Source organism: Medicago sativa, chromosome 1 (genome assembly GCF_051527215.1).
Source record: "Medicago sativa cultivar Bolivia chromosome 1, Bolivia_mono, whole genome shotgun sequence".
Classification (NCBI taxonomy): domain Eukaryota; kingdom Viridiplantae; phylum Streptophyta; class Magnoliopsida; order Fabales; family Fabaceae; genus Medicago; species Medicago sativa.
In genome coordinates, this window is record NC_140749.1 from 85898991 (window position 1) to 86170498 (window position 271508).

Here is a 271508-nt window from a genome sequence, read left to right on the forward strand (position 1 = left end):
TTAATAGTTGGCTTAATAACTTAAAGCAAAAATAAATTTCATGTCAGCAATAGTTGTTAACAAGATACTCCCTCCGGTCACTATTATAAGCAAAACTCCACTTTTTAGATACATTGAATAATTAATGTATCTAGTCTTTATTTATAGACTAGATACATTAATTATTGACTGTATCTAAAAAGTGATGTTTTGCTTATAATAGTGACCGGAGGGAGTACACCCTTCGGTCACTATTATAAACAAAAGTCTACATTTTAGATTCATTCATTTAATGATGCACATGGTCTTTATTATAGACCACATACATCATTAAATGAATGAACCTAAAATGTAGTTTTTTGCTTATATTAGTGACCGGAGGGTGTATAGTACTACTACTTTTTCGCAAAAAAGGTACTCTAGTACACTTTATTAAATTAATTTCTACTCTCCCTTGAACATATTTTTTTGTTTAAATCATATCCTGTTTAACTATTCTTTATTAATGTTAAAATCTTATACTCCCTCCGTTTCAAAATGAGTGTCGCTTTAGCAAAAAAAATTTGTTTCAAAATGAGTGTCGCTTTCAGTTTCCAATGGAATAATAACTTTTTCTTTTCAATTGTACCCTCCAATTAATACTCTGCACACTACTTCCAAAGTATTACTTTTAAAACTAACCAATAGTTAATAAGGATAAATTGGTAAAATAACCACTCTCTTTCTCTTAATCATTCCATTTCTTAATATGTGTGTAAACACCTAAAACGACACTCATTTTAAAACGGATGGAGTATATAGCTCACCTAAAAAAAGTTATACAATATAGCTAGAAGTAATAAAAAGTAATTTTGGCATTGAATAGACAAATAAAATGTTGTTGTCAATACATAATAGGCTTGCTAAAATGGTTGAAAGAAACAAGAGTTATCGGGGTGAATTATTCTAGTACTAGGTTGTTTGAAGTGGAATTTGGTATTGGTCTACTTGGTCACATGGGATGTAGCTAACAAACAGCCCCAAATCTCAAATATCTTACGAAGACTTTATTTTATTTACTTTTTATCAATCTTTTTGTTACATCATCAATTTGTATAATTTTTGTTTAAGATACTATAATGAAATATATTAATTAAACCATTAAGTACTCTCAACAGAATAAGTGTCATAAAAACACTTGGAAGAAGTTTAAACAATTTCAACATAATGTTAAGTAAATCACATGACCGAAAGGAACATGAAAACAAACTAAAAAACTGCTCTCAAATATATAGGGTGATTAAGCCAAAAAAAACCGTTTCTTTCTTTTCAAATGACCTAAATACATGAAAGTTATCTTAGATGCAAAGTCGAACCTATATTCTTTGAGAATTCTCCTAAAATTCCAAATTGAAGTAAATAATCCGAAAGTGATACCGAATTTACCATGTCAATGCATATCTAATGCGAAATAGATGACCAAATTCTTCTAAAGAAATCATATTTCATGAATAGATGATCCACGTCATTATAATTACCACAATCTCCCACACAAAACTGCACATTAGTCTAAAGCAACCCCCACCTAAATAAATAAAGGGTTTTGCTAACTAGTGTCATTGGGACAATGGTTAAGGAATATATAAATATAAATTTTGTCTTAGAAGTATAAGATGTTACTTTTGATAATGTAATAATTACCCAACTTTTTAATGAAAATTTACTTGTTTTGAATGTTTAACCACTGCCCTTGGGGCACTGGATAGCATTCTTCATAAATTATTTGTTGAAGGAATACGATTACGAAGTAACTGCCAAGCAAAAGGCTTACTTCAAGAGAAACTGCTTTATGCTAGATAATGTTTGTATTTTCAGAAACGACGTTGTGATCCGCTGAGAGCAAGTACTCACAAGTGTCAGTGGCATTATACTTTTTAGACTGATGTAAATGCCATAACTGCGTGTCTTTCACACCAGCCTATAAAACAATAGAATTTAACAATACACTGCGTTCCCCCGCTTGTTCTTCATCCCAACCCAATAACCGCCTCCCTACCCTCACCCCAACCCAGAAAGCTCATCTCAACAACCATCGACAGCTAATTTTTCGCTAAGTCTATAAGCATGTTGAACTTAACCTTTAAAGTGCCTCCTTTCAACCAAGGATCCCACTAAAATAACGTGGAAGACATGTCACCCATTTCTCGACCTATGTTATCTTGGAGAAATCTATTGGAAAAATATGTTATTTGTGCATATGTTGGTTTTGGAGATCTTTAATTGATGTAATATTTTTGCATCAAACAAAAGTAAGTATTTATATTGTCTCCTCAGGGACTAGTGCAATATCAAGGACTGTTCGACACCAATTACCATCTTAAGTTAAAAAGATATATTGTTGTTTGTTTGTAAACTAAGTGAACTATTTTGCGAATAATAAAGTGGAGATTAATAAGGCGTGAAACTTGTTAGGATTAAAGTTCCTCGATCAAGCATCGCACATAACCTAATGACCATATACGGATTCTAGCTCTTCTTTGATACTATCACGTATCCCTCGACAACATCATTCGTGTCCAAACAATATTGTGAGATCAATTGCATCATTCAATCGTCGATGTCTCAAACTATTGAACGATCCAAGAGTCGTTCTTATCATTTAATCGACGATTTCTCAATCCATTAAAGGATAAGAAAGCATTAAGTGTGGATACAAAAGGTGATTATCAAAACATCCATTCCATGTCTAGAATCTATGTTTTGATAGATGATTATTCTAACCTAGATTCAAAAGTATTTTTCAATCACTAGTAAATCAAACATAAACATTAAAGTGCAAGAATAACATCAATATCAAATCAAATGTTAGAACCATATATTTATAGATCAAAAGATTACATGTTTAGCTAAGATCAAGTACCTCTAATCCCAACAAAGGAGATTTAGCTACTCATTGTCATGGAAGCTTTGCAAGAATGAGTTGAAAGAGAAGGATTCATTACAACTTTGTGATCTCTCAACAAATGAGGAAGAACCCACCTTTTATCACTCTCACTCTATAAGAACAAGCCCTCTCTCTCTCTCTCTCTCTCTCTCTCTCTCTCTCCCTCTCTAAAGTATTACAAGTGAAAAGTATGAGAAACTAAGATGTCTTCATGAAATGGTTAAGTGGGCTATTTATAGAAATCCTGTTCTGCATCAACTCGCTTCGCGAGTTCCTTCATTCGCCATGACGAGCTGAGATTCCTTCGCCAGTGGGTTTGTGCCACGTCAGCTTTGAGGAGTTTAGGCCGCCCTAACTCGCCTCGCGAGTACAAGCACTCGCCATGGCGAGTGAACTGCTGCTTCTGTCTCTGTTAGCTTTCTCAACACTCGCTGTTGCGAGTTAGAGGTGAGTAAAGTTGTCTTTCTGTTTTTTGCTTGCCTTTCATCACTCGACATTGCGAGTTGGTGGCGAGTAAATTGTACTTCCTGCCTCCTGTTCGCCTTTGTTACTCGCCACTGCGAGTTGGAGGCGAGTGAATTGTTCTTTCCGCTATTTTTGTACTTTTCCTTGTTTTTCTTCTTTGTTTAGTGTCTTGAGGTTAATTCCTGCATAAAAGGGTAGAGTAAGATATATAAAGAGTAATAGGGCAATTAACACTTATCTCTCGGCTTTTCCCTCAATGACTTGTAAAACAAGTAACAAAAGTGCCTAAAATATATCATGAGTTAAACACTTCCTAGCACTTATCATTAATCCTAACGATAAACTTTGTGTGGTTGTGTTTAGATATTTATCATTTAAAGGCGGTAATGTGTTTACCTTAGATAAGGTTAAAGGCTCCCTTGCTTGGAATTAAATTGTTTGCAATATTCATTTATTAAAGAATTGTTTCAATTCCAAACTGGTGACGAACTTGTTAGAAAGACCCCATGTGTAATCATGTCTCTTGTATGTGCATTACAATGATACGAATTTGTGTATCGAAGAAGTGACTGCAGATAATTCTTGGGACCTTGCGAGAATTTACTCCACCTTGTCATCAAATATAAAAAACCAGATTGGTTTATCAACCACTTATGTAATTGATTATGTCCAATACATTTGAGTTTAGGCGTAGTCCATGTCTGGAATCTAATTCTCTAGTTCTACTTATAGGTGGTTAAGTGATCCTAATGGACAATGGAGGTTTGTGTTTGGTTGGAGTTGGAGACTAAAGATCTATGTTAACCTATTGTTCGTTGTGTGGCAGCTCTTACATGACTATGTCCCTTTTTATGTTAATTATTTAGCATCGTGGCATTGTTACTTATGAGGTGTGCCAAATGTGTGATGTTGCTATCAAAGATTGGATGCATGGTCTTTTTTCTTGTACGCGTACTGTCTAGGTGTGGTGTAAGTGTTTGCATTTGGTTGTTTCCCCTCTCTCATCCGCTAACTCATTCTCTTATTGGTTAAGGATTTTACTAAGAATATTGGTAGGATTGTCCCAATTATTCTTAGGAAGCTATGATGTTCGCTTAATTTGTTTGTGTTTTTTGGCACCATGCAGTCCTTATATGTGGCTGTGTGCACGTCCTTTCTCCCATTCATCATGCGTTAATGGCTCTTGGTTGAAATGTAATCGAGCTTATGCAACCTTCTGAAAGGATTGACTTAGTCACGACCCCTTGGGGTGTTATTGCTTTGAATATGGATGGTGGTGTCTCTTGTAGCGTTGGTATTTGGGGGTTTGTAAGTCTCCTATATGATCATCATGGTGACTTTCTGCATGGCTATTACGGCAGTAGTGGTGACATATCTATTATCGACGTCGAGATTTTGATCATCTTTTGTGGGCTTCAATTATGATGGGATATCGGTTATAGGAAGGCTGCTTACTTCTTAGACACATTTCTTGTTATTGATCTTGTTAAGAGCGATATAATTGTTATAATAGTCTTGTCTCAACCATCAAACGACTTCTTTTAGATTGGGATGTCGAGTTAACTCATACATTGCACAAAGGGAGTTTACAACAAGACCCTCCCTCTTGATCTATCTTCCATTCTTCTTGTGGGTGCTTTGAGTTTGATGTTTTTTCGTCGTTAGTTACCTTCCTTTCATTTTTTTCCCTTTCCTTTTCTCTTTTGTAACCAAAAACAAAAAAACAAATTACCATCACAAAAACAGATGGATTAAATGGTGAATTAAAGTTTGAAGGGTTAAATAAATTTTTGCTCCCTATAAATATACTTATTTTTTGTTTTAGTTCCTCTAAAATCTTCCTTCAACTTTTATTTTCTTTAAAATTTTCAATCACTACTTTTGATCCATTTTTTAAGTAATTTTTTTGTATTTTTTAATGAAATTATGCAGAAATGTGTAGAATATTGTAAAAGAAACTCATTTTTTTTAACAAAACATAAATTAAATATGAAATTTTAACCTCCAAAAATATAAAAATTCATATTTAATTAATGTTTTGTTAAAAAATTCTAATTTTTTTTGGAGAGAACCTTATAATATTATAAATTTTTCTGCAAAATTTTATTCAAAAATATGAATTCTACATATAAGTTTACTTTAAAGGAGGAATTAAAAGTGAATATGAAAAACTTTTTGAGGACTAAAAATTGAAGAAATTTTTTAGAGTGACTAAAACGAAAAGTTAACATTTTTATAGGGATCAAAAACATATTCAACCTTAAATTTAAAAAGCAATCTTTTTCGACATAAAATTATCAATTATATTTGTTTTTTAATTCTTACCTAGGCATTTTTTTAGCTTAACTTTATGTTTTTCTCATATTTGTATCGTAAATAAATAAAATGAAAATCACCAAATCAAGAAAGAATAACAATAGAAGCCATGAAATCAAAATAGATAAAATGAAAATCACCAAATCAAGAGAAGACAGTTGTAATACAAGAGGAAAAGGACGTAGCATGGCAGCTTTATACAATGCAAAATGCAAACCTGTTTTTTTGCCCAACTGGGGAAAGCTGCAGCTTCGGCAGCTCTTGCTATTTCTTGCATATCCATATTCATAATCCACCTTAATTAAGCTTGTACAGTTGTTCCGGAGAGATAGTTCAGTCTTGTTCACAATTTACCGACAAAAGAATTGTACATCGTTTTTCATTTCTTTGTTCTTCTTTGTTTTTTCGGGGATAAAGTTAAATTAATTTTGTAGGAAATGATTTTGAAAATTTGGTTACAAGTTAGTTGGATGTGGTTATAGTTAAAAGTTAGTTGGTTGTAAAAAATTGATGTTTGATTAATTATCCTCTAAATTGTAAGTTTCATTAATTATCCATTGATATTAACAAAATTCTAATAACCTCTTGAAATTGCATAACGTTAATTAATTTACCACTCCGTCAAATTTCTATGTTAGTCAACATGACGTGACATTTGACTGTCCATGTGGCACTACCACGTGTCTGACGTGTCATGGCATGTCACATGTGGTAATTTTTTTTCAATTTTTTTTATTTTAAAAGAATTTGGATTTTCTTTACGGTTATGAGCAAATGCTCCATGAACTTGAAAATTTATATTTTTTTTTTTATTTTTGACTCAAAAGATATTAAAGCCAAACAATTAATAGTCAATTTTAATACTTTAAACTCTACGAGCCCCGTAAACACTAAGCCGTCGTGGAAAATTCATGCCTAATGGATGGTGAATATATTTGTGTGTGAGTGAAATAAAATGTCTATCAAACTCATGCATTATGAACTTTTCAATTTAGCGAGCTTTTCCACACACAAATATATTCATCCTCCATTAGGCCTTTGAAGGTTGTGGCGTTGTCTTGGAAAGTGCTACGGGATCGTATTCCTACGAAACAAAATTTGGCCAAGAGGAAGGTGATAGATGTGAACGTCTCTAGCTATTGAGACAAAAACCAATTTTACATCTTTAAAATCAATTTTGTTTTAAAAAAATATAACCAAATTGATTGTGATTTTGATAAAAAAAAAAACTACATTTTTTAACTTCAACAAAATCATTGACACACCGTAATTTCATAAAAATCATCGTGATTTCAAACTTGCAATGAATGCATCTTTTGATTAACCACATGTTTGTTGGAATCATGACGTTACTTTGTGATTTAAGAAAAAAAACCTGGTTTTAATAAAATATTTTGAGCTATTTCAAAGTATGAAATATCAGTTTGTTTTTGCTCTCAGTTTGGTTCGGTGGTCAGGAAGTAAGGTTGATAAAAGCATCTCTTGAAGTCATGTTTGTGAATTTGGTACCAATTATGTTGGTTGGTCACTATATTGAGTCTTTTTATTGCAACTCCTTTTAATTATGTTATGCAATGTCTGATGGTATAGGTGTTTATAGATTATGTCGTGCTTAGTTTGGTGATTTTTTTTTTTTTATCTTAATTAGGGGTGCATATGGGTCGGGTAAATCCATAAAACTCGGTCAAACCCATCCAAAAAACTCAAAAAAATGGGTTGTTTCGGGTAATTGGGTGGGTATGGTTTCTAAAAATGTAAAACCTATAAAATAAACGAATTTCGGGTAAAACCAAATTCAGACCCAAAAAAACTCACTTACCCAATAATATCAATTTTTTTTTATCTTTACTTTTATAGGGTAGAAGAAAAATACTAAAGGTTATGATCATAAACCAAATTATATTTCCAAAACATACACATTGTACCCTATATAATGAAAATTAAAACATGCTAGAGTTACAGATCAAGATGTTGCACTTGATATTTATTTTAATACTAATGCAGTTTTATGTCATGCGACTTTACTTTGTTGCAAGTATTTTATGATAAGTTTATTATTTGATATTATAATTTATTATTCTATGATGCATAAAATTATAGTAAAATAAGTTAACCAATTTTTGTACTATAGAGCATCTTATTCCATCTCCAATTTCTCTTAGTCCATTTGCTTTAGATAATGAGCAGAAGGATAGACTTATGTCCACAATCACTAAAAAAGAGGTGTATCAAGCTCTTATGAGCATGAAATCATACAAAGCTCCTAGGCCAGATGGTTTTCAACCCATTTTCTACAAGATGTTCTGGGGGGATATTGGTGATGATGTTCTGAAGTTTGTGAAGAATGCGTTTGAGACCGGATCCATTGACCAACAAGTTGCTGAATCCCTCATGATTTTGCTCCCTAAGGTTGATAACCCGACATCATTTAAGGAATTTCGGCCTATAAGTTTATGTAATGTCACTTGCAAATTGGTTTCGAAAGTTCTTGTAAACCGATTAAGGCCTATGCTTATTGATATTGCAAGCCCTTTGCAAAGTAGTTTTATTCCAGGAAGGGGTACCGTTGATAATGCCATCGTCCTTCAAGAGTTTATCTATCACATGCGAAAGTCGAAGAAGAAGCACGAAGATGTCATATATAAGCTTGATTTAGAAAAGGCGTACGATCGAGTGGATTGGCCTTTTCTGCGTGAAACCCTCCAATACTTTGGCTTTCCTTCTATTATCATTTCTCTTATAATGAGCAGCATTTCAGCTACCTCGGTATCTTTGTTGTGGAATGGAAGTAGGACTGAGCATTTTCAACCTCTTTGTGGTCTTCGTCAAGGGGATCCACTATCACCATATCTTTTTGTACTTTGTATGGAAAGACTTGGAGATATGATTGAAAAAGCGGTTCAAGAAGGGAACTGGCACCCTCTTCACATTACCCCTGAAGGGCCAAGAATATCTCACTTATTCTTTGCAGATGATGTGCTTCTATTTGCGAAAGCCAAACCTTCCCAAGCACAATTTATTTCCAACCTCTTTCATAATTTTTGTTCTCTTTCGGGTCTAAAAATTAGTTTGGTGAAAATCTCACCAATATTTCATTCACTGATCGCTTGGAGAATTATTTGGGATTCAAGATGAGATATGGCCGTACAAAGAAAGAAAATTTCCGAAAGATCCATGATAAAGTAGCCTCTAAGCTTGCTTCTTGGAAAGGAAGGCTTTTGAATAAGCCTGGAAGAGTCACCCTTGCTAAGGCTGTGCTTACTTCACTTCCAGCATATACTATGCAAATTTGTTGGTATCCCCAATATGCTTGCGAAAATCTAGATAAGACAATGCGAAATTTCATTTGGCATGGGGAAAAGGAACGAGCCATGCACATGGTTGGTTGGAACAAGATCACAAAAACTAGGAAGCTTGGAGGTCTAGGAATTCGGCCAGCTCGATTACAAAACACAGCTTTGTTGGGAAAACTTGTTTGGAGTCTCGTGCAATCAGACAAGAAGTTATGGGTGTTTATCCTTGCTAACAAATACTTGAAAGAGGGTAATATGTTTTTAGAAAAAGCAAAGACAGGTTCACCTATTTGGAATGCAATCCTCAAAACTCTTAATGTGTTGGAAGATGGTTTCACGTACAAAATTGGAGATGGAGATACAAATATGTGGTTCCATCCTTGGATCGTCGAACATCCTCTTATTAATGTGGTACAAAATATCTCTCCAGATCATTTATGCCTCAAAATTAAGGATCTATGGGATAACGGGGAAAGCATCATCGATGAGCTAAATCTTCCCTTATCTCCTGAAATTGTTGCCTCAGTACATGAACTGAAACCAACCATAATTACCTCATTTGTTGACACTTGGGTTTGGAAAGATAATTTAAATGGAGAATACACTGCAAAAAGTGCGCATCACTGGCTCTTATCTCGAAGAGATGGTATTGTTTCACCGGAGAAATGGAATTGGATTTGGAAGTTACCACTTTCAGCTAGTGTACAATTTTTTATCTGGCAGGTTTGTCATAATTCTATTCCAACTAAATATGTCCTTCACCATCGAGGGGTGAATGTTTCTGCTACATGTCCATGTTGTAACGGGGAAGATGAATCTATACTTCATTGCCTCGTCCTTTGTCCACGAGCTATTGCAGTGTGGTCTGGATGTGGATTTCCTGACATTTCGTCGTTGTGCACTAATAATCTCTCGAGCAATATGAGTGATATCATACAAATGTTATTAAGTAAGATAGGGAGTGTCGCCCCTATCATAATGTGGAACCTATGGTGCATTCGCAACAGGTTGGTGTTTGATTGTATCCAACCAATAGTCTCAACTACAGTTTCAAATGTTTATGCGCAATTGCAAGTTTCGCAACGGGCATTCGACAATACTAGTTCAACCACACTAGTTAGGCCCACTCATGAAGTATGCTGGGAGCATGGTGATAATGATACAATGGTTCTTAATGTAGATGGTAGCGCTTTAACTAAGCTAAGTACATCAGGATTTGGTGGATTGGTTAGGAATTTTGAGGGAAAAATGCAATTTGCCTTCTATGGTGGTGTTGGGTTGTCCAATATTTTGCATGCAGAAATTCATGCCCTTATGATTGGGATTAAGCTTTGCTGGGAGACTGGTTATAAGAAACTGGTTTGTTTTTTGACTCTCTTCATGTAGTGCATTTAGTGTCAAAGGAAGTGTCGAGGCTTCATCACTATGCGAACCTCTTGGAGCTCATTCAGACGTATTTGGATAAGCAGTGGGATATTTCTATTCATCATATTTTTCGAGACGGAAACTCTTGCGCGGATATACTTGCAAAAATAGGTGCTAATCAATCAGAGGCTCTTGTGATGGTACATCAACCATTATCATGCCTATCCTCAGGCTTACTAGCCGATGCTATGGGAGTGTCCTTTATTAGGACATAGTTTTTCTTTGCTTCTTTTTCTTTTGTTTTTTTTTTCTTTCTTATCTCATGTAACCAAAAAAAGAGTAATGTTTAAGAAAAATTACGAGTACTTGTTATTTAGTCATTTAATATTAAAAAAATAAAAAATAAGTTGGATAACCCATTACCAAATCCAACCCAACCCAAAAATTAGTGGGTTTGCCCAAACCTATTCAATAGTATAACAGATGGTTATTTTACCCCACTCAAATCGAAATATTTTGTATGGTTTGGGTTTTGGATTTGGCCAAACCTATCCCAAACCGACCCACGCACAACCTTTATCTTAACTTTAATTTATTAATAAACCTAGTACCCCTTGTGCTTGGTTTGATTTCGTTAATAAATTACCTTTCTCTGCCTTTTAAAAAAAAAACTATACTTTTGAGTTATAAGAAAAAAACAGTGTTATTATTAATGGCTTTTGATGCTAGTAATGTTATTTGAATGAATCATAAGTCGACATTGAGCAATACAAATGCTAGTGAGCTTCTTAATCTTAATAAAGTCATTAAGGTTAAAAGAGTTTTAGTCAAATAAAGGTCCTTCAAGGATTTTCCATCGATATTTTATGTTCTTATTTTTAAGTCAATCTACACGTTCCCTTCACATTTTTAAATGATTTTTTCAGACATATTTATAATATTTTAAGAATTTTCTTCACAAAAATATAATAAGAATCTTCTTCACAAAAATATAGTTTTTTTAGAACAAAAAATAATTAAATATGAATATCTTAAATATGTGCGCAAAAAATCATTCAAAAGTTCAAACAACATCATGAATTGACTTAAACAAGGGATAAAAATGTTGAGCGAAGACATTTGAAGGATCGTTGTTTGAAAAAGTTTTTAGAGGAACTAAAAATAAAAAATGATATATTTATACGAATAAAAAACTGATTTAACCCTAAATTTTAACATTTTGTAGATTTTTTTAAAACTATTATTCAAACTGTTTGTATGATTTATACAAATGCTAAAGAAACCTACGTTGCTACAAAAATATCTAGCAAACCGAGTTGACATGGTCCATGAAGAGGAGTATGAGGTAAATATAATTTCTAACATAGGTATGTTGATGGTCGATTTAGATTGCTCAAAGACCTTGCACGCAATTTAGAGTCCGGTAAACATACCCAATACACCAATGCCCAAGCCACACTATTGACAACCCCACTTGACAAGGGAGGCATGCTCGCAACTGTATGGAGACACTAATTCATACACTTAATCACAATATTTTTTTGCCTCCGTTTATCTGTAACGTTTGACAGTTACGACCTCCTATCTATAACAGCGACAAACGGCTAGCCAACCATGATTACCTAATGTGCACCTCCAGTGTATAAGAGGACCCTTTTGCGTTCTCTAAGGTACAATTAAATCTATCCTTATCTTGCATTCTTGCTCTTTATATAAACTCAAGTGTTGGAGTGTCTGCTGGTACAAACCTCCATTGTTCGAGCAACAAGCTCGCAACAAGCTCACCACATTAGATGTCGTTCTCCTTATCAGGTTAGATCAAGTGTGCTCCAGTAAGGTTAAATTGGGGAAATACTTGTGTGACATTAATGTCACGGTGACATTAAATCTAGGCCACACATTGGGTGACATTAGATGTGTTGTGTGGTCCAGATGCAATGACAATGGCAATGTGTGGTTCAGATGCAATGGCACGGTGACATTAATGTCACCAAAGTGCCACCCGTTAAATTGAGCACATGATAGTTTATGTTAAAGTTGATCAAATTTTATATGCTCATGATATGCGTCTCTTTAGTAATCACTCGAGTAGTGGCGACGACGAATAAAAAGTTAGTGTATAACTCAAGTTTTGGTCATGGCATGTGTCTCTTTAGTAGTCATTGAAACGACGACAACAACATGTTTTCTCTAAAGTAATTTTGTAATCCAAGAAGAAAATTAATAAAAAGCTAGAGCGCGTAAATATCTATAATACTTGTTTGAGGGTTAGATTAATACTTTTAAAGGGTCAATGTTGTCATTTTTATTTTCATATCTTTTTTTAACTTTTTTTTGTGTGTAAACTAGATATATCTCCCCATGCACAACTACGAAGATTAATCTTTCGAATTTTGTGAAACAAATGACGACAATTTCTATAGAGAAATGATATTTGATCATCCATTTAGTGACAACTTTTGCAACAACTTTCTCTCTCATACTCACATTATTTTTTACTTTATCTTTCTATTGCTAGGGTTTCCGTGCCAATACCATTTTTTCCTTTGTAAAATATGGTTGTCAAATAAGTTATCACCAAATTGGTTGTTCAAATAACACTCCTCATTTCTATAACATCATTTGTTGTACAATTGCTTTGGCTTGGTAATATTTTGTCATAAAAAGTAACAAATGCTTTTGTATATAAACTTTTTTTTACACATGATTGATAAATTAAAGTAGAATAATATAGGTAAATTAACAAACGAAAATTGATTTTTTTTTCTTCAGTTAAATTTATAATTTATTTGAAAGAGCCAAATTCTTTATTTTTGATTAAATTCTAACATACCACTCAGTAATCCAGTAAGTAGCAAGTACTCCTCCCTTATCTAACGAGCGTAGCAAGCACGCGTACGTAGGTCCGTGAGTGTACGGTAAAAATTGGACATGCTGCTATGGGAGCGCGTATTGAGACTGTGAAAATCGTTTAAAAGCATGAAACGAATCAGAAAGATAGCTACATAGGCACAGGCATAGGGATAAAAACGATTTTTACAACATGCGAGTGAAGGCGCGTGAGTGAAGTGAGAAATGACGGCGAGAACATCCAGTATAAACAGTGACACTCATCAAACGTCGTTTCACCGCCGTTTCACTATTTCTCTCTCTTCATTACACATTCTTCTGTGTTTACCTTACACTTCACGCCAAACGCCTGCTCTCTCTCTCTCTCTCTCTCCACATTGTTACAACAACCTCTGCAACAGCTACATTTTTGTTTTCTCATACTTACTCTCGTTGAGGTTTTTGTCTTCTTTGTTACAATGAAAGAAAAAGGAGGTTTGGTTCTATTGTTCACTGGCCAACAACACAAATGGAGGTTTTTCATGTTTCTCATCACGTTGCTTCTTCTTTCTCCATTAGCATTTTCACTCAGCGACGAAGGTTTGTGTTTTTGTGTGTGTTTCTTTTCTCATATATCAAGCAAACCCTCTTGTCTTTACACATAAAAATGTTGTCTTTTCTTCTTTTTCTTTCCATATTTGGTTAACTTATTAGTACTCAAAATGCTACACTTTTTGTTGGTTTTTTCACAAGATTGGAACTGTGCTTAACTTAACTGTTTTCCTTTTGGTGGTTCACTTTCAAACACTTTCATTGCAACAGTTTTGCGACTGTTTTTATTTTTTACTTTTGCATTACCAAAGTTCAATGTATTTTCTTATGCATTCGACTAGTAATGTTTTTGTCGGCGGCTGAGTATAGATCATTTTTTATTTTCTGTTGGATTTGATGAAGCATGTTTGGCCCTTTTTTTATTTTATTTTTTATTATTGTGTGCTGGAATAAATAATGAGTGATTTTCTCGTGAGTGGAAATAAATAAGCCATGTGCTTTACGATTTTATTTATTGTTGAACTTTCTCTGTTATGATGATGAATAGTCAATATTGCATTTTTTTATCTTTCCTCTTGAAGCTCTATGGTTAAGAAAGTGACCTGAATCTTTATACTTGATGCTGTAAAAAATGAAATTTTTTAAGTGTGTTTGGTTAGGTGTAAAACTTATTGTAAAATTGATTTTGAATGGTTAAAGTTGATGTGTTCGTGTTTTTTTTTTTAAACCCAAGATGCTACCAGAGGGAAGATTCTACCAACTTTAAGACGTAGAAATTGATTTTTTTTTTCAAGAAGCTAAAAGTTATAAATTTTAATTTTGATTTTCTCTCTTGTTTTTGTTACATCTACCCAAATGTTTGCCTCTTTTATGACTAGCTTTTGAGTGCCTCAACAATTTTCCAAACATGCTAAGTGGCGAATGTAGTGGTTCGAACGGTTGTTTTCTAGGAGCAGTGCAGTGTACCAATGTTGTTTTGTAGTGGCTCGAACAGTTGTTTTCTATGAGCAGCGTGGTATTAATTACTAGTACTGCTACATAATTTGCATTTAAGAAGTGTTTAATCGGAGTATTAATTATTAGTATTGCATTTAAGAAGTGTTTAATTGGAGTATTAATTATTAGTATTACTAGTATAAATTAGTAGTACATCACTTTAAAAATATTATGTAAATAATAAAGAAATCTGTATTTTATATTGACGTACTGTTGTTTTAGAATTAAGAAAAAAATAATTGTGGATAAAGTGACAACCTAAAATTAACCCACGCAACCATAAAATCCTGCGTTCGAACTATGTTGATGAATGTGTCCGACCTAATAATATCAACATCATCGGTTAAATTGACTCAACTTTAAAAAAAAAAACTTAGAAAATTTGTAATTTAGGATTTTCTTAGTTTTTTTATGTGTCCTCTTGATTTGACACCCAGTCGCTCTTCAGGTTCAGAATGATGTCATTAACAGCAATGTGTGTATAATTTATTGGAATTAGAATTTTATAGTGTAGTTTTGTTTATTGATAAAAATAGTGTAATTTAAAGGAATTTTTTTTCTTTTAATCCAATATTTTTTATCAATGTGAGGTGCTGCTTTTGACTTCCAATTTGCACAAGCATAGTGACTAATTAAACTTCCTATTTTTTTCCATGGATGTGCATGTATGGAGTCAAAAATATGCATGTAATAGTAATTTTCCTTTTTACTTGTTCTTTTATTTCTGTCAATCATTTTTTCCCTGATGGTGCAGTTTGAAACCATACACATATGTTTGGAAAAGATTAATACTTCCAGATTATGTTTATGAAGTGTCTTATTTTTGAATGTTTGGTAAATGCATTAGGACAAGCATTAATGGCAATGAAGTCTTCCTTCAACAACATAGCTGACGTTCTCCTTGACTGGAATGATGTACACAATGATGACTTTTGCTCATGGCGTGGAGTTTTCTGTGATAATGCCAGTCAGGCTCTTACTGTTGTATCTCTGTGAGTCCTTTATCCCTCGGTCTATATCCATCTCTTGTCTTACTCTCTCATTACCAACAATTTTTTGTATGTGTAATTAAGCTCTAATGTTTTTTTTCTCATTTTTATGAAGGAATTTGTCAAGCTTGAACCTTGGTGGTGAGATATCACCAGCAATTGGTGATTTAAGAAACTTGCAATCCATGTATGTCGCCTCTTACTTAACATTATATGCATCTCTCATACTTTTGATTGAAGGTGTGTTCACAGCCCGAAATAACACTGACACATGTCGTTACATTTAATTTAATAATTTCATATTCTAAAAATTTACATGTGTCGATGTGTCAGTGTCCCGCTTGTTACGTTTACACATGCACATATTTTTTTAATGTTGATTTATTTGATTTGTATGTTAACTATGTATGTATTTTCTTGGTAATGACAGAGATTTGCAAGGGAATAAACTAACTGGTCAAATCCCAGATGAAATTGGGAACTGTGGTGCACTTTTTCACCTGTATGACTCGTCTTGTTTCCTTTGTTATTTCTTTATTACTTACTGTGCTGGAGTTTTCCTTGTGATACATGTGCTAATTATTGCTTCTTTTTTAATTGAATTTGAAGGGATTTATCTGATAATCAACTTTATGGTGATATACCTTTCTCCATATCAAAGCTGAAGCAACTTGAGTTTTTGTAAGTCTTCAATTAGAATATAGAATTCAGTCTGTGGTGCATTTTTTTATTTTATTTTTTCATTTGGATTTGATTATGATTGATAATGCAGGAACTTGAAGAACAATCAGTTGACTGGTCCTATTCCTTCCACGTTATCCCAAATTCCAAACCTTAAGACTCTGTAAGTTCTCATTTTGTTATCATTTGAGTTTTGTGGAGCTAAGAATGCGTTAGTTAGAAGATACTTTCAAACTTGATGGAAATGACATATTTTTAGACGAATACAAGATTTTATACTTATTCTCTTGCTAGTAACAACTTTAACCACTCTTTTGTTATGTTTACAGTGATCTTGCTCGAAATAAGCTCATAGGAGAGATACCAAGGCTACTCTATTGGAATGAAGTATTGCAATATCTGTAGGTTACCTTTTTTTTTGTAATGTACATTATACATTATAACTTGGATATTTCTAATATTTCAGTTGTGATATGTTTTGCACAATGATGCAGTGGATTGCGAGGGAACATGTTGACTGGAATTTTGTCTCCTGATATTTGCCAGTTATCTGGTTTGTGGTACTTGTGAGTAATCAAACCCTGTCATATTGAAATTTTTCATATGTACTTGGTTTATTCTTGACTACTGTTTTGATCTTTGTTATTCTGATATGCTTTTCATGATTTTTCAGTGATGTCAGAGGCAATAATTTGACTGGTCCTATTCCAGAAAGCATTGGCAACTGTACAAGTTTTGAAATCTTGTATGTCAAGTGTTCTGTGTTCTATATTCTGTATATCAATAAAATTTTGCTCGAGATATTATTTTGTCTTAGTTCTTAATGTATTTTCTCATTGAATTTCAGTGACATATCATATAATCAGATTACTGGGGAGATTCCTTATAACATTGGATTTCTTCAAGTTGCTACTTTGTAAGTACTACGACCAATTGTCATTGTTATTCTAATTATTCAAATGTTTATGAATTTTGTGAACCATTTGCTTTTCCTAATATCTCATATTGACAGTCTCAAAGAGGGTTCCTTTCTTAGCGAATGGCGACGAGTTTGTTATATTAATTGGTGAAATAAACGGTCATTTATCATTGCAATTTCTTTTTAGGTCACTTCAAGGAAATAGATTAACTGGGAAGATACCAGAAGTGATTGGTTTGATGCAAGCTCTTGCAATTTTGTAAGTGTAATCTGATTATTTCATCATTATCTCTATCGTTATAAGTATTGTAGTTGTTCATATTTGGCTTGATATTACATTTCTTTATTATAATGTTTGAGTTTCACTTCCATAATGGCTATTTTGGATCCTTGCATTGTTGTAGGGATTTGAGTGAGAATCAGTTAGTGGGACCGATTCCTCCTATACTTGGAAATCTGTCTTTCACCGGCAAGCTGTGAGTGTCACTCTACCGTAGTTAAATCTCTATATAGTCATTGTTGCTTTCTAAGCGTTTTAGTTATGCAGGTACCTTCACGGAAACATGCTCACTGGTTCAATACCTCCCGAGCTTGGCAATATGTCTAAACTGAGCTACTTGTGAGTTGATCTCCATCTGTATCATCAGTATCTTAGTTTTGTGCACGAATTTACCAAGCTTAATTTTTCCAGGCAATTGAATGATAATCATCTGGTGGGTGAAATTCCGAATGAGTTTGGGAAGCTTGAAAATCTGTTTGAATTGTGAGTTATAAAAATATCAGTTATACCTTCAATAAGAATTATAAGGTGTGAGCGTCTGATTCTAATTTGCTTTTTATAATCTTTTCAGGAATCTTGCCAATAATCACCTTGAGGGATCTATTCCACATAACATCAGCTCCTGCACAGCCTTAAATCAGCTGTAAGATTTCAGAGCACTAGCCAACTGTTGTGGGGAATTTAGTTTTATTTTTGGCATGCATATTGTTTACTTACTCATTTGGTTTTCTTTTGCAGTAATGTGCATGGAAATCAGTTAAGCGGTTCTATTCCAACGACCTTTCGCAACCTTGAGAGTCTGACTTACTTGTACGTTTGACAAATTTAGTATTTTTTCATTATAGTTTTAGTAGAATTCTTATAATAACACGAGTATTTTTTTTTATCTACAGGAACCTTTCTGCAAATAACTTCAAAGGGAATATACCAGTCGAGTTGGGTCATATCATTAATCTTGATACACTGTAAGTTCATGAAATCATATATCTAGACTGTTAAGTTTCACTGTATGCTGAATATTAATCATAATATTCGACTCACTATTATGTGTCAGGGACCTATCTAGCAATAATTTTTCTGGACACGTCCCAGCATCTGTTGGTTATCTAGAGCATCTTTTGACCCTGTAAGATAAAAGTTGTAATAAACAATGTCATGTTATTTTCATTGTTTTTTGTTAGTTGTTACTGAATACTGAATTTGAGTGATATTGCATGATATAAATGTAGGAACTTGAGTCATAACCATCTTGAAGGTCCGTTGTCCGCTGAATTGGGGAATCTCAGAAGCATACAGATTATGTAAGTTTTGTAGATATTTTCTGATTTGGAGGATCCAAATTCAACATCCTGTTTAGTTGTTTATCCTAGTGGATGGTTTAATTGATTCATAATGATTTATTCTGTCTCCAGGGATATGTCTTTCAACAACCTGTCAGGCAGCATTCCTCCAGAAATTGGACAGCTGCAGAACCTTGCATCTCTGTACGTTTTATTGTGAAGTTTTTTTCTGCTTTTATGTTGTGTTTATACCTTGTTTGGATGACTAGTTCACCGAGTTACCATTACCTTTTAACTTTATTCCTTGTTTGGATGACTAGTTCACTGAGTTACCATTACTCTTTAACTCTATGATAGGACTTTGAACAACAATGATCTGCATGGGAAGATTCCAGAACAGCTCACCAATTGTTTCAGTCTTTCCACTTTGTGAGTATGCCTGTTATGATTTTTTGCGCTTCTCTGAAGTAGATTCCTTCCTAATGTATTTTATTTCTTCATGTTTTAGGAACTTTTCTTATAACAACTTTTCTGGAATAGTTCCGTCTTCAAAGAACTTCACGCGGTTCGCAGCTGACAGGTAGTGCAGAGAAACCTTGCATTTTCATAATCATGAATATTTTCTGTTAATGACTTTTAATGTGGGATTTTGCAGCTTCATTGGAAATCCTTTATTATGTGGAAATTGGGTAGGATCAATTTGTCGTCCTTATATTCCTAAATCAAAAGGTTTGTGAAATGAAATCCATTGGCAATGTTTATTTGTTTTTCATAGTGGAAGTATTGCTAACCATAGCGTCTTTTTTCTTTTCAGAGATATTTTCTAGAGTTGCAGTTATATGTCTCACTCTTGGTATCATCACATTATTGGCTATGGTAATTGTTGCAATCTATAGATCCATCCAATCAAAGCAGTTGATGAAAGGATCTGGCAAGACGAGGCAAGGTATGGTGATTAATCGAATGCTACTTGGATAGTACCTTCAAGCTAGCCTTTTTTCCTCACTTTGTTTTTGTTATTTTGTGACTTTTCAGTGCCTCCTAAACTTGTCATTCTTCATATGGATTTGGCAATACACACTTTGGATGATATAATGAGAAGCACTGAGAATCTCAGTGAGAAATTTATCATAGGGTATGGTGCCTCTAGTACTGTATACAAGTGTGTGTTGAAAAATTCCCGACCCGTTGCAGTCAAGCGATTGTACAATCAGCATCCTCACAATTTAAGAGAATTTGAAACGGAGCTTGAAACAATTGGCAGCATTAGACATAGAAATCTTGTCACATTGCATGGCTATGCACTTACTCCTTATGGAAATCTCCTTTTTTATGAGTACATGGCAAATGGCTCGCTCTGGGATCTTCTACATGGTAATTTTTCCCAACTGAAACAAATTTCTATATTAATTTGATGCAGGATTTTGGTGTTACTTGCAACGAAAATTTTATGTATTTCTGGAGTTTATATTTGTTTATATCTCCGCAATGCTGCTTTTGGGTGCTTAAAAATGTCTTGTTTGACACAGGTCCACTGAAGGTAAAACTTGATTGGGAAACACGGATGAGGATTGCTGTTGGAGCCGCTGAAGGACTTGCTTATCTTCACCATGACTGCAACCCCCGAATTGTTCACAGGGACATCAAGTCTTCAAATATTTTGCTTGATGAGAACTTTGAGGCTCACCTCTCTGATTTTGGCACTGCGAAAAGCATCCCAGCCACAAAAACTCATGCCTCAACTTATGTTCTTGGAACTATTGGCTACATCGATCCTGAATATGCACGGACGTCTAGGCTGAATGAAAAATCAGATGTCTATAGCTTTGGCATTGTTTTGCTAGAGCTACTTACTGGGAAGAAGGCAGTGGACAACGATTCCAACTTGCATCAATTGGTATGTGTGCAATTATACTATTATTTATCTATTTTAGATTTGATAACATTCATCAATGTATTATGTGGGGAATATACTATTAACTGATATTGATTTTTTTTATTGTCTAATTGTCTCACTGTGATTAACATGAATTTTCAGATATTGTCCAAGGCGGATAGTAACACTGTAATGGAGGCTGTGGATCCAGAGGTATCCATTACCTGTATTGATTTGGCTCATGTCAAGAAGACCTTTCAACTTGCTCTGCTTTGCACAAGAAGGAACCCTTCTGAGAGGCCTAGCATGCATGAAGTAGCCAGGGTGCTTATTTCACTACTTCCTCCACCTCCAAGTAAAGTTGTTGCAGCTGCTGCCAAGAGTTTTGACTATGCACCTTTTGTTGCCGAAAAGGGACAGCACCACAGAAAATTGGATGGACAACAACCTCAGCAGGATAACAATTTGTCTAATGCTCAATGGTTTGTTCGTTTTGGGGATGTCATATCCAAGAGCTCTCTCTGACTCAGCATCTTCCTATCGTGATTCATAACTCGATTAAGACAAAAGTTAATGAAGGGTTAAAGTAAAGACTACTCTTTTCAGTGTTTTGATATTTCCATAATTATATATAATCTTAACTAATAGAAAGGATGGCCATTTGGGTTTATAAAACAATAGAAAGAAAGCTTAAGGAATTTTCTAATGCATATTGTAGAAGCACTTGTTCCTAGATATTAGTTGGTTTGGGTATAAATATCCATTGTTTTACTTTTTGGATTGACACTTATTTTGTGACCGGTGATATGGTTGTATGGTGTAATTAAATAGCAACACCTTATGTGTTTATGTTGGAAATTTTTGGTAAGATATGGTTTTAGTATTTATAGAGTTTATGTCCTATCGTAATTAAAGTTTCTTGCTTTGAAAATTTGTTCCACAACCACAACCTATTTGACCTATGTAGCATCTTCACTACATGGTGAAGGCGTATTTGGTGTGACGAGTTGGTGTTTGATATCTTTAGTATTCATTTTAATCATTTAATTGTTTACTGTGTTTGTGTTATGATGGGTGTCCGTCTAATTGACAAACTATGATTGTCTTGGAATCAGATTTGTAGAATGTGAATGGCTTTATGTCTTTGTTATGGATTGGAAAGAAATGCATCTCCACTAGTTGGGTAGTGCTATGAACTTGAAGAAAATATATATTAGCAACACACGAGTAAATTTCAACACAATCACCATTCTGCAATCTCAACAAAGGAAATCCTTGAATCGTTAGACCAGTGGTTTTTTTTTTTTTTTTTTTTTTTTTTTTTTTTTTTTTTTTATCTTTGCTGCCTAGGGTAGGTTCAGCCTAGGTAGTACATTCTCTTCAACAGTTCTTCAATCATACTGGTGCTGGTTACAATTGGGAATCGTCCGCAATTGCGTATCATAATTCACATCCCAACCGTGTTTTGGACATGATTTACTATGTTAGAACACATCTCATCTAATCTTAATTCAACAGTTGAGATTCCATGCCATATGTGTATCATAATTCAAAGAAATATTCTTTGTTTAACTTTGTGGATCAATACTCCTATAAAAAAAATACTTTATGGATCAATACTGATATGTACTGATTTTGTGACCTATGATAGGTGTAATTAAATAGCAGACGCCTTTATGAATTCGAAGTTGTTTCACACGAAAGGCTCGTCCTATAGTACACACGTACATGGTGCTTGTTGGTGTCCGATGTTATAGTTATATTCAATCGCTTTCATTTTATAAATTATTGTGTTTTGTTTTCCATATATAATCTGTGATTTTGTATGAGAATCAGGTTATGAAAAAAACACTAGTTCAACTTTATGCTTTCATTTTGGGAAGGAATCTATACACCTCCACCTGTGGATTATAGCTATGAGACATGAGATATCTTAAAGAAAATACAATATGATAGTTTACAACACACAAGGAAATTCTAATACAATCAACATTCTGCAATCTCGAGAAAGGAAATCCTTTAATGGTTACTCTACAGCCGCATCGGTGCTTATCTTTAGACTAGTTTCAGCCTAGGGTAGTACTTTCTCTTCAACAGCCCTTCAATGATACTGCTGCTTGTTACAACTGAGAAGCATCCAAAAGCTTGCTTTCTCGTGGTTTTCTGCACGTTGAAGCAAAAGAGTAAATGTTGGTATTCAAATATACTTTTCTGCAAGAGCATGCATATTCATATAAAAATTTATCCATACTTAAAAAGTAACCAATTTAGATGCTAATTTGAATAATCTCATCGAGAAAAATTGGTTCGTAGTCTGACTTTGTATTTGGAATACTTGGTTTACTAACTCGAGTATGTGTCGTCCGATCTTAATTCAACGTTTTAGATTATATGACATAAAAAATGTTGAACATAATCCAAAGAAACGTTTATTGACATAAAAATGGAACAAGTTACCTTTGGTGGATCCCATTTGTTCATTTGAGTTGCTTTTCTTATGCAGCTTCTTCTTCTGCTCATCATAATTAACTCTCCAAGTGTTGGTTGCTTCCTTGACATATCACAGGTATAATCTTCATTCTCAAAATCATTTCCCTTTAGTTCCACCAAACTTGAACTTAACTTTTCATTGTAACCAATATCCCTTTCAAGAAAACCAGACTTTGGTGGAAACAAAGGAAATAGACATTCCAAAAAAGCAGAACCAGTTAAACTTGACCTTCCAGTTTCATAGCTGCTTATACTACTATCCATCTCCGACGAAGCTGGAGAGGATGGAGTTTGCTGTAGTGGCATGGCTGTAGAGAGTTTAGTTGATGATACAAGAGAGTTTGCAAGTAAAGAAGGAACTGAGTTAAATGATTCATTGGTATCAAAACTAAATGATTCTAGGTCCAAGCTAGTTATGGTTTCACTCTCATCAACATGTGAGAAACTAGGGAGGGGTATTCCAGGTTTTTCTTCCCAAACAAAGGGAATTGAGGCAATTTGTTTTAGTGGAGTTTTTGGTAATTGACAAAATGACGAGTCCACTGGCTTCCAATCTTTTATAGGAATGCCTGGTTTTGTTTCCCAAATGAAAGGAATTGAAGGTGGTTCCCTAATATGTTTCTTCCTTTCTTTTTCATTCATCTTTTTTTATTTCTCTTAATGTTTTTGAGTTAGTCCATTTATAGTATTTGTCTTTGTGATATAGTAGTGGTTTAGTGCCAACTTTAATGTTATTAAATCATTTTGTTTTCATAAAGATTAGGCATACCTGCTCTATATCACCACTTCCTCTACTAGGTTTTGGTATGTGGCAAGACAGGTAGACTTTGAATATTTGTTTTCAAACTTTGGAATATGTAGAAAGAGATGTTTTATAGACTTATTTATGGCAAACTTCCACTAAGTCGTGGTATTTGCAGCTGATACTGGAAGTCCAAGTGGAATGGGTTGGGCATGATATGCTTATAAATATGCCTCAAATAAATTTTTATTTTTTTTTAGTGAAAATATGCCTAAAATAATTGAAGACCTTTTTAATAAATATGCGTAAAATGATATACAAGTGAGATAAATATTACATCATATATAAGTTAGTTTTCACTATTTTTTTCCGGCGGCCAACCATCCGAAAAAAAAAAATATAGACAATCCAATCCCACTGTATAATGATAAGGATGAAACTTCACTTGATTGACACGTATAAGATATGACATGTATATGATATAATTTTATATTATAGTGACACTTTTTGTATATTTAACCATGTCTTATATAATATAAAAACATTTTTTATATAAAAAATGTTTTTTATATAAAAACATTTTTTTTTCCAACCCAAAACACAAAAGCTTTCATTTTCTTCTTACAATTTTTATCAACTTATCTCATTTTAAGCATGGATCCTCACCAAACTTTTGTGAAATTCGAGTATTTAAAAACATGGTGGAAATGCATATAGATTCCACATAGACGAAGGGCTCAACTAAAGAGCACGCTTAACCACTTCTTTTATTTAGCATGTAACACGTCCTGAGTTGAATATCATGTCCCTTACATAGCCATGACAAATGGAAACGACAATGGTACATTATGACATTATTGGTCGGTTTTTAAGGATGATGATGTACATTCCATGTTTTGGATCGATGAAGGTAAAAAAGGACCGATCTACACGTATGTTCATTCAAATTGATTTGTAATTTCATTTCATTATTATTATGTTTTACGTCCTTTTTGTTTAACTTTTATATTCTATTATATGAGTTTTTTTTTGAAGAAACTAAAATGGATTAAATTACTGAAAGCCGGAGATTTCAGCATAAGGAGTGTCAAAACCCCAGCTGAAAGAGTCAATGCTAAAACGGCCAAAACAAAAAAGCTACCCTATTATATGAGTTGTGTTTGACCTATCTGTATATTTAATAGAAAAAATGTTTGTTGCAATTCTATATTATGTTTGGTGAAAAAAAATGTTTCAAAGTTAATGTTGGTTTGCATCGGAATGTAGCTTGCTTTAAAAAAAGGGAAGAAAAAAAAAAGGAGATAGGAAAATTACTTCTGTTATAAGTTTATATGTAACCTAGGGAACATTATAAGTTGAAATACACATGAAACCTGCTAAGTATACAATCGGAAGATACCTTCGAACGGCATAGGATTGTAAGACAGTTGTAACTGATCTTTAAAGCCAAAACAAACGGAGAGCTCGCAACAAGAAGGGAGGGTGGGAAAAGAAATTTTGAAGGAAAAAACAAACACGTGAGATTCTGCTACAAGCTCAATCTACTTCCTTTTGATTTGGCCCATCATTTTACATACAAAAAAAAACCTTGTTTTTGGAAAAAACAAATTCAGCAAATAAAAAATAAAAAAACCGCTATCACTGTTTGGCATTCTCATCTTCTCCCTCTCTAGCGATTGCAGTGCGACCTCCGTCCATCTCTCACCGTCAACCACTCCGCGACCGTCGCCTTCTCTAACTCTCCATTGAACTCGAAGTTCACACTCATCTCAATCGTCTTCTTCTCTTTTCTCTGTATCAATTTCTGATTCTTCTCCATTTGTCTCCATCTCTCCCATGAACCCTAAATGAGTAAGTGTAAATTATTTTTGTTTTTGTTTGGTAATGATACTACTTCGATTTCCTATTATTTGTTGATGAATTTGATTTTTGATTTGGTATTCAATTTCAATTTTTTTATAACCCTAATCAAAACAAAAGGGGAACAAAACTGTAATGTTGATTTAAATCTATCTTGCTTATCAATTGTAATGTTGATTTATATTAGGGATTTAAATTTGTCTGCAGCTTGTGTTTTGTTACCTGCTATTTGGAATCTACGGGAGCATATTGATATTGGGTTTTTTTTTTTTTTTTTTTCTCTCTGTTTTTAGACTTTGGTTTTGGAGTTTTTTAGGGTATTAGGTGAGCATAGCAGCTGTCGTTCTTCGTTGTTCTATCTTTGGTATCTTGCTGAGTCTGTTTCTGATTCGTGTAAGGCATAGTGTGGAAGATCATTATTTTTTGGTTTGGACCTCAAATATCAACTTGCTTTTGATAAAGCATTTTGAGCTATTTCAAAGTTTGAAATATCAGTTAGTTTTTGCTCTCAGATTGGTCTCGGTGGTTAGGAAGTAAAGTGGATAAAAGCATCTCTTGATATCATGTTTGTGAATTTGGTTCAGGAAGCAATTTTGTTGGTTGGACGGTCTCTATATTGAGTACTTCTATTGCATTTCCTTTTACAATTGGCATCATGTTTGTAGATTCTGTCATGCTTAGGTTGGACGGTAGACTTGGTTTGGCTTCTTTATGTACTTGTACAATTGGCATCAGTCCAATCCTTTACCTGCTATGTCTTGTTCAGGTGGAGTGTATGAATAAATTTGTCGTTTAAAAAAATATGATTTATATATTTTAATTTATTTGATAGCGGCCATCCCAAATTTTTTGGTCTGGCTCCGCCACTGGGCACATCCCTGCCCTGTTGGAAATATCGTTTGACTTGAGTAGTGTGTGTCAACATGACAACGTGAATGCAGCACAACAACAATCTGCAAATCTAACTATGAAGTCTGCACTTGTCACATTTATTTCATCAACTGCTGATGCATCCAGTTCTGAAGCACTAATTTATGTTAATTCGATTTGCTTGGTAAACAATTAGAAATTGGCGCTGCAGTAACAGCTAGCGATGTGTACGTTCTTTTCTTTTCCCTTATATGCTTCAGTAAGTAATTAATGAACTGAAACTGTGTCTGTAACCACGTTGTTTTGGTGTCAAGGGTCTAATCACACACTCTGCCTGCCTGAGTGATGATGATTATGATGATGAGTATGTCGTCGTCGTCATCGGACAACGGATTGCACCTGTATTTGAGTTACTCATATTTCTTTTTCTTTTTTTTTCTTTTTGTATTTGATACCATGGAAAACCTTTAAATATCTAACTCTCTTGACACATGATAACATGTTTCACTGCTATCATTTTTACGAGTAGCAGGGCATCAAATAATCGTTTCAGGTTTCCTTTTATTCTTTTGCATCTATATGCAGTTTAGAAAAGGAAGCCTGGTGCAATCTGTTTTTATGCCAGAACGCTTTTATAGATTTGATATTTCTATGGCTGTGCAAATAAAGATTTCACTCTGGGTTTTGAAATTGGTTTTGCTACGAAATGGAATTATAAACTGTGTCTAATCTGATAATATATATATTTTTTTGAATTTTTTGATATATATACCTGTTCAACCAATGACTTGGTGGTATTTCTTGATTGAGCTGATGATGTGTCTTAGACAATAATTCTCTGAACATTCACGCATCTCCATTCCATCTTAATTCATAGAGTTGGTGCTCTAATTTGGGTTGGTTTAACTTTCAAAATCAATATTCAAAGGTGATCTGGGTCATATAGAAGTTCATAGCTCTAACCCTGCTGATTATATTTCACTAAATAGGTGTGTTTTTGTTCTTGTAGTTGAGGATTCTGTTTCCATGGCCTCTAAAACTGAAAGCGGGAGTCCAAGAGATACCCCACCATCACCGTAAGTATAATTGTAATCTTTTTTAATTTCAATGCCTTTTGCATATCACATTATCATGGCCACATTTTTTTTAAGGTTGTGTTTAATATTGATAGGCCCAACACAACAATAGTCTATCGTAGAAGGGGAGCAAAGGGGAAAAGTAAGCAAGGGGTTGGGTCTACTATCTCAACCCAACCCGAGGACAATAAGGGGACAAATAGAGTAGGCCTCCAAGTTTATACAAGAAAGAAGAAAGACGTATCAAGGGGAACAACAAAAGTTGTTGTGGGAGAAAACACAGTTAGAGGAGGAATAACAGAAGGGACAAATGGCAATGGGAGAGTGTAGTGTTAGAGATAGTGTATGGACTGGGCCTTGAGGCCTTGAGCCCAGCCTCTGTATGTTAGGTGTTACAGCTGTCTTATGACAGCTGAATTTCTCTATTGTTAATAGCTTCTGTTGGAAGCTTCTAGTTAGTTAGAGTCAGTAGCTTGTTCTACAGGCTTCAAGTTAGCTAGAGTTTGTTACACTATGTATCTGTAATAAATAAAAAAGTAGTATAATTGTTATCATTCAACCAATTATAATGAATTCTGAAAATCAAACTTTCTCTCATTTTCTTGTATTCTCTCTTTCTAACATGGAGAGAGATATGGAATCATTTCCATATAGTTAAAGGCGGGGGGTCAGAAAGTGGACATGTTAGAAAAATTGTTAGTGGTTGTGAGGCTTAACCTTTGTGAAGAATGTTTTCCCTTCCTCTGTGACTCCCCACTCATTAGTCATGATCAACCCTTGTATGACAAGCCACGGCTGCTCTCACTGCAAGCATTAGAGTGTCCATCATTAGCCTCTTTTCCTGTCAATTACCTTCCTGTTTCGTCCATTTGTTTCTAAGGCTTCCCTTCCTGTAGATTTCATACTCTCCCAAGATTGGGAGCTTTGATACAAATTTGATAAAACAGAGATTGGTAAGCCTAAAAAAATTAAAGGTGAGAGCTAAACAGGAAAGGTGGAATGACGGTAAAAAAAATGTAGAAACGAGTGCCAACAAGTGCTGCACAATAGATAGAGCTGATTCTTTATCGCTCCACTCCCCAATTGGCATATGTCCCTTCTGTCATTCCTCCTCTAACTGTTTTATCCGTCTCTGATTTTTTATTTTTGTTGTTCCCCTTGATACATCGTTCATCCTTCTTGTACAAAACTTTGAGACTCAGTCTTTCTAGTTTCTTATTCTCCTCGGATTGGGTTTAGACAGCAGCTCATCCCTTTGATCAGTCTGCTCTTTTGCTCCTTTTTTATGATTGACCTTTGTTATAATTGGCATATCTGGTATCAGTTTGAAAATTTAATATATGGTGCAAAAAGATAAGGAGAGGCACTTTATGCTGGAAAAGTTATGAGTGTAAGCCAACCAGGCCTGGTTGGTTTTTCAAAGGAAGTTCTCAAGCCACCCTGCATAAATTGGTTATAACCATTAGTATTTGTGTTCCATTCAGCGTGAAGTGTGTGCCCTTTTCAAGGGCTTTCCGTATACTACAGATTTTAATTTATCCTGTCTTGATCAATTTCATTTTTCATTAATAGAAGTATGATTTTGGGATTTGTTGGACCTGTTGAGCTGTACTTAAGCGCTGATGGTTGTTTTTCTCTAGGCCAAAGAATATATACAAGGATCCAGATGATGGGCGACAACGGTTTTTGCTGGAACTGGAATTTGTTCAATGCCTTGCTAATCCTACCTACATCCACTGTATGGTTTTCATTTTATCAATATGTTTTAAGAGTTTCAGCTTCTTTAAGCAATAGCTGCATATGTGGTTGTCGAGTCATGTATTTGAAAGGGCAAACAAATTGTTTAGTTAGAAAACAAGGAATAAGTTGTGAAAAAGGATGTTGGAATTATAAGTAATCGGTATCTTTGATACAGCAGATTATTCAAGAGTAGATTAGGTGTTTGGCTTTTATTTAATTTCAAGTACATGGTCTGTTTAACGGGTTGCGCTTGGATGACATTGAGTTTAGTGACATTGGTGACTTTGTCTCTATCTCTCTCATAATCAATCATTCTCTCATCAAAATAATTTATTTTAATCCTTCATCTATCATATTCTCTCATCAAAATACACTAAAGTCACCGATGTCACAAAGGCTCAATGTCACGGAAACTACTTGGGTGACATTGAGCTTTTGTGACATCGGTGACTTTAGTGGATTTTGATGAGAGAGAATGATAGATGAATGATTAAAATAAATTATTTTGATGAGAGAGAATGATTGATTATGAGAGAGTTATCACCAATGTCATCCAAGTGCAACTCCAATGTCACCCAAGTAGTTTCCTTGTTGGGTTGCACTGAGAGGGTTCCGCTTAATAGATGTATTGAGGAAGATTCCTTTCCTTGAAACACATTGTAATTTCTCTTAATCCAGGTGAAATTCCCCTTTTTTGACAAAAAAACATGGCATGCTTTGTCATTGCTGCTTGGTGCGTGAGTTAGTTAGTATTGTAGCTTTTGTTTGTGTTCTTTTTCTTATAGTTGTTACTCTTTTGAACAGATTTGGCTCAGAACCGATATTTTGAGGACGAAGCATTCATTGGGTACTTAAAGTATCTTCAATATTGGCAACGCCCTGAATATATTAAATTTATCATGTGAGCAGTATATTCTTATTGTCCCACTAAAGTCTGGAAGAGGGATTATGTTTTACAATTCTACTTAAGGGCACTGAATTATGTTAAATAGGGAAACTCTATAAGAATTTTACACAGGGATAAATGAAATTCAACATTCAATACGACAAAAGAATTTGAACCAGTTCTGTCATTTTTATTCTAGCGATGCTTTGTTCAAATGGGTGGCTTTCTGATTTAGTTGCTCATTTTTTATGAATGCTAGGTATCCTCACTGCCTCTATTTTCTTGAGCTTCTTCAGAATGCAAATTTTCGCAATGCAATGGCACATCCTACCAATAAGGTAAATAGTGATATCTTTGTATCCTTTTACAAAATCATGATTTCTCCTGGATTTCATATTATAGTACTCGTGATATACGATTCCCTATAAGTTTTTATTTAAAAATCCTCGAGAACAAATTTTGTTGTAAATTGTATGAATTGAGACAAAGATAGACAGATATGGATTCTGTGTCATTTTACTTAACTTGAACAATCTATTCATACCGAAATTGTGATGCAGTAGGTATTGATAAGAATTTATTTGATTCTCAGCTTGATGTATCTATCTTATGTAATGTCTGTCACTAATAGGTTCTTTGTTTGCTTGGTTAATTACGTACATAGATGTATCAAGCCAGATTACTTGCATTTTAAGTTTAGGAATATCTTTGCCTTGTGTTTCTTGGATTGACCAAAAATTTCTCTGTTGTAGGAATTGACACATAGACAGCAGTTCTACTTCTGGAAGAACTATAGGAACAATCGGCTAAAACACATTTTACCAAGACCACTTCCAGAACCTAGTGCTGCGCTTCCTGGTCCGGCCTCGACTCAACCCCAGCCACCTGTGCATGCACTACCACCAGTACCTGCTACAAGCGTTGCTGTGACAACATCGTCTAGTCAAGCTCCTTCTCCAATGCCATACGGTATACCCCCTGGCTCCGGTAGTGCAAAAAATGACATGAGAAATACTTCAGCTGATAGAAGGAAAAGAAAGTGAGTGCTTTATATTGGAACACTCAATACTTTCTTCCATCGCAGATGGGAGTTGAAGTAATAATAATAGGGCAAAAAATTTCGCGCAAAGAAATTATTTTTATTACTGTTATTTTCTGTGACCTATTTTAAGTTGGGTAGCACAATGCCAATTGAAAATACATATCCAGATGGTTGAAACTCGTTAGATTCGTACCAATGAATTGTAAAATTATTTCACAAATTTCAAATTATCTTTTAATGGATTTTCTTCTACTTGAAATAGTTTTTGTTTGATGTTACAAATGATGAAAGGAGCATGTCTGTATTTAAATGGTACAAGCTTTGGCTTACAATATTTGATGAAAGTGATTCTACCACCATTATTACGCACCTTTAACATGTTCTTGGAACCACTTCACTAAAGTGAACTGCTCACTTTCAAGAGGTCTTATCTGAACATCTAATTGGTGGTGTGTGGGTGCCGGGTTGGGGTTGTATAGGTGTTTGTCGTTTGGCGGTGTCTTGTCATTGGTTCCAACTAAAATGGCAAGAAAGAAACCCGTTGAGGGGCAGTTGATCGTCATGACAAGCCAAGTAGGAAATAACAAACCATCTCAGTACACCAACAAACCCTACTCGGTAGAGAGTAGAGACAAAAGGAAGAAATTAATATTCTTTTTGGTCAAATTACCACTCAGATTTGTGGAGAATAATAATTTTGACATAATTGTATTTTGGTGTCCTTGGTTTGATGAATTGGCGATTTTACTGACTGTAGTTTCAATTACTTAAAACAAATCCTCAAACATTTAATTTAATCATTTTAGATCAATGGAATTTAGTTTTGATGCTTTGTTTAATTGGATGTCAATTTATGATGTTACAACAATCTCAGATGACACGACAATCCATTGCTAAATAGAAATTCAGCCCAATCGTTAATGTTGTCCAATTACTAACGTAGTGACACATCATGTCATCTTAGGTTGTTGATTGATACATTACTACAAAATATCACTCACATCACATTAGGTCATATTCTCAGTATTGGGAGTATGCATTACCGGTTGGACTCTATCTCATTCTCGTTGATTTATGGAAACTTTGATTTAATTAAGCAGATGAATCTGTTGAGATTGTTGAGACTAGAACTACAATTTAGCCTATTATTATTATTTAAAGTTCATATTAGACATCAAGAAATGGAAGAATATTATTAGAATCAGTTGTATAGATAGTAATTACCATTGAGCTAATTAAAAGTCAGTCTTGAAAATTGTTGCTCCCAAAGAAGACAAAGGGCGACCACTGTCTATTTTATGAGTGGTGTCTTTCTAGCCATAATTATTGAACGAAGATTTCCACTGAGAATTACATTAGTTCATGTTTGGGATATGCCAAATAGCCAATTCTGTTGCAATTCATTGGTCAATTTGTTTTCAGCAAATTTCCATTGGAAGCAATTATGTTGAATTTTGTTATTTGACTTCGTGAGTTTCATAGAGTGCAACAATGCATTAAGGTCATCAGACTGACATAATACAGCACAATACATATGCAAAACTATTCATCTTGCTTACACAATAATACACATTATTGGCGAGTGAGATTTTATCATTTGCTCGAGTTCAGTTTGATTTCAATGATACATCAACACAATTACGAACTTCTGACACAGGCTCACGATTGAGAGAACCTTGTATCAGTAATGCTGTCAATTTTATCATCATAATGAGTTCAAGATTGAATTAATAGGAATTAGTGCTGAAAACAGTGTAATAGTATAAATTAGACTGAATGTAAGCACTCAAACCAAACCAAATCCTTTGCAAACCACAATCAATATATTACAAAGAGGTGGCACTATAACTGCAAGAGGCAACACTACAAGCCATACTTACAGAGAGGCAATGTGTCTCTATGCAAGAGCCATCCCAAACTTTATTAGGGGATTAGGCCATGAGATCTTGGTGAAATCAGTGTCTTGGCAGGAGAATACATAAACTTAAAGTTTCTCCCAATCAGGTTTATACATTAAAATACAACACTAGACCGGAACAGGTTCCGGAACTTTGCCATTGCTTGAAAGCACTAAACTATCATAATAGTCAACTAGCACCTTCCAGCCACCAGGGCACATAAATCCATCAGGAGGACTTTCTTTGTTCCTAGCAAGTGTGCGCATCTGCAAAATGCACGTAACCTTTGTTAATTAAGAGACAACATACATGCAACTTGTGTAGATGTGTCAGCATCAGTGTCATGTCTGGTGTTTGTGTTTGTGTCAGCGCTTCATAGTCTATTAGAACCGTATGTTCCAAAATCACAGAATAACATACCTTTGTGCCTGATATGAAGACAAAATCCTGAGGCCTTGATGGATCAAAGAATGCCATTTTACCCTGAGTCTTGTCATATGCAGCAACCTACAAATGAATGGAAATAATCATCGAAGAGACCTAAGTGAACCTCAATGTATTTATTAGTGAGAAAATAAATTCATCAATTACCCTGAAAGGAAGAATGTTTAAGCGCTCGAGTCCAGGTGCCATGCTCAATACTTTCTTTCCGTGGTCAGCATCATATAGATCTCTTTTTTCAACGGGATGGCCCATGCCTGCAGGGTCTCTACCGACAATGTAGAAGTTAGCCCCTGCATTGATCCTAGCCTTTGCATGCCACTGCACCTCAGTTGGTCCAGCATAGTGCATGGGAGACGGGAATATGGATACAACTGTTGTCTCTGGATCGAGAACACCATCCTCAAGTACCTAAAGAAAGATCAAAAGATATAAGTGAAATTTTCCATCCAAAAAAGCAACTTAAACCATATTATGGGGAAGCTCTAACTGATTTTTTTAGTAGGTAAATAAATTATGGTTCTTAGTCAACCACAGTTGGGATATGGTAAAACTATAGAAATTAGAAGCAATGTTGTCAATCACGGCTCACAAAAATTTAACGGTTTTTTTTTTTTCAAATTCTACTAAACAAAAATGCTATGACTCTGCTATTTGACACCATTTTGTACTAAATAGCATATCATAAAAAATAGTAGTTTGTTAAAATTCTGCTGTGCTATAGCATTATGTCGTTCTATAGCCGATTCGCCGCAATATAATAATACTTATTAGAAGGGAAACATGCATGTGTGGAAAAGCAAGAAATTAAGGTATTTTCTAACACAAAAAGAAAAGAAAGTGGCCTAGCTTCAACAATGAGACTCTGTAGTCACATCTTCAATTTAGTACACATACCTTCTCATGCTGTTTCATCCTCCAATCAAGTGGTACATCATCAGCTTTGGTATAGCCTCCAAGTGGATGAAGCAAAAGGACTGGATTCTTGTAACCCATATCAAGAAGCCGCTTGCGGGTATCAGTCATTAGCAAAGCATGGCCATTGTGGACAGGGTTCCGGAGCTGGAACGCAAACACAGCATCGGCATTGCGCCTTGTGAACTCATCACGGAGTTCTGAAGGGGACAGACGAAAATGATCAAGCCCATCATGATACTTGATGGGTTCTATAACCTCTAGGTCACCACCAATCAACCAATTTCCAGCATTAGTTATAGTTTCTTCAGCATAAGGCAGGCCGGGAGCAGTTGTTCCCCAAGTCCGGGCTATCCTTTCTTCTTTGGGGTGCTTATAAATTTCGATACTGAAATAGCCAGAGGAAAAATATTAGTCATAGGAAACAAATGGAACAATTAAAAAAAATTGAAAATCACACATAAATATCACTATGCATAAAAATGTGTTTAATAAAATAAAATGAACTATACATATCAATATGCAAATAATGCATATAGAGACATTCAACAAAATCAACTAGAAACTGCAATAGTCGACAAAATACAATATTCAGGGCATGATTATATATTGAGACATTCTCCTATTCGCAACAAGAATTTCAAAGTGAAATATGATATTGTATATTCAATGTATATCTCAGTGCTTAGTGACAATATGTCTTCTTGAACTTATCTTGAACAAGGAAGATGAAAACAAAATCTAATTTATTTTTGTATTTGTTTGGTCAAAGACCCTATGTATCTAGAGATTTTGTGGGTGTACTTTTTCCTATAGTCTATTTCACAATGCTTTATTAGGGATGGGAATAGGCCAGGCCGGCCTACAGGGCCTACGACAGGCCAGGCCAGGCCAGACTTTTTTCTTAAATAGAGAAGGCCTAGGCTTTTTTTTAAGCCTATTTAGCTTAAAAGGCCAGACCACAGGCCTCTCAAAAAGCCTCTTAAGCCTATTAGGCTGACCTATTTAAGTAATATGAATAATATTATTTATTATTATATTGTATTTTGTACTTTGAATTAAAATATAAATTTGTAAACTTTTTCAATAATTTTTTTTTTTGGTTACAAACTTTTTCAATAATTTAAGCTTTATTAGTATACATTAATTTTTTGCATATATAAATGTATTATTATAAACTAGGATAGAAATATTATACAATATTTTCTTCAAAAAAAAAAAAAAAAATGATACAATATATAGTCGAATTCCCTAAAACCTCGTGTTGATTATCAAAAGAGAGTTTAATCTAATTGAACTATTAGTTCGCTAGTCCATTTAAACTTAGATCACATTGCTTATTTAAAGATGTTCATAAGATATAAGCTTTTAAACAGGCTAGCAGGCCATATCAGGCTTTCAGAAGGCGAGGCTCATGCCTAAAAAGTAGGCCTATGACAGGCCGCAGGCCAGGCTTAGGCTTTAAAAAAATATGGCAGGCCAGGCTTAGGCCTTGCAAAGCCTAGCTCGGCCTAGTCTATTCCCATCCCTATGCTTTATGACGAGGTATTGTTTTAGTTCCTTACCAATCATCAGAACAACCAACATTGGTAAATAGAACATGATATGACTAAAATCAAATACGATTGAATTCATATGAATAAAAAAAAAAAAAAAAAGAGGCAAACAATGACAATAGAGGAAAACTATCTCAAAATCATCACGGCATTATATGAATTGTTGACTATCCAACCAATCATAACATTCCAACACAAAATGAAAAAGAATTAAAACAAGGACACAAAACATGTACGGAAAATGAATAAACAGCTCACAATAATTGACCAATTAAACTCTATGATTGGCTAACGAAGGCAATCAACCCTGCATATTGAAAACAATACTACAATTTACAAAAGTATATCTCTCATAAAAAAAAACAAAAATGGAAACTATATTCATAACACAAACAATCAAACCTCCCAACCACTTGCCCGGTGGTTTGGCTCAACTTGTTGAGGATTAATCAAGTTGGGAGTAACAATATTTTTATTGGGCTTTAACTAACCTAGATTACCAGATTATATTCCCCCCTAAGAACAGACAAAAAACAAAACCTCACAAAAACATGAAATTTACATAGGATACAAGAAAAAATGCTAAAAGTTATGAAATTTACATACTAATAAAAGAAAATAACAAAAACATTATAAGTATGCTATACATGAACAAGAGAAGAAAAAGGTATCTTACTCTTTGAGAATGGCAACAGGGTTACCCTTAGAATCAAAAAGAGCAACTTTTGTAGATTCACCGATCCGATGTTTCTGATCATCATCAATAGCCAAAACAATCGGAACAGACATATTCACAAAAGACCCATCATTGAGTCTAAGTGAATTGAAATGAAGCGTTTGGAGGAACTCTCTTTCTCTCATGAAACCACCAAGTGGGGTAGCCCACCCTTCACTCAGCACATGAACCCATTCAACATCAATCTTTGAAAGCTTTATCCTTGGCAATGATAAAGCTTCACCTTTTTTCAAATCTCTCTTTGATTCTTCCACCACAAGCTCTACCAATTTTCCACCATCCGGTTCAATCAAACCGGATGAAACTCTGAGTTTCTGATTGGTTCTGGCTTTTGCGCCAATTGCTACGTTGACTCTGATGGGAGGGGCAAAATGGGTATCAAACGTTTTGGAGAGAGAGTGAGAAGGGAAAGAGGTTTTGGACAAAAGGGTAGCCATGGAAGCCATTGAAGGTGTGGTGGCTGAAGAAAAATGAAATTCGTTTTGGTATATAAAACTACGAAAAGGTATTGTTGCTAGTGGATGAAGGAGGGTAAAAGGGTAATTCAAAAAACGCACAAAAATGTGAATTGAATTGAAAAAACAAAAAAACAAAAAACTTTTAAGTAGTGGTCTTAGACAGAAAGACAGAAACGTAGGTAGATCAGAGAGAAGAGTTTGTGAGATTATATATAGTGGAGTTGATTTGATAGAGACATGTTGGGGGGATGAACCTGGACACTGTTTTTTTTTTACCCTTTTAATTTGTTCGGTTACTTAACATTTCGTGATCTCAATATATCTCTCCTTTCCCTTTTTTTGGAATAACTGTTTTTATGATGATTGGTACTTTTTTCTTTTTCTAATATTATGATGTTTTTTTATATAAATCATTTGATTTTCAGAAGAAAAAAAAATGACTCTGGTAATCTGAAATTTAATCCAAAAAAATAAAATATGATCAAAAATAGTTCCACATCAAATTAAGATTTTCTTTAACAATTTTTAGTTTATTAACCACTTATATAGAAGACTGAGGAAGCACATTCTAGGGTGAAGATCCTCTCCATTTAGAAAATAAATGGAAGTATGCAATTTGGAGAGAGATAGACACATAAAATAGGTAGTGGGTCCTACCATAAAGTGGGTCCCACCATGATTAATTACTTTTGACTTTTTTATGTGTCTTTATCTTTCCAAATGGTAGAAATGGAGACGATAATAAATGGAGACGATCTTCACCCCACATTCTAACCCATAATTAACCACTTATATACAAGATTGAGGAAGCACATTCTAACCCATTTTAGTGTGTGTTTGCCATACCGATGAAAATGAAAAAAACCACGTTTTGGCTAAAGCTCCAATTTGGAGCTTCTGCTTTTTCGGATCTGGATCCTCTCCAGCTTATTTCTCTCCAGCAGTCTCTCCTGCACTTTTCTTACTCGTTGGATACATCCAGTGGTGGATAGACTAAAAGGGCAATAAATAAAATACATGTTTACAAATCAAAAAGATTAGACAAACACTGCGAAAAAACTTTGTAGCACCAGCCTACCATGGATTACAAGTTATGAAACAACATAACAACAAATGAAAGAATAGACTGCATTCTTTTCTAAATGAAGAAGGTCCCAACATGTGATCTGAAACTCCAATGGAGGCACTTGTGTTTTGTAGTTAAAAATTCCAAGAATATTTAATTGCATGATTGATTTTAGAAAATTGATTTGCTTGAAATTAGAAAAATATCACAAAAACAAGGTGTGGCACTGTGTTTTACTCAAATTCAAATTTGATAACAGTGGAGGAGATATGCAATTGTAGTCAAAGCGGTGAAGGTAAAGATAAGTCAGTATTTTATCCTCTTTTAGAATCTCAGCCATTAGATCAATCTAACAACTCAAAAACAGCGCAGGAGAGACTGCTGTAGACATTACAGCAGGAGAGGATCCGTTCGCCACTTTAAGACACTACTTTATGATTCTTTCAAAAAAAAAAAAAGACACTACTTTATGACAAAAAAAACACTTTAAGGCATCATTTAAGAAATCATTTTACCATTAAATTTGAAAATTAAATTTGATTTTGATGTTGGCTTTGTTTTTGATTTTCCTTTTATTGATTTCAAAAATAGCCCTTTGTTAGAAGATGTTTCTTGTTGATTTTTTTGGATTTTATCTATGATGCACGAGTCTATGGGTTTTTCATTGGGTGCTCCCCATTTATCGTTTGCGTATGTTGCTATTTTATGACTCTTAGCCAGGGGCGGAGCCACTCTCAAGGGAGGGGATGCACACGGACCCCATGAGTATTAAGAATTACTCTTACAAATCATATATAATTCCTTTATGAACCTTCTGAGTTTTAATTCTTGCACCACACTTCTGAACCTCGGTTTTTTCCTTCTTACGGATATGCACCAGCACCAAGTACACCTACCTTTTATCTAGTTATTATTACTAGTTTTGTTTTATCTAGTTATTATTACCTTTTTTTAAGAGGATTATAAGATTAATACTTGAAGAATTTTAAAACAAGTGAAACAACTTATAATTTTGAACTACAATTTATACATTGCAGTCCATCCATCCCTATTTATAAAATCATATGACATATGTTGTAATGAATGTTTATACATATTTATTTTAAAAAAAAAAAACTTACAGTTTTTCATTAATTAATAATGAAAGTTGAAATACAAAGAGGTATAACATTAAAAACACGGGGACTAGCTAAGAATGTTTATGTTTTTTGTGCGTAACAATTACTAAATTATCTTTTATTTATAGATATGTTTATTTTGATTTTTCATCTTCAAAAATAAATTGATATTATTATAATGGATATATCTAATAAATGAGTAATAAATGTATCTAGAAATTTGCATTAGGTCTTATTTAGGGAGAAACAAAATCTCCGAAAAAGTCATATAATTAAGGACAAAAAGAGAGTATATATATATTGTTAGTTTAGGTTTTTGTATTAAACATTAATCTAGGTTAAAAATATCTGCACTCGGTCCCTGTGATACACAATATAGAGAAGTCTAGTTCAAAATCGGTATTCCTCGTTTATTCACCTTAAGGGTGAAATTACGACCTCTATAATAATTGACGAATAATTTTTCTTTTATCTTGTGACCCAGGGTCCTGAATTTGCCAATGGTTCAAAAGTTTGAACCCCCTGATCTAGGATCCTGGCTACGCCACTGCTCTTAGCCTAACACTCCTTGTGCTGGTTAGGATTCATTGTGATTTTAATAAGTTACATTTTGCCGTCTTAAAAAAAATATTGATTTTAAGATTTTAGAAATGAAATTTAATTTTGAATTGGTTCTTTTTTTATCGACTTTAGAAATTTATCTAACATTTTTATTTTAACTGGTATTACTTCATAGTTTATGATATAGTTTAAAACTATATATTGATGGTGATGTGAATAAAAAATTAAAATATGCACCGGTAGTTTTTTTTGTTGGTAACAAAAGTTGGCAAAACCCAAAAGAAAAGAAAGAACTACACATCAAACCGGACACTCCTACAAAAGCAAGCCTATAGTATGTCATGTGAATAAAAAATTAAAATATGCACCGGTAGTTTTTTTTTTTTTTGTTGGTAACAAAAGTTGGCAAAACCCAAAAGAAAAGAAAGAACTACACATCAAACCGGACACTCCTACAAAAAGCCTATAGTATGTCATTAAATAGGAGACTAATAAGCTCATTAGGGGGAGTCTTTAACATGCGAGTATCAAATGTGCTCATTGTGAAGTCGAAACTAGTTAACCACTCAACGTTTTAGTCACCTTAATGCCTAGTATGGGTAATTTGGACCGTCAATGACATATTCATAAGGTGAGGAATACGGTGAGTCAAAATATGAGTTGCTCTATTAATGTTACATCTCCTTGAAACTATGTCACCAACACCCTAGAATCACTTTCCACTATAAGTTGCATAAAACCCTACCTCTATTACATATCCATTCCCACATACATACCCCATATCTCAACATGGAAAGCATCCCGAATTCCAATTTTTTGTGTAGCCCTTTAGACAACGACCTCCTTAACCCGAAAAAGACTTTCCAATTCCGCAAAGATCAACTTACTCTTCGTAAGTTCGACCGCAGTTTAACTTAAATCACCCCTCTAAGGGAGCTTCTAACCAATGTAAACAATGTCAAGATGTCACGACAAGCCAGTAGAATGTGATTGGTCACAACAATCGATATATAACTCCATCCTTAGGAACATGTAAGTTGGATCAACTGGCGACGAAAGTCGGCGTAAAAAATGATTTGTTTCTCCATGTCTAAAGATACTAGCAAGTTGTCATGAAAATAGTTAACCATTCATCATAATGCACTATGTGATCCTTGATTATAAGATTCTTTAAGATCAGTTCCTACGATTAATAGAAAAGAAATCAGTAATATAAAAATGAGCTACTGACATGATTCATATATGAGTAACATAAATTCATTCCCTTAAACACAAGGATGAATGTTTCCTCTTCATTTTTACAAATTGGACAAAAAGACGAAAATCCTACAGTCCATCGACTTGTGCGCTTGTTGGTAAGAATATGCTCATGAGCTCTTATACACACGAAGGTTTGAATTTTGTGAGGACCCTTTCAAGCCCATATCTTATTTCAATCCTCATCAATGGGTTGGTAGTTTCCTCATTGAAGGTCATTTGAACTTTGATACGTGAACTGATGAGTGTCGGTGCCTCCCCACCCAATAAAAGTTGGGCCATTAGTATCCATAGGCACCAAAAAAGGCTAACATGTATGTCATAATGCTAAGAGGAAAATGAGTAGTAAGAAAGTTAGATACCAATCTCATGCGTCAATCATGGTGTCCCTAATAGTGAGGGTATTGTCGATTGAAGGCTGAGTAGAAGTTAACATGAGATAAGATCTACGAGGATTCCCCTTATCCATCCAAAAGCTAATATCTTATTTGTTTGCTTGTTGGTAAGAATATGCTCATGAGCTCTTATACACAATTTTGTGATGACCCTTTCAAGCCCATATCTTATTTCAATCCTCATCAACGGGTTGGTAGTTTCCTCGTTGAAGGTCATTTGAACTTTGATACGTGAACTGATGAGTGTCGGTGCCTCCCCACCTAATAAAAGTTGGGCCATCAGTATCCATAGGCATCAAAAAAGGCTAACATGTATGTCATAATGCTACGAGGAAAATGAGTAGTAAGAAAGTTAGATACCAATCTCATGTGTCAATCATGGTGTTCCTAATAGTGAGGGTATTGTCGATTGAAGGCTGGGTAGAACTTAACATGAGAGAAGATCTACGAGGATTCCTCTTATCCATCCAAAAGCTAATATAATTCACATTTCTCAAGTGCCACGCAATGTGATTTTGAAAGTGGTACCAAATACATGTTAAATCTTTCCACAAAGGAGAGTCATAGGGTTAAAAGTTGATGTTAACCTACATATCATTATTTCTAACAAATGTATTGTAAAGGACTGGGTAAACGAGATCATAAGTCTCTTGACTATGTTCCAAAACATTTTCATTTGGAAATGTTCATTCATATGATGAGGACTTCTAATCCCAATGCCTACATTTTTTTAGGTAAGAAACAAACTTTATGTAATACCCCAGAATACCTTTAGGATTGTCGTATTGTCGACTAATCCCATAAACCAATATGAGCCATTTCAACATTAAAAAAATTATTATTAATACTTTAAATTAGTTTGGATCCTTTCTCACAAAACTTCTCTATATCTCTCCCACATTATTTTTCTATCTATCTCTCTGAATCACCTGCTCAATTTTCCCCCATCTTCTCTCTCCTTTCACTTACATATTTTTGTTGGAGAGGGATGCTTGTGGGAGATGATCCAAACCTAATTAAAACATATGCATCGGATATGCTTTAACTCTATCAATGCTATAAATTTCAAAAAGCTATTGACTATTTCAATAATTCACTATAAAAGAAATAAAGAATCTTCAATTAAAAATAAAAGAGAATAGTGACAATGCTATTTTGCATGCCTCCATCAATCCACAATGGACACAAGTGAAAGCACCTAATCCAAAAGAAACAAATTAGCCAGCAAAGTGGAAGCGGTGGCTACCTATAAACTTTACAAAATAATGATATCTAAATGCAAATGGTTTTACCTATACTTGTTTTATGTGAACTCTAGTAAAACTAAAAACTATACTTTTTTAATATTGTTGTAAAAGAACAGTACCTCAAATTCTCACACGTTGTTGGTGATGTTTGTTACACTTAGTTACCACGAATGTTCCTGAGATTCAAGATTCAAAAGTAACATTCAACGTTGGATAGTGACAGTAGCCGAAGAAAAAGTGACCTCATCCGTTAGCTAAGACGAATGGATCATTCAACACTCATGGTCATGGTGGCTGGCTGAATATATATTATAGATAGATAGATAGTATCAAGAAAATGAATTTTCCCTTTCTCTCGTCTTTATTCATTCATCAATTTAATTTGAAACATTTTTAAGTGTTCGTATGAGAAACAAACACTTCCAGTTTATTCTCTACTCGATAAAAAACCATTTTCGTTTTTGAATATTTGTATTCAATTTATTTATCTTATTCATTCATTTTGAATTCTTTTTTTTGGTAGTGTATTCATTTTGAATTCAACAACCAATTCCCCGTCCTTGGTATTACTAGTATTTTTTATATAAGTTTTACTAATACTGCATTTTTATATCTTTAATACTACGTGCATCATGTGCCTTTTATTTTTCTAAGAGGAGGACCAAACTATAAGGCCATCATGTGCCATTGTCTTTTATTAAATTTAAGACTTTAATAATTATATACATATATTGATTTATATCTCATCGTTTACCACCTTTAAAAAAAAAAATCTCATCGTTTATCACCTTTAAAAAAAAAAACTCATCGTTTATTTATCACATATAACACATGTACTTCTTTATATGGATACAAGTCCCGCTAGTGGCATTTTAAGGTAAATATAAATACAGTTGTAACTTAAAAAAAAAAAAAAACAGACACACACATATAATAGTTTGTTAACTTAGACCAACAAAAAAACACGAATGTCCAAGGTAGCAAAATTGCACCTTTTCATTTGGACAAAAGTATCATTAATCTTTATTATTTAAAACTAATAGTTTTAGGGTTACTTTAGTAATTTTCATTAAAACATAGTACTATTTGTTAATTTGCACCAATTTGCTAACTTAGACCCACTTTTATGGAAAATTAGTCACTTTAATCCGTAAATGAGAAATGAATAGTCAATTTAGTATCTGAATACAGAGAAATTGCAAAACAGTCCTGAATGTAGACTATATTGGTCAATTTCATAAATTAAGTGCCCGTTTGGTTCAGCTTTGAATATAATTGATTCTGAGAGAATTGATTCTGATAGAATTGATTCTGACATAATTGATTCTGAGAGAATTGATTTATGTTTGGATACAATTATGTAGAATTGATTAAACAAAATGATTTATGTTTGGATGCAATTATGTAGAATTGCTTTTGAATGTATAATTACTAAAATAGACATAGCTAAAGGAGAATTGATAAAGAATGAGAATTGATAAAGGGCAATAAAGTAAAATAACATGTTGTAATAATAAAATATACAAACCTATACACGTTGTTCAAGGAGAATTGATTCTAGAAAAGCTAGAAGCTAGGATTTGTAGCTTCATGGAGAATTGCTTTTGGAGGATAAAAGCAATTCTGAAAAGCTGAACCAAACACGTTGTTTTTGGCTAGAATTGCTTTTGGCACTGTAGAGAATTGATTTTGGGCTAGAATTGCTTCTCAGAAGCCAAACCTAACAGGCCCTAAAACTATAATTTAGATAGAAGTTTGTATGTTTTTTTGGCCAAAGGAGCTAATTAATTTGCGTGAGACACATATTCTTTTCACTTTTTTTTGTCAAAAAAAGAAAGATTCTTTTCACTTTTGGTTCTTCTACGTGTTTGCTTGGTACTAGTATACTTCAAATTAATTAAAAAGAAAAATTATCGGGGTAACATATTCTTTTTCACTTCGATCGTATTTGTGACAAAGATATACTGTTTCTTTTGTATTTGCTAGTGGTTGCATGGTTGAGAGAGTTCAGTTGAAGCATGGAGCTTATTCTATAATTAGGGAATGTATCATCGCCATCAAAATAGAAGCAAGGAAAAGTACGCATAATTAATAATGCTTATTGATATCTATTAAAGGACCGTCCCTAAAAAATAAAAAACTACTCCATCCGTTTCAAAATGAGTATCGCTTTAGCCAATTGCACACAAATTAAAGAATGAAATAAAGTAGTCAAATGTCATAGCAATTTTACCAAATCATCCTAATCAACTATTGGTTTGTTTTTCATTAAAGAATAAATAATACTTTGAAAGTAGTGTAAACATAATATTAATTGAAGGGTACAATTGAAAAGAAAAAATTATTATTGCATTGAAAACCGAAAGCGACATTCATTTTGAAACAATTTTTTTTAGCTAAAGCGACACTCATTTTGAAACGGAGGGAGTAAATTAAAGGACCTTAATAATGCTTATCTGACAATAATATGGGGCATGAGCCTACGAAAACAACAATGGTAAAGTGGCATGTTTTATTTTTATATAAAGGAAAAGTGGCATGTATTGGCAGGCCAAAATAATTTAATAATACCACCAGTTTATTTATTTCAAAACAATGTCAAGAGAAAGATACTCCCTTGTCTTCTTCTTCTTCTTCAAAAAAAAAATACTCCCTTGTCAAAAAAAAGAAGAGAAAGATACTCCCTCATCACACATAAGAAAAAAGGCTAAAATATGGTATTGGTCCCTGCAAAATAGGCCAGTTTTGGTTTTAGTCCCTGCAATTATTTTTTTTTATAGTTTTTGGTCCCTGCAAAAATAGGTCAGTTTTGGTTTTAGTCCCTGCAATTTTTTTTTATAGTTTTTGGTCCCTGCAAAATTTTTGTTTTTTGAAATAGTCCCTGACCCCAGTTATGTGATGATTTGTCACTTTTATAAATTAAAAAATAATTATTGTTATATAAATTATAAAAAAATAATATTCTTTTTATTAAGTAAGCACATATGCACAAAAGTGACAAATCATCACATAATTGGGGTCAGGGACTGTTTCCAAAAACAAAAATTTTTGCAGGGACCAAAAACTATAAAATTTTTTTTTTGCAGGGACTAAAACCAAAACTGGCCTATTTTTGCAGGGACCAAAAACTATAAAAAAAATTTGCAGGGACTAAAACCAAAACTGGCCTATTTTTGCAGGGACCAAAAACTATAAAAAAATTGCAGGGACTAAAACCAAAACTGACCTATTTTGCAGGGACCAATACCATATTTTAGCCAAGAAAAAAAATGCACACCCTTTAAGAAAATGTGATTACTTAATTCAGAAAAAAGAAAGTAATATTAATAACAACATAACAATATTTTTCAAATTATCATTGTAAAAACTTGTTTCATAAGAATAAAACGTTTATAGAAAATAGATGAATCATTCTAACAACTGTCGTAAAAGCATTGTTTAAAGAATTCTTAATAATTTTTTTGTTAATGTTTAAAAATACAAGTTAAATTATTGTCAAAGTAATACTTATTTCATTTTTTTTACAGTCAAGTTACTTTTTTTTCTTTTAAACAATGTTCTTACAACACTTAAATAATTTAGAAATAATAACACCAAATATATTTTTTGTTGTTGTTTAGATTCGATATCGGGGAAATGACTATAGTGGAGTAGGGAATCTGTCATTACAACTTAGTAAAGCATAAACAAATCTCCTATAGACAACATTGGCTTTGTCAAAATTAACTTGTGTGCCTAGAGATTATAATAACCTATTACCCCCTCGTAGTGTGTGATACAAGGTTCATAAGTCATAACTTACCCACTGGATTTTATGCAATAACAAGTGGATTTTTTTTCCTAAAAAAGTGGATTTTTTAATTTGATAGGACCCTATAAAAAAGTTTGGCACATGTATTCAATTAATTACTTGTTCCATATTATAAGAAGTTTAGAAAAAGTTTACTAGTATTGAGAAAAGTTGTTACGGTAATACATTTTTCAAAAGATTGTTTCATCCTTACAATTGAATATGATAATTTTTATATAAAGAAATCACTATCCATGTTAAATTTGGAAAATAGTCTTGTAATAAAGGACAGATAAAAGTTTTAAAATGGTCTTATAAGTAGGAAAAGAGCACATCATATAATTATGTCACTTTGCTATGTTACTTCGGAAAAATATCAATGCATAAAACTTTTTTTTTTTTTTTTTGAGAGAGAGAGAATACTTTTTATTTACCGTGAGATTGAATACTGATTAAACTCTTAAAAAATACCAAGAAAAATAAATTTATGTTTCATAGTTTTTTTTTAGCAGTTTTCTGCATTTAAACAACAACTAATCCTTCTATAAAACTATGATCAAAAGCGTCAAAGTTTGGGGAAAAGATATCGAAGCAAACCAATAAAACTAATTCAGGCTATATTACCTACCTTTGATTTTAATACTATATGCTGCAAGAATATACTACTAAAGAAGATGTAGAATTAGCCTACTTTTATATTATCAAAGAGAAAGAAAACAAGAAAAAAAATTTCTTTTTCTTGGCATGTTAAATGCACACATGAGGAGAAGGAACAAGAAAAAAATTTCTTTTTCTTGGCATGTTAAACCATGTTTTCTTTATGAGAAGAGATTTTATTAGACATTTATCATCTATCTTTTTTTTTGAAGAAAACATTTATCATCTATCTGTGTTTGCTAATATATTTTTAATTGGGTTAATTATGTTTCTAGTCCCTATAAAATAGCGACCTTATAAGTTTAGTCCCTACTTAATTTTAATAGCATTTTTAGTCCCTATAAAAAAGATTTACTTATAATTTTAGTCCCTGCTAAAACAAAGTTTGATTAATTATCCTTAAACTCTTAAATTTTTGAACGATTTTTTTGAGACAAGATTAGAACACTATGAAAGGTTCGTTTACTAAAATTTAGAATTTTCTGACATGAAATGAATTAAATATGAATTTTTTAAAACGACAAAAGTTAAAGATAAAAAGTAATAAAATCTGGATGTAGAAATCAAATTTTGCAATAATTTTTTGCGGACGAACTTTTAGTAATGTTCTAAACATGTCTGCAAAAAATTGTTCAAAAATTTAAGAGTTTAAGCATAAATTAAACAAATTTGAATTGAGTAGGGACTAATACTCAGTGCAGAAAAACAAAATTAGGGACTAAAAATGCTATTAAAATTAAGTAGGGACTAAACTTACAAGGTCGCTATTTTATAGGGACTAGAAACATAATTAACCCTTTTTAATTCGACCCACGGATTTCATTTTCTTTTTGGTTTATTTCTGAATTCTGACAATCCAAGATTTACTTTATTAAATCCTGGTTGGACAATTGTATTTTTTATTTTTGCTAATTTCTATATGAGAAATGTTATTTTGACAACCACTTTTTGACAACTTTTGGACAACTTTCTCTCTCATTCACACATGATGTTGTTATCCTCTCTCTTCCTTTTTCTCTCTCCATTGTTTTTGACCAATAAGAAGTGAGAAAAACAAGGTTGTCAACAAAGTTGTCATTAAATGGATGTCAAAATATCATTACTCATTCTATATTTCATATGCACTGCACTAGAAGGCCTATGATTACTAATTTATGGCACTATATAATGCCGAATTCTGCTCTTCATCCAGCACAAAACACTCGCACCCTACAACCTTGCCAAAAATACTCTCGCGTGAGTTAATTAACGCCGCGTTAATTAACTCACGCTAGTTCAATTTCTTTGTCTCGTTTTCTGCTTTCGTTTTCTAGCATCATGTGTTTGTTAACTATGAAGATTAAGTCATTTGGCCATCAATTAACTCACGTATTTCTTCTTTCATTTGAGCATTAAATTCATACAAAGATAGAGCCAAAATAAATTGATAAAAATTATAGAAACAAGCCATCAATTCATACACGTAAAGCCCATTAATTCTACAACACCTAACAAAAGCAGGGGTATTGAGCAATAGCAGATATGATTTTCAATTACTGATATGAATATTTGCAGATATGAACTAGCGTGAGTTAACTCACGTGGGGTGTAACACTTGTGTGAGTTAACTCACGCAGTGCTTTATACATGCGTTATTTAAGTAGTGCAGCGTTAGTTAACTAACGCATAAATTTACATTTGCGTCAGTTAACTAACGTAGGGGTATTTTGGGAAAGGCTGCAGGGCGCGAGCGAAAAGTGCTGGGTGAAGAGCAGCAATCTATAATGCCAAGCTTGAGTTTTGTTTGAGTCTCACCAAGTATGTACATACTACATAAGTTAAGTTCATGAGAGTGTTGTAGTCTTCTATAGACAAATACTGCAAATGTATTTTTTTTCTTAATTTAAAATACCAAAAACACATGCTGCACATTCTGATTTGATATTTTCCAAAAAAAAAAAAAAAAAACTGATATGATTATTTCTATGTTTGGTGATATAGTTGCCGACAATAAATCTATGTCTGAGTTGTTGTAAAATTTAGATGTGGAATTATCACAAATAAGAAATTAAAGAGAAATTATCATAACAAATAAATATGACTAATAATAAAGTAAAATAAAGCTCAAGAAACTTATCGAATTTGGTTGCCGGCACGACTCCATTAAAACCTTCACAAATCAAAAACAACACACTGTTATGTAACCTGAGACGTGATATAATCACCGTAAAAAAAATATGAAACCGAAATTGTATTTTAGTGAGCACCTAAAGACTGATGTGTTTAGGTTGTTTCAAATAAACCAATATAAGAAGAGACTAAGAATTCCACGATAAATAATATAAACTTATATGGCTAAGTAATAGAAATATATCACCTGAACTTTTCCATGGTTCAAATTAGCAGCGGTGATATTTTGCTTCAAGTGAACCACGATATGAAACTGACAACAAACTTAAATTTCCTAGGCACATTTAATTTGATGTGCTTTGAATAAAACTTTTCAGCTAGGCTGATCCGGTACCGGTTAACACAAGCTACAAGCTTCTCTTTGACATGCTTAATTCCAACCAATTTATTATATATTTCTCCATTCATAGATGTCGCACAACAGTGGGTGGTGCATATCTTAGCATCGGCAGCAAATAAACAATATGGAGAAAATCCTTAAGATTCTTTTTTTTTAGAGAACCTTAATATATAAATAAAGAAATCGATAAAATATAAACAAAAGAGATTTTAAGGAAACTTATTTCGAAATTGATAAAAACGTACAAATCATAATTTTGGATAGACTTGGTTTTATTTAACTTTTGAAATATAATAATTAAAAATTTACAACATGAATTCACACTGAATTTGACAAAATCACTAATTATCTGTGATTTTGTGAAAATTACACTTTGAAGTTTTAACAAAATTGAAGGAACCCAGAAGAATGCCTTCTATTTAGGATTAGAATCTAAAAGGATTCAACTAGGTCACTTTTTTTCTGATTTATTTATTAACTTCATCTAAGATTCAAAAAGTTGAGTTCAAATTGTATTATCATCAGGTGTAATGTGTTGAGCGCTCAAATGGTTGCACAGGCATAACAAAGTTATGTACATTTGTTTGTCCTATGTTAATTAGAAACTCCATGAATGGGGATGATAACTGAGGTATAGCTCAACATAATTTCCATTTCTTTCCACTTTTCATATGTTTACCTTCTATTTCAATTGCATCTAAGTGATTATCCTTTCTAAAAGTTGCACTTGTCTTCAATTTCCATAAGGAAAAATTTCCCCAATTGAATTCTCTTGATAATAAGAGAATAATAAAAATCTCAAAGGAGAAATTACATAAGAATTATACAAAAAGTTTCATAGATTGACTGCTAACCGCAAATTCTATAAACATTAACCGTGTCACTATAGAAATCTATTAAACAAGGGCAGTACCCTTAACATATTCTGTAAAAGCCAAAGCAATCAAACCCAACATAGCAATTCTACCATTCCACAACTCAGCATCTGAGGACATGACACCTTTTGACTTAGACTCCACACTAACACCTTGGAAAAATGGAATCAAAGAAGCAAGTGTCAACAACACACTTGTCCCCAAGAACCATGGAATTCCACCACCAGATATTTGATCAAACAAACCCTGTCCATTTGCTATCTCCACCCCCATAGCAGCTACAAAACCAATCATAGCCAACCTTCCATTGATTCTCTCAGGTGCTGGCCCACCAAATGCCATCAAATCCGAAAACTTTGTGCTCATCTGCCATATTTTCATCATTATTACTTAGCAAAATTAATTAATCTTCTTTCACATAATTAAGAAAAAACAAAGATAATTTTATTTACTACTATGCTCACCTTTGGTGAACGTGTATAGGTTGGTTGTGGTTGTGGTGGTGGAGTTGGTGCTGATGGTGGTGTAATTGGGTCTACAGGCACCTTTGGTTGCTCTTTCTGCCCTTCCTGATAAATGTAATGAAAAACTATAATTTATTAAATAATAGCAATGACTATTTTATATCATTAACATGATTCTTAAAGCATATACCATTAACTTGTTGCATTATGCATGTACAAAAAATACAATATGTATAAATATGCAACCTTAAAGTTAAATCTGTTTTCGAAAACATTACCTCAGCCATGGACCGAACTTTGAGGCAAGCATTTCTTCTCAAGCTTGGCATATACACAGAAGGTATGTTGTTAACTCTAGGCCTGCTAGAAATGCTGGTCATGGAGCTTGACATGATAGATTGATAAGATGAAACAGCCATTGATTATAAGTTCTTAATGTTACAACGACAAAGTGTTTTTTGAGGATAGGATGGCTTTGTAAAACACTTGGAACTCTTTCACTTCACTACACCTTAGATGGTTAAGGTTGGTAGGTATAGCATTGAAGATGGTTGTTTATATAGACTAAAATGGAATGCATTGTGAGGGATATTATGGTTCCACGTAGTGTGTAACAAGATCCTAAAGGTTATTGAAAGGAAAGTATTGTAGTGGATATTTAAGTTCCACGTAATGTGTAAATGGGTCCTAAAGGTAATTGGTTCACGTGGGTTCATTTGTCCACACATGGTTAAAGCAATAGACGTGTCTCTGGTTAGGACCAGAAGTTAGGACTCTGCAGATGCTCCTTTTGAACTACAACCTCTCAATTCTCAAATAAACAAGTTCGTAAATCATCATCTATATGAAGATTTGCCTTAAGCTAGACGGAAAAAAGAAAAAGTTTTAATCCTACCACAATAAATTTTGGACTTGTACTAGCAGTTGGAGAAACAACAAGTGGTTTAATGCACATCTAAGAATATCTGATCTGCAGGAGATATACCAGAACTAAAGATTAAGATATATCTTCGAATTGGTCAAGATTGTAGAAGACTATAATGACAAATGAAATACAATTACATTAGCAAAATTGCATGTTACATGTTACGCACACACTAATACGAGGTTTACACACAAAGGCTACAAAGTGCCGCACCATTGTTGTATATATGATTCATGTTCTCTCCAAATAATAATTTGATGCAGCAATAAGCTATATCCTTTAGTATAGCATAACTACATTATCTGATGGTGCACATTTAAATTTATTTTGTATCAGGTTAAAGGTTTTGGGGTGAAGCTTTTATCTATGGTACACACAGTGTTTGTCTTCTTTATTTTGAAGGGAGTTTGTCTTCTTTATTCTCACTTGTTACAAGAATAATACCAAATCGACCATTCAAGCAATCCCTCTGTAAAGCACAAGTTGCAAGAATCTTTTCACCAGCTATAAAAACCTTCTTGCATCATCATCATTTTCAATGGACAAAATCCTTTTTGATATTGTGCTGATTAGGACTTGGGAGCTTTGATTTCAGTTTCAATTTTGAAATTTGCTTTTGGAATTTCATGCTTATTGAGCCTCCAACTCATTTTCTTGCTTACTGTTATATACCAAAGGAAAGATGGTTCAAAAGAACCCGTTTTCAATTTTTGGGTGAAATCATTCTTGGTCATGTTTTACTTACCTCCCGGCCAAACTCCGGATTACTAAGGTTCGCATTCCCTTACAAATTGGAAGGTTAAACCAAAAAGAGCAAAGAAAAAAATGGTTTAGGCCAATAAGAATTCTATTATAAAAACTGAATCTAATCGGAAAAAAATACTATTAGAATTATATCACAACAATATTCCACAAATACTTTTTGAGATGAAGGGTCCGTTTGGTTCGAGAGTTTTGGAGGGGAGGAGAGATTTTTAATTTGACGTTTGGTTCAATTTTTAGAAGGGGAGGGGAGGGGAGATGAGCAAATTTTATTGCACTGTCAAAATTATCCTTATATTAATTTAAAATCTCAATATTATCCTCGTAACAACATTTATTATTATTATTATGTTATATTATCCTTGAAACAACTTTTACTATTATTAGGTTATCTTGTAACAGTCCACGTGAGCTTAGCTCAGCTGGTTGGGACAATGCATAAAATATGCAAGGTCCAGGGTTCAAACCCCGGCCACTACCAAAAAAAGGTAAAATAATTTTTAAATCCCTCCCCTCCCCTTGTGAACCAAACACACTTTTAATTAAAATATCTCCCCTCCCCTCCCCTCTGTTAAAATTCCTCCCCTCCCCTCCCCTCCGTTAAAATTCCTCCCCTCCCCTCCCCTCCTAATTCTCGAACCAAACGGACCCGAACAGAAAGTAATCTCCAACTCTACTACGTATATAGTTGAGAATTGATTTTGTCTGACCATAGAAGCTAGTAGTTAAAGCTTCAGGTTAACGGGCATACAAGTCCAAAATCAATTCATCTTTGTGAAAAGCCAAACATCATTCTTTACCATCAAATCACATTACAAGATCCTAAACGCACGTATGAGGGATCTGAACATGGAACCAAACATAGCATTAGTATTGCAAACACAATGTATGGATCTGTAAGTAATTCTCCAAGAGGAAAGTTAGCTCAAGGAAGTGATAAAGCTTTCTGTCAACCTTCCCATATGTTGTTTGAGAGTAGCTTGGCTCTCCATAAACAAAAAGGAAAAGCATTCCTGATCACTGTCAGTTCTATGCTTCTCTACATTCTTCTCAGGAAGCATTTTTAGGGTAAACAATTTCCTATAAGAGTACTCACTCTGACTTCACTAAGGTGACTCCATTGTGTTTGGGGCACTGAAGTATTTGCTCTTAAGTTTGTCATCGGCCTTGAACTGCATTAAACTGTTCAGCTACACCATTAGGCATCAACAAAGTCGTTCTTCCACGATTGTGATCATTTCTCCCTCACCTGATTGATAAACTATAACTACACTCAATTCCAGCAAGGTGCTTCAGTGCATGTTGAGGCAAACAGATTTCTTTCTTGTGCTTGTATAAACGTAGTTGTGTTGACCATTTTGGGCTTTTCAATTTTGATTGTACGCTTTTTTTAAGGTGCTTATCTGAGGCAGCTCCATATGTGTAACATGGAACTAGAGAACTTTCAGCTAAGTCTAACTTCCCTTCTTTCTTTCTGATCCAAACCTTTAGCTCACCGTAGAACTGAGCCTGTCAATTTGGTGCCGACCAGGCCTAAATCAAGTCATAGACCCAAAAAAAAAAAATCAATATCTTCAAATAGTTTCTTGAATAAGAATAAGCTTGACAGATAGAAGCCGTGAACACATAATGTGTCTTAATTTTGAGGAGTCATCAAAATTAATTAGCAGGATAAAAAATTTATACACTGAAGGTCACAGTTAATGGCATCCCACAAACATAGATAGTTAAAAACACACACAACTTATGAAAGGAAATACAATAGCACTGGTTCATGTATTATTCGGATGGAACTCAGTGTTGTTGACCTCTAGAGAAAAAAGAAAAATGGTCAAAACTTTGCTCTGATTGGAAATATGTTCAGAGATAGACTTAGAAATAGATTCACCTGCACAAGCAGCAATTGGGATCTGTTGGTCGTTGGCTATTGCATCCAAATTTGAGCTCTGATCCATGCCAACTAACAGTTTGGTTTCATGATCACTCCTACTGATCGGGAAAGAAACATATACTGAAGTTTGTAGAAGTAGAAATAGAAATCTCTAGAGAGAAATAATTTTAAGACTAGGAAGGAGGGCAAACAATGAAAAAAAAAAGTGCCCTTTTATTGAAGAAAAATAGCAAAGATCCCTTTTCCACTGCTTGCTTATATGAAGAAGATATCAGTCTCGGGGTAAGAGACTGTTCAAGAACAGATAAGAAATCTATAATGAAAGCAGAAAGGAAAATGTACAGAAATTGCTATAACTTTGAGAGGCTTGCTTTCTACTTCCCAAACCACACCCAAAATTCAATTACCTTTCCCCTTTGGCCCTCTCCCCACCTCTTTTATCCCATTCCCACTACCCTAAACAATTTTCTACCACATGGGTAGATTGTCAAAATTGCATATTTACCATTACCTATCCGCAGTCGTACAAATTTCAAGCAAGTTTTTAATCCCATGTACACCTAGGATTGCAATCTGATGGATCAAAGTATAATCACTGGGGAAATTCATAAAATCAGTGGAGAACGGTGATTTCGGCCTAGTAATGGTGGACTAAAGTAGAATCACCGAGGGCATAAAATCAGTGGGATCGATATTGCAACCTAGTTATTATTCTGGGCCCCACAATCAATTTTGCACTCAAAGCTCACTTGTTTCACAGCTCATCAAAATAACAAATCTAGAGTTTAAAATGGCCAGACTGTCGGTGTAAAATAGTTATACACTAGCATCCAATGAGGCCACCATTTTTCCATGACACACTGTCAGTTTAAAAATAACCATACAAAGATGGGGTGATGTGGCAAAGTAGTGGATTGTCATTGGTTGTCAGTGTAACTGTTCTACTATTCCAGACCTCTCATCCATGAAGAAAAGCCTCAGACAGACTTGACAAGCAACAAAACTTGTCCATGATATACCAAGCAGGAAAGCAAAGTTTTAAATTGTAGTCGCAGTCCCAGATGCAATTACGTCATGTTCGTTGAAACTGCAGACAAATGTGGCAGATCTAGCCGCAACTGCAGTTGCAAAGACTCGAAACACCTTGGCACCATGACCGCAAAATTACAGTTGCACACTAGTATTATCAATGGCAGCTTGTGAATTATGGCAGTCATCCATAAACTCACCATATAAATATAAATGGCGGATATGATAGGCATTGCAGCCTACGACGACTGGCATATGAATCTGCCACGGAAGTAATTTGACAACACGGTTGCATATAACCTTGCTTGAAAGGACAATAAAAATAAATGGCAATAGCGGCTTGTATCAGGTATAGGATCTCACAAAAATCACTATGCTACATTTCCATAATCAACAAGGGTGTATATACACTTTTACTGGACACAGATGCTATCAAGCTGTTAGTTCACAAATATTACAATAACCAAAGACCTCTATCTTTAAATATACGTACGCCACCAAATAGAGTTTTACCAGCAAAAAAGGAATCAAATTTAACAGCTCTAAAATATAGTCACTATGAATTCTACATGTCAGTCACAAAATCCCCACCAGAACATCGGAAAGCCCGTAACTTCAGCCTCAGAACCTACAAAAGAGTGAGTTCTTGTCGATTCTCCATAGACTGTCTAAGAATATACTCATCCCTCCTTTTCTTATCATCTCTTTCATCTTCTCTACCAACCAAAAATATAGCGTGCAAAGCATCCCTCTTCTTATTTCTATCATCCAAAGACTCTCCAATAAACTTCTTCCCAGATTTGAACTTGAAATGCACAGTAGGTCTTGCAGTAGCAGCGGGAATAACCGTCTTTTCTCCGTCAATCTCATCATCATCATCACATAAAACACCACCACCCCCTAGCTTCTCAATTGCAGGTGCAAATGCCTCCAACACTGAAACTCTATCTCCATCAACAATCGGTAGCTTCACCGGCAAAACAACTGGAGCAACATCTTCATCAGGATCACTTCTTGTAGTTGTTGTTTCAGTGGATTCGTTTCGATTACGGTTACCATTACAAAGCAACAACCGCTTCTGCAAATTCAACAACGATCTCTCAGCCTTCCTCCGCTGTCTAGCTTGTTCAACCTTATCCTCACGCGGATCAGAAACTCTTTCATCCCAAACCGGCGTATGAATGTAAGTATGAGGATCAGGTAAAGCCGGCAACCACGCCGGAATATGCTTCCCCGGTGGAGTTTCACCCATTTGTATAAAACTCGGAATAATTTTCCGTTCACGAATCACCGGAAAATTAGGAATCGGTTGAGCAAACGGAGTTTCGGGCATAGATTCAGCGTAATTCATAATTTCCTTCATACCGTTTGAAAACCCTAAAGGAGCTTGTAAATCTTCCCAAGCTCGTAACAAATCGAATACGGTGCATTGTGATCTTCCGGCGAGGTTGGAGTAGAATTTCGCAGTTTTGCTGAAATCGATTAAGTAACGGATTACGATATCCGAGAAGGATTCGAGAGCTGAGTCTTTGACGGCGTGGAAACCGGTGGTTTCACATAACTGCGCCACCGCGATTTTTGCCGTTGATCGGGCGAATTCGTCGGTGGCGGAAGGTCTTCCTCTGGTGATTGTGTTGGTTGAAGATGGAATTAGGGTTTCCGAATTGGTTTTGGATTTTTCGCTCGGTGCCATTGAAGAGAAGAAAGAAGAAAATGAATCGAATGAAAGGTTTGAGAGCGAGAGTATTTGAGACGTTGTTGTGGCAGGGACTATAAAATAAAATTGAGAGATCCTTTTTGGAATATTATTTACTTACTAAAAAGTAAAAATAAGTTTTCAATTTTTGTTAGTTTAGCTCGATTGATGGAAATATTGTATATTATATGCATGGATGGGGATTCAAACTTTAAACATCTCATGAACTACTTGACGCAAGAAAAATAGTTTTTCAATAAATTATAAATAATATCTTTCAAAAAAAATTATAAATAGTATATTAGTGTCAAGATGTGTTTGTCCACTTTTTTTAGTGCGCTAACGCACATAAAACTATAAATAATGTTTTTTATTAAATATTGATTTTGATTATAATTATGTGTATAGATGTTTGTGATTTTTTTTAAAGAGTTTGTGATTTTTAAATAATAATAATAAATTATGTTTTTCTATTATCAATATTGTAACATATATAATAGAAATTCTTATTTTTTTCATTAACATCAACAATATTTTGTCAAAAAAAAAACATCAACAATATAACAATTTAAAAAACAAATTTATTTAAAGGTATAGCTAAACTAATAAAAAAATTGAATTAAAAAAATCATATGTTCATTTTATATATTATTATTTAGGGTAGACAGTGAATAATTGGATATGAATCTTTTTGCCTAGTATCTAGCTAGAAATAACTACAAGATAGAGAATAGTGTGTTGATTTTGGTAATTGGTATATGTAATGTAAAAACAAATTTTGTATGTGAAAAACAAAATTGAGTCTTGATGATTAGATTTTTTTTTGAAGGACTTGATAATTAGATATGTCATGTTCCTAAAAAAAAAAAATTAGATATGCCATTGCATTTTTTTTACTCATAGTCAATAATATAAATAGTTGAAACCATCCCAACGGCTCATACACAGTCAAATCTGCCTACAAGATGTGTTCAAGTATTTTAGACCAAAGGACAAACTATCATGTCTCTAGTGATTGGAAGTTGATATGATCATTGTGTGTTTCGCCTAAAATTAAACATTTTTGTTGGAGATTGCTTCGTATTTGCTTACCCACAAGGTCTAATTTGCAAAATCGTGGAGTCCATTGCCAGTCAGTTTGTGTGGTTTGCAATAATGACCTAGAAGATGAAATGCACATGTTTATGCACTCCAAGTTTACTATTGATTGTTGGAAAGAGGCAAATTTTTGGGGCAAGATAGAGTCGTACGTGATGTCAAGTGGTAGTTTTTCATCTATTATGTTTTCCATTCTTAGAGCGCTTGAAGTGGACAATCGTGCTAGATTTGTCGCTATTTTATGGAGTATTTGGCGCACGCGTAATGCTTGTTTATGGGAGCAAAAATCTGTCAATGCACATGCATCTTGTGTCCTAGCCATGGATACGGTTCGTGATTACATGTGGTGCCACCGTCTCAATGATGATGCACAGTCTGATACTCCAGTTTGGTCTAAACCACAAACAGATTGGATCAAGTGTAACGTTGATTGTGCCCTTTTCGAAGCTGAAGGAAAATTTGGTGTTGGCATTTGTTTTCGAGATAGCCTTGGACATCTTATCCAAGCTAACTCTATGGTTTTTCCTTCTTTTACAACCGCAACTGAGTGAGAAGCTACCGCTCTACAACAAGCCTTCCAAATTGCTCTTGAACTTGGCCTGGATCGGGTAGTATTCGAAAGTGATTGTCAACTAGTTGTGAATGCAGTCCTTAATAATAGATCTTATATGAATGAACTAGGAAGTTTACTCTCTAATTGCAGGACTTTGCTTTTATCTAATGCTAGTTATGCTCTAGCTTTATATTAGGAGACAAGCTAATATAGTCGCTCATAACCTTGCTCGAGCGTCTATATTACATGCTAGTCCCACTATTTTCTATCATCCTCCCGATTGTATTCACTCTAATATTTTGGATGAAATGAAATGAGTTACATTTCCCTAAAAAAAAAAAAAAAAAAGTTGGAACCACACCCAATTAAAAAACTGCCAAAAAATAATATAATTTAAAAATGGATGAAAATTACGTTTTTTGACTCAAAAAAAATCGTTTTAAAAAAATATAGTGTCACGACTCACATGGTTATATTTCAAATAGTGTTGTATTATTTTATGTTTTGAAACCGGATTTCCAAAAACATCCTTTGAAGAACAAACTGGTAAACTGATTTCTAATGAAACTGATTTTAAAGTTTATAGTCTTCAAATCCTTGTCCATTTTTCTTGTTTCTTTTGCGGCATCACACACACACACACACACATTATTTACACCAAATATACAAGGTATTGGTTTATACAAAGCCATAAACTTAAACAATAATTCGGGTGTGTATATTAACCCAATTGGTTTTCAGGTCTTCTATTTGCAATGTTACAAGAGTTTAAATAGAACACACACTCATGACTGTAACAACCTTTCCATGCATCAATATCCTTTATCTCTACTCGTCGTCACGAAGATGAATATGAACAACTCTTCTAGGTGATGCCTATCAAAAAAATGTAGAAACCTGTTATAAACTTTCTTCGCTAATGAAAGCAAATAACCCAAACATCTGCTTTCAATTTTGAAGTAGTGCATTTAGATACTTCTCGTCGAAAATGTTTCTAAGTAGCCTTATCCAAAACAATGTCGAGTATCTTCGTAAAAACCTACAAGATTACTGATCAACATGTAAACTTTGTCCCCAAAGAATATTCTTGTCTTATAACTTTAAGCAGTGACCTAATTAAATACAAAAATATACAATGCAAGATGCTCTTACTGTTTCCAAAAGTGGCATATCCCATTCATTAGACAAGATATTACACAGAAAGGAGAGAAGCTCCTATGACAACTGTCCTAGATGATTCTGACACTAATTATCATTTTTGTATGTCAACGTCTCCTTTAAAACCTCTGACTATCATAGCCTGCAGTATTTGAAGTTCAATTATCAGAAGATAAACTATGAACTGTTCATGATGATTATGAATGCTAACGGTAAATTATCTCCAAAATGTCGGTTAGTGATGATGACCGATGAGAGGTATGTGAAAGCAATATTTTCTCGAACTCAGCATCGACGAAGTCAACATACAGTTCAAGCTGTGCAATTAACATTAACGAATTTCTAACTGTTTTTTATTTTCATAACAGACAACCGTTCTAAAATGAGTTGAAAATTTATATAAAGTTGAAATAAAACAGAAAGGGAAAAAGACATTGTACATCTAGGATGAACCTGGGAAATTTGCACGGCATGGCTGAAAGTATTTTTGAAGATGTGACAGTAGCAGTTTAAGAAAACTGTGAAGTCATATGAAGGAAGAAAAAAAACATTACAACAAAGAAAAATCTAAAGTAAAATAAATAATTAAGTCTATTAGAAATTCATTCTTAACTAAATTAAGAACATATTTCAGGTTCCAGAACTGGGTTCTAATCAAACTACCTACCATATAACATGGTAAAGCCTACTAAAATTTAGTTAATTTGGAATTAATTAGCTAATTTGGAATTCTGGGTCCTTTAGAAAGAGGTAGATATATCTCTCATTAATATTCAAATAAACAATACTGCAACATCCAAAATCCTAGAGATAGAGTGTCTAGAGAAACAGAAAAAAGATAAGAACTTCACATTGACTGAAAATATGTTCAGAGAGACGTAGATTCTCCTGCACAAAGCAGCAATTGAGATTTGACATCTCTTGGTCATTGGCTATTGCATCCAAATTGGAGCTCTGATCCATGCCAACTAACAGTACTCTACAGAGAAATTTTTTAAGAAGGGAACGAAGGAGGTCCCTTTTCCACTGCATGCTTATATGAAGAAGATATCAGTCTCGTCGCAAGAGACTGTGCAAGAACAGATAAGAAATCCATAATAAAACAGAAAGGAAAATGTACAGACATTGCAAGCGCTTGAGGGGTTTGTTTTCTCCTTCCCAAACCTCACCCACAATTCGTTTACCTTCCCGTCTGGCTCTCTCCCCACTTCTCCTCTTATCCCATTCTCACTTCCCAAATCTATTTCCAGCCACATGGGTAGAGTGCCAAAATTGCATGTTTACCATTACCTATAAGCGACTACAAATTTTACGCAAGTTTTTCATCTGGATCCCACAATCAATTTTGCACTCGAAACTCACTTGTTTCACAGCACATCCAAATAATCTGGAGTTTAATGGCCATAGACTGTCACTGTATAACAGTTTTGTGCTGATATCAAATGGGAGGCCACCATTTTTCCATGTCACACTATCAGTTTCAAAATAACCATATAAAAGTGGGGTGATGTGTCAAACTAGTGGATTGTCATTGGATGTTAGTGTAAAATTGTTTTACTTGGACATAGCATAACATAAAAATATTTTCGGGCATTCATTTTCTACAAACAATTTTAATCAGTCATTTTGACCTCCCTTTCAAACCGTCTTAACTTCGGAATCTTCTCTATTTCAATTACTCTACTATTCCAGCCCTCTCTTACATGAAGAGAAGCCTCAGACAGACTTGATAAGGAACAGAGTTTGCCCATGGTATACCAAGCATAAAAGCAGTCTTAAATTGTAGTCACAGTCGTGGATGCAATTACGTCATAATCTTTGAAACTACATACAATTGCGGCTGATGCAGCCGCAATCACAGTTGCAAAAACTCGAAAAACCTTGGCGCTGTGACAGCAAAATTACATTTTCAGATCAGCGTTATCAATGGCGGGTGGTAAATTATGGCTGCCATCCAGAAACTCGCCATATAATTATGGCGTTGAGGTTTATATCAGAAACATGGCAGATATAATAGGTGTTGCGTCCTGTGACGACTGGCATATAATCTACCGCAACAACGATTTGATAACACTGGTGTACACCACAATTTAAGCCTCGCAAGAAAAGGAAATAAATATAAATCGCAATAGCAGATGTATCAGGTATAAAATCTCCCAAAAATCACTAGGTTACATTTCCATAATCAACAAGGATGTATATACACTTTTATAGGACACAGATGCTATCAAGCAGTTAGTTCTCAACTATTACAATAATCAAAGACCTCTATGTTTAAAAATATGTAAGCCACTAAATAGAGTTACACCAGCAAAAAAAGGAAACAAATTTAACAGCTCCAAAACAGAGTATAGTAATGGTGAATTGTACATCTAAGTCGCAAGCTCCTTACCAAAACATAGGCAAGCCCGTAACTTAAGCCTCAGAACCTACAAAAGAGTGAGTTCTTGTGGATTCTCCAGAGTGTCTAAGAATATACTCAGCCCTCCATTTCTCATCATCTTTTTCATCTTCTCTACCAACCAAAAATATTGTGTGCAAAGCATCCCTCTTCTTATTTCTATCATCCAAAGACTCCCCGATGAACTTCTTCCCAGATTTGAACTTGAAATGCACAGTAGGTCTTCTTGCAGTAGCAGTGGGAATAACCGTGTTTTCTCTGCAATCCCATCATCATCATCATCACATAAAACACTACCACCCCCTAGCTTCTTAATTGCAGGTGCAAATGCTTGAAAAACCGAAACTTGGTCTCCATCAACAATAGGTAGCTTCACCGGCAAAACAACCGGAGCAACATCTTCACCAGGATCACTTCTTGTTGATGTTGTTTCAGTGGATTTGGTTCGATTAGGGTTACCATTACAAAGAAACAAACGCTTCTGCAAATTCAACAACGACCTATCAGCCTTTCTACGTTGTCTAGCTTGTTTAAACTTATCCTTACGCGGATCAGAACAATCGTTGCTAACTGAACAATCGTTGCTACTGATGCTAATCAAGTAAACAGCTCTGGCCAACAGATTTGTTGTTTCTTCATCTCCTAGTTTCTGGCTCAGTACTTTTTTAACATTCTTGAAATAAGTGAATTGAGTCTTCATATATATCACCTGAAAATATCAAAATATCATACCATCAAGCTCTCTTACACAAATAAGTCAGTTGGGTCTTTGTCATATCATCTGAGAAAGTATCGCCACCCAAAGCCTCCCAAATAACTAGGTAAAAGAAATTCCATTCCTTGGCATATAAGATAATGATTATAATATGGACTCAGATTTATCGTTTTCATTTACATTTGCTAAAACGTTGTAAGAACTACCACAGATTATCAGATTTCACTAATGAAAATTTCATATGATGAGAAGCTATCTGTCATAACTACTACTTCCCACAGAGCTTGCTTAATAACTAATGAGGCAGCATACACACCTAGCTAGAAAGTGATGCTCATCAAGAAAATACTACATCACGTGTTAAAACACACAATGTAGAGTGAAAACAAGACCATGCAATGCACTTGATACTTAATTAAGAGGTAGAACAAGGGCTTAGTAGTGGCAAAAAAATAAAACAGAACATGCTTTTCATAGAAAACAAAATGCCTAAGGGAGCAAACATACAACATATTCCACAAACAACATGGGTATAATAATATTAAGTAATATTTCAATCTTCATACACACTAGGGAATCCTTCTTCCTAACCCCTCCCTATATATATTTCCTCCCGAAAATGAGCCTCAATGTAAGTTGATCAGTTTATTAGCCTGTATACATGTCGGCCTTAAAAATATTGAAAATATAGGTAAGTTAACATATGCTGGATAGAGTACAAATACAAACTGAATAATTGGGTTAGAAGTGTCAAACCCTCAGATTCTGATACACATACAACTAACAAATGCGACAAGAAAAACACCACTAAAGAAAGAGTGGGGACTAAGGAACTGGGAGGAAATTGAATATAAAAATACCTCTAAAAGTCTAAAAAATGTTTCAAGTGAAAGAAGGTTTCCACTAAAGAAAGGTCTCATAGAAATTAAATGACAGCAAGTTTTAACACAATATAAATAACCCTTGGATGGAATTATGTAAGCATAAAGCTAATAAACATGTATCCGATCTTAAGGAAACAACATCCAAATTTTATCTCACAGAATGACCCATGTCTAAAGTAAATAAGCTTATAGAACGCGTTCTCAAGCAGTGGTCCCAATGCAGCATAAAACATTTAAGTTCTCTTGGTATCCAAAACTAAAATTGTAGTTTTCTCAGCTAAGAAACAGGTATAAGCATTGTATCCAACACACGGAAATAAATTTATATTAGGAGGTATGACTATAATCAATAAATTTAAACACGATACTGTTTGAGAAGAAAAATGTATGGGGGGATTAATAAGGAGACCAATCATTACTGAAAATACAATGGAAAAAGAGAGAACAAGGACCAAACAAACATGTCTGTCTTTGAGCAACCATTTGCAGATAGAATGAGGTAACACTTATTATTAAAAGATCCATGACAAGTTATCCCTCTGACAACTTCCTCTTCAAACAAAATATAACTTCACTTTTAGAAACCAGGAGCACTTTCCAAATCAAAAGATGGCTTACAAGTTCAGTTATATTTTGAGAGGAAAGCTACAACAAGTGAAGCCAATCTGAATAAACCCTATATAATTTTAACAGTACTGAAAAAGAATAATCGATCCAATCAAATCAACCACCACTAATTCAAATAGAAGTTGACACAATTTGCACAAGCCATGGGCCTGATCCCTATTTTCACAAAGATAATATTGAATAAATATTTGTTGGAATAAAAATACAGTTTCACAAGTCATTCCCGCAATAGGGTTCAAATTTGGGACGAAAGCACTAATAAACAATGAAATCCGTACCATGCATAGAAAGCCGTTGTGAAATTTTTGTGGCAATCGGCATATATTTAAACAAACATACAAGTGAGTGGGCATAAATCTTATTCCAATCTTGCAACACCAAACCACTACATTATATTGAAATGCAGAATGAAAGAACAAAAAAAAAAATTTAACCAACGAATAAATCAAACCTAACACACCACTTTCTCATGTTGAGAATTTCATCGAAGAATATATAACAATCCATGGTTACCAATGAACATAAAATACATAACATAAATGGAAATTAACACATAAGTTACGGTTAGGGAATTGAAGACTCTAGTGGATGGGTTCTTCATAAACCATAAGGTAAATAGCACAAATGGAAATTAACTAAAAAGTTGTGATGTAATTAGCATGGGTTCTTCATAGGGGAATAACATAACATCTATATTGCTATACATAGATTCTACTATTAACTATTAAGAACAAGGTGATATCAAACTCTCTTGGTAGACTTCCGGTAACATCCAACCATGGCGTCTTTGAATTCTAAGAGTCTTTAAAGTGCCATCTCTAGGATTGTAAACAACCAACTTTGACCGAAACTCTAGCAGCACCTGATCATCCTCATAAATATAAAGTGCCCTGGTATAAATACAAGAACCAACATCTCCTATATAAGGAACACGAAACAATTTAGTCCAAGAATCTTTGTTTCCATACTCCTTCATAAGCCAAATTTCTGAATAAGCACCGATATGAGAATAAAGTATGGACAAGCAATCTCTCAGCACCCATAAGGAGGATTTAGTAAACGCAACCAACTCTCCATAATCTGGCAGCAATAGCTCTCCATAAGACTCTTTCTCCAAATCAAGAGAAACAATACTTGAATCATTAGATCACAACCAATTAAGAGTTCCACTAACGAATATTCCTGATAGATGATAAAGTTCGCCAGGAAAATCCAGAATCCTTCTCCAAAAATTGGTACCCACAGTATGCACATAAGTTTTGACTTCGGAAACCCCAATATATTCAAAGCATGTGCAAGAAAAGGCAACCACCTTGTGGTATTCCCTGGAATTTCCAAAGAAGGCAATCTTGTAAATTTCTTGATGGAAGGGTTCCACAAAATAACGGAATTTGTAATGAGTTGGATACAGAGGATGCCGTGGCAAGAGCCACAGACTCGATCGAGTTTACCGATTTGATTGGTCAGAGGATACTCTAGCTGCCACGTGGCGGCGGCAGTAGGGAACACTTTTCTTCCAGAGAATACGGAGGAGAGAGTACAAGCATTGAAGATGAACTCGCGTTTGATTAAACTTCTGAAAAAGATATGACGAGTGTTTGAAAAGCGAAGGTGGTTCTTGGCGAACTTCGAATCTGAGATCAGAAATTTCCAGGACTTGCAGACGGATTGGAATTGCATTAGGGATTTGACTGGAAGCCTATAAAGAATTTCTACGATGAGATCGAATGGAAGAATGGGAAGTGGAGGATTTTCGGTGGAGGAGGGGAGGTTATTCTCGGCGCCATGTGCGAGGGTGGCGGCGGTTGCCAAATGCAGACGGCGGAGAGATGAATGAATAATTGGGAGGCTTAAATATGGAAATGGTCTCTGCAAATATCTGGCGTTTTGGTTTTAGTCCCTGTAAAAATATTTTTTTGGTTTTAGTCCCTGCAAATATGAAATATTTGGTTTTGGTCCTTGGGATTTTGTTTTAATCCTTGTAAAATCATTTCATATTGAAATCAGTCCCTATAATATTCATTTTAGTCCTCATTTTGAGGGACTAAAATCAAATATTCTACCTATTACAAGGATCAAATCCAATATGAATCAATTTTACAAGGACTAAAACAAAATACCAAGAACCAAAACCAAATTTTTTATATTTGCAGGGACTAAAACCAAAAAAAAATATTTTTACAGGGACTAAAACCAAAATGTCAGATATTTGCAAGGACTATTTTCATATTTAAGCCTAATTGGGAAGATGAAGCTGCGGTTCATAATTTAATTTAAAAGAAGTATCATTGGGCTCTAATTAAAATAACAACCCAGCTGTGGATTTGATAATTTGAAAATTACTCTTTAGGTATGTATATGGTTTCCTCGTAGACACCTCACACTATAGGAAATACTCTAAATGACAATTAACTACCGTTAATCGTTAACACTGTGTTTGGTTGAAAGAAATAAGGAAGAGAGAAAGAAAGAAGAGAGAAATAGAGAAGAGATAGTAGTTTTCTCTTGTTTGGAATGGAGACAAAGAGAGAAGAGAGATTAAAAAACAGTGGGTCCCACCACCTTTTATCTTCTCCCCAAAATAGAGAAGAAATGGGAGAGAGAAGTTTTTAGTTTTTGTTGTTCCAATTTTGCCCTTTCCTTCAATTGATACTTGCACTCACGTGGATGAATTGCAACACCAACTGTACTTGTGATTGTGAACATGAAAAGGAATTTAATTGAGGCAACATTGATGATATTCTAAACGTTTAAAGCTTCAATTAATTAAGGAATTTTTTTAAAGCCTCAAAGGAATTTTTTTAAAGCTTCGAAAATTATTCTCATCCACCAGCAAGAGATCGCAACAAAGAAACAACTCTTAGCTTCAATTAAAAGGAATTTAATTGATTTCTAAAAATTAAATTCATTAATTTATTTGTAACAAAAAAATCATTAATTTGATTAAAAAAACATTAATTTATTTGATCAAAAATTTCATTAATTACTTAAATTAAATTAATTAATTGAATGTAACCAAAAAAAAAAATAATTAATTGAATTATGAAACAAATTAAATTTGAAGAGAGATTTTTGTAGGGGTGTTTTAGACCTTTCAATAATAGTAAGCACTTCTCTCTTCTCCATTTCTCCTCCTTTTCTCTTCTACCAAATAATACATCAAATCTGCTCTATTTCTCACTTATTTATCTCTTCACAACTTCTCTCTCACCTATTTCTCTCTTCACAACTTCTCTTCTAAACCAAACACACCCTAAATGATAGTTAATTATCGTTTGAACTCAGTCACATTAGAAACGATAATTAATTAATTAATTTTTTTTGGAGAAACAATAATTAACTATTGTTTAACTCATGTTCTTAAATTGTTTACAAACTTCGTTAGATTTGACAAGACTCGTGTCTATTCTCAAGTGATAAGTATCTTGTTTCTCTCTTTCGATCTCAACCACAAGTAAAAAAAGCATAATTCTTGTGTGCCATATTTCAACAAATGAGTGAACGAGAAAGAGAAATCACTCTTACACGTTTGCTAAAGATTCGTCTGCCAACTTCCGCATTCTTGTTTGTTCAATACTTGTAAATTAATCAGAAGAGCTATGAAAAAGCATTACATGTTGTTGAAGTAACGTGGTTAGCATATATCAGGTGGAAGGATACTTATCACTTAAGAATAGATCAATTTGAGGCACAATTTTGAACAACAATTAATTGTTGTTTAGAAGCGAACGATAATTACTTGTCGTTAGTGGTATCTTCGGTAGTTCAAGGTGTATGTTAGCAAATACTAGATGTCTAAAGAGCTATTTTCTGATCCTTTAGACACAAAGAAGCAAAATCAAGGAACGACATGATCAAATGCAATCAGGAGAAGTTATCGTATACTGGTCCAATTGGTAAGGGTGTTCAAAATTGAACAAACCCAATAGAAAAATTGTTTTTTTAAGGAGTTTAATAGGGAATTGTTATGTACTTTTTTAATGGTAACATATCTTACAAGAGGTGTACTCGTGAGCTTAGCTCAGTTGGTAGGGACAATATAATAATAAGAGTATATGCAAAGTCTGGGGTTCGAATCCCGTCCACCACAAAAAAAATCTTACAGGAGGACTCTCTTAAAGAAAAATTCCCTGTGTCGTTATTTTAACTTCTTAATTGAACCACTGGCCTAAATTCTCGTGGAACTGATATGTACTTTTTTGAGGAGTTTAATAGAGATTTGTTATGTAGTTTTTTAATGGTAACATATCTCACAGGAGGACTTTCTTGAAGAAAATATTCCCTGTGTCGTTATTTTAACATGGTCACATGATTTTGGACACAATATTTGGCCACTCACACAAATGAAAAAGGTAAAATAAGAAGAAAAAAAGTAAATAATATGCATTTTTTTAAATAATTAAATGTACAATCTTTTTTGTCTCCAAATCTTGTATCCAGTCAACTATTTTTCTCTTTACATGGTGGACCAATTTTTGGCGGTTCAAAACATGAAAAAGAAAGATAGAAGAAGAAACTCCGCTCCTGAGTGAAGAATACTCTTTAGGCACATAATGATTGCTCACATGCATATAGAATGACAATTAACTTTCGTTCGACACTTTTTAAAATGGTTAAGGCCTTTCTAAACCGATTTAAAAGTGTGTCAAACGGTAGTTAATCACCGTTGGGCAGCCTAAAGAGCAATTTCCCTCCTTGGTTTACAAGATAATTGTTATATGAACATGACTTATCATTTTCATTTAAATTTGCTTATATGTTGTAGGAAATGTCACAGATGATCAGTTTTAATTTATGAAAATTTTGCAGGGAGAGAAAATCTTACAATTACAGATCTTAGACCATCTATCATGTCATATAAACTAACTCGGCTTAGTTTGCTCTCATACATTAGCTAGCAATTGGGAGGTCTAATGCGTAATGGGTTTCCCCTGTCTCTGAAGTACAAGAATATGTTATGGAAAGCAAGTGAGAAAATGAATAACAATCATTGCTGGAATCAGTTGAACATCACAATTAACAGAGCAGTTTAAATTTCATTTTGTTTAAAGATGAAGCAAGGTAAGGAGCTGAAATCAAATTAGAAGTATGAACTCTAAGCAATATTTACAATATGGACTCAGAATCATCATTTTCATTTAAATTTGCTAAAATGTTGTAACTACAACTTATCAGATTTCACCATTGAAATTTTCAAAAAGAAAATAAAACTAACAAGTTGGCATGCAAAGGACAATACAAAAAGAAAACAAATAAAGAATCATGCATCTTCATTTTTATTCATATTTTCTCTATTTCTTACACAAAATATACGAGAGTCACCTTTGACATGCATTGGTGGCGTGGTATCATCAGCACCTACAACCTTTTCTTATCTCTAATAAAAGTATAAAGTGGAAACTAAAACAGTTACGAATACATGTGTTTTGTATCATGCAAAAAAAGTGTTTCTTATCATCTGTTTGTAGTTTTCTCGTCTTTTTTTTCTGCTTTAGTTTTTCCTTTTGATTAAAAAAAAAGTATTGTGTTCTTTTATTTTTTTTAATGAAAATGATGTAACATTATGTGTTTGACATACTATTGTTAATCTTTTTCTGTTTCCCTTTCCTTTCTCTCAATGAACACATCTTCATGATTTGCTTTAAAACCAAACTGGCAACTTCAAAGCAATTTTTTTTTCTTCACAAAATATGGAAGAAGAAAAAAGCACGTCCTGTTGAAGCATAGTTTTAAAAACCAGACAGGTCATCGAACCGGTAAGGGTAGTGGGTCACTGAGTCATTGATCGAACTGCATGAAAAAATCGGATTGAATCGGATGACTCGCTCATATAACTCAGTCTCTATAAAGTTTTATCTTTATATTTAAATAGGATGATTCGGGTTATACAAAATAAATATAACACTAGTAAATGATAAAAAATATCATTAGGTAAATTAAGATGATTTCACAAATATGTTCTTCAAATTTAAGTTCATCTACTATGACAATATTATCTAATCAAACACACACTAGTATATTTATTATGAGTATAATAAATTAGAAACACATTGGAAAAAAACTAGAAACACTTATGTGAGTATAATAAATTAGAAACGCTTTAAATTAGAAACACGTAAAATTAAAAAGAAAGAAAGAATACCAGTTTTTATTTTATTTTTAGGAAATACAAAATACAACAAGTTAAAATGTTTATTCAAAAAAAAAAAAAAAGTTAAAATGTAAATTGAAGTGTACATAGTATTAGCATTTGGTATTGTTAAATATATATAATCAATAACGACCAAGAAATTATCACAATTTAACGCATTGGTGTAGTGGTGTTGGTGTTATGTATGCTTGTGGCTTCCGGTAACCCGGTTTAAAGTGGGTTATTCCGGTTCCCGCCGGTTCGCACCGATCCGATAACATAACCGATCCAATATGTCAACCGGACCGATTATCCCTCCGGTTCACGGTTGGACCGGTTCAACCGATCGGTCTGGTTTTCAAAACTATGTGCTGAAGTGTGTGTATAATGACACGTATATATTATTCAACTTTTAGTGTATGGTAATAGTAATAAACAATAATAATTATCATATCTAAGAGTGTTGAATGAAATACTACTAATAAATCTCTTCTAGTTTGACAAGAAGTCGTGAATATGAATTTAGTCTTTGAGAATGAAGCGGCATAAATCTCTTTAGAGAGAGTTTTGCCACATATTGATGTTATACCTAATTCAAGAAATTAATCTTTTTGCCACAGCTAGTTCATATTATGCAACAATGCAATATGGACTGGCTATTTCTTTTTATACCATACTTTCTTCTTGTGTTCTCTATTCAGATTATAAAATTAAAAAAAAAAAGTACTGAGAGTGTTTTAACGTGTTTTAAAGGGTATTTACGTCGTTATGATTATAAATTCAAAACCCATATGACGTGCAAGAAGAGAGTAGGGTGAAAAAAGAAATAGCCATATAGATTTCATGTCCCCACATAGGAGATTCATTAGCCCAATAGTCTTTTTGGCTTCCGTGGGATCCAAATAAAACAAGAAAATTGCTCTTCTTTCTTTCAAAATTGCTCATTCTCTGAAAAATGTTTAACGTGAGTTAACTCACGTTCGACTTTTTTAAACGTGAGTTAATTTCAGCGTAAATTAACTCACGTAGGCATTTTTAAGATCGGTGAATGAGAAAAACAAAAAGGAGAAGAGCGATTTTCATAAGACAATTTTCTGTTTGGGTTGTGATAATACATAAGTTACAAATTGTAGCATCTGCCCAAACGCCCGTTTACAACACATTTAACGCCAATACAAACGGATTCTATATTTATTATCAATGAAATTTGGAATGATTTTTTATTACTACTCCCTCCGGTCACTATTATAAGCAAATTTCTACTTTTTAGATTCATTCAATAAATGATGTATGTAGTCTACAATATAGACCACATACATTATTTATTGAATGAATCTAAAAAGTCAAAATTTGCTTATAATAGTGACCGGAGGGAGTACATCTTATTCTTAAGTCTTAACTGGTTCACACAACAGTATAATTGGCTGAATAAATATTTAAATAATAAGTAATATTTGCTCTAAAGACAAACAAGATGAAAAGTAAGCTAAAGTGAAAGTACATGGCCTTGTTTTAGGGGTTGTCTGACTACTCTGCTTTTGAATGAATGATGAAAGTTGTTGGTGCCTTCTGATACCGACATAAGCTGTATTGGGCTCTCAAAGTTGCAAAGGAATTCAGATGCAGGATGGCATCTGCTTCTACAGTGAAAGTTAAACATATTCTTGGCAATGGTGTGTGACTATTCAGAGTATTCTGGTGGAGCAGCACAACTTTCTTAAAATATTAAAAATCGATAAATTGTAACCAAAGGTCGAGTCTAACGAGAGAGAAAAGACACTATCCAAAGTTTGAATTTCAAGCGAAAAAATATGCCACATTTAACATACGACCGTGTCTTAAATAAGATTACTATCGAGTGAAGGAGTTTATGAAAAATTTAAAAAAATTTGAAAAAGTGTTTTCTTATCAACAAAGTGCTAATTAGTAAATTAAACAACTTGACTAAGTGGTTAATGAATTCTATTATAAGACAAATTATTTATGAGAATTTGAGTTTGATTATTGAATGAAATAATTCTTGTTAATCGAAGGGTTAACACTTTTGACTCTTCCTGTAACAAAAGTGTTGATTACTCCAACTTATAAAACATATGCAATGAGAGACAACTTTTTTTACTCCATCTTTAGGTACATTTGTTAATATGGTCATCCATTATACTTGATGCAAAGAAGAGAAATTTGAAATATTGGAAAAGACGGCATTCTAGCATTGTCACATTGGATTCCCCGGAGAGGAACAACAAGTCTGCACTGCAGTTAATGTAAAATGTCTTGCTGCGATTTTCTCCATTCCTCTTCAATAGTCACATGACTTTGTACAAACTAAAAGAAAAATAATTCAATCTAATAAGATGAATAACAAAGTTCATGCTGTTTGACCAAAAAAAACAAAGTTCATGCTGTATGTTTGGTATATGAAACGGATTTTCATGGTGCGCACGGGTAACATTTGGGTTGGTCAATGTCACCAAATGCTGTGTCACTTCAAGTGCTACCCATGCGTCACTAGCTTTGCAAAATCACACCGTCTTTCCGACAAATCATTAATTAAGTAGAAGACTTCCCAAATTGCGAGAGTCTCAAAATTTAAAAGGTGATTTCAAAAAGGATGTGGCTTGCCATAAGCTCAATTAAAATTAATAAGGAAAACAATTTGATTAATTTAAAATTAACAAATAATGTGAGACTTCCCAAAGACCAAATCTCACTTTTGACATATCATACATAAACACAACACTAAGTCTATCTTTGGTATTACGATGGGTATTTGAGAATCATGACGGTCCATTGTAATTTTACAAAAGCTATATTTTGTTGTCAACGTAATTCTACCTACTCACCATTATACCAAACAAACATACACCAAATGTATTTGATTTAACTTATATCCACAAAAATGTGCATTCATGTCCCTTCCACCGTGAAAAACAAGAAGTTACTAGTTGAAGTTTTAGAAAAACGCAAGTCTATGGTTCCTCTCACCGCTATTTCAAACAGATACTAACACATTTTGTTGTAATAGGTTTAACTACAGAATTCTACGTATACATATCACACAGAAGCACAACACTAACACATTTATGAGTAATGATATAGACCAAATGACATAAAAGGATTGATGGAGCGAGTACAATTTTATATCAAATGGCGTAAAACATGTTTGCAAAGGAGCTCAAATGTTTGTGTAATTACTATAACCAGCTATGGGTGCAGGGCACATAAGATTATGCAGAGACTATAATATCTCCACTCATTTTCAAGGCGTGCATTGGCAAACAATAGCCTAATGACTTATGATATTAAATTAAGGTAAAAGCTAACATATGTCCTAAGAGTATATTATTTAAGGTACATGTTAGAGAACTCAATATAGGATGATCTTCATTCAATTTTTTAAAGTTAAAAATATTGTTTTTTCTAATAAAAAATTTCACTTTTGATTTTCTTTAAGAACAAATAAAATTTCTTATAATGTGTTGTTCCTTAAACAATGCTCTCATGACATAACCCTTAAATTAATGATCCAACATGACATAATTACTACGCATAGTGAGTATAGTATAATATTGATGGCATGGCAACCTTGTTTCATCATTATATATTAGGGAAAGATTTCAAAAACATTCTATCCACATTTTATATTCCTCTTGACAATAATTATTCCCTCACGTGTATATCACTTCCCCGTTTCACACCTCTCTAATCCATATACTATTATTCATTAACATTCCCACCGACCTCTCTTGTTGGCACCCCTGTTAATTCATAAAGAAAGTAGGTTCCAATTGCTAAATATTTTATGCAAATTGTTATTTAACCTTCAGAGTTCAGAGGCAAGAAAATATGTTTTAGCTCATCGGTGATTGATCAACATAGTTAATTAATAAAGGTTTTCTCTTTTTAATTTTTCTTTAAAAAAAAAGAAGCAAGAAAATATCTAGATATAAATCTTAAAAGTGGACTAGTTTCTTTCAAAAAATATCAGGTCAATTTGTCGCATCTGTCCAAACAATGCATAGACCAATAATGTAAATGAATTATGGCAGATACACTTGGATTCGAACACATTCTTTTATTTTTGAGCCATAAATCAAATTTGCTTTATAGTTTCTTTTTCTCCAAGTACAAGAGCACATTCTTTCCATTTTATACCTTTCTTGCATTGACATAATTGAATAATAAAGTTGCAACAAGGCATTTCAAATAAAAGATTTTTTATCCAAAAACATTTAGATATGATAAGCACGAATATCTTTTAACTAAAAAGCTCGAATTCTATAAACTGCATCATTAACATTTTTTGAATAACAAAATCAATCTTCTTAAATACAACATCCATAGAGGAAAGAGACATCACATTGCTATGTATGAGGAGTACACGCCGAGGGAAATGTTTAAAGGATCATATAGGTTACCCTAGCTAAGATCATTGTTTGTATGAACGTTTTAAAGTTTCTCGGCTCTTCTACAAGTACTAAAGAGTAAAGACACACAACTCCATATATCCTTTTGCACAGTTGATGTCTTGATGAGAAGAAGGCAAAAACAAAAGAACCCAACATCCTCGAAGTGGGTGGTATAGGGTGCAATGTAGCAGTACAAAATGTGCGATATATTGGGATGTGTTTGTCACTTTGTTGTGTTTTGTGGAAGAGAAGGTCCCACCACACGCACTTGCTCTTTCTTTGGTTGCTTGGGAAGTCTCACTCCACCACTACCAAGCATCATCAATCTCAAACATGCCCTTTCTTTGTCCACAACCACGACCATAGTGAAACAAATCCACATTATTTAATTTGTTTATAGTACTACCAAGTTCACAATGACAATGCAAAAACAAATCCCCAAGCCCCAAAAAGGAACCGGTCTTGCCCATCATCCAAAGTCTTCTTCATCTTTGTCCTTAATCTAATACTACATCTTTCATGTGATGAAATGAAGATAGATATATAAATTGCATGTACTATTACTATATACTAGTATTATTAGAAAAAGAAAATATAAATTGCATGACCATAACCATATGTCGTCTACATGCGGGAACAAAACAAGCCCATGCTTTGTATGTAAAACAAATCTCAGTGACTCTAAGTGCATTAAATGTGCCATGGATCCTTGTGAGTAAGCATGCAACCAAATTACCAAAGCCATCTAAAAAACAACACTAGTCACGTTGGATTACTATTATTTTACTATACTATACTATATGTGCTAGTGTGAAAATGGTCCTCACCTCAGAAACTTTAATTTTCTGATCAAATTCTCCCAGTTGGTATCTGTTCGCTTCGATTTCTCAAAGTTCAGGAAGGAGTGTATGGAATTGTGTAGTGTGGTCCTGGCGTCACGCACTGTTAGTGCTGCTGGGTTCAATGCCCTCAGTTATATAACAATATGTATATGCCTTGGTGTCAAACATGTATACAATTTCTAGATCTGTTTAAAAAATAATGGAAATGCATTCTCCTTATCTATTTTACATCCACTCGAAATCATGAAAATGTAGATTAGAAACCTACCTCATTTGATTTGGATAAAAAAACCATTTTCTAACAAGTGTAATTAAGACACTTGTTAAGGAAGCAAATATAGTAATGAGCACTGCTAAATGGTGCGAAGATTTTTTTCGCACTTAGCACACGAAATAATAATGGAAAAATATAATATTTCCATTATGGAATTGGCAGTAAAGACTCATTTTTCCATAACCTGTTAGATTGCCACTACCTGTACCTTTCTGCAACCTGTTTGTTTTTGTTGCCGCCATCGGCACCGCCGTTGATAGTCGTAATTGCTTTCATCGAATGGCCTTATGGATAGGCTGTTGCAACAATCATCCGCCTATTAATTGCGCTATCCGTCGTCACCGTGGTTACTATCACTACAACCACCGCATGTTGTCAATTACTGGAGAGGAAAAATATTGCATGGTGAACAGTGAAGCGGGGGCAACAACATCACAATATAGCACCACGATTTACGGGTGACGTATTTCAAGGATTAGTGTGTGTTAGTCATTTTGGCTGAAATAATGAATGAGAAAAAGAGATATCTGACGGTCATTAATGCTACACCTCCTTCGCGTGGATTGTGCGAAAATTATTTTCGCACCATAAAGTATTATCCTATAGTAATTATGTCTTAGAACTTGTGTAATCAACACGTTAAAATGATACTTAAAATTACACAATTGAAAAACTAAGGGGTTAAAATTTCAATTAAACCTAAAAAAATATTGAAAATATAGTGTTCTTACTAGTTATGATACATCATCATGGACCGTCACCCCACCCAGCAAACCCCTTTCGTAATGATTTGAAACACATGAACAGTGTAGATCCTTTGGGCCCACTAGTCAACAGAAAAATGTGGTAGACTGCCGTGTACCGAATCAGAATCACAAACAAAGTACTCCTACATCTCAGTACTCTTGTAACGTAACAGCAGTATGTTTAGTGGGAGAGCAATGATATTTTGACATCCATTTGATGACAACTTTGTTGACAACTTTGTTTTTCTCACTTCTTATTGGTAAAAAACAATGGAGAGAGAAAAAGGAAGAGAGAGGATAACAACATCATGTGAGTATGAGAGAGAAAGTTGTCCAAAAGTTGTCAAAAAGTGGTTGTCAAAATATCATTTCTCTTAGTGGGCCCATGTATTACCAAAGTATAACCATTGAATGAACCGTTACATACAACTCAAGCATTTTGTGGAGTTAGTTAATTAAAACCGATTTATTCGGAAGAATTTAAGTTTAATTTTTAGGGGTAATAATTTTTAGCCAGATTTTGTATGTATCATGGTCAAACTTTAAATTTATAGAAATCATTTTCTCTAACAATCAAACAGTTAACACACGATAAATATTAGCTTAAATCCTTACTTGTGTAAAAATTCAGCTCATTTCTTAAAAACTCAATCTCATTTTTTTTAGGTCTTGTTAACAATTATTTTAAAGGAACAAAATAAGAAATTAAATATGTGAAGTTCGACCTTTCTCCTCCATTTATGTATATGAGTTTTAATGCTATCATTTCATATATTTAAACAAAGTAAAGAAAACACTAAAAGATATATACCTTCATATCGTTAGTTAATAGAACAAAAATATAAAAGGTTTTGCTAACCAAGTACATTTGTGACACGGGTTAAGGAATACATAAATAAGTTTTGTCTTGAAAACATAAGTTATTTCTTTTGATCAAATATTAATTACATTGTTTTTTATTTTAAAACTTTTTTGTTTTAGTTGTTTAATTAATGTCCATAAGATAAGATACAGTTTAACATTGTCCAAATATAAATATGGTGTCGAGAAGGTATGAATTCAACAAATACTTTTGATTTCGCTAACAAGAAAGAAAAGGAGGTTTCCAAGAAAATAAAACACCAAACACAAGACTGCAAGGAAAGAAAAAAAAAAAAAAAACACTGCAATTCAAATTATTCTCGTTTCCTTTACTTGATTGCTTGAAAAATTAGTAACTCTTTTGGACTCATTGCTTGGTGTACTATCTCCAATTCTCCATGCGTAGAAGCAAATATGTTTTCTTTATTTTTTAGTTTTGCGTATATCATAAATAGGTACATGACATCCCCGAGGTGGCTGCGCGAGAAGAAAATGAACTGAAGAGATAGAGAGAGAGAGAGAGAGAGAGAGATACAAGTAAGTTTAAAAGCAGAGAAAGGCTTTTACACGTGATAAAGAAAGTAGCTACCTAAAGTGCTTTGCATGCGTGTATAACTTCATCATCATCACCATCTTCTTCATTTTCTCTTCCCTTTCATATAATATTCTTATTACTCGTTCACTCACTCTCTTCCATTTTCTCTACACCCTTACCCTTCTTCTAATACAAACACTTTCCGACCCATTGTTTTTCAACCAAGCCATAGTAGGTGAGTTCAACTTTTTTCTTTCTTTTTCTGTGTTTGTTCTTTCTCTTAGGACATTGTCCTTGGTTTTTGTTTTGTTTTGTTTTGTTTTATTAAGGTTGTTTTTTTTACACTTAGTTTCATCATTCATGACAGTTATGTGTTTCATAGGGGACAAGACAAGCCTATAATACATTAACAAGGAACTGGTCTTGTCTTCTTTGATTTTCCATTTTCTGTGTTTCTCAAATCTAATCACATTCTGTTGTTTATTAATTTATTATTCTCTTCCTTGTTCTTAGTAATTGGCTTGTTCACTGAACAATCAAAATGTTCTTTTTTTGACTTTTTCTGTTTGTGATATTTCGTGTTCCACAGCTTAATGTTTTGAGCTGCAAATTTGCATTGGGATTCATTTACTTTAAGTTGATGTGAAAATTCATTGTTTGTTGATTATTTCACTAAAATAAACTATGTTTGGATTTTCTTTCCTGAAATAAGGGTAAAAAGTTAAATTTCAGTTTAGCAAAAAAATGGCAATGCTTGTGTCTTTAAACAATGTCTGTTTTCAGTTTCATCCATACCATTTTCCACCCTTAACTTTATACATTAAATTATTGCTTGTTCTCATGCTACATGAATATTTTGTGTCACCTTAATTTCTTGTTTTTTTTTTTATTGTTCTGTATTTTATAGTTGACTGAAACAATTGGTACTGTTTGGCAGATATAATAATCAAAAGCTAGAAGCAAAAGTTTTAAGGCCAAGATGCCAGTGAGGCAATTGAAAGAAAGCTCAGAGCAACACATTGTGATCAAAACCAATTTGCAGAATCCTAAGAATACACCAAAGGCTTCTTCACAAAATGGAAAAGCTCCACCACCAACTTCACTACAAAACAATAACCAAACTTCACCACCTCAACCAAGGAACAAAGGAAGAAGAAGGGGAAGAGGTGGTAGAAAATCTGATCAAGGAGAAATTTTGATGAGACCCAGTTCAAGACCATGTACTGCAATAACAAGTGCTATAAATGGAAATGTTGAAAATGGTTACAACTTTGGTGACATTGATGTTGGTTTTCCTACTTCAAGCAAGTCTATGAACTTTACTCGTAGACCTGGATTTGGACAAGTTGGGACAAAATGTATTGTGAAGGCTAACCACTTCTTTGCAGAGTTACCAGACAAGGACTTAAACCAATATGATGTAAGACCTTTTCCTTTGTATTTATCACAAAACTGAAAAAAGCAATTAAATGGTATTTAAGTTCATCCTGTGATTTTCCTCTTATAGGGAGAGTGGTTCTGATTTTTGCAGTCCTTTTTTTGTTGTGCTATTTATGAGACTTTAATTTGGTCTGAGGCTTATGTTCCTATTGTTGCTTTTTGGTTTAATTTAATTAATGTTAGCATGTGTTGGTTAATATTGAAGGTTACTATTACCCCTGAGGTGTCTTCAAGAACAGTAAACAGGTCCATTATAGCTGAACTTGTAAGGTTGTATAAAGAGTCTGATTTAGGGATGAGGCTCCCAGCTTATGATGGCAGAAAAAGTCTGTATACCGCAGGACAGCTACCCTTTTCCTGGAAAGATTTTACAATTAAGCTTGTAGATGAAGAGGATGCAGTTAATTGCCCCAAGTAAGGATTTATTGCCTATAACCCCTTTAATAATTTCTGCTCACACTGGGAGACTGTGGATTTGAATTTGCAATCTTAAATTCACACATTCATGCAGTTGTACATTGATGGTCGTTGGTTCAAAATCGGACAGTACAAAATATAAACAAATTTAGAATTTTTTTTAAACTCTAAAATACCGAGCTTGAAATTTGGACCATCCGGTCTTGATTCAACGACTACAATGTGCTAATTGCATGAGATTTGTGACCATGGCAATTCAGATCCATGCATTGATTGATAACTTAAAAAGCTAGTACCTTTTCAATAAATGTTTTCTATTTTTTATTTCTTTTGATATGCGAGTCACAACATAGCATTTGCCAAAACAAAATAGTTTTTTGATATGTTTGAATAAGTTCAATTTCAGCTGACACATTTAGTCATTTTTCCCAGAAGGGTAAAAGAGTACAGGGTGGTGATCAAGTTTGTGGCCAGGGCAAACCTGCATCATTTAGGCCAGTTTCTAGCTGGTAAGCGTGCTGATGCGCCGCAAGAGGCACTTCAAATTCTTGATATTGTACTACGAGAGCTATCAACTAAGAGGTATATATAGTACTAGTCATTCATGTGGCTATGAAATTTTGAACTAATATATATAGAGTGAAAGTATAGCTTAATTAAGTTATTGCTTATCTTACAAAGACTTCAATTTCTATAGGTATTGCCCCATTGGGAGGTCTTTCTTTTCACCTGATATAAGAAGACCACAACGGCTTGGAGAGGGATTGGAGTCATGGTGTGGATTTTACCAGAGCATAAGGCCTACTCAGATGGGCCTTTCCCTCAATATAGGTATATTACTAGCATTGATTTTATTATATGATATAGCTAGTCAAACCAAACAATTTAAGTACTCTCTTTGGACTTAAATATAGGCAAAAGGTACACGTATTTAGCAAAAAGCTATATCTATTTGTATTTAGTCCACCAAATATATGATCTTTTTTGCTAATATTTAAGTCCATAGCGAGTAAACTCATCCATTTTTCGTCATTTTGTTTGTTAATACATTTGACAGATATGGCGTCTGCTGCGTTCATCGAGCCTCTTCCAGTTGTGGAATTTGTTGGCCAGCTATTAGGAAAAGATGTGCTGTCAAGACCATTGTCGGATGCTGATCGCATTAAGGTAGCTAATGATGTCACTTGTGAAGTTCATCTATTATGTTGTCAATATTGGTCTTTTTAACGTTTTGACATGTAACAGATTAAGAAAGGCCTTAGAGGAGTTAAAGTTGAAGTAACACACAGAGGAAGTGTAAGAAGAAAATACCGTGTTTCAGGGTTGACTTCTCAACCAACAAGGGAGCTTGTGTAAGTTGCTTTTCTCAAAAATCAAACTAGTTATAACGATTTTGAATTTGACCAATTTTTAATAATTATTTATTACTTTAGGTTTCCTGTCGATGAGAATTCAACAATGAAGTCAGTAGTCGAATACTTTCAAGAGATGTATGGTTTCACTATTCAATACACACACCTTCCTTGCCTTCAAGTAGGCAACCAAAAGAAGGCTAACTACTTACCTATGGAGGTTTGGAAAGCACCTTGCAATTGAAGTAACTATTCAACTTTATCGGTGTTTTTGTTTATTCTGGTGTTCTATTGCTTCTCCAGGCGTGCAAAATTGTCGAAGGGCAACGTTATACAAAAAGATTGAATGAGAAGCAAATTACTTCTCTATTGAAAGTTACTTGTCAGAGACCTCGCGATCGGGAAAATGACATTTTACAGGTATTCAATACAGAACTGAACCTTCACAATAAAAAAGGTTGAACCTTCATATTAATGATTTCTTTGGTTGTGTGCAGACTGTTCAACATAATGCTTATGACCAAGATCCTTATGCAAAGGAATTTGGAATTAATATCAGTGAGAAGCTAGCTTCTGTTGAAGCACGGATTCTTCCCGCCCCTTGGGTAATGTGCTTCTCCTTCTAAAGATTTTGCTTATGTTGTACTGAAAATATAATTTATCTTTTTTACTACTATCCATTGATTTGGATCACTTTCTACTGCAGCTTAAATATCACGAAAGTGGGAAAGAAAAGAACTGTTTACCCCAAGTTGGCCAGTGGAACATGATGAATAAGGTATTTTGTTGTTGCACTGATCTATTCTTCAGTTTCTAACAATATGCCAAGCACAGAAAAAGAAAGGAATGTTGTTTATTATTGCGTAGTTTATAATCATGACATTGTTGAATTTAACTGTAGCAATGAAACATTAAAGTCTATTATTGGTTGTCCTTGTGATTTTATGTCATAGCTGGTATAACTGATGTTTATGTCTCGTAATTCTTGAATGAAACAGAAAATGATTAATGGAATGACTGTTAACCGGTGGGCATGCATAAATTTCTCAAGGAGCGTGCAAGATAGTGTTGCTCGCACTTTTTGTAATGACCTTGCTCAAATGTGTCAAGTATCTGGCATGGTAGTTTTCTATCTACTTTATTGTACATTTTTTTCTGTGTTATAAGTGCAGGAAAAGAAAATCTGAATCTAATAACACGTTTTTTCCCGCAGGAATTTAATCTAGAGCCTGTTATTCCTATCTACAATGCCAAGCCTGAGCAGGTGGAGAAAGCTTTGAAGCATGTTTACCATGTGTCAACAAACAAAACTAAAGGAAAGGAGTTAGAGCTTTTGTTAGCAATATTACCAGACAGTAATGGTTCTCTCTATGGTAAGCCACATGAATTGATGGTAATAACTCTAAAAAATTCTCATACGGTATCAATCTTTGATTTAAAAATGCAGAATTTTCATTTCATCATCTTTTATTTTCAGGTGATCTCAAGCGTATTTGTGAAACTGACCTTGGTATAATCTCACAATGTTGCCTTACAAAGCATGTCTTCAAAATCACTAAACAGTATTTGGCTAACGTGTCTCTGAAGATCAATGTTAAGGTTTGTTTGCCCTTAATCATGTCAAAATGCATACATTCCTGTAGAAAAATTGTTTAAGTTCTACTAATAATTCTTCGTTATTGCGTAAATGAACTCAATTTTTTTGAACAAATCCAAAGAAAATGTTGGCCAAATCAAAGCTAGAGATACTTTTTGGATTGACTTAAAATCCCAACCTATGAGGCAGAAATTGTGACACATTCATGCTATTTTATCTGTAGACAATGTAGCATCTTTTTTTTTTTTATGTCAAAGCTTCTCTCAATTCTCATAATTATATCCAATAATTAGAAAGTGTTAATTTACCCTCTTCTTGGTGCAGATGGGAGGGAGAAACACTGTTCTTCTTGATGCTGCAAGCTACAGAATACCATTAGTTAGCGACATACCAACCATAATTTTTGGAGCAGATGTTACGCACCCTGAAAATGGAGAAGACTCTAGCCCCTCAATAGCAGCTGTATTTATCTAATCTATCATCTTCATTTTTATTAGCATTGTAATGTTTATTGAGGATTTTTTGCAACTGATACTTGCTTTCCAATCTATATAGGTTGTAGCCTCCCAAGATTGGCCTGAAGTGACAAAATATGCTGGTTTAGTGTGTGCTCAAGCTCATAGACAGGAACTTATACAAGATTTATACAAAACTTGGCATGATCCTGTTCGCGGCACAGTTAGTGGTGGCATGATAAGGTAATAGTAATATGAATTTCACTCTGCTGATTCTGAATGTTGTTGTTGGTTGGTTCTCTAATGTGGCTATGTACCTTTTTCTTGTGCAGAGATTTACTGATTTCTTTTAGGAAGGCCACGGGACAAAAGCCGCTACGAATTATATTTTACAGGTCCTTATGTTTAATTTATGATTCACTATCTATAGTACATGTCGATGAAAGTGGTTAGCTTATTGGTGTATTAACAAAGAAATTTAAACAGGGATGGTGTAAGTGAAGGACAATTTTACCAAATATTGCTTTATGAGTTGGATGCAATCCGGAAGGTCAATGTCGTCAACTGCTTTCTTTTATCATACATTTAAAATTGTTTTCATAACAATAATATGTTTTGATACAATCCATATCTTTGCAGGCATGCGCTTCCTTAGAACCAAATTATCAGCCTCCAGTAACTTTCATAGTTGTACAAAAACGACATCATACTCGGTTATTCCCAAACAACCATAGGGACAGGAGCAGCACTGATAAAAGTGGGAATATATTGCCTGGTAAATTGAACATTACTAAATTGCATACATACATAAATTATTTCAGAATCTGTTTGTTTTTTAAAGTTATTGTCAAATAAGATTGAAATATTTTCTTAATATAAATCTGTCTTTCAGGGACTGTTGTCGATACTAAAATTTGCCATCCGACAGAATTTGACTTTTATCTCTGCAGTCATGCTGGCATCCAGGTAAATACTATTCTGATTTTATGTTTAGTGCACAAACGTTTCTCAAGATAACTGAGTTATTTATGTTTAGTGCACAAACTCGGTTATCTTGGATAATGTTTACCATACAAATATAAACCTGTTATTTTCCTTAACTATGGATTCTGTTTTCATATGCAGGGTACTAGTCGGCCAGCGCACTATCATGTTCTATGGGATGAAAACAATTTCACAGCAGATGGAATTCAATCTTTAACAAACAATCTTTGTTATACATATGCTAGGTGCACTCGATCCGTATCCATTGGTAAGCCTGTTTTACATTAAAGAGGAATTGTTTCAGTTTTGCTCACAGTTATAAAGCACCCAAGTCTCAACATGTTCAGGAAGTCCATAAGTGTCTTCAAAATACTTTTTGTGCAGTTCCTCCGGCATATTATGCACATTTAGCGGCCTTTCGAGCCCGTTTCTATATGGAACCAGAGATGCCAGAGAATGGATCAACAGGTGATGGTAATTCTAGTCATAGCTCCAAGGGAACAACAAGAGCAGCTGGAGAATGCGGTGTTAAGCCATTACCAGCCTTGAAAGATAATGTGAAGAGAGTGATGTTTTACTGTTAGATTGCTTTAGATGTATGTTGTTAAGTTGGCATTGTAAAGAGTATTCTGTGTCAATGTTCATTGTAGAAATTTTTGCTCATAGTTCTTTACAGATGTTGATGGGAAGTTTTTCCAAGTAGTCTAACAAAAACATTAAGCCAACAATCATGTTTATCCTGCATTATAGCTGAAGGAAAATTAGTCAAGTCAATGTAACATTTCATTGCCATTTCTCTATGTACATAAACAACCAAAAATATTACTAGAAACATAAATCTCAATTCTTGTTGGTCCATCATGTGTTTGGCGTTCTGTGTAAGAAACTCAGCACTTTCATGCTATAATACTCACATGTCTTTTGCACCAACAAACGGGCCATGATTCCAATCCTAACACGTAAATTGTGAAATGAAATACATTAGAGTGATAGCAAACAATAAACTGCATATATCAAATTAGCATCGTATGTTAGTAATTAGTTCAAAACTTTAGGCAATGAGAGTTGAAGATGCACGAGAGGGATAAAGTCTTGGCATCAGTATATCCCACATCGACTAGAATACTAAGTGTGTGTTTGTTTCAAGTTATATTTGTTGTTAATTTCTGGTAATAAAATGATAGAAATACATGTTTTTTTTTTTTGACAAAAACAAAACGATATTCATTCATTCAAATCGATAGAATACATCAGAATCAAGATCGCTAAAAACGTAAAGGATGAATCTGCGAACAAACTCACAGCACCCAAGTTAATAGCATACAACGGCAAAATGCCTACAAATAATATGATAAAATCTAAATCACCAGAATACTCTTGCTTCTGGATCTGCAACGTTGATGTCCAAATCATTGATTGAATCTGTGATTGACTGAAGCTGATCTTTCAATATGAACCAACGAACATCGCAACAAGATGCCAAACCAAACAACGCCGCACAAGACGACGAACAACACAAGGTCGCACTCAGACGACGAAATCACAAAAAAAAAACACAAAATAAAACGCTTGATATTTGTGAAAATCACTTATTTAGATCGAAATAAATGGAAAAAAAGGGTTCACGAATACTACATAAAAGGGAGGAATATACTACTTATGGAGGCTCCTGCACAAGCTTCATGGGTAGTGAAAAAGGTTTTTGATGCATCAAAGACCTTTTCATATGTCAATGGTAATGTATTTCAGCAACACCACTTCTCTCTTAAGCGAATGTATAATGATTTAAGAGGTGATTTTGCTAAGGTTGGTTGGAGGAAAATGACATGTAATAATCCTGCTCCTCCAAAATGTTTGTTTGTTACTTAGCTGGCTATACATGGTAGGTTACCAACTTGTGATAGGTTGAGTAAATTTGAAATACAATGTGCCCAATTGTGCACTCTGAGCCAAAAAGAGAATGAAACTCATTCTCATCTTTTCTTCACTTGTGAGTTTTCTAAAACTGTTTGGAAAGGAGCAACACAATGGAGTAACATGAACATTAATACTAGTCATTGGAAGGATGTGATGCTTTATATTCAAAATCAATGCAACATGAACAAAGCTACACATCAATTGAGTAGAATGACTTTGAGTGTAACTCAGTATATGATTTGGAAAGAAAGGAATGCCAGAATATTTCAGGGAATTCATCATTCAGCTCAGGAGATCCTTCGCCAAATCAAAGAGGTTGTCTACATTAGAGGCTTGAAAACTAATCAGATGAAGAGCCTAGTGTTAAGATTGTGAGTTTGTGGCCTTTTCTTGGGCTTGTACGAGCTTAGCTCTTGTTTCTTTTGTTGTTTTGGTTCATGTTGCCATGTAGTTTGTAATAACTGTCTTTGGTTAATGAAAGTTATCTCTATTTACCAAAAAAAAAATAAATGGAAAAAAAAGATGCAGAGGGGTGATTTTAGGTCAAAAAATGACCTAAAACCACCCCTCCTCGATGAGGGAAAGAGAAGGAAAACTTAGAGAGAAGTTGGAGTTTCTCTCACTACGGTGTGTACATATGTTTTTTTATGTTTATGCTTATTACAAAATTACTAAATTTTAAATTTTATTCCTGGGTATAAAATGTTCCTGGGAATAAATTTATATGTAGTTACCTATTATAATCCCTATTTGTATGGTTCCTATGAATATTATAAAGTTAATCAAACATATTTTTTTCTAAATACCTTAGAATAAAATTCTCATCTTTATATTCCATGGAATGTTAATAAATTTGGTAAACTTAAAACAAACACACCCAAAGAAAATGAACGTTTATAAACTTCTGACAATGATGTCAGCTTGCAGGTTTCATTTGATTGGGCCTGAGGATGCAATTTCTAGCCTGCCCACTCCAAATTGAGAGTTGACCAACAGGGCCTGAGCGAAAGCCCAGTCATCGTTGGTCTTAGACTGAAAGGCACAGCATGAGGCTGGCTTAACAGAGCAGCGACTACCTTCAGTTCTTGACAGTGGAGGGATCACAGACCGCTGCACATCTAACCCAATATGCTAGTGAGCCTAGCTGCTTGAACCACCACTTTTTACTTTTTGTTTCAAGATAGTGTCCAACAATTATTCTGACTTATAATAAAAATGGTTTTTCGACATTTTACTCCACCAGCTACACTTAATAAATGCTAAAAATTTACCATTATAATCAATATAATATATATTTTTTTATGGGTCTTGCTAACGAGTGCCCTAAGGGCACTCTTTAAGGTTTCCTAATTAAGAAATTATTCTTTGAAAAAGTTTGACACTTCAATTTCCAATGCACTGAATGCACAATTTTTCATAAAAATTTACTATATAAAGTCCTTAAAGAGTGCCCTTAGGGCACTCGTTAGCATTTCCCTTTTTTTATTAGAGTTTAGCTGATTATTGATACAATTGATAACAAAGAAAAAAAAGGAGTCTTACAATTACAATGTTTCTTGTATTGAGTGGTGGAGCCATGGAGGAGGAGGGGTAACAAACAATGATTCAAAAAACTGCAACATTACAATACCGGTAGTAGAAGGCACAACTTCTCCAATTTCATATATATCTTTCTCTCTTTACTTTACCTTTACCGTTACTTACTCTCACATTCTTGAAAATCAAGGTTCGTTTTCTGACGAGTACTAACTGGAGGAGATTCTTCATCAAAATTAAGGCACGGTGAGTTTCTTCCCTATTAGTAATTATTTAACCTAAAATTATATACAATGTAGTTAAATTATGTCTTTATGATTTATGAATAAGTCCTTTGTTCTTGTAGAGAAGATAAGATAAATTGTCTCCATTTGTCCCTTTTTATGTAGTTAAATGATTTAGTTTGTCACTATGAAATATGAACTGGAAATGGGAATTAAAAAATTTAGAATACCATTACGGAATGCTGTTAGAAACTGTGTTGGAGATCAATTTTCTGCATTTGGAATTCAAATTATGGCACCAAATACCCAACATAGAATACTTTATTTTCTTTATCTATGTGTCAATCATAAAATGCTGTAGTTTCAACTTTTAAAGCAGAAAAAGAAGTGTTGTTTGCGTTGGAATTTGAAAATGTCGATGTCAAGCGGGTCAAGTTGGGTTGGGAGGAAGCCTGTGAAACGCACAGGAGGAATGTCTAATGCTCTGTCAATTGCAACTGATCTTGGTTACTCCGTGTCCACACCTTCATCCACGGTACCGACCTTTGTTTTATCCTCCAACTCGCATCAATTGTTTCAGAATTGAGGTTTGTTAAGGTCGTTTCTTTTCTTCTAGGAAGGACGCCAGAATTCTTCCCCAGCAACCGGGGAAAAGGGTGAGGATTTGATCAAGGTCTTGAGAGAACTAACCACCGTCCAAAGAAAAATAGCAGATATGCAAGTCGAACTCCAAGGTCGAAAGGTTGGTCTTACCCATTCTGGTTTTTTGTTGATTTGGACTTCCCCGTCGAAGTGTTTTTAATGGCTGAATAACCATTGCTTTTTTTAATGATATTTAGATTTACCTATCTGTCTTCATTTTTTAATCATCTTAAGACTTGTGAAATTTTAGGATGATAAAACTGTTGCACATTTGACACATGTGAGTGAAATGGAGAAGAAGATTGAGACGTTGTCAAGGATTACTACTATTCTCAAAGATGTTATCCAGAATAAGGTATAACCAATATCTTCATTATTTTACTCATTTATCTATTGTAGTCTACAGCATATTGTTGTTAATTAATACCTCAGTCTGATTTAATTGTTTTATCAGTCTTTCATTTGAAAGGAATTATGCTCTCAGTGACTGAATTCCATAAAATGCTTTAGGAGGGATATAATTGGTTGTATTCAAACCATACAAAGAGAACTTCTTCCTGAAGTTTCATATTACATTTTCTTCTCTTCCTGTTTGCTTTCCTTGTTAAGTAGTTCCTATCTTGGCATTGGTGTTCAAGTGATTCAGTTATTCCTATCTTGGCAGGATCGTATAATAGCTCGTCTGCAGCAGCCGTATTCCCTAGATTGTATTCCTGTTGAAGCAGAATATCAGGTTGGTGAACATAATTTGTCATTGAATTAAACTTTTTATGCTATAAAATGCAAACAAAGTTGTTAATGTGATGAACAGTTGTTCTCCACCCAATGGTGCACATGCAGTGTTGTATGTGTGTGGTATTTTGGATGTGTCAGTGACATTCCTCATCAATGCACACATTGCTGTATGTATTACATTTATTTAGTTCCATATTTTGCTAAATGTAGTCTATGATGTGATAATTTTATTAGTTTGCTTGAATGATGCATGTTAAGTACAAAACACAGCATTCAAGAGAATAATTGATGAAGTGACTTCAACTGGGATGTTGGAAATAAGATATAAGATTCTGGTTTGCATTAAAAGTTATACATTAAAGGATTTGATCTATTTGCTTCACCATCCATTGCGCATCGAATATTAGGAATATAGTTAACCACTTTCTTGGTCAGGCAAGTGTGAATTGGCATCTCTCATACGAATAATACATATGTAGTTTGTGAACAGACAAATATTTTGTGTGCTATGAGTTCATTCAATTATTCTCTAAGCTTGAGTGGCTGAACTGAAGTTTACTTTGTCCAAAATGTTTTTTATAACTAAAAATAAAATATAAGGATTGCATTTAAATTTATATCATCACTCTAACAATTCGGAAACATTAGTATTTTTTTACCCTATGCTTTTACCTAGTTTACCCAATTGTAAGCATAAATTGGTTCATATACTCACACCCAACTTCAGTTAAAAATTGGTGCAACTGTTAAACTATTATTGACTGTAAATTTTCAAACAATGCAAGACAAAAATTTAAATGCTTATGTCATATGATTTTCTAATTGTTGCAGAAACAATTTTCTGAACTACTGATGAATGCAGCTAACGACTATGGTGCCTTGACAGCATCAGTAGCAGATTTCCAATGGAGTCAGAATTTTAAGGAACCTCCTTCAGTTTGGGGGGTATGCTTCTACAATAATTTTTTTGTTGTTTTGATATTGATGATAGGACTTTCTGTTTCCATCGAATTTGCATTCCTTGACCCTAGTTTTCACCAACTATCTTGTGTTGCCCACCTTCAATGTTATTACAGTTTATTGGAAGCATCAAGGTTTTGAAACAGTGACAATGTTTTTATTCACTTAATTTTTCTACACCTGGAAAATTAAGAATAATTGCTAGTCTATTCATTCTGAGACACTCAAATTGCTCTAAGTCATCAGTTAACTTGTAAATACGATAAATGGTTCTCTTTTTTAAATAGTTACCGTGAAACTTCAATATGTGAAAAATCATAATTCTTGATTGGTGTATAAGAAACTAATCTTGGTGTTTGTTACATGTTCTGAAGGTTATGCATTAAATGAAATTCGTTTTTTTTTTTCTTTCCAGGAAATGCTTCGACCTATTCCGGTAGCTTTGGCATCGTGCACTCGGTACTTTGAAGCCATGTCTGCCACAAGAGAGTCACTTGCAGCACTTCAAAAACTGAGAGTCAGCAATTTTGACTCCCCTTTACCTATGACACCTACAAGAGATTCTTCTCAAATAGTACCTGGTGTTTCTGATTGTCTAACTTCACTTCCATCAGCATAATTGTACAAGCTAGAGGATCTTGTGTTGCCCTCACTCAGTTCAACAAGAGTGTCACTTAGTTATGCAACATCTCTGTATCTTTCTGTGGTGTATACTTCAATCGCTTGTACATATGAATTACACATCATTTTCAAAATTAAAGATGTTTGACTCATAAGGACCTATGACAACTTATGAAAGAAATACTCCACACTTTGCCTTTGCCATTGTTGCATTGCTAAAACTGGATGTAATTGACTTATGTGCGAAATAATATGATTTGTTTTCGTTTCTGGGAACTAATTTAACTAATTATCTCACTAAATAGTCTAATCTAATAATTAGTATACCTTAGATATAATCATAAAATACCAACTTGTCAAATTTGAAATCTTTATCGCATGTTTGGACGAGTGTTAAACTTGACAAAATCGCGGGCCTGGAGTTTTGTCGAAGCTTAAAGTGTTGTTTTTGTTTTGTCAAAATTGTGTAGATCACATTGATTCGGTCAATTTCACCGTTATTTCAAGCACACACTTAAACACTATAATGTGTGCATGAGACAAGTCGAATTGGGCAGTGAAATCTTAAGTTGTAGCAAAGTTGTTACAATCGAAAGTTAACTCGTAAAAATGTACAATTAGGCGGATCTATGTGTCAATTTTGAGTTGACTGAGTTGTAAATTTGAAATTTAGTAAACTTGAAAATGAAATCAAATTTTACTAAATTGCAGAAAAGTTTACTAAGTTTACCTTATAAAAGTTTACTTGGTTATAAATGATAGTGTGAGGTCTTTACTTGCAACTTTTCATAGAATGTTAGGCGAGTATAATTTTATCACACTGTAATGCTGGGTTCGAACATAATAATAAAATTTCTAATTATTGGAAAAGGAAAAAAAGAAGAAGAAAAAAAGGAGGATGCAATATGCCACAATGTTGTGATATATCAATTTTTTATAGAGAAAAATAAATTTATTTCAAACCTGGTGGTAGAAATAAAGAAATTAACGTTAGTACGAATGGCTATAGTAAGTAGTAGTCAATTGGTCAATGCATGATCAAAATAAAGTAATAAACGGTGCATGGAATGTAAATGGATACACGATTATCTTTTAGCAAGTGCAATGTTTTGTCTTTCATTGGAATGTAAATTAGATGGCATCGTAAAAAAAAAATATGTAAATTGGATCAATATAAATAATGTCGAAAAAAAAATACGATATATACACTCATTGGATCAATATAAATAATGATGATGTTTCCTAAAAAAATAAAATGATGATGATGCAAATCGTACAACTGCCTAAAGACTAGCTTGTAAGCATAGTTTTAAAACCCGGCTCGGACAGGCCGGTCGGACCGGTTCAACCGGGAACCGGTGGGGTGTCCGGTTCGGTCTGCATAATGGATCGGTTATGCAGTTAAACCGGTGCGAACCGGCCAAAACCGGTGAAAACCGGTGACCCAGCGGGTTTGAGCAAACCGGCCGAGTCAACGTCTGCCTTTGACCGCGCTTCCATTTATTTTTTAAAAAATTTTGAAATTGCGCTTCCATTTATTTTTTAAAAAATTTTGAAATTTGGCATGGGTGGGACTTGAACACAGGACCCATCAATTAGGCAAAGTTGTTTAACCAATACGCCACTTATAGCTTATAGACTTGTGATAAATTTTACTTTTTATTTTTTATATTTTCAAACACTCATGTTTACAAGAAACTTTGAATTCCACTAGTTTTTTTTTTTTTTTTTTTAAGAATCAACTACCTTTTTTTTAACGCTATTATTTTTTTTAAAGCTGGTACACATTTTGAAAGAATTGAAGCTGGTACAGTACTCTTCATGTATGTTTTCAATTTATTTTGATTAGAAAAAACATTATTTATTTTATGTTTTGATATAAAAAAAACATTCCACCATGACAACAAAAACCACTATGTCATTGCTCACAACTACCAGATTATAACTCAACTTTTTTTGAGTTATCACTATGTTTTGAATTTGAACAATTAGCCTATAAAATTATTATTGTTGGATATTTATTTTTATTTTACATGTATCATTATTTTTGTTTTTAAAGTGACCGAGTCACCGATTCAATCCGATTTAATCCGGTTAAATAACTATATAAATTTAACCTCAAGACCGAGTTATCTAACCGAGTCATCCGAGTTGATCCGATTTAGTCATGCGGTTCAACCAATTACCCAATGGTTCAACCATTGACCCAATGACTCAGTACCCCTACCGAGTCAATGTTCGAGCCGAGTTTTAAAACTATGCTTGTAAGTAATGCTAGAATAAGGATAGTCGAAGTAACTATTCATAAATACCATCTTAATTGAATCTATCATCCCTTCCACTTGGAAACCTTTGAAATAAGATATAGGCATTCCTCTTTATCTTTTCTCTCTCTATTTCAATCTAAATAAGTAGTTTTTACATAGATTTAGATTTTTTTTTCTTCGTGATTTCATCGTTTTGTACGGTGTTGTTTGAATGTCAACATTGCAGATCCGGAGACTTGAGTCTTTTAGTCACTTTGGTTTTATCATATTATTTGTAAGCATTTTGTCATTGTATGTTATTAACTTCGATGATGCGAGTTTGTTCGTAAATTTATCTTTTACGTTTTTAGCGATGTTAAATGATGTATTTTATCAATTTGATTGAATGAATATCATTTTGTTTTTGTCAAAAGAGAAAGAGAGTCACAACAACGTTTTCAAAACAAAACTCCTTTTAATCATTTTCCCCTTCCTAACAAGAGAACTAAAAGTTTGGAGAAAAGTTGATAAATTTCCGGCAACACAGGTTTCACGACAAACCACGTGAATACCAAATAACACACATGCAAAACTGCATTTAGTAAACAAACGTTCTTCTGCCTCTGAAATATTTTCACACCAAACACAGCACAAGGCACAGTTCCTTTCGAAAACCCTTATCATACCTAAATTACTCTTTTTCTGTAACCGAGTTAATAGTATTGTCAGAAAAATATCACTTTAAGGGAGCATAACTTTCCCACAACGTTGCCTCAAAGGATCTCCATTTTACGCTGCTACTAGCGTTAACCCAAAAAGATATCTTGAGTGCCCACATCATAATTCCATCCATCTTTAGACGTATATAGTGGAATCGACGATGTCAAATCTAAAAAAAAACTTTAAAAAGTTTGTTTGAGAAGCAAATCATCACTCCATTAACCGAACCAAAACCTAACCAAAACCTTTATTGTGTTATTATTATAATGCAAGAAATATGTGGAGTAAGAAAATTTTAACCAACTTGTTATGTAGATAAATATCAATAGTAAATTTTTAATGGCAACAATGAAAAATTATTACTAAGTAGATAAATGAATTTTTCAACTAGTGGAGTCAGTTGCCCATTTTGCCCCTTGTGCATACACATGGATCCGCCATGGTGAATCATGAAAAATCAGTGGGACCATACCAAATTCAAAAAGATGGAAGGGAATGAAAAGAACGCGGGAACGTAACCGTTTTCTCATTTCCCGCTATATAAACACACACGCATTCCTTCACTTTTTCAAATCTCATTCACAATTCAAAATCTCTCTCTAACTTCTCTCTCTAAATTTATCTCTGCATTCAAACTTTCCCTCCACCTTCACGATGCTTGCAAGCTTGAAGTAAATCACAGAAACCAGATCCATTTCTTCTCCATTTCATAGTTTCAATTTTACTTCCATTTCATAGTTTCAATTCCGCTTCCATTTTGATCGGTTAATAATTTATCTATTCCGTCTTTGTTTTCAGATCCGAAGAATCAAGCGGCCAGATGCAGCTGGTTGAACGCGAAGACATGGAAGATGAAGAAGACCTCTTCGAAGCTATCGACAAGCGTAATTTCTCGAAACTCAGTTTTTCGTTTTCTAGATTTTCATTTTCCTTTTTGATTCATTTTTCGTTTTCAATTCACTTTTCTACATAACAAATCGATTAGAATTGTATATAATAATCATCCTCTGTTATATTCCTTTTCATTCGCTCCGATTTTTCGAAAATTTTGGCGAATTTACTTATACAGTTTCGTTAAACAATTAAATCAAGTTGTGAAAGCAGAATTCTATACTAATTTGATTATCGCTTAAACGTTTTGTCTCTGATTCAAAGAATTTGCGTCTTTGCAGTGATTTCGCAAGGAATTAATGCGGGAGATGTGAAGAAGCTTCAGGACGCAGGGATCTTTACCTGCAATGGCTTGATGATGCACACGAAGAAGGTTTAACTCTAAACACTACTCTAATTCGAAGATCTAAGAATGTTGAGTTACGCTGAAGTTTAATCACTTAAATAATGTTATTATTTTTTTCCGCAGAATTTGACTGGAATCAAAGGTTTATCTGAGGCGAAGGTTGATAAGATCTGTGAAGCTGCTGAGAAGCTTGTGGTTAGTGATTATAATATCTGAAATCTAAGTTAATTTAGAATCTATTTTAATTTTTATAATTTTATCTTATTTTGATTTCTCACTTCTGATGCAGAATTCTGGTTACATTACTGGAAGTGATGCACTGCTCAAAGTACGTTGTTTATTTTGCTTCTAGTTTTTTGAATTATGGATTCGATTTTGTACTCTGTTAATAAAGCTTAATAGATCTTAATTACTTTTATTTAATTTAATAATTTTATTTGTACTCTGTCACTGCAGAGAAAGTCTGTGGTTCGAATTACAACTGGAAGCCAAGCGCTTGATGAATTGCTAGGAGGTTGATTTTCAACGAGATTTTTTTTTTTTTTTTTATAGTTTTGCGTTTTCTACTTATACGATTAGTTGATTTTGAATCCTATATGTTTGTAATTATTTTCTCTTTGAATTTCTTTTTAATGTTTGATAAAGGTGGAATTGAGACACTGTCGATTACTGAAGCATTTGGAGAATTCCGGTATGAATACAGCATGTAACTAGTTTCAAATAGATTTTATTCATTTTCAGTTTCGGAAGAAGTTTATGCTAACAATAGCATTTTATGTATTCAGATCTGGGAAAACACAACTTGCTCATACTCTCTGTGTTTCCACTCAGGTTTAGTTCTATCATCTATTATTTGTCATAACGTATTTGGTATTAGTTAATATTAATGGCTTTTATCATCTAAATCACGTGTTTATATCTACTATTGTATGCATCTATAGCTTCTCAAACACCAAATTTTTTTATGCTTACAGTACTAATCTTATTTTCACGCACATTGAAATATTTGTTGTATACTACAGCTGCCAACTAGTATGCATGGAGGCAATGGAAAAGTTGCTTACATTGACACTGAAGGAACTTTGTATGCTTTTTACTCTTCGCTTTTAAACACTATGATGAACTTCTAATTGATAACTTACGATTGTTTTTTCAATTGATATTCACTTTCCAAAGTTCTTATGTTTATTTGCAATGTAGTCGACCTGACCGAATTGTCGCCATAGCTGAGAGGTTTGGCATGGATCCAGGGGCTGTACTGGACAATGTAAGTTTCCTTTGTTTCATGTATGTATCATAATCTGATTGTGAATATTTTGGTGCTGACTGTTTGCCAATTTCTGTTTGTGAATGCACAAGATTATCTATGCTCGTGCCTACACTTATGAGCATCAGTATAACCTACTCCTTGGTTTGGCTGCTAAAATGGCTGAAGAACCATTCAGACTTTTGGTGAGATGTTACTCATAGAATAGTAGAGTTGTCTTCCGTTGCAATATCATGAGATGTGGAAAGTTGACTGAGTATATTTTTTGCAGATTGTGGATTCTGTGATTGCTTTGTTTCGGGTTGACTTCACTGGAAGAGGAGAGCTTGCTGAGCGCCAGGTCTGTGAATCTGTCATGAACATGCCCTAACAGGTTTTTAATCCCTTTATGTCAGCTTTTACTGAAATGAAAAAGTTTCTTTGCAGCAAAAATTGGCACAGATGCTTTCCCGATTGATCAAGATAGCTGAGGAATTCAACGTTGCGGTTTATATGACAAATCAGGGTAAATTCACTCCCAAGTCCAAGCTGATTATTGCTTTTGTTCATAGCTTTCATTTTTAGCTGTGGCTTTTATAGTAAGACCAGATGCGTATTGCTTATCTGATGAAACTGAGTTTTGGTTGCAGTCATAGCTGATCCAGGAGGTGGTATGTTTATTACTGATCCAAAGAAACCAGCAGGGGGGCATGTGCTAGCTCATGCAGCCACAATAAGGCTGATGTTCAGGAAGGGGAAAGGTGAACAGCGGGTTTGCAAAGTGTTTGACGCCCCAAACCTGCCAGAGGCTGAAGCAATATCCTTTATCAGACTTTCCCCCCTTAAAATAATCTATTCACTGAACTATAAATAATGACTTTGGCAAACTGAAACTGTAGTTTCTATCATTATAATCTGCCTGCGGTTGTTAAATCAACTTGAAATTACGAAACCACTTATAGTGCATTTGAAGAAACAGTTACCACTATTGTCTGCATGTTTTATCTTGACAGAGTTACGTGTTCCAGATAACTCCAGGGGGCATTGCTGATGCAAAGGACTGAAGGCAGCTGCTTCTGACTTTTAAGGCTCTTCCACAACAGACACTGAATATTATTAGAAACCTCAATCATCTTGATATAGCTTATAGTTTGTATTAAAAGTGTTGATCCTTGAACACTTGGTATATTCCACTTAGTATATTCCAGAGGTACCATGTGAGTACCATTTATATATGTTTCCTTTGTAGCAAGCAGCTGATATTTGGCAATTATAATGTAACTGATCAGTTCAAAATCTTAATGCCATTGACTTTCTGGGATGAGCAGATTTTTCTTATATAATATCAATTACATTAACAATTTTAAGTAGGGGGCATAGTAAAACCTAAATGAAATGAAATCTGACGAAGGCAGTAAATTATCTTCACTTTAAGATGAATCAGTGCGCAAGTCAACATTATTACATGATATGTGCCAATAGAGTATGGTCTCAATATTTGCTTGCAAGCAACATGTAAATTCATCATATCATATCTCGGTTCAGCAAACTAATATGATAAGTGAAGTCTCGGTAGAGCCTCAAGTTATCATATGATGGTAACAGATGCCTCATTGTCACACAATAAGAACTGATAATCAAAACTTGAAAATTCAATCTAGCTATAAATATAACAGTCTTAGTTCAAATAAATGGAGTTGCAATCGGATATTATTAGACCAGTTAGCAGCACTCCCAACCCTTGGCATGACAGTTGATTCCTTCTTAGCCTCTGCATCCACCTTGAAAGTTGCACCACATACTTGTCCAGAACTGTCAACCCTTGGTACAGGCTTCAGTTCATTAAGTGGATGCTCAAAACTGCTCAAACCTCCAGATGTTGTAAAGAAACATCCTGAAATGAAATGCGGTAAGATTCGTTACCTCTTGCATGAAACCATTGTATGTACCATATAGACAGTCAAATTACAAAACATGAAGAGCTTGAATGATATTCTAATTGCAAAGCAATATAAAGGTGGTTGAGAAACAAAACAAAATATCGTTTGTTATCTATCTTAAAGGAAAGCGGTACTGAAGTTTCTAATTACACGTTTTTTTCAACAGGAATTTAATCTGGAGCCTGTTATTCCTATCTACAATGCCAAGCCTGAGCAGGTGGAGAAAGCTTTGAAGCATGTCTACCATGTGTCAACAAACAAAACTAAAGGAAAGGAGTTGGAGCTTTTGTTAGCAATATTACCAGACAGTAATGGTTCTCTCTATAGTAAGCCAAATGAGTTGTTGATAATAACCCTACAAGATTCTCATATGGTATCAATCATTGAGTTAAAAATGCAGAATTTTCATTTAATCGTCTTTTGTTTTCAGGTGATCTCAAGCGTATTTGAGAAACCGACCTTAGTATTATCTCACAATGCTGCCTTACAAAGCATGTCTTCAAAATCACTAAACAGTATTTGGCTAACGTGTCTCTGAAGATCAATGTTAAGGTTTGTTTTCCCTTAATCATGTCAAAATGCATACATTCCTGTATAAAAATTGTTTTAAGTTCTACTAAGAATTCTTCGTAGTAAATGAACTTAGTTTTTTTGAACAACAGTATTTGGCTAACGTGAATGAACTCAGTTTTTTTGAACAAATTCATAGAAAATGTTGGCCAAATCAAAGCTAGAGATACTTTTGGATTAACTTAAATTCCCAACCTATGAGGCAGAGATTGTGACACGTGTTCTTTTATCTTTAGACAATGCAGCTTCCTTTTTTTTTTTAATGTCAAAATTTCTCTCAATTCTCATAACTACATCCAAGAATTAAAAAGTGTTAATTTACCCTCTTGGTGCAGATGGGAGGGAGAAACACTGTTCTTTTTGACGCTGCAAGCTACAGAATACCATTAGTTAGCGACATACCGACCATAATTTTTGGAGCAGATGTTACACACCCTGAAAATGGAGAAGACTCTAGCCCCTCAATAGCAGCTGTATTTATCTAATCTATCATCTTGATTTTTATCAGCATTGTAATGTTTATTGAGGATTTTTTGCAACTGATACTTGCTTTCCAATCTATATAGGTTGTAGCCTCCCAAGATTGGCCTGAAGTGACAAAATATGCTGGTTTAGTGTGTGCTCAAGCTCATAGACAGGAACTTATACAAGATTTATACAAAACTTGGCATGATCCTGTTCGCGGCACAGTTAGTGGTGGCATGATAAGGTAATAGTAATATGAATTTCACTCTGCTAATTCTGAATGTTGTTTTTGGTTGGTTATCTAATGTGGCTATGTACCTTTTTCTTGTGCAGAGATTTACTGATTTCTTTTAGAAAGGCCACGGGACAGAAGCCGCTACGAATTATATTTTACAGGTCCTTGTGTTTAATTTATGATTCAATATCTATAATACATGTTGATGAAAGTGTTAGTTTATTGGTATACTAACAAAGAAACTTAAACAGGGATGGTGTAAGTGAGGGACAATTTTACCAAGTATTGGCTTTATGAGTTGGATGCAATCCGGAAGGTCGATGTTGTCAATTGCTTTCTCTTATCATACATTTAAAATGGTATTCATAACAAAAATATATTCTGATATAACCCATATCTTTGCAGGCATGCGCTTCCTTAGAACCAAATTATCAGCCTCCAGTAACTTTCATTGTTGTACAAAAACGACATCATACTCGGTTATTCCCAAACAACCATAGGGACAGGAGCAGTACTGATAAGAGTGGATTTATATTGCCTGGTAAGTTGAACATTACTAAATTGCATACATACATAAATTATTTCAGAATGTGTTTGTTCTTAAAGTTATTGTCGAATAAGATTGAAATATTTTCTTAATTTTTATCTGTCTTTCAGGTACTGTTGTCAATACTAAAATTTGCCATCCGACAGAATTTGACTTTTATCTCTGCAGTCATGCTGGCATCCAGGTAGATATATTTTGATTTGATGTTTAATGCACAACGTTTCTCAAGATAACCGAGTTATTTAATTTTAAGATGGGAAGATTAAAAACGAACACAAAGTGAAACTCAATTATCTTGGTTAATGTTTACCATACAAAAATAAATCTGTTGTTTTCCTTAACTATGGATTCTGTTTCATACGCAGAGTACTAGTCGGCCAGCTCATTATCATGTTCTATGGGATGAAAACAATTTCACAGCAGATGGAATTCAATCTTTAACAAACAATCTTTGTTATACATATGCTAGGTGCACTCGATCCGTATCCATTGGTAAGCCTGTTTTACATTAAAGAGGAGTTGTTTCAGTTTTGCTCAGTTATAATGCTCCATTTCTTTATATTTGTCTTGTTCTAAGTCTCAACATGTTTAGAAAGTCCATAACTTAAGTGGCTTCAAAACCGAAAGATAATATTGAAAGATAATATTTCTTTTTGTGCAGTTCCTCCAGCATATTATGTGCATTTAGCGGCCTTTCGAGCCCGTTTCTATAGGGAACCAGAGATGCAAGAGAATGGATCAACAGGTGATGGTAATTCTAGTCATAGCTCCAAGGGAACAAAACAAGTGCATCTGGAGAATGTGGTGTTAAGCCATTAAGTAGCTAGGCTCACTAGGCAGATTGGGCTAGAAGTGCAGCAATCTGTGATCCCTCCACTGTCAAGAGCCGAAGGTAGTCGCTGCTCTCTTAAGCCAGCCTCACGCAGTGCCTTTCAGTCTAAGACCAACGAGAATTGGGCTTTCGCTCAGGCCCCGTTGGTCAACTCTCAACTTGGAGTGGGCAGGCCAGTGATCCCTCCACTGTCAAGAGCCGAAGGTAGTCGCTGCTCTCTTAAGCCAGCCTCACGCAGTGCCTTTCAGTCTAAGACCAACGAGGAGTGGGCAGGCCAGTGATCCCTCCACTGTCAAGAGCCGAAGGTAGTCGCTGCTCTCTTAAGCCAGCCTCACGCAGTGCCTTTCAGTCTAAGACCAACCTCGAGCCCGTTTCTATAGGGAACCAGAGATGCAAGAGAATGGATCAACAGGTGATGGTAATTCTAGTCATAGCTCCAACGGAACAAAACAAGTGCATCTGGAGAATGTGGTGTTAAGCCATTAAGTAGCTAGGCTCACTAGGCAGATTGGGCTAGAAGTGCAGCAATCTGTGATCCCTCCACTGTCAAGAGCCGAAGGTAGTCGCTGCTCTCTTAAGCCAGCCTCACGCAGTGCCTTTCAGTCTAAGACCAACGAGAATTGGGCTTTCGCTCAGGCCCCGTTGGTCAACTCTCAACTTGGAGTGGGCAGGCCAGTGATCCCTCCACTGTCAAGAGCCGAAGGTAGTCGCTGCTCTCTTAAGCCAGCCTCACGCAGTGCCTTTCAGTCTAAGACCAACGAGAATTGGGCTTTCGCTCAGGCCCCGTTGGTCAACTCTCAACTTGGAGTGGGCAGGCCAGAAATTGCATCCTCAGACTCTATGCGCATTTAGCGGCCTTTCGAGCCCGTTTCAGTCTAAGACCAACGAGAATTGGGCTTTCGCTCAGGCCCCGTTGGTCAGGCCCCGTTGGTCAACTCTCAACTTGGAGTGGGCAGGCCAGATCGCTCAGGCCCCGTTGGTCAACTCTCAACTTGGAGTGGGCAGGCCAGAAATTGCATCCTCAGACTCAACCCAGTGAAACTGGAACGAACCATGTTCCACCACTCTAATGCCCCCACTTGGGTTACAAGCTGATGTTATCCAACTCGGCAAGCTGACGTCATTGTCAGAAGTTTATAAACGTTCACTTTCTTTGTACTCTAGTCGATGTGGGATATACTAATGCTAAGACTTTAACCCTCTCATGCATGCCCAACTCTCATTGCCTAAAGTTTTGAACTAGCATACGATGCTAATTTGATATATGCAGTTCATTGTTTGCTAACATTCCAACGTTCATTTTAGTAGTATTTCATTTCATAATTTACATATTGGTATTTGGAATCTTGACCCGTTTATTGGTGCAAAAGACACGTGAGTATTATAGCATGAAAGTGCAGTGAGTTTCTTACACAGAATGCCAAACACATGTTGGACCAACAAGAGTTGAGATTTAAGTTTCTAGTAATATTTTTGGTTGTTTATTTACATAGAGAAATGGCAATGAAATGTTACATTGACTTGACTCATTTTCCTTCAGCTATAATGCAGGATAAACATGATTGTTGGCTTAATCTTTTTGTTAGACTAATCAGAAAAACTTCCCATCAACATCTGTAAAGAACTTTGAGCAAAATTTTCTACAATTAAGATTGACACAGAATACTCTTTACAATGCCAACTTTAACAACATACATCTAAAGCAATCTAACAGTAAAACATGACTCTCTTCACATTATCTTTTTGTTTCTTGTGGCCGATATGGACATGTGATAAAAAAAAAAAAAAAATCTTGAAGGGATGCGATCAATGTTAAGAACGCAAGATAGTGTCCAACAATTATTCCGACTTTATAATAATGGTTTTTTGACATTTTACTCCACTAGCTACACTTAATAACCTCTAAAAAAAAAAAAAAACTACACTTAATAAATGCTAAAAATTTACCATTATAATATATATTTTTTAATTGGAGTTTAGCTGATTATTGATACAATTGATAACAAAAAGAAAAGGAGTCTAACAATTTTTCTTGTATTGAGTGGTGGAGTAACAAACAATGATTCAAAAAACTGCAACATTACAATACCGGTAGTAGAAGGCACAACTTCTTCAATCTTGTATATATCTTTGTCTCGCTTTCTAGTTTGTTGTATTTTAATTTTTAAGTGGCTGATGTATCATAACCTAATTGTGAGTATTTTGGTGCTGACTGTTTACCAATTTCTGTTTGTGAATGCACAAGATTATCTATGCCCGTGCCTACACTTATGAGCATCAGTATAACCTTCTCCTTGGTTTGGCTGCTAAAATGGCTGAAGAACCATTTAGACTTCTGGTGAGACGTTACTCATAGAGTGGTAGAGTTGCCTTCCGTTGCAATATCATGAGATGTGGAGAGTTGACTGAATATATTTTTTGCAGATTGTGGATTCTGTGATTGCTGTTTCGGGTTGACTTCACTGGAAGAGGAGAGCTTGCTGAGCGCCAGGTCTGTGAATCTGTCAAGAACATGCACTAACAGATTTTTAATCCCTTTTATGTCAGCTTTTACTGAAATAAAAAAGTTCCTTTGCAGCAAAAATTGGCACAGATGCTTTCTCGATTGATCAAGATAGCTGAAGAATTCAACGTTGCGGTTTATATGACAAATCAGGGTAGACTCACTCCCAAGTCCAACCTGATTATTGTTTTTGTTCATAGCTTTGGTTTTAAGCTGTGGCTTTTATTAAGACCAGATGCGTCTTGCTTTTCGTCATAGCTGATCCAGGAGGTGGTATGTTCATTACTGATCCAAAGAAGCCAGCAGGGGGGCATGTGCTAGCTCATGCAGCCACCATAAGGCTGATGTTCAGGAAGGGGAAAGGTGAACAGCGTGTTTGCAAAGTGTTTGACGCCCCAAACCTGCCAGAGGCTGAAGCAATATCCTTTATCACTTTACCCCCTTAAATAATTTATTCATTGAACTATAAATAATATTGACTTTGGTAAACTGAAACTGTGGGTTTCTAACATTATAATCTGCCTGCGGTTTTTAAATCAACTTGAAATTACGAAACCACTTATAGTGCATTTGAAGAAACAGTTACCACTATTGTCTGCATGTTTTATCTTGACAGAGTTACGTGTTCCAGATAACTCCAGGGGGCATTGCTGATGCAAAAGACTAAAGGCAGCTGCTTCTTACTTTTAAGGCTCTTCCACAACAGACAGACAGAATATTATTAGTAACCTTAACCATCCAGAGGTACAATTTGAGTACCATTTATATATGTTTCCTTTGTAGCAAGCAGCTAATATTTGGCAATTATAATGTAACTCAACGGTTCAAAATCTTAATGCCATTGACTTTCTGGGGTGAGCAGATTTTTCTTATTTAATATCAATTACATTAACAATTTTAAGTAGGGAGCATAGAATAACCTAAATGAAATGAAATCAGACAAAGGCAGTAAATTATCTTCACTTTAAGATGAATCAGTGCGCAAGTCAATATTATTACATGATATGTGCCAATAGAGTATGGTCTCAGTAATTGCTTGCAAGCAACTTGTAAATTCATCAAATCATATCTCGGTTCAGTAAACTAATATGATAAGTTTAGTCTCGGTAGAGCCACAAGTTACCATGCGATGGTAACAGATGCGTTAATATCATATGATAAGAACAGATAATCAAAACTTGAAAATTCAATCCAGCTATAACAAATATAAAAGTCTTAGTTCAAATAAATGGAGTTGCAATCAGATATTATTAGACCAGTTAGCAGCACTGCCAACCCTTGGCATGCCAGTTGATTCCTTCTTAGCCTCTGCATCCACTTTGAAAGTTGAACCACATACTTGTCCAGAACTGTCAACCCTTGGGACAGGCTTCAATTCATTAAGTGGATGCTCAAAACTGCTCAAACCTCCAGATGTTGTAAAGAAACATCCTGAAATGAAATCCGGTAAGATTCGTTACCTCTTGCATGAAACCGTTGTATTTACTATATAGACGGTCAAATTACAATACATCAAGAGCTTGAATGATATTCTAATTGCAAAGTAATACAAAGGTGGTTGAGAAACAAAACAAAATATCGTTTTTATCTATCTTAAAGGAAAGTGGTATTGAAGTTTCAAGATCTTTTAACTTGTCTTCCTCTTTCTTCCTCTTAATTCACTTTTAATGTACTTATGCTCATAACTTTTGAACGGGACATCTAAAAGGGAATGTTAAACAAAGGACACGAGGAGCTTGAATGAAATTCAAATTGCAAAGTAAACAATAATATAAAGGTTGTTTAGAAACAAAAGAAATTATCATTTGTTATTTATCTTAAAGGGAAGTAGTGTCAAAGTTTCCAAATCATTGAACTTGTCATTCCATTCTTCCTCTTAATTCACTTTTAATGTACACTCATAATTTTTGAACAGAACGTCTAAAAGGGGATGTTCAACAAAGGAACTTGTATAGTCAACAACTCTTGGTTATTACAATCTAAGTATTACCTTTTGGGAATGGTGCATAAGATTTCCCACAGCTCTTAGTTACAATATCTGTCTCATCTGAAAGAACAAGATTTCCATCAGCATCAGTTCCCCAGAAGAAGGGAACACTCCCATCAGCATCCTGTTACATAAAAGACCCCCATATGGATGCCAGGTTAGAGAAGCAAACAATTAGCAAATATGACAGCAAAAAAGATGGACATAGGATAACTCACCGCAGAAATAAATGCATTTTTAGAGCCACTGTCAAACAGAATAAATGCAAATTTTCCCTGAAAATCTCTCACGACCTGAGAAGCAGGATAGGGACCACGGTCTCTTAGAGTTCTGTACGCCTCTATGACAATGATCACTTCATTTGCAGTTTTGTTCAATCCATATTGTTGCTTAAGATTAGCAACATTCTCAAGGTGGCCTTGAAACAAGCAGAAAATGTCATCCACAACCGCAAACAGCCTAGCAACATAAGAAAAAAAACATAAATAATAGTTTCTCATGAAAAAGGATCTAAATGTCTTTCACTAGATCGATTGGTAAGGATCTAACTTGATTCAAGATTTTCAAATATCATGATTTTGGCAAATAAAGTATTTTACAATAACAGATCAAAAAGAGAAATTTCAGCTTAACATTAGAGAAGAAAGATTAGGCAAATATTGTGCTAAGGTCTAACCAAAAACATAATTGGTAACCCCATGATATTTTTTTTCTTTATCTCATTAAAACTACAATAATATCATATTATCTGACCATAAGGATACATATTAAAGTTGTGGAATCAGTTTCTTGTCTATGATAGACCCACAATGGGCAAAAACTTTCCCTGCACTCTACTTTAGTAAGAGCTTTATAGCACCAAGTTAACTTTTGTTTACAATAACATGATGAAACAGAAAAAGGTCAATGCCATAATAGAAAGATTAAAAATGATACTGAAAAAAATCTTGGATTATCTGCTACTACAAGGGGAGGAAGGATCAAAAGAGGGGTGAGAATATACCAACAAAAAAGTATAGTTTTAGATCTGTGAAAGAACAAAAGTATTATTTATAAATTATAACACACCCAAAGAACCTAAGGAATTTTATGTATATATAGTATCATGGATTACTTTTTACACAAAAACTAAACCACTTATGTCCCTGTCATCAAATTCTCAATCCAAACAACTACGTGCCAATGATTTTCCAAATATTAAATAACTTAATAACACATTACTTACAAAAAAATACTCCTAATATGTTATTGTTTGATTTGAGAACGACAAGACAAGAACTTGTCCTTAACAAGATGTCAATCAAACAGTATAAACTAATACTATAGAAGGATCAACTATACACCCTTAACCCACAAGACAAACAAAGTGATTAAAACTTAAACCTAATATAAAAACCTAGATCAAGGTTTAACTAAAGTTTATCATCATAAAAATGGGATTTTTTATTATTTAATAATCCAAAATAATGAAAAATATGAAAGAAAAAAAGGGATAGTGAACCTTGGGAGGAGAAAGTTCTGATGATTAAGAGAATAGGCCAAGACACCAGAAGAACCAAGGTTAACGGTGACAGAGCCAGGGAACTCAGATGAGAAGTGTTGAGCGAGAAACCCGTCTTTCAAAGCTGAAACAGAGTTTGACTGAGGGCTTTGGAGACCCTCTGGGCTCTTTGCAACAGATTTGTCGAAAACAGCTAGCATTTTGTGAGGATCGTTGAAAGAGAGAAAGGTAGTGTGATGAAGAAGAAGAAGGAGATGATTGTTTTGGGCAGAGAATGCGGTTTATGTTGAGATCGGTAATATAAGGTTCTGGAGTTTATGGAAATGGAATAGAATCTCAATTACCCATTATACCCCGTATTTTTTGGGATTTTTTCCCCAAATTTTATGCTTCATATTATATGTTTCCTTTTATATGGTCATGTTCTTGTAAAAAGATTCTTATTTTTTTTGTTGAAAAACATATTATACGAGTATAAATTATGAGCTTAGTTCAGTTGGTAGAGACAATGCATATTATATACAAAGTCGATTCTAACCCCGACCACCAAAAAAAAGAAATGTATAAATTATGAACGGACGATTTTTTTTGTCTCCCATTACCTTTATTTAACTCTAGTAGATTTTGTTCCCGTTTTAATTTTTAGGTCATTTTCAATGAGGTGGCTTATTCATTCTTTTTTTTTTAAAAAAAAAAAGGGGCCTGCTGGGGCATGAACCCAAGTCAGGGAAGCTAAAAATAACAAAGGAAGCCGCTAGACCATGGCAGCGTTCCTAAGTGGCTTATTCATTCATGATATGACAAAGTTTATTAAGCATATAAAATATCCATGTTAACAAAATGAGTTAAATATGTTTTTAGTCCCTATAAATATGTCAACTTTTCGTTTTAGTCCCTCTGAAATTTTCCTTCGACTTTTATTTACTATAAAATTTTCAATCACTACTTTTGTTCCCTATTTTTAATTTAATTTTTGTATTTTTTAATGAAATTGTGCAGAAATGTGTAAAATATTCTAAAAAAAATTCCTAAAAAAAACTAGAATTTTTTAACAAAACACAAATTAAATATGAATTTTTAACCTTAAAAAATATAAAAATTCCTATTAAATTCATGTTTTGTTAAAAAATTCTGAATTTTTTTTGGAGTGATTCTTATAATATTTTGAATTTTCCTGAAAAATTTTATTAAATAATATGAATTCTACATATGAGTTTACTTTAAAAGAGGGACCAAAAGTGAAGATTGAAAATTTTATAGGGACTAAAAGTTGAAGGAAAATTTTAGAGGGACTAAAACGAAAAATTGACATATTTATAAGGACCAAAAACATATTTAACCCTAACAAAATTATGAGATGACCTATTTATTTATAATGTTGCAACGTTTATTTAGCACATCAAATATTCATGTTAGCAAAAATATGACTAAAAAATGTTGACACATCATAAATGAATAGACCATGTCATAAAAAAAAATCGTCTAAAAAAAAGACGAGGGCCAAAAATCCAATAAAAATTAAATAGGGAGGTTTGGAGGGTTATGTATAGTGCATAAAACGTGAAAAAATTAAACGGACACAGGAAAAATTAAATGACATAATTCAACATTCTAAAACAACATAATAAGATAAGATTAAATGACATAATTCAACCTTGTAAAACAACATAATAAGATAAGTGATGATGAAAGGGGAGGTGTTCCAAGAAAGGAAACAATCATTTTTTTTTGTTGGTGGTGGCCAGGGGTTGAATCCCCGACCTTGCATATACTCCCTCCGTTTCAAAATACACGTCCAATTTTTGCAATGTGCACTATTCACTTGACTTACTTTGACCATACTTTTTAACTAATGTATAAATACAAATATTAGCATGTAAGATGTTGTTTGATTTGTCTAGACAAATATTTTTAAAATATTAAATTTTTATAATTTTTTACTTTAGATAATTAAAGATATTAACGGTCAAAATTGTGCATTGGCATATGTGAAGTGGTTGACTTGGACATGTATTTTGAAACGGAGGGAGTATTATGCATTGTCCCGTCAACTGAGCTAAGCTCACGAGGACAAAAAAAAAAAATCATTACCCCAACCTCCTTCATCATTAGGTGTTTAATAATTTTGTGTAATAAACTTGAATGTTAATGTAATTGTACTATAAAAAGATAAGATTTATTAATAAAATGAGAATTTGATTCATTTTATCATTTTAAATTATGTCTTCTTGATATTATACACCATTGTTGTTTTGTAAATTTAGACAATACAAAATTTTAGATTTTATTATCTAAATTGTGTTCAAATTTTAGAATTCAAACAAAATATATTTTGAAACAACAAAAATAATGTGCGTGAGAAACACATTAGATAAAAGAAGTAGCAGTCAAGGAGACCCACGTCTCAAAAATCATCAGGAGACCCTCGTTGCTTATCCAATTTCTCATATGGGGCAAAGCGAAGAAGGTATGTATGGTGGTGTTTGCTTACATGCTTACCAACTTTATCCAATAAATTCGCCCACATACAACCACGAAGAATGGGGATGGCAATGAGTACTCTATGGGTAGGGTACTACAATGCCCTTCCCCATACCCGCGTTGGTAAAAAATACATGTACCCAAGCTCATACCCTTGTGGGCAATAACTTTAGTGCCCTTCCCCATACCCTATGGGCACCTTAGAGCCCATAGCCGCACCCATTACCCGCACTTTAAGCATGAAAAGACTAAAAATATAGAAATTAAAATAAAATTATGGTTCAAAATTTTTCATATCAACTCATAAAATAGCAGGAATCGTAGTATTTAACAAAATAAAAAACATCTAAAACATCCTTCAAAAATTGCATACCAGCAGGAGGGATCAATTATTGTATTAAGTGGTTTTTAGGTTTAGGCTTAGACTTAAAATAGTTAAATTAATTAATTAATTATACACCAAAATTATAGAAATTATGTATCACATTATATAAATATGTATATGTGGGTTGCGCGGCTGGGTAGTATAGTACCCTTACCCGTACCCATACCCATTTAAATTTGCGGGTAATACCCGTACCCAAGCCCGGACCCATGAAAGCGGGGTTTTACCCTACCCATTGCGGGTACCCATCGGGCATGGGTCTAATTGCCATCCCTAACAAAGAACATGAATATTATAAAGGATGTCTGATTCTATGTTTTCAAATGATTTTGATTTCAATAACAATTTCTCTCTCCTCTCTTTTATTCAAACTAATATTTATTTTGGGTGTATTTTTATATAGCATAATGCTAGATACAGCGAAACTTGATTTCGTGAGTGCTTCCCGAATGAGCTGGCAGTTTGTTAGCCCTTTGATGTTATATAATTGATTGACTAATACTGCATCAAAATAATATAACAACCGCGACCCCGTTTTTTGTGGCCATTAACAATTTTTATTGGCTAGACACTATTTCGGGAATACTTCGTGGCAAATTCTCTCTAGATATATAGCACTCCTCTTTTATATAATGTGTCTACACAATGTCAATTTTTTTTATGTTCAAATATCACTATCCACTTAAATATCCCATCCCAAGTACGGGATATAGCACACCCATACTTGCTAGAAAGGATTCTCACCTATAAAGCTTAAATGATTTTAAAAAAAAAATTAGTATACATTAATTTCTTCTTTGTGTGTTTTTTAGCATTACCGATTGAAAGTGTTCAAATTCTGTAAGTAGACCTCAAATGGTAAAAAAACTTCAAAATAGTATTTGATATATTGAGGTGAGAGTTTAAATATATTTAATGTGTGTGAATTTGTTGCTATCACTGAATTCTTTAAAACAAAACCTAAAGAACGTCCAATACCAAAAGATAATCCCAACTCATGTGAGTTTAGTTTAGATTTTGGTGGGGAAATAAATCTTAACCAATCAAATAAAATTGGTTTGAGTTGATATTATTTTTACAATATTTTCTCATGAAACTCCATCAAACCAAATTGATGAAGAATGAATTGATTTGGTTCGGTTCAATTCAATTGACATTTTTTAAATGAAAAATAATATATGATGATTGAAAAACATAAGATATTTTTAAGATCACACACTTATATGATGCGAAAGAAAATAAATAACCATAAAATATAATTGTTTGATTCAAAATTAGGTGGTCAATTTTGAATGACTTAAAATCCATATGTAAATTCATATGAATTTAACTAGATTAATTTAGACTCAAACATAGTAGAAAATGGAACCAATATACTTGGTTTAGATTTAATATTTAGGTTATTATGCCCCTAATTCCGAGTAAGGATCATCTTCATTTATTAAAATAAATTGAGTATGCAATTTGAAGATAGTTAAGAAAAAAAAAGATGGTAAATCCTACCATTCAGTTAATTCCTCTTTCCATTTATCCTCTCAATTCCTATAGTTTTTTAAATGTTTTTTTTTTAGGGAATATTTTCAAAACTATAGTAATTTAGTAAATGGAGATAATATTATGTGAAAAAATATTAAAAGTGTGAGACCTATTATTTTATATTTTTTTAAAAAAAAATCGTTTTCTTTTTAAATGGAAGAAATAGAGAGAATCGTGAGATCCTAACTCCCTAATCCCAACTTCAACTTACCTATTGCGCCGACATATAGCTAGTTAATCTTATTTACTAAAGCTTAACCCGTAAAGCTAACCCTAAACCTAATTTTTTCCCCCCATTTTTTCATCGACTTTTCTAAGCCATTGGATCTTGCGCATTTAGGCGCCATTCAATTTTAGCCATTGATCATATTATATTTATCTCTTCTATTTTCCGAAACAACTATTTCGTATTTATCTATTCTATTTTCCGAAACAACTATTTCATATTTATCTCTAATTATAATTTTGGTCATATCCGAAATTTGTTATCAATTCACTTAAATCCGAAATTTGTTTTCCTATAGTTTTGGCCATCCGAATCCTTATTTATTAATTAACCTAACAAATTTCCCTTTCAAAAAAAAAATAAAAATTAACCTAACAAATTTCATTCGTATCCTCCTTTTTTTTTTGAAACAAATATTTTCTACACTTTTACGATTGCAATTTAACATAACAAATTCCATCTAAAAAAATGCATCGCACAAATTTTATTCTTATCCTCGCCTTTTTTTTTATGAAGCAAATATTTTGGTTATATATACGAAGCCCTAAACCTGTTTATATACGAAGCCCTAAACCTGTTTCTCTCAATAAAAATCTTAATTACTAAAGCTTAACCCTTCAAGCTATTGTTGCCCTAATATTTTCCACCATTTTTCCCTCCACTTTTCTGAGCCATTGGATCTTGCACATTTAGGCGCCATTCAATTTTAGCCATTGATCATATTATATTTATCTCTTCTATTTTCCGAAACAACTATTTCGTATTTATCTCTTCTATTTTCCGAAATAACTATTTCATATTTATCTCTAATTATAATTTTGGTCATTTCCGAAATTTGTTATCAATTCACTTAAATCCAAAATTTGTTTTCCTATAGTTTTGGCCATCCGAATTAACCTAACAAATCTTATATAATAAAGCTTAACCCCTAAAGCTATTTCTAACCCTAATATTTTCCCCCCATTTCTCCCTCCACTTTTCTGAGCCATTGGATCTTGCACATTTAGGCGCCATTCAATTTTAGTCATTGATCATCTTACTTAGTTAATGCTAGCCGAATTTTGTTATCAAGTTTGCTATAATTTTGGCCATCTGAATCCTTATTTTTATTTTTATTTTTGAATTCCTATCCCCCTTTTTTTTATTCCTATCCTCCTTTTTTTACGAATCCTTATTTTTTTTTTTAATTCCTATCCTCCTTTTTTTTATTCCTATCCTCCTTTTGGCCAACCGAATCCTTATTATTTTTTTTTTAATTCCTATCCTCCTTTTTTTTTTATTCCTATCCTTCTTTTTTTTAAGCACATATTTTCTACACTTTTAAGTTTGCAATTATTTAACATAACAAATTCCATCTAAAAAAATTCATCGCACCAATTTTATTCCTATCCTCCTGCCTTTTTTTTTATGAAGCAAATATTTTCTACCCTAATCTATTTATCTATAAAAGTTAACCCGAAAGCTTATTTTAGCTCTAATTTTAACCTAAACCCTATTGCTCAAATTTACTGTTTTAACCCTAAAGCTTAATTCCGATTTGTTTAACCCTATTAACCCTATTTTTTTGCAAGCCAAAAATCGTATTGTTCCTAATCGTTTCCTACTATACAGATAAACATAAAAAAAATCACTCCTATTAACAAATTGTTCCTATCCACTCCTATCAACAAAATATTATTAACAATAAACACAACAAATCTGTTGCATATCCACTCTTATCTGTCGCTACAGTCCTTCTTAACAAATTCCACTCCCATTTATCTGTTGCATATCCACTCCTATTTTTTTGACAATACAGATCGCTCCAACCTTTGTTAACAAAATTAACAAAATTTTCTTGCATTAATTTCGGTCATTCCTGCCAACTACCCACTGATCCATTAAACATTTAATGTGGCCTTCCATATCTCTCCATGCAGCAAGTGAATTTGTATTCCACGAGAAGTCTCTCCAACTCCCCAATTCATTGTGTACACATGTCACCATGATTCAAATTCATTTTGTCTATGAGTCCGGTTTAAATAGTGGCGTGCACATACCTTTGTGGTACAGTTAATCTTAATGGATTTCCATACAATTTCTGTTCTAATCAATCTAATCATGAATATTTTGTCGTTGAGGTAATTTTCTCTCATCATTTTTATTCATGTGCAATTCCTTTTCTTTCGAGGATAGTTGGTTTATCTTGAATTGTTGACCTTTTTCTTAATGTGTATCTGAATGGCTAAAATGGATTATTGATTCATTCGAGGTACAAATTGTTTTCTTAATTTGCTTTGGAATAGTGAGTTTTAGGACTGTTCTTCATCGACAACATGGTTTGGGCTACAATTACATTGATGTTGTCCCTCCTCACTATTGCAGTTTCAAGTGTGTATTGTCTTTAATATTCATCCAAATTCCCTCCTCTACAAATTATGTAAGTTGAATCATCTTTCATTTTCATTTTTTATTTTGTTTTATGGGTTTGATTAGAAACAGTTTAATAATCTTTTTGGGGATTTTTACCAAAAATATTCTTCGACAATGATTGATAAGGAGGATAATACTTCAGAGCCTTTTGATGCAGAGACAAAAGGTTGGGTATGTTGTGTTATTTGAAGCCATCCGAATAGAGTGATCACTCATGACTCTGACATTGAGAAGGGCATGTATAACTCCATTTTGCATATTAGTTTTAGTCCTTTTTATTTTTGAAATAATATTAGCTTTAGTCCTTGATATCTAAGTTCTTTGTATATTCCACAACATTTTTTCCCCAATATAATGGAATTGGGGAGCCAAAAAACTATATGTAATAGCACTAATCCTCATTTGAAATATATGAATCTTTTTTTTTTTTTTTGCAAAAAAAGCTTAATTGTGTTTTATTGGATGAATATGAATCTTTTGTTGTTTTTTTTATGCATAAACTTTTGATCATAAAGATAAAATAGGGTGTTGATTAAGTGTTAGGGAATATGAGATGTGTACATGTATCATTGTGTTGTTGCTTCTTACAAGTTAAAGTTGTTTCTTTTTAACTGGTATTAATTTTTTTCTTTCACATTGACAGATTCATATTGTAGCATTTCAGAAAGAAAATGTAACCAAAAAGCTTTTCAGAAAGAGAAAAGAAATAGGATACTCATAGCATGATTCTCAATGGAAGAAAGATAGTAGCAATGACCAAAAAATAGAAAGTTTAAGTCACTCCACATTATTATTGTTGAGATTCTGAAATGGAAAATTCTATTGTTTAATGGTAGAAAATGGGAAATTCTTTGTATATATCTCTAAACTTAATACATATATTTAAACTTATATATAAATAATTATTCTTCTGGATTATATAATTGACTTTAAGCCTCAATGTGGAATCTCTAACAATCGGTTTAGTCATCATCCAAAAAAGTACATGGGTGCCATACCACCTATTGTAAACTGAAAAAAGGACATCACCAATTTTACTTCAAATTTTAGTTAATATCAGTAAAATATGTGGTTTTTTATAGTTAACGGGTCTTAATTATTAGTTATAGTTCTACTTATTTTGATTTTCGAGATCATGCTAATATGTGTGTTAATTTACCTTTTAAAAAAAATATTTTCCTAACTTTTGTTATCAAAAGGCAAACAAATAAGCTTAATAAATTACTCCATCCGGTTACATTTATAAGCAAAAAATCACTTTTTAGATTCATTTAATACTTAATGTATTTGGTCAATACATAGACCAAATTCATTATTTATTCAATGAACCTAAAAAGTGCATTTTTGCTTATAAATGTGACCGGAGGGAGTATGTTTTTGGATCTGCTAAAAGTAAATAGATGTTTTGGTAAGATTCAAATGTTATGAAGATTTTTATTTTTATTGCAACATTTATCTCTGTTAATTTCTTTTGTAATTTTTAATAGTGTCAACCTGTTTTGTAATTTTAAATTTTTGACATTTCACCATCAAATAATGGCCATAACCGATGAAATCGATTTTCAATTCATTTTATTTTTTAATTTTTTTATGACTTCTATTAAACTATATATGTTTACATTGTTGCGACTTATTCGTTTAACTTCTTCTTGGAAAGACCCGTGCGGTAGCACGGGTCAAGAGTCTAGTTAGTTATTAAATGTAGATGCATCAAAATTGATGCCAATTGCCTTACATTAGAGGCCTTTGTTTACGATAGTATAGAATTCTAGATGTTCACCCCAATAAAATATTAATTTATTTGGAAAGGGCGGTTCCTACTTCTCAATACTATTAAACGTTTTTCCTTCAAAAAATAAAATACTATTAAACGTTTTTTTATGGTGCCAATATTAAACATTTTTTTACATTGTTCATATCAACTGAGTTAAGCTCACGAGGACACTAATATTAAACGTTTAACAAAACTTCAAAGATTTTATCATTGGTAAAAAATATTAGTTAAATATGTTTTTGATACTTATAAATATGTCAACTTTTTCTTTCAGTCTCACTAAATTTTTTTTCGACTTTTGATCCTCAAAAAGTTTTCTATCTTCACTTTTGATCATTTCTTTTAAGTAAACTCATATATAGAATTCAGATTTTTGAATAAATTTTTACAGAAAAGTTTATAATATTATTTATTACTTTTAACAAAATATAAATTAAATAAAAAATATTTATATTTTGTGCGGTTAAAAATTCATATAGAAAATCCGGTAAAACATCCGTGAGAATGGTATAATTGAAGAAATTATTTATAATTTAGTTAATGATTAAAAACCATATATAATTCATTTGATCATTAACCAAATTATGAATAACCTCTTCAACGAAACCAATCTCGACACAATTATTATCAGAGTTAAAAATATTGTTGAAATTACTAATAAAGGTCTCCTCAATCTAGTTTTTTTTTTTTTAGTTGAAATTAACTAAATATAAAATTTGGATATCACATGGAATATACTCTCGTGATAATTTTTTAAATATATATAATATTTAATTAAATTCCAATATTTAAATGTTTAAGGTTAACAAATAAAAATGTATTGTTTAATGTTTTTTATAAAAAAGTTAAATTAACCGACTTAAATTGACACTGGAGAGAATCAAACCTAAGACCTCAAATATATTGTTTATTGTTACTAAAAGGAAAAAATGAAGTGCTACTATAATAATAAAAGAGTCGTGACACTCCTGTCAAAAATAAAATAAAATAAAAGAGTCTAGACATTTTTTAAGGAAAAAAGAGTCGTGACATCTTCCTTAAAAAAAAAAAAAAGTCGTGACATCTTAACATTTAAAAAAATGTTCTAATTGAAAGATGTACCTTTTGAAGGATCAATGCACCGCCATGTTATGCAATTTTAGAATCCCCGATTTAGTTAAAATTAAATAGTGGAAGAGGTGGATTAGGATTACACGTTGTAACAGCATATGGAAGTGAAGTGGAGTAGCTTGGCTTTGGTCATCCAGCCAATGTCTACACAACGGTGAAGATTATTTAGTATTTAATGAAAGTGTAATGTAAATCAATAGATCTCGAATCAATGGCTGAAATCAATTAATATAAGTAAACAGGGTATTTTTTTTTAGAGAGTGAATAGTTCAATTTTTTATTTTTTTTTACAAGAAACATATATTCATTCATCCGAGTGTGGCATCAAATCGAAGGCCACAACTGCATCAATACAAGAAGGTGTTTCTTCAATCCAAACATCATCGGAAGAAATAGAAATTGCATATTTTGCTAAATAGTGAGCAGCTTGATTAGCTTCTCTTCTAACATGCGAAAAACTAATGTTATTAAAATTGTGCTTGAGAGCCTCGATTACGTTTGCTGAATCAGATTCTGCTTCTAACTTTAGGAACAACAAATCTTTCGCAAAATTCAACCCCATAAGCATTGCCATACTTTCAGCTATGTCAGAGTCAAGAAGTGTCGGACGATACCAACAGGCTGCGGCCAAAACTACACCATCAGAATCTCTCACCACCGCGGACAAACCCCAGCTGCCAACGTCATTCGGACCAGCCGCATCAACATTTAATTTGTATGAGTCGGTTTGGGTGCCTCCACCTCACATGTGACCGAGGGATAGGAATTGGAATAGTATTTGCTTGGAAAATCAATTCTGCCGCATTGTTGTAATGTGTAACTTCTTGAATTGCTTTCTTGCAAATATCTAAAGCCATAGGCATCTTGATCCCTTCAAAGCACCTTTTATTCCTCACACGCCAAATTTCATAGCACAAAGAACAAACCATTTGAATAGTTCAATTGGTGTGAGGTTGAGTTAAAAGATATCGAGATTTTGGGTTCAAATTTGAACAAATAAGTAAATATTGTTTTACCAATTGACTATTATCATTTAAAAAAATATATTTGTCGTTTAAATTTTTTTTTTTTATTGCAATGGATCCAAACTCCATGCGTGCAAGTTAGAATTTTGACTAGATTAAGAAAATTTCTTTTCCTAGTCACCGCATCTCTCGTGCCATTCGATTTTACCATTTTACCCTCATTTAGATTATATAATTTGAAAAGATATTGAGATATTTTGGATTATAGTACAATCCAAATGTGGTTCCTTCGGTTGGTCCCTTCGAACTATACTAACCAAATATAGAAAATAAGGTTCTCGCTTCGTTGTTTTAGAGCTTCATTTGGGTGTGAACCGAAAACACTCATATGAGTTGCTCGACAAATGACGATATTCAACATTGTCTACTCTCCTTGTGTCTTCATGGTTAAGACGACTATTAATTTAGTCCAACTTATCCTTCAAGTTAGACAATGTAACATCAACAAGGATCCTAAACAGGTTGGGTTTCCACATGTTGTAATTCATTGCATCTAACTTGGGGTTCATACCTACTGAATAAGTGTTCATGGTTATGCGATGTAGTTTGCAAATGAACTAAACACGTCAATTCATAAAATGGTATGTGCGTTGAAGACCACATAAGTTGTCGGTGCAATGTGGACTACAGAAAAATCATGTATTTGACTAGTTGTGATTACATAATCTGAAATATGGTAAACCCTCAAATGCATAAGTTTTTATCCATTTTAGGTACATCTCATATTATATAATATGAACATGTCCAGACTATGGACGATGGAGTAACACTTGGTGACATTGGCCAACCACAATGTCACAAGTGGCTTTCTTCTTTATCTTTTATAAGGTTTTTTTGTTTTCTTGTACACTTGTGACATTGTGGTTGAACAATGTCACGCAAGTATTATCCTGGACGCTGGCGTTACCAATAAGGTTTGGGCGGTTGGTGGTATGGTTAGCAAATATTTGGTCAATTATCTGTTTTACACGTTCTATTTGAAGGGATTTATGAGGGGTTGTTCAAAATTTTAATCCTCTTAGCGGAACAAATCTCATTGAAATGGATCTTGATTAAATTATTAATCACAAATCGACACATACTTAAACACTTTAAAGATTCATGTGTTTACCTCTTGAAGCTTGTTTCTGATCACGAGCAAAGAAATGTAGCAATGCCTCTATGTAGTCCACACGAACATAATTTCTCCGATGACCACAAAGGTTCTATTCATAGAACCACTTGTGTGGTCAACAATTTAAACACTTATGTACATCATACCTTATGGTGCACCATAGTTCACTTAAACACACTGTACCTTACGGTGGACCGTGTTTCTCCATTTTCTTAAATTAAATAATAAGTCATACTTAATTATTTCATTACTAATAACTCCTACTTATTATTTTATAAATAAGTCTAATTATTTTATAAATAAGTCTTACTTATTTATTTATTTTATTTTTTATTTTTTTTTTATTTTTTTTGCCTAAGTGAGGTGCCACGTGTTATTTTTTTTATTTATTTTTGCCTTGGGGGGCCAAAACTGCTATAGTTGCAAAACTTAAGGGGCGGTTTTGTAGTTTTTTTCTTAGGGGTCAAAATCGCAACTTCGTGAAAGTTAGGGGGCCAAAACTGCAATTAAGCCTACATTTTATATGGCAGAATACAATATGCAGCACTCATCCCTTAAAGTCGAAGAGAATCTCAGACAACAATTCAAAGTCATTGCTAAATTTGTACACAGGTTGAGGAGATGTACACAAAGGAAGGTATCATCTTCATGAAAACCGAATACACCATGTAAAAGCAATGTTATACAAAATTTATTATACTAAAAAATGACTGAATAGAAATAAAATGCAATTCAGATTCAATATTTTTTTTTTGTTTTTTGTTTTTGTTTTTATTTTGACAAACAACATAGCTCATCCTTTAAAAATTCATTGTTTATACGTTGAATGTATTGTACCTTATAACGAATTTCATATTTGATAGAACAAGGCTTCCCTAAAAAAAAAAAAAAAATTGATAGAACATGGCTGAATACAACTTCTCACTGATTTTACAAACAACTTTCCGTTGGAAAAAAAGTAAAAACTCATAAGCTTCCCCCCAATTATGCATCATTGGCTATCCAACTATTATTTTAAAAATAATATTTGTTTATATTATAATGACAAATATAAAACCAAACATGTGACTTATGAACGATTATGAGAGACATGTCCCCGTAAACGTAACTCAGTTGGCAGGACATGCATTGTTATATTCAGTGGCCGGGGTTTGAACTTCGGATACCCACTTATTCACCTTAAAAAAGATGAATTCTAAACACTATGATACCTGACAAAAAAAATATTATGAGAGACCTAATGTTCCCATATGTGAAAAAACAAAACATCTCAACGTAACCCAAATACTAAGGAAAATAAATATTAACAAATTTTATGTTTTTAAAGAAAAATAAATAAATCATTTGAATGTCATTTTCTTAATAACTTATATTATTCTACCAATTTGTAGAAAAATTGCGTAACAACGCAGCACTAGAGATGTGTATAACAATTGTATATTGAGAGATCATACTACTTAAACTAATAGTACCAAAAACAGAAAAAGAATAATGTTACAAACATTCAAGTTACCATACAAAATTTAGTATAAAAAAGTTACTATGAATTTTTTTATCATGTATGGCGGACGATGAAAAAATAAAGAGTTGTGTTATTTAAACAACGAATTGAATGACAACTTGAGATAACCATAAATTTACAACAAAAAAAATGAGGTATTGACACAAAAATCAAAGCAATAAAGAGAGAAATTAAAAACATAATGTGAATATGAAAAAAAAAAGTTGTCACAAAAATTATCAAAAATTGGTTGTACAAATATCATTTCTCAAAAATAAATAATCTTGTATTATAGTAAATTTTATATCTAATTGGTATTATATCGTTTTTTTTTTACGCAATAACACTAGTTAACAAATCTCCAAATTGAAATAATTCGTTAAAAATGACATTTAAATGCATAATTTATTATTTGTTTTACTTCTAATTTAAGTGTGTGTACAAACACATGAAAATTACACAAGAATGTAAGGTAAGCAGACAACAAGCTACACCGCTAAACCTTTTTGGATGACAAAAACAATTTTTCATATGGACCCATGAGACTGGGACATTGCATTATTATGCATGACCCTTTAAACTACGTAGGAGACATTGCATTACTTTGTATGCCCCTTTGAACTCTACGTGGAAAGTCAACCGTCTCTGATGCTAGTAAGCCAAAAATGTGGAACACAAATGGTATAAAAGCATAAATAATTCAAAATTAAACAAACATTATTTTTAAAACTTTAGCTATTGCTAGGGAATTAATTTGACTTGATTTAATATGAATCATAAAATTTAAACGATGTATCATGTATGACTTAACCCATACAACAGTAAAAAAAATAAATAAGATTTCACGAAGTGAAAGAATGAAGACTTGAGATTAACACACGGAGTGGGGGGATACGGGGCTGTTGATTCATAATTCATCATATGCACAAATGAATTACCATCTTCCAAAAGGAGAACAACAGAGCATATTTAACAACAAATTCTCAAATAACCATCTTCTGTTCCAATAAGAAACAATCGAGAGAAAGGAAGTATACTGATACTTGATAATGCTGACAAGCTTCTCATTCCATTATCAGAAGAAACATAGAGTTTCTGGGGGATTATGTGATGCTGCCCATCCTGTGTCATGAAACCATATAATCATGACCAAAATTTTGAAAAATAAATATCATCATCAAACAACTGACATCAAGCACAAAGGAATTCAGGCCCACAAGGTACCCATGCAACTGAATATGGAAACTGAAAGCTTTTTACGGCTTCTAGCAAACTATAAATTTTTCAGTATTCCCTTGGTGCATAATCTTCCACAAAAATTTGATTAATTCCACTGCTATCTCAAAATTTTAAAACAAGGCACATGAAATGATACGTGTCATGATTTCAGCGGAGAGAGTATATTAAGGGAGGACTGAATTTTTTTTCCTTAGCAAGCACATGCACTGCACTCCCTTAAATCTATTAAGAGATGATTGGCAGGAAGGGTGAGTTATCTATAAACGATTTCAATATACCCATCATTTATTACTGGAGAGTGGAATCTATTTGAACAGCATTGGCAGGAAGGGTGAGTTATCTATAAACGATTTCAGTATATCCATCATTTATTACTGGAGAGTGGAATCTATTTGAACAACCAAAGGAAAAAAGAAATTCACATTCTACGTGGGTGTGAGCCTAACAAATGAGAAGCATACCGTTTCAATGGCAGATTTAGACAAGGAAAGAAGCCCAATCCTATTCCGGGAAATTGAAATAACATCTTGGCCCCAAATGGAGAAACTGGATATTCCATCCGAATGACCTCTGAAAATAATGGGCTGTGATGGTGAATTCCTGCATGAGTAATAAAGAGATGAGCTACAGGATATATTTACCCAGAAATCCGAAAGAAAACTTGTCATAGTCAATTAGTTTCTTCTGTAGGAATATATATCTTCAAATAAATGTGCGTCGTGCATCAAGCAGACTGCAGAGGACTCAAATGTATGATAACATACAAGAGTGTAGGTCAAACAAGTTTTTTTTTTTTTTTGGTATCATTTTGATTACTAGGATAAAGAATTCCCTAGAGTGCAATTATATGCATCTACATCTTGTAAAAACATTCTTACTGTGGAGTTTATAAACCACGTAGGTTTCTATGACATAAAGGGTGATAAGATAGGAACAGTTATAATGACAGATGCACTTACATTCTCAAGTCCCAGACTCGTAAAGTTCTGTCCAGAGAGCTGGAAATAAGCAGATGTTCCTCAGGTGATGCCAACTGTAAACAAAGACATTGATGAAGCTGTGAGTAAAATCAAATTGTGTAGTCCCTAATATTTTGAAATTTGAACCACATACCTTTGTTACATATCCATCATGAGCACGCCAAGAAGCAACGACATTTCCACTCTTTGCATCAAACAATTTACAGTGACCAGAACTTTGTGCAGTTGCAATTAAAGATAGTGAGGTGGAAATTCCACCTGCCTGCGCCTTGCTAGAACCAGAGGAACATACAGCAGAAATAAGTGAATGAAAACTAGATTCATTAGATTCCCCCCTCCAGATATGAAGCTTTTGACCTCGAGCAACATCAATGAACCTGTGCAATACAAATAAACCATTAAGTTGAAAAGCATCAACATATTTTCTAATGTGTATCTGATTGAAATAGCAACTAAATAAAACATAATTAATTCACCTGAGAGAACCATTTCCAGTGCCAACTACAAGAGTTTCAGCAGAGTCTAACAGATGCATACAAGTATAAAGGCTTGAATCAAAAGCACTAGACAGCATCCCATTTGACAGAGTATTCAAATTAAGGACATTTGCCTGGTCACTGGTAATTTTTGGCACAGATGCTGAATGGTTTGTGGGATGGCCAGATTCCGTTTCGGACTCAGCAAATACTGATATTTGCTTCCCTGTTTGACTATCCCAAATATGAATTGTTCCGTCACAAGATGCCACTCTTCCACTAGATGATAAAATACAAATATCGTTTACAACCTAAAATTTGAGATGAATAATAAGTGTTACATTCCTAGGATAAGTTACCGTAGAAAAATACAAATTGAAAAGCCACTTGAGCGGAAAAAACTATAAGCATAGCTCAGCTCAAGGTCAAGGAGTAATTGTTATGACTGGCTATACTAATAGTTGAATTTTATTGCACTAGTACTTAACACATCAAATTATACCACAATCCCTTTTGTTTAAAATCTTCATTCATCAGGCTTCACTTTGTAGTTAGCACATTTGATACCATAGCTGAAAAAACCTATAAGCACAGCTCAACTCAAGGACAAGGGTAACTGTCATGATTGGCTACATTAATAGTTTTATTTTACTGCACTAGCTTCTGATACATTCAATTATACAACTGCCCCTTATGTTTAAAATCACCATCCATCACACTTCACTTTGTAGTTAGAATATCGATATCATTGTTGAAACCCATGGGAAATATGTAAATACTACAGGGTTGTACACCAAACAATAGTTTCGTATGGTTGCAGAGTGTTATTATCAGAAAAAGTGAAGAAACTAACCTCCTCATGGCCATAATAGCCGGACAGACAGTTAGTTCGGCTCAATTCCCACTTCATAACAGTTCCTTTATATCCTTGGCCAATTCCCGCAGTATAAACGGTAGATTCATCCTGATGAACAGCCAGAGACCTCACTGCTCCATGATGTGCGCGTATGGAGTAGATTACAGATGCTCTGATTTTCCATGGAAGATCATCTTTTTGGATTCCCACCCGGCCAAGAAATGCAGGCCCATCCCAGATGGTGGCTGGACTAGGGAACCAAAACCATGGTTCGTGGTTCACTTGGTTTGACATTCCTTCTTGCATTACTACTGGGCTTTGGTGAGCTTTAAATGGTCTTCTCTGAATCAAATTTTTGGCACCTCTACTTCCCTGGGATTGTGGAATTGACCATCCAACCCCATTAAGCAACAACTTTGCTGGATTGTATTCAGATGTGAATCCCTGGGCAATTGCAGGTCTTCTAGCAATGTTACTTTCTGAGCTATTTCTTGATGATTCTCCTGCATATTCCCACTGAATCACAATAGTTTAGAAAGAACAAAAAGAAAAGATGTAAATGAGGTTATGCGACAAAAAATTATCACATGAAAAACTAATAAAATCTTATATGGGACGAAAGAAGAAACAAATGTAAACATATATGATACCTTCCAGTTATGACGGCGTAGAAGTTGTTGTTCAAGAAGCAACCATGTAGCACAACATTGACGAAGTTTCTCTATCCCAAGAAGAGATGCAAACAAGGTATAGAGAAGCAACCTGCATATAAAAAGGGGTTCAGTACAATTAACTTTTAGAATTTGATATTAACCACTAATATGCCTCACGAAAAAAATCTCATTTATCTTTATTGTTATGCGATTTCCTTCTCATCTACTTTCATTACATATCATTTTCTCCTCTCCTTTACCTAGAGTTATTTTACTTTTGCATTAAATAGCCAAGGAGAGCGGTTTCTCCCAGCATAAAACCTACTCTGGAATTCAGTTTGGACACTCACACTAGATCCATGCGACTCTCAATTTGGAAGTCCCCTCCAATTTTTAATTTGGTAACCTTCGAGTTTCTGCCGACAGCAGTCGAACCTTTAGAAATTTCCTGGGAGAAAGCAAGCTCATCAAACAGTTCTTTAAGTTTTGGAAGAATATGCAATGCAGTCAAATCTGCTCCAATCCGCTGACAAATTCCAAAGAGAGTATTAGCAGCAACCTGAAAACAGAAGGCAACTAAGAATTATTTAACAATTTAAGCAACTAGTCAGTGGACAAGATGGCTTATTGAAAATAAATGGTTCGGACATAACCACAGTACGAAGATACAAGCCAAGTATACTGATTGAAATGTAAATTAAGAGAGTTGCACAGCGCTAAAAAAAAATTGAAAGAAGTTTTGTACTGTGCTAATTTGTATTAGGTGCGATGCTTAGTTTCGAAAGGCATGAGCCAAGGCACATATCTCAATCATTGACACCCAAATAAGTCTTAATTTTGATCATTCTAATTAAAACAAGGCACAATGTATTCATGTAAAACTGTAAATCCTTAGTGACTTGTGATTGAAAAGCAAAATGTCCTTCGTAAAGGGTAAATCTAAGATGCCTTTTAGAGCGATTGAATCCAAGGAAAGGGGTGACAGATCCAAAACAAACCAATGAAGAATTTGAAGAACCTGAAGCACAGTAATTTCCATATGTTTCTGCATAAGAACCCCAACGTGTATGCAACTTATGTCCTGTGTATTCACAAAGCATTCAATAAATAATTAATATACAATATTTACTGGTATTTAAAGCCTTTTGTGGCCAAAAAAGAATAAAAAAACATACTTCAAGCAGCTCCTTTACAATGACTTCTTCTGTCAAGAAAGCTACAAGGCCATCTAAAGTCATCATACAATCAATAAGTGCTAAAGAACTCCAACTCTGGACAGGATCAGGCTTATTCACGAATGACACATCAATGAATGACCGGACAACATTTTTCAGTAATGGTAGCATCTGTTTAACAATAAAGGATTCCCCAAAAATACCCCCTGGTAAGTCAAAAAAAAAAGGGGGGGTTAGAACTGAAGATCTCAGTAACGAAAATATGGAAAAATACAAAATTCAATTAATTAAAAATACCAATTCTGACCAGCACATCAATGCCATCTACACATAGTCCTTTCCCAAAGCAGTGAACAAGGGGCAAAATAGTCTGATTCAATAATTATAAGGTTAATAAAACACTAATGGTATCACCTAAGTGGGAGTACATTCATGTGGACAAAGCAAAACACATCACTGAAGGTTGTTGCAAAACTAAAATTACCTGATTTATGGTAATTGGTACACCAATCTCCTCACTGGAACCAATTAGTAGCACCGAAGCAGATGCAGCTGAATTTTTATCCGGAGAAATATACAAGTTTGATAAGACCAATGGGTGAATAGTTTCCAGGTATGCCTGTTTACCAACTCGGTTCCATATTTCGCGTACAAATGAATCTTGTAAAAGGGAAACCTTCAAATGTAAATAACCTGTGTTCTGCAAAAAGATGTTTAATTATAAAGTCTGAAGAACTTTTTTCAAAAAAATTAAAATAGAAGATAGAAAAGACATCTGCTGACTAAATAAAATTCACAAAATGAAGTTAGCAACTAGCCTGTAAAATTTTTTGTATGGTTGGCAATATTAATATTTTCACTGTTTGTGCTGTTAAGCATTTCATCAATTCCTTTACTAGTATGTATGCCCATTCAGCTTCAGTATCACTCGCAACATTCACTATAAGTGGTAAGCAGTAAGCAGCACACATTTCAGTTGCAAATGTACCCATTTGCCTGAGAGCTCCCTGCTTTGCAAGATTTGCAGCAAAATGAAGACGAGATTCATCTTTAGCAACAAGCTGAAGTGGAGCAAGAAACAAGTAGGAGGACTTGATTGTTTTCGGAAAATAAGGTGAATCCAGAAGAATTTTGGCCGATGGCCTCCTATATAGAAAAAAAATTATATTTCAATAACTTGATAGAAAGAACAAGCCCACAAAAAGCATACCTAATAGGTCAAACACATGCATTCAGTTGCAGAATGCAGATGTACGTGCGTGCACTGATACCTCATCCAATCCTTTTGGATGCATGCTTCGACAAGTATTCTAACATGAGGAGGTAGTTCCTGCAGAAATCCTGGTAATGTTCCATCCTCCAAGTATATTTCCAATGAGATTGAATCAAATAGTGGTCTGCAAAGATGAAGTTCTGCCAAGAGACAACCGACAGAAAATATGTCCCTTGCAATATCTTCAGAGGCAAGTCTTGAAGAACACAATTTCTGCCTCCAGAGAAGCAAGTCTGGATATCCTGAAAAGCCTTCATCTTCCTCTTTCATATGTTGAAGAAAAGATATATGGTTCATTTTATTTGGCAACCGATAATTTTTGTCAATGAAAGATACATCACTTATATTTTTAGTGAATGTCCCTGCGGTTGGATCTCCCAGAGATGAGATGTTCTTCCTTTTCATTTGACTTAATGGGTAATGGTAACAAGCATTCAAATGCCTAGCATGTTCCGAAAATGCAGATGCTTGTTCCAATTCTTGTAGATACGCAGTTTCAGATAGAAGAGATGTCTCTCGCTGCATTTCATTTGTTTGGGTCAAAACTTTGGCATATTTGTTTGACCCATTACGTGTTATTCTGGCAGTGGCGTGGCGAATAGGGTGTGGCCGCATAAAGAGCTGACGACGTCCTGTTGATCTTGGCATTGTGGATTCCGATTGAGTAAGCATAACGTTCTTAGCAACAATTGCGGCCTGGCCAGACATTTTGTAGCCAAAGATTATATCTATCCAGTGATGTAGTTGAAATGACACCCTATTACTTTCCAATGCATCACGATGCAATTTAATGAAATCCTCAGGGCTCTCTGCCCAAGAAGGTATAGCCAAATCAGCCATACCATCATGTACGGACATAAAAATTTGGGGGTCACAATAAAACTCTGGAATGCATTCATCAGGCGTCCATTGATAGAGCCTCTGCATTGAGGAAGGATATTCATTAGGTTCATACACTGAACGAACTGCCATTCGAAGAACACTAAGAGGCAACCTTCTTGCTTTATAGCTGCAGACAGCCAATTCAGACAGACATTCATCTGATACATGATGAGGGATTTCAGACGTTGAATAGGTGAAATCCAACTGTTCATCACCTTTTGCCAAGCGCCATTTGCTCTTGCTTAAGTCTCGCCACCCTACATCACAATTATCATCTGGTTTTGAGCTAAAATCAACAACCCAAGGCATTACTGGATGAAATGTATGGTCCCCCCACCTTCTTCCTGCTAATCTGTTTAAGATGAGCAAATACTCAAAATTACTTAGTTCTCCTTTCCACCACTGATGAAAGCTAGAATGCCAATCAATTAATGGAGAAAGCTTTAGATCAGCATAAAGATCATTCGAATGGCAACCATCATTACTACAACCTATTTTTGCAGGTTTTGATTTTACACTTCCACTCTCTTGCAAAGCTAAATTAGATTCCAGTACAGGTTCATTCCATAATCTAATCCATGACCATAACGAGTCAGTCAACATGATATTGGACGGACATATATTACCATGGGAAACCCCTAAACCATGCAAGTACAATAAGGCAGACAGTAGCTGATATATAAGAAATCTTCTATTCCAATCAGACTTTAATGCATTGGGGTTAAAATGAAGAATACTTTCTAAGTTGTATTGAGTCTTCGGAAGCACCAGGTTAGTGTAATCAGATGTTTTCAAAATTGCAAGTACAGGAGCTATGTTTGGATGCCTCAAAGAGCCGGGAAAATTATTTTCTTCAAATGACGGAAACCCAATTAAACTAAGGAAATTCGTACTGTCTCGTCCAGATGCTTTCCCTTCAACGAAGAGATCAAGTGATTTTAACACATGATCTTCAGTTAACCCGGACAGGAAATCATTAGCAACCTGTTGAAGTATAGAATATGAAGACTTTCCGACGCAAGCAATAGGTGCAATTGCAGAAATTGTCCTCGAGCAAGAAAACCTTCCAGAATGATTACAAGTTGTATTCCTAAACGAAGGTTTTCCAGTTTCAGACTCATCAGATAAGGTAAATCCATTTCCACCATCACTGACATCAAGATCATCACTCTTGGTGTTTTCATTACTATCCAAAATATATTCATTTCTGTAAACAGAACAAAAGTTTATTACTTACAACAAGTAATAACCAACAATCAATTAATTAAACCCAAACATTGGCCCTGTTTGGATAAACAACTTATTTGCAGCTTATAGCACAAGCGCTTATGTATAAGCTATTTCTATATCTACAGCAAAAAATAAAATAGTTAAATTGTTTTCGCATAAGCTATAAAGCTGTTTTCATAAGTTATTTCTATAGAAAAAAAAATGAGGAACATTAAACTTAACTTACACATAATTGGTAAAACAATTGTTGTGATGGCTAGACATGTACTGCAATATGAATTGACCATTTGAAGCTTCCCCATCTGCTGAACTAGTAATCTATAATCCAAAAAACCAAAATTTAACAAAATTTAAAATTGATTAAGATAAAAAAAAAAAAATTGATTCGAAAATGAAAAAAAAAAAAAAAGAGGAAGAGAGAGATAGAGATAGAGACATGGAGAATAGCAGAGGATCCGAAAGGAAAAGAAGAATCGGAGATTGCATAATTGAAGACAATTTGATCGGAGAAGTCTGAGTTGATTCTGAGTTGAAGGCACTCGAAGCATTCGCTCTTTTCCTTCATGGAATCACTTGACTGAGTTAACTCGCTGATTTTCTCATGCTCTGCTTCTTTCTTCTTCTCCGAGAACACACTACAGAATTTGGTTGCAATTACTAAATTAGCCTTTCGGTATTTACTTGTTTTTATATTTATTTTTAAAAGGTTTTTTAACTAGTGTGTCGTAGACTACTATTTTTTTTATCTCTAAAAATATAGAATTAGATATTTAAAAATTCTTTTATGATATTAGTTATGATATAAATTACTACTTTAATCATATAATACTTCGAATAATATATAGTATTCGGATTTATCAGACTAAGGAAATCAAGAGAGAAGGAAGTAAGATGATATATTTAGATTTTTTAAAATGGTGCATTTTTACATGAACCAAAGTATGATATTTATACTACTAAATTTACCACTATTACATGTATGTATGAAATTATTTGTTTTACTATTCTAAGTTGACATTTAGATATGTAATTGATCCTTACTATTATAAGTTGACATTATGAATAAATATTTCAAGATAAATAATAAGACGTATAATTTTAGGATAGTTTAGGTTTTTATAATTTCTTCTAACACTATTTTTTTCTTCTACTTTTCAAACAAAGTTGTTTCGACTCCTTTCTATCTCCGGTCAATATTACTTTAGTATTATCTTATAGTCTGAGGTTCGAACACTGGCTACTGCATAGAACAATGCATTGTAGCTATGTTAATATTTTGCCCTTAAAAAATATTAGTATTTTAATTGTTAAATTAATATTTTTCTGCTTGTGAGAACTTGAACCCTGAACTTTCATTAACTCCTCAATTATTTTAATGTGTTAGTTCAAACCAGTTGAGCTACCAAACCCTTATAAAAGGGGGAATCTACTTGTATTTGTTGATTGATATGAATATGAATAATATGAATATGATACTTATGAGTTTAGCTAAATTAATATAGATATTACATCGTATATGTAAGTGTCTTTTTTTCATGCGTGATTCCATCCCATAGTTTCTTGCTTCCACTATTTGTTGTTATTTTCCATTGCAACGACGTGATTTTATTGAAATATTTGGGTGGTTGTTTCCTGCATATATTCTTCAAATTTTTTTTATAGAGTTTTAATTATCACGATTTGGTAAAAATTTGATTGACATGTTAAGTTATAGTGCTCTATGAACTTTTGTTTGGGTTGTTGATTGGTTGAAGGAGATAACATTACATAATTACACAATAATAATAATGCTTTTTAAATAAATGTTTTTCCTTCCGTCCACTTTTTAGACAATGGATGAAAATATTATTCAGCTAGTCATATAATATCCAAACAATGGGATAAAATCTTTGTCCATTCCGCTCCATTTCAATATGTTCCGTATAATGCAATTTTACATAAGTTGCTTGGTTCAGTTTTTTTTTTTTTTTTTGAGAGAAGAAAAAATGGTTCAGTTTTTTGAAGTATCCATTTTAGATCCCTCTAAAAGCGAAACTATATGAAAGGGCGATGAATTTATTTAAAATCTGGATTTATCTATATTATTTTATGGAAAATACTAACAAGTATTACTTTATTAAAAATACTAACAAATGTCATGCGTTTTTTTTTTGGTACAAGTCGTGAGCTTTCTTTAAAGAGCTTAAATAATAAATTTTTATAAAAATTTGTATATTCAATGCATTTAAAATTAAAATCTTAAAAGACTGTCACGAAGACACTCGCCGGTAAGACCCTTATTTCGTTTACTGTGATGTCAAATGTAAGAATGGTGAAAAAAAAAAGTAAAATTACATTTTCTCTCGACTATGTATAATATTTCCTCATGAAACCCAAAAAAATAAAATAAAAAATATTTTCTCTCCGACCAAACACAACACATATCTAAAACTTATGCTCTCTTCTCCATTAAATTTCTCACCTCCTCTTTCCTCCCCTCCCCTCCCTTTCACCTCCCGGGAAATTAAAAAATAGAAGTACAAGGTGCCATTTTGCATATACAAAAAGCTACAAAGGCAATTGGATCATGGTGAAATGGAAATATTTTCCATTCGATCATATACATAAACACGACTTGTCTGGTGTATACAAGGAAAAGGTACTTGCTTATGCAGTTGGTTTAGGCATGGCATTAATAATAATGATTGCATCTAGTGTTTGGAAGTAATGAAAGTATGCAAAATAAAAAATAAAAAAGAATTGATGAAGAAAGTATGCAAAATTTTAGAATAAGCCTTATTATTAATCGGATATAGATTCTGGGTACCCAAAAAAATCGATTCTACATTTTCCTTGCTTTTTATGCCTAATAAGGTGCATGGGAAGTGAAAACCAACTTAAGCATGTTTGGGCCATCGCCAAGCCAAACACAACACATACATATCTAAAACATCTCCCCTCTTTTCCATTAAAATTTCCCTCCCCTTTCCCCTTTCCTGCCCTCAACCCTCCAGTGAAATCAAACATGAAAGTACAAGGTACCATTTTGCTTAAGTAATACTGCTCCCACACGATTTAATTTTCAGTCAAAATGCACTGAAATTCAGACCAAAGGAATATAAAAATGCTTGTTGTATCAAAGCATAACTGATGTCGGTGTCGAAAAGAGAACAACATAATGTTCACCAAGAATAATAATTATAATGTTTCACAGAGAAACAAGTCTATAAACCCCTAACCCTTTAATTTAACTTAACTAAAAGGAGGAAAGCATAAGGTTAATGATGGAGGGGACTCAAACACGGTTGTATGCCACTGACTTGCTGAAAAGGCGCCTGATGTATATGACTTGCAGTGCACTAACAGCAGCCAACAGAAGGTACTCTCCAACAGTGTAGAAGATAACACGCTTATGTGTACTCTCGTTCGCTACAAACAACACAGCGTTGAGTAAGTACGAATAAAAGAAGGGTACAGATAGGACCGAAATGGGGAAAAAGAAATGTGTCCATATATCATATATGTTCACAAGAATGATAACAAGAATACCACAATTGAATTTTCAAAGTAGAACAATGAAAGTTGATGGAAAAGAAAACTACTTACTGTGGCGATGCCTTGCATCTCGAGCTCTCAAGTACTTTTGTTCAGCTGTAACAGATTCCAATGCCTCTCTAAGCTCGGCAATTTTAACATTAATTGGGTCCAAATGCTCTGCAAACCATCAAGGTTTAAACGGAAGGCCAGATAACCAAAACATAAGAACATAAAATAGACCTCAGATCATTCATCAGAAATGTCAAGAAATAAGTCAGGTAAATAGTAAATTTAACACTTCAATAAATGAATACGGTAATATATAGTGTAATAAATTAAAAGAGCCTGCTTTCATGTAGAACATACCATCTTTGGCAAGGTCATGCTCAGAGGGAATATGACCAACATGGATATAGAAAGAAACAGTCTCAGGTGTTGAGTATGGGTTATGAAAACAAAATTTATACATTCCGTGTACTGGGGCCTTAAATTGAAATTTGTCTCCAGATGTCCCCTTGATATCTTGGACAACATTACCTCCAGGAGATGTTACCTGCAGACAACTGCAAAAATTAGGATATCTCTAAAGCTAAAGTTACAAAACAATATGAAAATTTGGGCACGTCATTCTGAACCGAGTCTGATTAGTAAGCAATAATAGACTCATCAAAATAATAACAAATGATGGCTTCAACTGTTGTTCCTATAATATAATACTAGCTAGCACACATCATTTTTCACACAAAACCTCCTTCAAGCATAGGGGTAACCAATGAGACTCCCATAGCCAATAACAATATAGTCAAGCCTCAAGGTATCTATGTCTCAAGCCGCAGTTTGCTATATACAAAAGCATAAAAGCTTGAGAATAAATCCATTTAGGTGCACAAAATAAAGACTATCCATTTCAATATCAGCACCAGTCAGATGGGCATAAAATACTAAAAATACATGATGTCCTTGGTGTTTATCTTTTACCTCCCTATTCCTACCTACAACTATCTTCAGTCATCACTTTCTACGATTCAATTTTCATGTTCTGATTTATATAACTCACAAACACGCTGATCCAACATGGATTGATCAATTGATTTAATCCTATTATGCACTAACAAAGATCAGTTAACGTCCGAACAAAACAAGTGCTGATGTTCATTTTGGCTAAAGTTTCAGCACTAGACGAGTTTACAATAATGTTACAGAAGGTACTGCCAAGGATTCACCAATAACCATTCGTCAAATCATACAAAGTGGAATTGATATAATAGAACTTAATCACATTTAAGTTGAATTGATATAATGTAGCTTAAGGAAAATACAATCAAGCCATGTAAGAAGTGTTAAATAGGCAACTCTTTTTGGTCTTTAGTTTACCTATAGGCATAAACAAAAACTTCCTTGGACACCTAAACTTCAATTCTATATTCAATTACAGTATCATTATATATGATTCAAAGCTACATGGATAATAATCGATCTTCATCATATGACACGTCAAAATCCCTCTTAAACACCCTAAAAAAAACCATTTTTTCCCTCACCAAAGCAAAATACAAACACCCCAATAATTTCATAAATCATAATTCAACAAATTATGAACTGGGCAAGGCAATCATAAGATAAAAAAAGTCAATAAAAAAATATCAAAATTGCACAGAAAAAGGGAATTGTGGAATTGAGATTCGACTTACCGTGAAATCAATGCCAGGGTGATCGGAACTCCAGAAAATATCATGGTCAACGACAACAAAATTCCCCGAAACGGTATCCCCTTCGTAAAGCACATACTCATAGAGACATTCAACGTCTTGCACAGTTACAGATAACGATTCAATTCGATCAACGAAGATAAACACCAAACACATCAAAACCATCCACATCTTCGCGTTTCTCTTTTCCATCACTTATCCCCCTTTCTTAATTTTAGGGTTTTTTATTTGGGATTTTTTCTGGAATTGAAAAATAGAATGAGAAAATTGAGAAGTGTTGTGTGGATCTTAAAGATTGGATTTTTGAGAAGGTTTTGATCCTTTTCTCTTGTTTTTCGTTACTGCAAAAGGAAATGCAATAAAACGGCGTCGTCGTGGTCTTGAAAGGGTAACTTTGCTATGACTATGATGTCGTTTATAAGAGCTTACGTGTAAAACGAAGAGAGACTACAACGTGCATCAGCCAATCAGAGAACAGGATACGTATATTGCCGTAAAAAATATTGGATTGGACACATACCTCATATTTATTTTTGAAATTAGACGCAAAATAATAATGAAATAAAGAAAATAAATAATTGACTACAATAAATGTCATCATAAATAAATATATTCCTTAAGCTAAATTACACAGATATCCCTTAAATTTGAGGTTCGAACATACTAGTTTTTAAGTTATTTTGGTCACGCACGCATACGTCTTTAAGTTTGTAAACGTTTTCAATTTAGTCATTTTGTTAATCAAACATTACAAAAACGATGATGTGACAAAATGACTAAATCGAAAATGTTTACAAACTTAAATGACTTATGAGCGACCAAAATAACTTAAAACCAATCTATTACAAACCTCAAACTTAAAGTATTTGTGTGACCAAAATAATTTAATTTGTTACAAACTTCAAACTTAAAGACCTAATGTGGTAGTATTTAATTAAGATAAATTTGAAATTCTTAGCACTCATTTTGCTTTAAAACGGTTTTGTTTTTATAATTAATTTAATCTTTTAATTGTTTCAAAAAAAATTACGAACATGATTTTTTTGAAAATAAATAAAAATTGTCAAAAAAATCTGAAATTTAATATTTTTAAAATAAATCATTTGATAAATAGAAATTGTGATATACAAAAAATATGACACTATAGCTTGTTTTTTATGGATATGACATGACACTGTAGCTATATTGGTTGAGAAAACCTGAGTTATCATCCAACGAATTACTATAGAATTAGTTCAAGTGTTCAACATAAAGAAAATGATGCAAGACAATCTTTTAGTATATCCAACGTCTATGTATAGACAGTATGACACTAAACAATTCTTGTGCTTATTTTCTTCAATCTCTTGTTGATAGCTTGGTCGAAGGAATGATATATTTTACATGATCATCAATTCATAATCTTAAAATGTTGTGACTTCCCTCACATCACATTCAATTTGTGAAATGGAAAGGAATGCAATTAAAATGAAGGAGTCTGTTCTGCACTCTTGATACTCACAGGCACAACAATAAGTTAGCATAGCATATATTAATTCAAAAGCTAACTAGGCAATGAGATTTGAGCATGCTGAAAGAGAAAAAAAGTTTTAGGTAACATTTAGAAGTCCCACATCGTGTAATTCATGAAAGAAATAAGTCTTTATAAGCTTCTGACAAGGCTGCCAGCTTGCCGAGTTGGGTAACTTCAACTTGTAACCCAAGTGGGGGCATCAAGGTGGTGGAACATGGCTTAGGATTTTCCAGGTTGGGTTGGTGGCTGCACCTTGCTGGCCTGCCCGCTCCAAGTTGAGAGTTGGCCAATGGGACCTAGGCGAAGGCTTGAGTCTCCTTGGTCCTAGACTGGAGGGCACTGTGTGAGGCTGGTTTCACAGAGCAGCAAACACCTCCGGCTCTTGACAGTGGAGGGACAACAGGCTGCTGTACTTCTAGCTCAATATGCCTGGTGAACCTAGCCACCTGAACCACCACTTTTTTGTTTGCCTGGTGAACCTAGCCACCTGAACCACCACTTTTTTGTTTCTCTAGCTCTCAATATGCCTGGTGAACCTAGCCACCTGAACCACCACTTTTTTGTTTGCCTGGTGAACCTAGCCACCTGAACCACCACTTTTTTGTTTCTCTAGCTCTCAATATGCCTGGTGAACCTAGCCACCTGAACCACCACTTTTTTGTTTGCCTGGTGAACCTAGCCACCTGAACCACCACTTTTTTGTTTCTCTAGCTCTCAATATGCCTGGTGAACCTAGCCACCTGAACCACCACTTTTTTGTTTCTAGTGTCACCTCTTATGTTTTTCTGCGTACTTCTAGCTCAATATGCCTGGTGAGCCTAGAACCACCACTTTTTTGTTTCTAGTGTCACCTCTTATGTTTTTCTGCATCCTTATTAAATGAATTGAAGACAGATTTAATTTAAAAGGTTTTGGTGTGGTTGTTTTTGCCAACCTCTGCAGTTGATCACTTGATTGAAGGAATGAAATATCTCTATTTTCATGATCACCAATTAAAGGATTAAAGGAATTGTTCATTAAACTTTAGTTGTTAATCTACCATATTTATATATCACAAGAATTAAAAAGATTACCATTATCTAATCTTTCAAGTAGAACAATGTAAGTTGATGGAAAAGAAAACTACTTACTGTGATGATGCCTTGCACTATGTGAGCTAGGCAATTTTAATGTTTTTTATTTTCTGAAACGGCCAAACATAGCCGTCAATAATTATTAGAATGGTAGCAGGCAGGGATCAAACCAAGAGTCTTTAGTCCCTCACCCAATATCGCCAGAACCACCTCATGTCTCCCTCTCCCTCGACAATTTTAACATTGATTGGGTCCAAATGCTCTTCACACAGTCAAAACTTATAGAGAAGCGCATTTAACTAAAACATTGGACATGAAAAGAGCATTCATATCATATCATTCTTCACAAATGTCAAGAAGTAACTCAGGTAAATAGTAAACTTAAAACTTTAACAGATAAATGCAGCAGGTAGATGATTATGTAATAATCAACTTATTAGTACCTTCAACTGTTCATATGCTTGTTTTTCTCATTTTCCTTAGACCAAACAATCAACTGAGGAAAATTCTCATCAAGAAGTTGTTTTGCACAGAAAAAAAAAAAATCAATAATTTTATTTTTATTTTTAATAATGAAATCATGGCTGGTAAAGAATACTAATTATGTGATATGTACGATATCCAAATTGCAATAATTTGATTAAGGAAACATTATAATCATGTGTTAAACAACTAATGTACTAATGAATCACCCTTTCGATGTGGCAATGATCATGTACTTAGCTCTCATGGATATATCATTTACATAATGAAAACCTTAAACTCAAAGAACGCTCACAAAGGGTAATAAGTGGGGCACGAAGAACCAGGAACCTCCAAATCAAAGGTCTATCTTTTTCCAGTGGACCATACACACACCCTTTGAGTTAAAAGATAGACTTTATTATTGGAAGCAAAAGTTTTTGGTATGTTGGTACGGAGACAGTGGACATTTCAACAACCTTAAGCTTTGGCATAGTTTTTTTTAATTCTAACACATGCGCTTTTGTGTTTCAACTTTGCATCATAGACAAAGAAAGGCAATAATTGTGTTGAAGAATGGATAAGACTGAGATGCAAGTCCCAAGAGTTAAACTGGGTAGCCATGGTTTAGAGGTAAACTTTCATCACCCCAAATTGCCACTTTCATTCTCCTTATTAGCAACCACTTCATCATTAAGATTTGTTTTTCACAATTGAATGATTAGTCCAACATTAAGATGAAGAAAACATAAAAGTACTAGGTGATTAGAAACACAAAAGGCTTACATGAATGGAAATTTACCTTCAACTGATAACTTTAACATTAAGAGGAAAGTGACATTAAACCATTTGTTTTAGTCCCTTCAACTGTCATCATATGCTTGATTGAAGAAAACAAGGATCTCTATTTTATTTTCACCATCATCGACTCGATCAGCTATTTAGCAAAATAGTTATTTGTTATGATTCTAATGCTTACATCACATGTAAATTGTGAAGTTGCAATTTAAAATGAATGCTCAAATTTCTTCTGTTTCTGAATCTGTAATCAATATGCTTACATCACTCCTAATGCTTCCTTTGAAGTTTTTACTTATTTAACATCATGTATTACTCCTATTATCTTTCATGATATATGCCATAGATCCATTTTAGTCACACATAAAAACAACCGTGCATTTTATTTTCTCAGTCCAGTTAAAAATTTAGAATTCCATCATAAGTAATCTCTATAGTCTCATTGCTTTCACACCACAATGAGTTAGAGATGAGACTATCAGCCATATAGAACTATATAATATCAGAAGTTACATAAATTAATATTTCAATCACTTTTTTCACTTTTATCTTTAAGCTGACTCAATCTTTTGTTTAATGTTTGTGGATTCTGATAGGGTAAGCATCTCCTGTTTTTTTATTTTGTGAAATGCAGGTGTCTAGGTTGGGATTTGGATGTGGAGGATTATCTGGAATTTTTAATGCTCCCCTCTCCCATGAAGATGGATGTTCAATTATTAAGGAAGTATTCAATAGAGGGGTTACCTTTTTTGATACATCAGATCTCTACGGAGACAATCATGATAATGAAATCATGGTTGGTAAGGTAACAGAATATCCAAAGCTAATAAATCATTTTGATTGTAAGTCTAAGGGCTGAACATACATAAGAATTTTCATGTTGTTATAATTTGATTAATTACGTGTTCACAAAACACAACTGATTCACAGATAAATAATTCCTTAGATGTGACAAATGGGATGTACTTGTATGTCTTATTGATGTCCTTATAACACGGTATAAATATAGCTTTGTTTACACTGTCATCTTTTGTGTAAAAGAAAACTTAAGGATGAGTCTTTTCTTCTGTCATAGGCATTAAAAGAACTTCCCCGCGAAAAAGTTCAATTGGCTACAAAGTTTGGCGTTACTTTATCTGATGGGGTTTTTAGAGTAAAAGGTACCCCTGAATATGTGAGGGAGTGCTGTGAAGCGAGTCTCAAGCGGCTTGATGTCAATTATATTGACTTATACTATCAACACCGAGTTGACACTTCAGTTCCAATTGAAGACACCGTAAGCTTTCAATGATTTTCCTCTCTTCTTAGTTATGCATACCATTCCAACACTTGAAAATAGATGAATGTGTGCTTTCACTTTGACTTCGACTTGTTTATGAAGATGGAGGAGCTTAAAAAACTGGTAAGTGAAGGAAAGATAAGACATATTGGGCTGTCGGACGCTAGTGGCGACACTATAAAGAGAGCACACGCAGTTCATCCTATTACTGCTTTGCAAATGGAGTATTCCTTATGGTCCCGTGACATTGAAGAAGAAATAATTCCACTCTGCAGGTAGACAAATTGAAATATTTTCTGTTCATAGTGCACTTAACCACAATTATACTCCAGTTAGTTTGATATATTTGGCAACTCTTTGAGTTTATCTTTTAACAAAGACTATTTGTAAAATGTACGAAAAAATATTGATATTGTCTAACTAAGATTCAGGAAACATTGCATTCTTGCAGAGAACTAGGGATTGGAATAGTAGCATATAGCCCCCTTGGCTGCGGCTTTTTTGCAGGAAAGTCGGTGGTAGAAGCTTTGCCTAGTCAGAGCGTACTGGTATGCGGCTAGTTACAAGTAATCAAGACAGTGTTATGTTTGAGTTAATTTGGAGATTTTCCTTATAATGATGGTAAAAAATAACTTTCATGAGATAAGGTTCAGGCAAGTTGTGGAATTACATCTCTGCCGAGGGAAAATGCTATAAATATAACCTGAGTAGTATTATCCCTGCAGTATTTTTCTACTGACATTTCTTCTTGTTCCTGTAACAGAATATGCATCCCAGGTTCACTGGAGTAAATCTGGAAAAGAACAAGATAATCTATGAACGAATCAATGTATTGGCTTCAAAGCATGCATGCACTCCTTCTCAATTAGCATTAGCATGGCTTCTGCATCAGGGAAATGACATAATCCCTATCCCCGGTACTGTCTTAATAATATATAGAAATAATACTTGTGTGTTTATGTGATGATTTTTTTAGCTTTTTTATTAAATGCTTCACATATTCTAGCATTTATTTTCTTCATTTTACTTAAACTATCCTAAAGATTACCACTTGATAAAGAAAGAAAAAACATGATGACATTAAAATCCTTATCTGTTATTGGCATAATGTGCCTTATATCCTTGGTACTGATAGTTACTGTCAAAAAAATCATTGATACTGATTGTACGTAAAATCTTGACCATAAAGTATGTAGATATTGTAAGCATGAGAATAAAATGATTTTATTGACCAAGTGCTTATATTTGTTTGATACCATAGGGACTACTAAAGTGAAGAACTTTGAAAACAACATTGGATCTCTGATTGTAAAGCTTACAGAAGAAGATTTGAAAGAAATTTCTGATGCAGTTCCTGTTGCGGAAATCGCTGGGAATCTAGAAAATCACAGTTTGTCGCAATATAGTTGGAAGTTTGCAACTACGCCGCCAAAGTAATTGCATAGTGAGAACAGTGCAACCCTGCAATAAGTGTTTTGTTAGATTTCTCGTAAAAAATGTTTACAAGAGAAAGGGCACAGTTAAGGGTGGTTAGGGGCTGCATATGACAGTTTCTGTGTTAATTTATTATTGAATATAAATAGTAATTGTGGAAGTTATTAAGATTAGGCAGTTAGGGTGTGTAATAAATAGGACAATTGCATGTTGTGGCAATTATTATGTGTGATCTGTGTCCTAATGTTATTATGTGTGATCTGTGTTTTAATCTCTGTATTAATTCAGTTTGTACCAATAAATACCAGATATTATCCTAAATTTACTCTGTATTGAATTGCTACCTATCAACTGGTATCGGAGCAATCAAGGTCTCGGTTGTTTTGATGGTTTTGATAAGAGGGTACATGAAAGCACGGATAGAAATACTTGAACATGGATTTGAAGGGATGTTCTTCATGAGAGAAAAGATGATGAAAAATTTGGAGCAAGACAAAATTGAATGTGCAGACTGTTTGCTTTAGTCAGGACAACTCGTAGAACGAAGGGATACACTCCGACAACAAAGACGTCTATGTCAACCATGGGAATCCACATCAGTGAGAAGACACCTATGTTTCACAGATATACTATATCGTTTATAAACTTCGACATGCCTTAACAATGTTAGTTGAAACTTGTGGATAAATGGTCCTTCAGATATACCTGTAACCATTCATAATTAAAAGACTTTGTTCTCCAAATTTCATCAACAGATACTATGTAAAATTTATAGCTTTTACTAACGGTAATGTTGAAGGACTTTGCCTATATAGATCACTTTGGAGGTTAGGCCAGGAGTATGATGCTAATAGCTAGTTGTAGTGCTAGTGTGTACTTCTCTGGCTTGCTGCATTAAATGTTTCACGTGAACCTGACTATCTATCATACACTACTATTTCTGGTTTCCCAGTGAAGGTGCTGCTACAAATTTTTTAGGTTCATCATCATCAACAAATAAATATGGTGATATAATTGTGTCATAATCTAAACATATCATCTTTGGCAAGGCCATGCTCAGAGGGAATATAACCATGACTATCTCATCTCATTTATATATAAATATCACATTGCAGCTAATATCGGTTTTAAAAAGCTCGGGCGTTGATCGAACAGATTGCAATGGAATTGTTTAAACATTAAGAAGATGACACTAAACTACTTATTAGTACCTTTAACTGTCATAATATGCTTGTTTTTCTCATTTTTCCTCGACAAAGCAATCAACTGAAAAATCCTCATCAACTCAAGTTGTTGTTTTGCACAGAAAATTCTCATGATCACATGTAAATTGTGAAATATACAATTTAAACGAGATGCAAATTATCATAATTTTTATGATAAGCTGTATGAGATGAAAACTATTAGTAATTCACTAATTTGATTAAATAATCATTTTTTTCAAACATCTTTCATAAATGAATAAATAAACCCTTTTAGACGTGGCAATTAGCATGTGGATCAATAGTCGTTAATTATATTCCTTGAGTGTATATGTCACAGTCATTATAGTCTTTGAATCCCTATTGTCTATATTGTTAGTAACTTCATGGATTAAATTGATTAACAAAAAATAAATTTGAGGATCAAAATAATTAAAAAAAAAAAATTCGAGAAACAAAATGTCTTACTAAAGAGACATTAGTTCATCCAGAGACTATATTGATGGCCTATCATACATTCAATGATCAAAATGGTAGTTTACTCTTGGGATGTATTTTTTTGTTTTGGTATCACACCAATGGATATATCATTATAACATCATGGTAGGCTTGGAGTAATTTTTTTTTTTTTTTTTTTACCTTAACATGTTTCGGTTTAAATTTAAATTGAGATACATTTTATTTTGCTGATATTAATATTAATTAATATTAAAGGCAGATTTACTTGATTAAAGACAGATATTAAGCAAAAGTTTTTGGGGAGTTGGTACTGGTAGTAGTGCTGACTGAGTGGACACTTCAACTTTTGGCTTAGTTTTATTTCTTTTAATAGTATGTGATTATGTGTTCCAACTTTGGATCTTGAGCAAGGCAATAATAGCGTTGAAGAATGGAGATACAAGTCCCAAGAGTCAAACTGGGTACCCAAGGTTTAGAGGTAAATTTTCATCCTCCTTATTGTCAACCCCTTAACATTTGTTTTTCACAATTGAATGATTAGTTCAACATTAAACTACTAGGTAATTACTAACCTGTTCATAGTGGAAATTTGTTCTTTCAAGATGAAACTTATGGATAATGGATCCTTCAGATATACATTCATAATATATAGTGCTTTATTCTCCAAATTTTGTCTCCATTCCTAATGATGGCTATGATGTTTTTACTTATTTACCATCATGTATCTCCTGTTTTTTCATTTTGTGGAATGCAGGTGTCTAGGTTGGGATTTGGATGTGGAGGATTATCTGGAATTTATAATGCTCCCCTCTCACATGAAGATGGATGTTCAATTATTAAGGAAGTATTCAATAGAGGGGTTACCTTTTTCGATACATCAGATCTCTACGGACACAAACATGATAATGAAATCATGGTTGGTAAGGTAACATATTAAATCTTTTAGATTGTAAGTCCGAGTGTTGAAAATACATAAGCATTTTGTATGGTTTGCAAATTGTAATAATTTTATTAAATATTCATGCATTCAAAATTGATTCAAAAATAAATACTAGTTATTTAGATGTGACAAATGGCTTGTAACTTGATGAATCTTTTCTTCTGTCATAGGCATTAAAAGAACTTCCCCGCGAAAAAGTCCAATTGGCTACGAAGTTTGGCGTTACTTTATCTGATGGGATGGTTTTAGGGGTAAAAGGTACCCCTGAATATGTGAGGGAGTGCTGTGAAGCTAGTCTCAAGCGGCTTGATGTCAAGTATATTGATTTATACTATCAACACAGAGTTGACACTTCAATTCCAATTGAAGACACTGTAAGCTTTGAATATTTTTCCTCTACTAGTACTACACTTAGTTATGCATGCAAATCATTTCCAACACTTGAAAATTCTCGGTGATTAAGTGCTTTAACATTGACCTCTTTATGGAAGATGGAGGAGCTCAAACAACTTGTAAATGAAGGAAAGATAAAATATATTGGGTTGTCAGAGGCTAATGCTGACACTATAAAGAGAGCACATGCAGTTCATCCTATTACTGCTTTGGAAATGGAGTATTCCTTATGGTCCCGTGACATTGAAGAAGAAATAATTCCACTCTGCAGGTATATTAATTGAAATGTTTTCTGCTCAAGTATATCATAAATTGTTTTTATTGTGACTAAGAAGCTTTGTGTACTTGCAGAGAGCTTGGCATTGGAATTGTGGCATACAGCCCCCTTGGTCGCGGCTTTTTTGCAGGAAATTCAGTGGTAGAGGCTTTGTCTAGTCAGAGCTTGCTGGTACGCAGCTAGTTACAATAATGCAGTTTTATGTTTGCATAAATTTGAAGAATATCTTATTATAATGGTCAAAATAACATTGATGAGTAAAAATGTCATAAATATCACTGAATTACTTCCATTCCTGAAGTGAGGAAAAATAACATTGATGAGGAAAAATGTCATAAATATCACTGAATAACATTGATGAGCTTGCTGATACGCAGCTAGTTTTATGTTTGCATAAATTTGTAGAATTTCTTATTATAATGGTCAAAATAACATTGATGAGGAAAAATGTCTTAAATATCACTGAATTAGTTCCATTCCTGCAGGGATTTTCTTTTGAATATTTTTCTTCTTTCCGTAACATAACAGGCTATGCATCCAAGGTTTACAGGAGAAAATTTGGAAAAGAACAAGCTTTTCTATGAACGAATCAATGACTTGGCTTCAAAGCATGCATGTACTCCTTCTCAATTAGCATTAGCATGGCTTCTGCATCAGGGAAATGACATAATCCCTATCCCTGGTACTGCCTTTATTTATATTTCAGAAGAATATGATGATTTTTTGGCTTTCTTTATTAATTGCTTGACATATTCAGGCAATCTATTTCCGGATTTTACTTGGTTATCTTAAAATTTACTAATCAATAAAGGAAAAAAAAAGTATGATGATATTAAAACCCTTTTATTAGTACCTACTTTCACATATCCATCACTAACTTTGCTTGGCACATTGTGCATTTATTCATTGATAGTACCTAAAATCTTGACCATATACCGTGTAGATACTGCAAGCATGAGAATAAATTGATTCTACTGACAAGTGCTTTATGATATATTTGTTTGATACCATATAGGGACTACTAAACTGAAGAACTTTGAAAACAACATTGGATCTCTGAATGTGAAGCTTACACAAGAAGATTTGAAGGAAATTTCTGAAGCAGTTCCCGTTGAGGAAATTGCTGGGGAGCGAGAATATGATAGTATATCACAATATCTTTGGAAATTTGCAACTACGCCGCCAAAGTAATTGCATAGAGAAAACTGTGCAACTGTAATGAATCGAGTGTTGTGTTTGTATTTCACTATGATGCTTACCTCAATGAAATAACTTCTCTACAAGATAATGACAATAATGTTTGTAACACCCACAACGTGGCCCAGTAACAGTGCCGGGTAGCCCATAGTGGAAGTCGGCCAAAGGCCGGGTAGCCCAGGGAAGTCGGGCTGTTACAGGATGACCCCACGTTGATATGAGGAACCGAATCACATCGGAATGAGAGGGATCCAGAGGCCGTGTAGGTATGGGACTACATGGTTGAAGGAAGGCTTATAAGAATTGTTAGGTACTACCCATATCAACAAGATGCATCTTCTTTTCGGGAGCTCAATCCATAGGAACTCCACAGTTAAGCGTGCTTGGCTTGGAGTAGTACTAGGATGGGTGACCTACCGGGAAGTTTCCCGGTAAGCATGTGAGTGAGGACAAAGCATGCTGAAAAGACTCGTGTTGGTTTGTGGGGTTAGTCGGCAATCCTGTAAGCAGTCTGGGATGTTACAATGTTTCTTTTGTTAATGCATTTATATACATAACTATATTGTTATTTCAAGCCTATCTTCTTGGACTTTCATCTGGTAAATGGCAAAGCAGTTATGAATTACGATGCCTCCCTAGTAGGTCTTTTATTTGGAAAGTTGCAGTTGAAGATGATACTGTCATCATCATTTTACTGGCAAAATAATCAGTTATTTGCATTTATTTCTCAACTTAGGCATAATAAAAAATTTAGCCAAGTAAATTAATTGAAAAGCTTAGGCATTGAGAATTAAGCATGCTGAAATGGGAATATGATGGATATTGGACTCATACTTATTGAGCACCCTCAAAATTTGCATTCAGAGTGTAAAATCTGCCACTCACATTTCTCATTTTCGAACATAGAAATCTGTCATTCACTTCACTATGACTTTTTTGACTGTAAAATTTGAAGGTTACTTTTTAAGTTCAAACCTTTCTTTAGACATGTTATGAATCATGGAATCCCAGGGATAAAGATCATAGTGATCAGCTAGAAAGAGAGCATAGAAGTATTCATGTGGGAGATACCTATAATGACTCATAATAGAGTAAACTAGGATTGATAAAAGATGGTTGAAATGATACATGAGTGTTCCTATATATAGAGTTTAGTTGTGTAACTAACTCTAACTAACTTTTAATCAAGCTAACTAACTAACTAACCATAGTTCACATATAACCTAACTATGGTTTATTCACTATACTCTAATAGTCCCCCTCAAACTCAAAATGGGGAAAATCACCAATTTGAGTTTGAAATACAATGAAAATTACAATTTATTCATACTGAAGAAACTAAGTAAAATTGGGGGTAAAACTAACAAATGACTTAAAAGATATGAAAGTATAGGAAGCCCATATTGAAGCCTAACAACCTGATGAAGCCAATGCCCACATGATGGGAATCATGTTCTGATGGGAATCTGAGTTTAGAAACACAACGCGCTTTCTTCTTCTTTCTGAGTTTAGAAACACAAAGCGCTTTCTTCTTCATTCTTCCTAAAGCTTGCAATCAGCTTTTGCAAAACGTGAAGCAAATGAACTTCTCCATAACGCTCTTCTGCAATGAAAAACGCCAGAACCAATGATGCCAAATGCGCTTCCGAATGAAAAACCACTGATGCCAAACGCGCTTTTCCAAAAAAACAGCTTATTGAATTCTCCTTCGCATTCATTCCAAAATTGCTCAATTGAATCAAGCTTCTGTGAACACGGTTGAATTTAGCGTTGTTTGTGCTTTCTCTGTGCAATCTGTTGAAACATAGACTTGAAATTTTGAAACGATTCATTTTCCCTCTTGAAAGTTTTTGCAATGGCGAATCAGTGTGTGAATCAAACAGAAGAAAACGTTTCTTTCCTCTATCCCAAGGTATCCACCATAGACGAAAACAAATTTGTCAGAGAACTTTGAAAACGGAGAAAAACGAACACGAACCAACGCTTCCACTAGGATCGAAATCGACGATTGATTCGTCATGTAACTGAAATGACCGAATCTTGTTGTTGACAGTAGAAGCAATTGTTTCAGTCTGTTTTTCGACGAACAACCACAAGGCAGAAGGCCTCACGGCGGTGACGCCGTAAACAAAGCTCCTCAATCTCACTGGAGCAGTGTGTATGAGGAAATCTTCCGACGCTTCAGAGAAACCGTAACAGAGTTGCGAATCTTCAATTGTGGTTCAAGAACCTTCACATAACCGTCTTCTTTGGAAGCAACAAACACAGAATCGTCACAAACGACGATGTTCTTGCAAGAATCAACGAAAACGCATGCAATCTCACCAATCTTGACGGAGAATCCATCGATTTTTGGTTCGATTGAAGGAGTAGAAACCGGAACAATTGGAGACTCGAAACTACCGAAAACAATGCCATCGAAAGAAGCTGAATTTTCCAGAACGTGTGCTGAAGTTGTGAGGACTTCATCGTCACCGGAATCTTCATCTTCATCGGATGCTGAATCGCAAGCGGAAGCATCATCATCTTTATCCCTAGGGTATCGCTCTCATACCATGTTATGAATCATGGAATCCCAGGGATAAAGATCATAGTGATCAGCTAGAAAGAGAGCATAGGTGTATTCATGTGGGAGATACCCATAGTGACTCATAGAGTAAACTAGAATTGATAAAAGATGGTTGAAATGATACATGAGTGTTCCTATATATAGAGTTTAATTGTGTAACTAACTCTAACTAACTCTTAACCAAGCTAACTAACTAACTAACCATAGTTTACATATAACCTAACTATGGTTTATTCACTGTACTCTAATAAGACATAAAAAAATTGCATCGTTTGCAACATGATAATGGATTTTTTAAACAAGGGTATTTGCATCGTTTGTTCTCAAACAGGGGTATTTCCATTTTTTTGTTGTTGTAAGATTGTATTAAAAAAAACATTCCACTTAGATCAGATTGGTTTGTGGTGTTGGTTTAAAACAGTGTAATGTGTTAAACTTAAAGTCTCAAATTTGATTTCTCCTTATGACAATTTCGTTGAGTTAGTCCATAAATATCGTGGTAGCCACACAAATACCAAGGACATGTTTTTTTTTTTTTTTTGAAGGAAGGACATGCTGTCACTTGTCAGATTGGTAATGGATATTGGGTTTAAATCAACGTTGCCAAACTCAGTCCCATGGTTCTGGACAGCTACGCTTCTTTCTTCCCTTTTGTGTTAAAAAATTAGATAAAAAAAATAAAGTTAAGTTATATTGTGGTGTTAAATGGGACCTGAACCCATCTTAGAGTTTCTCGGGAGTGATATGAATAGTTAGAAAATATAGTTGAGTGGTTTTATATAATTAGGAAGTATGAAGTAATATAAAGTTTTTTTTTTTTTTTTGAATGGCAAAATATATATATAAAAATAAAAGAAGAGCAACTGTACAAATACACCAAAAGGTCGTCCAAGGACACCTAACACACACCACTAGGGTAAAACCTCTAACCCCACAAGCGGGGAGGGAGGAGAACCCCAAAAGCACCACCTAATCAAAACAAAACAGCAAGGAAAACGAAGAGACACCGAAAAGGCACCCCCGAAAAGAACCACCACAGCCACCACACCCTGCAAGGAAAAACACAAGGAGGAAAACCCAGGAAGCCAGGACGGGAAGGTAGAGGCAATGCACCCACACCTAACCCCCCCACAACCCCAGGACCACAAACACCGCAACCACCCTACCGCTGCCAACAAAGGATGGGATGCACCTCCCACTCATAGAAGGAGCAGGGACTGGCAGGGTACTTAGCCAGGAACCACTTCCAAGCTAAGAGTTTCGCTCTGTCCACCACGGACCCCTCCAAGCTAATATAAAGTATTGTGTAGGACTCATTTATACCCCATCCATATGGGTTACATGGATGTAGGTGCTCTGAAGAGCTTTTATCTGACTTTAAATGATCCCTGCAAGTCAACATTCTGATTAAACCCCTTAGATTAATCGATCTTTGAGCCGGATACCGAGTTATTTATATATATATATATATATATATATATATCCATTTTGCCGTTATAGAATTTTTTTGTCCAAACCATAAAAATATCATTAGCAATATTATTACGATTATTACAATTATTATTTTTTGAAGAAGTTGTTGTTATTATTATTACTAGCGGTTGACGAACACTTTGTACTCATCTATTTGTTCTTCTTATTGCTTTAACGCGTGTAAATTAGAAATAGTTTTGTTCTTTTTATTGCTTAACACGTGTAAATTAGAAATATTTTTTTTTATTAAATTTAGATTTTGATTAAAATTATATGTATAGATTTTTTTGACAAGAAAATTATATGTATAGATGTTTGTAACTTATTGTAACAAATCATGCTTCTCTTTTTCAGTTACGCAACAATATTGCAAATATAATATAAATTTTTTTCCTCTTCAATGACACGAATAAGATAATATTATTATTACGGAAAAATTGTTTAAGAGTATTATTGGATATCCAACACAAAATCTCTTATTTTCTTTATATAGACTAGCGAAAAGACAGACACTCACATGCTCATCTTTCCGCTCTTTTTATTGTGCTAATGTTTGAAAATTATGAACAATGTTTTTTTTTTTTATGAAATTTTGATTTTGATTAAAACGAAAAATAGAAATGTTTGTTGCTTTCAAGTTATAACAAAGCAAACTACTCATGATTATCTATTACAATGCCACCAACAATATAACAAAAAAATATAATCTAAATTCTTTTTTTTTAATGACACCAACAACAATCTTTATTATAGAAAAGTTGTTTAAGGGTATAATTGTGATAATGAAAAAGTAAGTATAAATATACTCATCTAGATTGCTACACTTTTTAAATGATAAAGAAAAAAAAACCATAAATATATATATTTATATCGTGTTTGTTACATTTTTTTTAATATTTAAATTTATTCTTATCTATTTATTACATATGTTTTTTTATTGAAAATTGATGGCATTTTTGGAAAGAGATAAAGTTAGTCCGAAAGAGTTTTTTTTTGAAAGGGTTATTTTATTTATATATAGTATAGATTAAAAATAATATTGTTCCTATTGAAGTGGAGTATTATAATGAGATTTATCTATTTTTTAAATTCATAATTTAAATAGTTATAAAAGGATAAAATAGTAAATAAAATACTTTAAATGAAGGGTAAAATTAGAAAATGAAAAATCAAGCCCAAACTCATTTTTTTTATATAGTATATTATTATTATTATTATCATTATTATGTTTTAAAGGATTTATGGTTTAGATTACTATGAATGAAAAATTATATTATACTCGAATAATTGAACTTTTAGAATTTTTTTATAATAATAGTATTTGCAAGATTAACTTCTAAATAAATAAAAAAACATAAAATAAAATCTAAATGAATTACACAATTTTTCCAATGAAAAAATAAGATGCAACCGCAAAAATAAAATTTAATATATTTTAGAATAACTCCATACTTGGAATATAACCATTTTTACCGTTGGTATGTACAATACATAGCATATGCAAGGTCGGAGGTTCAAACCCTAGCCATCACAAAAAAAAAATAACCATCCTTACAAAAAAAAATTATATATTAAAAGAGAAATGATATTTTGACAACCACTTTTTAACAACTTTTGGACAACTTTCTCTCTCATACTCACATGATGTTGTTATCCTCTCTCTTCCTTTTTCTCTCTCCATTGTTTTTCACCAATAAGAAGTGAGAAAAACAAGGTTGTCAACAAAGTTGTCATCAAATGGATGTCAAAATATCATTACTCATATTAAAATTATCTTAGAAAGATTAAAAATAAAAATATTATTTTAAAAATTTAGTCAAATAAGTGTCAAAAAATTATTATTTTAAAAAGTTTAGTCAACTTTTTTTCTAGATAAAATTAGAGTCAAAGCAGGGAAAACATTATTTTAAAAATGCAATAACTTTATAAATAATCTCCTGCACTATCTAACCAACACCATAATCACTATAGATAACAATTTTTAGGATCATCATCATCACCATTATCTAAAAATGTCTTCCATTTTTCCATCCATTCTTCTGAATCCACTCCCTAATTTCAACGTGATTGTGACCAAAGAACAATTCAACTTATTTTACAATGTTGACCGACAACTCTTCACTCGTTTGGTGGTGGGGCTTGGCCGTGAGGCTTTTCAATCAATAAATGTAATGGCTTTCTTGATGTGGATTGAGTGGATAAGTAAAGATGGTAATTTAGTAGCAAATATTCTTCCACATTGGTCGGACATAATGCTAAACAACCTTGCTGATGAGGTTGTTGTCATCCTCAATTTCATAGAGAGTTCTCATTACCCTAACGTTTATGCACACGAATCGAATTTGCCATTGATTCAACATATCTTGCGTAGAAATGTGACACTCCAGTTTTTTCATGAAAAACGTCTCGAAGTGATCAATGGCATCACCAAGTTCATCAATGATGTGTGTGTCAGAGCTTTTACGGATATCATTGAACAACTGAATTATCACAGGGCTATGAAGGAGCAAGAGTTATATCTTGCAAATATTCATGGAGCTGGTGTTATTCCTACTCACTTGCATCCAAAAGAGGTATATTTTGCTCCTAATTTTATTCCAATTATTTTACAACAAGTTGGTATGCCCCAAGTTAATGAATTAGGAAGTTCTTTTAATAATGCTCATGAAAATTATGATGTTTCATTTCTAATTAAACTTGATATAAGTAAAATTTTGGGCAATTTAAATTTGAATGATATTTTTGGTGTTGATACTCGTATTGTTGTGCTCATGTTGGTAATGATGGTGGAAAGAGGAGGGAGACCAGACAACTAATTGATGATAGAACCATCTTCATGACATTTTCCAAAGATTGTCCGGTTTATGAGAATGAACTTAGAGAATTCTTTACGAGGTACCATTTTAGATTTATTTATGTCCATATTCTTGTATATATCAAATTTCTTATATAAAATGTTTTATTCTTCATTTTTCTAATTCTTGTTTTAAGTGCTAATTTTATTGATTATTTATGGTTGAACGAATATTAGTTCAACATATATTTATTAACTTTATATATACATTGTTCTAAAAAAAAACTTTATATATACATTAATTGATAGTATAATTTATTTAATTGTTTTTTATAAGAATAATTTATATACATACATACATATATATATATATATATATATATATATATATATATATATATATATGTGTATTTTATTATATAATATAAAATATTTAAATCTAATGTAAAACTCTTTCTGTTGTACACTTTTCATAATAGACGCACACATAAAAAATATATAATGAAAATAAATTATGTGTTTTGTTTGATGGGTCTCCCTAATATAGACTTGATCCAGCAATGAATTGTTTACTACTGCAAGCATTTGTTTTATAGAACACTAGGGAAAGACGGGCATTAATGTGTTCGTCTATATGTTTTTCAACTGCACTTAATTGTATACGGAAAAAGATATCAATATTAACATAAACTAAGATCACATATATTTTTTATAAGGGAAATGCTAACCGGTGCCCCCGGGGCACTGGTTAAGGATATTAAAAAGGAAATTATATAGTAGTTAATGCATTGAAATTGTGTAATTAATTTATAATAAAGTCAAAAACAGTTTCCTTTTATGGTAATAATTCCCTTTTATGGTATGCTTAACCAGTGCCCCGGGGCACCGGTTAGCAGGACCCTTTTTATAAATAATATTAAAATAAACTCTTTTAGTAGTGTTAAATATGATTCCTATTGTAGCAGAGTAGTTCCTATTTTATTAGGATTTAACTATTTTTTTAAAATTAATAATTTAAATAATATTATAAAAAAGATAAAATAATTAATAAAGTTTTTTTTTTTGTTTGGTGGTGGTCGGGATTCGAACCCAGACCTTGGATATTTATATATTGTCCATTCCAACCGAGTTAAGCTCACGAGGACAAAATAAACCCAAAATCATGCATTCCCATTATATGTAAAGTATAGAATATACTAATGGATCTAAATTATTGCATTTTTTTTAAGGAAAATTATTGCATCCTTTATCAACAAAATCCATATTGCATATAAAAGTAACGAGTACACTATTAGAAGGACCTTCATTTGATAAGTTAGTTTTTTTTTTTTTTTTTGAGGAAAGTTAGTTATTATTACGTATTAAATATAATTTTTTTTTCAAGAGAAACCAAAAATATTTTAGTGTTATCTAAATTTAAAATGAATCAACCAAGTTGCTTGGGCTCCAGGGGCAAGGAGCTCCTTCCAAGGATATACCCGGGGAATATAGGGTTCGATTCCCAGAGGGAACAACGTTTGGCCAGTGTGCATGCCTCTACGCATGAGCCGGATTAGTCGCCTACCTTTGGTGGGTCGGAAACCGGTGCGAAAGCAAAAAAAAAAATTAAAAAGAATCGCTTGAACTAAATTTTTATTTTAAATTTGCATATTTAAAACATGACACAAGTAAAATATCATACAACCAATTTTTGTGGAAGAATTACATTATTTGCTTGATAATAAAATTATGTAACGATTTTCTTCAAAAATAATTATGTAACGATTGGTTTTTCTTCGTTGATTTTTTCTTTTGACGTGTACAAAGGAATATAAATTATACATTATGCTTAATGCTTATAGACTATTGACATTGTAACTATGACTTTTTTGAAATTTATCACAATAACAATACACATTGATATTTTACTTGTTTAATTAATAATCATTATCACATCTTACAAAAGTTGACTCTGTGATTCATGTTTGTATTTTTGTATTATTGCGTGAATTTTTTCCTAATTTTTCTTTACTTGTTTTTTCTGTCGAAATAGGAAATTTGGAAATATCATTGACAACCTAATCATGCAAGAAGCGAATTCACCAGAGCAGTCAATGTATGCTCGTCTTGTAGTTCGTCATGAGGCTGTATATAGTTGATCATTTTCTTGACTATAATCCAAGAATGAAATTCTCCATTAATGGAAAAAGTGTTTGGGTTAGAAAATATATTCGCAAGCTACCACTTGCGCAACCACTTCAACCTGCTGCGCCATCTCGGAACTTTCCATGAAGTTGTTTTCTTATAATTTGGTTTTGTTGCTTTAATGATTGAGATGTGATAGTATGGTTTTGCCACCAATCTTGATCAATATTTAATAAAGTTTATGCTTTCGAACACCTATTTGTTTCAAGGTTGATGAACTTTCATGTCATCAAAATTGATTAATGTTTGTATGTTGTTGGATTTCAATAACTATTACTGTTAGTTTGTTACCTTTATTTTTTTGATTATTGGCGATTTATTTATTATACTGTTGATTAGTATATATCTTCAAAGTTCACTTTGAGAATATAGGTGTAAAATTTTGGATTCAATGACATCTAGGTGGAGATTTTGGATTTATGTTTACGCCTTTTCTGGTAATCTCTCGGTTCCAAATGAATGGGAACTTTATTGAGGGAATTATTATTTATAAGGTGAATTCTCAAGAGTGGTTTTAAAGTGAATTCTCAAGAGTGGTTTTAAAGACCTTTTCTTTTTTCTAGTATTAATGGACAGGTCGAACAATCTCTTATTACTAATAAGTTATTAGAGGTAACTTATTTTTATCCATTTAAGAGCTTATTTTCATAAGCAATTTTAAAGTGAATTCTCAAGAGTGGTTTTAAAGACCTTTTCTTTTTTCTAGTATTAATGGACAGGTCGAACAATCTCTTATTACTAATAAGTTATTAGAGGTAACTTATTTTTATCCATTTAAGAGCTTATTTTCATAAGCAAAGGAGTACAAAGACTAAACCAACCTATAATACAAAAATAGATCGATTATTTGCATTCATAACAAAGGATCCACATTTTAGCTCTAACACATTTAGTTCACACTACTCCTTTCAATTGTTGAACCACTCCAAGAAGTGTTCTTAATTTGCTCTACCAATATTGTGGTATCTGGCATTGCTGTTCTAAAAACATATTTTGAAGCTCCAAATGCTTCAGTTAGTGACTAGTCATATAGCAAACACTATCTTCCTCCCTTTCTTTGAAGTCACCTTTGTACTCTTTTTCCCAAAGTCCGAGTAATAGCTCCTTGAAAGTGTTGTTGTCGATCCACTTATTACACAACACGATCTTCTCACCTCTTCCTAGAACTGGAAGGGGAATTGGTATCCACTGTCAAAGATATTTCGAGGCTATATGACCATATATGTATGTTATTAAAGCATACCATTGATTAAGTTAACTAAACAACACTAGGATACATATATATTTGCATACATACAATTATTCATTTACAAATAACGCATCATAACGACATTTAACTAAGTGTTAAATATGTATTTAGTCCCTATAAAAATTCAGATTTTTGTTAAATCCATACAAAAAAAAAAATCGCAATTTTTAGTTTATGTAAAATTTTCCGTTAGCATTTTTGTCCCTGTAAAATTTTCCGTCAGCATTTTTTATACCTAGAAATTCTAAAGGAAAATGTTACTGTAACTAAAAAGTGTGATTTTATTTTGTATGAAGTAAAAACAAAATTTAAAATATTTATAGAGACGAAAAACATATTTAGCCCTTTAATCAATTACGAAAAAACATTACTCCTAAAAATATATGGTATGGTATAGTTAGAAAGTGTCCTTACCTCAACTAGCTTTTTTTAAAGAAGTACTTTTAACTCCTCTTAGACGTCTCAAACTTTAAATCAACTAGGTTAGAGACCCGGCGTTGCCCGGGTTAGACATATTAAATAAGGTCGTTTGCACAGACACATATATAAGCATATTTGATTTAGAATGATTTAAATTTAGGTTAAATTGCTGCTAACCTAATGTAGCATTTTAGAGTGAAATTATTAGGTTAAGTTGCTCAGACCTAATAAAATTAATAAATAAGGATAAGTGTACAAAATATTGTAAAAAAAAAAAAAAGGCAACATGATAGGAATGAAATTGGTGCGATCATTTTTTTAGTATTAAATAAGTGTACAAAATATTGTCAAAAAAAAAGGAATGAAATTGGTGCGATGTATTTTTTTAGTATTAAATATGAGTACAAAATATTGTCAAAAAAAAGGCATGAAATTGTGCGATGCATTTTTTAAGTATCAAATAAGTGTACAAAATGCATTTTTTTAGTATTAAATAAGTGTACCAAATATTATCAAAAAAAAAAGAATGAAATTGGTGCGATGAATTTTTTAGTATTAAATAAGTGTACAAAATATTGTCAAAAAAAGGCATGAAATTGTGCGATGCATTTTTTTAGTATCAAATAAGTGTACAAAATATTGACAAAAAAAGAAGGCAAGAGGATAGACATGAAATTGTGCGATGCATTTTTTTAGTGTCAAATAAGTGTACAAAATATTGACAAAAAAAAGCAAGAGGATATGAATGAAATTGGTGCGATGCATTTTTTTAGATGAAATTTGTTAGGTTAAATTACTGCTAACCTAATACAGCAAATTGGAGGGAAAAAATTAGGTTAAGTTGCTGCAGACGTAACAAAATTAATAAATAAGGATAATTAACTAAGTTAAAACAAAGTCCCTTAAATCCCAACACCAACCTTAATCTAATTTCGGCATACACCAAGTCAGCCTAACTAATATCATAACTAACAATGCGGAGCATCAACCAAAGCGATGAACCATCGGAGAGAGAAGCAACAATCAATCAAAGAGATAGAACCAATCAAGAGAACATCCAAATCAAACCAAGTCAATCCAAACCAAATAGAAGAACCAATAGGGAACAACAACCAAAACATAAGAAACCAATACAGAGAGAAACACCCAATTAGATAAACCAACAAAGAGAGAAACAATCAAATAGAAGAAACCAAAAATTGGAAAAGAGATACAATCAAAAAGAAGAACTAAATAGAGAGATGACCAATCAAACAAAAGAACCCAATGAGGGAGGACACCAATCAAACAGAAGAATCAAAAGGGAGAGAAGAAACCAATCAGCAGAATCAAAGGGGAGAATGAATCAATCAGAAGAACAAAGACAGGGAAACAATCAATCAGAAAAACCAGGGGGAACAGTCAGTTAGAAGAATCAAAAGGGAGATAGGTAGTCAATCAAAGATGAAAAAACCAAACAGATGAATCAAACCAAATCAAATCTAACAGTAAAAATAGAACCAATGAAGAGAAGAACAACCAAAGAGGAAGTAACAACCAAAGATAAAAACACAATCAAATAGAAGAACCAACATACCAAATTAAATTAAGCAAAGCGCGCGTGCGCGCACACACTCCCTCCGGTTCTTATTATAAGAATTTTTTTCTTTTAAATTTCATCCTATTTATAAGAAAATATCACAACTTTTAAGGTGTAATTATTACTTAAAAGACTTTTCCGCCCTTCATCTATAGTTCTCTTTTTAATGTTGGTGAGTATATATAATGTTTCACAGTTTTTTATGAGGGTATATTTGTAAAAATATTCAAAAAATTATATTAATTAATGATTGTATTAGTTATGATATTTTTGGTTTTGTTTCCTATAAAAAGACAGGATTAAGTATATATAGAGCTGTCAATTGGGCCGATCCGATCCAGCCTGCATTGTCCCGATGGACCAACTCATAAAAATTAAAATAGGCCAGAGAGGGTGGGTCCACTTGATTCATGGGCTACCATAATTGAGCCCAACCCAATTAGTAGTGGGCTACATGGCCTGATGTGCCATCCGGACCCGCATATCAAAATGTATTATTTATTTTTTATAAAAAAAAGTATACAATGAATAATACACTTACATATCACTTTTTTCTTAATACAAACTTATCACATACATTATTATCCATCAAATTAATCAATTTATTCGTAAATTTAGTGAAATATATAAAACATTTATTAAATCAACATTCATAAGGGATAAATAACACAAAAACATCAATGTAAAAGTAGAGAGTGTTTATCATAGTCTTACATAATAAAATAAAATAAAATAATTTAATCTTATTTTTGTGATGTAAACTGATACTCTATCGGTTTCAAAATGAGTTTCGTTTTAGCCAATTGCACACAGATTAAGGAATGGAGTAAAGTAGTCAAATGTCATTGCAATTTTACCACATTATCCTAATCAACTATTGGTTTGTTTTTCATTAAAGAAAAATAATCCTTTGGAAGTAGTGTAACATAGTATTAATTGAAGGGTACAATTGAAAAGAAAAAGTTATTATTGCATTGGAAAGTGAAAGTGTCATTCATTTTGAAACAATTTTTTTTTGGCTAAAACGACACTCATTTTGAAACAGAGGGAGTACATATTTTGCTGGTTTTTTTGGCACTTCTTGTGCTAAAATTTCTAGATTTTCAGTAATATATTCCATTTTAGTGTCTTGAAAAAAAAATCAGTCTTATATAATAAGACTATTTTATAAATTGTATATTTTTTTTAGTATTCTTAAAGGACTGACCCGCGACCACGAGCCCAATGACCCAGTTTAGGTCGATCCATATAAAATACAGATCTGGTGGGCTGACCCAAAAAAATAAGATCGTTTTTTTCCTGTACGTTTTTTACAGCTCAGTCCGCATAAAAATAGAGGGCCAATGGAGTGGCCCGGTGAACTTAACCCATTTTGACAGCTCCAGGTGTATATATTTCACACATGAGAAAATAAAAGGACTCATTGTTGCCGTTGTCTAAAAAAAAAAAAAACTAAAACCCTAGACGCGAATAGAGAGGGACAGATCTTGGTACGGTTGCGTGGGCGGCGGTGAGTTTCTTGCAGCTCCATTTCTCGATGCTTCTGTCTCTTCTTTAGTTATTATCATTAACTCTTTCATTATTGTTAGGTTATTCATCTCTCGTTATCGTATGATACTAATCGATTTGCTTATTATTGTATAATTATTATTTCTATGCAGTGATTGAAGCTTAATTATTAATAATGGATTTATATATAAGAGGCAAGATGTTAAACAATTGCAATTGCATTTACTGTTACTATGATCCAAAAGCTAACTCACATGATCATGCCAACAAAAAGAATAAGAACCAAAACTCAAATTGCAAAGTCATCTCAAATTTGTTGCTTCCTGAAGACTTGATGCTTTTTATATTTACTTTGGTTCCTCTTAGTTGCCTGCTTAACTCTGCAAGGTTTGTTTGCAAATCTTGGGCTACTGTTATTCACAGCTCCCGTTTTTTTGAAGCTTATGAACAACGTCGTCCACGTTCTAAACTTGGTCTGTATGTTGAAAATCTCGTGAAACAAGGACGTTCTTATTTCTTGGAATTTAATGATGATGTGAACGGCCAATTTGAAAGGTTTGATTTCGGAATACCTGAAAATCTGGGGTATATAATTAGTACTTGTGATGGCTTATTGTTTCTTTCGAGTAATTGTGGACAATTTTTCGTCGTAAACCCCATCCTCAAGTGCTGCCTTAAAATCCCCCCTACTCCTATTTCTCAACAACTTTTAGTAGTTGGCTCTCGATGTACTATAGCACATGTTCCCTGCACTGCAAAATTCAAGTTGTTCCTTTTGGATGTCCTTGAGATTTCGGGTAATTTTTGGTATGTTTTCTATGTGTTAAGAATTGGAATAGATAATTCATGGAAAGAGATAGCTAGAAAAGAAGCTCCTCGTGATTGGTTTTTTCCATGGCAACCACTTTATAGTGGAGGCAATGATCTTTACTGGATAACAATTGATGGTATAATTGTGATGTATGTTGATAGAGAAATTATTGTAGGAGAATATCCACTCCCCAACGTGCCAATGCCTGGTGATCGAGTTCCAATATTTTTATCGATGGGAAATCATCTTTCTTGCATTGCATATAAAGATGAAATTTATGAAGCATATCAAATCTACATTTTGGATTTTGATTCGGGGAAATGGTCTCTTTATCATGAAATGGGACATTTTGATTATGTGGCTGCTTGTGGTCATGAGCTTAATAATTTGTCTTCGGTGGTATTTCGTTTTTGGGTCAACGATCAAATCATCTTCCGAGTAACTAGTCCTCGATTGAATATGTTGCTAGACAAGGTCACACATTTTGGTTACAATGTCAAGACCAAACAACTCACATGTATTGAGGGCATTGATGCAGAGGGTGGTTATGAGGTATGGCTTCACACTAACAGTCCTGTTTCATTCTCAAGTACTCAACATGACTAGGTTTCCTAGTATAATATGTGTATTAGTATTATTTTATATTTGTAACAAATGCTTATGTTTCTATTATAGTTTTGAAACACTTGTTGCTTATGTGTATTAGTATTATTTTATATTTGAACTTTGAAGTTGATACTCTACCTTGGATACATGACAACTGTTTACTCATTGAATCTATCTGTATGTGAAAATAAAAAACACTTTGGATGAGACTAATACCAAGCAATACTGTTCTGAAATATTTATATTCGAGTGATGTTCTTCAACTCTGCCAAGTGATCGATGGTAGTGTCAGCGTGTCTCGTCTCGTGGTGTTTCTTGAAATATTTAAAAAACACTTTGGATGAGACTAATACCAAGCAATACTGTTCTGAAATATTTATATTCGAGTGATGTTCTTCAACTCTGCCAAGTGATCGATGGTAGTGTCAGCGTGTCTCGTCTCGTGGTGTTTCTTGAAAATGACTCAACCTACTAGGACAAGGAGGGTCATTACTGACTATGGTGGATACTCTAGGTTAGCAAAAACATTTCGATCACAGCTCGTTTTTTGGCATTTGAAGTGATGGCTTAGATATGCGATTATGATTTCTGATCATTTATTTTCTCTAAGTTTTCTTTTTTCTTTATACACTATACCTTTGTGGTATGTAATCTATTGTGGGTTGAAAAATCCAAAATTTTCACTTCTGACCTTAAATTCTTATGAACTACTATTAAACCGTATATTTCGAGTTGTTGATTGTTGTTGCTGCTGCGCTTGTGCTAGATTACATGTTACTTTGTATTTATGGGAAGTATTACCATAGAATTCTGAAGTTTGAATGCTTAACTGAGTATAGCAAATAAAGAGCTTAAACATGCTTGGTAGGATTAAGTTTGAATTCTAAGCTATGTACCGGTAATTGTCATCTCGAAAAGTGGATTAGATAGGGTTAAGATTGAAAATTATATTGATGATGCAAATGTATGGGAGTCACGCGTAATAAGTGGGACTTACTTCTAAAGTAGGTGGAAATAATTCGCCCTTCGAGGTATACGAGACTTATTTAAAGGATTGACATTTTTCAACAAATGTATTTTCATATGTATCGACCTGAAATATAACCCTAAATAAAATGATATTGAATAATTATTGGCCTAGTACAATTTTTTATGGATAAAAAAGACTATTTTTGATGTTTTAGACAATTTGTACGTGGAACAAAAAGTTGTGATGTAGTTTAGGGAGGCAAGAATTTCAGTTTTCATCAAGTTCCTTGCATCCACTATATGTCATGTCCCTGATACTGTTTTACAAATCAAATGTTGTGTAACTGAAGTTGTCATGTCCTTTATTTTTTACCGGATCAAACGTACCTAAGTATCTACTACTTGTGTCTCACTATGGTGGTTGATATGAACTTTAATTAATAGGAGAAAGTGTGTTAGAAATTAGAGAGTGGATAGCTAATCTCTAGTTAATTGAAAAGTTGACGTCTTTCGTAATTTAGAGTACAACTAATAACTCAATGGTCTCGACAAAAACACAACCCATATGATCTCAGAAATGAAAATACTAATTTAGTTATTAACAATATCAAGTAGGATCAAATTAATCCTTATATTATATGTTCGTCTAAAGAAACCAATCCTTATATGAACTAAAATGTTCAAAAAAAAAAAAAAAAATCTAAAACGAACTCATTGAACTCATGTTTTACATTTAAGAATTAAATTTGTATTTTTTTTTTCTCAATTCTCTAAATTTATTGCAGTCTGCTAATTTAAATTTTTTTGTACTTTCGTATGTATCAAGAATATCAATTATTTACCCTAGAGTTTCCCGCTTATATACGGAACCTCATTTTGTATTGTTTACCGCATTTTCATAGCTGACCTCGCGTTTCTTATGCTGGTTAAACTTTAATAATATTTGCCGTTTCAAAAAAAAAAAAACCATGAGTTTAGATGAGAAGCCACAAGTTTTTTCTAGCTTAACTAGGGTCATGAATTAAAATTTAGAGTTGGGCTTGCGGCGTTGTTAAAACATGTTGGGAGAGTTTACTGATCATTTGGGTTCCACATAACTCGGGAAATTATGTTTCGCAATTGTGTGCAGATGATGCCACTTTACATGAAAAAAGAATAGTCATTATTTTTGTAGGGATATGAAAAATAAAAGACAAAGATAAACAAAGAAAATCAACTTTTCTTTCTTTCTTTCTTTCTTTCTTTTCAATAAGCTATAAATTTCTTTCTGTCTAATGGAAGTTTGCTTCTTGATCATTTTGTTGACTTGGTAAGGGAATCAAAGAGCTATCGTCTCCTTTACCTTCTCCTGCAACCTCTAAATTTATACTAATTTTTTCATAACATCGTTTTACCATAGGGTCTTTCTCTACTATTAGATTCTTAATTGGTAACACCATTGTCGTCAAAATTCCGACAATTAATTCCTAAAATCGAGGATTTTGTAACTTTCTTCATCTTGAACGACACAAATCCATAGTAGAATCCTAAAATACTCAAAATCCATCGATTTTGATTACGATTTTACGATTTCTTATAAACTAAGTCATTTATGACTAGAGCTGTCAAAAACGGGCTTCGGGCTTTATCGGGCCGGGCCAAAAAGCCCGGTTGAAAAACGGGCTTGAAATATACTACTCGAGCCCGGTCCTACGCGGGTCGCAGGCTAACGGGCCGGCCCGTATTAAAAATTATATTTTTTTATATAAAAAAAGTACTATAAAATACTCCTATAAATTTTTTTATAAATAATATTTTTAATATGCTTAAATAATGTCTAGCACAAAAATAAATTGTAAACATTTTCGTACACTAGTCGTAAACTAAAACGGCGAGGAAAACAATTTTAAATAAATTAGATATGTTATGGTTATAGATATTTATATATTCGATCTTTAAAATTATAAATAACGAAACGAGTAAATATAATTTTATATTACATTTATGTGTTAATTCATTGAATTTTCACTTTTATTTTTTACTTTGATAATCAACTAATTATTTTTTACTTTGATAATCAACTAAGTAAAGAATTATTTGAAAAATATATATATATAATTTATAGGATTTTTTTTGTTATACGGGCTACCCGCGGTCCGTTTGGGCTAGCCCTAACGGGTACCAGCTTTTTAGGGCCGGGCTAAAAAACCCTATTAAAATTCGGTCTCAATATTTAAGGCCCAAGCCCTATAATTAATCGGGCTAAACGGGCCGGCCCGTACGACTCGGCCCGTTTTGACAGCTCTATTTATGACTATATACCATTTATAATATATATTTAGTATTATTATTTTTTGTTGTAAAATCCATCGATTTTGTTTGCATTTTACAATTTCTTATATCGATTCTACAAAAGTAGTTGAGTAAAATCCTTCGATTTTGGTTGCAATTTTACGATTGTCGATTTTGCTCATCTCTTTTGACCTGAAGCAAAATTTTGATTTTAACAACCTTGGGTAACACATCTCCGATATTCTTTCATGCTTGTTGTGTAGATTTTCTAGGGACAAAATATTTTTATTTTTTTGTCATATTTTATTTCCTCGGTGTCTTTGTATTCTTTTGTTCATGACAACTATCCCTATCCCTTGAGTGAACAATAACATGGCAAAATGAAAATAACGATGGAAGTCTTTCGTACTCCATATCCACACTAAAAGCATAGCCATCTCGTTCAACCGGAAGGAGTTTAGGCGAAAATTTTTCTAATTGATCCAAATCCACCAATATTCTGCCATAATAGCCAAAATATTTGCTACTAGTTGCTTCATCTATGACAAGTGGGATTCCAATCCCTCTTGCGATTGCATAAAGAATTTGTGCCATCCAATATTCAATAGGAAGACCATAAATTCTAGGAAAATGTTAACCAGTGTCCCCGGTGCACTGGTTAAGGAAGCCAAATGTGGTAATGTTGCATTGAAACTTGTGCATTCAAGATCTTAAAAGTATAAAAAGTGACATCTTTAATTTAAAACTTTCTCTCTTAACTTTCGGGCACTGGTTAACATGACCCTAAATTCTAACAAAAAATTGGACATGAATGCTATTAACTGAATTCGGATTGAAGTCCGGTGTCCAAGAAAATAAGCGAATGATACCTGGAGAAAAACTTCATGATCCTACCTCCAAACCTCTCCTAAGGTCTTCAATTGATGAAAATGAGAAAACGAAACCGTTGTTGGAGAACGTTCAAAAAGCGTTTAACTTTGCATGCATAACATCTGTTGTTGGAGACAAGGTTGTCAAAACCCTAAGTCCCACATCCGTTAGTATATGACATCAGAATTGAAGTCTTAGGTCCAACCAACTTTTAGAAGTAAAGGCATTCCATCATAATTGCAAGAAACGTTCAGTAAATTCTACATGTTGTCCTGGTTAATATGATTTGAAAAGAAAGCATCTTAGAGGGAAAACAATGATGTAAAAAAATCAAAAGCGTTTTTATTTGTTGGTTAATTAATAATCAGTAAGAGCCACCAATTAGTTTAAATTATCTATACTAGCAATACAAATACAATATTCTAGACTATACCACACCACACTACCACAATGATAATAAACAGTAAAAACAATAATTGAGATTCTACCAAATCCCAAGTGGACAACTCCTCTTAACCTCAAATTCTTATTGTATAGCACCTTCTGGTCCTAACTAGAGACACGTCTATTGCTTTAACCATGTGTGGACAAATGAACCCACGTGAACCAATCACTTTTAGGACCCATTTACACATTACGTGGAACTTAAATATCCACCACAATACTTTCCTTTCAATAACCTTATAGGATCTTCTTACACACTACGTGGAACCAAAATATTCCTCACAGCGTTTTCAATTTTAATCTATATAAACAACCTTCTTCAATGTTATACCTACCAAACTAAAGCTGATCCTCAGAAAATATACTAGTCTATTTAGTTCTAAAGTTTTGCATTGTAACATTAAGGAATCATTATCAATGGCTGTATCATCTTATCAATCTATCATGTCAAGCTCAATGAGCACCATTTCTGGCAAGTCTAGAGTCAACCAATTCAGCAACATCCCTTCTGTGTACATGCCTAGCTTCAGAAGGAATGCTATCTTGAAAGTTCGATCCATGGCTGAGGTAATTAAGGTTTTAGATAAACTAAATTTAAGGTTATATACATATATAGTATTTGTTCATGCATAGTTGATTAAGTCACCGATTACACAATCATCATCACCAACATAATATGTTTATGATTCAGGATGAGCAAAAAGAGCAATCAAAGGTGCCTGTAGACCCAATTACACCATCATCATCACCAACACCACAACCAGCCTATACTCGCGCACCAAAGGTAAGCATAACTGTTCTTTCAAAGTTGTTTAGAAGAGATTATTTATGTATAGTATTGATTTTGGTAAAATTTTAAGAGACCCTTTCATTGAATAATGATGATAATAATATGACAGATGAGCACCAAGTTTTCGGACTTGATGGCATTTGGTGGGCCAGCACCTGAGAGAATCAATGGAAGGTTGGCTATGATTGGTTTTGTAGCAGCAATGGGGGTGGAGATAGCAAATGGACAGGGTTTGTTTGATCAAATATAGGGTGGTGGCATCCCTTGGTTCTTGGGGACAAGTGTGTTGTTGACACTTGCTTCTTTGATTCCATTTTTCCAAGGTGTTAGTGTTGAGTCCAAGTCAAAAGGTGTCATGTCCTCAGATGCTGAGCTGTGGAATGGAAGAATTGCTATGTTGGGTTTGATTGCTTTGGCCTTTACAGAGTATGTCAAGGGCACCTCCCTTGTGTAGATTTCTATAGGGAATGAATTAAAGTCGGTAGATTTTTGTTAGAAACCAATATATAGAACTGCTGTGTATATTGTCATATAGTTTCTTCTTTATACTAATTGAAAAGAAATCTTCTAATATCTTCCGCTTGAAATATTACTTGCCTAAGATTATTCGCTTGCTGTTAAGGGTTTTTCTTCAAAATAATTGTGTTCAAAACTATTAGGGAGATTTTATTGTATATTTGGGCATCACAAGAAGTTATGTGGCCGGGAGAATACTAGATCTAACAAAAAATATTATTAGTATGTATTCAACAACGGTATATGAGTCATTGTTTCTGTTTTTTTAAATGTAGAACGTTAGTAATATTTACTACTCATTCGGGTTTGAATCCATGACTCCAACTCCTTATTCTTTAACTAAAATTTGTTGAGTTGCCCAACCTCTATTCTTTTGCTATGATCACTTCTGAGATTCGCAGGAGAAATCTCATAAATACCCATATTTTTCTAAGTTTCCTATTTATTTATAGTGATCCACTTCTCTGTCCTGAGAATGACTTACATACTACTATCATTGTTCTACTAAAGAGGTAATAGTTCTTCATCATATGCATTCTTATTAGAGTCTTTTTAATTAATATTTAATTTAATTTAAATCTTTAATTTAATTTAAATCGTTTATGGACAAATTGAAATAATTTTGGTTTCTAGGGACAAATAAAAATAATTTATCAGGTCTTTTCAATAAGTTTTGCGAGCCAATGCAACTCAGAGTAGGCAATTTTGCCTTAACTCGTATAGCAACGCGGTAAGTTCACATTAATGTGAGCCAGTTGTATTAAAATCTTTTCTTTATCCATCACTTGGTAAGAGAAGCTACAAATTATTATTTAATTTAATTTCAATCTTTAATTTAATTTAAATCTTTTATGGACAAATTGAAATAATTTTGGTTTCTAGGGACAAATAAAAATAATTTATCGAGTCTTTTCAATAAGTTTTGCGAGCCAATGCAACTCAAAGTAGGCAATTTTGCCTTAACTCGTATAGCAACGCGGTCAGTTCACAATGTGAGCCAGTTGTATTAAAATCTTTTCTTTATCCATCACTTGGTAAGAGACATTACAAATTAATATTTAATTTAATTTAAATCTTTTATGGACAAATTGAAATAATTTTGGTTTCTAGGGACAAATAAAAATAATTTATTGAGTCTTTTCAATAAATTTTGCGAGCCAATGCAGTCAAAGTAGGCAATTTTGCCTTAACTCGTATAGCAACGCGGTCAGTTCACAATGTGAGCCAGTTGTATTAAAATCTTTTGTAATGTCTCTTACCGTTGAGATTATAAACCTATAGCACCCGCTAGAATCTCAACGGTAACATATTTTGATACAACCGGTGACTAAAAACATCAAAATATGTTACCGTTGAGATTCTGGCGGGTGCTATAGGTTTATAATCAAAATTTTGATTGATTGTGGAAAAAGCATACATAAGTTAATCTGTCAAATTTTCAATAAAAATTATCTTGAACTACAAGTTAGTTTGGAACTTATTTATCCATTGTTTGTCAAATTTGGTCAATAGACTTGTCAGATTATGATGTATTAAACTATTAATCAGTACGTCGGTCATAATTTTATTTTTGGATCACGTAAAATCCACTTTAGGTTAGTTTAGGTGACCGGATTCCTGGGTTGACTCCATAAAAACAACAAAATGTTGAAGTAGGCAATGTAACATGTCATCGCAAGTAATACATGGGGCATGGATTCTATCTAAGGCACCTATTAATTAAAATAAGGCACGCCGACATTTCAACACAAAAACAGTGAAAATCTGCTACCAACAATGAAAAGCTTGTTGTCAAAAAACAAAAACAAAAAAACAATGAAAAGCTATTCCTAAAATTTCAATAAGTGGTGTCACAAAATATCATACTCCATTTATCCATTAGATTGGTAAAAAGAAATTCTTAGAATCTCAATAAATGTATTGTCACAAAATACCTTATTCCATCCATCCACTAGATTGGAAAAAAGCAAAATATCTAAAATCTCAACAAATGAACTTATCACAAAATACCATATTCTATCTATCCATTAGATTGGAAAGAAAAAAAAAACGGACCTTTAATTGGACAGGTAACTGGTCATAGATGACAATGTATATCCTTACATAATAGAGTTCCATAGCAAATAATACCTGCAGAAATACCAAGGACATACCGTACAAATTAAATGAATTACTCAACAAAGTCTGAATAAAAATGAAGTTCATAAATGTATATGAATAAAAAAATTAATAACTGAGAAACATATATAAGAACATATAACACCAACTAACACCATGAAATTTTGAACAACCCATACAAGAATGGAATTTTATACATTCTTAGATTGCTTGAGAAGCAAGAAATCATAAGTTACACTAATAATAGTAAGAGATTCACACTTGCCTTGTGGCCGAACGTAAGATTTACACTAACTAGTTTGCATTACTTAAACAAGATCTTCATGTTATGGTTCTGATTATAATGGTTCTTATCTAAAAGGGGACGTTATCTCGTTAACCAATCCGCTTTTAACCTCACTGTGCCGCCACAGCTGCGAGCTATTGACTACATATACACACACTATAATACAAAATGATAGAAAAATGGGACAGGAAAATACCATCATAATCATGCATCTGGTGGGTTTGGTAGGTTGGGAGGTTTAGTGTTGAAATAAGTCGGGAGGCGAGTTTGAAGAGCAGACAAGGTGTTAGTGACATAACCCGACAACTCTTGATATCCACTCAGATTACTTTCAAGATCAGCAATCAATACCTCAGTTTTGGAAATATGGGCATCTAAGAACACCTTCATTTTCTCTAATTCATCACTAACAGAGAGTAGTAGGGTAGAATCATTGCTTACGGCCTTCCTGACATCCTTGAGCCACTTTCCCTTAAACCCACAAACCTTGAGGCTGTTAACTAGTTTCACAACCTTTTCCCTTTTAGGGGGAACCAACATATCAACACATTTTGTCTCTTTCAACATTAGAATGAATTCGGCCAATATAGAATAGGCCATGGAGAAGACCTCGGAGTGATAATTCTCGTCGGGCACGGTTCTTTCCTGGATCATCCCAGATCCAAACATACGAACAACCCTAGCAACTTCCGCAGTCAGATCTGCTTTAAGAACCACCTTAGCGTTGTCACATTCAGCTTTATTAGCTTTTTCTATTGCTGATGCAGCAACTTCTATAGCTTTATCCACCGTAACCCTAGCCTCAAAGGCCAAATTTTCTGCAACATTCGCATCCTTTGCAGCCAGTTTCGCTTCTTCCCCCCTCACGGTTCCCCATTTTTCTGTCTTTATCCGCTTTCTACTATCATTGCCTTCCTCGTATTCTTTTTGGTACTTCTCAGCGGTTTTTTTTCGCTCTTCAGCTAAACGCGTTGCTTTGTCGGCGTTCTCTACGGCCTTCAGTGCTACCTTCGCCGCCTCAACGGCGGCATCGTGAGCGGTAGCGGTAGCCATTAGTGATGTTCTCTGAGTTTGCGTGAGATGAGCTGAATACGCCTCCGTCATCTGAACTTGTGTGAATTCAGATGCATACGCCGCCATTGTTTGAAGTTGTTGAATTTGTTGTTCTTGTGTGAGAGTGGGTGAAGACGACAACGAAGCCGCCATCGTCTCAGACATTCCTTCTTCTTTTATTTCAAAGTTCTGAGACATTCTTTAGGGTTTTGGCATTTGGTTAACCCTTTCCCCCGGTGTGTATATATATGCAATTCAATTATTTAATTAATTAATTCATGAATGAAAAATAAGCTTTACTACTTTGCAAAATATATATATAACACTAGTGAACTTTCCTTCAAAATAAAATAAAAATAACACTAGAGAGAACTTTCTTCTTTATAATTATTTGTTTATTTTTGATTAAAACTAGTGTTATTTTTCAATTATTATTTTTAATTATTGAATGAAAAGTTTTTTTTTTTTGAAATTTATGAGATTAAAGAATATATATACAAGCTTTGTTTTATACTAATATCCAATCCCAACTTTTTGATTTGCTACATAACATTTGACAATTTTTAAATAAAATATGGTTGCCCAACTCTTTGTTGTGTGGAGGAATAGTAACGGGTTGTCAATGTAAACCATTTTTTTATTGACGGTGCATATCTTTTAATCTTGAAAATGATACGAAGAAAGCTGAAAATTTGATATATATATATATATATATATATATATATATATATATATATATATATATATATATATATATATATATATAGAGGATGTATAATATGAGAATGATTAACTTATATGAGAATGGTGAGAATGATCATCAACCATTAGATCAAAAATATATGGTTAAAATTAAAAGTTTTATTTCTAACAACACATGTGCCTTGCCTTTCCACAGTGTATCCTTTGTTGAGAACTGTTCGGCTTCTCATCTTTGCCGATCCAAAAACCACACAGCAGAGCTTTAATCCATTCCCACCCTTCACCATCAAAATTGTGCTTTTATTTTTTCTTTTTTTATATGAAAAATTGATCTATTGATAGCAATTAATCCATATAATCGATCTATCTATTGATAATATCGTTCATGATGTAAACAAAAAACCAATTTCAATCTTTCCTCTTAAATTAATATTTCATCGTGAATCAAACAAACAATTAAAAGTGATCTCATCTTTCAAATCTATTTCAATTTGTACTCCTATGATGTTGAATTGATTTTGTAATTTGGGTTTTTTATAGAATTTTTTTGTTCACGGAGGTTCCACAATGAAAATTTGACATGTATTAAGAAAAACTGATGGGAATCAATTTGTGAAGGTTCACGTTATTCTTCTTGATGGAGGAAAGAACTTGTTGCTGTGGGAGAATTTGTTGTTGTGGGAGATAAACACGATGAGAATAGGAATGATGGAGACAAGGTTTTAATTAGGTACGAGTGAGTTTTAATGCGGTGCTTTAATATCAGCCGTGTATTTTTGATCTAATGACTAATGATCATTCTCATCATTCTCATATAAGATGATCATTCTCATAAGATATGTCCTCATATATATATATATATATATATATATATATATATATATATATATATATATATATATATATATATATATAATATAATTTTCAGCTTTCTTCGTATCATTTTCAAGACAAGTGTGAATCTCTTACTAACTATTATTAGTGTAACTTATGATTTCTTGCTTCTCAAGCAATCGTAAGAATGAATAAAATTCCATTCTTGCATGTGTTGTTCAAAATTTCTCTTAAGTACGTGTTATATGTTCTTATATATGTTTCTCAGTTATGAGTTGAGGATAGCATGTGGAAAGACATATGTACCATGTAAAATTAGTTTTTTTAATCGAGACTGTTTATTTTTATCTAATGGTTGAGATTCATTCTTATCATTCTCACATAAGATGCTCATTCTCATGTGATATGCCCCCTATATATATATATATATGGTGTATCAAATGAGAGGAGTGGCTATTGTGAGAGGGTGAGAGGAGTGAATACAGTCTGTTGGATCAAAATGAAAGGTGCAGATTAAAAGTTTCACTTTAAGCTTCACGTGCTACCTTTTTCCTTTTCCTATGCGCCTTCCTTTCCTCCCCACCCCTTCTGCTTCCTCTCTCTCTCTCTCTCTCTCTCTCTCTCTCTCTCTCTCTCTCTCTCTCTCTCTCTCTCTCTCTCTCTCTCTCTCTCTCTCTCTCTCTCTCAAACATGATTTTGACATTTATTACAAAGCTTAAGCTTAATCTATTCTTCTACTTTTCCAGGTTGTTTGAATGAAGGATAAAAAAATTCATTTTATAAAACAAGAAGAAAAAAATTAGAGAAAAGTGCCAGATGTAGAAATGGGTTTGTTTGCTCTTCTCTCATTGCCATGTCTCTCGATTCATATCCTTGATGTAGAAATGGGTTTCTTGGTATCGTATACAAATTGCATAGTTTAAATTTCTTTTTGAACAGTAGGATAATTGGATCTTTTGTTAATTCATTCCCATTGTTGTATGTGTAAGCTCTGATATACAAGTTTATCAGATTCGAAGGAAGTAGATGAAGCAGTTACCAATAGAAGGCAGATAAAGTAAAACGAAATCGGTTTGAACAAAAAAACTGCAAATTATTAAAAGAAGTTCAGTCGGTTTGAACAAAAATTATTAAAAAAAACTGCAAATTGTAAGTTTCTATTTGATCTCTGTTCTGCTTTTCCTGATGTTTTTATTGAAATTAATTAATTAAATTAGGTGGCCATGGATGCACACTTGAACATGAGGAACTAAATTAATCTTTGCTTTAAATTAAATTTGGAGATTGGAAGAAATTAAAGATCTGAATCGATATTGATATTGGATCTGAATCATTCAAATAGTCTAATAAAATCATGAATTAGATCTGAATCAACTTTGTAATTGGAAAAGAAGAGAGATCGAACAAAAGAAGAAGACAAACAAGAGGAATCACATGTGTCCAGCCTTTTTTATTGAAATTCGATCTTGACCGTCTATTTTGATCCAACGGATGATATTATATCCTCTCACCCTCTCATTTAAAATGTCCTCTCACTTGATATGCCCTATATAAATATATATATATATATATATATATATATATATATATATATATATATATATATATATATATATATATATATATATATATATATATATATATATATGGCATATCAAGTGAGAAGAGTTTTTAAATGAGAGGGTGAGAGGATATAATATCATCCGTTGGATCAAAATTAATGGTCAAGATCAAATTCTAATAAAAAAGGCTCAACACAGCTGATCTTTTCTTTTCAGAGTTTCTTCTTCCTTGGTTCGGTGGTCATCACTCACCAGAACCTTCTCTTCCAATTACAAAATCCAAATCTGCCATCCACCTCAAATCTAAATCAACATAACTTTCACTAGCAACAAATTAAACTCAGCCACGATCTCCATCTCTGTTTTTACAAATGGAACATTGAAACACATGGAATCTTAGGAAATTGAAACAGCAAATTACGGGATGTATCAAGTGAGAGGGGATGTTATTGTGAGAGGGTGAGAGCATTAAATATGAGCCACAAGATTAAAATAAACGGTTGAGATATTACTTTTCTTAAGCTGCACCTTCGTACCTTGTGTTTTTCATTGTTGTTGTTCATCTTCTAAAACTTGCGAAACCGAAAAGTCCATGTACAAATCACAAGCCACATTGGTTGAAGGGGAAATCAATTTTATGATACATTCAAATCAAATCTTCAATTTGTAGATTCTAATATTTATTCATTTTTGTCAGATTCGACTAAGTAAGATTGACCCTTTTCAATTTTCCCAAATAACCTTTTTAAATCAAACGTGATTCTGATTATTTGAAAGTAAAAAGGTTTCCTTTCATTTTCTATATGAATTTTGGGAATGGGTTTTGTTTTAAAATTGGTTATTTTCTTACGTAATTTGCTATTTCAATTTCCTAAGATTCCATGTGTTTCAATGTTCAATTTGTAAAAATAGAGATGGAGATCGTGGCTGAGTTTAATTTGTTGCTAGTGAAAGTTATGTTGATTTAGATTTGAGGTGGATGGCAGATTTGGATTTTGTAATTGGAAGAGAAGGTTTTGGTGAGTGATGACCGAACCAAGGAAGAAGAAACTCTGAAAAGAAAAGATCAGCTGTGTTAAGCCTTTTGTATTAGAATTTGATCTTGACCATTAATATTGATCTAAGGGATGATATTATATCCTCTCACCCTCTCATTTAAAAACTCATCTCACTTGATATGCCCTCTATATATGATTAACGCTTCAAAAGACAAAATAATATAAACATCAAATGATAATGCACAGTGAAACTAGAATCCTAAACAAAATATACAAACTTATACTTCATTTGCAAAACCATTTTTTTTACAAGTAAAAAGGCATGCCATTGTAGCTAGAGCGAAAACGATGTCATTAAATCAAAAGTGTTTTAATTTCTTGGTTAATTAAGAATCAGTAAGAACCGCTAAGAATCATTTATTAGATTCTACATAACAGTAGAATATTCTAGACTATACCAAAGTAAATAAGAAAGAAGTAAAACAATAATTGAGGTTCTACACATTCCAAGTGAGCCAGTTACCTTTAGGACCTATGTACACATTACGTGGAACTTAAACATCCACCAAAATACTTTCCTTTCAATAACCTTTAGAACATGTTACAAACTACGTGGAACCAAAATGCCCCTCACAATGCTTTCCATTTTCTGCTATATAAACAATCTTCTTCAATGCTTTACCTTCCAAACCAAAGAAAGATTGCAGTGAGACTAACAAAGCTAGTCCTCAGAATATATACTATTCTATTTAGTTCTTAAGTTTTGCATTTTAACATTAAGGAATTATTATCAATGGCTGTTTCATCTTATCAATCTATCATGTCGTCAAGCTCATTGAGCACCATTTCTAGCAGAGCTAGAGCTAGCAAATTCAGCAACATCCCTTCTGTGTACATGCCTAGCTTCAGAAGGAATGCTAGCTTGAAAGTTCAATCCATGGCTGAGGTAAATAAGGTTTATAAGATAAACAAAATTTAAGGTTATATACATAGTATTTGTTCATGTATAGTTGATTAAGTCACCGATTACACCTTCATCATCACCAACATAATATGTTTATGATTTATTGGTGATTGCGTGTTACATTATTCAGGAAGAGCAGAAAGAGCAACCAAAGGTGCCTGTAGACCCAATTACACCATCATCATCACCAACACCAACACCACAACCAGCCTACACTCGCTCACCAAAGGTATGCATAGTAACAAAATTTTACTATTTGTTTTTTCTTAATTATGTGAAAGAAGATTAATTTTGCTAAGTACTAAATTAGGTGAAAATTTATGAAACCTTTTAATAAATAATAATAATGATGAAAATATGGCAGATGAGCACAAAGTTTTCGGATTTGATGGCTTTTGGTGGGCCAGCACCTGAGAGAATTAATGGAAGGTTGGCTATGATTGGTTTTGTAGCTGCAATGGGGGTGGAAATAGCAAATGGACAGGGTTTGTTTGATCAAATATCTGGTGGTGGAGTCCCATGGTTCTTGGCGACAAGTGTGTTGTTGACACTTGCTTCTTTGATTCCATTTTTCCAAGGTGTTAGTGTGGAGTCTAAGTCAAAAGGTGTCATGTCCTCAGATGCTGAGTTATGGAATGGAAGAATAGCTATGTTGGGTTTGATTGCTTTGGCTTTTACAGAGTATGTTAAGGGTACTTCCCTTGTGTAATAGAGTTCTATAGGGAATGAATTAAGGTGGCATTTACCATGGGAAAGGTGAATCCTTTCCCACCATGGGAAAGTTTTTTTGGACCATTGGATTAAGTAAGGAACATAATATTATAATAGTCTCTCAACACTATATTTTCTCACACCATCTTCCACCACCATCCTACTCTTCTTCTATCTTTCTTCAACCATGTGCAACTAACTCAATCTTGCCGGAATCTCGTCGGAGACTAGTTTTCTAATTCATCATTATATCATTTCATTATAACTTTTAATTAATTTCCCTCTTTCTCTCTCAAATCTCAAACCCACAAAACCAATTAACAAGATTACATAATACCGATCTCAAACCCACAAAACCAATTTCCTGTCTCCACTTCCAGTAATGATATCTCTCTATTTTTGCCAAGTTTGGGGACTAATAATAAGAAATTTTAATTTAGTCATGATTCTGTTGTTAAATATGTCTTACTGGACAGCCTTTGATTTTTGTTTTGTTTCCCTGTCGATTGTTCCTCTTTAGTTTAGTTTGAGATTGTAAGTTGTAATTGTTGTTTTTGGCCTTGGAATTTTCTAATTGGGTTGTAGCAAGATCAAATAAACAACTTTAGATCTCAAAAAAAATGAAACAAAATGTTACGGTCAACTTTAGAGCTCCCTTGAGAAGTTTATTGAACATGGTTGTGAGGTTTGGGAGGGCGGCGTTGGAGCTTGTGATGAAGTTGATGTTGCTGGTGGGTGAGTGGGGATATGGAGGAAAGACAAGGTTGGTGTAATAGTGTAAAAATAATATAGTGTGGAGAGAATATGATAAGAATATAGTCTTCATTGGATCTGATGGTTCAAAAAAAATTTCCCATGGTGGGAAAGGATTCACCTTTCCTATGGTAAATGCCACCATGAATTAAAGTCTGTAGATTTTTTTGTTAGAAACCAATATATGGAACTGCTGTGTATATTGTCATATACTTGAAAAGAAGTCTTCTAATAATATATTCCACTTCAAATTTCTACTTTTGACTATGATTATTCTCTTATTGTTAAAGGTTTTTCTACAAAATAATTGTGTTCAAAACTATTAGGGAGATTTTATTGTCTATTTGGGCATCACGAGAATATTATTACTAAAGTTATGCACAGAGAATACCAGATCTAACCCAAAAATATTTCTATTATGGTATTCAACAAAGATATTTGAGTCACTTTTTTTAGATTTTTAAATGGAAAATGTTAGTAATTAGTTTATAATTTAATATTCACTGTTCATTCGGGTTTAAATCCATGACTCCAACTCATTATTCTTACTATAATTAGCTGAGCTGCTCAACCGTTGTTCTTTTGCAATGAACACTTCTGAGATTCGTAGGAGAAATCTCAGAAATACTCATATTTTCCTAAGTTTCTTATTGATTTATAATGATCCACCTCCCTTTCATGGAAACTTAGTTACATACTATGATCATTGTTCTAGTATAGGGATACGGATTCCATGCAATTAATGTGTCACGCAGTAATTGCTACCGACCGTTCAATAAAAAAATGTATGGTTTAGATCAAACTGTGTGAAAACTGGCGAAACAAATATGAACAATTGAATCATTTTTCTACAACTGAGATCTACTATTGTTGAAGCAGTTACAGGAGGAGATCCAGGTCCTCTAGTATAGGGGTAATAGTTCTTCATCTGATGCATTCTTTTTAGAGTATTTTTAATCATTGTTTAATTTAATTTAAAACTTTTATGGAAAAATTGAAATAATTTTTGTTTCCAGGGACAAATAAAAATAATTTCTAGAGTCTTTGACTCTTTTCAATAAGTTTTGCGAGCCAATTCAACTCAAAGTAGGCAATTTTGCCTTAACTCGCATAGCAACGCGGTCAGCTCACAATGTGAGTTAGTTGTATTCAAATCCTTTCTTTATTCTATGTAATTTCACAACAATGACGAATCAATTCATAATTGTGATCAATAATGTGAGAATCTCATTATTTGCATTGAGACAGAATGTGCTTGAATACAAGGGTTTTTGTGAACCCTATTTAAAGATTTTTTTAAAAAAATTTGTGGTCTCAAAGTTTTGATTAAATAAGGAATCCGAAAAGGTCAACTAGGAGGAGAAAGATTGAAGAATCAACTCTTGGGAGTAAGATTAGAGGATTCAATTCTTTCTTTCTTGTATAATGTATATTCATCTATTGTCATGAGAATCCTCAAAACATGCGTACCTAAATCTATTTTGACATTTTTCTGGTTGTCTCATGTTGTTTTCTCGATCTTAGGTTCAAATAGTAGTCATATTGCAAACATTCTTAAATTTAGGTACGCATGTTTAGAAATACCAAGAGTTAAAGTTGAAGATCCAAACCATCACTTGGGTAAATCTTAGAAACCCACATTTTGGTTATGAAACCTCAGTTTCCTTTGAAATAAAATCATATATGCAAGCACTCTTATTTGAGCAACTCTTAGGTGCTAAAGTTGAAGATCCAAACCATCACTTGAGTAAATCTTATGAAATCCATGGGACAATTTTTTTTTAGCAACGAGATGCAAAATCTTGTATGCTTGGCACGAGGTTCAAACTGCTATTGATGAAGTGTTCTTGGCACGAGTTTGATGGCTTAGTTTAAATATAAACTTTTTGTCATTGGTTAAGAGCACAAACTCGTATGCTTTTTGCATGTGTCAATTAGAAGTATTATAAACAACAAATTTGATTATGAAGCTAAAGAATTAATTGTGAACATGTTCATGTATGAATATTCCATGTCACTCTTTCATATTGATTTATGTCATAAGTACATTTACATTGATGTGGCGCTCTTTGAGGTTTAATCATATTATATGTTGTTGATGATGGTTATGGTGGTCCCAAATTCAATACTAAGGTGGACCGAATTGTAAAAAGAAAATATAAAGATAATAGCATATGCACGTTTAGAGAATTCTTATAAAATCATAAGCAAATGTAAAAAGAAAATATAAAGATAATAGCATATGCACGTTTAGAGAATTCTTATAAAATCATAAGCAAATACTGCATAAGTGGGAAATTGTTAAAATATTTTATTGAATAATTTATTTAATTTTTATATTCAAATATTATGTGAGCATATATCATTATTTAATCATATTATATATTTATCAATTTTGGGCCTTAATATATTAGTGGTCAAATTTATTAATTAGACTGATTAAATTTCTAATGATAATACCTGACCAAAAAAAAATCTAATCATAATTAATTAATTAATCTCTATTATCCTCAATATACCAAACACAATCATATTATACATTCTCTTAATATGATACTCCCTCCAGTTTTATTTATAAGAAAAAATTGACTTTTTAGATTCATTGAGTAATTGATGTATCTTGTCTAGATTAAAGACCAAATATATCATTTATGTAATAAATCAAAAAAGTCAAATGTTTCTTATAAATAGGACAGAAGGGAGTAATATTTAAATCATTAGGATGTAGAGTACCAATTCAGGAAGAATCAGTAAATTCTACATATTGTCCCAACTAATGTCTTGTATCAACAAGTGTCCCAACCAATGATTTTGAAAGAAAGCATCTAGTTAGAGCAAAAAAAAAGTCTTAAATTTAAAGAAAGAGTTTTAGTTTCTTAGGTAACTTAGGATCATTAAGAACCACCGATTATCTTATCTACATAGCAACAGAATTTCTAGACTATGCGAAAATAGTAAGCATTAAAAACAACAATTGAGGTTTTACACATTCCAAGTGGACAGCCACTCTTATAACCTCAAATTCTCAGCCTAGCACTAGATCCACATCTCATGCTTTTACCATCTATGGACAAATGAACCCACGTGAACCAATTAACTTTAGGACCCATTTACACATTACGTGGAACTTAAATATCCACCACAATACTTTCCTTTCAATAACCTTTAGGATCTTGTTACACACTACGTGGAACCATAATATCCCTCACAATGCATTCCATTTTATTCTATATAAGCAACCAATTTCAATGCTACACATATCAACCTTAATCATCTAAGGTGTAGTAAAAGAGTTCATTAAGATTCACTAAGTTATCCTATCTTCAAAAATACTTAGCCTCATCTTGAGTTTTGCATTGTAACATTAAGAAACTATATCAATGGCTGTATCATCTTATCAATCTATCATGTCAAGCTCCATGACCAGCATTTCTAGCATGCCTAGAGTTAACCAATTTAACAACATCCCTTCTGTGTATATGCCTAGCTTCAGAAGGAATGCTAGCTTGAAAGTTCGATCTATGGCTGAGGTAATTAAGGTTTATATATCAAACAAATATTATGGTCATGTATATAGTGTTTGTTCATGCATATTTAATTTCTATACATGGAAAAACCACCATATCAAACACGTTTATGATTTATATTTATGAAATATGTACAACAATTGTCGTTGATTTTGTAAATTCCGGAGAATCCATAACAATGTCTCTTTACATTATTCAGGAAGGGCAGAAAGAGCAACCAAAGGTGACACCGCAGCCTGCCTCTACTACTCGTTCACCAAAGGTGAGCATAGTAATAAAAAAATTACAACTTTCTTTTTTCTAAATTCTGTCCAAGAAGATTATAGTCATGCAAAGTATTGATTTCGGTCAAAATTTATGAGACATTTTTTATGAATGAATAATCATGATATCATTATATAATGGCAGATAAGCACAAAGTTTACGGATTTGATGGCTTTTGGTGGGCCAGCACCTGAAAGGATCAACGGAAGGTTGGCCATGATTGGTTTTGTATCTGCAATGGGGGTGGAATTAGCAAAAGGGCAGGGTTTGTTCGATCAAATATCTGGTGGTGGAATCCCATGGTTCTTGTATACAAGTGTGTTGTTGACAGTTGCTTCTTTGGTTCCGTTATTTGAAGGTGTTAGTGTTGAGTCTAAGTCAAAAGGTGTCATGTCCTCAAATGCAGAGCTTTGGAATGGAAGACTTGCTATGTTGGGTTTGATTGCTTTGGCTGTTACAGAATATGTTAAGGGTACTGCCCTTGTTTAATAGAGTTTTATAGGAACACGATTAATTAAAGTCTATAGGGTTTGTGGTTAGATGCCAATATATGAAACTGTTGTATATTCTTATGTACTTTCTTCATTGGGTTTTTTTTTAATAATTATGTTATTTTCAAGAAGAAAGTGTAATAGTTCTCTTTATACTTAAAAAAGGTCTTCTAATTTCTATTCTTGAAATTCTTCTACATTTGCACTATGATTATTTTCTTTTATTTTCTTAAATGTCGAGTCTACATTTCCACCACTTCCACTTTTTCATTGACCCACATTATTTCAACCATAGTTTTGAAAACCGGACCGGCCGGTCGGATCGATCGAATCGTGAACCTTTGGGGTGGCCGGTTTGAATTGCTTATTAGATCGGTTATGCAGTCAAACCGGCGTGAACCGGTATGACTCGGTCAAAACCGCTGAAAATCGGTGAACCGGCAGTTTTTCCGAACTGGACCGGTTCGATATTTAAGATTTTTAATCAAGTAAATTTATTAAAAAATGGCAGCGGTGGGATTCGAACACACGGCCGGTCGGATCAGTCGAATCGTGAACCGGTGGGGTGGCCGGTTTGAATTGCTTATTAGATCGGTTATGCAGTCAAACCGGCGTGGGGTGGCCAGTTTGAATTGCTTATTAGATCGGTTATGCAGTCAAACCGGCGTGAACCGGTATGACTCGGTCAAAACCGCTGAAAACCGGTGAACCGGCAGTTTTTCCGAACTGAACTGGTTCGATATTTAAGTAGATCGGTTATACAGTCAAACCGACGTGAATCGGTATGACTCGGTCAAAACCGCTGAAAACCGGTGAACCGGCAGGTTTTCCGAACTGAACCGGTTCAATATTTAAGATTTTAATCAAGTAAATTTATTAAAAAATGGCAGCGGTGGGATTCGAACAGAACACACGCACAGTCAATTCAAAGAATTCAACCTTACCAACACGCCAAAAGTTCCCTTTGTGAATATAATTCATCTAAAATCTATATGTACAATGCATTTAATTTTAAATTAAAATCAAGGCCAACTTAAAATGTGAACCGTTGAAATGCTGGGTAAAAGAAATAGACCAGATATTTTCATTTTCATTAAATACATATAGTCATACGTTTTTTTTTTTTGAAAGAATAGTCATGCATAAACATATATAATCATATTTTGATTTTTATTGGCATTTTCTTGATTAAGAGCATTTAATACTTACTAATAAACAAGCATATAATGCAAAATATGTTTCTAAATATTTTTACTTTTTTTTTCTTTATGTTTTCTTTAAGAAAATTATAAGTGTCAAAATTTTTAGAGACCGAGTCATCCGGTTTAATATAATTTAATACCAATATAATTTTTTATATAGATCGAGTTATATGTCCGAGTCATTCGGGTCAATCCGGTTTAGTTATACGGTTCGACCGTTGACCCAGTGGTTCGACCAATGAACCAGTGACCCAGTAACTTTACCGAGTCGATCACCGGTCCGGTTTTTAAAACTATGATTTCAACCCACCTCCCATGAATTCCGGTTGCCTTGAATTTTTATTGGTTTATTTCAATTTCGTGATGCCCTTATGATGTTTTCCTTCGCTGAATATAGCATAGCTGTTAAACGTGTTGCAATGTTAAAACTTTGGTGACAGTTTACCACCATTTGAGTTATACAATACTATTAATTCGACAACTGCGCGTGTAAAATATCTGATTTACTAATAACCACCGTTGATATGTGGTTATTGTTCTATCGCAGCAAGCATGTAATGTGTCCCCAAATTTTTTTTTGACAGAATTTTTTTTATTTGAATAGGTTAGTATATTTAATAAATAGTTACCTTAATAATATATATTTAGCTACCACAAATGAGTTTATTTGTCAAAATTTTGTATAAATAACCACCATTGATATGTGGTTATTGTTCTATCGCAGCAAGCATGTAATGTGTCCAGGGGCGGGTCCAGGTACCTTTGAGGGTGTGCACCTGCACACCCTGGATTTTTGCTATTTGCACCAATATTCTCACTTTTATTGCTGCTTGCACACCCTGAGAATTTTGTTTTGCACCTCACTCATTACTGAACTTGACTGATGCGTATGACCAAGACTTTTATTTCTGTTAATTGTTATTATTTCTCCAATAAAAGGGCTTTTAATGTTGTTAAATGCAATTGTTTTATTGACTTCTATTTTCCCATAAAAGGCAAAAAGGAAAAACGTGAGAATCAAACACATCTAATGCTTACTCCCACACACCAAAATCAAATGCTTTTGATTTTACTTGCAAATAAAATATTTTATATAAACTCATCCCCTATACCAAATCAAATGTAATATTACTTGCAAAGAAATAACTTATTGTAAACTGCTAAAAAAAAACTTTTTACGATCTAATTTATGGTCTTATTTTTATTCATTTTCTTTTGCGTATAAAGACTATGATTATGACTCATTCTTTTTTTTTTTTTTGGTACAATGATTATGACTCATTCTATATAATGTAAATGATACTATTTTGAATTTGTAGTGATAAATACTTTTTTTTTGAAATGTCCTTGTGATAAATACTTTGAATTTACATTTTTTTAAAAATTATAAAATTTAATGTGATTAGTTTGTAAAAAGACTATAAATTTTAATTTTTTATTGGCTAAAAGTTACAAAAAAACAAATTTAGTAGTTTAAATTATATATTAAAGAGTTTAATTTCTATGCGCTAACTGTGAAGTTATTTTAGATATGTATCCAAAGAAAAATCATGTTATATTATTGGTGCATACTAATTAAATCCGAAGTAAAAACGTAAATTATATATATATATATATATATATATATATATATATATATATATATATATATAATAATTTATACTTTTAATAATAATTTATGAAGTTAAAAATTCCGCACCCTCTGACTCAGGGTCCTGGATACGCCACTGAATGTGTCCCCAATTTTTTTTTATTTTATTTGAATAGGTTAGTATATTTAATAAATAGTTACCTTAATAATATATATTTAGCTACCACAAATGAGTTTATTTGTCAATAATATATTCACCTGTTTCACATACTTTAATATATATTTACCTGGTCCACAAATAGTTACTTTAATATATTTAGCTACCACAAATGAGTTTATTTGATATCTTAAACAATTACAAAAAACTTTTTTTTTGTCAAGTAGCCTAGTGGCTAGAGAAATTCACCTTAAAGATGAATAAGTGGGGTGTCCGGGGTTCGAACCCCAGCCCCTGCACATATTGTGCATTATCCCTTACCAAATGAGCTAATATCATGGGGACACAAAAAACTTTACTAACACTAAAAATTATTAAGACAACACTCAATATATTTTATCTTATTTCTTTATATTTGGCCCCTTCTGTAAAGATTGCTAGTTTCGCCGCTCGTGTCAAGTATATGGGAAAATTCTTGATAAGCCTTATGGTTGAAATATAGTAAGATCTTTCACATGAAAGAAAAAAAAATCATTATTATCACTTGAATGTGTGGACTTCAGTGACGGAGCCCTTCATGGGCTGGGGTGGGCCACAACTCACTCTGAAAAATTTAAAAATTAACGTTATAGGTCTACTTTGCGAGATTTTATACAATTTTATACCGGTTTTAGGTTTCAGTTGATCCAAATTCCCGCAAAGTGGTGTAGTGGCCCACGCGAAAAATTTTAATAATTCAATTATAAGTCTATTTTGCGAGTCTTTAAACAATTTTTCAACGGTTATAGTTTTCCGCGGATTCAAAAGTAGCATACGTGATTTTTGTGAGGCTTATACTTGGCATATTGTCACGCAACTGAAAATTCTCTCAGTTAACGGTTGTTATAATTTATAGTTTTATTATTCAATTAATTCTAACATGATCAACTCTTACAAGTAAGACATACGATCTTAACTGAAAGAAATATTCGGTAAATTCTACATATTGTCCCAACTATATACTAGTATGAAGCATAATCATAGACTCGCCCCTTAGAAAGAGTGCTCTTGTTCAAGTGATAACACATATCACATGAGATATTTACATTTTACACAGCTTTCCATTTGCTGCCACGTTCCATCACTTTTTTTGTGGTGATCGTTTTTGTTTTTTTGGTGGTGTACGTTTCATCATCTTCTCATGATGTTATTGTTGATTTCTCTTTTATTTTTTGCTAAAATATTATTGTTGCTTTCTAGCTTCAAAAAGTGTGAAGATTAAATTTGGCTCTTTTAAATATTGGAGTAGTATTTTTTTTTTTATAGGATAAAAATAAGGCATCTTAACCATAAGTAAAAAAAAAAAAAAATTGAATTACAGAGTTTTTTATAAGAGTTTCTAGACTGTATACATAATAAGGCATCTATTCGATAAGCGTTTTTTTATTTAACCATTGAATTAGTTAAATGTATTTTTTATCATGAGTTATTAAATACAATAAATCATTTTAGAGTTACTTTTGGAGTTGAAGGATCCCTATTTATATCGTTCTATGTTTGGTTTACCAAACTTCTTTATCCCTAACAATAAGAAAGTTAAAACACAATAAAAATGGATTAATGTAAGTTTATAGTAGTACGATTTTAATAAAGAAAATGACTCTACAATACACGAGTTTTTTTTAGGGAACTACAATACACGAGTTATTTTTGCCCCCCTCCACAAATTTTTATGGTTCCGTCCTGATTCCAAGTGAAGAAGGACAACCTCAAATTCTCAGTGTAGCACTTTTGGTCCTGACTAAAGGCTATAGCCACGTCTCTTGCTTTTACCATCTATGGACAAATGAACCCACGTGAACAAATAACCTTTAGGAATTAGGACCCATATTATACACATTACGTGGAACTTAAATATCCACCACATCACTTGCCTTTCGTAACCTTTACAACCTTGTTACACACTACGTGGAAGTTTGGAATCCAAGTATCACTTACAATGCTTTCCATTTCATTCTATATAAACAACCATTATCAATGCTATAAATACCATCCTTAACCATCTAAGGTGCAGTAAAAGAGTTCATTAATATTCACTAAGCTATCCTATCTTCAAAAATACTTGGTCTCTTTAGATCTTGAGTTTTGCATTGTAACATTAAGAAACTATCAATGGCTGTTTCATCTTGTCAATCTATCATGTCAAGCTCCATGACCAGCATTTCAAGCAGGCCTAGAGTTAACCAATTTAACAACATCCCTTCTATGTATATGCCTAGCTTCAGAAGGAATGCTAGTTTGAAAGTTCGATCTATGGCTGAGGTAATTAAGGTTTATCAAACAAATATTAAGGTCATGTACATAGTGTTTGTTTTGTTCATGCATAATTAATTTGTATACATGAAAAAGCAATCATATGAAACATGTTTATGATTTATATTTATGAAATATGTACATGAATTGTAGTTGATTTTGTAAATTCCGGAGAATCCATAACGTCTTGAATGTCACTTTAGTTGATAACAATGTTTCTTTACATTATTCAGGAAGGGCAGAAAGAGCAACCAAAGGTGACTCCTCAGCCTGCTTCTACTCGTTCACCAAAGGTAAGCATCATAATAAAAAAATTACAACTTTGTTTTTTCCAAAATTGTGTCCAAGAAGAGTATAGTCATGTAAAGTATTGATTTTGGTCAAAATTTATGAGACCTTTTTGATGAATAATGATGATTATATAATCGCAGATAAGCACAAAATTTTCGCATTTGATGGCATTTGGTGGGGCAGCGCCTGAAAGAATCAATGGAAGGTTAGCCATGATTGGTTTTGTATCTGCAATGGGGGTGGAATTAGCAAAAGGGCAGGGTTTGTTCGATCAAATATCTGGTGGTGGAATCCCATGGTTCTTGTATACAAGTGTGTTGTTGACAGTTGCTTCTTTGGTTCCATTATTTGAAGGTGTTAGTGTTGAATCTAAGTCAAAAGGTATCATGTCCTCAAATGCAGAGCTTTGGAATGGAAGACTTGCTATGTTGGGTTTGATTGCTTTGGCTGTCACAGAATATGTTAAGGGTACTGCCCTTGTGTAAGTAGAGTTTTATAGGGACGCGATTAAAGTCTATAGGGTTTGTGGTTAAAAGCCAAAGTTGGAACCTTATGTATATTTTATGTAATTTCTTAAATAATATTTTATCATTGATACGCAAATTTCTTAATATTAACTTGTTTCTTTTTAAAGCTTGTAATTTTGACAGAGAAACCAAAACCTGTTTTCTAGGTGACGTTAACCATATAAATCAAATGATGCTTTTATAATCCGTAAAAATTGTGATTGTAACATGGACAAACGCTGCTTCAAGATTGTTGATAACCTCAATTGTAATCACTAATCTTGCGAGAAACTTTGTTCACATGTAGTAAACATGAGGACCCTTATAACTTAAATTGCCTTGGCGAAATCAGAATTGACATGCTTTACTGGCCCCCAAGAATATCAAAGATCGAATGCATTTCCAGAAATCTGTTTCTTGATGTATTCATCTTGGTAGCTCTTTGTCAGGCTTTCCTGCTACAGATTTTGACTACTTACATTAATATAAGGGTGTTTTCGAGAATAATAAATCAGATCAAATGCATTTTGAGATGTATATGAAATAGTACATTAACTATGAAAGCTTACTTGCATATACTTGACAAATATGAAGCCATTGTTTATTACAATTGTAGCTTGAGATGCTAGAATTAAGTTTAATAAGGAAACTAACTAAAGGAACTTCTGCCATTATTACTATTAGCAACAAAAAAAAAAGGAACAAAAAAAAGGAACTTCTGCCCTCAGAATGAGATAAAACTACAACTGAAAAAATATTACATATCCCTTTCTCTTCTAACACTTTTGATGAATTGAATGATGATAAATATGTAACTTAGATATAACACTACGGTGTATAAAATTTTAAAATTTATTTCGTATAAATTGTAACAAAAATGTTGACACAAAAGTAGTCACATAATAGAGAACGTGAAATTCTTCGATCAACAGCATTAGTGAGGACTGAGGTGCAACCGAGCACATCTACAAAATCTGTATGATTGATATTTGCATGAACACTAGCGTCAGCGCTTATTCAATACATGGATATCTCATCTTCATCTACGGAATGAACCTTTACACTCACATATTATATGAACAAAAAAGAATAAGAGAACAATACACATCTTAGCATCTTTTTCTTTTTTTCAGAAATCTTATCAACTAGTCCATATGTACAAATAACTAATATATTTGGCAGCCACATTTGTACTAATACAAGCAGCTATGGATCAAGCTGATACTCAGGCTTGTCAAAATCGCCATTTTGAAATGTGCTCCCTTCCACCCCATTTTCAAGTTTCTGCAATTCATTCATAACAAATCAATGACCAAAACAAGGGAAGAAATCAGTATACAAAATTGAGATCACATCATGCAATGCATATAGTTGTGTGGTTTGATTTTGTCAAACATACTAGACTTAGGCTTCTTAGATTATAAATGTGTCTTTAATTATGCATTACAGTACACAAATGAGATGTGAAAATGATAGTTATAGCCAGCATTTATCCATCATAAAAGCAATAATATAATAAAATAAAAAATTATCACCCAAGAAAGAAAAAAAATGCAGTTACACAATTTGATTAAAAGTTGCATTGCTTGTCTGTCCATACACATACACAAACAGAAAAGGAGAGAATCAGATACGTACTTCTGAGTGTAGATCAACTGGAAACAAAGTTATGGCTTCTCCATTGAATGTGAATCCACTGGAGGTGACACAAATTTTGCATTAGTGACATGCAGAGTGAAAAAAATATAGCGGAAAAGGAAAAAAAAAAAAAAAAAAAAAAAACATTGGTAGAAGAGAACATATAGAAGTTGAAATAAATAATAGTAGAATTAATTCCCCTAGACCTAGTGTATCTCAAGCCTCAATACTCTTGATTGAGCTGTTAAGTGTAAAATATTGACTGGCAGCCTCAAGACTATGTGAATAAGAAGCTCAAAGAAGCATACCAGTGGGATAATACAAGCTGCCAGACATATGGGATAAAAAACTCCTCAGGGTGTCTCTCTTGTTCATACATGAAGCGCAGTTGAGTAAACATCTGCCAAAAAAAAAAATAGTCACATAGAAGCAGGACAAGTAATCCTCTTAAATTCTATGATATATTCCGTAATGGAAGCGCACCACAAATCACAATATTATTTCCTTATTACCTTCATTCCATCACCCCTCCAAGAACGACAATTGACAATTATCACTTGGAGCACTTCATTGACTGACCAGTCACCATCAACTCTTTGAGCATCCATACGAGTATTGAAAAAATCTAATACCTGCAAATATTCAATAGATACATTTTTCAATGACACAAAAAAAATGATGTAAAAAAGATAGCACGAAACATGCTCTATTAGAATTTGCAAGGTTTAAAAGGGTGAGCATATATTGTAACTTCAACTTAAATATATATTAAACATACGGTATAAATGTTTTCAAGTAGTTCATGGAAGCGTGGATGACTCTTGTATGGCTGAAAGACTTCCTGCCTGTGCATTACTGCATACACTACCTGCTCCAATCACATAAAGCAATACCGTAACGTAAATTTTAACTGTTTTGGACTAGACAAAAATAGGTGAAATAAATCTTCAATTAATCAAGTAGAAAATCAAATCAAACCTCGGGATTCCGAGGCAGTGCATAAGTCAGGATTGCATTTATTATTTCTAGTACAAGCCTCAAGAAGTCGGTGTAAATCTGCATTTCAGTTGACTGCACCAAAAGAAGACTCAATTTAGAAAAAGGAGTGGTCTAAAGTTTGTGATCAATGGTGTCACAAAAGCACCAAGATGGTATATATATTATATACCACATCATCTACAAAGCTGTTTCCTTCAATTGAGTTGTCTTTTGCAATATGAAGCTTATTATCTCTGCGATCAGCTAATTTGTTATACCTGATGAGAAGCAAGAATATTGACAAAGTTTTAAACCAGAGATAACAAGCTCTAAAAGGTATAAATTTGAATGGTACATTACAAAGGTAAAGAAAGAAGGGAAACATACTTGCGTGAGAGCATATCGAAAAGGCTGACTAGTCTCTGAGATGCATATGCACTCAAACGATGGACATGAGGTGCCATGTTAGCCAAAGTTGCCAGACATGTTGTGTGGAGATAGACATCCTATCATTTTTTTACATAACAGAATGGTTAGTGGAAGAAATCTATACAAAAATAAAAGCATTTTAATAGTTCAATCCACATAAACTACTTGTGTAAACGAGGATCAGAAACATTTCTAACATTGAAACATGCCAACTCTACAAGTATCCATTGGCATATGAATGATATGATATGATATATATAATCACTGTTTTCAGTAGATATAGGATAACAGATCTGAAGTCTCAATGCCTTCCTTACACCCAGCTCCCAGACTTTCCCAAATGTAAATTTTCTGTCAGTCTTTCCTTAAAAAGATACCAATTTTCTTCATCAAAGCTACTTCTAGTACACAATACCCTAATCCTATTAGATCAGACCAGCAAAATATAGCATTAGACCAAGTAGGTAAACTAATGCAAACTTAAAGCTTACATAGTTGATTGAAAATTACATTATCAAGATAGAGTCCTTGAAACTTGAATTTAAGATGTTGAAAATATGTTCACGGAAAAACATAAATCCTTACATTTCTAAAATAGCACTAGAATTTCAAGGCAGGATCCTATTTCATTGGACCAAGTTTATTACAGTAAACCATGTTACGCGAACAGAACAATGTATCGGAAGAGATTTCAATATTGGGCCTTTTGGGTAAACACCATCAAGTGAACTCAAACAGGACAAAGTATTTCCCATAAAACATAAAGGTCAATAGCATCAATCGGTTTATATATTCCACCAATAAATACTGATAATAGTAGCACGTCTCTCAGTAATAACTAATAAGCATATTAATTGGCCATTGGATTAGATTTTGCATTATATATATATATATATATATATATATATATATATATATATATATAAAATCAAGTAGAAAAGGGAAATGTAGAAATTAGATACAAGATAGTAAATTAATAATGTAACATAGTTTTAAGAATCATACCCGTAGTTTAGACAAATTATACTGTACAGTTCTGATAAGAATTATGACCATGAGAGAACCAAGAGAAGTCTGATGGAGAAGACGTTCTTTGTACCATGGAACACCCGTCAATATCTGTCCATTTATATACCAAATTAACCTTTAACACAATCGTTGCAGTTTCAGGCATATTCTAATAGTGAAAGACGACTCTTACCAGCTTATGAATGCTAGCATTGAAAGAAGAATCTTGACTAAGTATAAGACATATAATCAGCAACATGTATATTTGATTAGCTGTCCTACTTTGAGCATTGTATAGAGCTTCCAGAATCGGCATTAACTGTTAATGTCATAAGATAAATCTCTTTCAAAAAAATGTCATAAGATAAACAAGAAACGGAGTCAAACTCAATCTTTAGTCATTCTAGATGTTATCGGTCGAATCCATATGATTTACAATGACTTAAAGCAAGTGCTTGCATATATCACATGATAATAAAGTGAATACATGTTTCCCAAAGTAATAAGCCTCAACGAAGTTGATCTTCAAATTCTAATTTTGACTTCTAAATATATAAATTAGGGGAAATTTCCCTCACTTTCTCTAATATATATGTCAAAATGACACATACCTCCTCTTTTTTGTAAGATTCGCGGACCTCCCTCAATTACACTAACCTCCAATGTATCTTGTAAAAATAGAGGATGTGTGTATCGTTTGACATATCTAAGGGAAAATGAGTGTTGATTTCTACGACAAATAAGTGAATAAGGGTGGCAAGTGTTTGTTTAAAAAATATAAGGGGTATGTATGCCATTTAAAGATATCTCAAGGGAGATCGATGATATTTCACCAATAAAATATAATAAATTCATTCCATTTTCTTTCATAAGAGAAATTCAAGTTTGCTGTCTCGTACCAATGTGTCTATATCAGTCCGCACCAAGACATACTCCAAAAAGGCAGAATTTCCTTGCAACAACGAGTAAAGCAGTAGGACAGCTGCCTCATCAGCTAAGCACCTGTAGAGGAATAAAAGTTGCCAGGTGTTTTAAAAACAACAAATGTTAAAAATCATAGATAATGAATTGCAATTAGTATGAGTGTCGGACAATAATGACACAAAATGAATACATATAACTTTGTACACAAAATATCCAAAGTGGAAAGGAATTTGTGAGTTCTAGCTGTATCAATGAGAAGGGAAAATGAAGGACACTTATCACAAAACTAGAAGGTATATACCATGAGATACTAGAGCCTCAAACCAAGAAAGTATTAAACCGAGACACGAAGCTGCAAATAATCGTTCACTGCTCACGTAAACAAGAAGAAATCCATAATGTCTGACTGTAAAACATACATGAAACGGAAGGAAAAAAGCGGAACAAATTGTGATTTCTTGCTTTATTTTACTTTCCCCTCCTTCTCTTTGATATAAGTATTGATTGGAGAACAGAAAAAAGTAAGAAATCAATTTTCTAAATATCGTAATAAGATTGATCTACAACTGGCCTATATTCTGCTCATCTCACAAGTTTTCAAGTTATCTTCATGAGTATAACATACAATTACAAACATGTTAATTCTATTTTGCGGACTTTGATTCTAGGGTTAAATATGTTTTTGGTCCCTATAAATATGTCAACTTTTCGTTTTAGTCCCTCTAAAAAATTTCTTCAACTTTTAGTCCCTCAAAAAAATTTCATCTTCACTTTTGGTCCCTCTTTTAAAGTAAAATCATACGTAGAATTCATATTTTTAAATAGAATTTTGCAGAAAAATTCATAATATTATAAGAATCTCTCCCAAAAAAAAATTAGAATTTTTTAACAAAACATGAATTTGATATAAATTTTTATATTTTTGACGGTTAAAAATTCATATTTAATTTATGTTTTGTTAAAAAATTCTAAATTTTTTTGGGAATTTTTTTTACAATATTCTACACATTTCTGCACAATTTCATTAAAAAATACAAAAATTAACTTAAAAATAAGGACCAAAAGTAGTGATTGAAAATTTTATAGGGACTAGAAATTTGAAGGAAAATTTTAGAGGGACTAAAACGAAAAGTTGGTATATTTATAGGGACCAAAAACATATTTAACCCTTGATTCTATTAATAAAAGCATATGTGAGCATTCTACGGATGTAGTATATTAATTGTCAAACACATATACATGCGGAAAGATACTCACATGCCAAGTGTATCAAACAAAGAAGCAAAAGGCAACTTTATGTGTCGGCCACTGTGTGCATTGCCCTCGATGTCTACACGATCCACTGCATTTTAAGACTGATCAAAATTTGCTAGCCTTCTCAATCAATTAAAATGGTATATATAGATATGTAAAATATATTACATTCACAATCAATTGCTTGCTCTAAGGCCTTGCAGTATGAGTTGTCGGAAAATTGGGCATTTTCTTTGATTAATGAATCTGAAGCTGAAGATTTGTTATTCTCAATGGCAGAGTAGTCCTCACTCACAGCACATTTATGATAATGAATGAGAATAAGAAGCACGTGAAGACTGCTATCCGCTATTGGATTTCTTGACCCTTCACCGCTAGAACTGACCAAATAACTGAATGGCAATAAAACGATATTTGCTGCAAGGCAATAAATCAAAAAATAAAACACCTATCAAATAAGTTCCAACTTTCCAAACAAAAATCTTGCAGCAATTGAAATAGCAACAACAACAACAACAATAATAAAAAGGCATACTTGACTTCAAAAAATTCATAATATTAAATAGAAAAGCATATCCAGTCACCAGTTCATACCAGCTGCAGAACCAACTCTCTGTAGCACACTACTCTGACTTCCGTCATAAAAGATGGGATAAGTTGCCCGATTGAATGGAACCCTAGGACGGGTAATGAAATTTAGAAGCAATTTGCGAACAACTAAACCAACCAGAGCACTGTCCTGCAAAACCAATAATGCACTAACCTGTTATTTACTATCTGCAAATACAGAATAACTCAATGACCAACGGTTGATGTTAAAGACTCAGCTTCTAACCTGAGCCATTGCTGCATCAAGAAATGGATTCACATCATTTGGTCCAGGAGATGGACCACATAGAAGCTGAGTTGACATTGTAATAATCAAGAAATTAAGCAGCTCTAGATGTAGAAGAAATGTGTTTGGACTACAATAATAATAGAAAAAGGAAAAATTGTCAGGAGAGAAAGTTCACACAATAACTCAATGATAATTAACCGGTAAAGTTGCATATGAGTCATAATATACCTCACTTCTACTGATGCTATAAAGTTCAGTACATTCCTCATAACAAGATTTTCAATGGTTTGATCTGTATGAAATTTAAAAAAAAAAAATTGTATTAAGAAATCTGAAAAACACTGGAAATACACACATATAAACCAAAAGATACTTCAAAAGAGAAAAGAAGGAAAGAAAAAAAACGAATCGCATGAAACATAAAGAATTTCCAATTCAAACAAGAGAAAGAAATTATGCATATATCACATCACATCAAATGCAATAAGGTGCAGCATGTTACCCAAGTAGATGCCAAAATTCGGCTCAAGCCGTTTACATGAATATTATGCTAATACACCGCCCAAAATCATAAATGCAACTGATAGGAAATTGGGTATTAGGGAGCACTCAAGTCCCACATCAAGTAGTATGCGATGCTCGGTAGAGTATTTATTTAAGTGGTTTGGTTCTTTCCCCTTTATAACTAGGTTTTAAGGAAGGGTTCCCCAAGTCCTTGGATACTTATCAGCAATAAAGTTCAATGACAATGATATGTATGTATGGTTTTGCAGATCTTAATCCTAAAGAGAAAACAACAGTTCAATGACAATGATATGTATGTATGGTTTTGCAGATCTTAATTCTAAAGAGAAAACAACGATAATTATAGCGTGTTTGGTTTTGCATGGGAAATCTCCCAAATTCATGGTTCTAACTTCTAATCTAAAGATCCTGAAAGTTAAATCTAACACGCGCTTACCTCCCAAAACATCCTTCAGTACAGCTTCATCACCCTCAAAAGATAGATACAACTGCATACCACTTTCAATCAAGTGCTTCAAAAACACAGAACCGATGTACACTGCATTAGCAGCCTTTTCATAAACCAAGGGCGGCACACCAGAAGTAGACATGGACTCCTGCAAGTAGCATGCTAGATGGAACAAAAGCTTTGCAAGATGCCTGGTTTGACAATTGTTTTTCGCTGCAAAACAATTCAAAAAAATCCAAAATTCACATAAGAATTCGACACAAGAAGCAAATTTACTCACTTTAAAATCATCATAATAAGCACATTATAGCCCATACAAATCAAATAGATTAAAACTAAAAATCATCCAAAATCACTTCTCTAAAAATCATAGATTAAAGCATAAATAGCATTCGAAACTCCTTGATGTTATAATCACATTTCAACAATCTACCATAAAAATTAAATTAATCAATTCTATCAGAATCCAAATATCTTGAAACAACACAAATAGCATACTAAACTCCTAGCCTCTGCAGCAACGACATTTGAGATGGAAACGTGTCCGGTGTCTGATACGACACCGACACACGTGATTACGTTCAATTGATTCATCTTTTCAATGTTTTACCGGTCTGTGTGTCAGTGTCATATCCGGTGTCTGTGTTGTGTCAGTGCTTCATAGCTCCTTGCTATTAGCATCATTTTGAGTTAAAACAAAATCATATCACAACATTCTAATCATTGAATTCAATAAAACTAAGCTATAAACTAATGCTATTATCAAAAAATGGATCAATTGAAGCTTCCTCATGAAGACGACTAACCCAAAAGCTCGCAAGCTTGTTGAACACGTTCAGCAGGCCATTGAACATTGAGAGGAAGCTCAAGCAATTTCTGCCAAAACTCCGATGAGAAAGGGAACGACTCATCACCGACAAAAGTCCCGATCAGATACTCCGCCGTTTCCGGCGAGAATTCACCACGCTTACGCGGCGTTGACGCCACCGAACCCATTCAGAAAGAAAAAAAACGGTTATTTTCAACGATAGTGTTGTTCAAATCTCGTTGCGTCTGATTTGGTGGGAGATTCAAATTTCAAAGCTGCATTGTGTGAAAATTCGCGGAGAGATGAAAAGGATTTGATCTAAACGCGATTATGGAGATTTGTTTTGAAAATCTCGTTGGTTCGTGAAGAGAATGAAAAGAACAGAGAGAGTGTAACGAAGAAGAGAAGAAAAAGAAGAACGAGAAGGAGCTTCTTCGAAACGAAGGTTTTGCAGAGAAAAATGAATTAATTATAAGGACTTGTTTGGATCAGCGGTTATTATCAGTTAATAATAATAAGATTTTCGACGTCACCGCGTGGTGGATCCAAACAAGACATAACTCGAATTTCCTCAAAATCTAAAATTTCTATTTATAAATTTTTATTATATTAATGTGTATGATAAGTATAGATATCGTGATTAAGACAATAATGAAAACGTCACATATAAGTATTAAATGCTTTTTCATTTTGTTTATTTAATTGGTATGGGCATGGCCTAGCTTTCGGACTTATATTTGATTTTGATGTATGAAAATTGTGATAGATCCATCACTTTGCAAATGTATAATTAACTAAACTTTATGTGCATTTAGCCTAACGCTAAAATAAATTCTAACATGATTTTCAACATAAATCCAAATAGTATGCCAAACAAGCATACATTTTTGTTCTTTTGTGACCATGTGCAATGGGCTATTGAATGGCAACCTCAATATGTTGAAACCATTGGAGGGAGAGTGTTGAAGATGAGGTGGAGGAGAGAGTAGATGAATGAATTAAACATGTTGAATGCTGCCACGCCGAGCCATCCGTCGCGTTCTGGTTTGTGAAATTGGGCGCGTGTAATGCACGCGCCGACAGGGCGCGTTTGGTATTGACGGACGCGGAGAGAGAAAGCTTTTTGGATAAAGCTGTGACACGTGGCTTGCTACGATTGGCTGTTTGGATCTTTATCTTCTTAATTCTTTGGACTCAATTATTTCGTTGCAAATAATTTTTTTATTTTTTTACCAAAATTCGTGATTTTTTTTCTCTACAAATAGAGACTTTGATCATTTGATTTGGATACAGAAACAAAAACCAAGTTTTTCACTCTCTTAATCTTATTATTTGTGTGTCGCGTGCTTAGTTTGTTGTATTGCATTTTAAGTTAAAAAAATAAAAATAAATTATTTTACTAAATTTTGGTTTTCCAAAAAAACTAAAAAAAATAAATTGTTAATTGTATTATTTAAATTTAATTATAATCGATAATTATAATTTTATGTAATTATAAAAACAAAAATTAAATAAGAATAAGAATAAGAAATAAAAAGTGGTGGGGTAGGGTGTTGAATGAAAACCATTGGAAAGGTAAAAATTGAATGGGGGTTGAATTAAGAGAGAGAAAATGATGTGGAGTGTTGGGAATTGAAAAAGTGGGTGTTGAAGGGTGTTGAAAGAAAAAAACATTGTACATGGTCTTAGGGCGTATATGAAAAAAAAAATAATAGCACATTCTTTATTTCTGATTTTCTACATAATCTTGTGTCATATGTTAGTTAGAAGTATACAAAAACATTTGTATGGAATGGTAAAAAAATATTTTCTAATTTAATTGGAGGTTTTTGGTTGAACTCAAGATTGAAAATTAACAAGTGTTAAATTTTTTGTTAGAGAATTTTGTTATCTATTGTGATCTGAATTAACTTGTACTAGACTCTAGCCCGTACGATGTACGGGTTTTGTAGAGTTTCTTATATAAGCATCAAAGTGACTATGTTACTAATTTTAGAGTTACATTCAAAGTAATAGAAACAATGAAACTAAGTGATGTTTGAGAGTGATCGACATGCAAAATCTCAAAAAAGAAAATTATAACATTAGTTTGCATCAACAAAAATGAACATGAAATAAAAGTCATAAATTAAATTATGTGAAATTAATCAAACATGAAAATAAACACAATAAAAATGAGTGTTAGTGGCTTAAAAAAAAGGCCTTTAAGATTACATATCCATTTTAGAAGCAACTATATTTCAATAAAAATGTTAGTGGTCTAGTGGTAAAAGCTCTAAGGTGTTGTTATGGGTAGTTGGTTCAATTCATTGCAAAACAATTTTTAAAAAAAATATATTTAGACCCGCCAAAAAGGACGGGATTAGGGTTAATTAAGTTGATTGGAGAATATCTAACATTTATATATATATATATATATATATATATATATATATATATATATATATATTAAAATATTCATTCCTTTATAAAAATGAAAAAGATTCGTTAGAATTTTTCAAGCATGTGATAGTTTTTTTTTTTTTAAGGCATGTGATAGTTTTTTGTTTCTTTTGTTTTCAGGGAGGTATGTGATAGTTTTATTTTCACGGGATATACCACGTAATAATTTAATTTATTTTTAATTTAAAAAAATATTGATTTACATTATGTCAACGTGTGGAAAGACGGGCATTCACATAGCCGTCTTTTCATTTTTTTTATTACGCTAACACATATAGATTATGAACGATATTTTATATAAAAAAGTTTATATAGATTAAAATTATAAGCATAAATATTTATGAATTTCAAATGTAACAAACAAAATTGTTTAAGGTATAGTTTGAATAACAAAAGTCAGCCTAAAATCCTCTATTGTTTATAAATATAGTACAAATATATCATTAATAATTGTAACAAAAAAAATATCATTAATAAGTGTAAAACAACTTGTCAAAAAAAAAGTCTACAGAAACAATAGATATATACAAACGATGACACAACATGATAAGAATAAAAAGCTTATCAGCGAGGAGAAATATTAGGGATTGCTGCATTTTAGAAGGAATTTGTTTGTTTAAATTGGTGCGCTGCATTTTAGATGGAATTTGTTAGGTTAAATTGCTGCTAATCTAATGCATAATTTTAGAGGGAAATTATTAGGTTAAGTTGCTGTAGACCTAATAAAATTAATAAATAAGGATAAATAAGGATAAAAAAGGCATGAAATTGGTGCGATGCATTTTTTTAGATGGAATTTGTTATGTTAAATAATTGCAAACCTAAAAATGTAGAAAATATTTGATTAAAAAAAAGGAGGATAGGAATGAAATTTGTTAGGTTAAAAAATAAGGATTCGGTTGGCTAAAATTATAGCAAACTTGATAAAAAAATTCGGCTGGCATTAAGTAAGATGATCAATGGCTAAAATTGAATGGCGCCTAAATGTGCAAGATCCAATGGCTCAGAAAAGTGGAGGGAAAAATGGGGGGAAAATATTAGGGCAACAATAGCTTGAGGGGTTAAGCTTTAGTAAGTTAGGGTAGAAAATATTTGCTTCATAAAAAAAAAGGCAAGAGGATAGGAATAAAATTGGTGCGATGCATTTTTTTAGATGGAATTTGTTATGTTAAATAATTGCAAACCTAAAAGTGTAGAAAATATTTGATTAAAAAAAAGGAGGATAGGAATGAAATTTGTTAGGTTAAAAATAAGGATTCGGCTGGCCAAAATTATAACAAACTTGATAACAAAATTCGGCTGGCATTAAGTAAGATGATCAATAGCTAAAATTGAATGGTGCCTAAATGTGCAAGATCCAATGACTCAGAAAAGTGGAGGGAAAAATGTGGGGAAAATATTAGGGCAACAATAGCTTGAGGGGTTAAGCTTTAGTAAGTTAGGGTAGAAAATATTTGCTTCATAAAAAAAAAGCAAGAGGATAGGAATAAAATTGGTGCGATGCATTTTTTTAGATGGAATTTGTTATGTTAAATAATTGCAAACCTAAAAGTGTAGAAAATATTTGATTAAAAAAAAGGAGGATAGGAATGAAATTTGTTAGGTTAAAAAAATAAGGATTCGGCTGGCCAAAATTATAGCAAACTTGATAACAAAATTCGGCTGACATTAAGTAAGATGATCAATGGCTAAAATTGAATGGCGCCTAAATGTGAAAGATCCAATGACTCAGAAAAATGGAGGGAAAAATGTGGGGAAAATATTAGGGCAACAATAGCTTGAGGGGTTAAGCTTTAGGAAGTTAGGGTAGAAAATATTTGCTTCATAAAAAAAAAAAAAGCAAGAGGATAGGAATAAAATTGGTGCGATGCATTTTTTTAGATAGAATTTGTTATGTTAAATAATTGCAAACCTAAAAGTGTAGAAAATATTTAATTCAAAAAAAAAGGAGGATATGAATGAAATTTGTTAGGTTAAAAAATAAGGATTCGGCTGGCCAAAATTATAGCAAACTTGATAACAAAATTCGGCTGGCATTAAGTAAGATGATCAATGGCTAAAATTGAATGGCGCCTAAATGTGCAAGATCCAATGGCTCAGAAAAGTGGAGGGAAAAATGGGGGGAAATATTAGGGCAACAATTGCTTGAAGGGTTAAGCTTTAGTAATTAAGATTATTAATCAATTGATGCAATCCAAACAAGACAATTCAAATTCCCTCAATAAATTTTCATTTTGTGGAAGTTAATTGGTATGGCCTAGCTTTCGGACTTTTTGATATGAAAATGTGATAGATCTATCACATCGCAATTGGACAATTAACTAAAGAATTGCACATGAGGTTGTTATAGTTATGGGAAAATATAACTCATGCAGACAATTTTAATGATGCAAATGCAGTGTGCACTTAGCCTAACGCTTGACTAACATAATTCATTAATTGTCAGTCTAGAATTTCTTTTTTCTTTCTTTCTTTTTTTTAAGGAAAATGAAAATTCTTTTTCTTTTTTTCATGTTAGTTTAGGTATAGACATTGCATAATATATGCAGAGGTTTCATGTTAGTTTAGGTATGGACAATGCATAATATATGCAGGGGTTGAAGTTCGAACCCTGTATACCTGACTTCTCCACATTTAAAATGTGCGAGCTCTAGTCACTAAACTACTTGATAAAAAAAGAAGAACCTAACTTTTTTTTTGGGATAATATAGCACATAATTTAAGTTGAAGTCCCTCTCAAAAACTTAAGTTTAAGTCGTAAGCTTGTTGATGACAGAAAAATAAAAGTCTCTGACTCAATTCGTGCGTAGGGGTTGTTCTCAAATGCAGATCATTCTCCACCTCAGGGACAATTAGCCACGTACAATTTATATAATGTTCTTTGACAACTTCAATCCTACCGACATAAAAGAAAATAAACACTTAATTTGTTTTCATTAAGTGTTTTTTTTTTGTCAAGTAGCCTAGTGGCTGGATTCACACACATCACATAATGTGTGAGAAGTGGGGAATCCGGGGTTCGAACCCCGGCCCCTGCACAAATTATCCCTGATAGCTATCAACTGAGCTACCCTTACGGGACGTTTTCATTAAGTGTTTTATTTGAAATTTTTATCATTATTTTTTTTTAACAAATCAAAATGAGATATATCACGAAACCAACGATGTTACCACCCGTACAAGGTGTGCAAAAGGAGGAACATCGAAATTTTTTTTATCATTATTGCAATATTAATATACTCTTTTTTGATCAAGACAATATTAATATACTCTAATTTATTACTCACTTTGATCCTTTTTATAAAAACAAATAATTTTTTAATTCATTGAATAACTCACATATTTGGTCTATAAGATAAATCAATTATTCAATAAATCTAAAAATTGATTATTTTTTTACAAAAATTTAAAAAATGAATTGTTTCTTATAAAAAAATATCTAATGGAGTAATTATTTAATAATATCCCTATTTAAATAAGTAGTTTATATTGTTTTTTTGGTTCAATTGATAAGAACATTGTTTCATGTAGGGAGTGAAGTTCGAACCACAAATTTCTCACTTATATATCTTATGTTGTGAATATCTAGTCAATTGATTATTTGACAAAAAATATAATATAGTATATAGCTTAACTAACTTTATATACATATAAAGTTAGTTAAACTATATAATCACTTGTGGTTTTGCTGGTTGGTGTGTCTGATATGTGAATTTGGAAGTTTCATTCTTTCCACATGTACGCGGGCAAAAGTGATTAATAAATCACTTGACTAGTTCGGATGTGGCAATCGATGACCGTTGTAGTCATATTTTATGGCTTAAGCAAATTCAGCTTATGGTCAATATTTTTATTTGGCGTTTGTTCAAGAATAAAGTAGTGACTAAGATGAATATGATTAGGAGAAATATTTTGGATTATAATGAATCTTTTTATTCGGTCACTTGCGGATTGGTTGAAGATCAAGAACATTTGTTATTTTCTTGTGCTTTTTATGGTCAACTTTGGCATTTAATATCGAGATGGTTAGGCATTTCAACGCCTCTTCAAGATTTCTTATTTGAACATTTTCTTCAGTTTGGAGGTCTTGGGAGTATTTTCCAACAAGTCTCGTTTGACTTTTTATATTATTTGAATTTCAGCTCTTTTTACTATTTGGAAAGACCGGAATATGAGGCATTTTCACAATAAATTGGAACAATTGTTATCTTTATTGAAAAAGATTAAACTCACGGCATTTTGGTGGTTTAAATCTTATTATGTTGTTTTTGATTTTGAGTATTCAGTTTGGAGGTTAAATTATTTATTATATTTTCAAGTTGTAACGTAATTTTATTTTTCTTAGCTACTATGTGGTAGCATGTAGATCGTCTTTTTGTAATTTTTGAATACTTTAAATTCCTTTGATACACTTAATGCTAGAGGAGTTTGTGTTGGTTTTTTGATATAGTTTGTTTAGCTTCTTAAAAAGAACTTTATATACATATATATGAGCCAACTATTTACTACTTGTAACATATTAGCTTACTATAAAATTAGCCCAACTAGTACTCCTAATAATATTTTAATGAGTTAAAAAAATTGGCAAATTGTGTGCTACAATAAGACACAAAGGAGTAACGACAATAATATTGTAATCATCCCTATTATCCTTATTTTTTGTTCAAGAAAGAGACACTCTTCAAAATAAATTCACCACATAAGGAAAAATAAATTCACCTCATGGATAGTGAAGGAAAATAATCACTACATGACCACACACTCTATCATTCCTACATCAGCTCACAAAAATGTTAAAATTGTTAAGTTGAATACCATGATCAGGATTCGAACTCCGATTTCTCTACCTGTATTGTTAGTTTTTAATGACTTTATCATTTTGTTTATCTACAAAAAAAAAAAAAAAAAAATTGACCACACAGCTTACACCTGTCACATCGTGGATTCCGGTCAAAAGGAGATTTTATTGGGTGACGGAAAATTCGTGATGCATTCTCGAGATAAGGTATCGCAATAAATAACATTGTTGATTATATAATGTTCAATGAGAAGTCAATGCCTTCAATGTTTAGGGCTTGTTTGATTTACTTTTCAAAAACAGTTTTTAAGTTTTTAAAAATTGGAAAATAAAAAACCTGTCTGGTAATACAGTTTTAGAAAAGTGTTTTTAGAAATTGTTTTCCATCTATCAGTTTTTAAAACTAAAAAAAACTAAAACAGCTAAAGGTTGTTTTGCTTTTCAATTTTGCTTTTCTCTTGCCAAAAACAGAAAACACGGAGAAAATGCACAGGTTTCATTAATGGCAAACCTGTAATTAATGGTAAAATCTTTTGTTTCTCTCTCAACACTTCTTGCTCTATTTCTATTGGTAGTGTGTGCACTACTCGTTCTACTCTTGCCAAACAAGTTTTTTCCTTCAGACTTCTCTAAAACAGTTTTCAAAATTGAGATTACCAAACAAATTTTTTTGTTGATTTCTTTTTCAAAACAGTTTCCTAAAACTGATTTATAAAATAGAATTTAAAAACTAAAAACCAAAACTCTTTCAAACAGGCCCTTAATTTTTGAACTGTTCGTAAAAAATTGAATTGTTTCCACTGTTGTCTCGCCCAAGAGTAGACTACATTTTATTTTTGCCCCAGATGTGATTATCATTGTTGGTTGGTCTGCTTTAATTTATGCTACTATCATTATTAAGAGCAAAGTATTGTATCAAAAAGCTAAGCCATGATACTATTGTAACTCACGATAAAAATGTCTCATTCTGATCAATGTTTTGTGAGCATTGTTTGATCTTTCAAACTCGAGGAAGCGTGAATGATCTTTACGAGTTGATGAAACAAAAAATTGAATGAAAGCAACTGTCACCATCCTAGAACCGTGATATGTGAAAGGGGAGACAAAAGAGCAATAATGTTGATGAAAAAGTGACTAATACGTGGAGGAGGGGATGAAAAAATTTAGAGGAGCCGAAAGAGAATGTCTTATTTTTTCTTTTTTTAAATTAAGGAAACTATAAAATATTTTCATAATTAAATTAGATATGATTGTCATCGTGAGCATAACTCAGTTGGTATGGAAAATGCATAAAATATGCAAGGTCCGGGTTCGAATCACGGCCACCACCAAAAAGATATGATTGAAATTTATATGACCATTCAACCAATTTTAGATTATCTCATTCTCATTCTCTTGAAAATCGGAGAATTAAGATTAAGAAAGTTTATAATGAATCATAGAATTGGAAGAATAGCTTTGATATTTATGACGTTGATGAGTATCTTTGTTCAAATTGTACAACTCGTTTTCAATTTAATACCCGCGTAAAAATAATAGATAGAACTTTGGATTTAGAAAAGCATAGGGTTGTCAAGATAAACCATCTTTAGTCGCACCGCCCAATTTTTCCGGCCACGTACCACCATATTCTGGTAACCAATGGTTGTGCCACCCTCGCCATTTTTCTCCCCTTGTCGAGCTCTAACTCCAACACCCAACGGATCATCTGTCACATATTCACCGGAACTCTGCCACCTTCTATCCTTTACTTTGTCGTTCGTGGACCGCCTTTGGTCACAAAACCACCACCAATCAACTCATCTCCTTCTTCCAAGCAAACTCCTCAATTTATTTCAAGATTCGATCAAGTTGATTTTTTAGACCACCGGCTTTAAAGACAATTTTCAGTGACCACGATACTGGATCAAGAAGATGAACACCAATTCCTTGCTCACCTTCATGAGACCTGTCTATTGGATAACTTATTTTTATGTTATATGTATCAACATCAGTCACCATTGTTCTGTCGCATGTAAAAAGCTTCGACCATCTTTGTTCTTTCTTTTTGTTTTCAAATGAGTAAATAGGCAATTGCCCCCCCCCCCCCCCCCCCCCCCCTCCCCCCGCGGAAATTGTAAGTGTCGTCAACTACCCCCTGACATTAACAAAACTTCAATTACCCCCTGAAATTGCACAACGTTAATCAATTTACCCCCGAACTTGAAAATTTATATATTTTTTTCTTATCCTTGACTCAAAAGATATTAAAGGCAAACAATTGAGTCAAAGATATGAAATTGAAGATATGCAAAGATATGCCTTGGTATTGTGTGGTATTAACAACATAAGACTGACGTGTTAACGATCACAATTTACAATAGGTTAGTTTCTTTCATGTTACTTCCGACATTAACAATTGCAAATCATACATGGGCGCTGAAATGGACAGGAATGTAATATATGTATGTTTATTACTCAAGCCTCGCAGCTTCTACATTGTTGTTTCATGCTTTAGTTCTCATATTCTGCATTGTGCATCTATGTATGAAAGTCTAGTTCCTTGCAACAGAAAGTAGTATTTATCATGAAATTGAAAAGTAACATGTCAATTGAATACAAAAAGAGATGGTCGTTTAAACATAACAACGAAACTGTATTGAATTTCCTTACAAGGAAACTCTAACATGAAGTAGAATTGTGAGAAAAAACATTTTAATAAAACGGAATCAATCTTTAAGCCACAATTTTTTACTTCAAAAAATGAAGTAATGTTTTAAGGTATAGCAGGCATATCTTCATGCCATGAATCAAATGGCTTACCAATTGAATAAACCAATTACAATCAACGACGTTTCTACCATTAAAAACAAATGATGGTTTTCTCATATTATCGTAAATCTTCTAATAATCAAGTTTCTTATACTCATCCCACACATTTAAAACACAAACACCATCTGAATCACCAAGTAGCCATTTACACACATTAATATTTTTGAGTCAAGGATAAGAAAAAAAACATATATAAATTTTCAAGTTTGGGGGGCATTTTGCACATAAGTGCAAAACTTCAGGGGGTATTTGCAAAACGTCATGTTGATTAATAGAAGAATTTGACGGAAGGGGGTAAATTGATTAACGTTATGCAATTTTGGGTGCGTTTGTTTCAGCTTTGAAAAAAATAGATTTTATGTTAAAAGAATCTAGAGATTATTTTTTAGAGATTTTTAAAAAAATCTGAAGTTATTTTTGTTTGCCTACTACCCATAAAAATCAATTTTTTAGAAAAATTGAGTTTTAACTTGTACATGTGTTACCTCCTTGTTGTTGAAAAAAATAGATTTTGAAAAAAGCTAATCCTAATTGCTTTTCATTTTAGCATCAAAATAGATTTTTTTGATAAAATAATTTTTCTAAAAATCCTAAACAAACACTTGAAAATGAAAAAGTGATTTTTTTAATGGAAAAAATGGATTTTTTTTTGGAAAAATTCCAAAACAAACGCACCCTTTATGGGGGTAATTGAAGTTTTGTTAATGTCAAGGGGTAATTGACGAAACTTACAATTTCGGAAGATAATTCAATATTTACTCGTTTTCCAATGAACTTTCTCCATGGAAGGAAGCGGGAAATGATTTGGTTTATAGCGTGTGTCATAAAATATGGCAGAATTTATTCATCTAATGGTGTAAAAAAAAATGCATGGTGAAAGACCTAGTACACTTGTGCACCATAGACGTTGGCTCTGTCTCCGGTACGCGACCTCTATAGGTCATCTACCGTGAGAGACCCTTTTTTGCTTTTTTGTTTTTATTGCAAATTGAAATGGAACCATTGGATAAACATAAAATGTAATCAATGGCTGTGATCTCTTTGAATTATAACCTACTAACATTTTATTAAATAAACACTAATATTAATTTTAAAAATCTGGAATTACATTTTATAAAGGATGTTTTCGGTATTATTGGAACAATTGTTCTCCTTCACCATAAACATCATCATCCTCTTCTTCATCTTATCCATTTTCTTCAAACTCAAAAACACCCAAATCCAGAAAGAAAGAAAAAAAACACAAATCTGAAAAAACACAAACCCCAAATCCGAATTTTGTTTTCACTTTTTTTAGGGGAAGTGAAACCGTAGAGAAACCGATGGGAGATTTGGTAGTAAGGAAACATATGAATAATTAGTTGAAGATGTTGAGTTAGATTTGAAAAGATGAATATGAAGAGAGATCTGAAAGGTGTTTGACGAGGGAGGATTTCAAGGGTGAAGTGAACCTCCTTTGAATATGGTAGATATGGATCTGTAAAAATAAGGACATGAATTAATTGATGCAGTGATGGTGACTATTTAAATCTGGAATTGTAAGAAGAGGAAATAATGAAGAAGAAATTGATAATGATGATGATGATTAAGGATTTTCTGGTATCAACACATATGAAAGCAAGAAAGTGAAAGCATATCGTGTTCTTGATCCAAACAGTGCAGGATGAGTAATTTTGCAAGTAACACTGTAACAGTGTTAATCCAAAAGTCTGGATTGGAAAACAATATTTTATTTAAGAGAAAATACCAAAATTGACCCTGCAATTGAATAAATTACTTAAATAAAATTTACCTCTAACACGGTAACCAATGTACAACTATCTACTAAAAAAAAACAGTCTTTTATATGGTCTCCTACCATAGGAGACCCATTCATGTCATGTACACTAGACGGCGCCATAGACGTTACCTCTTTTTAAAGCACCAAACCTAACGTTTTCAGTATGATGTTTCATGATGCTATACACTACTTACTTCAAATTAAACTTGAACAGGCAAAAACCTTCCTTTATATCTTAAGAGACTAACATTAGAGATGCTATATCTTTCTCAAATCTGTCCTGACATCTCTACCTGTCTACGCTCTTTCTTTCTTCAAGGCTCCGTCAGGTATAATTTCTTCCATTAACTCTATTTTTTCTAAAATTTTTTGGGGAGGGAGTGAGGAAAACAGAAAAATTTCCTGGATCGCCTGGAACTCTATTACTTTATGTCAGGAGTATGGAGGATTGGGGGTGAGACGGATGAAGGAATTCAATACAACTTTATTAGGTAAATGGTGTTGGCGGATGTTAGTGGATAGAGGAGGTTTGTGGTATAGGGTACTAGTTGCGAGATATGGTGAGGAGGCAGGTAGGTTGGAGGTTGGGGGTCGGAGTGTTTCTTCTTGGTGGAGGGAGATAGCGAAGATTAGGGACGGGATTGTTGAGGGAGAAGAGGGTTGGTTTGCAGAGAGGGTGTCGAGAAAAGTAGGGGACGGTTCGCACACTTTTTTTTGGTATGATAGGTGGGTTGGTGAAGTTTCCTTACGTAAGCGCTTTCCTCGCCTATTTGACTTGTCTATTAACAAGTTCGCAACGGTGGAGGAAATGTTTACTTTAGGATGGTCGGATGGAGGGGAGGCTTGGAAGTGGAAACGTAGATTGTGGGCGTGGGAGGAGGACTTGGTAGCGGAGTGTAGGGTCTTGCTTGATGGTATTGTTTTGTTCTCTGATATTTCTGACAGGTGGCAGTGGGACCCTGATATCTTAAAGGGTTATACTGTTAATGGAGCGTACCATATTCTAACTAGTCAGGCCGCTCATCCTCATGATGCATTGGGAGATATTGTTTGGCATAAGCAAGTACCGTTGAAGGTGTCGGTTATGGCATGGAGATTATTGCAAGATAGGTATCATACCCCAAATTTTGACCAAAAGAATCATGCATTCATACACTGACACATGTCTTTTAAACCCGACTAATCTTTGACTTTTCAGCGAAAATTTCGGCAGAGAGGTATTTTAAAATACCTCATATTTGGTTCTGAGTCGGGCCCTCTTCTCTCAATTTTTATTTATTATTACTTTTAGTTTATTATTTATTTATTTATTTATTATTATTATTATTATTATTATTCTTATTATTATTATTATTATTATTATTATTTGTTTTTTTTGTTTGTCCATAGAAGTCCAAATTTTTGTCGGAAAATATCCAAAGGCAGCTCAAGACAGGCTGCCCTGTCCCCTTAACCCAAGCAGAGCATTTTTTATGTCTCAATCCACTCTATAAATAAGCCTGCATCACAGCCAAGAAGGAGGGGGAATTCGGCCTGCATAATACAAAGAACAAAAATATAGAGAGAACCAATTACATACACAAGCTTTCACGCACACACACATAAACATTTCTGAACCAGCAAGAATAACAGAAACATATTGCAAGCTATAACCCTCAAACCTCCACAGTATCATAAACCATCCAAACCGAAACCCAATCGGCCAAAATCAACAAAAAATGCAACATAGCCCCAAACTCATTCAAACACCCACAAACATAAACACACATGCCAAATCACAGCGACCCAAAATCCTCATAACTGAACCGATTCCATCTAAAAAAAAAACAAAAAGGTAGTATTTTTCTTCCCTCTTAGATCTAGGTCGAACCACTTGGTTTTAAGAATTTTTAAGTAAAAAAACGGACAAAGGAGATAAATAGGGATAGAAAGAACAAAAAAAAAATATATAAAGAGGTGTTTGGAGCGGCGGCGCCGCCGTCTTCGACGACTAACCGCCGCGTCGGAGCTGTCTCCGACCACCCATAAGCCTCGCCGGAGAAAGAGAGAGATGGGAGCCTCTCTCTCTAGAAATAGCAAGAGAGAGAAAGAGAATGAATGAAATGAAAAAAACTGGCCCCTTCACTCTTTTATATTGCTCACTGAACCGGTCCGGTCTAAACCAAACCGGTCAGACCCAAAGGGCCCATCTGCGCGCCCTACCAGCCTTAAGCCCATTCTTTATTTTCTTGCTTTCTGCACCCCTCACAATACTGCCTACACCCCCCAGCATCTAATTTTTATTTCTTTTTTATGCATTTTAATTCTCTCTCGCATATTTTATTTCCTCATGCATTTTTATTTTTTGCATTACATTTTATTGTCCACTATTATTATATGCATAATTTAAATTTTGTCAATTAAATTAATCCAGAGTGCTCTGGTCCTAATTAACTGTTAATATTATATTTTTGTTTAATTTAGTTATTCTCCAGAACAATCTGGTCCTTGTTTAATTAAATTAATCCAGAGTGCTCTGGTCCTAAAATTAACTGTTAATATTATATTTCTGCTTATATAATCATTCTCCAGAGTATTCTGATCCGTATTAAAATAACCTCATATTTCAGCTTAATATTATTTTTCTCATTCTGCTCATATAATTTCCATGTCATTATCCAAAATAACAAAAAACATGCAAATAATCAAAATCACAAAAAAATATTTTTATTAACAAACCTTGATCCTAAATCAAGCGATCGTCTTTTCATTTTATTTTCTTAAGCAAATCATCAATCAATTTAATTCTACTTTAAGTCTATTTTCTTTCAAATATCAAAAATACAAACAAATTACAATTTGCCACTTGGCTTTTCATTTTAAAACCTTTTTCAAAAAAACTATTAAAAAAAAAACACAAAACCAATCAAACGTCAATTTTTACCCCGAACTACGAGGTTTTGATCCCTCACGGGTACGTAGGCAAGGGACACGCGTCCTTCCAAATCAATAAAACGTAGATAATTTAGGTCTCTATTTTCTTTCATCATTTCAAATTCCATTTTTTAAGTAAGCAAGTTTATAGCACAAAAGTTAAATAAAATCAAGAGGTTCTCGTAGAGTACTACGAATATTTAGGGTGCTTAACACCTTCCCTAAATATAACCAACCCCCGAACCCTTAATCCCTAAAAATGTGGTATTTGAACCTTTTTCCACTTTCTTTTGAAAAGAATTAAATGTTCAGTCGTGAAAACAATTTAGTGAGTCAAAGGCTAATGAAATGGCCTGATCTCCGAAAAATGACGCGACAGAAATGGCGACTTCACTGGGGATGAAAGATAAGAGGGTTAAGCCTAACTTGGCATTATTTAAAATTTGTGCGATGAACTTGCTAAAAAAATTTATATGGGCATTACGTGTATATTTGTTCTCCTTTCTTCTTTATCATTTCTCAAACGTGAGTGGTGAGATAAGTCCTACACCCGGACTTGAGTGAAATATAAGATAGGACGGGGTAAAATCATAGTGACATACCAAGAGCATTCTTGGACCATGTTTACAAGTGATAACCCTACTCGGTGGAGGCCTCACGGAAGGTAGTAGTTTTGTTAACATGAGCATTCGTGTTGACGTTATTACTTTCAATGTGAGTGTCCGTCGAAGCCGTGGACCTTAGCAAACCTTAACCCATCTTGGCCTTTTTAGGACGTAGTGCGGTGGCTAAACCAAGAGCATTCTTGTCTTTAGTTGATACGTGATACTACACTCAAACTAGACTACCTTATGGATGTTATTGGACTAGGAGCATTCCTATACACCAATATATTCACAAGGGGGTTGCAATTTGGGAACTTGGTAGAACCCGTGATACATGTACAAATGAAACCATAGTCCTTACCAAATGGCGTTGTTACCCTCAGCTCCAACTTTGTGGAACTTTAACCCCACCATGTTGTCCTTGCATAAATCATGCATACATGCATTCATCAACAAATCTTTTGTTCATTCATAAAAAAAAAAACATCGAAGGATTTAGATAAGTTTTTTGTAAACTTCAAAGATATTCCACCTTGAAAAGAGGAACACCAAGAAATGCAAACAAAAAAAAATCTTAACTAAAGCTTTTGCTTTTTTTAAGAACTTCCTTGGTTTCTTACCTTTTGAAAGTAGAACCGATTGCAATATCTTTACAAATTTCCAAACGAAATCATGTTTATCTGCGATGTTTACAATTCACCTTGGCAAATCCTTCGATAACAAAAATTGTACATCTCTTGCATAAGCATTTCATACATCATGGGCATTTTATAATTTCAAAGTCTCACACAATTTTCTTTTTTTATAAAAAGGTCAACTCATTTCAAACAAAGTGGCCCGGCATACTCATCAAAGACCTACTCGCATTCATCGCACTCGAGCTTACATCAGAAGAAGGATGTCATCCACAGAACAAGAAAATGTTGAGCTTAAAGGGGAAGTTGATCGTCTAAAGCTTGAGTTGGAGAAGTTGTCAATCATGATGGACGTTATAATGGCCGAAAGGGAACAAGCAGTAGCCTCCGAGCCAATTCCCAATGGTGTCGTTTCCGCTACGGCTGAGGGTATTTCACAGCCAATCGCTACTGCTGTGGCATCTACTGGAATTTCGCAATCTCTTGAGGTGGGCTGCTCATCAGGTAACATGTACAATGAGGGTTTCCATCCTCCGGGTCCTGAAAGATTTACTTTTAACCCCCTGTATGACATGCCAAAAGGTTATCCATGGGGTATGCCACGTATGCCTAACGAAGGTCTTCGTCCCGGGGCTAATGAAATCTCATTTCCTTACGGTCAACAGTTTCCCCAGGCTACTGTAACACAAGCAGGACCTGCTGTCCATGCAACTCAGCAAGAGGAAGGACAAATTTATCATTTGGGTAGTGTACTGGGTAATGATCGAATGGGTAACATGGAAGAGAAATTGGAAGCAGTACAGAAAGAGTTGAGAAACGTTCGTGGTAAAGAAGTGTTCCATCAGAATGTGCATTACCTCTGTCTGGTCCCAGATGTGGTGATACCGTATAAGTTCAAGACACCGACTTTCGAGAAGTACACGGGAGAAACGTGCCCTCAAATGCACTTAACCATGTACGTAAGGAAGATGACAGCTCATAAGAAAGATGAGCCTCTGCTTATCTACTGTTTCCCGGACAGTTTGGCTGGCCCTGCACATACGTGGTACATGAATCTGAAGAGTGTTGCTTCTTTTGAGGAACTAGCAAATGCTTTCATCCAGCAGTACAAGTACAATTCATTTCTGGCACCTAATAGGAAAGAGCTGCAATCTATGACCCAGGGGCATAAAGAATCCTTCAAAGAATATGCTCAACGCTTTATCCAAAAGTCTGCTCAAATCCGCCCATCTCTAGATGAAAAGGAAATATCCGATTTATTCTATGAAACTCTGAGCCCTTTCTACTCGGAGAAAATGCTTGCATGTGCTTCGCAAAAGTTTACTGACATGGTAGACATGGGGGTGCGCATTGAAGATTGGGTCCGGAAGGGACATATGGCTAAAGAAAGTGGCTCATCAAGTGGTTTGTCGGGTGACTCATCAGGTGGTTCATCCAGTGGTAATAAGAAATTTGGAAATGGATATCCGAAGAAGAACACTCAGGAAGTGGGCATGGTGGCTTACAGCGGATATCAGCCTGTGCATTCAAACTATTCCTATGTTGCCAACATCGCACCCCAAAGACCGCCAAGACCTCAGGGACCTCCACAATATTATCCACCACTGTACCAACAAAATTATCAACCACATAACCCTCAACAATTCCACCAACAACCATATCAATATCCACCGCCTCAACATCAACATCATCCTCAAGCTCAACAACAGCCTCGCCCTCCTAGAAACCAGTTCCCTCCTATACCTGTGTTGTATAAGGATTTGTTACCCTTGCTACTCGCAAGAAATTTGGTGCAACTCAAGGCACCCCCTCGCATACAAAATCCTTTACCTCACTGGTACCGTGCCGACCGCACCTGTGAATTCCATCAAGGGGCACCGGGGCACGACGTTGAACATTGCATTTGTCTTAAGGAGGAGGTTCAAAAGTTAATCCAGAACAAGGATTTATCCATCACAGACTTAGGTCCAAATGTTCAAGTCAATCCGCTACCAAATCATAATATCTAGTGTTTGTGACACACGGAATGGCCAGCCGCAGTCAGATCGTCATCGATAGTGCCTTCCACTACTCAATTGTTCAAGAAATATGTTTGCTTGTTTGTTTTATGTTTTTTAAGAAAAAAATCCTTTCGTCCCGCCCGAGACTTAAGTGAACTTGTGTAGGGCTTGTTGCTTCATGTATTTTTCATCATTAATAAAAAGGTGCTTTGATTCCTACTTTGCTTTTATTTTATGCTTTTTCTGGAAAAATGGTAATACAAAAAAACTAAAAAAATTATTTTCCTTTAAGTCACTTCCGCATATCTCATAATCATATATATCAATAATCAAATCATGCATTAATAAACCCGTTGAACACTTTAATCATGTACTCTCTTTCGACTTTGAGTTCCTTATATCCAAGGCTGAAGAGAAGGATGATGAAGAAGTTTCCAATAAGATATACTGCCTACTGGGGCATCTTAGCTGTCGAAGCTGCAAATATCAAAAAAAGATTGTCCATAAGAGGACTTTCATGTACAAAGACTGGCACGAGATGCTACAATTTGCCTTGCATAGGTTTTGTACTTCAGTACACACTTCAACAGGGGCAATCCCCCTCCATCCCTCAGTATACGACATAAAGGCAGTGTTTCTCGTGGAGGTCAAAGTCCCGTCAATGGAAGTTCCAATGAAAGATTTAAAAGTGTTACCGCCGTATGTCACAGACGGTTATATCAAAAGGATAGAGCAAGTATGCGACAAAGAAGGTTTGTCCCCGTGAATGTCAAGAAAGTGGTTTTGTGCTCAAAAATGAATTACCCGATTCCAGGGGCAAATTGATGCCAATTCACAATGGATGGTGGCAAACTTGTGAACGCCGGTGCAGTCAAGAAATACTTTGTCAAAAATATGAGCTCGATAAGTCGCAAACCTGAAAAGGCGGCTTAGGCAAAAAAGAGCGTCTCGATGGACTGAAAACCTGAAAGGGCGGTCTATGCAAAAGTTAGAGACATATAAAAAAAATGTTTATCCTGATAGGTTGAAACCCGCAAGGGCGATCTATGCAAAAGTTAAGGATCATGACAAAGTAACTGCATCGGGTTAGACATGGTTCATCTGGGGCATCTCAACTGTCAAAAGGATCTCCAATATGAAGCATCTGCAAATCAATGACTCGGAACAGTGGAATTCAAAGTTGTCAGGAAGTATAGCGGTTATTGTGTTCAATGTACCTTTCCCATATAATTACCATTTTCCAAACTTTTTAAAATCCGTGGAGCTTCGCCTTTGGCAGGCTACCATTCCATTACATCTAATTTGAGCCTATGCCCATTTATTTAAAGTTCTCATTTATTCTGTTTGCAAAATCTTCTTCTATTTTGATGTTACTATGTAAAGCAAAATTTTAAAACTTTTTTTAAAAAAAAAAAAATGTCTTTTGAAATAGCATAAACAAGTACATTTTCTTTGAACTTATGAGTAGGTGAAACATACATCAGCATCCGTCTCAAGGACAGTTAAACTCTGCAAGGTAAGCATGACCAAAAAGCTGTGAGGTGACCTCTGTCAAAAAATATATATATAAAAAAAAGAGCTCGCTAAGTCGAAATCCTGAAAAGGCGACTTAGGCAAAAATGAGCGTCCCGGTGGATTGAAAACCCGAAAGGGCGATCCAGGCAAAAATTAGGGATTCCGAAAAGAAAAAAACAAAGACAGAGGCATCATTTTATGCTGGTTTACGAAATGGCGACTTCTGCCAGTGATTTGTTTGAAGGGTTGTACCCCGTCAATGCTTGATTCATCCCCAAGTGATGTTATTCTCCAATGAAGAGTGTTGAATGCTTGTAACATAACGTCGGGCTGCTTTCTTTGGACCTGCCCAATCTTGTCTCAACAGTCTTAGCATTATATTGTCATATGAGTCTCATACGCATACAATCATTCATGCATACATGGCACGCATAAAATATCATTCATGCATACATGGCACGCATAAAATATCATTCATGCATACATGGCACGCATAAAATATCATTCATACTTAGTTCCATTATTTGTCTATGTCTTACTCTAATACATAAAAATATCATCTCAATGTGTCTGATTCAATTCAAAGTGGCAGGACCCATTAAATCATCCCAATGTGTCATTACTCATGCGGGTAACTAACAACATTTTCTTTCTGTACGTAGTCGTTACTCATGCGGGTAACCGACAACATTTTTATTCTGTAAGTGGTCATTACTTATGCGGGTAACTGACAACATTTTCTTTCTGTACGTAGTCGTTACTCATGCGGGTAACCGACATCATTTTCTTTCTGTAAGTGATCGTTACACATGCGGGTAACCGACATCATTTTCTTTCTGTAAGTGATCGTTACTCATGCGGGTAACCGACATCATTTTCTTTCTATAGTGGTCGTTACACATGCGGGTAACCGACAACATTTTCTTTCTGTAAGTGGTCGTTACTCATGCGGGTAACTGACGACAATTTGTTTCTGTAAGTGGTCGTTACACATGCGGGTAACTGACAATATTTTCTTTCTGTATGTAGTCGTTACTCATGCGGGTAACCGATAGCATTTGTTTCTGTACGTAGTCATTACTCATGCGGGTAACTGACAACATTTCTGTTTCTAAACGTAGTCGTTACACATGCGGGTAACCGACGACATTTTCCTTCTGTAAGTGGTCGTTACTCATGCGGGTAACTGATGATATTTTCTTTCTGTATATGGTCGTTGCTCATGCGGGTAGCTGACAATCTGTTCGTCTTCACCACATTAATGATGTTAGACAGTCCTCTCTCCCCAGTGATAAATATTAGTTTGTCCCTCAGTCGGCACATGCTTGCCGCTCGTTGCATTCATAATTGCATTTACATGCATTCATATCATTATATTCGTAAGCATTGCATTCTCAGCATTTCAACGGGTCAAAATTGGTGTACTTAGTATTTAAGTCTCTTCGACCCGTTGATTTTTTTTTTTATCTTTTTAAACCCCGTGACGAAGAAACTTAAATAGGGGCATCTGTCATACCCCAAATTTTGACCAAAAGAATCATGCATTCATACACTGACACATGTCTTTTAAACCCGACTAATCTTTGACTTTTCAGCGAAAATTTCGGCAGAGAGGTATTTTAAAATACCTCATATTTGGTTCCGAGTCGGGCCCTCTTCTCTCAATTTTTATTTATTATTACTTTTAGTTTATTATTTATTTATTTATTTATTTATTTATTATTATTATTATTATTATTCTTATTATTATTATTATTATTATTATTATTATTATTATTATTATTATTATTATTATTATTATTATTATTTGTTTTTTTTGTTTGTCCATAGAAGTCCAAATTTTTGTCGGAAAATATCCAAAGGCAGCTCAAGACAGGCTGCCCTGTCCCCTTAACCCAAGCAGAGCATTTTTTATGTCTCAATCCACTCTATAAATAAGCCTGCATCACAGCCAAGAAGGAGGGGGAATTCGGCCTGCATAATACAAAGAACAAAAATATAGAGAGAACCAATTACATACACAAGCTTTCACGCACACACACATAAACATTTCTGAACCAGCAAGAACAACAGAAACATATTGCAAGCTATAACCCTCAAACCTCCACAGTATCATAAACCATCCAAACCGAAACCCAATCGGCCAAAATCAACAAAAAACGCAACATAGCCCCAAACTCATTCAAACACCCACAAACATAAACACACATGCCAAATCACAGCGACCCAAAATCCTCATAACTGAACCGATTCCATCTAAAAAAAAAACAAAAAGGTAGTATTTTTCTTCCCTCTTAGATCTAGGTCGAACCACTTGGTTTTAAGAATTTTTAAGTAAAAAAACGGACAAAGGAGATAAATAGGGATAGAAAGAACAAAAAAAAAATATATAAAGAGGTGTTTGGAGCGGCGGCGCCGCCGTCTTCGACGACTAACCGCCGCGTCGGAGCTGTCTCCGACCACCCATAAGCCTCGCCGGAGAAAGAGAGAGATGGGAGCCTCTCTCTCTAGAAATAGCAAGAGAGAGAAAGAGAATGAATGAAATGAAAAAAACCGGCCCCTTCACTCTTTTATATTGCTCACTGAACCGGTCCGGTCTAAACCAAACCGGTCAGACCCAAAGGGCCCATCTGCGCGCCCTACCAGCCTTAAGCCCATTCTTTATTTTCTTGCTTTCTGCACCCCTCACAATACTGCCTACACCCCCCAGCATCTAATTTTTATTTCTTTTTTATGCATTTTAATTCTCTCTCGCATATTTTATTTCCTCATGCATTTTTATTTTTTGCATTACATTTTATTGTCCACTATTATTATATGCATAATTTAAATTTTGTCAATTAAATTAATCCAGAGTGCTCTGGTCCTAATTAACTGTTAATATTATATTTTTGTTTAATTTAGTTATTCTCCAGAACAATCTGGTCCTTGTTTAATTAAATTAATCCAGAGTGCTCTGGTCCTAAAATTAACTGTTAATATTATATTTCTGCTTATATAATCATTCTCCAGAGTATTCTGATCCGTATTAAAATAACCTCATATTTCAGCTTAATATTATTTTTCTCATTCTGCTCATATAATTTCCATGTCATTATCCAAAATAACAAAAAACATGCAAATAATCAAAATCACAAAAAAATATTTTTATTAACAAACCTTGATCCTAAATCAAGCGATCGTCTTTTCATTTTATTTTCTTAAGCAAATCATCAATCAATTTAATTCTACTTTAAGTCTATTTTCTTTCAAATATCAAAAATACAAACAAATTACAATTTGCCACTTGGCTTTTCATTTTAAAACCTTTTTCAAAAAAACTATTAAAAAAAAAACACAAAACCAATCAAACGTCAATTTTTACCCCGAATTACGAGGTTTTGATCCCTCACGGGTACGTAGGCAAGGGACACGCGTCCTTCCAAATCAATAAAACGTAGATAATTTAGGTCTCTATTTTCTTTCATCATTTCAAATTCCATTTTTTAAGTAAGCAAGTTTATAGCACAAAAGTTAAATAAAATCAAGAGGTTCTCGTAGAGTACTACGAATATTTAGGGTGCTTAACACCTTCCCTAAATATAACCAACCCCCGAACCCTTAATCCCTAAAAATGTGGTATTTGAACCTTTTTCCACTTTCTTTTGAAAAGAATTAAATGTTCAGTCGTGAAAACAATTTAGTGAGTCAAAGGCTAATGAAATGGCCTGATCTCCGAAAAATGACGCGACAATAGGCTACCAACTAAAAACAACCTTTTGAAGCGCAACATCATTCATCAAGACGCGGTTGGATGTGTCGCAGGCTGTGGGCACGACGAAACAGCATCTCATTTGTTCATTCACTGTGGTTTATTTAGTTCTTTATGGCAGTATATTAGGTCATGGATAGGTGTAACAGGTGCTGATCCTCAATCAATCAGCGACCATTTTCACCAGTTTATTCATTGCACAAGTATCTCAAGGCCCCGAAAATCATTTCTACATCTCATTTGGCTGTTGGGAGTTTGGTTAATTTGGGTTGAGCGAAATAATAGGCTCTTTAATAACATTCAAACTCCAATAGATCAAATTTTAGACAAAGTTAAATTTCATTCCTATTGGTGGCTAAAAGCTAAAAACACCATGTTTGTAAACGGCTCCGAGAGATGGTGGTCAGACCCCTTGGTTTGTCTGGGTCTTGACTGATTTATTTTTTGTAACTATGTTTTGACTCTTGGTTTGGTGGAGTGGTCCCGTTAGTACACCTTGTGCTAGGGATATTACACTCCAGTGTTAATATATTTCATTTTTTCTTCTTAAAAAAAAAGAGATGCTATATCTTTTCTTTTTGACATTAAGGGAGCCTAAAAGAAATATTTTTCATTGATTATACTTTTAAATAAAAAAAAATCTAACGGAGCTAAAAAGAATGGACAACACGGCGTTAAGCCCTCTTTGTAATAAAAAAAATGGACAACAAATAAATTATAACAAGCAATCAAATTCTATTAAAACAAGGCAGCAACAAGTCAGTCAATCGTATTGTTGTGGCATAACCAAGGTTGTTAAACGCGCGATCTAACTCCCAAGATCGTACGATCTTGGGAGTTAACAAGCCACCACCGATCTAGAGCGAGTAGAAGATCGGAGATCACGACGGATCGGGCGGCACGCCGAGGAAAAGCGGAAACTCGGCGAATCGTCGCTTTTTATTTTTGATTCAAAGAAGAGGTTTGACTCGGTTCATATGACGTTGACCCGGTTCGATTTGGTTGCAACCCGGTTTTTGTTTATTGCGATTTCAACTCGACTCAGACATATTCGACCTATTTTGCTCTGAAAGGTCATAATCTATCATTAATTAATTTCGTTTTTTAGGGACTTGTTGGTTTTTAATTGAATCATTAGGTTAGGAAATTGGGATTTTTTCTCATCTTCTCTGAAATTGTAATTCATTCAATAAATCAATTCCCTCTCATCTTTCATTTCTTCTATAAAAACAAGTCCATTGTGCAATTCCTTCTCAATCTCACTGTGCAATTCCAAAAAAAAGTACATCAATTCCCTCACATCTTTCACGTTTTTTAAACGATGTTTATTGTGATGTTTCAGATGATGTTATAAATTTTTTTGTAGTTACTTTTATAATTTTGTCTATTATGTGGGATCTTACGATCCTCGTTACGATCCCTCGTTAGGATCCCGATTTTGACAGCCATGGGCATAACAAGTAGTGTAAATTTTATGATATGGTAGAGGGTAATCATGTAATTCAAGCATCTTTTAATATAATGTAATTTACTCAAAATGAAAATGTAATTAAAGACTTCACATTTTTTTTAGATATACGAAATGATAAATAATCATTGATATTCACACACATATGCAGTGACATGGGTTTGAAACTCCGATCACGGCGTCTGAGCTAACAATGTTTGACATTTCAGTGATGTCTTTTCGGTACTTTAATTTAATTGGACTGAGTAAGCCTTAACTTAACACATGTTAGAGATTTTCTTCATGAAATTAACTTTTCATTGCCCTAGTAGAAAATTCAATGTCACAAGTCATAATAAAGTTGCAAAATGATACTAGTCAAATGGTTGATCTCCCAGGTAATCGATCTTGTCTCGTGCCAGCTACACTGTTCGTGTCATACATGACTTGTGCAATCTTCTTATCGCATCAGAGATCAGACTATTGCATTGCAGCAGTGATATGGAATCCAACTCAATTTTTGCGACACAATAATCACACAATTTTGAGAAAATAATAAGGTTTTTAATGAATCACGTTTTGTAATTCTCCAATTGCGTATAACTATATGAACAACTAAACACAATTTCAAGAGTTTTATATGTTCTTCAAAACCTAGTGATTGAATTAAAGTGATATCAATGAGTTCACCAAAGAGACTATTGTTTTTTTTTTTTTTTTATAACAAGAGGGCCTTAGCCTGGAAAAAAGAGAGAATTACCGCTTAACAAAACGCGGAGTCGAAATACCGATAGAGTCAGCTAAAAATAACAAATTAATTTGAGCAGGACAATGCTCATATAACATCAAAGAATAACCTCCATCACATGTCATATTCGCCAACGCATCAGCACATTTGTTTACTTCACGATACGAATGCCGAATCTTGATCTCCCACTCCAACTTCAATAATCTTCTAATATTTTGCAATAAGCTCCAACCATCCACACCTCCTCCTTCCCCTAAAGCGAATGTCGAAGCTACTACCGAAGAATCAATATCGAGCTCCACTTTATGAAAACCACGCAATCTAGCCAACTTCAAACCTTCAAACACCCCCCAAAGCTCTGCAACATATGCACTACAAGCTCCCAACCCCTTCGAAAAACCACAAATCCACTTTCCGTTCTCGCCTCGAAAAACTCCACCACAACCCGCTACCATTCCTTGCTTAGAAGCGCCATCCGTATTTAGCCGAATCCAACCCATGTTTGGAGGCATCCACCTAATCTCCTTAATCATGGTCATGTGCCTAGTATTAACTACAACCATACTAGTAACAACACTGTAATGGTGAATTTTCCTTTTAATCTCTGTGCACGGGTTCATAGGCATAACAAAAGTATCATCATGTACAAGCTTATTCCTCCAAAACCATAAAGAATGGCATGCTGTTGCCCAAAAGCTCATCCAATATCAATTCTCCTTTTAACCTATTGTTGAAGAATGAGAGTTCAATTTGTGTTAGAATTATTTTTAGGACCTCTAGCCCTCTTTTCAACAAATAAATAATCCCCAAAAAAGAAATGATATTTGTACAATCACTTTCTAACAACTTTTGTGACAATTTTCTCTCTCATACTCACATCATGTTTTTACTTTCTCTCTCTATTGTTTTGATCTTTGTGTCAATACCTCTTTTTCTCTCTGTAAAATTATGGTTAGCACAAAAGTTTCTCATAAATAAAATTAAATATTTTGTTGTAATATGGAATTTTTTGCTTGGAGATTTATGTAGAAGAATCATGAAGTTGATCGTTGAAATAAGTTGTCCTTTTTGAATACAGATTAATTATTACTCTTAGAATATTTGACTTTTTTCCTTAACTAATTTTTATATGATTATTAACAGAGAAAGAGAAGAGGGGATGTTAGGGCAAAGAACGTACAAAAAGACAAAAATTGTGTGTGGTACTGGTATAAAATAACAAATTATGAGTACAATGTAAAAGCCACCTTCTGTTCTGGCAACATGCATGTAGTTCTAGCTATAATTAAGATGTGTTTGAAATCTAAACTAGATTCCAAGCTTGAAATCATATGTTGAGACAAATACACCCTCCGGTCACTAATATAAGCAAAAATCCACTTTTTAGATACATTTAATTAATGATGTATGTGGTCTTTATTATATGTCACATACATCATTAAATGAATGTATCTAAAAAGTGGATTTTTGCTTATATTAGTGACCGGAGGGTGTAAATCACAAAACACATGAAAAATTAGGACGAAAGAGACGCTTCCTCAAACAACAAGAAATCAAATGCAAATACATTTGACCAAAACATAATGCAAATAAGAGCTTCATTACTATTCATAAAAAAATGTTTTTTCATTTTAAATTACCCTAACTGTTATTAGAGCAAAAATGTTATACTTAATTACACGGTCTCAAGACATGTCCCTCGCCCATATGATAGATACATTGGATCCTCGATATACGGTAGTGTAAGGTAATGGTTCCGCGTTAGAATGCCAATTATCGCGTTCCAATGCTTTGTTAGCCGTGATTTGGTGAAATTGAATTTCCTAACTTCTCTCTAACTGTACGTTTGTGTCAAACCCAACGCCACACCAAACACATACTAAGTATTTGTTAGGAATTTGGATCCTCAAGTGCTTGTGCTTCAGAAGTTCATTTGGAGAGACTACATATTATTTTATGATACAAATTAGTAGTGTTTGGACGCGATTTTTTTAATAATAAAAATGAGATTGATATAAAATAGTATTTAATATTTTGAAGATAAACCTATTTATGTGTTTGATCAAACACTATTTACTTGATCTATTTATGGATTGAATATTTTAATCACAAAATTAGTTTCTCTCGGTCTGTCGTAAATAAAGGTATTTGAGAGGATCCAAACTCAATTATTAGTAGGTAACCATAAAAGTCGGTACAAACTACTCTAAGTTTCTAATAACTTGATATAATGATATAGAGATATTAATTGATGATATAAAATTATTGGTGAAATTCATTTGAAACTTTATTTAGAGGTGTTGTGTTGGTGCGTTTGAGTGTTTATTACGTAAAACTCACTTAGGTCAGCAAAAATGGGCATCTCGTATTTGGATGCTCTTATATGGCTAGCAAAAGCTTCCACCCAAACTCAAAAATGCAATAATGTGTTGACTATGAAGCAGTAACACCGACAAGAAACACTTGACACCATTAATAATTTAAAAAGGTTGTATATTTAAATGCATATTGGTGTAAGCGGACATCAAACACACCTTCAATCTGAAATGTTAGGGTTATACAGTAAGCTGATCAAAATGTATAGCATTAAGAAACACAAGAGATTAAAGTCAGCATCCATGCATGCATATTCTTAAGTATGTATGTAACCAAAGAAAGTACAGTCACCATGCTAAATCATTAATCAATGAAGCAAACTAGAAGAAGTCAGAAATGCAGCCAAGTTTTGATCAAAGCTTCCTATTTAGGAGGACTAGAGGCAAGATAACCAAGTTGCTCAGCCAATACATCAACATCTTCAATATCTATTTCAGCTTCAATACCCTCCTTAAACAAATCTTGCCAAAACACGTCAATATCTCTTACTTCAAGTTGATTAATTTGATTGGAGTTTTCCACAACATCTTGATGTTGTTCAAGTTTGACAAAATTTAAGCAATCTTTATCAACATGTCCTAATTCAACATCTGCATCAACATTACTAGGCCCTTCATCAATAGTTCTCCTTCTCTTCTTAGAAAAAATTTCCTCTAACTCTTTTCTCCATTCCTTCTGCTGAACTAACTGTTGCAAGAAATTAGGCTTTTGTATTGCCCTTGCCATGAAATTCATCATCTGTTTTTGTTTCTGTTCACTTCTTTTAAGCCTTCTTTCCATTGCTTCAAGATGAGTTCTAGTATTCTGCTGTTGTTGTCTAAGTTTCACCAACTCAACCATTAGAACTTGTCTGTCGCGCCTCAACCGGTCCACTTCGATTCCGTCTAATCCAAACCTTCCCAGCTCAACACATGACGGGTCTAGTGCTTGCATTACTTGAGATTGATTTGTTTTTCTTCTTCTAATGTTCTTCAAAAGGATTTTTTGTCCTCTTAGAAACATCTCATTAGCAAATTCCCACCTATCTGCATCAACCTTTTTAAACCCCTACAATTTAATTTCAAATTTCTCCTTCATTTTCAAATCAAAATGCAATCCATAATTCCATTCAATGAAAACAAACACTAATTAACATTGGCATAGACATAGAGGTATGACATGACACTCACACATAAACATCATTAATAATTTTAAATAAAATAGAATTAATTGAATAGAACCAAATGTATCAATGTCGTGTTTGAAACGTGTCACATACTAGACATGTTCTCGATCATTAGAGACGAACAAAAATGTTTCCTCGTGATGTCATATTATCTACAACTTGTTATATAGATGTCTGTCTATGTTAATTTTGAGAGTATAATTTAAACATTAAAATGATTCGAAGAATTTATTGAAATTCTCTAAAATCCCCGTCCAATACATTTTGACTTTTCTCTATATTAGGGAAATTTTGTATTACCAAGAAAAATAACTCACACAATCAAGCTAGATGATTGTCCTTCATTCATTTCTTTCCAAAGTCATTCATTCCTAACTCCCAAAAATAGCCTAAGACTTTTATATTTCAACTGCAATTGAGGTTGCAAAATGCAATTTAATTTATTACTACATTATTCCATATAATGAAACAAAAATGTTCTCTAGTGATGTCATATATTGTCTCTTATGATGAGAAGGGACGTTGCCTTATCTCATCAGATTAAACAAAGGAAAAAAAAAACATATATATCATCAGTACTTGAGTAGAGAGTTGAAATTAAATACTACTACTCACATAGGTATTAAGTTGCCGGACAAAACTGGAGAAATTGTTGTGCTTGAAGAATCTAGGGAGAAGAATAATAGAAAAGGCTTGAGGATCCCAAACAACAAAGCTATTGTTCCCAGTACTCCATGAAACTATATGATTTGTGGAAGGATCATCAACTATATCATATGTTTTTGTGAGGAATGGTGGAGGACCATTTTCATGAAGTCCTTCCCTTGGTTGAGGTTCACCAACCACAGAAAAGGAAGAACTTCCTCCAACAAACTCCTCCTTCATCCCACCATGATGAAGATTCATATTCATAAAAAGGATCTGTTTTGGAAAGTAGGGTTTGAATAATGAGAACTTAATTGATCATGATAACTAAACATAATAGGAAACTTAGATCATATGATGAGGGGGGACACACAGAGAGAGATAGAGAGAGATTTATGATCTTTGGAAGTGTTTTGATTGGAGTGATGTGAGTGAAGGAACATGAAGTAGGTGCATGTCTTGAGTTTTGTTCAATTCATTTATAAAATAGTTGTTATGTTATATGTCTTTGTTCTTGTGTTTTCACCCTTTTTTTCTTTAGATGGGGAAATATATTATTATATGTGTCATGAGACTAATGGGGAAGGTAAAGTACAAGACAAATCTAAGATGTCGACTAGATATTTTTCTCCCTCCTCTCTCTTATTTCTCTTTTGGGAAAGCCGTTGCATTGCATTGCACTTCCATTGTTCCATTACTTCATTTTATTTTATTTTATTTCTCTCAAACCGTCGATAAAACCTTTTGTTCATCAAGTATATACTATATAATTATTAGTTGGGTTAAATATGTTTTTGTCCCTGGAAATATGTCAACTTCTCGTTTGTCTCTCTAAAAAAAAATTCAACTTTTAGTTCTCAAAAGTTTTTTATCTTCACTGTTGGTCATTTCTTTAAAGTAAATTCATATATAATTCATATTTTTGAATAAAATTTTGCAGAAAAATTTATAATATTATAATAATCTCTAAAAAAAATTAGAATTTTTTAACAAATTATGAATTAAATATGAATTTTTACATTTTTATGGTTAAAAATTCATATTTAAATTATGTTTTGTTAAAAAATTCTAATTTTTTTCCCTCAAAAAAAAAATTCTAATTTTTTTCGGAAAATTGTTTTAAAATATTCTACATATTTCTGCACAATTTCATTAAAAAAATAAAGAAATTACCTTAAAAATAGGGACCAAAAGTGGTGATTGAAAATTTTATAGAGACTAAAAGTTGAAGGAAAAATTTAAAGGGACTAAAACGAAAAAATTAGTATATTTATAGGGACCAAAAACATATTTAATCATTATTATTTTTAGGAGATAAAGTTTCGATGAGCTGAGTTTCGAAAATTCATCAAAGTCGAGACAAATTTTAAGACTTAAAAACATTGACAATTTGTACGTCAAAATAGTCATTAAATTAGGCCCTGTTTGGATTGACTTATTTTGAGCTTATGTGGGCTTATCTACTCTCATAAGCCTTTTTAAAGGTGTTTGGGTAAATAAATAAAAATAGCTTATCGTAGTTTCATAAGCTGCTTATGCCATATTTTAATAAGCCTAAATTTTCAGCTTACCCTCCGGCTTAACAAGGAGCTTATGAATTTATGTAACCTCCTTCGATTCTCTCTGGAACCACTTTTTCAAAACATATATTTTAATTATAATGTTATTATCTTTGGCGGTGCATGAGTAACAAAATTGCTATATACTTATCTTACTAAAGTAACACACGTAACTTTTGGTCAAAAAAAAAAAAAAGTAACACACGTAACTAAGTTTTTTTTTAAGGAAGATTTTTATTATTTTTTTGTTACGTAACAAAATGAAACTGAATAAAAAAAAAAACAAACTTAACTTATCTTTTTTGGTAACAAACTGTATTTTAATATCTATATATTTTTTTAAGGAGGAATATTGATTATATATATATATATATATATATATATATATATATATATATATATATATATATAAATTAATATATTATATTAATTATATTATTCCCTCAAAAAAAAATATTATAATATTGTTTTTTACAACTTCATTAATTTTACCAATTTTTTTTTTATAATTGTGGTTCGATTCTTTGATTTTTTTGTTAAATTAAAAATATTTAAAATCTCAATAATCGCTTATGTAATGTCACATCCAAACACTTCAATTTATGTAAGTACTTTTTAGTGTACATATCCAACGTAAATAGCTTATTGAGTATAAGAGCTTATGATGTAAGCTCTAGTGCCATAAGCTCTAATGCTATAAGCATCAATATAAGTTGTTTATCCAAACGGGGCCTTAGTAGTGGAAGTTGAACTCACAACCTTACCGACGAGTCAATTTCTTACCAACTAATCACCTTTCATTGACATATCCTTTTGAGTTTTTGTATTCACACCCCATATATTTTTGGTTACACCCAAATTTTCTTAAAATCTTGATTTCATTCATTGTCACTCTAAAATTTCACTCTTTTTCACCCACAAACGATCAAACAATCCTGATGTTCAATCAAAATCTCTATGGAAGATTAAAGAGTGAAATCAAAACATCTTTCATCCATACTCGATTGAATAGAAGTGTGTGAATTTCTTCTTCTTTTTCAATAATGCTAGTTTCAAATTTCTTCTTCTTGTTCAACTGCACGGTACGACGGTTTCAATTTTACATTGTTGAGATTAACTTAAATTCAGTTTAAGTAGGTTCATGTAAACTTAGTTTACATAACCTACTTAAACCGAGTTTACATGACCTACTTAAACTGAGTTTAAGTATGTACACATAAACTCAATTTACATGACCTACTTAAACTAAGTTTACATATAGATTCTTAAACTGAGATAACATAGAATTATTGAACAAGGTTGAACTTTTAGATGTACACTTAAACTCAATTTACATAACCTACTTAAACTGAGTTTACATGACCTACTTAAACTGAACAAGGGTTTTGGGGTGTAACAAAGAAAGAAGGAAGAGGTTTTTTGAAAATTTAATTTTATGGAAGGGTAATTTTGTCATGTCGGGGTGTAGCCAGGATTAAACAGGGTGTAATTATAAAAACTCTATCCTTTTTTAATCAATTGGTTTATTCTCTATTTTGTACTTTACATATTTATTTATAATTCATTTTTGGTCTTTTTTAATGAAAAAGTGATAGCTCTATCTGTTGTCAAGGACCGAGTAATGAAAAGCTACAGATGAGGACTTGTGCTTGAGAAAATCTAATTCAGATAGTCCTTAATAAAACATACATTTTATTTCGCCTAAAAGATAAAAACATACATTTTATTTAAACATCAAAATACAAATATATTTAACAAAAGAGTTATATGATTTTTTAAATTTGGCAAGGACGCGGGGCGGATTTCAATGATCCCAAACTCGACTCCTCACAAAAAAACCTGCATCCGTACTTATTTACGGTGGCATTTACTATGGGAAAGGTGAATCCTTTCCCACCATGGGAAAGGTGATCTTTTGACCATTGATATATTAATTAAAAAATTCAATGGTTGAGATGGGTTACCTGCAACCTATAGGTAACTTTTTTGTTTTAAAAATTGCCCAAAAATTATGACCCCACTAACTCTCCTTCCCCAAATTTGAACCATTTGATTAATCCAAGGGTTGAATTATTGAAAGACAAAAAAGTTTTTAAAAAAAAAAAAACTTAAAAGCAAATATCTCAAAAAAATTAAATCTAAACATTTTCCTTGAATATGAAACAGTCAGGCCCAGCCAACACGACCTTGAAGTGCAGGAGACGGTGACCGGAATTAACGGCGGCAACCTCAACACTTTTAATTTTTATGTCCACGTTCTTTTCAAAACTCGGCATTTTACATACTCCTGCTTTTATTCTTATGAAATAGCACGACAAATTTTCAAGTTCCATCCAAATCTAGAAATTCAACAAGTTTTAACAATTTTAACTCATACCATAATAAAGTAAATAATTAATAGAAAAATAAAATGTTCTTCAATTATTCACTCTCTATGTTCTGTCAATTGTAACTGGATATACTTTTGCAAAATTGTGAGTTCACCATAACCAATGCATATAAGAAAGTGCAAGGGGTGAGGAAGAGCCCATCGGTCGCACCGTTCACCCGTCTTCCCCGTCACTGTTGAACGGTGTGAAGACAGTGTCTCCGTTGTGGGTGACCACTAGCCGACACCGTCGTCTCCGACCGGAGTACCATCACATGCAACTTTGTCCTCTGTCAAATCGGAACTGTGAGCACCACCGTGTCACAATTCGGAACTGCAGGATGCTTCCTGCAGGATGCTTCCCACCCATCAGTTGCGGCGCTACCACTGTGTTCTCCATCGCCGACGAAGGGGAACACGTTAGTTAAGGGTTGTCTATGTTGTGGCATCAGGTTGAAGAGTCTTGTTAATGTTGTCCCATTTTTTCGTCTTTCCAGATTTAAGGATTTAGTTTTCTCTCTTTTAAATTTACCACCGTTGGATTGATCAAATGACTAAGATTTGGAGAATGAGAGATAAGGAGACAAATATTAAAGGAGAGGATCCTTATCCTTATGTTTGTCCAAACAAATAAAACAAAAACAACTTGTTTGACTGCCAAGTGTGGGTGAAAAGTCACCTTTCCCATGGTGGGAAAGGATTCAATCTTCCCATGGTAAATGTCACCCTTATTTACATGATCAGGCTTAGTATTTGGATCTTAATCCCCTCGCTTCACTGTGGGAATAAGGTTTCTCTACATCTCTTCATATATATATATAACATAATAAACATATATAAATTAATTGTAATTAATATAATATAATAATTATACAACAATAATAAGATTATATTATTATTATTTTTAGAGGAGATTATCCTTTATAGTATAACGAAGTGTGAAATGAATAAGTATTATACTTAAAGTATATGTATACTATTAAAAAATAACTTGCATCTACATTCGGTTAAAGAGAGGTTTTCCCGTCATAATCGATCCCGTCATAATCGGGGTGAGTTCAGGCGGATGCATACTATGGTGTCATGCCTATTGAAGAGGATTGAAAACAATGCATATTTATCTTTATCCGATCTCACTTATTTTCTCTTGTCTTCTATATATATATATATATATATATATATATATATATATATATATATAGTCCAACATTTTAGAGGAAATGTTAAATTTGACTTCAAAATTTTTATGGTAATGGGAATGTACATGCTTGATTCTACGATGGATGAGAAATATTTTGGTTGCACAAGGCGTGGAATATCAAATAGGCATCGGTTGGCTTTGGATCAATGTTTGCTGTGAAATCATATCGATTTCTAAGAAAACCAACGTATAAAAAAAATTGCGTTATATAATTGTTCAACGTGGTTTTTCAACATTAAAAATGCTTAAGAGCGAATAAAGGTGGCCCCTAGTCAAACCTTTGGCACAAAGGAGAGATCGAAACGTGTATACACATATGGTTCTCATTTCGAATTAAATAATATATTTTTGAGAGATTAGAGGTCTTGTCAAAATAAAATGAGATTAGAGAGATGAAACTAGAGATATTAAAAAATAATTATATACTCCAATTAAAAGAGACAAGAACATGATCGAATATGCCCGACACCATCAAAATTCAAAAAAGCAAAATCGCAGATAAGTGTAGTGTCCCGTGTCTGCTTTTTGTTTTTTCTCTGGGGCACTTAATTTCGTTTGTTTAATTCAAACTTTAGAATCAAATCACACTTCATTTCGCATACTATTAGGGCAAATTAAAGGTTGAGTAGGTGTAGTGTTTATCACCGCGCAATTAAGAGTTGAAACCAATGATCACCCTAACTTCCTCACTGAACCAGGAGTTTCATACCCAATACTAATTGAATATTGTGCTACACGCTTGAATTAAATAACTACTCACATCTTTCTTGTTAGGACTTAGCTCAAGCTCAACCCAAGATACTAGTCTATTGGATGATTTTAGTCAAATAGATAATAAACTATCATTTAAGGTGGGATACCAGCCACATCATTTTCACCCAACCCTCTCATATCTTTCCCTTAAAGCACATCAAAATAAAAAATCAAACAAAAATGAATATATTCAAATTGCTTAATGGTGTTCCTATGGTTCCAATGTTGTAAGTAAGAATCATTATATTTTGACAGAAATTTCTAGAATTGTTTTTTAGTATTTGAAGCTAAGGGTTCCTACTTTCTACAGCTGCAGTTGTAGATGATCCATGCCTATTTCCTACTTTATTCAGCGGCATTCAGCAGACTGCATTAAGGGCTTTCCTCAAGGCCCAGTTTAGTATTGGCCTACTGAATCAAAGAACATATATTGAGTAGGACTCGATAACCATTACAAGGGACAACTAATTGACGAAAAAACTCGAATGCAACCAAGCACATTAGAAAACATTGACAGTCTATTGATGTATATGTTTATTCTGTCTGCAATTCTGATAACAATATTGCAAATACAATTATTTTACAACACGGGCAACAAACACAACGGCATGGATATATATAACATCGAGGGTTCAAAGGGTAACTTGCATACCACAACATAAAAGAACGGGTTACTTTCTTTGTTCTAGAGATCATTATTTATTTCTCAAACTTAGTTTAATTATCAAAGCCTTGGTCCTTTTTCTCCCATGCTACAATCAGGCAGAATCAATCTTAAGCAGTGGCGTCAACAGCATGGTTAGCAACATCCTTCTCCACAAAAGTCTTGATATATTGCCCTCTGCACATTGAAATCGCATTATGAGGTTCGACATAAATTATCTGGTTGTCCCATATGCTACTGCTAATTACTAAACTAGTTAAATCATACCTTGCAGGAAGATGATCATGTGGGCGATTGTATGGAGTCCAAATTGGCTCACCAACAAAAAATCGCAATGCCTGCATAATTAGAATCATGCAAGAAACACGTATGAAGTAAACTAATCTCAGCAAATGTTAAGATAAAAAAAAAAAAAAAATTGAAGATAGATATCAACAGCTAAAAGATAACAAAAATAGGCTTGCAGTATGTCACGTCAAAGTTTAACCTTCATCTTAACATATATTCAAGAATGCAACTAACCAAAATCTTTGCAATCACATCCTTGTGTTTAATAAAAAATACGTGAAGGTCAGACGCACAACAGGACTTCCAAAAAGGGCACGGGACAATGTTTTTAAAGTATTCAAAGAACCAAAGTTCAAAAGCTAAAGTTATCAGAAATTGGGACAGATTGACAGAAAAATTATAAGCTAAGGGACATAGTGATTTTCTATTAGCAACAGAGGAAAGTTGTATAGCTACAATTTGCAAATATGCAATCAATACCTTAATATAATTGCTCTCATCCAATGTAAAACGGTGATAAATTCCAGCAGGTAAAATGATCATTCCTCCTTTCTTCACCCATACACGAATCCAAGCCTCATTGCGATCCCTCACATCAAAGTAACCTAAAGAAAAACAGGAAATATTTGGTAACTTAACAGGGTAGGCATGGTAACGAGAAAATCAGATCAAATGAGAAATCTGTTCATACCACTTCCAGCGACACAATAACGGATCTCCTCATCAGTATGCAGATGCTCTTCAAAGAAGTTCTTGATCTTCTCTTCATAATTTGGTAACTTTTCTGGGCAGACCTCACAAACATCCTGCAGAAAATGTGCCTCAGATAAAAATGATAGGAAGCATGACATAGCCGGAATGTTAAAATGCAGACATTTGACGTCAAAACGAAAAGGATAAAAGTTAGACTTCCCATAAATAGTTTTGAATGTTACATATAATTAAGCAGCAGTGATTTTACATATATTTTTATATTTCTTCGCATATGCATGTTTATTTGGAGTAGTGGGAAAGGTAGTTCTATCTAAACAATGACAATAAAACATTAGCATCACTAACCATGTAAGAGTAACCACGTTCTTCACGAATCTTTTTCAGCTCTGGATCTGTTTCAGGGTTATCGGCATCTAACTTCCAGCTAAGGACTCCAAGATCTGCAATATTAACACGAGTCAAAGTTCAGACGTGACTCGTGAGCACAAACCCTACAATTAGCATATGAATATAACTAACACATGCAACAAGAAGCTTACCAGCAAGTTGATCCAATGAGACAAACTCCTTAGGTTCTTTGTGATGGGGAAGTCTTTGATCTTCATTGCTATCATCCATATACCATGCTTGAAGAACTTCCTCTCGGGGATCCTATGAAAAACGACGTATGAAAATATGATTCCTCTTATTTCTACAACCTCTCAACAACACAAAATGTAACAGCAACAGTAGCAGTAGGCATCTTATTAGGCAAGCAATTTGAGCACATGATATAAACAAGATTGGGCATAACCCTTCTAAAACATTTAAAACTTAACGATTAAGATTTCGATAAAGCACTTGTACATGGATAACAGACTACGAAGTTGGAACGCCAAAGTAATATTGCGTAGGAGGTTCAGGGATCGAACCCTAATACAAATCAATCCCCCTACTCCTAACAAATTAATCACAAAAAATTTGCCTATATAAAACCCTATTATGTATGTAGATTCCTATCAAACCCAACTCACTAATTACAGTCTCAATTATAAGCAATATTTTACTTGTTAGGTTCATTTAATAACAAATGTATTTGGTCTATATTTCAGACCATATACATTAGTTATTCAATGAATTAAAAAGTAATTTTTTGCTTATGATTTTCTTTGAGAAACTTAAAATTATCAACATGGAGAAACGATAGCAGTTGAATTGAAATAGCTTATGGTACAAACATTCATTAACAAAAACATAATTATTTTTCAGGGAAAAGAAGAAGGGTATAATTTTGTGAATTAAAGCTAAGAAAATGGTATAATCGGAAAAAAAATGAACGAGAGGTAAAGAGGAATAATACCTTGTTGGGGGAAACCATGATGATGTTTAAGCTTCGGTTTGAAACTTGAGGTTTATCTCGATCGAACTTCACCAGAAATGCTTAATGGTTACGCGATTTATAAACCAAAATATTTTCCTTAATTTTCCAAACACGCCCTCTTTATTTACCAAAACGCCCTTCTCTCTTGCAAAGTTTTAGTTAAGCTTTTCTTTGTTTTTTCTTATTTTTTATATTCTCTTTTTATTATCAAAAAATATATATTTATTTCCTTGTTCTTTCCTTTGGACTCCTATTTATGTCTTTGTTGAAAAAATATTTATTTCCTTGTTTTTTTCTTGACTCATATTTATGTCTTTGTTGAAAAAAATAGCTAAGGGTACAAGGTTTTTTTTTGGGTCAATTTTTTTCTTGAAAAAACAAACAAATTAGAGAATAACAGAGAGATACACCCTTCAGTCACTATAATAATCTAACATTTTAGATTTTTGCTATAATAACAGAGATATACATCGTTAATTAAATGAATCTAAAATGTTGATTTTTGCTTATAATAATGACCGGATAATGTATATTTTTAACATAGATACTAATTTTTTTAAAATGAATCTTCTGCTTCTGACCTCTTAAAAAAAAATTGTTTTCTTAAGACGTCAGAAGCATAAGATATATTAACAAAGTTTCATTTAAAGCCGAAAGCATCTGTATAAAAGGAATTAAAAGGTAAATACCTATTTTTCTTGTTAACCACTTAAGGAATTGGATCCTACGTTGTATAAAAGGAATTAACGCAGTAATGGTTTGGGTCGTCCGATCAAAAATTACCGATTGTGATTAAAACTGTGTGAAACTGTTTATGCAAATCTGAATTGTTAGATCGTATTTATATGGCCAAGATTGTGTACTGCATGGAGCAGTTACAGTAGAAAATCCGGGTCCACAGAGATCATTTTTTACCAAAGCTTAGAGATATTGTTTAGGATCATTAAATTTAATATTATGTGTGGTCTTATCATTGTTGATAAATCGGGGAAATATCACGATAGTCTTATTATTCGCTATGTATCAACAAAATTAAATCATGTGTTATTCATGTTTTCCCAATACATTGAAGGTTACAATCACAAATATTATCGTTTTTTTTTTTTGTTAAAACAAATATTATCTTTTTTCCTGTAAAGTTGTCTAATGCTTGAGTTCACACATGTTAAATATGGAAACATAAAGAATCTATAGTTCGAATATTGACTCGTACATATTATTGTCTGTCATTTAATACATAAAAAAAAAAATGTTTTTTTAAGGGGAAAAAAACAGAGAAAATTGTTATTTGATGGAAAACGCGATCGTGTGTTATTCGTGTTTCTAGTGAATCCAAATTTTGTGCCAAATTGCATTTCCCTTAAAAGATAAATATTATGGTATGACTTTCTTTCTTTTGTAAGGCATAGACTAAACCTCTGAGTTTCACACAAAATTATTACGTGGGAAAAGGAAAAGGATGGTAGACAATTGAAGATCGACTTAGCTGCTTCAAATGAAGGAAGAGTCGTGCCGCAGAAGGATTACCCGCGACTAAAAATCAGCCTCAAATCTTCAAACATGCATGATGCATGCTCTCACAGAATAATTACAATACTTTCTTTATGTGCGTGTGGGGTAACCATAATTCATTAAAAAAAAAAATTATACATCTCATGTCAATATTTTTTATAGGATCCTCTATTATTTTTTCATATGTAAATCTTTGAGTGTATTTTGATGCTTTTATAAATTTCAAATGTAATTTTACAACTCATTATCTAACTAATAATTATTCTCATTTAAACAATTGAGATCAAGTAGTTAACGAGTTCCAACAAGACGAATTGTTCAGAAAAAATTGAGTTGTCAGTCATAACTTCCTTCTGGCAAAACTCCGGACTATCGAAGCTTGTTCACCTGAGAACGAAGGGTTAACAAAAATAAAAAAAATAAAAATAATAACTATTCTCACCTAAAAAAAAAACGACTAATAACTATTCCTCTTGTCAAAAAAGACTAATAACTACCATATTCATATTTCATACAACCAAAAATAATATTATAAGCGGATCATAATTATATTTTTTTTATTGGAAAATAGGATCATTATTGAACCATAATAATTAAAAAATAAGACTTGTTTTTTATAGAGGAGAAAATAAGAGTCTTAAAACGTCCCTGTTTTTTTGTTATATGATCGATAATCTTGGGATAATGGGATTTGACTTTCATAGAAATACAGTGCTTGTGTTTGTACAAGACAATTCATACCCGTCCTTGGATTCCCAGGAATATATTTAGAACACCGGAAACAAACCCTAGTTCTTTACACACCATTTGTCTGTGCTTGTCTTCTATTCTTAATTGAAAAAATCATAATCAATCTTTACAATAACAAACTACTACAAGTATATAAAAAGAAAGAGGATTTAAACCACACTCTTGCATCAAATGCAAAGTTCACAGAATGATAACTTAATTTTAAAGCACTAAATTCATCTGCATGCAATGTAAACACAGTACACGGCAATCAAACAATCTTCCATGAAAGGGGAAAAAGAAAAACTGAGTCGATCTTATATACACAAATTAAAATGAGATATTTAAATATGGCAGACTTCTGATACAAATTTATCATATTATTCATCAAACATTTAAATAAGACAAACTTTTGCTATAAATTTATCATATGTATAAATGAATTTCACCTTGGATTGTGACACCATTTAGGGATGTATACAAATTTGGATCTGAATGGATTGCCACTAAGGCTATACTACATGTTCCAAGGCTCTAGTTTCTAATGCTATTAATATTTCCTGCAAAGATGAAGAGTATGGTTATTTTACATGAAACAGAAGAGTTTAAAATGGTCAACAAAAAATATATCATTTGAACCGGACAACAAGCAAACTATATAGGCATACATTTCAACCATTTCCTGCTGACATAAAACAAGGAACTCAAAAAATAAGCTTGTACACTTTCTTTCAATTATAAACTATTTACTTTGATGCAATATTAGTCTGTTCAGCTCTTGAAGAAAAGTTATATTTGCTCTAGTAATATCTTTTACGTGTTTGGTGTGCCTTTCCTGGTATATTGGATACATCCATTTTGTGAGTATAGACACACATTGCTAGAACCGGTATATACACAAAATCACGGTAATGAAATTTACCATTTCTTATGAGAAATAGAGAGGGTCTCTACCTTATTGGTGAGTGTGACTTGCCGGTATATTATTAGATTAAGATGAAAATACAAACCTATTGTTTATATTTTATTTTGTTTCTCTCTTTCTTCTAAATGGAAGTGAAGAATTAGGATCCATGTGATCCTCCAAGCCAATCTATGTGAACATAATTAGTAAAAACTGGTATATCATAATATGTAACTTGCCTTCGGCTTTGCAGTGCTTGAGAATAAGCAGCTTGATGTGATTGCCTGCCCTTGATCTAAAAGCCATCCTACTTCAGTTAGAGTTTCACCATCCTTGTTTCGTTCAAACGAACACCATAGTTGCTTAGGAAGTAATACATTGTTTTCTCCATCTCTAACAGACTTCTGCATTTCGTCACCTAAAAGCTCTCGAAAGATCACCTGGAGTTAAATAGAAAGCCATATAATGAAACCAATAATACAGAAAAATACATATATGAAAAACAAAGGGTAACAAGAGAGGTCCTTACACTTCCGGTGTCTGTAGGGCTAAAAGTAGTGACAGCTTTAGATCCCTGCCAGATACCAGAAATATCTGAAGCAATCAAGGGTGCTGTAGAAGCGAAAGCAGAATCACGGATAGCACAACCTCCAAGTTGATCACCATTTCTGAACGGTCCATACCACTGCTCACGAAATACTCTAATACCTTGCAGCTCCATCTCTGTATTATTTAATACACGTATACGCTGAATAAACCTAACCCGAGATTCAAAATCTTGTGGATTGATCAAGCAGTATTCCAACTCTATTATGTCATTCTTCTTCTGCCATACAGCAACATAAGAGCCACTGGATTGGTAAGCAAAGGCGGTAACTCCACTGCTTTCGCCGCCCACTTTTCTCTCATCCGAACTGTATACCGTAGCAGCATCGGCCTCACATCCAACAGTGGGAAGTAACTGAACGGACCTGTACTCAAGAACATGATCCTCTGGATCAGCAAGAGTGGGGCATTGAGTCTGCCAATCAAATACTTTGACCTCCCATTCTCGGTATGCTTCAGGCACCACCGACTCTGGCAGTTCAATTACCCTACCTTGATTACTGAAGTCTGCTCCAAATCCATCCCATTCACCTGATATTCTTCTGGCAAATTGCGACCAAGCTTCAATACTTTTGTCATGTACCTTCAGAGCAGTTCTAAGTCCATCATAATATGGAATAGCCAAATAGGTATTCTAACTACCTAGTATTGCATGAATTCCAAACAAGACTAGGGAAAGGGTAAATTTGTGTCATCATAGATTATATCCGTTAACCAAGGTGGAAAAAATCAACAGCAGCAACAAGTTACAGAATCACAATCCACAATTAAGTTTGATAAAAATAAATAGTAAACTAAACACCAAGGTCCTTCAAAAATATAGGCTACCTTACATCAGTCCTCCACTTAACTTGGTCCTTAAAATCAAACATTGCATACCACTAGTTTCATCCTTTAAGGACCAATTTGGGCAAAAATGTGACATTGAAGGACCAATTTAACGTTGCATATAGTTTTGGCAGACCAATTTCATGTATATAGATATTTACTCAAAATTCAAAAACAGATGACCTCAAGGCAAGACAAGATGATATGGTAGGAAGGATAAGAAACAAGTTGAAAAAATCACCCTTGTTCTTACTTACTTGATGAGAATTGACTTCACCCATTACACCTATCAGACCATCAATTTCGCCTATTTCTTTCACTGCTTCCTTTGCATCTTGATTGGCTGCACACATCAAAGTTCTCCTGTTTTTAGATTCAAACACTCCAATTTACTATTCATAGCTTCATCAATAAGAATATGTTACAAGACAACACACTACATTGTATGAGTGAAAATGGTGAGGTGGAAAATGACAAATTAATTGGGAATAATAAAGTTTAGATACATTGACATTTTTCCCTCAATACAACCATAAAATGGAAATTAAATTAAATCAAACCACGAATAACAATGAAAGAAACAATATTTAGAAAATCAACAGCATATTTGGATTGACTTATCTGAGGTTATCCACTAACATGAGCACTTGTGATTGCGAAAGTTTATGGAAACGGCTTATGACATGTCCCGAAACTGTTTTAACCTTATTTTCATAAACTCTCCATGAAAGCTTGAATAAAAACAGTTGAACTTTATTTTATCGTTTCTTATAGAAATAGCTTATACATAAGCACTTATATGTTAAGTTATGTTATAAGTGCATAACTGTAAATTGGTTATCCAAATAGGGCCTAAATACATGGAATATTATTACCTCCTCCTCCAATTGAAAGAAAATGGTCTGAAACCCAGTAATAGGAAAGCCCCAAATTTCCCTTTTTGCTGCAGTGAACTCTGAATAAGAGAAAGATGTCATTTTTAAGCATAATTAGTAAAACCAAACATCAAGCTGAAAAGGGAAAATTGAAAATTCCATTCCATAAAGAAGGGTATCAATTATAAACTAAACTCAAAAAGAATAGAAGAAAAAGAAAGGGTTTGAAAGGAAGTACATGTGGTAGATGTGAAGAGGATGGAAGAGTGGAGAAAGAACGTGGTTGAAGAATGCATGGAGAAGGGGAAGTGGTGACGTTTGCAGAGAGGAATGAGGCCATTATTAACAGACCAACTATGTAAGTACTTTAACAGAATTATTATTATTATCAAAGGATCTTTGTCTGAGCCTATCCTATGTAACCACTCTTCAACCAGACATATCACAGAATAACTTCATTTCATTTGTGAGGTACAAATAATTAAGGGTATTGACAACCGATGTCCTAAGGGTACTCAAATTAAAAAGGGATAATAGTCACTTTCGTCCCTGAAATTGTAATGAGTAGTTAAAATAGTCCTTCAATGTATCAAAACTTCAAAGTAGTCCTTGATTGTGCATTTTGTTAGTCAAAATAGTCATTAATGTTAAAATATTTCATTAATATTGTCAGATTAGTCCTCCAATATATTTACTTATTGTCATATTAATCCTTAAGTACATGCTTATTGTCATTTTAGTCCCTATATTAAAAGAGTTATTGTGAACATTGAGAGGTTATTTTAGTGTCAAGGACTATTTTGACTAACAAAATGCACAATCAAGGAGTATTTTGAAATTTTGATACAGTGAAGGACTAAACTGACTAATCATTACATATTCAGGGACTAAAGTGACTATTACCCCAATTAAAAAACTATTCATTGAAAAAGTTTAATGTTTCAATTTTCGATTCATTGAATACATAAATTTTTATAAAAACTTACCAGTCTTTAAAGAATGCCTCAAGGACACTCGTTAGCATTTCCCTAATTTTAAACGGGGTATTAGTCATTTTGGTTCTTAAAGTGTAATGAGTAGTCATAATAGTCCTTCAATGTATTGAAATTTTAAAATAATTTTTTATTGTGCGCTTTGTTAGTTAAAATAGTCTCTGACATTAAAATACTTCGTTAATTTTGTTATATTAGTTCTTCAATATAGTACTTATTTATTGTCATATCATTCTTTATAAGTATTTATTTATTATCATTTCAACCCATATATGAAAAGAGTTATTGTGAGTATTGAATAACTATTTTGAGTAACAAAGTGCATAATAAAATACTATTTTCAAATTTTGATACATTGAAGAACTATTGTAACTCTTTACATATTCATGAACCAAAATAACTATTATCTGAATATTAAATATTTGGGTAAAATATTGAGCTCTAAAGAAATTTAAATCACGTTTTCCTAATTAAAGTACACATTTTCCACCCCTTTATACAAAACTTTTTTTTTTTAAGGAAAAATATTTCAGCTTTATACAAAACTTGTTATAGAAATTATACCTTCCTTGGCTGAGAGAGGTATAATTTAACAATAAATAATTAAAAGTTAATTACCATTGATATTTTTAGTGACAACGAAAGAAAAATTGATTTCTTAAATAGTGACTTGGAGTTTTTTTCATAAAAAATGGTGACATAAAGTTAATTGTTATAATAAAAATATTTATTTATATTAAAATGTGTTAAAAAAAATTAATTAGACTTGGAGGTTTTAATTATCACGAAAGCAGAGTATAATTAAGCATTTCAAAAGAATGTAATGTAACTACAATGTTCTAAAATACAAACTATTTTCGATGTTTCAATTAAATGGTGATAAACGTTGGCAACTTGGCATAATAAAACACGTCTAGCCCAATAAAAATTGTTAAGGAGAGAGTGTGAGACGAGTTACAAGTAAAAAATTGGCTTGATAGCAGTTTTCACCCTCTAACTTTCACGAAGTTACGATTTTGGCCCCCTAAGAAAAAAAAATACAAAACCGCCCCTTAAGTTTTAAAACTGTAGCAGTTTTGGCCCCCCAAAGCAAAAAAAAAAACGTGACACCTCACTTAGGGTGCCACGTCAGCGTACACTGAGTCAAAATTGGTCTTGGGGGCCAAAACTGCCACATGTGCAAAACTTAGGGGGCAATTTTGTAGTTTTTTTTCTTAGGGGCCAAAATCGCAACTTTGGGAAAGTTAGGGGGCTAAAACTGCTATTAAGCCTAAAAAATTCTTGTGTCTTCACAAACAAAGGGATGGAATCAATGGATGACTCGCGTGTGAAGCCGTGTTCGGCCCCTCCTTCCATCAGGTTACTTTTAACTCCCTTTTTTCCGTAAGGATTAGACTCAAGTCATGGCTTGAGGGTCAAGATGGGTTCACAAGACATACCGCATCTTGTACACCTCTAACTCGTGTTAATCTCTAAGAAAATAAAATGCAATTCTCAATCCCTCACAAAAATAAGGTAGGACACATTAGTCCTTGTATCCAAATTTATGACTGTATGGACTCTCAAGTGTTTATGTGGAGTCCCCGTAAGCATAGTTCAGTTGATAGAGATATTGTATTATACATGACGAAGTCGTTGTTAAAACCACGGGTTCCCCTTTTATTCATCTTGGAGTTGAAATTCTTATTACTAAACTACTTGACCAAAAAATATGTGATTGTGTGGAATGTTAAACAAACAATGTGACGTTAATGTCAATGCAAAATCGATAACTTTTACACTTGCTCAGTTTAATCATATCCTTCTTATTTTTTTGGCAGATACTAAATGTGAGTATAGATTTTATATGTGTTAAATTGAAAGCATACGTTATTCTTAAACTATAAGAATGATTGTTCACCCAAAAAATACGGTCAAGGACGCATACATGGAACATAAAAAGGTTCCTGTATTTCCTTAGGCAACCAAACCAAATTTAGCTAACCTAAATCTCTTAAGTATTATGATAATAACAAACATGAGTATATATGTCATTATCTCATCAACAGACAAACAAGATTGAACAACTGTAGTCTGTAGACAGAACACAACAAATCATAAGTTAACAAACACTAATGCTCTTACAATTATTTGAGACAGATTCTTCCCATACTTTATCTGTTTTAGGTTCATAGATATATAGGTCTTCTCCTCTTAGGGTAAAATCTATACAACAACATTCCAATAGTTCCATTACAGACCATAAAGTTATAATGTCTAAACCAAAATATAGTTGCATAGATTTTAAGGGTCCTAATGAGCTGCAAGTGGCACACCAGTTTTCTCAGTCAAGCCCTTAATGTATTCCTTTCTAGCAGGGTTATCTTCCTGTGGTCGATTATATGCTGTCCACACCGGCTCACCCATAAACAACCTCATTAACTGCACAAAACCACATACATATGCATCGAACAAAACAATTAATTCTAATCATCCAACATATCACCTTGAATCTTGATCAATTTCAAGTTTTAAACATGCTTAAAGTTAAAACAGCATTACTTTCTACATTCCACATCCCAAAAATGAAGCCTTGATCAAGAATATTGATAGGTGTGATTACCTTCACATAGTTATTTGTGTCGAGAGTGAACCGATGGTAGATTCCTGCAGGTAAAATGATAAGATCACCAGCCTTGATCCAAATGCGAATCCAGCGATCCTTTTTGTCTCGAACATCGAAGTAGCCACTTCCCTCCAAACAGTAACGAATCTCTTCATCCTGATGAATGTGCTCAGTGTAGAAGTTCTTCAACTTCTCTTCATAATTTTCAACTTTTTCCGGGCATAAATCAAGTAAGTCCTACAACATATTCAAATAGTACAGAAAAATATTCAAGATACGAAGATGTTATCAACACCCAGAACATTTGAAAGATGAAATTTCCCTTCAATTAGTCCAATCAAAATGTTCAACAGGTCAAAAATTAATCTTGAAATCTCTCTAACAACTCTAGTGCAAGTGTTCCTAAATTGACTTATTTGAGCTCATCGACCGGCATAAGTATTTGCGAGACTGTTCAATATAGCTTATGAAAACAACCTTTGGCATGTCCGTAGGTTATTTTCAACTAATTTCCATAAACTCTCAAAGATAACTTATGAAAATAACTTACAACTAATTATATATAAATAATTGACTTAATTTTATCTTTTGTTATAAAAATAGTTTATAGACAAACACTTAATAAGTTGTTTACCTAACAGTGGCGTTGCTGCTAAGTTCTGTGCAGCATGTCCTAAGAAATTTACATCAACAAAAATTTGAAGGCCGTTTACAATATATTAGATAATAGTAAGTCATATGTTCCTGTTTTAATCTTATAACATGTTTTTTTTTTTACATGTTAAACCCACAAGAAAAAATCCACTTCCAATCTTACCATGTAATTGTATCACTAGAAAACTGAATATGAATAATTGCCTTTAATAAAAAAATAAAAAGACAACAATATTATTACCATGTAATTGTATCCTCTGGCTTCTCTAATGTTCTTCAATTCTTGATCATTCTCATAGTCATTAGGGTTCAGCTCCCAGTATAAGACTCCCAATTCTGCAAAAATTAAAATTTTCCCTCAAACTTGTGTCACAATAAATTAAAACTATATATTACATAAAGAGATATGATTAATAACCTGCTAATTGGTCCAAGGAAACAAATTCATTGGGGTAGCCATGGTGAGGAAGTCTTGGATCTTCATTGCTATTGTCCATGAACCATGCCTATCACAATTTTTAATTATTAACATCACAAATCTTATATTAAGATTAATTCATAAGGAAGAAGAATAAGAACTCACCTCAATCGCCATGAGTAACAATTTTTTAGTAGTTTCAATGACTCTTCTCTAGCTTACTGGAATCACACACAAAATTCTGCTGAGTATATTATATATTTGTTACGAGACATTATGAAAATGTAATTAAAAATTTGCATTATATATTATTGTGGTGCAATGTTTTTTTGACGAAACTGTTTTTTTGTGGTCTAATTTTTTTTTTTGTTTACGCATTGTGGATTTGTGGTGTAATGTTACCCGTGAAAAATATCAACAATGTCGTTTTTTGAGATTGCGTCAAATAAAAAATGTCGTTTTATGAATATTTTTTTTCTCTCTTCTTGCTGGTGCTTCAACAAATGACTTTCTAGTCTCTTCTCTCTTTTTTTTTTTCTGAAGGATTCTAGTCTCTTCTCTTGTTAACTCGATTTAATTTTATGGCACAGAAAAATTTGACAAAATGTAATCAAACAATTTTTATTTATCATATTTCAACGATAAATGATAAAATTGCACGATTGCTTTCCTGTTTAGTAGGGCCGGGTCAATTTGAACCTGGTTTCGTAAAACAATTAATTTGATTCATAAATCAAATTATTTGAAATTGAGCGAAGCTATAAATACAATTCGATTGTTTGATATTGTTTGATTCATGAGTTTGTTCAATTATATTTATATGTATTTTTTTTAGAGGCAAAATATTATACAAAAAGATAAAAAAATGATAGTGGCTTTCAGATTTCTTTAAAAAAAAAAAAGTTTAATAGTGGCTTTTAAAAGAAATTGATTAATAATATAAGTTCGTAGAAAATATCAAACGTAGCAATTGATTGTTTTTTTTTTTTCCGAAGGGGTATAGCAATTGATTGATAGTAGCTTTAAGAAGATTTTATAACTTAAAATGTTAACGACAATTATATATTTATGTCTGTTTTGTGGTAACTTTGATCTTGAATTTAAAAATGTATATTGCAGGTTATTATCAATTTTGATTGTATTATACATAGTCCAATTCTCTATTAACATGAAGTAAACATAGTGCAGTTAGTTTTGCAAAATTCGTGTGTTTGTTTCAAGTTTACCAAATTCATTCCTAGGAATAATATTCCTTGGAACGAGAATTTTATTCCAAGGTATTTAGAAAAAAGATGTTTGTTTAACACTATAATATTCCTGGGAACCATAAAAATAGGAATTATAATAGGAAATTACTCATGAATTTATTTCCATCTCCATGGGAACTTTATTCCCACCCTTTTCTTTGGGAAAATTTTTCTATTCCCAGGAACGTTTTATACCCGGGAATAACATTTAGTAAACTTGTAACAAACATAGGCATATGTATTCTTATCGTTTTATCTATTCTCTATCTATAAAACTTAATGTCTACCAAAAATATAATTTTACCCTTTCTTAATTTTTTGACACGTCATCAAAATTATATCCTTTTGTGTCTTTTGCTTCAACTTTCCCCTATTTTTCCTCTCTAAAAAACAAATTAAAACAAACTCACTCGATAAAACACACTAACTAAATCTTTTTTAAAGAAAAAACAAACTTGATCTTAATCCCAATCAAAACAAATTTTCCTATAATTCAACTTTTAAATATCTAAAGAGTTAAAAAAAATTACAATCTTCTATTTTCTATTCTCTAATCATGATACTTAATGTATACCAAAAATAGAATCTTACCCCTTCTTAATCTTATGACACGTCATCAAAATTATATCCTTTTGTTTATTTTGTTTCAACTTCCCCCTATTTGTTCTCTTTTAAAAACAAATTAAAACAAATTCATTCAATAAAACACAGTAACTTAATCAACAAACAAACTTAATCTTAATCTCAATCTAAACAAATTTTCTTATAATTCAACTTTTATAATTCTGTGTCAAAAAAAAACTTTTATAATTCAACTTTTAAATATCTAAAGAGTTAAAAAAACTAATTATGAAAGTTAATGATCAGTAAAAACACAATTTTCCCTCAAAAAAAAAAGTAAAAACACAATTTTGTCACATCTTAATATTTTGACACCTCAACTTATATTTATCTTTTTGAGTCTTTTGTAACAAAAGAACCTATTTAGCTAAGAGAGAACATAAATTTCAAAAGATTGATATGATTTTGCAACAAAAAGTTTCTTTTATATTGATGTATCTTTTTTTGGTGGTGGCCGGGGTTTGAACCCCAGACCTTACATATATTATGCATTGTCCCTACGAGATAAGTTCACGAGGACTTATATTGATGTATCCAAACAAACTACAGTATATTATTTTTTTTTAAATGATTTTATATTACCATAAACAAACACAAAATAGATTATGATATTTTTATTAAAATTTAAAAAAATCACTAAATTATTGAATGTCAATATTATTTTTATTTTAATTCATAACAAATAAGCCCTACGGGATTTGCTATAAATCTAAAAAAAAAAAACTTTAAACAAGAATATAATTTTGTAACACAAAATCCATTTTATATAGTTGTATCCAAATAATTTTTTTTCAAAGAGGTAATTGTTATTATGATAAATAAACAAACACAAAACTGATTCCAATTTTTCAAAAATAATCTCTAAATGATTGAATATCAAAATATATATAACTTTTTATTCAATATCAAAATATATTTTTATTTTATTAAACGCGAAACATATATTCAATTTACATTTATTAAAAATAAGTTTTGTGATTGTACCAATTTTTTTATGATGTTCATGTGCTTTTATCTAACACTGAGTCTATTCGATGCACACAACTAACTTCTTATAATTTTATAGTTTTTAGGATGCAATAGAACTACCTTCCTATGAGTTTTTCTTTTGTAGGTAATCCAATGAAAAAAATGACAATTGTTTGCAAATTTAGACTAAAAAAAATATTCATAAATACATTTCACTTATCAATAAAATAACAAAATATGGTTGAGACAGTTAACTTTGATACTAACAAAACATTGAAAAAATATCTTCATTACGAAAATAAAATAAAATTCAATAATTTCTGATTGATAATCACAAAATAATAAAACATCATTCTTAAAAAAAAAAAATAACATAACTTCAAGAAGTTACAAAATATTTATTACAAGGCATATATCTATTTTTCAAAAAATTTGTCATTTTCAAGATTGCTTCTTTTCTAAAAATACTCAGTCAAAAGAAAAATTATATTAAATAAAAAGAAATAGATAAAGAGTCTGAGGACATTAGACCTGACTCAGGTACAACTCAAAATGGGGATACAACATAATAAACCAGACCAAGTGGATAAACTCAAATCTATCCTAACAAAAATTCACTAATCACGGGCGCAACCTAGCAAACCCATATACGGGCGCGAAACCAGGTTACAAAAAAATATGAAAAGTGATCCTCTGCGAAAAACAATTAATGGATCGACCGTCAACGCAGTAAATAATACAGTTTTACAATTTATAAACAGGACTCATAACGACATCTTTATCAATATGAAATCTTTACTATTTTAAATATTTTTACATATAATTACACTAACCTCCCTTAAGATCTTCTTAAATAACACAAAAGCTCGCTCTATTTTTTAACTAAATACTTAATCTCCTTTTTTTTTATCAAATTGACAAGCACTTCTCTTATAATATAACATGGTTTAAACTCTGTTAATTCCATTTATTTTGAGCAATTAACTTCTTCATACAAGTATGAAACTCATTTAATTTTCGACCATTTTTCTTTCCGTTTTTCATATAGGTATTTTTTCCCAACTTATTGTTTCTGGGTCAAGGTGGTTTAATTTTTAAACTCTAATGTAATTAAACGAATATATCGAAGATTATTTCCTTTTCATTGATCAACCACAATGTCCACCCACCAAAACATTTCTCATTTCTATATTCTTTTTTGATCTCTTATGTAATTGTTGACGTTAGATTCTATTTGGTGGTAAAAACAAATGTTGTTATTGTTTCTCCATTGCGAGAAAAACACTTCATTTAACTTATTTGTGAAAAGAGAAAGCTGATACAAACAAACCAAAATGACTGATTAAATTGTATATTTACAAAGTGATTGAAATGGATAAAATGAAGGGAGATTGATGTGTTTCAAAAATTAGAAGGGGTGTCCGTGTTATTTAAGAAAATCTCAAGGGAAATCAAAATAATTTTCCCTTTTATCATTAACGTCGGCTTTATCATTGGTTTTTTCTTATCTTCTCAATTCATATAACATTGCAATGTGCTTTGATGCACACCCCTCGCTTTGTATTAGCCTGTGCGGAGCACGGGCCCGTGCTTAGCACGGGTTAGTTGGTAGTGATATAATAAAAAACATGAGATCTTTACTATATTTTTTTGGTTACAGATCTTTACTATATTTAATATTTTGACATATTTTTATTCTACTACGCTATAATATTTAATAAAAATTATTTCAATGTTTTTATCATTAACGTCAACTTTATCGTTAATTTGTTTCTTATTTCTCAATGCATATAACATTGCAAATGTGCTTCGACGCATAACTTGCACTTCAACGCTTAGCCCGTGCGTAGCACGGGTCCGTGCTTAGCACGGATTGTTGCTAGTTCCCAGGAATCTACAAAGATACTGAAATGGTTTAAAAAGATACGTCCATAAAGTTGATATCACATAGCTAACACATAAAAACCATAAACACAGAAAGGATTGATGTTACTGACTATCATCACAACAAATTATAAAAGTTGGATATTCCTTTTCCCGGATACTTAATTTCATGCCTAACATCCGAGAAGAAATAGCAAAAAAAATATAGTGATATTCATCATTGGTTATTTCCAACACACAAAAATCGTTGTTAGAAAAACAATCGTATTATTACAATTTTCAATTTTTCACCAACACACAAAAATCGTTGTTAGAAAAACAATCGTATTATTACAATTTTCAATTTTTCTTTTTAGTAATTTGTTAATTTCTGTTACGTTAATCTTGAAACTTTAGGTATCTACCAAATAAAAAATCTTGAAACTTTAGGTTACCACCTCTGAGCTTTTAGAATTACTCTGATTAAAAATCTTGAAACTTTAGGTTACCACCTCTGAGCTTTTAGAATTACTCTGATTAAAAATCTTGAAACTTTAGGTTACCACCTCTGAGCTTTTAGAATTACTCTGATTATTTTACCAAGAACTGTCAAACTCAACCCCGAACCTTTCTCCATCTCCTTAAAACTATGGGCTCCACTACTGGTGGCGTTTATGGTGGGAGCATCAACTAATTTTCCCATGATGGGAAAATGTCCATTTCTACGGTTGATATACCAGTTAAATATTGGATGGCTTAGATTTTATGATTGTACCTTTTGTACTATTTCCAGCACCGAATTCATCAATTTTCATCTTCCATTTGCAATTTGCTTATGAATGCGGCTCAATTTTATCGTAGAATTTGACATTTGCCGAATATTTTTTATTAAATATTTTTTTTTGTAGTCTTTATAAAGCTTAGTTTCTATACAATAATATGTCTTTAATTTTTATAAAAATTAGATATTTTTATTTCATCCTTCAAAAAAAAAAGATATTTTTTATTTCTATAATAAAAAAGTAACAGACTCGTTTTTATAAAATGTCAAAGCTAAAAATTTATGAAAATTCTATAAGGAATATAATCAAAATATTTATATTTTATTCAGCCTAGTGAGTCATAAGTTTTTTTTTATCACTTCGCATGATACATTTTAATTACTAAAAGTGTAAACTAAACTATATTAAATTTTTAAAAAATTAATAGTTCACATTTTTATCTACTATTTTATTTTTATCTACTATTTTTGTTGTTTTTTACCATCACAGTTCCAGATATATTAATTTTCAAGTCTACATCTAAGACCTAAAGTTATAAAGTGTTGAAATTTGAGGTCCAACTCATTATTACAAAATCGGTTGTAATGTGAGGATTGTCCTCACTTATAAACACATCATCAAGTTATATTTTGTCCAATGTGAGACTCTTTAACACACTGTCTCACGTCTAGAACTAGACATCTGGAGCATGAATACAAACAGTGGATGGTTCGATAGTGGAAACCTGATAGTCGGTGGTCCAGTATGTATTGGAGGAGGCTCTATAAGTTGAATGAAAGAGAAAAGAGAGACATGTGATAAAAATTGTGTTTCTGAATAGCACTACAGAAGGTTTATTACATAAATTTTTAAAACAATAATACGATTTTTATCTATGTTCATATCACTACCAACCGAGACGTAAATATGTGTTTATGAAGTGGGGGAGCCAAAAATATTTTTATGAGGGAGGCCATGTTATTTATTTGTTTATATAATTATTTTTTGTGCAAGGACTTCGACGCTTTATTTAGTTTTTTCATTTTATTTTGGTCTCTTAAATTATAAAGATTATATAAATTCTACTCTCTTTAAAGTTTAACACTTTAGTCATTTAATTATAAATGACAGAAATGATGAAAGGAGTTTAGGTGATTATTAAAGTGATGGAAAAGATGTAGTAGTTATTTTATTTTGTTGTTGTATTATCAGGTTTTTTTATGATACGTATATTGGTAGCGTTTATGCTGTGAATTCGAATTTACAAATGAATATAGAAGTTGGTGCCGCTGTACAAGTAGGCAAGTATCCCTCCTGTTCCGTTTCAGTAAAGTAATAGTAGCTCTCATGAATCTAAACCATTCAATATAAAAATGATTTATCAATGGTGGGATTGGTCTTTTCCCATCATGGGAAAATTAAATGGCTTTCCCATCATAAACGGCACCTCCACTACTTACCTACACCTGAGCCCCCCTTTTCACAAATATATGCCTTCTTTTTCTTTCAGACTAGCTCAACAAAGCTTTACACATTTGTTCCACCAAAAAAGCACCAACATCATTTAATGGTAGTACTGAAGTCATTTAGAACCAAAATTCAGTAAGTAAAATTTCTCTCTCTTAAAAGTAGTAATAATAATTACTCAGTCACACCGAAATGAATTGTAACATCCAGAATAAAAATTTGATTTCAATGTCAAGAGTTCAAGTTTCAAAACCTGCACTCTGAAGATGACTTTACCTAACTACCCATAACCTGAAGATTAATTCCACACGTACAGGTACACCGTGAGAATTCTAACTTCATGCAGCGTACTACATAGATGAAGAAGAAAAAAAGGTAGCACCAAAGTAATAAAAACAAGAGTCCAGTTTAGGCTACAAAAGCTATTAACAATTTACAAGAGGCAGCAACACATTGAATTTACATTACATATCACATATTCCTGGGGAAATGGCTGCTCTTGACGCTACATTTTACTAACTTAGTAAACCTCAAATTACGGAAACAAGAAATTCCCGAATGATAGAATGAAACTAGAGGACTGTTATTACAAAATTGATCAGGTCAGCGGGAAACTAGACTATCCTAAACATAATAAATTTCCCAGCAGTTAAAGCTACTAAAAATTGACCACTCTAGTCTGGGCCCAATGTTTCTTTTATAGGTTCCCAGAAGCTATGGTCTCATCTCTTCAGTCATACACCAATGGCTCTCTTCAATCATCTACGAGTTCCAAATCTGCACAATCTATCTAGTCTCAGGTTTTAGCATTCTTGAACATCTGTCAAGAGAACAAGATTACATAAACACATGACAAAAACTATTGAACAGTGTACTGGTAATAATCTAGCAATAAGGCTGGTGTATCACCAATTATTGGTTTACACTTTAGTGATCACCATCACAAATATCATCTGCTGTTAACTGGTAACTAGTTAAAACAGCAAGAATCTGCTACTTAGGTTATATAGGTCAACTAACCAAGATCCTCCTTTGCTGCTTGTCACAAATGGAGAACTTCACAACTATGGTTTTGGGTGTATAATGTGATCAATTATGAAAATGAGTACCTTCATATTGACTAGCAGAAAGACAGCACTAACGTGCCTGTCTGTATTTCTACTGTGTTTAGTATGTCTAATTTATTGCATTTATTGTCTAATATTCATCTACGGTTGGAATGGAACTACTATCGAAACCAAGGAATTGTGCACAAATTGTCAACGGCTTCCTTCATTTGTTTGTTAATTTTACTTTCTCTGGTCACTATTATAAGCAAAAAAAAACATTTTTTAGATTCATTGAATAACTTATGTATCTGGTCAATAATAAAGACAAGATGCATCAATTATTCAATTAACCTAAAATTCAATTAACCTAAAAAGTTGTTTTTTGCTTATAACAGTAACCGGAGATGGTATATGCTAAAAAGGGTAAAAAAATTGGAAGAAAATAAAGTCATATCAAAATCTTGTATTGTCTTTTATATATAGGTATAGATACACTATAAGTATCCCTAAACGATAAATATCAATACAGCAAGCAGGACACCTGATTTATTTATTATTTACGAAGATTCTCTATTTAATATACTTTGAGAGATTCATTGTCTCTTTCTTGTTAGCAAAAAATGAACGTTATTATTTAGTTTAGTTACATTAACAGTTGAAGAAAAGATTGCAACAGACCTTTATCATTCAAATCAATGGGAAGGGTAACTTTTGGCTGGTTTTCAGCTGAGCCACTGGAAACTAGAGGCAGTCTAGGCTGTGGTGGAGAGTCAGTGCTACTACGACTTGAATTCCCATTTGAGGCATGGAGCTTCACTGGAAGGTTCAAATACATCTCAAAGTTAGATGAAGTTATGCCAGTCAGTTTCTTGCCCTTCGATCTTCCCCTAAAAAGGCAGAGTAATAAAATAAATCAGCGGGCATTCCTTAAAACTAAAAAAGTGGTAACACGAGGGATGTAATTGATGTCAATAAACAGATGACATAGTACTGCAGATACCTGTCCTTTCGCTTTTCAAGATATCGCTGCAGCGACACTTTTCTGCTTGCCTGACCCTCTACATCTTTTATAAAACAAATAAATATTACCGATACTTAGGTTCTCATAATTTGAGGTATGGAAGCTTGATACACAGGGCTTTCAGTTTAAAAAGAAATTATTCTCTGTAGCTCTTAGAAATTCTTGTAGCTTAAGTTCAATATCATACCACCATGTCAGTGCAGGTTAAGCATCATTACAAGTTACATATCAAATATTTTATATTCTACCAATTTAATACATACATCAAAAGGCTTCCTCTTATACACTACTGCTATAGTACATTATAGTAAAACCCACAAGATTTCTTCATATTTCATTGCTTTAAGAATTACGTACAAGTTCTTTTAGCCAGGTAATATACGGGTGCACATGCTGCCCAAATACATAAATCACTATCAATCTCGGGTGAAAAAACACAACACGGGTACGAGTACTGGAATTCACAAAAACGCATATTTTGTACATGCATGGAATCTTGAGGGGAAAAACTACCGTAACTGCTGAATAGTAGCACCGGTACTGACACATGATCAATTTATAATTACATTGACATATATTGCAACAGAGGTGAAAATCTAGAAATACTCCTGTACTCTAATAGTAGCAATTTTACTGGAAGACATGCATGATGGTTAAAAAAAGCATGAAGCTCGTGAATTCCAAAGTGGGGCTGACATCCAAAACTAAGGTAGAAAAATAGCAGTAACTTTATAACACAAGGAAAATAGTAACAAATAACAGCAAAAGCTTTTTCCACTAGATAGGATAGAAAACAGGGATCAAATGGTGTATTGTGTTCTTTCAATAACAACTCTCTAAAGTCAAGTACGTGAATTTTGCATTTCTTTATTTTAAAGATCACAATAGCATGACTTAGGATGCCAAGAAAAAAACAAAGGCCCGCTTAATTGGAATCATCTGTAAATCTGCAAGTAGTCTATCAACAAATTATCTACTTGGAATTATCTGTAAATCTGCCAAAAGAGAACACAAGATAAAATTCTAGAGCAGACTGCAAAAGTTTAAACACTTAATTGTCCCTACCAGCATCACGAGCTGTGCTTCCTTTCTCCCTGTAATGCAGAGGGTATTCCACCATTTTATCTGTAAAACCAAATTTGGAACACCAATTATGAAGTTAAACATCTTCTCTTCCTGACTAGATGCCATGATTTTAAACGAGTAAAAATGTCGAGTTTGTTCATCTAGGAGATGCATGCACTCAATAACTTTAATTCAAAAATATCACTTCCTAACTTGTAAATGTTGCCATGATTTTAAACAAGTAAAAGATGTTGAGCTTGTTCATCTTCTAGAAAGAACTCAACAGCTTTAATTCAAAAAATCAGTATTCGCAGTGAATTTAATCATAACAATCAAAACAATGTATATCCAATGATTTTTGCATTAATTCAAAAATCTCAGTTCCTAACTTACAAATGTTACCATGATTTTAAACAAGTCATTGATGTTGAGCTTGTTCATCTTATAGGCACAAGAACTAAATAGCTTTAATTCAAAAAATGGGTATTCGGAGTGAATTTGGTCAGAACAATGTCTTCACATCCCAGTGATTTAAAAACCGGCTCAGACCGGTTGAACCAGGAACCGAAAGGATAATCGGTTCAAGTCAAATATTAGATCGGCCATGCTATCAAGCTATCAAACTGGCGTGACCTGGACGAACCAGTATAACCCGGCGACTCGGCAGTTTTCCTAAAACCAGCCGAGCCACGCTTGACCAATTATAAAAATGGTCAACAATTTTATGTGTTTTATGAAAAAATGAAATTTGATAGTGCAGGGATCTTACTCCCGTGTGGTTATTGAAAATAGGTGTTCTAGGTCACCAACAAACCATGTGTTGGATTGTGATAATTGTTCACTTCTTATTTATTATATTTAAAAAAATCAAATGCAAAAGCTCACTTTAATTCACATTTTAACTTATAATTTATCTTTAAAAAAATTATAATTTAACTTAACAATAAACTGTGAAAGTATGTGTTTCTGATTTATTATATTCAAAACTAAATTACATATATATTTAATACATTTGTTTGTAAATATTGATGTGACTATGTCATAGTTAATGGATTTAGATTTGAAGAATGAACTTTTGAAAAAAAATAGAATAGTAACCTTCTGCAAGTGCTTATCATATACATTAACGAATTCTTTTAAGTTCCAGAAAAGTATGCATGAAAAAAGTAATTTGTTTGATATTAGAGTGCTACACTTCAAAGAAAAATTAAGCATGTTTTCTACCCAATTGCTAACTACCTGTTTGAGCAACTTGAAGGATTGCTGTGTCAGTAGGGAAGAGGACTTCCTTATCAATAGGTAAGTTGCAAGGAGAAGCCCAAACTGCTGCATTTTTATTTGAAGGATTATCCTGAGGAAAGGAGGACGGACATGCAGCAGCAAGCTGCATGATTGATCGTGCCTGCGAATACAAGTATGGTTAATTATTGGAAGGTGAAATTTAATTGATGTATGGCAAGATATTCATGCAAGAGGACACATCTTTACCTACCTTATCCGGCGAGACTCCATCATAGACATTCACCTTACCACAGTAGAAAATTGTCATTTGCCCAAATGACCCACTAGGTGTGCACCCTCTGTGCTCACATCAAATTTACAACCAATGTTAAGAACTTGAATGGATAATTAACAAAACTAACATTGGTCTACCTTCAGTCATATTTTACACAAATTTATTGAATTTAAATTATTTGGCATTTTGAGTAACTAAATCACTCTTCATACGAAAGCAGATAATAAACTGAAAGTTCTGCACACTTAACCACTACCCCAGACTCCTTCCAACAAAGAATGGCATAAGTGCAGTTTTTAGTTTAATGGAATCAACACTTTTTTCAGGTAGAGATGACTATGATTACTACCGATTGGAACTGAAAGAAATTCCACATTAACAAAACTGGCAATTTACTACCATATTCAATTATTCATTGTTGAAGTTATGAGCTATTGACATTAAACCAACACAGCGCTTGATATATTTTTTCATCTAACTTGTTCTTAGTCCTTTAATATACAAAATGATCATGCTTAACCTAAAATAATGATTTGGGGTTTTCCTTCTCTCAGTTGATATCTAGCACCCACTTCAAACATGATATCTAAAGTAATAATTAAATGGAAAACTTGAAAATTAAGCAGCATGAGCTTGTCAGTACTTTGATGGCACTAAAACCCGGCATGAAGAGAAAACCGTAAACAACAATTAAATATGAGAAAGTAAAAACAGTGCAAACCCAAAATATAGATGATATTAAAGTTACAGATATCTAGATATTTGATAATGACAGGAAGAAAGAAGCCACAAAATACATACATCCCAGTAACAAAGAAAAGCTCAAACTGACCCTAAATATTTTCCATACACTCTACAAACAGATTCACCTTCCCTATCAACACACATTCATCAGATGCCAAAAATCATCTCCCACTTCACATAAAGCTATAAAACAATTTGCCAATTTCCCAACCTAATTCTAAATAAATAAGTAAATAAAAAATCAAAACTTTAATGTTTCAAATAACCAAATTATACTATCATCAACTCATCTAATAAGCACCCTTCACACTCACTAAACTTTAACCATTAAAATTTTACTTTTTTTTTCCCAGAAAACATCAAATGCAAGAACATCAACCCTAGATTCTGAAGCACCAACACTTCAGATGTGAGGCGTGTATGTCTGACACGCATCAGTGTATGTGTCATATCAAACAATGTGACACCAAAATGTGTAATTACATTCGACCATTTCATTTTTTTTATTAGTTTTCGTTTCGGTGTCTAACAAACAAACAAAAAAAAAAAGTTGTCATCACAAAAAAAATAAACGACATTAAAAAAGCCATGAGAGAAAAATGGAGAACAGACCCGGGAGGGTTAACAACGTTGGCATCGTTGGTTTCCGTGGGTCTTTCAGAAACAGGTGAAGTAGATTTCTGAAGGTCCAAAGCAGTATCTTCGGGATCCAAAGCCTTCGGCGGAGGTTGAGGAGGGTGGTGGTGGAGTTGGCGGTGAATGGCAGAGGAGACACCAACGCCGACGGTAGCCGGGATATCATCGTCGGTAGGTTCTAGAAGCGCTTTGAGAGAAATCACCTGCTGGATCGCCTGTGATTTGTTCCAGGAAGGCCTGCGCATCCCTGTACGAACACGTGTCGTCTTCTTCACTCATTTTTTTAATTAATTATTTTATTAAATAAAAAAATCTACAACCCAATTAATTTAATTACATTAAATTAATATTAAATATAGAAAGTATGAAGCATTGGAGTACAAAAATTAAATGGAAGTTGTTCTCAGGAGCCGGAAACCATGGAGCATGAGAGGATAAAATGGAAAAAATAATATTAATTTATTTTTTGATGTTGAAAGAGAAAGAAGAAGAAGAAAGAGAAAGAGAAGGTTAGTTGTTACCTTTATCTTTGAGGAATCTGCGACAGTCTTCGCGAGTGAGTTGAGAAATGTCATCTTCAGTGAGTTGGTTAAGAGGTCTGTCGAGGATGGATCGGAAGGAAACGGTGCTTCCGCCGTTCATCGTTTCCGATTCCGGCTACAGAGGGTAAGTGGGACCATGTACAGGTATAGAATTTATGAGATGATGAGAGAGAGAGAGAGAGAGAGAGAGAGAGGGTTTAGTGTAGTGAGGGAGTGATGGGTCAAGAAGTGTGAAGGGTGTGTGAATGAATGTGTACTACTACTGTTGCAGTAGGGTCTTTGGGGGGAAAGAAATGTGACCGGAGGGGCTTTTTTTAGGACTTGTGATGAACCCTAAGCTGCCACGTATGCTTTTCTCTTCATTATTAGTACTAGTTAATTAATCTCTTCTTTTTTTACAGCGTTGGAGTTTGCATCACTTTCTAATTTCATTTCAAGACAAGATTGTTAGTTTGTGACTTCTTGGGTTAATGAAACAAGGGGAATGCTTAAAATAAATTATTTTTGGTGAGAAAAAAATATTGGTTAAGAAAGAGATAGAAACAAAGTCACGTAAACTCAACACCCATGTGTAATCTTGGACTATTGGAAGTGCTACAAACATGTATGTATCTATATGGGTCAATTTGAAAAGGTAAGGATTTGTGATGAGAAAGATCTAAAAGTGTTGTGTATGATTCACCAACGAGACTAGGAGAGAGATCGATTTCTTGTACTTCAAACCATTTCACAAAAACACGTCATTTATTTATTCATTGGTATTATCTTTTTTAATTTTAGTTTGAATGTAGAACAACAGTTGATGACAAAACTCTCTAAAAAAATTTAACACTATTTCATTTCTAACACTCAATTCGAAGTCAAAACATTTGATTACGGGGAAGTGATCCTTTATTATAAGATGTTTTTAAAGGAAAAAACTGCATAAAATTAAAGGAATGTTTATAGACAGTAAAATGATTTTCCGTTTGTTTTGTGAGTTTAACTCATTTGGTAATGATATCGTATAATATATGCAAGGATCAAAGTTCGAACTCCAAACACCTCATTAATCACTAACTCACCTATTTACCTTAAAAAAATGAATTTATAACCATTTCGCTACTTGACAAAAAAAATTATTTCCGCTTTCTACCAATAAATAAATGATGTATTTTTATAAAATCATTTGAAGTACAAGAAACCCATCCCTCCTCCAGTCTCCTTGGTGTATCAAACACTACACTTTTAAATCTTTCTCACCGCAGGGTGTTACTTCCCTCTCTTCCGTTTAAAATCTACCGCCTTCTCTCCCTCCTCCTTCCTTCTCCCTCCTCCTTCCTTGAATCAAAGATGCCCAAAACACCTACGATTAATGAACCATGATCCACCACCACATCTCTTCTTGCTCTACATAGTTGAATGCTCATTTGTTGTTTGAGCTCGAAGGTATTTTATGTTTTGGACTGATGCACCATCCATCCTCACTCAATTTTTTTTAAAGTAAAAAACATACAATGCTTCCACTATAAAGTACAAAACATTGTGTCTATAAATTTTACGCAATACGACTCCAAAAGACATCAACTGACAATTTATATTTGTTAGCCATTAATTCATGCCAACACGTGACGAGTTAAAATATAGATTGCTCTTTGAACACCTAGTATTTGCTCCTAGACCATTCAAAACACATTGAATGGTAGTTAATTACCGTCCAAGCACTTTTTAAATCGAAACGGATTTAAAAAGTGATTTTAGCTGATTTAAGAAGTGCTGAACAATAATAAACTACTGTTTTGCAGGTGCTGGGAGCAAATGCTAGGTGCCTAAAAAGCAATCCAAAATATTTTCATTCTTGACCAAGTTGGGCCAAATAATGTAAAAGAGCAATGATTTTATGCTAATCAAACTCTACCATTTACTTTGTCAATTCAAAAGCTATACCCTTTACGACGTGCGGGGCTAAATGGATTGTTCATGGATGATTCACATATGAATATTAACTTTTAATGCAATTTGTCCGTAAAGGTAGCTTAATTGTTGGATATTAAGACATTACAGGTAAGAGTTGGAGTTGGAACCATCTATCTTATTTTTTCCATGTTTAAAGTGTGTGAATTTAACCACTATGCTATATAATAAATGAGTAGTGTTAACTTGTGCCCTTATGGTACATGTTAAGAAACCAAAAAGAAGAAGTATTCTCTAAAATTTTGTGTATTTAATTGACTAAAAAGTTAAAGTACTCCCTCTGTCCCAAATTATAAGCAAAAAAACCCATTTTCTTTCTTCCAAATTATAAGCAAAAAAGACCAATTTTTATCATATTTAATTATGTTGTTTCAAAAAAGTAAATGCAAAGTGCATTCAATTTGTTCTCTCTTTCATTTTCTCAATAACTAATAACAATGAAAATTATTTTTACATCTTCCTATAAAACTTATTTCAAGGATAACACAAGAAACTACTCCCTCCGGTCACATTTATAAGCAAAAAAGCACTTTTTAGATTCATTCAATTCTTAATGTATTTGGTCAATATATAGGTCAAATACATTATGTATTCAATGAACTTAAAAAGTGCATTTTTGCTTATAAATGTGACCGGAGTGAGTATGTTGCAAACTACTCCCATAATAAGTGTGATTTTTTTTTTTGCTTATAATATGGGACGGATGGAGCACATTGCACACATTCCAATAAATTATTTTTATACTTGAATAATTAACTTGTGCCTTAAGGGCACAAGTTAACATTTCCCATAATAAAATTAAAAAAATTACATAACATTTATGAAAAAATTAGGGTTAAATATGTTTTTTGTTCTTATAAATATACCAACATTTCGTTTTAGTCCCTCTAAAATTGTCTTTCAACTTTTAGTCTCTATAAAATTTTCAATCACTACTTTTGGTCCCTGTTTTTAAGTAATTTTTTTGTATTTTTTAATGAAATTGTGCAGAAATGTATAGAATATTGTAAATATCACTCCAAAAAAAATAAATTTTTTTAACGAAACATAAGTTAAATATGAATTTTTTACTGCTAAAAATATAAAAATTGATATTTAATTCATGTTTTGGTAAAAAAATTCTAATTTGTTTTGGGAGCGAACCTTATAATATTATAATTTTTTTTACAAAATTTTATTCAAAAATATTAATTCTACATTAGTTTACTTTAAAGTAGGGATTAAAAGTGAAGATGAAATTTTTTTGGTGGACTTAAAGTTGAAGAAAAACTTTAGAAGGACTAAAACAAAAAAAATTGACAAAATTATAGGGACCAAAAATATATTTAACCCTAAAAAATAACACTGATCACTCAAATATAATGTGATGTCTTTACCAACTGAACATGATCACGATGACGAATATATATGTATTACTACATATCAAAAAATTATATTTTTAAATAAATTAAATTATTGGGTTAATTAGCGGACTGATTCATCCCATCACAAGCCAAAATTATATCAAATCAACAATTTTCTTGGCTGAGTCAAATTAGAACAATATGATTACTTTGTTAATTTTTGTTACCACATACGACATTGTATGGAAAATCTAAAAATCATAGTGTCATTTCATTCATGGTACACAAACTCTTCAATTTTCAAAAATACATTTGTTATGAGTGTTCTCCCTCCCATTTATGAGTGTTCTCCCATTTGCATCATCTTTTCAAAGCAGTTGCTTCTCCTGATCCCCGTACTCAACCGCCTGTGCGTGTCGTTACTTGGATTCAACCTAACTTTGGCTTAGTGGCTCTTAACATAGATGACAACATGTTTTTTTTTAATATAATTTGGGCGGTTTTGACGGTCTTATCCGTGATGATACAATGTCTTTTCTGCATGGATTTCTCACCAACATTAGCAGACCTTTCATTCAACATGCTGATATCATGGTTTGAATTTGTGTCGGGACTCAGACTATAAGCAAGTGTTGTGTCTCTCAAACTCAAGTATTGTGGTTGACCTTGTTCATGAAGGTTTAGATGTGTATCACCAATATTAAAATTTGATATGGGCTATCAAACAATTTTTGCCTATAGATTTGGTAGTTAACTCGCAACACACTTTATGTGAGGGTAACGTCTAGAGCTGTAAAAAATGGGTTGACCCATTAACACATATTTTGGGCAGGACCGGGCCTACAAACTAGCCTAAAAATGCACTCAGCCTTTTTTGGCCCAACTCATTTGAGCCATACAAAGTGGGAGCTGGGCTGGGCTGGCCCATCGGGCTTTGGGCCGGCCCATTATCAATATTTCATTTGATTTTTGTTAAACTTAATAAATATGAATGAATTTAGCCTTAAAGTTTTAAAATTTTAATTTTTATAAATTATTAATTTGATTGAATTGAAAGAATAATCTAGAGTTTAATTATTATTCAATGTTAATGTAAAAATTATTTACATTTTTACGTCCGTCCATTAATATTTTAGCAAAAAAATTAGTGGTGAATAACTAACTAATACATAAAAAAGAGTAAATAGATTTTTTAAAAAAATAAAATAAAACATAAACGGGTCGGGTCGGGTCGGGTCATGCCACACACGGACCGGGCAGACTATATAATTTGCAACCCAATTATAAATGGGTTGGGTCGGGCTGGACCATTTATACAGTCGGGCCTCTTGGGCCGGGCCAGCCCATTTGACACCTCTATGTTGCAACTAACTTTCTAACTAAGAAATGTGCTCTAAGCGACAATGACTTTGTTGTCTTCTATGAAGCCCCGCTTGACATGTCATCTATTTTCTTAACGGACGTCGTTGGCGTTGAGTTCATTTGACTCTAATTGGGTCCTCTTCTTCTTTTTTCTGTCCTTTTTTTTCCCTTTTGTTACAAAAAAACTCTTCAACTTGCTGCTTCAATAAATCTAAATACACTGTAAGCTTCACCTTTAAAATTGATTTTGAATTTAAAAATATATACGGACATTCATCACTTTAGATTCAACTATTTCACTCAAAGCCATCTTCGTAACAGAACCAATCAGATATATACAGACATTCATCACTTTAGATTCAACTATTTCACTCAAAGCCATCTTCGTAACAGAACCAATCAGTCACACTAAACCCATCTCACAACCCCCCCCACCCCCCCACACACACACCACCACACACACACACACGCTACTGAAGCAAGTGCTGGTGTGTGAAGGCATAAACTAGTAACGTTGTGACTCCCTTTCTTTCTATGTGTATCTATAACTACACAGAACCTAAAATCAGGAACCATTTGTACATGCCTGGATTTACAGGCAGACCGTCAGGAACCGTATAAATGTTGACTGTTCATACCATCCTAAAAGTGTCTATCGTTCACACCATCCTCAAAATAGATGTACGATTTTGTGGAAGATACGACGGTCAACAAATATATCTCATTGTTTATTTATTTATTTATGATTTTTTACTATATTTAAATTTATAATCTTAATTTTCACAAAGTCACTTCAAATTATATAATATGAACGTAGGCCATTTAGAAAATTTGGAGAGCATGAGACATGAGTAGGGTGGAAAAAAAGAAGAAATACTCCATAATTTTTCCTTCAACGCTCACTAGAGTTAAATTGTATCAACAAAATGGTGGAAATTGAGTCAAAATGAAGGGAAATATTGATTATAGTTAAAATGATATCAATATGCATGATTCAAAATTTAAATCGTAGGAACATGATGTGAAATCAATATGAAAAGAAACAATTATTTTGTTATAATATGATTGTAAATTTGTAATAAAACGAAGAAAAAAAAAATGTAATTGCAACTTGGCGTTGAGTATATAAAATTAGGAAAATGTTAACTTGTGCCCTTGAGACACAAGTTTAGAAGCTAATTATAGAAATTAATTTTTGGAAATTGTGCATTTAATGCTTTGAAAGTTTAAAAATTTATTTTTTTAATACAAAACTTATGTTTTATTTCTTTTTTTAGATCCTTAACTTGTGCCCTTAGGGCACAAGTTAACATGACCCATAAAATTATAGTAAATAGCTGCATTTCCACATGATCCTGGCTAATGTGTTCAAAATTGATCTTTTATTGATGTATGTTGTCAAAACAAAGCAATAAGAGGATATATCATTATTAACAACGAGTAAAAGTTTTGAACTTCTGTCTGACCTAGCTCATATTATAATGTTGATATTATTAAGTTGTATATATTTTGTTGTTACTCAAACTCCGACTTGATCATTTAAAATCAACCATTCAAAACAATAAAAACACTCGGGGGCGTTTTGTTGAAGCAAGTTTCAGATTTACAGGACAAAGAATATGGTTTGAGACTGGTTTCTTGTTCTTCTATTGTTTTGAATGATCAAAATTAAAAGTTGCAAAAAAGAGAAAAACTTAGGAGGCTAAAATGTGGTTGTTTTAATAGAGGTCAAAATCGCAACTAATGCAGAGTTAAGGGGCAAAAAATACGTTTAAACCTACCTAAAACAAGTTAACATTTCTTTTTTTTTTTGGCAACTTTATACATTTTAGTAAAATAGTTACACCGCACATTCTCAGTATTAAAATATACTCCATCCATTTTAAAATGAGTGTCGCTTTAGCTAATTGCACACAGATTAAGGAATAGAATGAAATAATCATTAGACATAACACTTTTACTAAACTGCCGTTACTTTATAAGGAAAAGACAAACTTAAAGTTGCATTGAAAATTGTGTGAGAGAAAAGTTGGAGTATTTGTTGAAGGTAAAGTTGGAAGAAAAAAATTAAAGTTGTATTGAAAATGTAAAGTGATATTCATTTTGAAATAATTTTTTTTGTTAAAGTGGTATTCATTTTGAAACGGAGGGAGTACTAATTTCTTCACTTTATGAGGAACAAAGAGATGAGGTATGCACTATGCAGTAAATTTAAATGCTACTACAAGCCTACTAGCTACTACCTCGTTCGTTTGCCCTGTAGAAGCAAAACAAAAGCCATAAATTGAGGCATCTAACAATTACTGGTACTGAATCACACAATGTGACTTGTCCATACATGCTTTAAATTCAATTCTGGATACTGCCACGGTGGTAGGTTTAGGATAGGCCTGCTGCACCTGTACAAAGATCATATACCTTTGGGTACATTGATTACAACTTGTTTCCCTGCTTTTTACTCTGGCAAATGAATTACTCACGCTGCTTAATAGGAGAAAACATGATTGAAACAAACATGACTTACTAGGAATCATATTATGAATCAAGCAAGATTAAAACAAATGTGATAACCATATGTTTGGTTTGGCGTCACAATATGTAAAATCACGGTAAAAATTTACGTTAACGTCGAAGCACTACTTTATAGCTTTTGCTTTTCATGTCAAAAAACTATGTAATCGTGCGGTGACGGTGATGAAAAGCCAAACCAAACATAAGAAAGGGCGCTGTTTCTGGTAGGAGACTTGAATAGGTCTCCTGCGGTAGGAGACATTAAAAAGACTGATTTTTTTTTTATAACAAAAAATGACATGTGTTACCGTTAGATTGACGAAGAGCACTGATCTTACCATATTCCCTCCACACTAGATTTTTTTTTTTTTCATTTGGTAGATCTAAGAGAGAGATACGTGTACTGTAGCAACTGGGTTGTTGCTGCTCTTCTCATGTAATTTAATATATGAATCAAACATGATTGAAACAAACATAATCAAACAACTGTTTCTTCATGTATGAATCTCAATAATTTTCTATGTGGTATACATGATTCACTAGGATGATTTAGTACTCATGAATTTCAAATAATAGAATGGCGTGTGTTGAAAAAGACATGTGAGAGAATGTGGTTTTAACCTTTAGAATTGTAAAAATACAAATCAAATATATAAATACTCCCTCTAGTCACTAATCACTGTTATAAGTAAACAAAATTTTTATAGATTCATCGAATAACTAATGTATTTAACTTATAATATAAATCAAATACATCGGTTATTAAACAACTTAAAAAAAAATTGTTTATAATAGTGACCGAAAAGAGCATTGTGATGGAAGTTAAACAATCAATTTTTTAAAAATTATAAAATGTTATTTGTAATATAAATTTTTTATTTACAAATTTCATCTTTTGACAAATTATCTATCGATTTCTTAACAAGTGCTCAAAAAACATAGTATTTTAACACCAGTCATTTTTATTTTTCAACGTCACTTTCATCTAAGTATAATTAATGCTAAAATGACTGGGGTGTTTGTTCTCTGTAGTGTGGGCGTATCCAATTGAATTTATGAGGCCGTTTGTGCACAGTACTGATTTACACATGTTTTTTTCCGGATGATTATACTATATACGCAGTCATTTCCTACTTTTTCATGAGTAATTTATTTATCTTTTTTGACTGAATATTTGTGCTGTAGCAGCTACTTGCGAGGCTTGTTATTGGATTATTTTCTTATATAAACCACTAAAAATTTAGATAAGCGAGTCTGAAAATGAGTAAGCAACACTGGTGGGGTTAGACCAAATGATCAATTCTTCAAGAAGATATAAATTTAATATTTGGAAAACAACTTTTAATCAGACTTTACCGATCTTTCGACCTAGATTTGGATTACTATAGTCTCTTTTCTCTCATAATCGGAGGTTCATAGTCACACAGATAAAAAGAAGGGAAAAATAGTCTAAAGAAAAAATTTCATCTTGGAAATGATGCATTCAATGCATTGAAACTTTATAAAGTAACTTTTTCTTCTTAAAATTTATGAATTATTTCTATTTTTGTATTATTTACAAATGTTCTAAGAGCATCTACAGTAGGGATCCTTACTAAATAAGTATCACTCCCTGCTAAAGACTCTCATTGGAGGAAGAAAAAATGAGTTCATATTAAGCAACGAACAACTATATAAGACCCTCTCTCTCTTAGACAACTAACGGATCCCACGTTTAAAAGAAGTAATAAAATATGTACTACTTGGTCCCACTTGCAAAAGAAGTAATAAATTATTTCTCACATTCTCTAGCTTAAAGCAATTCCTCTTAAAGTTAGTCTCTTCACTTGCGCATGCTTATCAACCGTATTCATACTAAGGATAATTTGTTTCAGAGGGGGGTTATTCATAATAACGATAAAAGATACTCCCTCCGGTCCTATTTATAAGAGAAATTTGAGTCAACAAAAGTGGATGTATCTAGTTCAGCTTTTTAACCAGATACGTTAACTTTAGTTGACCAAAATTTCTCTTATAAATAGGATCGGAGGGAGTATTTTTGTTTAATGATGTAAAGTTAGTATGACCTATTTAAATACTCCCTCCGTTTCAAAATGAGTGTCGTTTTAGGTGTTTACACACATATTAAGAAATGCAATGATTAAAAGAAAGAGAAGGGTTATTTTACCAAATTATCCTTATTAACTATTGGTTAGTTTTAAAAGTAATACTTTGGAAGTAGTGTGCAGAGTATTAATTGGAGGGTACAATTGAAAAAAAAAGTTATTATTGCATTGGAAAGTGAAAGCGACATTCATTTTGAAACAAATTTTTTTGACTAAAGCGACACTCATTTTAAAACGGATGGAGTATTTTTCATTCGAGTCCTTATTAATGTATTGGTATTTGAGTCATTAAGTACTTTTGTTAAAAAATTATAAATATTTAATGAGTCTATATAAGTGGATTACCATCGTAGTAGATGCTTTAAGAACATTTGTTGAACAAATAAAATAAGGCTAATGTTAACTTGTGCCCTCAAGGCACAAGTTAAGAAGTAAAAATAGAAATGTTTTGTTGTAATTAATGTATTTGAATTTAATTTTTTGACTTTTAACTAATTGAATGCACAAAATTTAAGAAACAATTTTTACTTTTTGGTTGTTTAACATGTGCACTAAGGGCACAAGTTAGCATGACCCATAAAATAATGGTAGATAGTGTATTGATTGCATTCGGCGGAATTGTTTGTCCCGTACGAGACAGCGCCCTGTCTATACTCACAATCCCATACACGTACATATTTACACAGGTGCTGTTGCTATCGACCAGAACATCTCATTAACTCTTAGTTCTGGATCTTTTTTGCTCACTTGCGTACGTTTACTTTGGTCATTCATTTGTATATAATCATCATCACTTATTTTCCTAAATTACTACGGTCGTACTTCCTCGATCCTAAGTTAACGATCATTTTTTCAAAAGAATGTCTTAAAAACAACATTACTTCCAACGTACTAGTTTTGATTGTTTTTTGGCTTCATAGTTGTACCATTTAACTTATGTTATATGCATTCTTCTTCGTAAGTTATTATGTTTGCTTTGCATGTATGATAATGAAAATACATCAATTTAATATGTTATAATAATCCCTCTCAAAAATGCAATTCACTTTCTTTTATTTACCATACTTTTAATTTGAATGAAATTATCAAATGGGATATTTATTTTAGAACAAAGGAAGTATATATACAAAAAATCAAATTGGATAATTTTAAGTGTTTTTAAGTTGTCTGCATCATTAATGATTTCGTTATAAGTGTTATTTTTTCCGTTCTAAATTATATGACGTTTTGAACATTTCACACGTATTAACAAATGTAATTAATTTTTTGTGGGAAAGAGATATTATGAGTTGTTTTACAAAATTGTCTTTAATAAATTATATGAGAAAGATAGATGAAAGAATTGAAAGAAGAGAGAGTAATAAATAGTTAATCTATACTATATATAAAGAAAACAACATCTTTCAACTTTTTAAGTCTTACTTTTTCTCTTTGCTAAAATGCCCTCAATTTTCAATACAAATAACACATGTAATAAACACATATAAATATTAAAATAAAAGTGTAATAAACACAAATGTCCAATTTTTTCCTTTATCATTTAAAAAGTGTAACAAACTAGATGAGTGTATCTATACTCACTTTTCATTATCCAATTATACTCTTAAACAACAATTTTTTCTATAATTAAGATTGTTGTTGGTGTCATTAAAAAAATAAGAATTAGATTATATTTTTTTGTTATATTGTTGGTTCCATTGAAATAGATGTTAGTTTGATTTGTTATAATTTGAAAGAAAAAATATTTATATTTTTACTTTTAATGAAAAGTAAAATTTTTACTTTTAATGAAAAGTAAAAATTTTACTTTTAATGAAAAGTAAAATTTCATAAAAAACACCGCTCATAATTTTGAAACGTTAACGCAATAAAAAGAGCGGAAAGACGGGCACGTGGGTGGCCGTCTTTTCGCTAGTGATATAATAAGAAAAATAACATTAATTCTTCAATGGTATTATAAAACGACATATAATTTGAGACAAATTTTTTTCAAAGCGACATATAATTTAGGACGGAGGGAGTATTTGTTTCTTTTGATAAAATTGAAAGATATCCCTTTAATTGAATTTCAATTTCAATTTTGGTTTGGTTTGGAGTAGTACTGAAGTTAGGGGTGAACATGGGTTGGGTTGGGCCTACTTTGGCCTAACCCTTTAGCCAACGAAAATTGCTTTTCTGACATACAAAACTTCATAATGACATATGTAAATGACGTTTTTACCCTCAACGGTAGTTAACTACCGCTGAATTTATCCGGCGGTAGTTAACTATGAAGGTGAGAAAAACACAAGAAGGGGGGTTGAATTGTGTTTTTAAAAAAATTCTTCGTTTCTCCTAAACAACTGAATACACTGATCAGAAGCTAAGTGAGACAGCTTCTGAAGTGATGATCAGAATCTAAATGCAGCGGATAAAACAGAGAGAGAGAAGAAGAACAACACAAAGCAATTATATTGGTTCCTTCCACAATCCGGAAGTAGTCCAGTCCCCCTTGCACTTCCAAGGAGATTTCACTATGAGTAATATCTGATTACAAATGCTCAAGCACACAAGCAAGAGACTTCCAATGCTCAAGCACACAAGCAAGAGACTTCCTTTGCTCAAGAACACAATCAAGAGACTTCCTGCTCAAGCACAATTGCAAGAGACTTCCTAACTAAACAAAATTACACAGAAAATTGTTTAAGTTTGAACACTTGATATACAATCAGAGGTGCTCACAATACAAATCAGATACAGACTCAATGGACTTAAGAATTTCTAAGATATGACTATAAGACACAGAAATTCTAAGTGAATGCAGAACAATTTCAGCAGAGGTTTGGTACTTGTGAAAATCTTGTGAGTCTTTCGTTCAGCGTTCTTGCATTACCAAAACTCTAAGTCTTCACTCCTTTATATAGTGGTGTGAAAGAGACGTTGTGAAATTGCCAGCACACCAAAGAGTCGTTGTTGAAGCTTGATCTTTCACCAATGATATATTGCCTGATTTGGTTGTTGTCCTATGAAGAACAAATTTGAATTCCATTCCTTATCCAAAGGAACATCTATGCAGGCAAAACCGTATTCTGGAGCTGTTTTCTTGTCCTGTAGCGTGGACACAAAACAGAGTAGTGGAGAACGTGGTTGTACACTTCGTACAAAGTACAATGTCAACGCTTTCGTCCAAATTGCAAGCACAAGCCTTCAAACACCTTTGAAATGACCGTTGCAAAATCCACTAATCCTTTGTTTGTGTTTTCGAATCCAATAGACAGCTTTTGCATTGATAATTCTTCAATTCTTGAATCTTTTGCAAATCCAGTTGAGATACAGCTTCTGGCGAAATAGCTTCTGACGAGGCAGCTTCTGATGATTCAGCTTCTGATGATATGACTTCTGCAGCTTCTGATGATGCAGCTTCTGATGATATGACTTCTGGACTTCTTGTCTTCAGGAGCACTATTCTT

At 33.3% G+C, this 271508-nt stretch overlaps 28 protein-coding genes, 1 long non-coding RNA gene, 1 other non-coding gene and 7 pseudogenes across 60 annotated transcripts; 18 read left to right on the forward strand and 19 right to left on the reverse strand.

The window, feature by feature from the left end:
• The first annotated feature begins 13339 nt into the window (after positions 1-13339).
• ERL1 (ERECTA-like 1) lies at positions 13340-21601 on the forward strand. 3 transcript variants are annotated; one of them, XM_085740056.1, is made up of 27 exons: positions 13340-13770; positions 15566-15710; positions 15823-15894; positions 16138-16209; positions 16317-16388; positions 16480-16551; positions 16718-16789; positions 16883-16954; positions 17062-17133; positions 17236-17304; positions 17495-17566; positions 17712-17783; positions 17855-17926; positions 17999-18070; positions 18159-18230; positions 18326-18397; positions 18481-18552; positions 18642-18713; positions 18817-18888; positions 19000-19071; positions 19225-19296; positions 19376-19447; positions 19523-19596; positions 19682-19813; positions 19903-20241; positions 20397-20764; positions 20906-21601. In XM_085740056.1, exons 1-27 carry the CDS (start codon positions 13650-13652, stop codon positions 21266-21268), a joined length of 2979 nt encoding a protein of 992 aa, XP_085596182.1. In that variant the 5' UTR covers positions 13340-13649; the 3' UTR covers positions 21269-21601. The 3 variants fall into 3 exon arrangements, with proteins under 3 accessions (XP_085596182.1, XP_085596183.1, XP_085596184.1); XM_085740057.1 differs by lacking the exon at positions 13340-13770 and adding an exon at positions 13911-14737; XM_085740058.1 differs by lacking the exon at positions 13340-13770 and adding an exon at positions 15096-15405.
• A 979-nt stretch (positions 21602-22580) lies between these two features.
• Positions 22581-23888, reverse strand: LOC146958539 (hydroxyproline-rich glycoprotein family protein). Its single transcript, XM_085740059.1, has 2 exons — positions 23201-23888; positions 22581-22906 (listed from the first exon to the last, which is right to left on the reverse strand). The coding sequence occupies exons 1-2, from the start codon at positions 23873-23875 to the stop codon at positions 22799-22801; spliced, it is 783 nt and encodes a 260-aa protein (XP_085596185.1). The 5' UTR covers positions 23876-23888; the 3' UTR covers positions 22581-22798.
• A 1692-nt stretch (positions 23889-25580) lies between these two features.
• MED31 (SOH1 family protein) lies at positions 25581-31708 on the forward strand. Of its 11 annotated transcripts, none has more exons than XM_085740068.1 (8): positions 25581-25826; positions 26043-26932; positions 27583-27633; positions 27715-27781; positions 29422-29519; positions 30326-30422; positions 30667-30745; positions 31160-31708. In XM_085740068.1, exons 4-8 carry the CDS (start codon positions 27732-27734, stop codon positions 31448-31450), a joined length of 615 nt encoding a protein of 204 aa, XP_085596194.1. In that variant the 5' UTR covers positions 25581-25826; positions 26043-26932; positions 27583-27633; positions 27715-27731; the 3' UTR covers positions 31451-31708. The 11 variants fall into 11 exon arrangements, with proteins under 11 accessions (XP_085596194.1, XP_085596190.1, XP_085596196.1 ...); XM_085740064.1 differs by lacking the exon at positions 27583-27633 and having other exon boundaries at positions 26043-26601; positions 26777-26932; XM_085740070.1 differs by having other exon boundaries at positions 26043-26601.
• A 1520-nt stretch (positions 31709-33228) lies between these two features.
• Positions 33229-37457, reverse strand: LOC146958541 (ATP sulfurylase 1, chloroplastic-like). The gene is made up of 5 exons (XM_085740060.1): positions 36936-37457; positions 34686-35091; positions 33939-34199; positions 33768-33854; positions 33229-33613 (listed from the first exon to the last, which is right to left on the reverse strand). Exons 1-5 carry the CDS (start codon positions 37439-37441, stop codon positions 33476-33478), a joined length of 1398 nt encoding a protein of 465 aa, XP_085596186.1. The 5' UTR covers positions 37442-37457; the 3' UTR covers positions 33229-33475.
• A 13417-nt stretch (positions 37458-50874) lies between these two features.
• Positions 50875-51923, reverse strand: LOC146958542 (early light-induced protein, chloroplastic-like). Its single transcript, XM_085740050.1, has 3 exons — positions 51671-51923; positions 51393-51497; positions 50875-51294 (listed from the first exon to the last, which is right to left on the reverse strand). The coding sequence occupies exons 1-3, from the start codon at positions 51809-51811 to the stop codon at positions 50950-50952; spliced, it is 591 nt and encodes a 196-aa protein (XP_085596176.1). The 5' UTR covers positions 51812-51923; the 3' UTR covers positions 50875-50949.
• A 1888-nt stretch (positions 51924-53811) lies between these two features.
• LOC146958543 (transcription initiation factor TFIID subunit 8-like) lies at positions 53812-57762 on the reverse strand. Of its 3 annotated transcripts, none has more exons than XR_015024669.1 (3): positions 56591-57762; positions 54968-55065; positions 53812-54612 (listed from the first exon to the last, which is right to left on the reverse strand). XR_015024669.1 is itself a non-coding variant. In XM_085740049.1 (2 exons), exon 1 carries the CDS (start codon positions 57690-57692, stop codon positions 56628-56630), a length of 1065 nt encoding a protein of 354 aa, XP_085596175.1. In that variant the 5' UTR covers positions 57693-57762; the 3' UTR covers positions 53812-54612; positions 56591-56627. The 3 variants fall into 3 exon arrangements, 1 of the variants encoding a protein (XP_085596175.1); XR_015024670.1 differs by having other exon boundaries at positions 54968-55068; XM_085740049.1 differs by lacking the exon at positions 54968-55065.
• A 1186-nt stretch (positions 57763-58948) lies between these two features.
• Positions 58949-59344, forward strand: LOC146958544 (uncharacterized). The gene has a single exon (XM_085752255.1). It carries the CDS (start codon positions 58949-58951, stop codon positions 59342-59344), a length of 396 nt encoding a protein of 131 aa, XP_085608381.1.
• A 557-nt stretch (positions 59345-59901) lies between these two features.
• On the reverse strand, positions 59902-61994 carry LOC146958545 (uncharacterized). Of its 3 annotated transcripts, none has more exons than XR_015024668.1 (2): positions 60499-61994; positions 59902-60222 (listed from the first exon to the last, which is right to left on the reverse strand). It is a non-coding gene; the product is annotated as an uncharacterized LOC146958545 (long non-coding RNA). The 3 variants fall into 3 exon arrangements; XR_015024666.1 differs by having other exon boundaries at positions 59902-60385; XR_015024667.1 differs by having other exon boundaries at positions 59902-60396.
• A 662-nt stretch (positions 61995-62656) lies between these two features.
• Positions 62657-65541, reverse strand: LOC146958546 (transcription initiation factor TFIID subunit 8-like; annotated as a pseudogene). Its single transcript, XR_015024672.1, has 2 exons — positions 65410-65541; positions 62657-63614 (listed from the first exon to the last, which is right to left on the reverse strand). The product of XR_015024672.1 is annotated as a transcription initiation factor TFIID subunit 8-like (transcript).
• A 31-nt stretch (positions 65542-65572) lies between these two features.
• On the reverse strand, positions 65573-66969 carry LOC146958547 (F-box/kelch-repeat protein At3g23880-like). The gene has a single exon (XM_085740051.1). The coding sequence runs from the start codon at positions 66105-66107 to the stop codon at positions 65856-65858; it is 252 nt and encodes an 83-aa protein (XP_085596177.1). The 5' UTR covers positions 66108-66969; the 3' UTR covers positions 65573-65855.
• A 12109-nt stretch (positions 66970-79078) lies between these two features.
• Positions 79079-86031, forward strand: LOC146958548 (protein argonaute 10-like). Its single transcript, XM_085740072.1, has 22 exons — positions 79079-79163; positions 79866-80348; positions 80574-80782; positions 81218-81367; positions 81483-81616; positions 81843-81952; positions 82031-82137; positions 82219-82357; positions 82441-82557; positions 82635-82742; positions 82844-82915; positions 83136-83258; positions 83351-83510; positions 83615-83736; positions 84059-84196; positions 84290-84432; positions 84522-84584; positions 84676-84739; positions 84829-84964; positions 85082-85155; positions 85315-85441; positions 85558-86031. Exons 2-22 carry the CDS (start codon positions 79908-79910, stop codon positions 85755-85757), a joined length of 2937 nt encoding a protein of 978 aa, XP_085596198.1. The 5' UTR covers positions 79079-79163; positions 79866-79907; the 3' UTR covers positions 85758-86031.
• A 1974-nt stretch (positions 86032-88005) lies between these two features.
• LOC146958549 (signal recognition particle RNA) lies at positions 88006-88243 on the forward strand (annotated as a pseudogene).
• Positions 88244-88615: 372 nt separating this feature from the next.
• On the forward strand, positions 88616-92084 carry LOC146958550 (AUGMIN subunit 2-like). The gene is made up of 8 exons (XM_085740077.1): positions 88616-88722; positions 88817-88872; positions 89230-89385; positions 89467-89592; positions 89743-89847; positions 90157-90225; positions 91059-91172; positions 91603-92084. Exons 3-8 carry the CDS (start codon positions 89263-89265, stop codon positions 91804-91806), a joined length of 741 nt encoding a protein of 246 aa, XP_085596203.1. The 5' UTR covers positions 88616-88722; positions 88817-88872; positions 89230-89262; the 3' UTR covers positions 91807-92084.
• A 3210-nt stretch (positions 92085-95294) lies between these two features.
• DMC1 (DNA repair (Rad51) family protein) lies at positions 95295-98559 on the forward strand. Of its 2 annotated transcripts, XM_085740075.1 has the most exons (15): positions 95301-95445; positions 95573-95658; positions 95947-96038; positions 96135-96206; positions 96301-96339; positions 96468-96525; positions 96657-96702; positions 96797-96842; positions 97034-97095; positions 97212-97278; positions 97371-97463; positions 97550-97618; positions 97705-97783; positions 97908-98074; positions 98277-98559. In XM_085740075.1, exons 1-15 carry the CDS (start codon positions 95429-95431, stop codon positions 98319-98321), a joined length of 1038 nt encoding a protein of 345 aa, XP_085596201.1. In that variant the 5' UTR covers positions 95301-95428; the 3' UTR covers positions 98322-98559. The 2 variants fall into 2 exon arrangements, with proteins under 2 accessions (XP_085596200.1, XP_085596201.1); XM_085740074.1 differs by lacking the exon at positions 98277-98559 and having other exon boundaries at positions 95295-95445; positions 97908-98249.
• An 824-nt stretch (positions 98560-99383) lies between these two features.
• Positions 99384-101541, forward strand: LOC146958552 (protein argonaute 10-like; annotated as a pseudogene). The gene is made up of 9 exons (XR_015024677.1): positions 99384-99523; positions 99628-99749; positions 100103-100240; positions 100334-100476; positions 100566-100628; positions 100719-100783; positions 100873-101008; positions 101125-101198; positions 101380-101541. The product of XR_015024677.1 is annotated as a protein argonaute 10-like (transcript).
• Positions 101542-101851: 310 nt separating this feature from the next.
• LOC146958553 (signal recognition particle RNA) lies at positions 101852-102047 on the reverse strand (annotated as a pseudogene).
• Positions 102048-102350: 303 nt separating this feature from the next.
• Positions 102351-102546, reverse strand: LOC146958554 (signal recognition particle RNA; annotated as a pseudogene).
• A 2740-nt stretch (positions 102547-105286) lies between these two features.
• Positions 105287-108103, reverse strand: LOC146958555 (stem-specific protein TSJT1-like). Its single transcript, XM_085740076.1, has 4 exons — positions 107838-108103; positions 106555-106795; positions 106340-106460; positions 105287-105780 (listed from the first exon to the last, which is right to left on the reverse strand). Exons 1-4 carry the CDS (start codon positions 108035-108037, stop codon positions 105590-105592), a joined length of 753 nt encoding a protein of 250 aa, XP_085596202.1. The 5' UTR covers positions 108038-108103; the 3' UTR covers positions 105287-105589.
• A 14018-nt stretch (positions 108104-122121) lies between these two features.
• LOC146958556 (protein serine/threonine kinase) lies at positions 122122-130768 on the reverse strand. Its single transcript, XM_085740078.1, has 16 exons — positions 130602-130768; positions 130392-130483; positions 128052-130142; positions 127599-127926; positions 127265-127480; positions 127078-127150; positions 126781-126986; positions 126624-126686; positions 125956-126164; positions 125603-125714; positions 124950-125468; positions 124097-124407; positions 123754-123997; positions 123600-123673; positions 123102-123240; positions 122122-122523 (listed from the first exon to the last, which is right to left on the reverse strand). Exons 1-16 carry the CDS (start codon positions 130728-130730, stop codon positions 122371-122373), a joined length of 4959 nt encoding a protein of 1652 aa, XP_085596204.1. The 5' UTR covers positions 130731-130768; the 3' UTR covers positions 122122-122370.
• Positions 130769-133261: 2493 nt separating this feature from the next.
• LOC146958557 (emp24/gp25L/p24 family/GOLD family protein) lies at positions 133262-135780 on the reverse strand. The gene is made up of 4 exons (XM_085740083.1): positions 135373-135780; positions 134048-134234; positions 133751-133858; positions 133262-133573 (listed from the first exon to the last, which is right to left on the reverse strand). Exons 1-4 carry the CDS (start codon positions 135580-135582, stop codon positions 133440-133442), a joined length of 639 nt encoding a protein of 212 aa, XP_085596209.1. The 5' UTR covers positions 135583-135780; the 3' UTR covers positions 133262-133439.
• A 1281-nt stretch (positions 135781-137061) lies between these two features.
• Positions 137062-137365, forward strand: LOC146958558 (signal recognition particle RNA). The gene has a single exon (XR_015025241.1).
• A 689-nt stretch (positions 137366-138054) lies between these two features.
• Positions 138055-142270, forward strand: LOC146958559 (perakine reductase-like). Of its 4 annotated transcripts, XM_085740081.1 has the most exons (9): positions 138173-138344; positions 138700-138889; positions 138986-139071; positions 139871-140041; positions 140312-140512; positions 140618-140790; positions 140967-141063; positions 141279-141432; positions 141777-142270. In XM_085740081.1, exons 3-9 carry the CDS (start codon positions 139015-139017, stop codon positions 141950-141952), a joined length of 1029 nt encoding a protein of 342 aa, XP_085596207.1. In that variant the 5' UTR covers positions 138173-138344; positions 138700-138889; positions 138986-139014; the 3' UTR covers positions 141953-142270. The 4 variants fall into 4 exon arrangements, with proteins under 4 accessions (XP_085596208.1, XP_085596207.1, XP_085596206.1 ...); XM_085740082.1 differs by lacking the exon at positions 138700-138889 and having other exon boundaries at positions 138055-138344; XM_085740080.1 differs by lacking the exon at positions 138173-138344 and having other exon boundaries at positions 138662-138881.
• Positions 142271-143894: 1624 nt separating this feature from the next.
• On the forward strand, positions 143895-146508 carry LOC146958560 (perakine reductase-like). Its single transcript, XM_085740084.1, has 7 exons — positions 143895-144088; positions 144365-144535; positions 144721-144924; positions 145042-145214; positions 145295-145391; positions 145749-145902; positions 146236-146508. Exons 1-7 carry the CDS (start codon positions 144041-144043, stop codon positions 146409-146411), a joined length of 1023 nt encoding a protein of 340 aa, XP_085596210.1. The 5' UTR covers positions 143895-144040; the 3' UTR covers positions 146412-146508.
• A 5963-nt stretch (positions 146509-152471) lies between these two features.
• LOC146958561 (uncharacterized) lies at positions 152472-155524 on the forward strand (annotated as a pseudogene).
• A 4827-nt stretch (positions 155525-160351) lies between these two features.
• LOC146958562 (uncharacterized) lies at positions 160352-161748 on the forward strand. The gene has a single exon (XM_085740085.1). It carries the CDS (start codon positions 160370-160372, stop codon positions 161609-161611), a length of 1242 nt encoding a protein of 413 aa, XP_085596211.1. The 5' UTR covers positions 160352-160369; the 3' UTR covers positions 161612-161748.
• A 3785-nt stretch (positions 161749-165533) lies between these two features.
• Positions 165534-171123, reverse strand: LOC146958563 (uncharacterized). 4 transcript variants are annotated; one of them, XM_085740088.1, is made up of 3 exons: positions 170227-171123; positions 169527-169601; positions 165534-165993 (listed from the first exon to the last, which is right to left on the reverse strand). In XM_085740088.1, exons 1-3 carry the CDS (start codon positions 171091-171093, stop codon positions 165982-165984), a joined length of 954 nt encoding a protein of 317 aa, XP_085596214.1. In that variant the 5' UTR covers positions 171094-171123; the 3' UTR covers positions 165534-165981. The 4 variants fall into 4 exon arrangements, 3 of the variants coding, with proteins under 3 accessions (XP_085596214.1, XP_085596213.1, XP_085596212.1); XR_015024678.1 differs by having other exon boundaries at positions 165975-165993; positions 170072-171123; XM_085740087.1 differs by lacking the exon at positions 165534-165993 and having other exon boundaries at positions 169283-169601.
• LOC146958564 (early light-induced protein, chloroplastic-like) lies at positions 166479-167542 on the forward strand (annotated as a pseudogene). Its single transcript, XR_015024679.1, has 3 exons — positions 166479-166732; positions 166857-166949; positions 167065-167542. The product of XR_015024679.1 is annotated as an early light-induced protein, chloroplastic-like (transcript).
• Positions 171124-175642: 4519 nt separating the features above from the next.
• On the forward strand, positions 175643-177719 carry LOC146958565 (early light-induced protein, chloroplastic-like). 2 transcript variants are annotated; one of them, XM_085740090.1, is made up of 4 exons: positions 175643-175970; positions 176119-176217; positions 176353-176713; positions 177596-177719. In XM_085740090.1, the coding sequence occupies exons 1-3, from the start codon at positions 175818-175820 to the stop codon at positions 176695-176697; spliced, it is 597 nt and encodes a 198-aa protein (XP_085596216.1). In that variant the 5' UTR covers positions 175643-175817; the 3' UTR covers positions 176698-176713; positions 177596-177719. The 2 variants fall into 2 exon arrangements, with proteins under 2 accessions (XP_085596216.1, XP_085596215.1); XM_085740089.1 differs by having other exon boundaries at positions 175644-175970; positions 176353-177629.
• A 2987-nt stretch (positions 177720-180706) lies between these two features.
• On the forward strand, positions 180707-181923 carry LOC146958566 (early light-induced protein, chloroplastic-like). The gene is made up of 3 exons (XM_085740091.1): positions 180707-180982; positions 181179-181241; positions 181388-181923. The coding sequence occupies exons 1-3, from the start codon at positions 180833-180835 to the stop codon at positions 181730-181732; spliced, it is 558 nt and encodes a 185-aa protein (XP_085596217.1). The 5' UTR covers positions 180707-180832; the 3' UTR covers positions 181733-181923.
• A 4783-nt stretch (positions 181924-186706) lies between these two features.
• LOC146958567 (early light-induced protein, chloroplastic-like) lies at positions 186707-187870 on the forward strand. Its single transcript, XM_085740093.1, has 3 exons — positions 186707-186985; positions 187210-187269; positions 187408-187870. Exons 1-3 carry the CDS (start codon positions 186836-186838, stop codon positions 187750-187752), a joined length of 555 nt encoding a protein of 184 aa, XP_085596219.1. The 5' UTR covers positions 186707-186835; the 3' UTR covers positions 187753-187870.
• A 739-nt stretch (positions 187871-188609) lies between these two features.
• Positions 188610-197043, reverse strand: LOC146958568 (dyggve-melchior-clausen syndrome protein). Its single transcript, XM_085740092.1, has 18 exons — positions 196622-197043; positions 195804-196028; positions 195071-195134; positions 194840-194969; positions 194599-194743; positions 194173-194421; positions 194008-194092; positions 192726-192828; positions 192020-192145; positions 191824-191937; positions 190777-190895; positions 190580-190667; positions 190390-190482; positions 190190-190279; positions 189924-190043; positions 189720-189811; positions 189412-189469; positions 188610-189057 (listed from the first exon to the last, which is right to left on the reverse strand). The coding sequence occupies exons 1-18, from the start codon at positions 196809-196811 to the stop codon at positions 188980-188982; spliced, it is 2169 nt and encodes a 722-aa protein (XP_085596218.1). The 5' UTR covers positions 196812-197043; the 3' UTR covers positions 188610-188979.
• Positions 197044-212870: 15827 nt separating this feature from the next.
• LOC146958569 (uncharacterized) lies at positions 212871-214616 on the forward strand. Its single transcript, XM_085752270.1, has one exon. The coding sequence runs from the start codon at positions 212871-212873 to the stop codon at positions 214614-214616; it is 1746 nt and encodes a 581-aa protein (XP_085608396.1).
• Positions 214617-224582: 9966 nt separating this feature from the next.
• LOC146958570 (heat stress transcription factor A-6b-like) lies at positions 224583-226780 on the reverse strand. Of its 2 annotated transcripts, none has more exons than XM_085740094.1 (2): positions 226225-226780; positions 224583-225491 (listed from the first exon to the last, which is right to left on the reverse strand). In XM_085740094.1, the coding sequence occupies exons 1-2, from the start codon at positions 226519-226521 to the stop codon at positions 224808-224810; spliced, it is 981 nt and encodes a 326-aa protein (XP_085596220.1). In that variant the 5' UTR covers positions 226522-226780; the 3' UTR covers positions 224583-224807. The 2 variants fall into 2 exon arrangements, with proteins under 2 accessions (XP_085596220.1, XP_085596221.1); XM_085740095.1 differs by having other exon boundaries at positions 224583-225479; positions 226225-226759.
• A 5855-nt stretch (positions 226781-232635) lies between these two features.
• Positions 232636-235209, reverse strand: LOC146958571 (acireductone dioxygenase 2-like). Its single transcript, XM_085740096.1, has 7 exons — positions 235141-235209; positions 234341-234452; positions 234147-234241; positions 233779-233893; positions 233568-233692; positions 233067-233137; positions 232636-232976 (listed from the first exon to the last, which is right to left on the reverse strand). The coding sequence occupies exons 1-7, from the start codon at positions 235156-235158 to the stop codon at positions 232910-232912; spliced, it is 603 nt and encodes a 200-aa protein (XP_085596222.1). The 5' UTR covers positions 235159-235209; the 3' UTR covers positions 232636-232909.
• A 2479-nt stretch (positions 235210-237688) lies between these two features.
• LOC146958572 (glycerol kinase) lies at positions 237689-241002 on the reverse strand. The gene is made up of 6 exons (XM_085740097.1): positions 240854-241002; positions 240616-240695; positions 239998-240103; positions 238836-239495; positions 238546-238746; positions 237689-237962 (listed from the first exon to the last, which is right to left on the reverse strand). The coding sequence occupies exons 1-6, from the start codon at positions 240953-240955 to the stop codon at positions 237915-237917; spliced, it is 1197 nt and encodes a 398-aa protein (XP_085596223.1). The 5' UTR covers positions 240956-241002; the 3' UTR covers positions 237689-237914.
• A 2681-nt stretch (positions 241003-243683) lies between these two features.
• On the reverse strand, positions 243684-245562 carry ARD4 (RmlC-like cupins superfamily protein). Its single transcript, XM_085740098.1, has 5 exons — positions 245450-245562; positions 245285-245372; positions 245108-245202; positions 244210-244449; positions 243684-244028 (listed from the first exon to the last, which is right to left on the reverse strand). Exons 1-5 carry the CDS (start codon positions 245459-245461, stop codon positions 243900-243902), a joined length of 564 nt encoding a protein of 187 aa, XP_085596224.1. The 5' UTR covers positions 245462-245562; the 3' UTR covers positions 243684-243899.
• Positions 245563-252599: 7037 nt separating this feature from the next.
• Positions 252600-259015, reverse strand: LOC146958574 (protein TIFY 4B-like). 3 transcript variants are annotated; one of them, XM_085740101.1, is made up of 8 exons: positions 258765-259015; positions 258220-258490; positions 256840-256927; positions 256587-256749; positions 255348-255407; positions 254262-254319; positions 253940-254148; positions 252600-253032 (listed from the first exon to the last, which is right to left on the reverse strand). In XM_085740101.1, the coding sequence occupies exons 1-8, from the start codon at positions 258883-258885 to the stop codon at positions 253016-253018; spliced, it is 987 nt and encodes a 328-aa protein (XP_085596227.1). In that variant the 5' UTR covers positions 258886-259015; the 3' UTR covers positions 252600-253015. The 3 variants fall into 3 exon arrangements, with proteins under 3 accessions (XP_085596227.1, XP_085596226.1, XP_085596225.1); XM_085740100.1 differs by having other exon boundaries at positions 254262-254325; XM_085740099.1 differs by lacking the exon at positions 252600-253032 and having other exon boundaries at positions 253905-254148; positions 254262-254325.
• Positions 259016-271508: the final 12493 nt, after the last annotated feature.

What these genes read in the sequence shown, in the direction of transcription:
- ERL1 (XM_085740056.1), top strand. Translation starts at nt 13,650, where the DNA reads ATGAAAGAAAAAGGAGGTTTGGTTCTATTGTTCACTGGCCAACAACAC. An exon ending in CTGAAGCAACTTGAGTTTTT is followed by an intron (nt 16,389 to 16,479) that starts GTAAGTCTTCAA and finishes TTGATAATGCAG; the next exon opens with GAACTTGAAGAACAATCAGT. An exon ending in CTGCAGAACCTTGCATCTCT is followed by an intron (nt 19,072 to 19,224) that starts GTACGTTTTATT and finishes ACTCTATGATAG; the next exon opens with GACTTTGAACAACAATGATC.
- LOC146958539 (XM_085740059.1), bottom strand. Translation starts at nt 23,875, where the DNA reads ATGAATGAAAAAGAAAGGAAGAAACATATTAGGGAACCACCTTCAATT. An exon ending in ACAAATGGGATCCACCAAAG is followed by an intron (nt 22,907 to 23,200) that starts GTAACTTGTTCC and finishes TTCAACGTGCAG; the next exon opens with AAAACCACGAGAAAGCAAGC.
- MED31 (XM_085740061.1), top strand. Translation starts at nt 26,547, where the DNA reads ATGTACTTGTACAATTGGCATCAGTCCAATCCTTTACCTGCTATGTCT. An exon ending in ACCTGCTATGTCTTGTTCAG is followed by an intron (nt 26,602 to 27,714) that starts GTGGAGTGTATG and finishes TTGTTCTTGTAG; the next exon opens with TTGAGGATTCTGTTTCCATG. An exon ending in GAATATATTAAATTTATCAT is followed by an intron (nt 30,423 to 30,666) that starts GTGAGCAGTATA and finishes TATGAATGCTAG; the next exon opens with GTATCCTCACTGCCTCTATT.
- LOC146958541 (XM_085740060.1), bottom strand. Translation starts at nt 37,441, where the DNA reads ATGGCTTCCATGGCTACCCTTTTGTCCAAAACCTCTTTCCCTTCTCAC. An exon ending in CCTGTTGCCATTCTCAAAGA is followed by an intron (nt 35,092 to 36,935) that starts GTAAGATACCTT and finishes TGGCTATTTCAG; the next exon opens with TATCGAAATTTATAAGCACC. An exon ending in GGATGAAACAGCATGAGAAG is followed by an intron (nt 34,200 to 34,685) that starts GTATGTGTACTA and finishes ATCTTTCTTTAG; the next exon opens with GTACTTGAGGATGGTGTTCT.
- LOC146958542 (XM_085740050.1), bottom strand. Translation starts at nt 51,811, where the DNA reads ATGGCTGTTTCATCTTATCAATCTATCATGTCAAGCTCCATGACCAGC. An exon ending in AAGTTCGGTCCATGGCTGAG is followed by an intron (nt 51,498 to 51,670) that starts GTAATGTTTTCG and finishes TACATTTATCAG; the next exon opens with GAAGGGCAGAAAGAGCAACC. An exon ending in CCTATACACGTTCACCAAAG is followed by an intron (nt 51,295 to 51,392) that starts GTGAGCATAGTA and finishes AAAATATGGCAG; the next exon opens with ATGAGCACAAAGTTTTCGGA.
- LOC146958543 (XM_085740049.1), bottom strand. Translation starts at nt 57,692, where the DNA reads ATGGCACCGAGCGAAAAATCCAAAACCAATTCGGAAACCCTAATTCCA.
- LOC146958544 (XM_085752255.1), top strand. Translation starts at nt 58,949, where the DNA reads ATGTCAAGTGGTAGTTTTTCATCTATTATGTTTTCCATTCTTAGAGCG.
- LOC146958547 (XM_085740051.1), bottom strand. Translation starts at nt 66,107, where the DNA reads ATGAAGGAGTATGGAAACAAAGATTCTTGGACTAAATTGTTTCGTGTT.
- LOC146958548 (XM_085740072.1), top strand. Translation starts at nt 79,908, where the DNA reads ATGCCAGTGAGGCAATTGAAAGAAAGCTCAGAGCAACACATTGTGATC. An exon ending in TGTGTCAAGTATCTGGCATG is followed by an intron (nt 83,259 to 83,350) that starts GTAGTTTTCTAT and finishes TTTTTCCCGCAG; the next exon opens with GAATTTAATCTAGAGCCTGT. An exon ending in AAGTGGGAATATATTGCCTG is followed by an intron (nt 84,965 to 85,081) that starts GTAAATTGAACA and finishes TCTGTCTTTCAG; the next exon opens with GGACTGTTGTCGATACTAAA.
- LOC146958550 (XM_085740077.1), top strand. Translation starts at nt 89,263, where the DNA reads ATGTCGATGTCAAGCGGGTCAAGTTGGGTTGGGAGGAAGCCTGTGAAA. An exon ending in TCGAACTCCAAGGTCGAAAG is followed by an intron (nt 89,593 to 89,742) that starts GTTGGTCTTACC and finishes GTGAAATTTTAG; the next exon opens with GATGATAAAACTGTTGCACA. An exon ending in AAGATGTTATCCAGAATAAG is followed by an intron (nt 89,848 to 90,156) that starts GTATAACCAATA and finishes CTATCTTGGCAG; the next exon opens with GATCGTATAATAGCTCGTCT.
- DMC1 (XM_085740074.1), top strand. An exon ending in GCTTGATGAATTGCTAGGAG is followed by an intron (nt 96,526 to 96,656) that starts GTTGATTTTCAA and finishes TGTTTGATAAAG; the next exon opens with GTGGAATTGAGACACTGTCG. An exon ending in GAGAGCTTGCTGAGCGCCAG is followed by an intron (nt 97,619 to 97,704) that starts GTCTGTGAATCT and finishes GTTTCTTTGCAG; the next exon opens with CAAAAATTGGCACAGATGCT.
- LOC146958555 (XM_085740076.1), bottom strand. Translation starts at nt 108,037, where the DNA reads ATGCTAGCTGTTTTCGACAAATCTGTTGCAAAGAGCCCAGAGGGTCTC. An exon ending in AAAATGCATTTATTTCTGCG is followed by an intron (nt 106,461 to 106,554) that starts GTGAGTTATCCT and finishes TTTATGTAACAG; the next exon opens with GATGCTGATGGGAGTGTTCC. An exon ending in TTATGCACCATTCCCAAAAG is followed by an intron (nt 105,781 to 106,339) that starts GTAATACTTAGA and finishes ATTTCATTTCAG; the next exon opens with GATGTTTCTTTACAACATCT.
- LOC146958556 (XM_085740078.1), bottom strand. Translation starts at nt 130,730, where the DNA reads ATGAAGGAAAAGAGCGAATGCTTCGAGTGCCTTCAACTCAGAATCAAC. An exon ending in ATCCAAAAGGATTGGATGAG is followed by an intron (nt 127,927 to 128,051) that starts GTATCAGTGCAC and finishes TTTTCTATATAG; the next exon opens with GAGGCCATCGGCCAAAATTC. An exon ending in GCTATTATGGCCATGAGGAG is followed by an intron (nt 124,408 to 124,949) that starts GTTAGTTTCTTC and finishes CTCAAATTTTAG; the next exon opens with GTTGTAAACGATATTTGTAT.
- LOC146958557 (XM_085740083.1), bottom strand. Translation starts at nt 135,582, where the DNA reads ATGGAAAAGAGAAACGCGAAGATGTGGATGGTTTTGATGTGTTTGGTG. An exon ending in ACCCTGGCATTGATTTCACG is followed by an intron (nt 134,235 to 135,372) that starts GTAAGTCGAATC and finishes AGTTGTCTGCAG; the next exon opens with GTAACATCTCCTGGAGGTAA. An exon ending in GCATGACCTTGCCAAAGATG is followed by an intron (nt 133,859 to 134,047) that starts GTATGTTCTACA and finishes GATGGTTTGCAG; the next exon opens with AGCATTTGGACCCAATTAAT.
- LOC146958559 (XM_085740082.1), top strand. Translation starts at nt 139,015, where the DNA reads ATGGATAAGACTGAGATGCAAGTCCCAAGAGTTAAACTGGGTAGCCAT. An exon ending in GAAATAATTCCACTCTGCAG is followed by an intron (nt 140,791 to 140,966) that starts GTAGACAAATTG and finishes GCATTCTTGCAG; the next exon opens with AGAACTAGGGATTGGAATAG. An exon ending in TGCCTAGTCAGAGCGTACTG is followed by an intron (nt 141,064 to 141,278) that starts GTATGCGGCTAG and finishes TTCCTGTAACAG; the next exon opens with AATATGCATCCCAGGTTCAC.
- LOC146958560 (XM_085740084.1), top strand. Translation starts at nt 144,041, where the DNA reads ATGGAGATACAAGTCCCAAGAGTCAAACTGGGTACCCAAGGTTTAGAG. An exon ending in GAAATAATTCCACTCTGCAG is followed by an intron (nt 145,215 to 145,294) that starts GTATATTAATTG and finishes GTGTACTTGCAG; the next exon opens with AGAGCTTGGCATTGGAATTG. An exon ending in TGACATAATCCCTATCCCTG is followed by an intron (nt 145,903 to 146,235) that starts GTACTGCCTTTA and finishes GATACCATATAG; the next exon opens with GGACTACTAAACTGAAGAAC.
- LOC146958562 (XM_085740085.1), top strand. Translation starts at nt 160,370, where the DNA reads ATGGATTTATATATAAGAGGCAAGATGTTAAACAATTGCAATTGCATT.
- LOC146958563 (XM_085740086.1), bottom strand. Translation starts at nt 171,093, where the DNA reads ATGTCTGAGACGATGGCGGCTTCGTTGTCGTCTTCACCCACTCTCACA.
- LOC146958565 (XM_085740090.1), top strand. Translation starts at nt 175,818, where the DNA reads ATGGCTGTTTCATCTTATCAATCTATCATGTCGTCAAGCTCATTGAGC. An exon ending in AAGTTCAATCCATGGCTGAG is followed by an intron (nt 175,971 to 176,118) that starts GTAAATAAGGTT and finishes TACATTATTCAG; the next exon opens with GAAGAGCAGAAAGAGCAACC. An exon ending in CCTACACTCGCTCACCAAAG is followed by an intron (nt 176,218 to 176,352) that starts GTATGCATAGTA and finishes AAAATATGGCAG; the next exon opens with ATGAGCACAAAGTTTTCGGA.
- LOC146958566 (XM_085740091.1), top strand. Translation starts at nt 180,833, where the DNA reads ATGGCTGTATCATCTTATCAATCTATCATGTCAAGCTCCATGACCAGC. An exon ending in AAGTTCGATCTATGGCTGAG is followed by an intron (nt 180,983 to 181,178) that starts GTAATTAAGGTT and finishes TACATTATTCAG; the next exon opens with GAAGGGCAGAAAGAGCAACC. An exon ending in CTACTACTCGTTCACCAAAG is followed by an intron (nt 181,242 to 181,387) that starts GTGAGCATAGTA and finishes ATATAATGGCAG; the next exon opens with ATAAGCACAAAGTTTACGGA.
- LOC146958567 (XM_085740093.1), top strand. Translation starts at nt 186,836, where the DNA reads ATGGCTGTTTCATCTTGTCAATCTATCATGTCAAGCTCCATGACCAGC. An exon ending in AAGTTCGATCTATGGCTGAG is followed by an intron (nt 186,986 to 187,209) that starts GTAATTAAGGTT and finishes TACATTATTCAG; the next exon opens with GAAGGGCAGAAAGAGCAACC. An exon ending in CTTCTACTCGTTCACCAAAG is followed by an intron (nt 187,270 to 187,407) that starts GTAAGCATCATA and finishes ATATAATCGCAG; the next exon opens with ATAAGCACAAAATTTTCGCA.
- LOC146958568 (XM_085740092.1), bottom strand. Translation starts at nt 196,811, where the DNA reads ATGGGTTCGGTGGCGTCAACGCCGCGTAAGCGTGGTGAATTCTCGCCG. An exon ending in TTGATGCAGCAATGGCTCAG is followed by an intron (nt 194,744 to 194,839) that starts GTTAGAAGCTGA and finishes TTGGTTTTGCAG; the next exon opens with GACAGTGCTCTGGTTGGTTT. An exon ending in ATGCTAGCATTCATAAGCTG is followed by an intron (nt 191,938 to 192,019) that starts GTAAGAGTCGTC and finishes ATAAATGGACAG; the next exon opens with ATATTGACGGGTGTTCCATG.
- LOC146958569 (XM_085752270.1), top strand. Translation starts at nt 212,871, where the DNA reads ATGTCATCCACAGAACAAGAAAATGTTGAGCTTAAAGGGGAAGTTGAT.
- LOC146958570 (XM_085740094.1), bottom strand. Translation starts at nt 226,521, where the DNA reads ATGAATATGAATCTTCATCATGGTGGGATGAAGGAGGAGTTTGTTGGA. An exon ending in TCCGGCAACTTAATACCTAT is followed by an intron (nt 225,492 to 226,224) that starts GTGAGTAGTAGT and finishes ATTAAATTGTAG; the next exon opens with GGGTTTAAAAAGGTTGATGC.
- LOC146958571 (XM_085740096.1), bottom strand. An exon ending in TTATTGTGTCGCTGGAAGTG is followed by an intron (nt 233,693 to 233,778) that starts GTATGAACAGAT and finishes GTTTTTCTTTAG; the next exon opens with GTTACTTTGATGTGAGGGAT. An exon ending in ATGAGAGCAATTATATTAAG is followed by an intron (nt 233,138 to 233,567) that starts GTATTGATTGCA and finishes CTAATTATGCAG; the next exon opens with GCATTGCGATTTTTTGTTGG.
- LOC146958572 (XM_085740097.1), bottom strand. Translation starts at nt 240,955, where the DNA reads ATGGCCTCATTCCTCTCTGCAAACGTCACCACTTCCCCTTCTCCATGC. An exon ending in CCTCTTCACATCTACCACAT is followed by an intron (nt 240,696 to 240,853) that starts GTACTTCCTTTC and finishes TCTCTTATTCAG; the next exon opens with AGTTCACTGCAGCAAAAAGG. An exon ending in CAAGCACTGCAAAGCCGAAG is followed by an intron (nt 237,963 to 238,545) that starts GCAAGTTACATA and finishes TCATCTTTGCAG; the next exon opens with GAAATATTAATAGCATTAGA.
- ARD4 (XM_085740098.1), bottom strand. An exon ending in CCAGAGGATACAATTACATG is followed by an intron (nt 244,450 to 245,107) that starts GTAATAATATTG and finishes AATATGTTGTAG; the next exon opens with GACTTACTTGATTTATGCCC. An exon ending in ACACAAATAACTATGTGAAG is followed by an intron (nt 244,029 to 244,209) that starts GTAATCACACCT and finishes GGTTTTGTGCAG; the next exon opens with TTAATGAGGTTGTTTATGGG.
- LOC146958574 (XM_085740099.1), bottom strand. Translation starts at nt 258,885, where the DNA reads ATGAACGGCGGAAGCACCGTTTCCTTCCGATCCATCCTCGACAGACCT. An exon ending in CAGATTCCTCAAAGATAAAG is followed by an intron (nt 258,491 to 258,764) that starts GTAACAACTAAC and finishes GTGTTCGTACAG; the next exon opens with GGATGCGCAGGCCTTCCTGG. An exon ending in CCTTCAAGTTGCTCAAACAG is followed by an intron (nt 255,408 to 256,586) that starts GTAGTTAGCAAT and finishes TTGGTTTTACAG; the next exon opens with ATAAAATGGTGGAATACCCT.